The following is a 285,906-nucleotide window of genomic DNA, read 5'->3' on the forward strand; positions in this document are numbered from 1 at the left end:
ACAGAGAGAGGAAATTAAATTCAGCATGTTGACTGAGTTGAGCAAAAAAAAAACAAAAAAAAACATCGCCAGCCGTACAATCACATTCCCAGATTACTTTGTGTAGGCTATGACTATGGTCAGTATCTGCCAAGCGCGAGCGTGAGTGTGTGTGTGCATGTGTGTGTGTGTGTGTGTGTGCATACGTGTGCATGTGTGTGTGTTTGTGTGTCTGCTCTCATAGTAACAGCCTCAGTATAAAAATGAATCAAACACAACCGTGCACAGTGGATTTGTGCAGGGTGACACTGGAGTAAATTATTGCTGAGGACAAAAATAAATGGACGAGAAGAGTAAGGAAGGGATGAATGATTGCGTGGGCTTAAAAAGGAACCGTGGTGTTTAAGACAGAGGAATGTAAATAGTTTCAAGGTAGACTGGAGAAATAGAGAACAAAGCATCCAGTGTATAGAAAATGGACAAAAAATGAGAAGGTATAGGAGAGCTCCTTTCCTGACATGAAAGATCATGCAGAAGCATAACATTTTAATGATGTATAACTGGTTGGAAAATCATCAGAGCACTAATTGATAACTATTTTCCATGCCTGAAAAGTAACTGATGAATAACAAGCCAAGTCAATTAAATTAATGCTCAGCTGGATGGAAGAGGGCGGTATTTACATTGATTTACTTTGGGCATCTAATCACTATCAGCATAACCTCATCAATAATATGTTAACAGACCGTTACACTGTGTATTCATTAATGTGCAAAAGGACCATCAGGGCTAGTTGAAAAGAGATAAATGAATATTCACTCCTCTGATCCAGTCTTCATCTATAAATATGTCCCACAGACATCAGCCACATGGTTTAATTGGTTTAGAATTCATGCAGGAGTGCTCTTGAAGTCAACCTTTGTCATCTTTTTAGACCACTTGACAAGAAATTATCAAGCAGAGTCCTCTCGTAGTCTTTGGTCTTCCCAGGGCTTCTTGTGAAAACGAATGTATAGGTGAGCACTTATGCCACCCACAGCAGCAGTTATCAGACCGCTGCAGAGCGCTCTGCCGACCTGCTGACCGCTAGAACTCTCAGATGCTCTTCACGTGGCTGAGAGACACTCTACTCCACCAGGAGAGCTCTAATACAGTCTCAACTCTTTTCCATCCGCACATTTATACATTTACGAGCTTTGAGTTGATTTATATAAATTGGATGAATATTTTAGGAGACTCCCTGCTGTTTGTGGAATCACCTGGAACTAAGTTCCACAGTTCAGAGGGTCACAGCCCCAAGTGCTCCTTTCAGAACTATCACTATTGCTAAGTTCACTTTTTACATGCAGTTCAGTTCTTCCTTTAGTCCTTTAGGTTTCTTGGGCGTGTCATGCAGTTTCCTCCAGATTTTGTTTTCCCGTGGAACTCCGAACTGGATCACCTCTTATGTTCCTTATGGACCACCAAGATGGACAGCTGGTTAGCACCACAACTTAATCTTATTCTGCCCAGACACAGGACTAAACCTTGTACTTGTACTTGTGTAGTAGTGTTGCATTTCCACTATTGACCATTACATTCTATTACAGAGGTATTTACAATTTATAAGCATAAACAGGCTGCATGCACACAAGTTCCAATCAAGGAATTCATAATGTTGTGTGCTTAAACGGCTATCATTGATCTTAGATACACACACACACACACACACACACACACACACACACACACACACACACACACACACACACACACACACTTACATGAACATAACATCAACGTTCATTGCTATGCTATGCTGATGACACCCAATTATATTTATCCATAAACCCAAATGAATCCAATCAGCTAACTAAACTTCAGGCATGCCTTTCCTGGACCTTAAAGACCAGGATGACCTGCAATTTCCTGGTTTTGAACTCAGGTAACTTGTAGCATTTGACACCAAACACCTCAGTAACTCACTATTTAATGATAGTTGAGTTTGCATTTCTGGATGTAGCCTTCACAACTTAAAACAAATTCAAGGACAGCCTACTTTCATCTGCACATTACACTGCAAAAAATCTGGATTCCCCCTTACCAATATGATATGGGAGAACAAGTCTGAGCATTTGTTTCTGAGGCCTTTGGCTCCAGAGGAAGCTGGTTGAATTTTGAAACTAATTTGTGTTATGTTCAAGATGTCCGTTGAGTCCGTATTTTGGGGGAAGCCAACTGATTTGGAGTTAGAAAGAAGGAGCAGACCAGAACTCTCTGGCCCGCTTCTCATTATTGCTTTCAGCTAGCCACTCAAGGCTCCTTTTACCAGTGCACAACATAATCTAAAGTTAACTCTTCAAACTTGGGCACTTGTGCACACTGGAGGCACCAGGTTTTAACAAAGGAGTCCTACTAAAAATGAATTTCTATATGGTTCTGCAACACAATTTTGACCCATTCTTTTTCAAAGCTGTGTCTGTCACGACTCTCTGAAAACATACCTTTGCTATTTGTGTACAGATGTTTCTCGCCATTTATCAGCCAAAACACAAACAGATTTCATCTCCAACTTTTATCATTTCAACCTTTCATGTTAACAGCTGATGATATCAGCAGAAACTAGGCCAACAAAGTTACAGTGATAATGTTTTTGTGAGGGGAAAAGTACAACATCATAACTACAGACTGACAATGCTGTGAGTGACACCAAACCGTGTGCATTCGTCTGGTTCAACATGTCCAGGTCGGCGTTGAAGAGGAAACACAATCAATTGTGCCTGAAGAATGAATTCTGGACAATGGCGCTGTGATATTGATCCTTGTCAGGGGTACACAGCTCGCTTGCCAGATGGATATTTAACACAGTGGCACTGCCACTGATGAAAGTAAATAACAGACGTCAGCAAACAGGAAAACAATGTTATTTAAATTCGAGGGGTATGGCGAGGAAAAGAAAAAATCTGGTATTGCATTGTTTCGGAGGAAAAGTCACAAAACATGTATTTATTGTATTTTTAATAATGCTCAAATCAGCCTCCACATCAGCTTGATTCACATTGCTCATTGAGTATAACATAAATAATAAACATCTAGAGTGTGAGCGAGGGCAGTCAGCAGGAAGGAAGGAGAGGGTACGTGCAATCTGAGGAGGAGCATTCATCCGCTCCTTCTGCATGGCGAGATAATCTCCTCCCATTTCTGCGGCATAAAGCAGTGCACATTTTCCATTAAGCGTACCAGCCACAGCCTCCCCAGCCTCTCCACCAGCCATTAGCTCTGAGATTAAGTGAACTCCAATTTATATCCCACAGTCCTGGTGCAAGCTGCATTTTCACCATTTGGAATCACGCGGGAAGGGTTTCTTTCTTTCTTTATTCATTTATTTATTTACACATTTTAAGGTAAACCCTTAAATGAACTGCTCATTCTCTCCTGCACTCACCCTTGAAATTATAAACTGGAAGTTTAAATTTGTACCACTCTGCCTTTTTTTCTTTTGCAAACTGCACTGCTGAGGCTCTGCTGACAGCCTAAAGTCGACAAACAACTGTAAAAGAGCGTTCCCTCATTCTCTCTCTTTTATGTTTTCATTTGCGTACTTATTTGAAAGAGTAATGATGGGATGCATGTTTTCTGTCTTTGTTCACAGGTGTCCTCCAGGGGGATGCAGATTGACAGCCCTGGTATTAATGAGATTGGTGACATGTGTGTGTGGGCAGCAGCAAAGCAATGTCTGTAGCTTAGAATAGAGCAACCCAAATATTGGATGAGTTAAACAAACAAACAAAATCACAGTTACAATGAAAATTCAACCTTGTATAAATTGAATGAAATATCATGCAAACCAATGTTTATGCAGGATTGTTAACAACGAAGAGACAAAGGTCACAGCTACAGCTTGAGAAAAGATGCAAATGTGTATCAAGACTGAACTTTTAATAGACAACAGCTACACAACTGTTATTATCTAAATGGCTTCAGTTTCCTGATAGATGTTTTGTGGTGGGTGAAGATAAACTGACAGAGTTCAACTTACAGGACCATTCCACACAGACGCTAAAAGGAGGAGAAAAAAAAAACACTTCAGGAATCCTGAATTTAAAGAAAAGTAAAATTGGTGCAACAAAAAAGGTGCATTTTGTTAAGTCAGGCAGGCCATGAAGTCAAGCTCAGTTTGCAACCCTCCTGTATCACATCATCTGCTGATGATCAGCTTCGAGCCTGACCATCCACTTATCTCCCTTTGTGCATTCAGAGTCCCCAAAAATACTGCAAGAAAATGATTCTTGCTCGCAATTCGTGGGGTGCTTGGATGGAGACGGAAAGCTTGAGCATCCATAGACAAGTATAACCAGCTGCAATGAAACACATTCCAACTTGTTTTTTGGGCAAAGTCTCTGCAGTTTCAATATTTGTTCTCATGATTGACTGGTGATAAATGCACTTTCGTTGCGACGACACCCAGCGGCTACCTGATCAAATGAAGGACATATACAGTACATGTGAACTAACTGTCTGCAAGCTTCAGTGCTGGTCTGTAAGATCAAAAATGTGTTACATTTCTGGTACAATGAACCTATATTTGATATTTCTGTCCCCAAAATGGGTGCCATATCCTTCTCATTTTGGTTTACAATGCCAGCATTCCTGCAGCGTCTGACAAACGATTAGAAAAACATTTGAATGGATGGTTCAAGACGCGGTCGCAGCCACATAAATAACAGGCAATTCATTGAATTTGATAGGCAGTTTGATGCTGGCGAGTGCATTTTTTAACAGGTGGCTAGTTGTTGATGTTTCCCTTGTGGCAGTTGGTGTCACAGGTGCTGCTTGCGCTAGGCGTCACTCTGCTTCAGGGAGAATCATTGGTCCTGTTGGCAGACAGTGCACTTCTGTCAAGGTGCATTATTCTTTTCACCGTGTGCCATGTCCCCAACTTTAGCCCGGCATGGCTCCGGGTCTCACACAAAAAGCATCTCACTTTCCAATTTTCTCGCAGGCTCAGCTCTACCTCCCGCCATGGCTCTGATCTACCTCCAACAACATCACCTTCCACTTTCACCTTTCCCTCATTTCATATCCGTCTTTCTTCATCCTCTCTTCTGAAGGCTGATCTAACACTTGTGGATCGCGTCACCCCCACCTGTGATTTATTCTTACGTCTGACAAGCAGGAGCTCACACGAAATACACATTTTTTTCTTCATATAAATTCAAAAACAAAATGTCACGGAACAAAATTTCATTCTTCTAACCTTTTGTGACAGACTCAGCTGGCAATGCAAAAGAAAGAATGACCCCTGTCAAATAAGATGACAGATTGACTGACTGATATTCTCTGAGGTTAATCATGTTATTTTATTGTTTTGGTTTTTTTTCTTATTTCATATGGCTTCTCTTCTTGTAGGGTTTAGGGTGGGTTTGAGTGGAAAATGCACACAGGTCCTTCTGGCACTGAGGTGTAATGTTGTTTTGGTCTCAATTCTCTATTTTCATAAAGCAAACGGAGGGTAAGAGATGTGATTGGACTGGCCTGGAGGTTTGAGATTGACTTATTTCTTGTTTTAACTCTCATGAGATTGAATTACTCTCCTGCTGACGCTGATCTCCAGCCAGCCTGCTGTTGCAGCTCCCAAGGAAGGCTCCGCGCTAACTCCGCCATATTACTCGCCACTGACCCAATTAGATCCTGCATAGATTCTATGACGCCGGATTTCTCTCTCTCTTTTGTTCACCCTTCTCTTATTTCTTCTCCTCTTGATAAATGGATTTACTTTTTAGGGCAAATTACAAGACTCTCCTTCCAAGAAAAATGACCAAATAGGTCATATACACCAGAGGAAAAAAACAGCCTTTATTTATGTCTTGGTGACAGGTGGTCCCCGGCAGCTGCAGTAATCATGACCAAAGAGGGAAATCACATGACGTCTGTAAATGGGAGAAAGTCAACATGCAATGGAGATGCGGTTTGGGTGATTAATAAATTAAAAAAACAAAAAAACCCAAAACATAACAGCACACTTTGCAACAGGAGATCACTTTTTATGCCTCGGTGCTGCGCAGACAAGGGCTGGAGACACAGATCCTCATTTATCAATCGAGGGTAAAAACCGGTGCAGATCTTAGCATAGAAATCATCTCACGACAGGATTCACGAGTGATTTATGAAACCAGTCGTACCTTTCAAATCACAGTGGACGAATGAACTGGCGTTGATAAATGCCGCGGCTGAAAACAGTGGTCATTTAAATAAATCAGGACCCAATACATCATCATGAATAAATATCATCTGGCAAAAAAACTTCTGACCTGGCGATTGAAACCTCCGTGCCCCAGATCAATTAAACCAACTGGCTGTATAAACTGGTTGTATTTGATTTAAGTAAAACAAAAGGAAGTGGGAACAATGAAATCACTGATATAACGGCGTTGCTGTCGAGGTGGACAGTGGAACTCCAGCTGAGGTTTCAAAATTTGACTGAAAAATGAGACTCATCGTGGATATATAATCAGAGAGTCCGAGGGCGTGACTCATGCTCACTACCGTCCAGCTGTACCGGTGTGTGTATGTCCATTCATTTCATGTTAATGTGATATTAGGGAATATCTTCCAATTTGGCACAAAATTCCACTTGGACTCAAGGATTACCTGGAAAGATGTTGAGCATTGGAGGTCAAAGGCCAAGATCACCTCATCACCTCACATGAACATAATATCTCCCAGAGCCTGCAGTCTCATTACAACCACAGGCATTCCTGTCAAAAGTGCTAACATGATCTTATTGCGGTCCTCCCAACCATGTGCTTTTGTGTCTAAACCTAATAACCAGACTTAATCAAGGCTACACATCATACATCATTAAATGTCAGCAGTAATATGTAACGGGATAATAAGGGCTGGAGCAAACTGCTAATTTAGTCGTTGGGGTTGGAGGACTTAAACACCTCAGTGATTAATTGTGGACGCTGTCACCTTCTTTTCTGTTTATATTCCTTACCGTGGTTTGCCCCATCAGCATATTCCCATAAATAAAAGAGGGAGGGAGAGGTTGAGGTGGAGTGAGGATGTGGTGGGGAAGCATGTGGCCCAGAGGCAGGGCGGTGGGAATGTGTGAAATGGAGGGGTGAGAAGATGGAAAGGGAAAGATGAGACAACTGCTCCAGATCAGGGGTGTGAAGGTGACTGCAGTGAAAATGACAGAGAAAAGCAGAGATTAAGGAAAAGGCAAATGCAAATAAGAGTAGAAAATAGGACAAATGAGAGTGTAAATGCCAGAAAATAATTAAAAAACTGAGCCTGGAACTGAGATAGATAAGGGCGGGGAAATAATAGAGATAAAGAGCAGGAAGAGACATGAATTAACAATGCCACGGAAACATGAAGGGATAAAAACGGTAGATTGTAAGAGGACGTCAGAACAATTTCCACAGCGCAAAATGAAATCCATAGACTTTTGATCCCAAAGTCTTTTCATAATAGGAATAGAAATGACCTCCTGCTATAAAATAATGACTCGAATAACGGTAAGTAGAGTGAGAATGCAGACGAGTAAATACAGTACTTGACAGGAAATAAGCAGCAGAGATTCAGGGAGGTAGCGGTGATTGTAGAGAGGTGTGCAGCCCGTGCCCCGCAGCAGAGCGTCACGCTGTGCCTAATGAGCCAACAATTTACGCAATTAGTTCCTGATATGACATTATTAGTCACCAATAAGTGCACACATCATTACCTTTAAGACCTTTCCAGTGGTCTCTTTTCCTTTCACCTACACATTTTTGCTAAGATAATTTTCTTTGACATTAAGCTAGGGATCATTGTACAAAGTGAAATCCAGCATTTTTTTTTTATTCTTCATCAGGGAAAATGGGTCTGCAGCTGCTGAGTTTTGCCTGGTACGGTTTCTTGGATTTGGCTGCATGCTGCTCGTAAATGCACCACCGCCTTCACCCAATCAGCTTCAGGCCTCATACTGAAGTTGATTTCCACTGAAGTCAACAATTCACAGGTCTGCAGTCCATTGGGAGCTGACTGGTGCATGAAAAGTGTCATTACTGCACTCTTGTTTTGTTTTTTTCTGTCAGGGCAAAGGTGTGAAATAAGCCCCCCCCCCCCCCCCCCCCCACACACACACACACACAAAAAGAGAGAAGTAAAATAAGGGATTCGGTTGGACAGACTAAGCATATTAGAGCGTGGCGGGTGTCTGATCTCACTGGGGAGTGCAGGTTCCTCAAAAGTTCCCCAATGCAGCACTCGCCTGGTTGAGCAAACAGTAAGGAAAGAGAGAAAAGTCAGGAATGAACACAAAAGAGGGAGAAAAGGAGTAACACGGGGATGAAAGCATAAAAAATTAATTAAGCCCTACCTGCTCTTTTCTTTTTCTTTTGCTCTAGTTACTGGACAATCAGTATTAAAAAGAGGGTCAAGGCAGTAAAATTCTTTCCTGAAAATGACAGGGAAGAAGGGACTGAGCGATTTTGCATTTTTCTGTATTATAAAGTGAGATGTGACATTTACCAGAGTGATGGCTCATTCACCAGTAGGTTTGTACAATGAAGTGAGACAAAGTTCAGACACTGACCACTGCAGAGAGATGCAAAATGCCAAGGAGTGAGACAACAGTTTCTCTATGCACCGTTAAAAACCTCTCTGACATTTTATTTAGGTATTAAAAAATAAATAAATCTGATGCAATATACAGTTGACACAAGTGACTGGTCGCACTGTCAGAGGTTTAACATCCTTAAAGCAAGAAGAGCGAGCGTGTTTGGGACAAGGCAGCAGTCAATAAACATTGTAACATTCAATAGGAAATGGCCCCAGGGACACAAAACCCTTCTAAATCCTCCGCCTGACTTGGCTAACAAACAGCAGTCCATCAGTGAACTCTGTCAGTTTGGAGGCTGTGAGATGGGAAGGATGGACAGTACAAAGAGGAGGGGGATTATCACTCAAGCTGTGAGCTACGTAGAGCGCGCACACACACACACACACACACACACACACACACACACACACACACACACACACACACACACACACACACACACGCACGCACTACTCTGCCAAGAGGAGTGTCTTACAAAGCATCTTTAACTCAAACCTCAGAAAGTGACTATACTGTCAAAACACTGGAGGCGTTTCACATCCCAGTGCATCATTATGAACGTGTCACTTCAGGCTTTAATAGGCATCCACATATTTGAGCCCGTTGGTTAATTAACCTCTTCAACCTGGAATTTTTCACCACATTATTTCTCTCTAGTAGCTTAAATTGCCTTTCTTACACTTATGGCCACAAACAAATTATCTTGATCTGTGTCTTGCCAACACTTTAATACAAATAACCTTCTTAAGTTACAGTTTGATATCTGTGACTATATATATATATATATATATATATATATATATATATATATATATATATACATATATATATATACACACACACACACACACACACATATATATACACACATGAGTCCCTGCTGTCTAATTCAGTATGCTGTCTATGGTATGGTATTCAGTATGCGTCATGGTTTTGACAGACACTGGGCATTTATCCATAATATGAACAAGACTAGCAATACTTTGGGTGTTTAAGAGACATATGGGCACTTCCACAGAAGTCCCTCTGTGTCTGACTGGCTGATTCTTGGTGCTTTAAGGAGCGTGGAGTGAGACGGATGAGGGTCAGAGACAGTCTGAGGAAGAGAATGGATGCAGGATTCAGGATCCTGGGTGTGGAGTTTGAGCATTTGTATTCCTAAATACAGGATGAGCTCATCAAGAAAAATATGTGAAACGACCACAATCCTCAACACGTTATTGTGTGGTAGTTCCACTTAATGAATGCATGAAATTCCCTAAATCAAGATTGTCTCACAACAGGCGATGGTTAGCACACTCTAAAAAGCAGGTCAGAGTGGTACAATAAACAACTGGTCAGCACCAGTTTTCACCACAGTATCCTAAACCAGTGGTTTTTAACTGTCTTGATCATTAAACATTATTTTCCAACAGTGAATTTCACTTCAAGAGGCTGTTGTCAGTGAAAAAAGGCATTTTGCTCATCTATAAAGCAACATGAACTGCCTCCCTGCATTATATTGCTGAACCTGAGATTTTTGTCTAAAAACACAGTGATTCTACTGGGGATCATTTTGAGAGATTTGTACTGCCTTCACTATATTACACAGTATTAAAAACCTTTCTTAGCACTGCGCCCCTGCTTGGATATCCAGACCATCCAGGAATGTTTGAGACTCGTGTCCTACATCAGTAGAGAGCTTTGATCACATGAACAAATGTGGGAAACCGTGTCAAAACTACAACAGCAGGTTAAATGAGCACCACTATCAGACTACTGGCGATCACACAATCAGTTACGCTAATTATGTTTCTCACCCTTGAGGCCAAATGAAACGGTCATCAAACTCCCACAAAAGGCTCTTACATTGTCAAATGTCTGGAGAATTTAGTCCAAAATGTTGTTTCTGCCTACACACTGATAATTAGCCACAGCAGAATTCCTTCCTCCCCTGACTCCTGCGGTTATCCTGACTGGAGGTCAATTGCGGGTCAAAATGGCAATCAAACGACAGGCTGTTTGAATGGCACCTCACTGGACCTATCAGAACACTCCTCTGTTTCACAGGCTACACTATCTGATTAGAGTATCATAAAATTCTAAAGCTGTCACAGTGTGAGGAGGAATGTCGGATCCAAATGCAGAAGCATGGAGGCAGAATGAGAAGAGGAACTCTGAGGTTTGTTTTCTACAAAAGAAACAAAATTTAAACTTGATAACTAAACAAACTTCATGAAAAAAAAATCCTCTTGCGGACTACGTGCTGGGTAACGCGACAGAAGGTCTAATGATGATGGACAAATAGAACCAAACTACAAACTCAACAAATTACACAATGAGAAACAGGCGTGAGAACAGGAGGGCAGGGAAGGATCTGATTGGATAAGAGACAGGAAGGAACAGGGCTGTGACACATGAGGACTGATAGACTGACAAGACAATCGATTCACTGAGAAAAAAAAGGCAGGAAACAGACAGACGGGAAGTATGAACGAAACCAACACACAAGAGGGGAGTACTATCAAAGCAAAACAAAAACAGGAAATGACTCGAGTGATCAAAACACACACCATCCATCCATCCATTCATCCATCATAATGGCCCATTCTCCACCCCGTACATTACTTAAAGGGCCCCTCATCCCACCTGCTCCTTCTATATTTATGTGCACAGCATCATTTCTGGGGCATTGTGTTAAATCAGAACTACATCCATCCATCCATCCATCCATTTTCTACCACTTATCCTGTTAAGGGTCGCAGGGAAGCTTCGGGGGGGCCTTCACCCTGGATGGGTCGCCAGTCCATCACAGGGCCAACACATACAGACAGACAACCATTCACACTCACTTTCACACCTACAGTCAATTTAGAGTATCAATCAGCCTCGTCCCCTCTTGATGTCTTTGGACTGTGGGAGGAAGCCGGAGTACCAGAGAGAACCCACACAGGAACAGGGAGAACATGGAGACTCACACAGAAAGATCCTGTGCCCAAGCTGGGACTCAAACCTGGAACCTTCTTGCTGTGAGGCCACAGTGCTGACCACTGCACCAAAATATGAATCATAAAACATGAAGACATTGAGTAAAATCAAGATCAACACAAAAAACAAAACTAGAGGCCATAAAGAATCTGAACTAAAAGTTACAAACTAAAAGTACATGATAAACTCAACGTGGTCCTTGATGAACCAGGACAAAAGCCTTCGATCTTTCTCCGAACCACATCAGTGCTGATTGTAACAAATTCTGTCTAATACAAAAAAAAAAAAATGCTGTTTTGTATGGCAAATGAGCTTCCGGTCATGGAGTTCTGCTTTATTAAGTGAAGAGTATCATGGCAAAAGAAAATAAAAACATAAATGATTTATGTGATATTTGGATGGGATCTCAACTTGAATTAGGTCATTCTTGATGCTGTGGCCTCACTGTGTGTTCCAGATAATATCTGCCAGCTCTACTCAACTGCAGGCATCTGCATTAAAAAGGAATAAAACCCTTTTGTGTGTGTGTGTGTGTGTGTGTGTGTGTGTGTGTGTGTGTGTGTGTGTGTGATCAATCATCTACTACTCAATACCATTAACACCAACACTGATTCAGACTACTGACTTCTACAGAATGTTGGCTTTAAAATGAGGCCGCATACATTTACTCCAAATACTTCAAAAACAGCTTTCAGTTTCCTTTAGGTTTGTTTGTCATGGACGTTTTCAGCAAATTTGACTCCAAGTCATAGGTCATTGTCATTTCAGTTCTTTCTGTGAGACCAGGCCTCTGGAGCAATGTTTATGAACCAAAATAAGCAACTATTGACGTTGACGCCATTGACCTTCCATTTAATATAATTGTTTCGCAAGCCATGCTTAAATGTTCCCTTTTGTTAGTCAGTTTTCTGAGTGTGTGCATGCCTCAGGCTCAATTTCTCACTTGGATCTTGAAGGTTTTGAAGAGCTGAAATAGTTTCTCTTGTTAAACGGTGTTGCTATTCAAGTTTAAAGGGTTTACTTCTCTGGGGAATCATGTCTAGACATTTTGTAGGTTTGCAGCTTAAACTGTGCACACTGATGGCTGCACAGACTGATCGATCACTGTTGATAAAAAAAAAAAAGCTCTGTTATTCTACATCGTGCATCTGAAGTCAAATCAAAGATAGATAGAAATGAAATCTAAATTCATCCCTCAACAATATATCTGCAGTAAGACAGCTGCAGCACTGCCCTTTTTGTTCTCCGGGACAGCAGCGGCCAGTCACAGCTCTAATCCAGACATATTTAGCTGGATAATCACCTTTCATTATATAATCCTCAAGTTGCAAAAAGCCTCATACAGATACACCCCAGTCACATTTATCATCCAAGTTAAATAAGGAACATTGATCTTTTCTTTCTCTTTTTTTGCTCCTACTGAAGGTAAGATTGTGCACTTCATATTTGTTAATGATTTATAGCTACGTGTCCCCTCGTTTTCCTTTGTGTGGCTTCATAATTCAGAGCAACAGGAATCAGCGAGGGTTTGCTTGTAGTGAGGCTTTATCTGAGGATGTTTCCCTCGTCTCCTCTGATGGCACTGACAGGCCACTCTTCTCTGCTTAATATGAATCTGGAGGGTATTTCACCATTCATGCTAACAGATGGCCAGTTCTCTGTTTACATTTGCTTTGCTTCTGTGTTCGTGCCCCTGTTGCTCGCAACAGCAACAGATTCTTTTAAAACCACCTCAGCTCTACAAATACAAATATTACACTTGACGAGTTCGAATGTTAGCGATGGAGAAAAATTCAAAATTCAAATCTCGTCTTCACTGAGAGTCTCATTTCAGAGCCTTGACACAAAATCAGTGCTGGTTGTGGTAGAAGGATGCGGTTGAGAGCTGGAAAGATAGGTAAGGCTAAGATGGAGTGCCAGACCTGATTGCATTACTGTCCGCTGTTTATGGATCAGGCACACACTCGTTTGGTCCTCTGGGGTTGATTGTCTTCTGACTGGACAGTAGGAAGAAGGAAAAAAAAACAGGAGAAAAAATAGGTGAGGAGAGGTTTGTACAACGAGAGCTTCACCTTGCCTGAGGGCAGAATCGGTGCCTCTGCGATTCTGAAGTTCTCCTTCATTTTGATTACAAGTTGTTTCATTTTACAATGCAGTTGTCAAAAACAGCTTTTATTAACACAGTTTCATGAGGATGGGAAGACGGTTGCAAGCCAAAGAACCAATTAATATGATTGTTGGCATATGTGCATGATTGTACACATCTAGTGCTTTACAGGTAAATGGTCACTGACACTCCTTTAACACTCAGCTAAACCCAATGTTTTTTTTCCTCAAATGTAGCTTGTTTGCTATGTTAAATGGTTCTGCCCCAAAATCTAACAGGTTCTCCCTTGGCCTGCGGTTCTCCTTTCCACCGGCCTTATCGTTTTTTAATAATTCAAGTAACACACAGCAATCATGATATCCGTAGCAGAGGTAAAGATGCTGTTGTAGCCATTAAAAAAGTAGGAGGCGGATCATGAGATATAACAGCGAGCTGTTCGGAGAGTCATGAATGTCAGTGAATCTACCGTGTTCAGGGGTCATTCCTTCAAACGTGGAGCCACATTCATCCATTCATCAGCCTCCTGCTCCGGCGATGCTTTATATTGGGTAAATTGCCTCTTTGACAGTGACAATTTGCAAGAAATCAGAGAAGAGGTTTAATCATCATATCTAGACCACATATACACCAATTGTCCTCTAACATAAATCTGCCTGGCAACACTCATTTGATCATTTGCTAATTTTAAAAGTTTGATATGACTTTTTTTATGCAAAGTTATGTTTTGAGTACAAAAACGGTTCAGGAGGAAAACGCAGTGTCACAAGTAAACGGATGAGCTTGTGTCTTCACTTTAGAGCTGCAAGGCTGTGTTTTAATGTCAGAGCCCCACATTTTGGTTTTATCATTCTATTTTATGTTTACTTGCCTTATTCTTACCACAGGAAGTTGCTTGAGTCTTGAAGGCAAATGACTCACCTCTGCTCTACTCCAACTGCATTGTTGCTTGATGTTTTATAAATATGTAAATCCTCCACACACTTTGTAGAGACAGCGTGTGTTTTGCTATTATTGCCTTTTTCCACAGGTCAGTGGTCATGTCTTGAAACTTAATTCAATAACATTTATCTTTAAAGAGCCATCATCACTAATACAATGTGAATCTTAATGTATGAGTAGATGTGATGACTCATTAGTGAGAATACTGCACTCTCAATCCTCAGCTATATGACCAGGACCTTGTAAAGAGCACCGTCTTGTAACGTTTCCAGTAAGTTCCTGAGAGTCACCACGAGGAGTTCTGTAAAGGTTAGGGGGACATTATTTGTCGGACCTTCAGGGAATATTCAGAATGTTAAGGGGACATTTTCTGGTTAAGAATTCACGATACGGCTCGCCCTAATATAGTGTCTTATACTTAAGGCTTGCAGACATATTGCAGAATTTTCACATTTACAAATTTATAGTCAAGTTAACCCGAGGCTGCTTGGCTGAGGGATTTGGAAGTAAAGAGGAAGGACGGGCTGCTGGAGACCAAGATCCAGGGAAGACGAGTTTTAGGAAGAGGAGAAGAGGAGTGGAATGTTGCAGTGGACGAACTATTAACCAGAGGAGCAGTGACAATGTGACAATACGGGTATTACAATCTGGTAAGGAGGATGAGGAAGAGCTGAGTTTTTCCAGCCTGCACTCAGGTAATCACACCAAGGGAAGTGAGGGACTTGACCCTTATGGTCTGTTTCCTTCTTACTTATTATGAGCTACCATAAAGTCATTGATTCAGAGCTACCGGTGAAGTATGTAGCAGTCTGCTCCTCATGTCTCCCACTGTTATTCCTATGCACAGTTTTATGTAGGTCACCTATTTCCACCTGAATACATTTTTCACAGATTAGATTTGTTTTAATTCTGCCTGCATCAACTTTTTGATCCAATTCTCACCAGATCCAGACGATATGCATCGACCTATTTGTAGTTTACATGGTTGATGGTATCAAATTATTTTCACCAATTGACGACAGAAAACATGTTTTGAATTCCAATGACGTGTACAACCTATAGTATGTTGAGGTGGCCCAATGGAACATTTCCTGTGTCTCTGCTGCTCGTGTCAGAAAAGCAAAAACATCTTCCCCCTCCTCTTCCCAAAATAACAATATACTTTCTAGCAATTGTCAGTGTATCTTGCCCTAATATTTGTTGATTTTATTTCTATAAATAACAAATATAGCCAATCAGAAAACGTGTGTGTGATTTGACAAACTGACAATACGCTGGGCAGAAGAGATCTCTCATCAAATTCTGCAAAATCTGATGACATTCTTCTAAAATGTGACCATAGCAATCTCAAATCACCATGCAGTTAATGGTTTGTACAACCCACTCTTGCCCAAATGCCCCTAAAATTAGCGAGAGGGTTTAAATTTGCTCCAAAAATAAGAAGAGCGATCGGCCAATCAGAGTAATTGTACAGTTTTCTGATGCAGAGCCACGTGCAGATGCAAGAAACTAATTCTGCAGGTTGAGAGGATTGTGTCATGTGTGTTCTCGTTTCCTCCTAGTGTGTGTGTGTGTGTGTGTGTGTGTGTGTGTGTACCATGTGTGTAACATATGCAATGAGCCCCAGAACCCTTCACTCCAGTGGCCCTTGTGAACATATATTTAGAATTTACATTGAGAATTTAACCCTCAACACTCTCACTGGGGCCCATTGGAGCTGCAACACAACACCGTGGCTCTCAAGTGCAGCCGCCTCTTCATCATTAGTGATGTTTGTTTTAGTCCAATCCACGTTACCCTTCATTCCATTATTTCAATTTGCCTGATTAAGATCTAAAATTGCTTTTGTCAGCTGGGTGATTGACAGCAATTGACCACTTAGGGAGAAAAGCTGCAGAAACAGAGTGTTATTCAGTGTGTGTGTGTGTGTGTGTGTGTGTGTGTGTGTGTGTGTGTGTGTGTGTTTGCAGTCTGTGCATGCTAGTGTGTTTGTTTACCCTGATGGGAGTTGTGTGCTCAGTGAAGATGAGAGCGATTCTTCAGGCAAACAATGCAAGACCACTGCTATAGAAAATCCAGCTTTACCCACATGGGCAATGCAAATGTTTTTCAAGTGAAAGTGAGCGTGTAACAGGGACTGAAAGTTTGTATGCATGCAGATATGAGGGAAAGATTTTATAAGCTTCATGAATTTATTATCCATTTCATGTGTATCTCTCTCTAAAATCTCTCCATAAATAAACAAGACACTGTACTATAGACTGTAGAGTACAAACCTAGAGACTTTTGTGACCACAATCATGACATGGACATGAGCAATTTCCTCTCTCTCCACCTGTACAGCTTAGCATGCTCCAAGCGTGTCCCAATCAGCATGTATCACATGTACGCTTGATTGTGTGACAGACAGGCAATCACGACTCAGGCCCGGCACAATTTTGTGTATCCCAGTGGGAGCTGGGAATGCAGCTCGTTCGGCGAAGGAGCATTAAACGGTCGGGCGTGATTTAAGGACTAGCTGGTCTTCGTGTCTCTTCTTATTAGGCCCCTCGCGGTCTACATGCCCCTGGTGGAGCAGATCTCGGGATTCTGTCTTTGCCCCATCTTCACGGCATGTTAGACGGTGGAGTGAGGCGTTATGTTTATAGCACATCAATGCCTTGTATGGTCGTTCATCATCAGGCGCTGATAGCCAGAACCGTTGAGGTCCGTGACAGAACATTAATCTACCTCTCAAACAGACGGCCATAATTCTGGTTTCTCCTCCTCCACTAGTGATACACAAGCCATGGTCCTTCACTCCTCCTTTTTCCTCCCTTTGTCCTCTCCATCTCCAAGTATCTCTCCTTCCAGTCGTTTCAATTTTCAAACCATTTTCCCTCTATTGACCTACTACATTTATGTCAGCTGTCTTGAGATTTCTAACTGCTGCTGTCCTTTGTGTGCTGTTCAAAAGCTATTTCATCCGGTTGTTTTGTCGTGTGTCCCACCGTCCAGATTAATCATGCTCCAAATGAATTCAGCCTTTATTTATTCTGCAGGAATCATTGAGGTTCCGCTCAATTTTCAAAGATGAGGAGATTACAGGAGATGAAATATGAAAGCAGAAAGTCTGTAAAAGAGTAATGAACAAAGAAAAATACAGGGAGTCAATAACAACTGTGTCATGGTGCTTTATTCTTCCACTTGAACTTGTTTTAAGTTAGCAATACAGGATCTGTATTGTGTTATTTATTCCCTCAGGCAGTCTATTATGTAGCAAAGCTAGGCTAATATTGGTGTTTCACATAACATCAGACTCACCAAATACTTAAAAACAGTTTGTCCTGAGTCATTTATTAGTTACTGAGTCTTGAAACATGGGAAAACAGTAAAATTCCATCAAAATTACTGTCTCTTATGAATACTTGAACCAAATCACATTCATCAAGGCTGCACTGTATGAAGTTGTTTAATAACTAATATTCTTTCCACTCCATTCACCGAGTGACCCTGCCCAATAAAAATCTGTCTGGATGTTAATTTTCTCCTGATTTGACTGTCTGAAAATGCCATTTTCATCATTTGGCCAGACTCAACTAAATGTTACAGAAAAAACAACTCAAACAGCCTATTATATGGCAATAATGTGATAATTGTCTATTCAGTTTGTTCTGTTTTGACATTATTTATCTGTTTCTTCCAGAAGGATGTCTGTAAAAAGTTCAAAGGGAGGAGCAGACAGTAGACCATCCTCTGCCTCCAGGTCAGAAAGATGGACTACAAAAAAATCCATCAGCTCTCATTCATGAATTTACTAAAAAGCTCACTGAGATGTGTCAAACCTGCATTTTGCAAGATTTCAAATTTGGCATTTGTAACACAAAAAAAGAGTTTAGCAAGTTTCTGTTTATAAGAACTTTTAATATGTATCAGTATCACCTACAGGACACTTGATTATGTTGATGGTTTCTTTCTCTGTTAGCATGGCTTCGCGAGGTGGGAGGAGTGCAGCTGCTGCCAGATCACCCACGAATGGCAGATTCAAAAACAAGGCCCTCCAGCTCAGCCTCTCCAAGAAATTCTGGTTAGTACCTTTCTCTGTTTCTAATCAACGTTGATGAAGACAAAGAGAGAAGGTTGGGTAGATTTCTGCACCCAATTAGTGTCATTGATTCGTGCATCATTTACATTCGTCTTCTTAAGAATTCCTTCCTTCCTTCCTTCCTTCCTTCGGCATCCACGTCAGTGATGTCAGCTGATGTTTTTCAATCATTGTACTCAAACCAGGCATTTCATACAAGGGATGCTAGATGAAATAACACCTACCTAAGGATCGTTTGTTAAAGAATGATATGAAGGGAAATTACAGGCCTGGTTTAGATGATGACAGCTCTCAACACTTGCCACGCAAATACACACTTCACAGCTCAAAGTCGCCTGCGGCCCAGGGTAAGGGCTCTGGCGATGAGGAGGCTCGGCGCCGCGGGAGAAGGAGCCTCAGCAACAGCTCAGCTGTGGCTGCCGCCTACATCTCCTACCTCAATAAACTCTTTGGACAGGTCAGTTCTCTCTCGCTCACACACACACACACACACACACACACACACAGATTATTGATTGAAATGGAAATACTTGAATGCTTTATCACTTACTTGAATTTATTTGCTTTTTTTTTTTTTTAAATCGAATTTGCAAAATGGGAGATGGAAACCTCTTTTCCCTATAAATTTTCCAGCACCAAATCATCCATTCCCATGACTAAACGGCTGCTCCTGCTGCAGGCATCTTTGCAGATATCTTTGTGGACACCATGCAACCAAAGCCATTGCTGGCGAAAAAGAGAAATTTCAACTTGCTCAACTGAAAGTAATTCCTCAGACCTCCCAATTTTTCACTGGTACTTTAATTTATTCACTCAACAACTGTAAAAATGATGTTAATTCCCATTTCTTTTTGCCCCCAAAATTAACACAACTTCATTGTGAATTTGGTTTGACAGTGGCAAAAGGTCAGATCTTAGTTTGTTGATAACACTGTGTAACAGTCCAGTCCTCTGAAGGAGGAATCGGAGATGTGTTGCGCAGCGATACTCTCCTAAATACCGCAACGGCTCAAACAAACCAAAGTGATTAAGGCGGAATGAAGTTGAATTTCAAAAGAAGTGTCTTGAGTCATCCATCGACGTGTCTTTGCTTCCATTTGCTGTCTGGAGTTTACATCGTATCACCACACACCCATCACACGATCAGACATTGACAAATTGACGAGTTTTATCCTACGGTCTTAGACTGCCAGCAGCGTTTCATTAGAGCTGTCTCGCCCAGTGTCAACAAACTTAGTTGAAGGTAGTTGAGTCTGAGAAATATCCCTCTGTCCTCCAATTATTATGTCATAAGCATTGGTCAGAATAATGTTCCTTGAGAGTTTTATTTCACTAGGTTGTGAGATTTCCGCTGACAAAGTCAGGGAAAGTCAGTAGACGGTTGATTGTATCCCTGCCGTCCATACACGGATACGCACGAATCTGAACGATGAGACCTACGACGAGAAAAAGGCAAAAACGAACCAGACATGAATAAAATCTCTGAACTTCTTTTGTATTTCCATGTGAAACATTGAAAAACTTGACATGTTTTAAAGATGTGACAGAACTTCATTCAGTAAACAGTGTCCTTTGTTAATGAAGAACTTGATGTCTCAACTTTGTTTCTTGGCTGGAATGAATCTTTAATGAAGCAACTGAAAAGAAAAGCTATATTGACAGTTAAAAGGAATAGTTTTTAAGAACTATTGTACAATAAAGACCCATTAGAAGAGGGAAAAAGAATAACCATTAATGAAATGCAGGTTTATAGACTGAATCACAGCCTGCAGGTACAAAATCAGATTGACTTTTACTTCTACGTGGTTATGGAAAATGGATCCATTTGTTCAGCTGACGTGGTTGCCATTGATTGAAAATATAATGTTGGTTGTTGTTATTAACAGTGGAGCATAACAAATTCACAAATGAACGCCATGTTTGCAAACCAGTTATTGACTTTTCATGGTCATTTGACCTCTTCCATATCAGCAATATCACACTCAGCTCTATTCATTCGAACATGAACCTGCGGAGTAACCGCAGTCTCAAAAAAAAATAACAACATCAAATACAAAATTAAAAACAAACAAGAGTCCATTTCATAATAGCTAGCTGGCCCGCCTCATCTGATACCCTGATCCTGTTGTTCCAGCTCCACGGCATCTTTACAGTGAGTTAGTTCAGACACTTGGAACAATCCTCTATAGTCAGTGCACTTTTAACAGTCGAACCAGCTGAATAGAACGCTTCCTTTTAGCATAGTCTTTGCTGTATGTGTATGTTGTACTTCTAATCATCCATGGCAGATCAGTGCGTGTGTGTCTGTGGGTGCGTGTGTGTGTTCGTGCACGCATGCGTGTGTGTGTGTGTGTGTGTGTGTGGGAGACAGACTTGGCCAGCTGTTTGAGTGGATGTGGACCGGCTCCAGGATGCTAATGAGACTTAAAAACTTTGTTGAGCTAAGGAGAGAGCTCTGAACGGCAGATACCTTTTTAAAATAATTGATGGTATATCTGAAGTGTTTTTTTTTTTTTATCCTCTCCTAAAACTTAAAAGCTAAAACTTTTATAATTTATTTGCCAAAAAACTCAGTGCATCAAGATTATGTGGGGGAAGTCTGTAAATTTAGATGATTCAATACACAGTATGGTACGGTGAAGCAGACATATGACTCCAGTAATTTGTTTTTACAAAAGGAAAGTGGTTTTTGTATTAAGCACTCAAAGAGGTTTTTTCACTGCTCCATCATTTATGAAGCAGCCACATATATTTAGCTTGACGCTAATGGCACCCCATAGCCACCTTCTAAGCTAGTTTTTTGCTCAAATCAGAAAGTGTTTGTGGATTATATAGCACACATCTGGATGAAGAGGACATGGATTGCACACATTTGAACAGACATTTAAGGAAAGCTTTGCTGTTCTTTTTTGTTGGTGGCCGGGTGTCACCATAAGCTTCAAGCTAAATATACGTGGCTCGCTCTTCCTGCATTCGGGTGTCAGCGAGATGCAGAGTGATGCAGGAGAAAGAAAAAGTCAAGACATCAATCCAACTAAATCTAAGACAGCAATTTGTGTGTACTTTGAAAGCAAAATAAAACTTTTTTGGAGAAGTATCACTTTAAGTTAAGTCCCAAGTCACTGCAGTCATACCTGCAGTGTTCCCTCTCTGTGGCAAAACTAGGTCAACACTAATATATGGCTGGACGGTGTTGGTCAGTGTTAAAAAAAGTGAATTCTTGAATATTAAATGCATGACAAAGCACATTCATCACTGGAATGATCACAGCGCCCCACATACCGCAGAGAACAGAACAGTTTACCCGAATCTGTTTAATATTATTGGCAAACGTATCATTTTTGTAAAAATTTTTTTTTTAAATAGTTGGTTTGTATTATAAATGTTGATATTAAGTGAAATTAATGTAATCAAAGAAATAATTTAATAAAAGCAAACACCAGCAATAGAAGTCTGGAGTGTGAGGGTGAGAGCGAAACGGTCACGAGTGCCTCTCGTTGCGTGACGCCGGTATTCCCGGTGTGCACTCCAGCTAACATTGCGCTGACACGGTATCATGGTGCTGCAGATACTTTTAGTCAGAGAAAAGGGACTTTTTGTTTCAGCCACCTCTGAGATTTTTTTTTTACAGAATGTTATGAAACCCTGGTGAGCCTTCATTACGCAGCGGTGCTGAGAGTTTTTTTTTTTTCTGTGTTTTTTTTATTTCCATAAACGCCTTCATCACAGGACTGGGATTTACTGTAAAAGATAACAGAACAATTGACGCCACGGGGAGCTGCGTGCCCGCGAACGTCCTAATGATGTTTCTTAACTAGAGTTTTAATAATTGATGAGCCTGTTACATTGTTTTGAAGCTAATTTATGGGAAATGAACTGTCTCTGAATGACCTCGGGGCTACTGTGGACCCCATTCCACCGTCAGTTATTAGGGTTTGAATTGTGGCCAGGTGGAGGGGGTCTGCATTGTGTCAACTGGAGAAGATTTCTGAAGCAGGGAGAACATCCATTGTGCTCTGTTCCTAATCCTCGCCTCAACACGTGTATGAATAACTCCCTTAGCAGAGTTCACTGTCAGCCCTCATTAGATCCAGCTGAAGAAGAGGCTGGGAGAGACAAATCGCTGAAGAAAAACAATTGACGCATTTGCATGTCAGATGCAGCCACAATGTAAGATAGATAGATAGCCAGATAGAAGTGTTGTAAAATTGATTTTGTTACACCGTAACTGCAAGGTCGTTGACTCTGTCCTTTTTTCCTTTTGTTTTGTATACACATACCTCTCATACTGTATGTGTCCATGCTCACTAAACAGGAGGCTGCTCAATGGGCCAAGCGAAGGCAGACAGAATGAAATTAACTGTTAATGGGCTCGTTGTGACGGATGAATTGAGAGTCTGCGTGGCATGCTGTCTAATCCTTTCTGGATGGAAGAAAAATCCAATTAATGTGTTGACCTTGCTATCTAAATATGCCCTTGTAGACTGGAGGATCTTTTACAAGGGTGAAGAGTGGTGCCGTACTCCAGGCGTTTCGCAATGTTGCAAAAATAATTAAGATGTCTTAAATGAATCAGTGTTTTAGTATTAGAGGTTCCCCACTTCATATCCACCGGTAACTCTCCGTGTTGCTCTTGGCTTCGCGTTTAGGTTTCAACTCTGCTGGCAATAAAACACAGTGAATAATCATTTGAACGCCTGCCATACGGAGCAGTTTCCAAACTGCGCCATAGGAGTCGTCTCCTTTTCCTGAAGCTATTGTGCACTTGAACAGGATGACCTTGCATGATTTATGTATTAGCCACCCTGAGTGCCAACATGTATTAGGAGGAAACATCGCACTTTTCTTTGCATCTCACTTTCAATGCACACAGCGCTATTTTGCCTTTTTATCTTTTCAGCAGTGAAAAAAAAAAAAGCAGAAGGTCGAATAATACTTTTCTCTTGTAAAAGTAGCAATAATATAATTAAAACCGACATTCACTGAGAGGAAGAGGTTCTTCATAGAACGAGTGGCGATTAAATTGACTCACAAAGTTTCCTTTTAGAATCCTCAAATAAAGATTTCAAATTACACAAATATGAGTGCAGTACATTTAGCATGCAAGGTTGAGCTGAAAAGTGACATCCTGACTGACAAAGAACTCAACAAGATGAAGAACCTCCTCCTGCTATCCCACTTCACATTTTGTTCCCTTGGATGATCTTTACTGTGGTTGATGTCCAAGACATGAAGCCACCGCAGAACATAACTCCACCAGCACCAAGGACCAGTGCAAACAACATCACCAAAGCACTTGCCTGCGCAACGCCAAAACAGGATTCACCTGTGAGGAGAATGCGCTAGAGTCCACCGAACATGTGTCTGTTCCAGAGTATATTTGAGGCCTCTGTGATGATGACAGTCACATAAAGCAGCTTCTCTCAATAGTCTGTGTAGAGATTCTGTGGTGGTGGTGTGGTGAGCTGTGTTGACTGGCTGTGGAGTCAGTCTGCTGGAACTGACTTCTAAAGCAGCTTATTGTTGACAAATGAATATTTACAGCTGCAGCAATTTGCCACAGTGACATTCCAGCTCACAACCTGCCCGCTGCCCTCTTGCTATTGACTCGTGACATCTGTGGCAACCGTATATTGACCCCATCATTAGGAACATGTGTGCAGTGATTGTAGATTATCTTGGCTCGCTGACCTCGATTTGAATAATGTTGTAGGCAGAGTAAGCAATAATTGAATAAAGTCATGCACTTGTCAGTGACACTATTGAGGTGTGTTATACATCCTCACGCTATGAAGTTCGAGGGATCAAGACATAAAGTTAGTCAAAGAGGTCATACAAATGCTATCAGTTTATGACATAGTAGAAATATCAAGGCAAAATGCAAATGCTTCACAATGCCTGATATACTCCTTAAGTTGTGCGTCTTTATCTTACAGTCTTTAGTTTCCACTTGGTCTCAGCATTTTTCTTCCCTGCATGAAAGGGAGGAGAAACAAGCTCACAGCGAATGAGTGTACATTGGTGCAGGCAATAATCTCAGCTTTTATATGCTCCATAAGCTGATGTGCCAGTCTAGTTTCTTTGAACTTATAGATATCCTCGGGCTTGCGGCGTCTTTGTGCTAAGCAGTATCTCTATAAGTCAGGCATAGTTGCCCTATAGTAAGACGTGTGAGTTTGCATGTATCTCGCTACCCCTGTGGACGTGACAACCCCTTGAGTCAACATACTGCAGGTGCAATTAGCATCCAAAGAAGGCTAAAGACTTGCATACAATTGTTAATCTAATGTGAGATTGATCTTTCACTCATCTAAGGCTTGCATATGCAAATTAACCTCTGTAAATGTTTAACAGACATGCTCATTTTTTTCTAAGGACTAGGCTTGTGATATGCTGTCCCTTCTTTTTTTCTTAAATTATGAATACTTTCGCAGTAGCATAGAGACCTCTACTCTTTTAAAACTAACACTTCAAGTATACTTCTCGCCTTAGGGTATGCATGTCATACTCTGCTGCACCCGCTGAACAAATTAGTTTGCAAGCAGTGGAAATATTAACATATTGCTAATTTAAACCTTTGCCACATCTAAATGTCACTACTTTGTGTATATGCTTAATGAATGAGAGAGAGAGAGAGAGAGAGAGAGAGAGAGAGAGAGAGAGAGCGAGAATTTTTTTCTTTTAAATTCCTGGCTTCCAGCTTTGCATCTCTGAAAATACATGAGAAAGTGAGGAGGAGGAGGAGGAGGAGGAGAGACAGCAGGAGGAGAGGGAGAGTCACCCTGAGCAAATGTCAAAACCAGGCAGGGAATACTGAACGTTTTGCACACACAAGGCTAAATGCAAATGGTGTGTCTTTGTGTTTGGCAGGCATATACAATTTTCTTATGTCTTTATATGTGAAAGGTTTGTAAAATTCACTGTCACGTGGCTGTGCGTAGGCGTGTATTTGTGTGCGCACCGACTAAGCTGATGCAGGGTCCCCTGGGACTGTGTGTGCATGTAGGAGTGTATGATATTGTGTCATTTTGCAAATTAGAAAGACATGTCACTGGGTGAAATCCCATTAGACTTGGACTGTCAGCATGTGGCTGTGTTGACATGATACGCATGTTATTCTAATTTGGTAGTCAAAAACAGATAATCACAGAGGTATTTCCCATGAGAATTTATTGTTTTAAAAACCAATCCGATACTGCATCCTGTCCTTCAGTGCTGTCTCTTCTCTCTGCTGCGAAGGAGAGGGAGCTGATGCCAGAGGAGCTGGACGGTAAGATGCCATAGGTGTAATTATGATGCAGACACATGATAGATGAGCAGTCGACGGTGATGCTTTGTCAATGGCATTGATATTTTCTCCTCTGCAGATTGCTCCTGTTCCTGATTCATGTTAAACAGTTCTCAGACTGCCTTGAGATGTTGTTACCAAATGACCAAGAGCAACAAAATCAATTATGGCAACATAACTTAACATTGTCGAGTCCTGGCTGTAGTTCAGCCGGCTCGAATCAACAATTTAACTGTCAGTATCCTTGAACATGGTGATTATCTGTTTGACTGTTGGGGGGGGGGGGTTATTTCACCTCATTTCACGGTTTGTTGCAAATGCTGCAATTTGTTTGTGTCTGTTAGAGCTGCAAGAAGCCTTTAAGGAGTTTGACTACGATGCAGATGGTTTCATCCATTACAAAGACATAGCAGGCTGCATGAGGACCATGGGCTACATGCCTACAGAGATGGAGCTCATCGAGATCATCCAGCAAATCAAGATGAGATGTGCGTATTTATCTGTCTGGGTCTATTTATGTGTGCGTGTGTGTTTCTATAGTTTTATGTCTTCCTCTGCAGGTGCACCATGCATGAATGACTGATTGATGTTTCTCAAGTGACCAAGTGTGACTGTATGAGTAATGTGTGTGTGTGTGTGTGTGTGTGTGTTGCAAGGAATTGATGTTTGTCTTTGGATTTTGGGGACATTCAAGCCATTTTAGCACACTGATTAATGGCCTTTACACTGCATGCGCGGGAGTGTGTCTGTAGTCATGGTTGTTACTTTTCCGTGCTCGTGATGAAGGTGCCAGAAGTTCTCTTTTCTGAATGTTAAAGTATAAATGTGTGCAGTTCACGTTTAAATCAAAAGGTGTATCATCACCGCAATGATATCTTTAATCCTACCATGAATATGAAGAACTCGCCACTGTAATGCCATCATCGTGTCAAAGAAAGGCCAGTAAAGTCTTTCCAAATCTACCGTATAGAAGATTACATTTCCATAGTGCATTAAAGCAATACTTCATCCGTATTTTGCCTTTAAAGGTAATATCAAGTAAATGTCTTTGAGCTCAACTTATCCCCTCCTGCAGCACCTCTTCATGACTCCAACTACGCATACTTAGCGTCAAGCCAATGGTGCCCATTGCCACGCAACTAGAAACAACAAAAAGCCGCTCACAGCTAGATCCTTCCACTAGCTTAGAGCAGTGTCCAGGATCCAGCAACTTCATCCTCCAAAAGTTAACTTGTCTCTTGTAATACGTCGCATCGTCGGTGGAGGTGATAGAGGATGCTTGTGACAACTACACTGCATCCAAATCTTCATTTTTAATTGATAGACCGTTTGAGCAATAAAGAGAAACTTCAGTTAAGCTGGAAATTGATTTCTTTCCCTCCTGTACTTCTCTCACCACCTACATACAGCAGAAGATTGGTAAGAGGTGAAACTCCTTGACTTAACCCACGGATGGAATGACAGCGCTTCCTAGTATTAAGTTGCTTTTTCAAGGCTGCTGTATTGAAAGGACAAACACCATATAGTTACATCAAATCCTGCAGACAGTTTTGATTTCAACTGCTGAGACAGAAATAATTGACATTTTAAAAGGATGGTTCAGTTGTTTTTTGTTTTTTTAAAGCTGAGACCTATTTGCTACTTACTGGTGGAGTTCTTGCTCAGTGTGATCACTGCTCCTCCTCCTGGTAGCTCCTAAAGTTTGGACAAAAAACAGGATCGAGGGTCAATGGAGCTTATCCCGGCTGACTTCAGGCGAGAGGCAGGGTTCACCCTGGATAGGTCGCCGGGGGCCAGGGCTTGATAAGATGTGTGTTTTAATAATTAATTCATCAGAAGTCTGTATGTATAAATGACTGCATTGAAAATGCCATAAGTTTACTCACATCCTGGTTGCAAGTTGATGATGGGGGCGAGTCTCCAGCTCTAAACCACTGATCGGGATCTAAACACGGGACTTTGAGACCTGAGCTGGCGCAGAAGCTAAAGTAAAGTTGAGATTCTCAGCTGCGATCCTCGGGGACCAGAGTGCAGCTGGTTCTCCATCTTAGAAACTAGTTAATTAGATTCACCTGGTGTCCCAGGTGTGAACTATTTCCTGATTAGATTCAAGCGCTTCAAGAGGATCCAGCCGGAACTGAGAGAGAAATATCTCATCGCCTAAATCAGGGGTAGAGAACCATGTGCCATGGAGAGCCGTGTGTATGCAGGTTTTCCTTCCAACCCAACACTTTAACAGGTGATTCCACTGATTGACACTCTTCTGTGGCTAAAGGTGTGTTAATCAGTGGAATCACCTGTTAAAGTGTTGGGTTGGAAGGAAAACCTGCATACACACGGCTCTCCATGGCACATGGTTCCCTACCCCTGGCCTAAATGATCCCAGCAGAGCGCAAATTTACTTATTCTTGACGAGAAGCTGAAATTTTACAAAATATCGATTACGTCATACTGACTTACAGGGGAGAGCAGATAAAATGACTCATGCTTCCCTCTGGTTTTAAATCAAATGATGACAACAGTATCTCTGCTTTGACTTACAATCCTCATGTTGAAAAGAAGCTGGATAAACATGAGCTATCGGTGCTTGTTTTGTTTTTGATCAACTATGTTACATTGGTGTGAATTATTCATCTTCTCTCTGATGCTTTAATTTCAGCCGCAAGCTAGAAGGGGAGAGAATTAGATATTTCTAGTTACCTCTCTGTCCCTAGAGCTAATAACACCATGATATTATATATATAAATATATATTTCCATAACCAGCATAATATAAACAATTAAAGAATGATGGTAAATTCCCAAGACTTTTTCAGAGAGTTTTTTTTTCCTTTTACTGTGTGATTATTGACTGACCCACTTAAAGCACAGTAATTCTGCACCCCAGACTGCTTCTCCTCAAGGGTGAAGCCAGCCACCCAAAACTGTGCCTCCAGGCAACGATAAAAAAATCCTCCACAAAGTGAAAAATTGTATCATTAGTCGTCTTTTATTTTCGAATCCTTGTTAGAAATAGATGACTAGTTAGATGGCAGCCATTAGTCCCATGATTGAAAAGCTCCTTGCAGAGATAGTTTGCCATTTGACTCTCATCCTCCACACTGCTGAGACTCTGATTACATTTCTGAACCACTAAATGACACCGAGGCTTTATTGAAGCGCTCTTTCACATCCACCAAGGCCTGGATAATGAAAACAGACCAAGCTTATTGGTCTACACTCAAATCAAATAAGCCTGTCTTTAGTCAAAGTAATAACATGAGCTTCCTTTTGTATCAGTCTGGTTTGATAATTACCATGGGGATGGAGCAAAACAAAACTGGTTCTAACTGGACTGAAAGAGGCATAATGGTCATAGTTGGATACATTGTCATAGCTCACATGCGGGTTGGTCATGAACCTGCAGGAAAGGTGTGCTGTCAATTACAAAAATCATTTAAAAATCAAACAACAAATACGCGTAAACTCACTGGTCGGCTACAGATTCTCCTCAAACCTGCAGGTCCCCTCAGGTCCTCTTTAACATCTTTGGGCTCAATGTGCATAAGGGATATCTTAAAAATAATGGACAGATTCTGATGACATCTGATGTAAAGGTAAGTAATTTCACACGGAATAAATGATTGGAGGTGATCTGGAAACTGTAGACCCTGAAGACTTCTCAAGCAGGATCCTGCTGTAAGTGGTATTGGAGCGTTCATTCCATCGGTCTGATGTGGTTGAAAGAAGAACGTTCCTTGATCATATTTTCAATCTGTAATCTGTAAGGCTTTTTGATTAGTATGAATCATGTCCTGGATGAGAAGATAACAAAACATAACATTAGACCTACTTTTGGTGATGGGGGTTAACATTTCTGAACATATTTTGATGACACTATGTATCCACGTAGTCTCCTTGGCAGAGGTACGAGCTCTCTGAGTATAAACAATGTTATGTTACAGGAACTAGATGTTGTTTGTGAGCCCCTGCATTCGTGTGCTCTGTCCCTCTGCAGGGGGGGGCCATGTAGACTTTGATGATTTCTGTGAGTTAATGGGTCCCAGGATGCTGGCTGAGACAGCCCACATGGTTGGGCTGAAGGAACTCCGCTGTGCATTCAAACAGGTGAGTAAAGAACCCTGCTGACAACCCTGCAGACATTTGACTTGAGACTTAACCACAACTTTAAAGTGAGCAGAGGGACATTTGAAGAGTTTACAGCTTTTACTTGTCAACCAGTGTAAGAGCAGCGGCCCAGCAGGCTACGAGCGGAGGAGAGGAAAGAGAGAAGGGGAAAATATCCATATTGATGATGTCTGCCTCACCTTCTCATTAGAGCTCATTTGGTGCGTCTCCTCTATTTCAAGACATTCACTGTCTTATTGGCGCGCGGGAAATCTCTATTGAATTTCGATCTTTGACGTCATTACAGAAGAAGGTAAACAAGCGTTGTTTTGGTTGTCCTAGCGTGACGTAGTCTCTTACCAAGCAAAACAAATGAGGTGATGATGTTATTAATAAGCCTAACACCTGGGTACAGCTGGTGTTTACAATGATTACTGCAAAACAGCTGATAAAGTGCTCTTCATATTTATAGATATTAGACCAGATTGTATGCAAGTCTGGCGCTCACACAGTAACCTTGCGGTCATCCATATGAGCCAGATCAAGATTTGTCTGAACCAATCTAAAATTTTGCCTGGGGCTCTCGGACTTCTTGAGTCAGCCTTATTTCTGGAGTTTTCGTCCCTCATACTTAGGTCATTGTCAAGGTCCTAAATAATCCCATCAAAGTCCCATGCTCAATTAAAAGTTTTTTTTTCACTTAAAGCAAATTTAACCCCAAAAAAGTGTTTTTTTCCCTTTCAGGTACTCACATATAGGTCTCCTGAGGTCACAAATACCTTTCAGTTTTTATGACTCCAGAATGCAGAAAGAGCCAGCAGCATATATGGATGGCTAACAGCAGCTACGGCAACAAAACAGCAGCAAACCTGACCAAAAAAACCCATCATTTTATAGTCTCCCAACAATATAATCCAGTATAATCCCCATTTATCTTAATAAAGTGTTATAGTTTCTTTGTTTTTGTTGATGCACTTGAGAGACTTGTTCTTTTGTTGCTGTAGCTGCCATTAGCTGTCAGCTAGCCACCATTAGCTTCAAGTTACCTATGTATTTAACAACTATTTTTCAGTACTGAAAGGCAAAATACTGTTTCTAAATGAAGAATCGCTTTAAGGATGTCATGAGGCAGCATTTCCTCATCCGAAGACTCTGTTTCATGCAGCATGTTGTATTAATTACCAAAGTGAAAAATCAGTGTTTAATTAGCACAGTCTGATCTATTAGATTCTTTGTTTGTTCTCTCTTGATAACTTGCTCTCTCTGTTCCCTTCTTCCTCTCCTCCTCCTCTGTTCACTCCTCATTCTGCATTCAATCTGTTCACCTCATTAGCCCCAGAAACATGTGTTCTTTCATCCTTTTGCTCTTCCTGCCACCTCTAATCATCTTCACCTCTTATGCATTTATTTGTCTCTCCTCACTGACTCCATGTTCACGTCCCCACCTCTACAAACCTACACGTCGCAGTTCGACTGTGATGGCGACGGAAAGATCACGTTAGAGGAGCTGAAGGAGGGCATGAAGAATCTCCTGGGGGAGAAGCTGAAGAAAGGCGAGCTGGAGGAGATCCTCGGCGACATTGACCTCAACAAAGACGGCAACATTGACTTTGATGGTGAGATGTGGGGGGGGGTGGGGGGGTGGAGCAGAAGCATGAATGGGAAGAACATCGAGGGGAGAGAAAAGGAGATCGACAAGAGGCAGAAAAAGGGTGAAAAGAGTGATGGTTAATTCAAGGTGGGTTGGATGGATGGGCCAATCTAATCAGTTGTGCACTAAGTCAATATACACACCTGGTCACCCACCACATGTGACACATGACAAACACACACTCAAGGACTTGGGAGAAGTTACATTTCCCCTTCTTAGCTCGCAAGAACATAAAGAATAGTACACACACACACACACACACACATACACATACATGCACAACAATGTGCAAGCAGCACTAGTGCGATTACCAGCTGCAGCTCACAAGGGGTTAAGAGGTATGATCCAGTTTGTCTGGTCCCAGCAATCTAATCTATTGCAATTATTGGGAACATATGAATAGGCGTGTCAGTCTCAGGCAGGATCAATATGCAGGTGCTCCTCATTATCATCAATTAGCCCCCCGGAGCCGCGTTGTCCAGTTCAGCCACGTGGGCTGAATATCAAACAAGGCAGCTGGTTAACAGTCATCTGCAGCAGCATCTGAATATTCCACACGCCGATGAAGCTTGAATGAGAGGAGGCTGTTTAGATGAGTACCTCAAAAGAAAGAAGTTAGTGGGTTAATCTGGAATTAAGCTTTAGTGCTCAGTCAGTCAATAGGTTCGCACCTGCAGTGAGAGGGTGCAGCCCTCAGGAGAGACAAAGGGAAATAGAAGATGTGATTGATCGGTTGAATTCAGCATATTTTCCCATCTCAATTTGCCGACAGGTTTTATTGACAGGACACATCAATCTTTTCTTGATTTGAAGGTGAATATGGAATAATCGATTCAGTAATCGGTAAGCGTCAAATTACTGATTTCAAGCTGCTAGTATTTCTCAATTAACCTTTAAACCATCTAAAGATTAAGATCCACAAAATGAAAATAGAAACTGCAATATTTACACACCTCAACTGAAATGCCCCTGCATCCATCTGTTTTGGTTTCTGCTTTGACACATCATCCCATCACCACTTGAGTTTTCATTTACCAGGTGATAATGGCACCAGTTCGTCATTACAACGCACTAAGGGCAGTGTTACTTTCTGGCATAATTTCATGTGGGTTGATAATGAGGCAGCTGCCTTCTCTGCTGTCCCTTCATGATTAAAAGCATCATCAGTCCTTATCAGTGGATCTGCTGCTGTCTCCCTCTGCAGAGTTCATGATGATGCTTTCTGCGCGATGACCTCTGATGAGACCATGGGAGTACAGCACTGGATTCAAAAGCTGTGAACATTCAACCAGCAGCCAGCGCCGTCAATTACTGCTTTTACTTTTTCCACTTGTGACCTTCTGTCTAATATGAAATGTCTGGTAGAAGAAAAAAAAAAATCAAGTCAGTGAGTTTTATTTTCATAATAAAGGTTGAGGTAGTGCAAAGGGTGTTATGCAACTATGTGAAGCCATGATGTTACAGTGTCGCCCCCTAGTGGCTGTAAGTAATTCACTCCAAATTAATTGCACAATTTATTTTCGTACTTCTCTTCAGGTTTATAGTAGAATCTCTCACATTCAAGGTGTTTTTGGAAATGAGAATTGAGGTCTTATTTGCTTTTAAGAGAAAATCTCACCAATGTCTTCGAATTATTAAACACCGAGGCTTCATTTGACAAGAATTTCGCATTTATTATTGAAAATTGATAACTTAAAAGAACAAGAACAAGATCTTTCTAAAAAGCCTTTTTTTTTTTTTTTTTTTACAAATGATTTACACGGACTAATTTGTTTTTTTCCCACACATTGTGAACAAATGGTGACTCAAACAAACAAAACAGGTGTCACACTGGCAAAAAAAAAAAAAGAAAAAAAAAGGAATGAAAACCAAGCCAAGGCATTGTGTTGTTTGGATCACAATGCGAGACAATGTAAGGCAAATGCAGCCACCTGACAGACACGCTGCAGGTACCATCCTCTCTCCTCCACAGCAGCGTCGAGGGAAGGTTCGATGGACGTGTACCTGCTGGTCTTGTCGTGATTCAGAATATTGCAATCTTGTATACTTCATACAAACATCTGGTCAGAATGTACAAATGTATTTTCTCATAAATTAGATTGATTCAATAAGAATCTTTTACTGCTGGTGGGGGAAGATAGAACCATCTTTTAACTGATTAAGACAATCCTTATATCCTACCTGCATACTGACAGGCAGACACTTTTGGAAGAGGAGTTGCATAACTCAAGGTGTCAAGGAAGGAAGATTTTAAAAAGTGTGGTATGGGGATGAGACTCCGGGGTCATGAGCGTTCGTCTGCATGACAACATGGAAGAAATTTTGGGAGGAAAGAGAAACAGACGGCCTCATTCTTTCAACGGGAAGTTTCTGATAATGATGGAAGTTGTACACACTGGGAAAAGTGGGTAAGAAGAACTCTTGATGCTCGGAAGAGACTGATTCCTACTTTCATGCATCTGACACACATACCTCAGCCTTTAGTTGCTCTTGGTTTAACAGACCTCTTCTTTTCACTATGGTTTCTCTGAAACACATCATGCCGTCTCCTCTTTTATTTATTTTTTAGGGGGGGGGGGGACTTTTAGCATTCAGGCTTTTGTTCCGCAGTGTCACCACACCCTTTCACTCAATAAATTAATTTTACAGCCAAGAAACAAAACACTTTCATTTGTCTGAGCTGGTGATACAACTCCAACCATTCCGTCTTTGACTTTGCAGCAACAGTATTCTCTTAACAGAAGGTTCACATACACGGGATTGTTACTTATTCAATACACGGCCATCTTCATCTGCCTTGACTACACAATCTATCAAGAGAATCTCTTCTGAAGCATTCTCATTTCAACACTCAGGAAGTACAGAGTTGTATAAATTACATGTATTAAGTGTGAGAGCCAATTTTTTTAAATTATTATTATTGGACACAAAAAAAGTCTCACTGGATAAGATGCTGCTAACAAATGCATCATCATCTGTAGGTACGGAGCAATATTTTTGGACTGGAAGTATTGTACTGTCCATGCTGTTGACCAGTCACATTTGAATGAGCTTTGATACCATGCAGGTAAACAGTTTGGTGCTAATTGGGCCGTAAACAATAAACTGCAAAAAGAAGAGGAAGTCCAGATGTCCGCTGACTATGAAGGGAAGCTCCGAGATTTTGGCCGTTGCCCCCAGAAAAGCTGTTGGGTTCCGAGACTGGTCAGTGGAAGGATCCCTGAGGTGGTTTGGCCATATCTCTGGTGTCGCTGAACAACAATTGGGAGGACGTTTCACCTTTGTTGCAATCTTGTGTGCACTCTCATACAAGCAAGTTCATCATGAGGGGATCAGACAGCGGTATAAACAAAAGTTGGCAAATGTTGAAAGAAAAGTTGCTTGAATGTTGTTTAAAAAGTCTGATGGAGGCTTGATGGTGGTGATGATGAGGAAGCTCTAGTTGCTGGGGATGCTCTGAAGATACGTGAGGATGTGCTGGATCTTCTCCAGACGTTCCCTCAGACTGGTCATGGAGAGGACAGAGAGCTGGTACCGCGGGTCAATAGGCAGAACAGCCAGGAGCCACCAGCAGCACGCCGGACCATTAGGCGTGGCCTAGAACAAATCAGAACTACGATATAAAAAACTTTCACAACACATGATTTTGACTGATATAAGGACACCGTAGGTCAGCCTTTGGAGCTGCCAGTCAGGGTTTTATTGTGTCTCAACATTTCAGGCCAGACAAAGCCTCACTATCCTCCTCTGGGCCCTATTTCCCATGATCTGTCAGGGCTGTAATGAATTCCATTTATCTCTGTCACTGTTTCAAACTAATCTGGAGAGAGGGGGGGAAAAAAAACTTAGATAAAGCTTTAAATCCTCTTTTATCAAGTTAGCTTTGGCTAACTCAACATTTCTAAAGCAATCCCAGATCTGTAGCTGCAAAGACTTCCCTTCAGTGTGTAACATTCGAGCTCCTCTAATGATATGATGTACTTAGATGGTAGTGATTTGACCTGAGAAGTATTTGCATTACTCCCCTGGAGGGACCTGAATAATGGTCACTGGTCAGACCAACGCAGGTGTTCCTTAGTGAAATGGCTGACAAAAAAAGTGTCTTTAGCAGCCTAAGCCAATTACAAAATGTGCTTAAAAGATTTGAAATGAATCTTATGGACAACATCTAACATATTATCACAAAACAAGACAGGAATTTCTGAAAATTGTTTAGTCTGAAGCGACACACCACCAAAAATTACAACTTAAAAACTTTTCTTATCTTTCTTTTTGCAGCGTGAGTGCATGTTGAATAGGGGATTCTCTTCATGACACTTCTGATGCAACAGTACCAGTGGGATTAGGTATGAAGCACCCACAAAGCTCTTTAGCCTATATTGTCAAAGGCTCCGCCCCGTGGTTGTCCTAAGAGTGGAGCTGTAATCCTTTTCAGTGCTGCAGGCTGTGAGCCGCCGCCAAGAGTCCCTGACACACAACAAACGGGTGTTGAGACATCAGAATCGATGATTAAGTGGGTCTTCCCCTCAAAAAAGGCGAGAAACGTGGGAATTTATTTGGTCCTTGTCTGGTTCACATCCTGGATTGTGACTCCCATGTCATCCAAGAGACTGCATGTTCCCTGCATCCATTACATGTATTTATCCATCCATCCATTTTCATTATTATTATTTTCATTATTTCCATCTGTACTCCAAATTGGGCAGGTTGATGTTGCAGGAGGGCGGCACGACGAGGCTGATTGATACTCTAAATTGACCGTAGGTGTGGCTGTGAGTGTGAATGGTCGTCTGTCTCTATGTGTTGGCCCTGTGATGGACTGGTGACCCACAGAAATGCAGTAGAAAAGACAGAAGATATACATACTAAAACTAGCTAGCAAGCTCGCTAGATAGCTGTAGATATGCTGGTGATAAGAATTGTGTGTGTGTGTTTGTGGGGGGGGGGGGTGATTAAGGGAGGGTTATCTGAGGGTAGAAAGTTTTTTCTGCTTCTTGGTATGAGAATAAATAAAGCCTAGAGTTCAACAAGGGTCTGAGCAGTGTCCGTTGTACTTCATCCCTCAGGAAGTTCACCATGAGATGATCCCACTATTAGACCAAGAATGCACTGTGGGATCTGGCAGTGGCCCGGCAAAGTACAACTAACTTTATAAGCCCTGCAGAGAAAAGGACTCTTCCTGGAACTCAGCTGATACTGAAAACACCCCTCAGAAGAAACTCTGAACAGCAGCAACAACAACAATACAAGTTAACAACAAAATAGATCTAATACCAATAATAGCCTCTTTTATGAACTGATTTGCGAAATAATATATTAGATAACAATTTTGAATTTTTTTTTTTCAAAAAATAATAAATAATCTGATAAACTCCTGTTTTCTCAGGACGATGTTGCATGGAGATTATTTTTATTCAATTGCGTTTTAAACTTCAGTTCCCCTCAATCCCTTGTGCATCTTGCTGGCACACAGTTACAATATCACCATTCTTTTAAACCTACGATGTATCAGCAAATCTCACGTTTTCCTAAAAGTGAATGTGCACCATAGGATTGTTAAAAAAAACAAACACCTAGTGTTTGACATGTAGTTCTTAAGTGAGATTATCTGGACAGGAACAGGCAAAGTACAAGTCCACCAAGTGAAGTAAATGTACCTGGATATCAGCTTCTCGTTCTGGCATTGGTCCAAAGTGCTGCAGGATCTGGTTGTGAAAGCGGATCTTGAGGTTCTGGAACCAGACACAAGCCTGCTCATACACTGCGTCATGCAGTTCTTGAAGACTCTCTAGCTCCTTGCTGTCCTCCACCTAAAAGTCAAGAGAAATTTAATTAGTACACCTTCAACTTCTAGACTGTGCACATAGTACTGTAGTAAAAGTAGTTGTCAAAGTTCTTACCCGAGTATCTTCCAAGTGTTCAATGTCAGCAATACTGTAACCATCCTTCATTCCTCTGGACAGAACCCGGAAGCGCTTTCCTCCAATAGTATCCACCACTGATCGCCCGTCAGGTAGGAAATGGACACTCCGGATGATTAGCATGCATCCATAATCAGCAAACCTGCAGGGATGAATTCAATGTTTTAATAAAGCTCTGTAAGAGAGACCTCAGTGGTCTTGTGTAGCTGCATGTATCTAATTAAACAATCCCCTATAAATGTCATTAACACTAATCAACTTATGGCTGTGTCTGCAGTGCTTACCCTTTCTGGGGATCATTGATGCACATCCCGAACTGCTGCGTGCCTGTGTCCATGCAGCGGCGAATCATGAGTCGGTAGCGTGGCTCAAAGACATGCAGGGGGCAAGGCACGGTGGGGTACGCCATAGTACACACGAAGATAGGCACATTCTTTGTCAGGCTGCACAGAGAGACCGGAGGAACCATTTAGACTGTTAGAACCTTCTGCACGCAGCATACATGTGATGGCAGATTTGAGGAGAGGAAGCTTACTCCGAGAGCTCTCTGGTCTCCTCCAGATGGTTTTTTCTCCTCTCTGCATACTCCTCACTCAGATACTGTTGGATCAGCGTGTCCAGGACTGTCGTCACCATGTACTTCCTACATGCTAGATACTGAGGAGGGAAGGACATGAGTGAACAGATGACGCACAGAACACATTCTGTTTAAAAATCAATGTAATAAGGGTTTCTAACCTCTTTCAGACTCTCTTTACACAGAGGACACTGGGGTGTGTGGTCCAGACAGCGTTCCAGACAGTTTCTACAAAAGGTGTGGCCACATGGCGTGGTCACAGGCTCATAGAATAACCTGGTTTGGTTATAGAGACGCAAGAAAACATCTTTTGGTTATTCTGTTCTGTGAACCATGTGAGGTATGTAAACTTCCTGGTAGATGCGACCTCACCTCATGCAGAGAGAGCACTCCAGGTCGTTGGGGTCCAGGGGGTCATCAGGAACAGTTCTGCATGGTTTGGCTTTGGCTGCCTGTTGTTTGGAGCCTTTAGTCACACCTTGAGTCAAGACAGGAAAATGCCGTTCACTTTCTAGCCAGAAGAATTGCCTCCGCTCGATATGATGATAATTAGGAGTACTGAACATTGGGAATGCTGCAGAATGACATCTTACCTTGTTTTTTATGTTTGCTACTTCCACTGTCCACCACACAAGGTTCTATTTCTGAAATTGACAGCTTCCTCTTCAGCAGGCTGGCCTTCTCCTGGTCCCCTAGCTGAGGAGCGGAGAACACTCTCTTCAGCCCTTCCTCACCACAGTTGGACCCGTGCATTCGGAGAGAATGAGCTCGGCTCAGACCGGGGCGTTCCAGACTTTCCCAGCGTTTCTGAGACACAGTGGCGAGAGAGTGAGTGAACAAGTACGACTGGTATCAGAGATGCAACAGTCCATCAGTCTAGCACAGACAACACGATAGTTCAAGCTGTAGAAACAGCAACTCAGGCTGAAGGACCCCACACACACGACATGCTACCAAATTGTCAGAGTCACAGCTCTTCATTTGAAGAGAAGAGGAGATCTATGAGCAGGAACCTTCATTCATCTCCCTACAGAACATGACCAATTGGAGAGGTCATCAAAAGGAAAACCAGACAGCCAAGCAGCCCCTACCACTGCCATCCCCAGTGCCAGAAATGTATGTTTCGACTTAACTGATTGTGTTTATTGTAATTATAATGGAAATTATGATGTAAATAAACAATTTTAGGAATTATATTTATCTGTTGTACCTGTTCCCTTCATGGAACGTCCAATACTTGAGATGAAGTGGGATAAACTGTGGCTGATTTTATTAGCTCCATCCAGTTAGCTTGAACATTCCCCTTTCAGAATTACTTAAGTGAGTTAGAGGACGCTTGTTATGCTGTCAGTTAGGATGTAAGCCTTGTATAAGGAAGTCAGAAGCCTTGTTACTCTCTATGATGATACCTCCAGGTGGCCTGGGTGGTGGGGTGTCGAGGCGGCGCGGGCCTGGTGTTGTCTTTGGGTAGGGCTCCTTGGTGCAACTTGGGCATCAGTCACAATGCTTTTACTACGCAAGTGAGGCGACGTGTTCTGTGTGGTTTCCCTCAGGCCGACCTTGACGTTCTCATCAACCGGGGATAGTAGGGCACACAAGATCTGTAGAACCCACAAGAATTACGCATCAAAGTGAGAAGCTGACAGCATTTCTTTCATTTTATGGGTGTTGGAAAGGAAGCAGGCTGGACTAACTTGATCAGAAATCACACTGATGCCAACTGTCTCAACTCACACGCTTGCACTTTGACGTCTGGCATAAAAAAAAAAAAAAAATTCTAAGATGCAGTTCAGGTACAAATCCAACCTGCAACTCTTTCCAGCAGGTTCAGGCTACAGGGAATGTGAAAACTGGCATCATGCTGCTGTCTTGCTTTGAAGACGTATGAATTAATCCAAACATGAGAGAAGCTGTGTGCTACTTATGTAACTACAACACGCGCACCGTCTGTTAAATCCTACTAATGTTGTTACTTGAAGAGTCACAAGACCTGACCATTAAAACAACACATCCAGGTCCATGACAGATGAGGACTATGTTCAGCACTGTGAAAATTTTCACACACACACAGTTTGCATCCTGTTTTTTTCCCCCCATTTCTCAGCTGTAAAGCACTTTTATTAGGGCCTGAGCCTGAAGGTACTTCAGGCGAAGACCCTCTTATGTTTGCTCGGTAGAGCAACACATTAGCAGCACTAAAAACACACACTAAACAAGTGTCCCAGCCCCCCCCAACACCCATGAGGCAGCTCAGCCAGACGGGCCGGAGCCGGTTTTCACATACACACCCATTCAAAACCTGGTACTAGACTGTTCTTGCAATGCGCATAATTTGATTTCACCCCCTGAACATGCAAGAAATTCGCTGAAATTCGCCATACTTGTCCAGTCTAGCGACACATTCATTAATCTAAAAAAAACAAAAAAAACAACCAAAAAGTCTATAGCGCCACCTACGGAGCCACACAACTAAAAGATAATTTTTGATCATTTGAAGCGCTATAACTCCTCCCACAAATGTCCCACAAACATGGGACCAAAACCGTTGGACTCGTCTCATCAAGACGAACAATTCCTACACTCTGACCCCTCACCTATCTACAACAGAATGTCCACAAATTGGACAAAACTGTCAAAATGAGGACTTTTTTTACTCCCCACACAAAATCTATCTCCTCCTAGGCCATTAATGCTATTGCTTCCAAACTTTCACACATTAGTCTCCCAACTGTGCTGATTAAAAGTTATTAAAAGTTTTTATATGAATTACTGGGTTTGGATTTTATAAGCCGTCAAAGTGGGGGAGACACGTTTTACACTTACAATGGAAGCCTATGGGGACCCCGTGTCCTCTCAGGGTACATACTGTCAAACAAACGCTTCTCACGTCTACACCATACATCCCACAGCTTTTAAAAACACACCACTGCATTCCTGACAAAAATCCCTACAAAAATATGGTATTATGTGTCACTCTTGACCAACGTATGCAGACTTATTCAGCTTTTACGCACTCCAATTCTGTTGATCCTCCTCTCTCTCCACTCTGGCACAGATCAAAGACAGAGCAGTGGGGGAGGGGTTCTTAAAGGGCCAGCTCTCAGCTCTGCTCTCACTCTCTGATCAGACTGAGGCTTCTATCTCCTGAACTACAAGGCCTACAGATTTGGCAAATACACCATTGGATTCGGGCCGGCGTCAACGACGCGGCCAGAGGCCACGCGGGGGCTCAGGCCCCAACAACTCTGCTTGTAGCTTTAATTACTCTTCTACTTGCACACACAGATGGACTTGATTCATTAGACATAACCCTTTAAACCTTTTCCACTTGTCTCTTAGCGCAGGGGAAGTCCTCATCGACAGCCAGGCAGTGTAGGAAGACTTGGAGGGACTCGTCCACTTGGCCCATCTCATGCAGCACCATGGCTTTCCAAAACAAAGCCTGAGTAGGTAGAAAGGAGGGAAAGAAAGAGAAAAATCAAACTTCAGCATTTAGGTAATCCACATTAATTAGGTAAACCACATTAATTACTGAGTACATGCAGTACTAAATTATGTCCACTTTAATGTGTCTAGTGAGTGTTAGTTCTTCACATAAGAAAAACACTGCATTTGAAGTCATGCTCGGTTAATTAAAAACAGAGTTGGATTAAGTTTTTTGGTTGTCACACATCCCCAGGCGAAGAGTTTGATCCGATTTAGTCTGATGACATTTGGGAAGTCTACAAGAGCCACACGATTTAATTATTCACCCACATTCAAGTTAGCCGAGGGCAGTCAGGAAATCACCAGCTCAGCAGGCACAAGTCTCTGAGCGTCCGGAGTGCACATCTTACCGACACCTTTGGAAAAGTCACTGCGTATACAAACCATGGCTGTGTAAGAAGACCTGGATGCAGGAGGAGCGCCAGTTTGACACGCTAGCCAAAACTGTGCAATTACAAGTGTGATGTTGGTTTTGTAGCCGAAAAATGATGTTCTTCATTTGACAGGAAAGATAAGACATGGTAGATATATTTTGGATTTTAGCCACAAACACCTGCTACTTTAACCATCATAATTTGATTTATTTGGTCTGATAACAGTTTAAAAGTCTACAAGAGCCTTAAGAATAAATAATAGTCAATTCAAGGTTTAAACCGTTAGTGAGATGGTGGAAGTCTCTTGTGCGCTTTCCCCATTTTCCTGTGCGCCCAGCAGGGCATGCAGTTTAGGCCCCACCTCCGACACTGTATCCAGTTGACTTTATACATCCATGACATGAAGTGCACACACAGTGACGAGTGGAGATTTACCTGTCAACGATGAGCTTAATGATCATTGTAACAACTCGTTTGGCAAGGGCTTGAATCTGAGGAGCTTTCATTAATAGGAAAATGACGCAGTCGAGCTCCCAACTGCAAAACATTTGCTCTAACAAATACGTTAATGAACAAAAGCTGTTACACAAAAGACCTCAAGCCTTCAACACAAACTTGTGGTCTAATGTTACTGATGAATGGCTTTGATGTTAAACACAGCATATGTAGGTGCAGCCCTAATAATCTTCTTTAGTCCAGATACTCTTTTACAACTTGGCTTACATCCCCTGCATCAACCTCAGGATTAAAGAGGAAGCAGTTGCTACAACCACCAACTAACTTGAGAGGACGACTTTCTTGCCTAACAAAAATGACTGACACAATAAACCCTATGCTGCGGTGTCTATGAAGAAGCCTTGAGGTCAAAGGCCATTGATCAGTGGCTGTAATCCAGTTGTGTGACCAATAGGTGCGCCCTGTCTGTGGCTAGAAATGGAAGCAGTCTAAAAATACCCCTTTTCTTAGTAGTGGCCAGCTGACCAATATACTAGAACAGACTGACTGACCGCATGCCAGACTATAACAAATAAAGGAAGGTGTTTGTGCAAGGAACAATCTAATTCATGCATATCAGTAAATGCGGTCTGTGACTGATTTTCCTGAAGTCCTAAGACAGAAATTGAGAGTTACAAAAGAGACTTGTTGGTTGAGAGTCTTCAATTCTCATCAATCTTTGTCCCTTTTTCAACAATGTAATCACAAATTACTGCAGAAGAAACCAGTGACCTACTTCAGCAGAGGGACTGGAACCAGGACAGGATTCGATGTCCTCCAGAGCCAGACGGTACTCTTTGAGAGCCATATATGCCTCTGCTCGGGAAAGCCGCGCCGCTGCTGATGATTCTGGATCTGCAGGGAATCAGTGACAATAGGGAGAAGTTAAGGAGAGATAAAGAAGAAATCCTTATACGCCCAAAAATTTTAAGAAAGGCCAAGAGCCAATGAATAATGGTGGCATCATTTTGTTGTTTTGCATTTCAAAAGTAACACCAGCTATTTTATGAGACCTCGAGTTGCTGAACAACATTTATATAACACAACTTTCATCTTCTGCACGGTTTAAAAAAAATACAGAGGGAATTAAAAATGTTCTAAACACATTTAACTTCGTCACTTTTGTATTTCGATGTGTAACTAAATAATTAAAAATGAACAATGTCAGCACAGACATTTCTTTGTTAAATGGACCTTTCCCAGCTCAGATAATCTAAAAAGTACACTGATGTAGATCAGAAGACAATTGTGGATCATGGAAAATGGCTGAGAAACCTGAGAAAACTCTTCACATTTTCAGGAATCACTCTGTTGGATCCTAAGTACTGTATGCACTCTGACTAAATCGCCCCTGTAATACTCAGACATCGGCTCTGACGTTCATGTGACCTGACAGGGCCACAGGTTGGTTGTCAAAGCTTCAAAGCACCTTCATAGTTTCTATCCTGCTCGTCAGTCTGTCTGCAGCAGCGGAGCTGACAACAGCAGGTGCTATGGATCCATCACTTCCCCCGTCTGCCTCCTCAGACCAGCGTGTGCTGACAGAAGGTGGTGCACCGGTTCATCCTCACACAACCTTGAAATTAGGGCTGGGACAACACAAACTTACTGCATACACCGTGATAAATTATTTACAGGCTGCCACCGACATACTTGTATTATAAATAGGTTCTCCAATGCCATTTTGACAACTTGTTCACTGCACGTGTGTTGGCATAAAGGCATGAAGCAAAAGCTTGGTTTAGATAGGTGTGTTGGGTCTACTCGCCCACGTCCCACTTCTCTGCTGCTATGTGTTGCTGGGTTTCTTTGTGTACTTTCTGACAACAGCGTGAAACGGAGCAAATAGTTCAAGCATTTGAAAATGAATGTTGAACAGCAATTAGGTTTCCTGAAATAAATTCAATGTCATAAAAGGAAGGCCGGATGAAGAGATAATTCTGAAATGAGCGTGTGGAACTGTGGCGTTATGAGTCTACGTGTCGCAGGGAGGCGTGCACCAATCTAAACACAGCACCGCCGTTACCTGCAGCTCCCATTTCACTATAAATCCAGAAAAACTATATTATTATCCATCATTTTCATCAACATGAAACTGACACGATACTTCTGTGAATGCATAGTTTTGATTAGCAAAGTTTCTCATTCTTAAAACTTCACTGATATTATGATGCATTCTAGATGACTTGAGTGCTTCAGAAATGCTGCATGGTGACATTATCAATATTATTAGCCAAGGGTCATGATTTCAACTCTAAGGTGAAATTATACAATTTGCTGTTTTGGTGAGTCCACATGACATACTGCTGACACTCAGTTTTTCTTCAGTCGAATATTTTCCTAAATAAAAAAGGGAGAGCACATAAATATTTCCATCATTCAAACATTCCAGCTCCTCTATTCTGGACAAGATGACCCAGGGCAAGCCAATGGTTTGAAGGTCCTGAAGCTCACTGTTAGCTATGTGAAATTATAAACAGTTATGACACAGTAATTTTAGGTCACCTGACCCGAATAACTGTCCCGTACAGCAACTGTCATATAAACATAGTCTTTCAGGGTGTGTTTAGGCGTGTGCCCGTTATCAAACTAGCTAGCATGTTGAGATTTTACTACCATAAAATGACAACATCAAACAAAAAACCTGCAATCGGCAAAATTCATAAAATGATCAACAATGAAACAACTGCAGGTATAAAAAGGGAGAAATGTTGAACCTTCACAGCTGTAATGAATGTGAAATAAAGCCTTTTTTCAGCAGTATGGGAGTAAAATAGCAACAATGCATCATTTCAATTTATAATGAAGTGCTTCCATGTGACCCTCCTGACCCTCATCCCAAGTTTAAGGTCATTTCTGCAAGACGATCTAGAGCATCAAAGGCGCTCTGGATCTTTGTAACAGTCATGCTTTCTTTGAAACTACCAGTTACAACATTTTCAAGGTAAGGTCTGCAGTAGTTGAATGAAAGTTACCAGTTTCTCTCATTGTACAACGTGAATGTTACAAAAGCTAAACCGCAGCCTTCCTGAAGAATTGACCTACAATTGGTGAATTATTACCCCACTTTAAAAAAAAAAAAGAAAAAAAAAAGAAATGCACACCCCCGCCAAATAAGTTATAAAACCTGACCCAATAATGTTACGTTATGTGTCACGACCTGCCTTATGCAACTGGAACCAAACGCGCCTGCGCAGTGTGGGGTATTTCGTAAGCGGGCTCTAGCTGGTTATGCGACAGCTAGCTGGAGAGGGCGAGCAGTTCCTGGCTATGCTAACTGTGTTAAATGTCAGTCATTAGCACTCACATAAATAACGTAGACGGCATACAACAACAGGCCTATTTATTTTTGACGTTTAAATACACTTGTGTTGCGTGGTTAAATAACGCTATGATCGTGCTCCACCGTCCTTACTGAGCATGCGCAACAGACACAACCAGGAAACACCTTTTTCGTCAACACATGCTTAAGGTCTTTTACATTAACACTTACCAGACTGGATAACGTCTGTCGCTAATGACACGGCGTCCTGGTAGCGCTTTCTTCTGCACAGCTCGTCCACCTCACATAGTTTTTTCGAGTTTTTCAATTCGTCTGGGAACAATTTCTCTAAAAGTCCGCAAAGAACAACATTAGGCTTCCCCTCGCTCCTAACGGTTTCGCCACACAGCTTACATTTGGAGATTAGGCGCCGTTGTAAACACCTTTTACAATACGAATGTCCACAGAATATGGTGACAGGTTCACCTATTAAGTTATGACAGTTTGGACAGTCAAAAAAATTGTCCCCGGAGCTGTTCTCTGCGTCCTGCTTCTGGCCCGAAAGTGCGTCTGGCCCAGCGGCCTTTCTCTTGAAGTAATGCAGAACGCAGTCCACAAAAGTGCTCAGTTGTTCCGGTCGCACAGGTCCATACCGCATGGCCACGGAGAACCAGTAAATGGCTTCCTTGAGGCAGTTTTCTGATGCTAAAGCGTTGGCCTTCTGTAATATGATTTGATGGTGGTCCTCGTCTTCCGAGGCATTGTCAGCTGCGCCGATGTAGAAGGTGCTCCTCTCCTCCAGTACTTCCTCCTCTTGCGGTTGGAGCGACATGGCAGCGTGGAAAACGTTAAGTGAATATTAAGTAGACTGTTTCTTTTTCACTGAGGTGGCCATGCATTTCTGTAGCGGCCACGGTCCCAGACTATAACAGGACACTCTTTACCACTGCCAACCGATTGTTACATAAAAAAACTCGCGTCACGTGATCGGCAGGCTCCTTCACTGATTGGTCCGGACGTCTCGGTTACAAAACCTGCGCTCAAAAGTTTCATAACTACGGAAAGGACGTAGTGAAGTTGACTGTGCAAGCTCCATTACAACTCCTTCACAATGCATCTGACATTCAAACAGACTGCACCCGGAGAATGACAAGCCTCGTCGAATGCACTTGTGTTTATTTAACACGCTTTAAAAAAAAAAAATCCTTGCCATTACATGATGGTGCAAGCAATTTTTTCTTTTATGTTCTTTTGTATTATTAGTTTAACAGCCTTTTAAACGTATTTGTAAAGTTATTTTCTTTTATTTCCTTTTGTTGCAAAGAACATTTCTCTGCAATTGGTGGTATACAAACAAAGCTCTACCCATCTGATGTTAATTCAGTTTTTTCCTCCTCAATGCAATCAAGTCTCCCAAATCTGTCTGTCTGACCACTGTCTAATAATAATAATAATAATAATAATAATACATACATACATACATACAGTATGTCTCACCCAATGACCTGTTCATTTTTATGACTGTCTTGTAGGCAAAACATTAATTAATTGTCACCTAATTGCGGGCATTTCTCCAATTATTAATATCCATCCATCCATTGTCTTCCACTTATTCCTACATTAAGGGTTGCGGGGGGCTGGAGTCTATCCCAGCGTCAACGGGCGAGAGGTGGGGTTCACCTTGAACAGGTCATCAGTCCATCACAGGGCCAACACATGGAGACAGACAACCATTCACACTCACAGTCACACCTACAGTCAATTTAGAGTATCAATCAGCCTCGTCCCCTCTTGATGTCTTTGGACTGTGGGAGGAAGCTGGAGTACCAGAGAGAACCCACACAGGAACAGGGAGAACATGCAGACTCCACACAGAAAGATCCTGTGATGGAGCCAGGACTCAAACCTGGAACCTTCTTGCTGTGAGGCGACAGTGCTAACCACTGCACCACCGTGCTGCCCAATTATTAATCCATCCATCCATCCATCCATCCATTGTCTTCTGCTTATTCCTACATTAAGGGTCGTGGGGGGGCTGGAGCCTATCCCAGCGTCAACGGGCGAGAGGTGGGGTTCACCCTGGACAGGTCGCCAGTCCATCGCAGGGCCAACATAGAGAGACAGACAACCATTCACACTCACATTCATACCTACGGTCAATTTAGAGTATCAATCAGCCTCGTCCCCTCTTGATGTCTTTGGACTGTGGGAGGAAGCCGGAGTTCCCGGAGAGAACCCACACAGGAACAGGGAGAACATGCAGACTCCACACAGAAAGATCCCGTGCCCCAGCCGGGACTTGAACCCGGAACCTGCACGGTGGTGCAGTGGTTAGCACTGTGGCCTCACAGCAAGGCAGTCCTGGGTTTGAGCCCCGGCTCAGGCACAGGATCTTTCTCAAGCCAGAGACATCAAGAGGGGACGAGGCTGATTGACTGGTGACCCATCCAGGGTGAACCCCACCTGTCACCCGAAGGCTGCTGGGATATGTTCCAGTCTGCATTGACAAGGAGCCATGCAGAGAGGCCAGTACAGGAGAGACATGGTCTCTTCAGCCAGTTCTCGTCAACACCCGGGCAGCAGCGTTTTGGAACAGCTGGATAGTTTTTAGGGACTAACTGGTGCAGCCTGATGGGAGGGAATTGCAGTAATCCTTAACTTATTATCATTTTAGTCACTGGATCACTTGATTAAATGAATAACAAGGGACCATTGTAACTGAAAGACCAGTCATTTCAAGCTTCTTTTACAGTCTAATTACATACTAATGACTCCAAACAAACATATTTTAAGTTTACATCCAGTTGCAGCCTTTGTTGACATATAAAGGAAGACTGTGTCATGTGTATGCGTTTCACATATCATTTCACATTTCAACAATTTCCCACAAGGGATTAATAAAGGATTTCTGATGGTGATTCTGATTAGTATGAGTCAGTAGTTTACCCAGGAGTCAGCAGAGCAACAGTTGGGAAAATGTGACTGTGGTGTAGTAAGGGTCGCGGGGGGGGGGGGGGGGGGGGGGGGGCTGGAGCCTATCGCAGCATCTACGGGCGAGAGGCAGGGTTCACCCTGGACAGGTCACCAGTCCATCGCAGGGCCAACACACAGAGACGAACAACCATTCACACTCACATTCACACCTAGAATTGTGGTGGATTCCTTTTCCTCACATTCATCTTTGGTTTACAAGTATGTTTATCGCCATCATGGGTTTTGATATTTTCAGTCACAATCAGGCTTCAAAGGAAAATAACGATGATGTAATTAAAGGTGATAATAATTTGTAGAGAGCCCTTCAGAACTGTTACATTTCAAACACAACCTTCCAGATGTGGTTTCTGTATATTCTTATTCAATAACAGCCTCAAGAGGCCCCGCAGGCGAGTGACCTTCCTTGTTCATGTTTCTTATCATGAGGGAGGTGGGTAAAAGTCTGCTACACTTGCAGCTGAGATGAACTTTGAAGATAGTAAAAGTGAAATGTGAAAGACTTAGCGTGTGGGTAAGGCTTTTGTTGCCAGGCAACTCTACTTTATGTTCAGGAATTTGTGATGTCTTATGGAATCTCTACGTGAAATGTTCCACGACGACTGTTCAGGTTTGCATACCAGGACCTGGCTTGTCTTGTTTTAAACTTGTAATGAATGTGAATGGTATTATGGTAGTAGAAAATATCTCAGGAAGGGTTTAGTTTGGTCTTAAACATGTAAGACACAAGAATTTGCGTCTCTAACATAATCTATATTTCCATGTGGGGCCCATGTGAGATGGTGACAAACTGTGACTTGGATTACGTTAAACTGAAATCAACTATCAGCATGCAGACATTGTCACTGATGAAAAAAGAACAGCAAGACGATGCACAGCAGAAAAGAAAGAGTGTCTTGAAACAGACGTCATGTTGATGTCACGAATAAATATTTGGACAATTGCGTTACGAGTGAGTGGTTGTAAATCCTGATCCGAGCCAAGTATACAAAGTTTTCATAGTTTCTCTGAGGTTGTATGAGGACATAAGAGGAGGGAACTTAATGTGGTGGACAGAGATCGCCCTCTTGTGGTTTGAGTGCCTTAAGACACTGTACTACAAGAAAATTTGAAAGGACACTACGAGCGCACATTTATGTGTTTTAGACGGACAAACATTCACAAACAAACTCACTGAACGTGTGGTAGCTGCAGTCAACTGATTCCTACAAGCTACTGGGTCCAAACTAGGTCCTGGTTCCATGTTTCGAAGATGAAACCATCTTCTGAGGAGCAGAATAATGTCAGACAATACATTAAACAACGTTTCAGAAAACAAGAGGAAAAGGTAAGAAATCCACAACATTTCTCAAAAAAGAAAAGCCAACAACCACTAAGGGAAATGGACATGGGACTGTGGCAACGTGTGCGGAAAATGGCCCCTGTGCTATTGATTGCTGCCACATGCTTCATGATTTCAGATCAGCTAATTTACTCTTCAGAAAATGCGAAAAGAAATTGCAAACAACTAGTCAAGTCCAAACCCCCAAAGTCCTTTTTGCACTGGGGCCCCCACCTTTATATGAGTTAACTCCCACTCAGGCACAAAGTGTGGGATCCTACTTGCCAGTTGTTTCCACCATCTATTTTTGAGCCAGATTCTCTTTGTAGTTTTCTCGTCTGTCACATGATAATGTTGTATGTTTTTTGTTTGTAAGACATGAGTTCTGATTTAACACGACACACCAGAAATGATGTTGTGCACATAAGTATAGATGGAGCAGGCAGGTGGAGGGGCCCTTTAAGTAATGCACGGGGCGGAGAGGGGGCCATGATCATGGATTCAGACAGCTGGGAATAAGTAAGAGAGACGTTGCTATTGTGGAAGTGAAAAAGTCCCTTAAAGCACCAATGATGTGAGTGATATGCAGATTATTGGAAAAATTGACAGCAGAGGTTGGTGCATGGAGGATACAATTACCACTAGAGGGCAGTGTTGAGCTACAATAGATATGAGATGTTCAGCAACCTTGTTGTTGCTCTTGAGTGACAGACAAGATGTAAAGGCCAATCTGAGAGACAAAGTACATTCGTCTGCAATGGAAGGCACGGAGAGGAATGCCTCAACAATATGTATATAAGCACACACACACATATATACACATATATGTGTGTATATATATATATATATATATAGACATACATGCATAATACAGGCATAAATGTATTAATATTTCCTCAATGTACACACACACACACACACACACACACACACACACACACACATATGTATGTGTGTGTGTGTGTGTGTGTGTGTGTGTGTGTATATATATATATATATATATATATCACTCTGTGAATGATGGCTGTCACTGTGAGATCCAGTGGACATTATAGCAAATCTGGGAAATGAAATTTCTTCACATCCGTTATGTTGTGATCATGTGAGGTGACCTTGACCTCTGACTCTGAAATGTTTTCAATTCACCCTCAGTCCCACTGGGAAGTTGGGCCAAATTTGAGGAAATGTCTCATCAGGACAATGGGACGGCCCAGGCCATTGTGTGTGGAGACATGATAAACCAAGTATGCTTTTAGACCTTTTTAAATCTTGCTGATTTGTTTGCGTTTACTGATTGTGTCTTCATGGATAATGCAGTGAGCATATCTCCTCACCCTTGTATAATTTTTTTTTCCTTCATGCCACTTCACTTTCCCATAACACACACACACACACACACACACACACACACACACACACACACACACACACACACACACACACACACACACACATTCAAACATGTGCATTCAAACACAAGCTACCATGTCTGGAGTGTAACGCCCTCTCTGCGGGATATAATTTGACTCTGGCACATCTGGCACACATCATTCAATCATTAAAACAACTTAGTCGGAGCTAGAAACATCTGTTTATCCCAATAATTCATGCAGCTGCTGAGTTTTGTTGGATAACAGGCGTTTTTTTTTCTTTCTATTATCGGAATGTCTGGAATAAATAGCGGAGATAAGGCGAGGAATGATATGAGACCGTGTGTGACTACATCGGCTGTCGTTCTTTACTATGTTGACTCTTAAAATACGGTGTTATCACGGGGACATACCATTTCTGTTGCCACAACAATACCACAAGTGACCCACCAGAGCATTCCAGTCCACACGGAGCTATGTGAGCCACAGTTCCTGTCAGATATGTGACACGCCTGCAGGATTTATTGTGACCAAACTCAGCTACTCACTGATCATTTGGGTGCAGAAGCCTGCGGGGGTTCAACTCAGGTTTAGCTCCATGAGATCATACTAAACCCTAAGAAGAGCCGTGAGAGGGGAACAGGAATCTTGCAGCTTTATTTCTAAATCATCCAAAATTTGATTTCAGCTAAATATACATATTTTTAAATGAATCCTGTGATTCTCTAATTCAATGGGACACGTTTTTTAAAACCGGAAAATTAGACATCAAAATACTGTGCTCACCCATATTAACAGGAAGAGAAGTAGATTATTGTTATGCCTGCGTGCTCTAGACCGGAGACATTGCGTTATCACCTTGTCCATCCCGTTCCCGTTATATTATCCTCATGATATCTCTGGAACACCTTGGGAAATGTTTCCAGATATGCCATAATTGTCCACTGGGATGTAAGGATGAACTGAGGGCTAAAGGTTAGCCCTCAAATGACACAATATTGCAGAAAGTTTTTGAGGAAACTTGTTTATATATAGCGTAAACATCCACTGGGACTCAAGGATGGCCTAAAAATGTTAGGGGTCAAAGGTCAAGGTCACTGTAACAAAGAGGGATCCCATTGCTGTGAGGTTTTTATAGATTATTTGTCTCTTTTTTCCAGCCTGTAAAGCAAATCAATTACAGACAACTGAAAAAAATTAAGTGTCTCATCTTACTGGCTAATTTAAATACTTTTAACCTCAAATGTATTTCCAATGTGTCTGTGCTTTATAATGTTTGTTCGTCTTCTCTCATTCTGTTGACTCACACAATGGTAAAAGATGAAACATTAGCACCAAAAACAACTCCGTCAAATCTGCTATGAACTAAAACTTACTGTTCTGATGCAAACAGCTACTTCTGATAAACGCTGGAAGAAGAAATGCACTCTGAAGCGTGCACTCACGCGTGTGTGATCATTTATCAATGTGGGAAACCTCCTGTGCTTGGATCTCAGACAACGGTGCAGGAATGCAGCCCTGGTGCTGACTCTCGTTCAACCTTATCTGGCCCTGCATAATCTCCCAAAGATGTTTGGGTTCCAAGCAAAAATACATGCACATGCACATGCCAAAATATACCAGGGAGGTATCAGGGTGTCTGCAGACACGGGGAGAGAAATGACAGAGGACGGTTTGTAGAGCTTGTTGTGAAGAAGTAATGACAAATAAAAAGGAGGTGATAAATTCAAAAGCAAGAACATGCTGTGTGTTGGTCTGGTTTATCTCTAGTTCTTGACTCTGGGAGCGTACAGGTCCACTACAGACATGGAACAAAATATAAATACATTTTCCTGCTGTGGATTCTCTGAATCAAAGTTCCATCTTGTTTCTGTGAAGACCCTGAGCTGGTCATGGATCAGTCAAACATGCAAATGTGAGTACAGCAGTTTCGTACATGATGTCCACAGCAAAGATGTTTTCCTCAGCCTGTTCTTGTTCTGCTGAGTGATAAAGAACAAAAGAGGGGTAAACTGCCCCCCCCCCCGCCCCGTGTGCTGGGTCTAGACCAGGCCAGCTGTGCTACAACAAACCCCTTTCTGCTACATGTTATGTAAGACACAAGAAAAGTGAGGTCACCATTTAGAAAGCCAGTTAATACCCGTTCACGGCCTCTCTGGCTCAATCGAAGATTTATTCGCGTGGAATGAAAGAGGGACGCCAGGACATATGTAACGACGGGAGAAATCCAACTCTTGATCTTGGAAGGTGAAAGTACTCGGAACAAATCGAAGCACAAACACAAATACTGAACAGATTAAGAGGAATTTAGGGAGAACAAATCCTCATATTGGTGAATGTTTTCTGTAACGTGGCCTCCCAGTAGACATGTTCTCGCCTCCACACAGAGCAGCTGAGGGCTGGAGGAGTTCTGCTCCTGATCCGTCCGTCTGTCCCATTCTCATTTATGATATTTCAATGTTTTCCTTTGGGAACATTTTTTCAAATTTGGCAAAAATGTTGACTTCTACTCAAGGATGAACTGAGGTGGTGAAAGCTGCAAGTCACTGTCACGTCACATTACTTGTGAGAATATGTCATCACATGTGGTCCACTGCACACAGTGATTTATTTCATGGCAGGTGCAGATTGTAGTGCAACTTACTGTGTTTGGAAGTGTTGAGCTTGAAATTCAGAATATGGGAATTAATAATAACTAAACAGTAGCCGATTAAACTGACGGCATGACGCACCGCAGAAGCCCCAAAAAAAAAAGGAAAAAAAAGTGTAACGTATTAAAAACACACCAAAAAAGATTATTTTAATACTTTTAATAGTGCACTTTGATTAACCTGTACAGAAATAATATTAATAAAAAAGATAAAACATTTTTTGTTTCATTTCTGTAACACAGAGCTTAACATTTACAATAAAATAAAATAAAATGATACAAAACAAATATAATATCTGAGGTATAAATATATTTGTTTTAAATTAACTGTCATTGTCATGCGTTATTATTTGGCAGAGACACAGTTAAGGTACAAACACGTATGATATGAACAATGGCTTAGTGAATTAATCATACAACTCCACGAGACAATCGCGTGCCCTCAGATTTGAAGCATGAGTGAGCGAAAAGGTGGTCAAACTTTGCTACCAGGACCCAAATCTCTTCCTTCTTAAACACTGAAAGTAACAGCGCACACTCAGAGAGAAGCAAACACAGAGTTGTTTTCCTTCCTTTAAAATCACACAAACATTCAATCTGCCCTCATCTTTACAGTAAAACCTGTAAAATCTCCACCTTTATAAAAGGACCTTTCCCCCCCCCCCTCTTTTTTGTTGTTGTTGTTGTTGTATATTTTCTATTTCTATAATGAGCCAGAGGTTGCAAGCCAGAAAACAGTGCATGGTTAATATAAACCATTGTGAAATCAATCATTCCATTATCTCTCAAAACAAGTGATAGGCCTACAAAATAAAAGAAGCGTGCGCTGACTGTGCTCTTGACAGTTGTGAGGATGAGCTGAATATCAAGGAAGGTTCAGCTTCTTTTTCCAACTTTGGTCCACCTGATCGAATTGGTCTCGTAAATATGCGTGTTTCTCGCCTCCTAACACAAATACGGTTCTCAAAAGTCAACGGATGGTTGGCTTTTTTTTGCAGTTTCTCTCTTCCTAGCACAGCAACTAATATAGCACATGTACTGAAGAGCAAAAGCAACATCCGTGATGCTGAATTTTGTCCTTTTTTGGGAGTGAGAGATTTTTGATGATTCCTCTGTTTTTGGTGAGCCAGCCACCGATTCTCATCTATCTCCGCGTTCATCTCTATAGACACCTTAGAACCCTCTGTGCTATCAGCCACATCTCACTCTTTCCCTTCTATTGTCTCCGCTCGCTCCGTATATTACCAGCACATTCACATCTCTCTTCAGCCATAGATTCATCAGTCATCGGAACACAGTATTGTCAACGATGCTTCCTGTGCTTTGCTGTAACAGAAAAAGGGACAGAGGTAACAAGAGACAGCGACCATACGTGTGAACAGACAAGTGTATGTACACTTCATGCAGCAACTGGAAACCAGTGCAAGGAATATGTAGCTATTAACCATTTGTTGCTCTGAACGCACATGCACACAAGTTCAGTCCATTTGCTTCTCAGAAGCAATAGCACCCTTTGGATAAATGTTTGATCCTGTGTCAGAGACATCATGTCTTTTGGCCCAGATAAGAGTTTGTGTAACATGACAGAACAGGTTTACTGGGAACACCAGTTTGTTGTGATATCATCAGAGCAAAAAGAAGTCCTTCAATCAGCCGTCCAGCGTTAGTCTTTTACATGTTAGCCGCTATGACCCGGTCTGATTTCCCCCTGGAATGGGTGAAATGAGCCATTTCAAATCCACAATAGGATCCAAAAACGAAAAAAAAAATAGTCCAACAGTCTGGATTCATTGCTGTTGCCCCAATTTCACACTGCGTTCTCATTTGTCCATGGGCAGAGTGAATGAGTCACGTATCCGTGCCACCTCAGCAGCACACAAGTGTCCATAAAGTTTATTGTACCACTCTGGGAAACGACCCCTGAAAAAAGAGGAGGAGACAATGTTTGAAAATGTTGTTGAAATTGATAAATCCTAAATCAAAACTGAGGAACTCAGAGGAAACCTCACCTGCAGTCGATCCTGGAAATGTGTGTAAGACGGGATTTGTTGGCTCCGCATGGCTCAATAAAGTAGCGTGAGGTGAGGACATTGGCGCGCACGCCCACCACTGGTGCCCCCTCGTGATCCACAGACGCACACACAAGTGCACATGCCCCCTTTGGTAAGTCTGTTACCCACGTTCTGGGAAAAACAATAATTAAAAAAGGATTTATTCTTTCTGGTTGAAAGAAATGGAGTTTAGATGTAATCTGGTAGAAAAAAAATCAAAAATGTAAACATAATCTGGTAGAAGAAGTAGCATTTAAACATAATCTGATAGAAAAATATGAACTATGGATGAGATGAAAGTGATGAAGACGACAGGAGAATCGAGACAGGAGGCAGGTGTGTCTACCTGAGCACCAGGTGGTCTCTGGTGGGATGCGGGGCCATGGTGTTCCTAACATACTGGTAGACCTCCGTCCTCTCGTCCAGGGTTTCCACCACCCGACTCTCGAACAGGTCCTCATCCCAGTGGCCTTGCTCCCGTAGCACCCGTGTCAGGATCTCCTCAGGACTTGCAGGCACCTCTACGGTCACCTTCCACAGCCTCAGAGGGAAGCCATCATGCACCTGAAGACACAAGAGAGTTTGGTTACACACACTTGTTTTTCCAAATCATTTTGACTTATCGCCAAAAACAGAGAGAGACGATTGAAATGAGCAAAGACTCCTGGGTGGACGAGAAGCAGAGCTATTGTTGATTATGTTGAAATTCTGTGTTTCATAATTTTAAGATAAAGATCAAATTTTTGTAAAAGTGGGCTGTAATGTGTGAACAGGATGTAAATGATCTTCAACCATATTGTATAAACTGATAGTATCTTCCAGATAATCTTATCAGACATATTTACAGGAACTTGCTGTAATGAAGGGATAATTTTAAGCACAACAGTCTGATTATGTTTCAAAACCGCCTGTTGCCCTTTAGCCAAGTCAGCTGCTTCTTTCTGCCATCGGATGATAAAGAACACACATTCTCTCCAGCCTTGTGACTCTCAAACTGGAGAAAAGATAACCTCATACGGAGACCTTACACACTAGACACAGGAAATGTAGGGCCTGGGATAATGGTGACGTTTTGTGTGTGTGCGTGCGTGCGCACGCGCGCGCGCGTGTGTGTGTGTGTGTGTGTGAGTGAGAGTGAGAGAGACAAGCTGATGTCATTCTGGGATAAAGTCCAGTGTTGGGATGGGAATGAGAAGTCAAGGGCCAGGCCAGTTTCACACGGATGTGTTTCTATACAGGAAACCCTAACTGCTAGTTTTCCACAAGATATTTAGAGAAGCCGGAGAGAGGGAGCGGCGGACGGAACGATGAAAGGAAATGCAGACAGTAGAACAGAGAGTGGTGCTTTTATGGGTGACAGTTTGTTTACACCCCATAGACAGATTGATTGACTCTCATTAATTAATCTTTCATGAATGTCACTTTCACTCAAGAGATTTATCGCTGCATTCTACCATCAACAAACAAACTGAAACAACTGGATGCGTGTGAAGAAAAGTGTTAAAAGAGAGGTGATGAATTACCTTCCTGTAGGCCAGCTCAGCTTGTTCGGGGGTGGAGAAGCTGTCATAACCTTTGAATTTGTCCTTGGCCTCTTTCAGGAGAGCATCCAGGCTGTCCCGTAGGAAGGCTCGGTAACCTCCGTGTCCTGCCTCTTCACCTCCCAGCTCCTCCAGACGTCGTGGCAGCAGAGCTTGCTCCACATAGGAGTTCCTGCAGCGGTTCATCTCCTCTGGGATCTGGGTAGAAGGATGAGGATGAGGTTCAGTACATTGATTCTTCCTCGAAGAGAGAAAAGCTTTCCGGAAGTTTCTATTGAGAGTTAAATTACATTTGATTCTACTTCCTTGCTTGTAAAAATGATAGACAATATGCTTCTAAACAACAATGAACATAGAAATAAAACACTTGTACGTAGGGGCAATCAGAATCTAGGCTGAAATGTGGATTAAATTTGATCAAATCTGATTTTAGATGAGTGTGACCGGTGTAAACAGCAGCAAATCCATCTTTTTGATAAGAATTTTCAAGTGCAGCTGGTGCCCCTGTTATGGACAAGTCAGCAGGACTACAACACTTTTCCTGGTACATCAAACACGTACACCCTCAGATTCATGTTTATTTTGGTCAAGCATCTCCGTACGGCTGACATCAATTCTTCTAATAAACAGGAACAAGCAGGAGCGTCATATCTCCTCATTTCCTCCCTCTCTCTGTTCCATCTTTCAGGTTTAATTGAATAACAACAATATTACAGTCTAAGAAAAGCCTTGTCATTAGATAAGACAAGGCAAAGTGAAACAGAAGCAAGTTACAACCAGTTATTTCATAAATCTACATCCATTTATGAACATTCATGAGGAAACTGAAATGGAATTAAAAGCAAATAAATCAATTAGCTTGTTTTTGTGATGCGACCACGACAGGAAGCCAGGAAGCTCGGTCGTAATCTAATACGGCTTCGAAGGCTAATGAGTCGCGGTGTGCCGTCCTTTAGCATGCAGGAGTGAGACGATTACGCCAGGTTGGAGCTTTAGGGATTGAAATTAGATAAATAAAGTTTTCAGATTATTTCCTGTTTGTCCGATTAAGTGCTCACATAAAACCACACTGGCAATGGGTTTTTCAGTTTGGACTGTTTCACTTATACACGGAGGTGACGTGCAGTTATGTACAACTACTGGCATTAAATGTTATGTAATCATGATATGGCTTAAGAAGATGAGAGATTGGATCAAGAGGTTATGTAACTCACGATGTTTGCTTACAAAACAAACACTGAGATACACTTTGTTTGGTAAAGACACGGTACAGTGAGTCACAGGTGACATTCACTGTCAGTAAAGAACAGGAGCTCAGATCTGCATCGGTGAGATACTAAGTACATTTTCATCTGAAGCACTAACCCGGAAGAGTTTCCTGCACTCTTGGATCATGTGTGCCAGACCATGAGTGGCAGCCAGGTTCTCGTTCAGGTCTCTCTGGTCCGGTTTCCCTAGCGTCTGCTTCCTGTTCATCACCCTTGGAGGAGGAGGGGAGGCAGATTAGTGAGAGCATCCATCGTCCAGATAGAGGAGGTAAAAGAATCTGATGAAAGGGCTGTATGTACTTGATAAACACTCTTTAAGCCCTGGAGAATTTGAACTAAAATAAGTATTTGCTAATTAGATAAAGATGTTTATGTAACCTTTTCAATTCCTCTGTCTTCTCAAGCTGTGCTCTCTTCCTTTTTTGTCCATCTACAGTATCCTGCTCTTTTGTTTCTTTAGAAGGACCCTTTCCTGTTTTTTACATTGTACAGCATCAACATGTTATGTAACCTGCCGCTAACATAAACGTGGTAATAAAATAAGCTTATGATATAAGAAAATGACAGATGCAGACACACGCACCTTGGCGAGGAGCTCTCCTTGCGACGTAGGGTGTTGAGGTGGAAGAGGGATGGCGCCAAACAAACAGCGAGGTTAGTGGGAGTCATCTGATTCTCCGCCACACTGGCTGTCACGTCGCTCAGCAGACACAGCAGCGTCCGCAGAGCTTCCCTGTTCTCATCGGGCAGCAGAAGCACGGCAGCGCGCGCCGCCTGCAGGCGGAGCTCTTTAGGCATGTCTGTAGAGCAGAAAAATGAAATAATAACAGCGATATTACATCATAGTTTTGTGTCTGCTGGTTGATTTTGCAGCCTCAGCGCTCAAATGAAAGGGTTATGTAAGGCAATGAGTCGAATTCTTCACGCACATGTTTTCTTTCACCTTAACCAAACAGTCCCTAAAGCTGCGATCATAATCTATGTCAACATTGAGCAATTACTGAAGCAGCGTGGAATTAGGCTATCACATATACCTCATCACTCCAAAGGTATTGTTTCCTGAGCTCATCTTGGTTGTTTTATCTTTTGCCTGCAGCTCTAAGACAACACAATCTTGTGTCCTATTGGACACACACACACACACACACACACACACACACACACACACACACACACACACACACACACACACACACACACACACACTGCCACAATTTTTTTGGGCTTATTGTTCAAATCTTACACTGATAGATCTGAAGGAAGGTCTCGGACAGTTTGCTAGTGAGCAGGGGTTCTGGCAAATCTCTGAAATACTGCTTCAGCATGTCTGCAACGTCATATGCTGATTGGCCCTCGTAGCTGACTCCTCCCCCATCCGCTCCACTGGCCTCATTCATCTGACGCAGAGCCTGGATACGGGATTTAACTCCTGATTTCCTGAAGAGACCCACCTGTAGACAGAAGAGAGAGAGTTACGTCACGCATACATGTGAAACTTAGCAGGTTCACTTTGAACTGTAATTCCATTAGTCACAGTGTTGAGTCTCAAAAATAAATCGTGCGCCAAAGCAAACAAAAATCTTACGACGCATTGGTGTCTTATTTGTTGTGTAATAATATTCCTTACATATCCCCCCAAAGCCAAAGCTTACAGTCAATACGGTTACATCACAACAGATTCTGTTGACTGTATTTATGAAAAGCTCCCATGAAACCCTGTTAGCAGTCTTGTACTTGCGGGGCTGTGGAGGAATTCATCTGTCGCCTTTTAAGGCTGAACAAAATGTCACTGGCTTGTCTTTCACCACTTCCAAACACAGACACCTTGTCCTGCTATAAAGACCCACACAATTTCTTCTGCTTTTGTTGCTCTGTTTTTGCAGCTATTGCTTCTTTAAACCCCTATTTTTTTTAATGTAAACACACACTGGATTGTTCATGCTGAGTCTTAAACACCAGTGACTGAACAGCCGCACACTTTGACTCCTCCCAAACTCCCCTGCTTCAGTGTCCATGTGACAGAGAGCATAAAAAAAAACGGAGAAAGGATGGAAACAAACGTTGGGTATCCTGCTTTTTTTCCGTGGAACTGCTCCATGTTATGCAACGTGGAGTGTGGGACTAAAAATGTGAATGAATGTTTGACCGATTGCAGATTTCGCAAAATTTGGATATTTATGTGACTCAAGCTTTGGCAAGTAGATACTTCCTATGCTATTTGTCATGATTTCACATACAACTGGAAAGTGTGTGTTTGGTGTGTATTATATGTTACCTGGTCAAGGCATTGGTTTCGTAAGTAGCGCATGGCCTGCTGAATGCCCTGAGGGAGGGGCTGGCCGGTCCTCTGGACAATGACTTGTAGCGGCACACCGAACACATTCCTGTCTTTGTAGTCGCGCACCTTGATCCGCTTCATAAACTTCGGAACAGCCCTGTAACATACAAACACAAGTAAGTCATTGATATATGTTTGAAAGTATATCGACAGGCATCATAATAATGACATGATGTGTATTTAGAGAAATAGTTATTTGAACATTCGGAACAATCTGGATGTATATTGATGGGTAGTTCGGGTTTCTCTTGATTCTTTGCTATAGAAGCCTAATAAACACCAAAAAAATCCTAAAATAATCACAAGAAAAAACAGCTCTGGAAAAGAAAACAAACATATTTTGATGTAAACTCAGGAGGAATTCATTTACAGTCTCTGACATGCTTGACTATTTAGTTCAGATTTAATGAAAACCTCTGCAACTCCCAATTACAACACTCATTTACAGTCTGGCTCCCTCTATGTGTGTGTGCATGTGCATGTGCATGTGCATGTGCGTGTGTGTGTGTGTGTGTGTGAGAGAGAGTATTTTATGTGCATGCATGGCGGAAACCAAGCGGGTGCAGAATCCTGTCTCCAGGTTTATGAGAGGGGTGGATAAACAGGGTGAGAAGGGGACGGGTGGGTGGGGGAAATTTGGGGCTGTAGCAGGACACACAATGACAAAAGGAGTGGATCCCGCCGTTTTAAACACCCACACAAAATGTCTGTCCTACTATCTGCTCAATGTGTTTGTGTGTGTGTGTGTGTGTGTGTGTGTGTGTGTGTGTGTGCATGTGCGCACATGTACTAGGGTGAAAGTTAACATCAAGTTCACGAACACCGCAAAGTTGAAATTCCCCCCCAACTGTTTCATAAGAATGCGCCCACAGATTTATGGCCATGCATCCGTCAGCTATGCGAGTGTGTTTAGCAGAGAGATGCTATGTGTGACTCAGGACAAGCTTGTCTTTGTAAGTGCAGGCGTCCATAGGACTCAGAGTACTTCTCAGAACCACAGTTTGGGAATAAATGGAAAAGGAGCATATTATGATCCCAGCATGGAATTCTGAATATGTTTGGGCCTCCAGCTGCCAACAAGTGGCCTCTGTCTTTCAATGAACCCCAGCCTGCCATGAGACGGCGTTCTATTCCTGTTCAAGGAAGAAAATAGAAAAAAAACATTCCTTTTCTTACTTTCTTTCTTTTAGAAAATTTTAAGAGATGTACATTGTAATGATGTGTAATGTTTCAACTGAGCTGCAGTACAGCTGTACATTTACTTTGTGTTGCTTTGTGTATGTAACCTGTCAGATGGTTTGCTTCACAGCACCATCTGAGAAGTTACCCATGAACCCAACATGACATGAAGCTGAGGCCAGACAGCGGAAGCGTTCTTTGCTCTTCGTTCTGATATAGCCAATGCTATACCAGCAGCATCTTTGCTAACTGTGCTAAGTCTTCATGAGCCACAATTGTTATTTCAAACTGTCTCGCAGTTGTTGTGACACCTAAAATGCCGGCATCTCCTGAAATGCAAGACAAAATGGTTCCTTGCATGACGCTGTGACCTTGTGAAACCACCTGATACACACAATAACAAAAAGCAGGTCAATGCAGGATAATGCAATCATAAGTGAATTAAGTGGAAGTCAGGCCAATATGCTAGGGTTGGGATAGAATGTATGGAGGATAATTGTGGAGGGCAGACCCTTTCAGCCTCCAGCTCTTGTAACACCATGCGTGTGAACTGCCATGATTGCCCCTTTGAGAACAAGACAATGTACGCCCCTTCCCAGCAATTACAGGTCTGGGAAAAGAATGTGAAACCCAACCTCTGAGGACAGCCATCACCACACTACACAACAACCTGCAGATGGAGGGAACTGGGATGGAGGGGTAGAAGCAGGACGGATGGGTGGATACATTCAAGGGCGTCACAAGAAACAGTTTGACATCGATGTGAAGGAATTTAAAAAAGATCCAACTCCAAAGTGAATCAGCTGTATACATATTTCTCGTATAAGTTTTTCGATTTCCCTCGGGTCAACTCACCAGCTGAAGCCATGTTTGTTTGTAGGAGTGTGCCTCTCCAGAAGCGCAGTGAGCTGCAGCAGAGAGAGTTTTTGAAGGAGATTCATCTGCAACACAGACTGGCAGCTAATCTGGAGCTGGGCGGAGGCCACGCTAGGACGATGGGAGTTCTGGAAGCTTGGCCAGCGGAGTTTCTGTGGCCTGGGGTACAGGGAGAGAGAAAAGAAGGGTGAAAATTGAGACGTGAGGAGAAGAATGTTGACTGTAAAAACGCAGTTGAGCTGGAATCTGCGTCACACATTATGTACACATAAACGTAAATAACGCCCAGTATTTCCAGTATGATCCACCAAGCGATCACTTAAAGGATTAAAAGGATTTGTGTACACATCAATCAAGAGATTGTCTAAAACCAATACCCCCCAAATGTAATTCTGCCTGTGGATTCCTGAGGGAACAGCAACAGTCCCCTTGGAGACTAAGCAACATTCCAGAGTATTGAGCTCTATTACGTAAGGAGAGAAGTCTAAGCGTGTCCCCCATCTATCCTTTACTGGACTCAGAGTTACATGTTTCAATGCTCCAAGGTAACGTTTACAGAGGCAAACCTGTGAGAAGTTAACATCTCAAGTGATAGCTGTATGAATAACAGTTGACAAAAAACATTGGAAATGTTGTAGAGAAGAAAGGCTGTCAGATATGTTTCCATGGAATGGTTTGGAGTGAAGAAAGTTGGCTACACAATGTGTATTGTCAATGGAAGATGGCGCTAAAGGCAATGCGACACCCGACTTTAACAAACACAAGGTTCTCCTAGCCATGTAGATTTTGCCATTTCCATCAAATCTTTTTGAGGTGATACTTCAAAATCAATATACCTTCATGAAAAACAAATTATTTATGAAAACTGCTTCTGAATCACAGCCTTTCACAAAAAAAATGAGATATTTCACCGAGACAGTTCGATGTTGTGGACTAACCTGCTGGTTCTTGTTAAAGACGCTCCTACACCAGAGTCTCTTCTCTCTCTCATCCCCTCCTCTCCCTCACCCAGAGGGTTTCCTGTGCTGTCTTGGTCACTTCCGTTCTCTGTCTCCTCCAGTCGGTTCTGTAGCGGGGAGGACGGGCACGGTGAAGCTGAGTCCAACGCCGAGTCAGAGTCTCCTTCCTCCTCTTCATCTTCCTCCTCCTCCTCCTCTTCTTCACCAGCTACAGCCTCTGACCATGCATTGACAAACCGCTGCAGGCCGCTGACATGTTGTAGCACTTCCTCCAGTTTTCGTTCATCCTCCTCTTCTCTCTCAGTATGTGGGACGTTGTCATAAAAGCTGAGGCGACTGTCAATAGAGCCTGAAGAGGCACGACGCTGACGTCTACTTTGCCGCCCCCTGAGGATCACTGAGTTGCCATTATCATTCCCATTGTTATTGCGTGAACTCCCGTCCTGCAGGGCTTTAGGGAAAGTTCCTGGCTTGTGACCTTCTGGTAAATAAAAAAAGATCATGCCCTCCTCTTCTTCTTCTTCTTCCTCTTCTTCCTCCTCCTCTACTTGTCTTCCATTGTCTTGAACTCCGCAGTTGTTCCTACGGTTTTGCTCATCCACTGTCATCCCATTGCTGGCTTGACATGGGATGGGTGGGGCTGATTTAGGAGGTGGTGTTGGCTGTCGATCTGAAGCTTGTTGGAGAATGCTGAATGGATCAAAACCTTCCAAATACATTCCTCCTCTTTTACCAGAGCCTGCTGCTGTGCTGTGGCTGCGAGCGCGAGTCACTGGGCTTGGTGTGCTCACAGCACTTCCGCTACTAGCTTCGGACTGGCTGCTCCCAGTACTGCCAGTGCTGCCATTGCTAGTCTGAGTGGAGTAGGATACAGAGCGATTCCGGTTAAGTGTCATCGTCTGAGTTGGATTGCGCTGGTGATTGAGGTTCTGGTTTAGGTTGATACTAGAGATATCCACGCAGTTGAGCCTCCGCAGCTTGTCATCATCCAGACCCTCTTTGATGACCGGGCCACTGATCTCTATCTTCCCTCCGCTGGTGCTCCCCTTCTTCTTTCTCTTGGAGGTGGTGCCGCTGCGGAGCCGTAGACTTTCCATCCTTTTGAGGAAGCTCTTGGCTCGTGAACGTGTGCTTTTGCCACTGCCACCGCCTCGATCCAAACTTCCTCCGAGCCCTCCCATTCCTGCTTTCACATCAAAGGTGAATTGTCTTAGTGTCTCCAGGGGTGATGGAGGCAACCCATCAGACAGGGAGTCTTCATTAGCACATCCTGACCCGCCTGTGCCTGAGGATGAACACATGCTGGCTACAGAGCTTGCACGGGTGGCACCAGCTGGTACAGCTTCATTTGGTAAATGAAGATGAGCATCATGGCTCTTCTCTTCTCCTCTTCCTCCGCTCCCACTGCTATGGATGGAGCCCACCTCCGGCTGTTCACTGAGATCAGTCAGCACACTCTCTGAGCTGTTTCCTTCACAAAGGGCAAGCTTACTTTTTTGGCTTACTTGGTCCTTTGGGAATGGAGGCTGCGCAGCATCTTTGTACAATGTGGAGAAAACCTCCATCTCCTCCATACGAGACCAGCGCTTGCTGTCTCTCTGGAAGGTCCAGCGGCCACTGATGGCACAAGGCTCGTCCTCATCTGAGTCCTCGCTCTGGATAAGAAAGAGGGAGGGGATAAGTAAGGGAAAGAAACGGTAAGAAAGGAAAGGAAAGTAGAGGACAGAGAGGGACAATTAGAGACTGCACTACTTCATTTTCCATTTCTTTCCCCAACATTCCTCACCTTGATCCAGGAAACTTCCTGGATTTCATTTTAGAATTGTTCACATTATATAAAATAAAGATCTATAATGTTTCTCAAATGCATAATGCAAGCCCAGAAACCCAAGAACCTTTACATATGAACATCTACTGATGAATAATATTCTTCAAAGTGTTTCTTGGAAGACATATAACACATGCAATAAGAAAACAGCATTATCTTAAACTCGGGTCTTGTGGTGAAGCATATGACTCGACGAAGCCACGTCTCAAATCCTCTCCTGACTTCATAGAAATACGCACACTAGACAAAGAAATTAAAGTGGCCATTACAGACCCACTTAGAGCACACATGCTCCTTCACGAAATGTACACACCTCCCCCCAGTTTAGTTAATCTATCTCAGGCCCTGGAGGGTGTGCAGGAAATTCCATTATAACCCCTATAGCTCACAATGCAGCCGGACAGACTAGGGTCAATCCCCCCTGCAGTCTTTATCCTCTCTTGTCTGTATGTAAGTGCACACACAAATCGAGAGGCAGACAACCTCACGGGTATACTGCGACTGTCATTCCCAACACACACAGATTATGCTGGGGATGACTTCTTTAACAATCCCAAACTCAGTTTTGGACCAAACTTGTACAACTGAACAATAAACCTAAATTAACTGCTCTTGTCACCTATAAAGTTTGATTTATAACCCCCCCCCCCCCATTTTTTTCTTCTGTCTGTCTGTATTAATTTTTGAGCAAAATCCACATTATTAGATACAGGGCTTTTTTTTTTTTAAGGATTTCATGTTGACAACAGACATTTTGTGACTTATCTGCATTCTATTGTGGCTTGTTTCTGTGGCTTGGAATGTGAGATAACCGTTATTTGTTATGAATAGAGAGCAGCTGATTGGCCAACCATTTTTCAACATTCTAGAGATATCTTATCCTCAAATCATCAAAGCCTTCAGTGCAGCGCCGGATGCTGAACGTCAAAGTCTGCAGAATGAAAACTATCTATTATTACAATAAGAGAGATATAATGTGGAGCAAACTCTGAGATACAGAGGATTAAAGGAGAGAGAATGTTAAGACATGAGGAGGATCAATGCATTCCTAAGCTGTTGAAGGGAGGGGTCGGGGAGGGGGGTTGCCATCCTAAAAGATGGCAAATGACCTCTTTGACTGCTCTACTCTTGTTGACTCCTGAAATGAAAGGTGACACAGAGAGGGTCATCCCAATGAATACCACCACACATGGAACAAGGATGTTACTATGTAGCACTTAAGGTCATTAAGGAATTAAGGTTAATTTGTATGAAAGGCAACTTCTTCTAAGATTGACTGTGTGTGTGTGTGTGTGTGTGTGTGTGGTGTGTGTGTGTGTGTGTGTGTGTGTGTCAGGTCAGGCTTGGAACACACACAGTCTGAGAGTGGGTCATTCAGTTCTCCTGAAGGTAAATTTCACCTAAAAACTACCCAGTAACTAACATTCCAAGCCACTCATGGGCATGGCACGTGTGGTGGTTCATTCTACAAAAGGGGACAAGAACACAGCTTTCTTATTTCTTTAATTGTGAAAAAAGAAGTATTGAGAAAAGAACGGGAGCGCGACTTGAGCAGGGGGAGGCCCTGGTGAATGCAACCCCTTGATTTATACATTGAAGCTATCCTCCTTCCCCTTAGGGTCCTCACAACAAACCCAACAGGTGCCTTCTCATTAAATAAGATAAGAGAAAAACACAGCTTTCCCTTGTAGCCAACACTGAACTGATAGTTGCAGTGAGGAAATGCAATTATGGTTGAGGAGACAAGGAAAAAGGGGGTTTTCAGAGAGGAGTGGAGCTCATGTGTCCACACATGCGTCCACACATGCGCTTATACTCACTCTTTTTCTTTGCGGCGATATCTCAAGTCTCATTAGAGCACACTTGTTGAGGGTGTTCAGCCGTCTGCAAAAAGAAACATATTAAATGGGTTATATTTACATTTTTTTAAGAATATAAAAATTCAAGCACCCTTAACTTTCCCCACAACATCTCACCACTCTGCCATAGCCAGGAGGATGTATGATAGAAAAGAAGCAACATGAAGAGAGGAAGATAGAGGGGGAGTCTGGTGTGCACCCGGGCTAGCTAATGAGCTGCTGAAGGATAATCCCCCATGAGCGGGAGACAGAAAAGGGAGAGAGCAGAGAGAATGTAATCTGTTGGAGTGGCGACGAAAACTTGGGGAGGGGACAGAAAGCTTATCCCCCAGCCACCTGGAGAAGGGGAGCGAGAGTGGTGGGGTCTCTCTGGAGAGCCCTTATAGAACAGATCATGTAACAATGGAGAGATGAAGGGATGGAAACTGAGGGAGAGTTGGGGGGGGGCAGGCTGCCAAGAGAGGAGACATTGATATGATAGCTTCCAGATGTATGGAGGGACACCTGCTGTGCTTTATTACTGAGAGGTTGGAATTTGATGAAGGAACCAACTCCATTAAAGAGCCGTTAACCTCTTCCTTATATGCTAATTCCTATGGCAATGCCACCATGCAAACCTAGTTTCCTCTTTTGTTACTGTCATTCTTTACCGCTTTCATGGGATGCTATTTAGCCTTTTGCGGATGACACATGTCTGAAACTTCGAATAAACAAAGCTTTGAATTAATTTCCTCCCTGGGTTAAGGAAAGCTAAATGTTTTAAGTGGCTTACTACAAGAAAAGCAGGAGCGTGTTAAGAGCATTGCGTGACCGTAGAAAGCTGCAGTGACAAGTAAGAAGGGAGATACGTACTTGCCAGGATAATACAAAAGACTCTAATGAGGTGAAATGCTATCAGTCGTAGAGAGAAAAAAGAAAGTAAAGAGAGGAGAAGGTACTGACATGGAAAAACAAATGCTGAGGGGAAAAGGTAAATGGCTCCAAGGTGCTTATCGTGTCATTCTTTCATCTCATCGGCAACTTTCCAAAGCACGTCTGCTTTTTGAAGTCATACCCTCATGGATTCATTTTGGGGGAAATGAGATAGCACAGGAAAAAAAGCAAAGAAAGAAAAAGAGGAATGGTGTCTAACATCAGAAGAAAAAGAAAGCATCATCCTGACTTGTAATCTCACCTGCACAGAGCCTCAATGGCATCGCGATCAAGGAAGTCATGGTCTCTGGTGACTGAAGAGATGTCAATAGGAAACTGGGCATCTAGAAAAACAGATAGGTAGAGAGAGAGAGAGAGAGAAAGAAAGAGAGAGAAAGAGAGAGAGAGAAGAGAGAGAGAAAGAGAGAGAGAGAGAAAGAGAGAGAGAGTCAGATTACTGACAGGATCAACGTGCTCAGATAGAATTGAAGATTCAACCCTCAGCTCTCCACATCCACCCACTCAAGGCCTTGTGTCCCACCTTCTCCCCCATACAGCCTTGATGAAAAGCTAAAAGAGGAAGTAGCATCTTAGCCAACCAAACAAACTCAGCTGTGGCTTCCAGACCCCGGCAGGGTGGGGGGATGTGGAGCACACAGGGATTGATTGAAGAATGACAATAGACCACTACTCACAGGTCCTACTTCCTTTTTTCCTTATTGTTCCTTCTTTCAGGTCATTAACACTGAGTTTCCACACTGTTAATTAAAAAAGTTCCTTAAAACACAAGTGAACATTGCAACTCTGAAATAAGTTTGGCTGTAAGGACGGATGGATGTGCACACAATTGATTATTTTCAGGAATGTCCTCCTGACCCAACCCAAAATGGGAATCTTGCATCCAAACCCTCAGGGGCAGTGATGATAAGAAAATGCTTTTCAGGGGACGCCAGCACCTTCAGTTCACTGTACTCACATCAGCCTATCAGTGTGCCTATCTTTAGTGGGGCAATAGTCTTGACAGCACAGACAATAGAGATAGCCCCACGGATACCATGGAAGAAAAAAATGTGCCATGCATCGGCACAAATTCTGAATTACATGGTTGGCTTTAAGGCTGCCAAATGCGCACTGTGATTGATTGTAGTTCGCTTCTATGTCGCAGCTCGTGTGTATATGAAAACAGTCTCATCACCTCTTCAGGAACACAATGTGCTTTCCCCTCAGATAGGAAGCCTGTCACGGTTAAGCGGGAACGCACAATGAGCTGTTGACAAAGGTAGCTTGGTGTTGCTGTCATCGTGCTGTTACATAAGGGCAACTGATATGGCCGCGGTATGTCAGGGTATAGTCGGCGTGGCTACATGGAACGAAAAGCGCTGTGCTGTTTTGAACCAGCTAGTAGACCTTTGATTCTTGAAGAGTTACTATAAGTTACCATATAGTCACAGTTTGGTTAATGTTTGGAGTATAGACGTTGCTGAAGTTTGTGTGGTTTTGTGGAAGACGAAGAACACATACACACACGCGCGCATACACGTACATACACACACACATACACACACGCGCGCATACACATACATACACACACACACGCGCGCGCGCGCGCGCACTCCCACACTCCTCAGGAATGTTGGGCTGTGTGAGGTGTGCACCAACATGCATACAAGTGTGTATGTTGTAGGGTTTTTTTTCTAGATAAGCTTAACATCACCAATTCCTGAAGTTCCTCAAATACCTAAAATACCAAAGAGATGTTCACCCACAGATAGGCTGAAGAACCACTTTCTGTCTCACATGTCAAAAAAAGTCATTAAGTGAATGTGTTTCATCTGCGACTAAACATCAAAGGAGCAGTCTCAGTGAATTCAGTATTTATTTTTTCAGCTGTATACTCCTAACTACAACAAATTCTATAGAATCTATTTATCTAAATTGCTGCACTGGTTATTGTTGTAGTTAGCAGGGGTTGGAGAGTGGTACCTTCATAAAGTTGGGCATACTGTGGGAAGCCCGCCGCCCGGAGCCAGGTACAGGCCTCTTTGGCTTCAATCTCTGTAGACGAGAAAACACAGAGGAAAACTTGTATGAGATGCGTGAGACATTTTAATCAACCTGAACAGAAAATGTGATGATTATTTACATCAAAATGGACAGGACAGGACAGGTAGAAGCACAGTAACCCCCCCCCCCAAAAAAAAGACTTGACTTGCTTACAAATTTACACTTCCTTGAGAGAAAAAGGTCCATCGTCACTCAAGCGCAAATTACATTTTGAAATGTAAGAATTGAGACAAAAGTCTGAAACTGAGGACCTCAGCATACTTGCAGCCTATCAGACATGAACCCCTTGACCTTATTAGCTAGCTCACGCTCTGTCCCCCTCCTCTCACATGCTTCTTCAACTATCATGCTTGCAAATGGTGTAACCCCCCTCGCACGGCAGGTCTGTGCCACTTAAGCTCCTCAACAGGTACGCTGGTTTTTTTGTGGTTCACACAGGACTCTTAAGGTAAAACTCTCCCTCTGTATATGAATACAGCTACAACAGGTGACTGCTGAAATCATGTTCTTCCAATTTTCCTTCAAGTTCTTGATGTTTCTGCCATGCTGTTTCTGTTACTGCCATAACTCTCTCTAAAACAAGGTGTGACGTAGGCTTGTTATGCTAAGTACTATACTGAATGTAGAGATCGGCTCTGTGTGTGTGTGTGTGTGTGTGTGTGTGTGTGTGTGTGTGTGTGTGTGTGAGAGAGAGAGAAGGACCCATGGGGACATCTCCCAATTATCTGCGAAAGCCCTTTAGATGACATATGCCAAATGGTTGCCCACACCCCAGTCTCCTCAATTGCTCCATCACCCCCAGAGCCAGCGGCTTGCAGACAGAAGACAGACAGAAACATGTCTCCAGGCCCAAAGGGAGCTGACTTTACAATGTCCCCTTCAGTCAAGTGACAGCAAGTACAAATGTAGCACAACCTTGAGAAAAACTTGTAAACAAAACCAGTGGAACAAAGGCAGGAAAGGAGACTGGTAAAAATCCCAGATGAAAGTGGAACGTATAGACGGCAAAAGAAGGACTTTAAAGGTGCCAGAGCAAAGCAAAGATGGACAAATCTGACAGCTTCATCAAAAGTTTCAATTTGATGTTAATTATAGTAATGCCTTTTACTCTTTCTGGGTGAATGAGCCAACAGTTCAGGCAGTACAAGAGTGAATAGTGGTTAATTTTTCTTTTTTACAATGCATCTCTGCATGCTCAAAAAAAATCCAGGTGAAGGTAGTGGGACCGAACTTTCCTCAAAACTTTTCCATGTTTCGGTCAAGATATATGATAATGGTGACGTCAGAATAAGTGGGACAAAAATTGCTAAGAATTTACTTGAAATATGCAAAAGAAAGCTTAGAACAAAGTTACACAAGACCGTGACAGGCAGCGAGCTACTGCTGCAAAGGGGTTGGGCTTCAACCATATATAAGCATTTACATACCAACAACAAGCCTAGACGGCAGACAAACCCACTAACAACAAGGTGTGACACGATCAACACAGGGTCTCCCCTTTGCCACTGCAGGGGCCATGCAACTCCTAAAGCAATCCCTCTGACACATGCATGCACCTCAGTGCCAAATAACACATTAATGGATACCTTGTACGACTATTTTATGCGACAAATGAGCTCTATTTTCACTGTGTATGTGAAACGCTAGGTTTTACTTGTTGGGTATGTGCTGAGAGAAGTATTTTTGGAGCGTAGTAAATCAAGAGGAACCAAAACCAAGGAGTAATTACACTACAATTCTTGAATGCAAATACCACGTAGGGTAAGAGATTCCAGAGTTTGCTGTGTGTGTGTGTGTGTGTGTGTGTGTGTGTGAGTGTGTGTGTGTGTGCAGACATGCAAGTTTGTGCATTTGCAAAGACCAACCTCATGTTTAAAGACAAACCACTCAAAAGACAGTAAAGCTATTAAAATGCAAATTAGACATACAAACACACGGTTAGCTTTCCACCCCCCCTGAAAAGGACTCTGGGATTCAAAGGGTGCCATTGGAGGGAGGCTATGCAGTGACACACCCCATTCGGCTTGTGTGTGTGTCAAATCTACTTTACAGTGGACCCGGTGTAGCTCAGTGACAACAAAATGACAACAGCATTCACCACGCATGATGGCTCCAACTGAATATTTGTCAGTGCTCCACATTGTGTTGCCATTCATTCACAGACTGAACCAAGAATATATTTTTCTATCTTTTGTTTGGCTGAAGGAAGTGGACAGGGCCAAAGGGGAATCTGGCACAAACAACCTAACTATAGAACTGCATCTGGAGTAGAACGAGTAGGATCAACGCAGTAGTGGTAGATGTACACAATCCAGAGCACAACTTTCATAAAAATGTCATCAAGAAACACCCCTCCCAAAACTTTACATTTCTGTTTGCTACTTGAAATTATTTTATTGTCTTCCCTACTGTCCACCCCAGTTCCTTAGCCCTCGCCAGGGAACTACCTCACTTCCTCTTCCTGCTTCCCTCACAGGAAGAGAACTGAGTGGCGCTGCAGTGGCCACTGACCACCCGGCTGTAAGGCCCTGCCTTCGTTTGTTCCTGGCCAGATAATAGGCGGGGAGGCAGCCAAGACAAACAAAGGCTCCGGTGATTGTGTGTACTTCCAAACGTCCTCATGGTTAAAGACACATACAAAGACACACTGAACAAATGTTTTACAGCACGCTTTTACAGCAGCAAGAAATCTGTATCACCCTCATGTAAAAAAAACTGAAGCTCAGCACCTTGATAATGATGCTGAGCTTTAGTTAAGTGCCAAGTTAGCAGAAGTACAATATGTCACAAGGGAGAGGAGTTAAGAAAGTTTACTGCAGTAATAAAAATACTACATGCTGGCAAATTATTCTACAAATGACCACATAATTCTTTAGGTGCAGGGTAATTTCTGGAACAGCACATTCAGAACACATTCCTTTTCATGTTTAGACTGCGTTTTCATGTAGTGACAACTGTTTAAGTGGAATGAAAGCAAGTGCAGATGGATTTAGCCTGTCTAAAATACACACCAGTTGACACGTACTTTGTCAGCCTTGTGCCAGTTTGACCCCAGTGACTTCAAGCTAGGAGCAACATAAGGTACCAGCAGCATGTCGCTTCCTGTCTGCAAAAGGTAACCTTCTGCTTGTACTTAAACTAAAGTTTTTTCCAGTTTGATTGCCTCATTCCATCCTTGGTGGCCTAGTTTGGAGTCAGATGGGCAACTGGATGAATTCATATCCAAAGCCAAGTTCCTGACTAGACAAGAAGTTTTGGTCCCCCTAATGTGGCTACAATTGAATAAAAATGCTAGCAGTCTACACAGTGAGGAAAATTCCCCAGTGGATAGATAACTTTATTAACAAGAGCCAAACCATTGCTAATAGCGAATGCATATGGATCACGGGTGAAGCCTGGAATTTAGCCAAAGATGAACTAGTGAGTTCCATGTCGCGGTTGAGCTTCATCTGCTGCCCAGAGGGACCGAATTCTAAAATTAACCATCGCGGTTTGTACTGCTTTCCTTTGCTCTCTCTCATCTCCTCTGAGCTGATTTCAACTCTGCTCACCCCTTCTCTTCTCTCCTTTCCTGTGGCAGGAAATTCTCACAATTGCCAGCTGAAGTTTCCCTCCATCGCAGGAGGCAGCGGGGTCTGGCTTGGCCGAGTCTGAATGCTTAGCTCCACTGGGAGTTTGTTCAGCAGCTAGCAAACAAAGGATGCTGCCTCCCACCTCAAAGGCTCTGCTACATACATGGCACGCTGGAGGTCAAGAGTCTGAATACAGTTATCACCGTTGCCGAGGCTTTGATGTAGGCACATTGAAAAGAATGCTTGACAAACAACTGTTGTGAGTTGAGGTGGCTTATCTGGAATTACCCAATCATTGGTAGGGCTCATAGTGGCTACATGTGACCCCCCAAAAAACAGTCAGAGGGTTCTTATCAAGTCCAGGTCTCTCTGAAGTAGCTGTAAAGTGGGTCTAGACAGGTGATATGATAGATCAGGCCAGACTCTGTGGCTCGAGACTTATCTAGAACAATCAAGACAAGGAGCCTAGATGCTGCCAGGGTTTGTCCATCACCTCAACATGGGACAAGGACAAATATTTTACGCTCTTGAACTTGAATAAAAGTGTTGTTTTTTTAACGTGCCTGATGTACAATCCTTGCAGTGCTCTGTTGGAATGCAAGGGTGGTTCGATAAATCTTTTTTTATGCAGATGGGTATCATGTTTTGCGATTCCACGGCTGAGACAGCTGGCGTTCCTTGAGAAGATCTGGCTGTTAGCGATGGTGCCATGAATATCACCATCTGGTTGGCCTCAAGCTATGCCCCATTGACATAAACATACACACATGCAAGAATAATGAGGTTACTACCATGGTACATTCCAGTTATCTACCACCAGCCGACGCAGGCACGCATGCACAGACACATGCAAACACACAGCTGGGCCAGATGGTTCATCATGGAGCTCACCCCAATGGACTCTGTGCTGCTCCCTGATGACAGATTTATGCTCACACAGAGGGCCTTTGCTGTGGATCAGATGACCAGACTCATTCAAAGCCTCCTGATAAAAGCTGTCCACAACTAGATGACAACCATTCCTGCCAGGCCGCTGTTGATAGTGATCCACTCATGAAGCCAGGATAGCCCAACGCTACCTTCAGCACAGGGAAGGTAAAATCAACATATGTGTATCTTCTCACAGGATGTGAAGTGTGTGCCAGCTGGATGTAAGTCCAGCAGATAAGGCCTCAGCTCACTTCCTGCTTCACGAGCGAGATGATGAAATGTATTTCCTTCATTCGCTCTTCTTTCAGATCAGAAACGAAGCCTCTAAACCATCGACTCTTACATCCGACCCAAAAGAACGTGTTATCAAATAGATAGTAGGCTCCAAAAGGTGTTTCTACTGTAAACAATTGCCATACACCCTTGCATCAGGATGTCTGGTGTGCCTAAGCACATCCCTAATAGTTATATGGCTCAACTGAAGGCAGCTGTGTTCATATCTGTTCCAGACCTGAGGTAGCTGATAAGCAGCCATGTGTTGGAGCAAATAGTTGAGACAAAGAGCCACAAATCAAGTTAAGCCAAGCAGCACAACTGAAAACAGGATTTTATAGTCTCAGCGCAGCGCCTCCAAGTCTCCGATAGCAAAAGGTCGGCTCTGAGGCAGGCGGCTCAGTCAAACAAACTGAACAGTGAGATGGCTCAAGAGTCACTGAGTCTCAGGTAGGCTGCGCTTTCCTCCTCACGACTCTGCTTCTGGGTCTAAGTTTCATTTAATTCAGTTCAATTTGGCGGGGGTCTTTTCGACGCTCCCAGGGATCTGTGCGTAAAAGCGCGTCAAGATTTGGACAATGAGTTGGAATTAGCAAAAAAATAAAGGAACCACCATAGGATGCCGCGGAAAGCATGTGGTTACACAAATTCGGGATTTTTTTTTTCTTTAAATCGAGAATCAAAACAGACATGGGGCGCGGAGTTGTGCGCAAGCAGGGGAGATTTCATCTCTTGACAGCCGGCAGCACCGAGCCCCTCAGGGGACTTAACGTGCGCTTTAGTGAAGCTAAAACCAAAGCAAATGAGTAGAATCTGGAACTTTAAAAATGACTTGAAATGATAAAGTTGTAGACTAACCTCAGTGCGCCTTCTTGATATAAAGTAAATCCTCTGCTTTAACTTAACAAAGAAAAACTTTATATTATTGTTTCCCAAATCACATTGGCACTTACGTGTTAAGATCATTTTTCAACGTGTCGTTCGCAGCATAAAACCAAAGTCCCGGCAGCGTTCCGGCAGGCGACGACTCTCCGGAGGGGACCCCCGTCAAAGCGAGCCCGGCATGATAGATCCAGAGAAAACTCAAACTGTCACAATCGGTTGCAAGTGTCCTCTGACCCTTGCGGAAGACGGTAAATCCATGATTTTAACTTTTAATAGGAAAAATGTCCGCGGTTTTAAAACAAACAAACAAACAATTCAATAATAATAATGATAATAATAATAATAATTAAAAAAAATCCTTCCAGCGTCGTCGAGTCCGTGCGTGGAGCGAGCGGTCCCCAGCAGGAATGTGAATGGAGAGTAGAGTGATTCAAGCTTTAGGAATGAACTACTCCGGCGAGGCTCCACCTCCAACCGCGCCGCTACTCCCCACCTGATAAGGAGCTGCCTGGAGGGAGACACAGTCGACTCAGAGCAGCAGCGTGTCCTTCACCATTAGAACATCTGCACTAATGCTCCTGCGATTAGTCACGTGTGAATAGTTTGTGCCTTTATGTACTTGCTACCGCTTTAGTTTGGAAGATTTAAAAAAAAAAAGGTAGATAAATTAAAATCAAACTAGCAAAAGCATATCTCGTGGCCTCAAAATAATGTACATGAGGGGATGATCAATATCTTAAAAAAAGAGCAAATTTCGGCGACATATTACACCCCCCCCCCCCCACTCCATGACCAATTCATGGTTCCTGACAAAAGTGGTTAAATGCTGCTTTATTGCACTCTTATCGCCATCATGGCCGCCTACCGCACGTAGCCACGTTCAGGTGTCTCTGCAAACACAACCCAGTGAAACACAGGGGGGAGTCCCACAAGTCTTGATGTGGCCCTCTGTAGTGTACTACCTAAAACAATAGGAACAAGCTAGGTAAAGGTTGTGATGAATACTTCAATCTTTACAGATAGGATAAGAGTTGGTGCTGTGTGAGTGTGTGTAAAGAGAAGGGGGGGGGGGGGGGGCACATTACTCATCTCATAATTGGTCGTTTTCAAAACAGCCCCTGTCAAGTTTTCCAGTCTTCTTCCTTTCCTCCAGCCAGAGGGAGGGAGGGAGAGAGTTCCAAGAACTCCTCACTTGCATATTGTGCATCAGCCAGCTCTGTGTTGTTGCCATAGTAACACACAGGCACTGATGTGGTGCAAAATAATAGAAAGAAAAAAAAAAAAAGGGGGGGGGGGACAGACGAGTTAACATGTGGCAGGGAAGTACATGTAATCCAGAGCTTGGACTGGGAGAGGCAGAGTGAGGAACGGGTGATTCAGAAAATCCTGGCTAAGTGTGGCGTCTGTTGTTGGCTGCCACGAGGGCCCAGCTGACAAAGTCACAAGTGAGTCCTCTGTTAGAGATCCTGCCTGATATGAAGGAAAGTCATGAGCTTTTAACCTCTAAATATGTGAGGATGTTAATACTGCAAGCAAAAGGAAGAATATGCTCAATAATACATCATTCGTCATACATTAAATGCCACACAACAAATCAGTACTAAACTCCTAGTTTCTCTCTTCACATTTTAACAGCCTTTCCTAATTTTATGAGACTTGGTTGAAAACATAATTGTAGACTGAAAGAAAATGCTGCAAATATATATATATTTTTTTTTTTCTACTGGGATGATTACTGTAACCATAAGTGTATTTGAAGTACTGTAATTAGGGGCTTTCGAAATGTCTGTTACCTGATCAAAGAGTAAGTAAACACACATCAATCCCCATCAATTTTCAATCCTTAATGCTTTCGGATACTTAAATACTCCAAGAGTGTCGCGGTTTTCTGAAGACAAGCCGCGTCATGAAAAAACTACCATGGATCATTCTAGGATGTAAGAATTATGAACACAGATTGTGGACTTTTCTATTCATAAATTAGAGGAGATCTCTAAATCTCTCGAAAATCTGTGATCTGAAGAGAAGTTAATTATGTCTGCGAGTGTGTGAGTCAGAGCGGCTCAGACAGGAGGAGAGAGAGAGAGAGAGAGAGAGAGAGAGAGAGAGAGAGAGAGAGAATAAATCAAGAGAAGAAGGAGAGATTACCAAACAAGGCCAAATCCCACAGCTGCAAAACACAACCGACCACCCAGAGGTGGCATCCAAAACCCCAACTCAAATATCCTCAGTTGAGATGGATCAACAGCCCCGCACAGAGATGGGGGGGGGGGTTGTTAATATGTGATGAATACACAATAATGCCGGGACGTGTCGGTGGATGCCTGCGAGAGATGAAGAAAAGCAGACCTCTGCTTGTTCGGTAGCGAGTGTCTCTGTGGAGTCCCCAGCCATTCGCACTCGTCAAAGTCAGTTTGGCTCATGATCCGGATCCAGTACAAATGAGGGCAAAGAGGGGTGTGAGGGAATCGGAGCACTTTGGCTTATCATGAGGCATTTATAAAAGGGATTAAGTTGTGATTCACTGTAATTTACACTCATGTTGCTAGCCTGTAATTACAACCTCTGTCCTGCCAAAAAAAAACCTCCCAGGTGTGAAAAAAAAAACCCATTACAAGCGGCAGACTTTTTTTTAAAGCGATACTTAAAAAAAAAAAAGTATTTTGCCTTTCAAGTTTTCACAAATAGATGTGACTCCAGAACATGGAAAGAGCCGGCCACATGTATTTACCTGAAAGCAAATGGCGCCATTTAGCCGCAAAGCTGAAGTAAAAGTAAATCTGTCCAAGAACGTCCGTGTTTTGACTCTCAAGTTCATTGTCCGGTACAATCGACATCATCTTTATTCAGCTGTAGGCTTTGTACCCTAAACAAACTAGCTGCACTTCTCGTTCGCAGAGTGTGACCAGCTGGTTCGCACTTGTTCGCACTTAATCATGGAAGCACCAAACTGAACCGTTTGTGGATTACTGGGTGTTAAATTGGATTAAAAAAATAAAAGACATGGATTACACAGGATGATGCTCTTGGTAGGTTGTAAATGGACATTTTTGGACAGGTTTACTGAAGTGCAATGAGGGACAATTAGCTTCAAGCTAAATACATGTGGCTGGTTCTTCCTGCATTCTAGAGTCAAAGTGATGCACTGGTGTCTTCATTTGCTTAAGACACCTAACTGTGAGTACAAGAAAGGCTGAAAACTTTTTGGGTGAAGTTTTGCTTTCATTCTGCTCACGTTCATGCCCCCTCATCTCACAGCTGCGGGGCGAGGCTACTGTTGTAGGTTGTAAAATTTACAGTGTCACCTTTGACCCCCAGGACACAGAGGGAATGCCGGGAAGAAGAAAATTGAGGAAGTGAGCATAAAGATTCCTAAACATTTTCAAATATAACAAATGTTGCATTGGACAGAAATACAGAGGAGATAGTGAAAAGATATGAAAGACAGAAAAGCTGAAGCAAGAGATGCAGAAGAAGGAGGAAAGACTCCCCCCTCCCCATTAGGACCAACTTGCCTTGGGGTGTATGCTCCCCTCTTCTACAACTCCTAACCCCAAACAGCAGGGCAGGAGAGGTCACTGGTCGGACGTGTCAGTCCAACACACACAAAAACACCCAAGGCCGTGTCAACAGAGACTCACAACACAGATAACCAAATTATAACCCTATAAAGGTCACACTGGGTCCTCTAAAGTAGAGATGTGAGCTCCGTGCGTGTAAATAGCTGTAAATTGTTAAAATCTCATAATATTTCATAATATTGTAAAGCAAAAACTTACTTTTATGCAAGAAAGATGTTTTTTTTTTTAACCATGCACATTTTAAAATAATGTCCAACCAACTACTATGAAGGCAATCCGGGGAGACCAGTTCTGTACGTACAAGTGCACTTTTAAAGAATGCAACTTCGAAGTATTTTTTTACCTACAAGGTGAAATATTAGTTTTCAAGATGCCTGAAACGCACCTTTGGTCTAATAGAAGGGTTACGAAGTGAACTGAAGGGTACCACCCCCAGCAAGAAGTATTTGTACCCTTTTAGGCACACAGCAGTACCACTATTCATGGGGGCTGTTGTGTTTTATTTAGAACCAAGGAGGAGCTTTCATTCCTGATCTGACTCTCCTTGAAACTTGAATGCCTCCAATTGCAAGTGTGTGTCCTCTTTGCAGATAAAATGACTTTAACTGCTGTGTTTGTGTGTGTGTGTGTGTGTGTGGGAGAGAGAGATGGAGATGGGGAGAGAGAGAGAGAGAGAGAGAGAGAGAGAGAGAGAGAGAGAGAGAGAGAGGGAGAGAGAGAGAGATGCTTCCATGCACACAATAGTGATGAGGAAGTATAGGGAGAGGCTTGGCTCAGCACTCACACAAACATACACATAAACAAAGGAAGTGTGCTGCAGACAGTGGACCAAATGCCTCGCCGACACCCTCTCCGGGCTTTGATGGACTGACCACGATCACAATAGAAGCAGGAGGCTGACACACACATACTTATAACAACAATGGATCTGTGTTGTACCGCCATGTATTTTTCATCCAGATGGTGGAGTTGAAAGAAAAACAAGTGCTTTATGTCGGATCATCCATTTCTAAAGTTCTTCTTTTTTGCCCAGAGCAGTGAGGGTGTATTTAGATTATGGCACAAGAACAAATAAAGCAGGGTGGGGGGAATTACTGAGGAAGAGTTATTGCACCTCTGCAAATTACATCGATTGATCTCAAACACACAGTGACACACCCACAATGCGACACACGTATGCACGCACAACTTCATAACAGCTAGATGGTCAGGTTGCCTGAAACTTCTGCCAAAGTAAAACAAAGAACACACAACCAGGTTTTACTGATTAATAGCTTAATGTTTATTCGGGACAAATAGCTTGCTGCGGGGCAACCACCTCGGTTTCTGGGTTCACATCAAGCAGATTAAGATTGACACATTAGATGTTGATATGATTTATGTACTATATTTTTCCATCATATCTAAAACTCATCCATAATGTGTTTAGCTCATTTAGAGATGTAAGAAAATATACTCTTTTTGTCCATGATTGCTCATTAAATGGTGGCACATCGCTCAAGTTGAACGAATGTCCATCTTCCTTAATTGGGAGGATTTGGCTGTCCTCGAGTTCCTCTCTGGTTCTAATCTGCTCCAAAACTCACCTCTAATCCAGTTATATCTCAGCTGGTACCTGCTCAGATGTGACAGGCATCTGATGACAAACAGAAGTTTCACGGAGTTGATGTTTTTATAAACTCAAACAGTGGGAATACCTCCAACCGCCACTTGCCGAAAGGGTCACTTTTGTACTCACTTGACTGTAAATCCTGTTCCTTGAGCTTGAGAGTTAAATCGCCGTTTCCCTGTAAAGCACTACCATATGTGGCTTTTGCTCAACCTTGGCTTTTAGACAAAGGCAGAGGGAATTACTGGCCCACACTAATGTGTAAATGCTAAAGCAAACAGTGGGAAAGTTGACCCACACACAGATGCGCACATGCACACGCGCACACACACACACACTGATAAAGAAACACACATTTTCAAGCACAGGCATACAGCATTCAGTTATATACGGTCATATTTTTCTATAATTGTAAGCCTTGAAATAAAAGATGGCATTTCAGTCATTTAGTTTGGAGTGAATAAACAAAACTAAGAAATGTGTATTTTCATCAGGAAATGGTGGTATAGGCAACATTACACGTGGCTGTAACAACGTATAAGACGAAGATGTTGACTTGACCTTCTACATGGTGGAAAATGGAGAGGACTTTTTTTCTTAATTTCAGTAAGTAGTATGTAACTGTTCTTCTGTGCTAGTTAGTTTTAGCCGTGCTGTCTGGAGACAAAGATGGTTTGGGAATATCTGGGAAAATACTCTCAGTCATGAGAGTTAAAGAGTTGCTACGTCAAAGCTTAATTAGTTCGAAAAAGGCAAAAATGACCTTGAGTTAACTGTCCATTCAAGCAAGTAATTTGCCAATTTAATGGTCAAAGCTGTGGTAATGGTGTTAAAGGCGTTACGTCGCCAACTGCTTCAGCTGTGTAAGTGACATTTCTTGTGGGAAAATTAAATGTCACTGAAACATAGCGACTCTTTTTGTAAAAGGAGCTCCCAATATTGAGGGAACTCACGAATCATTAGCTCTCTTAATCAAGACGAAAACATTGAAAAAAAGAAAAGGGATGCAAGAAACACATGTGGAAAAACACCCAGATTATTGCTCATATTTTTCATATTAGTCACGGACGGAGAAACCAGATTAGTGATGGTTTGCTTTAGCTTTGGAGAAGGATAGAAGCAGAAGAGCAGAGCCAAAAAGGGAAACTGATTGGTGTGGAGGGCGACAGGTTAAAGGAAAGAAAAAGATGAGATTAGATGTAGGAAAGTTGTACATGACATGGAAACATATATTCTACTTGTGAACGTAAAACTTGCGACAATCTCAGCTCTAAAATTCAAAAATATTATTTAATGGCAAAATTGCTGTTTTTCTAAGCCTAAAGTGAATAAAACAAGCTGGTATGATTTTTTTTCTACAGGCTCACACCGAAGGAAGAGAATTTAAACACATAAAGAGTTACTGTGTGTGTGCGAGACCACATTTTCAAAGAGTTACGAGAGGTGGAGGTCTCGGGAAACCATCTGAATACTTGGGGAGTGGTTAATGATGCCAACCATATGGCCTTGAAATGAAAACACTGTAACATTTTGAGCTGCACAGCTCTCCCTGGAAATTTCCAGAATTCCTTTTCCAAACCAAGCGAGGAATAGTAATTACAGTTTGGACTCATCTCAGCTCTTCGGAACAAAGCTTTCCAAACTGTGGTTCATCAGGTGCATTGAAAAGTGATCCAAGCAAGATCATGTCTTAGTCATTCTAAATGACTACACTCTTCATAAAACTTGCACTAATAATCACGTTGCTTGTAAAAGGTTATTTAAGTGGTTCCACTCTATTGCACTTTGCCTGCATTTCCCATGTTTCCTCGCTTCCCTCTGAGTTATAATGAAAGCTGTAATTCTCTCTCTGGACAAGTTATAATTATGCAGCCAGTGACCCCCTCAAGGTAGCATAACAGGTTTTTGATGGATTTAGTTATTTTCAAATTTCCATCAATTGTTCCTCATGTAATAGATGCACTTAAAAAAGTGTATCCAATTACACCGATGGAAGCTGGAGGCCTAACTATGTTCTCTGTAGAGGATTTGACCATGAGCCACAAGGTCGTAGCTTTTTACAAGCTCAGAACAAACTACAAGTCCATAATAATAAACATGTGTAAAGAAAAGCATGTTTTTCGCGATCTTAGGGAGAATTACTACACTACCCACAATCCTTAAGTTAACAATGTCTGTTTGATAGAGCATGCCATTACCATAGAAATGTTTGTAATGTACTATTTAGAGTCTCTCTGAAGTCTTTAGAGAGGAATCTGACTGCAGAAAGAAAGTGAGATCGCGACAACAACACTTTAAAAAAAGCTAGGTTGATTTGCATTTGCTTATGGGCTGAGTTATTTCCTTATCTCCTGAGATAGTTACAGCCTTGTATCTTCCAAATATAAAATAGAAATACTTGTGGTCTCGTTTCTTTTGGGAGTTAGCTGGCTTGGTTCTAGGTCAGAATGCTTAATATAAATTAAAATCTGGATTGGTGTTGAAAAAGCTGGTGTTGCTGTTGTAGTGAGTGAGAAGAGTCTGGTGACAAGGGTACCTTCTGACGGTACGTCTGACATCATGATGAACAGTTCTGGATAAGGGCAGAGCTGGCAAATGGCTGGAGTTGGAATGTCAAACATATCAGAAAGATGGAAGATAAACAATGTGACATAAGGATGAAAATATGGGTGAGCGTGTGGGTGGGTACATGCCCGTTGTGTGCTTGTATGTGTGGTATGTGATTATCTTGCTGGTGTGCTGCATGTGCACATCCAAACTGAGGTGTCAATAACACCTCTGACAATAGAAAGTGCACAGCTTTCTTCCTTGTTCTCTGCTCTTTCCTGTTTTTGACTTTTGTCATGGAGTCCTGCACATATGGGTTCAGAATTCCAAAGTGCCATATGTCTATTCTTTCCTCATGCAGAATCAGCCAGTGAGAAACGCAGGAAGTTGATGCTTTAGTCTTCCCTGCCCCGACCTGTGACCTCCTTTGAACCCTGACCTCTTGCGAGCCACGTGACAAAGCGTGCAGACATCTTGACTGTCATGACAAATACAAACCAGGTTGAGCTAGAAGACTGTCACCAATCCACAGGCACCTTTGCAAAAGGGCAATGAGCAACGCAGATAGCAAAGCTTTGACTTCTCAGGGTGATTTCTGTCAACTCCCCAACTCCTTGGAGCTCCTGTTTTGTGTCGTTATCTCAAAAGATAAGATGAGAGAGTGCAGATCAAAGAGAGATGGGATAAAGGAGAGACATACCATGAATAATTCAAAAATTTGAAAAAGTATAATTCGTCAATGTAGAAAACCTTACCACTGATGCATTCTGTTCAGATCTGTTCATTTGAGGGTTGGCAAAGTGTTGCACTTTTGTGACATGACCTGAGGTGAAACGACCGATTCGGACAACAAATTTGGGACCAAAAAGAACAGACAGATCTTCTGACAAGAGATCAACAAACTTTCACTTCTACTGGGTCATCAACCATACTTAATTTTATTGCTGTGGCCATTGAAGTTGCGCGACTACCATCGTGTACATGTTAAAATACAGTTGCAAACCAAACAGGAAAATGCAGAATAAGGTTGCTTTTAAAGGCCTCTCTTGATCAATAAATGATTTTCTGGAACACATTTTTTTAAGCTTACCCTGCACACGTGGGCAGGCATTTATTTTCAATAGAGATGCAGGGCTTCAGACTTGTCAGCAAGCTGAAGTTGAGCAGTTTAACTTCTGAGGCAGCAACCCCGCACTGATCAGGATTAGATTTTCTCCTGCTGCACAACCAGGGTCTGTCTGTACTGTAATGAATGTAGTTCTCTAGTTTCCTGGAGCTGTACAATACGTCATCTTTCATGTACCATGCCATAAACAAGTAAACAAAAGAAAAGGAACAGGAGGAACAGACATTCTTTGCAGTCACAAATGTTCAGCAACAGCAGGTCCAAGGAAAAAAGCAACCAATATGTCCTCTCAACACATTTCAGTCGATGAAGCCGTTTAAAGTTTGAAATTATGCATCGTTAAGGGTGTGTATATTTCATCATCGTCAAAATCATGAGTAATCTGGAGAATAGCTGTACAACAAACTTATTACTGGACACCATCAAACTTGTCAGCAGTGCTTCTTGAGCGACCCGCCCTTTGTCAACAACTGCTGTTCATTAATCTTTTGGTGTTAGCACACAGTTGCAGGAAACATTTGGTTGCTGTGACAGATGTTGACTAGGTTTTCCTGTATTATAATATATATATATATATATATATATATATATATATATATATATATATATATATATATATATATATATATATATATATATAGTACAGTATAGTATTTGTTAATTTCCATGTTGGCAATCATACAGATAGATTATTACAGTAATGGTGAGTAAGGTGAGGTGGCCCAAGACTCCCCGTCCTAATTTGAACGTGTCACAAACCGAATTTAAAACAACTGGAAAAACCTGCTCATGTAATTTATTCTGATCTCCATGTTCAGCGCTTTTCCATTTCTTTCTCATGGAATAATACGTGATTTTATTCAACTACTATAATCACAGCAGGGAGGCCAACATCTTGCAGTCAATGTGAACTCGTTCTCTATCTGGCAATGTTGACCTAATGAGCTGGAGAAGGACACACTCGATAAATCAAAGGTAGGAATTAGGGAGTCACATGTCGATACGATCTTTCAGGTATACATGCTTTTCATATTTTCCAGGTAGTTTTTGCAACCATTGACCAACAATGAAGATTTTGATGTGATTAGAGATTCGTTTCAGTCGGGAAATCTAAATATTTGCCTTTAGGCAGAGCTGACCTGAATCCAGCAGGAATCTAGGGAATCCAGTATATTAAGCCAAACACAAACAAAAGGAATATATGTGTTTAGCTGTTGCAGGAGAAGGCGGTGCATGTACCTCTGTGTGCTTGTATACTGGGTCAAACACTTTACCGGCCAAATGAAGTGATAACCAGTCAAGTTTTAAGTTGAAAGAAAGTTCAAGTTTTTAGTTTAGTCTCTGTGTTTCCATCAGTGACAACAGTGCACATTTGGTCCTTTTCATAATGGCTGCATTCCATTCAGGTGAGCGTCAGTTCCAGCTGACATGGCTTACTGGAATTGTTAATGTTATTATTTTCACCTAAGTGATTCCTGGTTTGATGAGTCCAAATATTTGCTGTGAAGAGGGTCCACAGTAGGTATCGCTGTCTGGGTCATTTAACATTTTTCTATCTCTTCTACACACAGACAGAATGTGGTTTATTTACTTTAAGAGCTAATGGACAGCACTGATGTGGTTAAGGTTTGAGATGAACAGGAGCACCCCCCCCCCCCCCCCCCCCCACACACACACACACACACACACACACACACATTCCCTGGGGGAAGATAGCTCAACTCCTGCGTATGCAGGGGACTAATACCGTCCAGCTGGAGGTTGGCAGCAGGGACAGAACCACCATATGCCCGACAGATTGGGCTCTGGCTCTCATTGCTGACTGTTCTTCGATTCCCAGTCCCCCTGCTTCCCCATCTCTCCATGAATGAAGAAAGAAGAGTAGACAGGAGCAGAAATGGAGGAAAATGATTCAGCAAAGGTTAAATGCTTCAAACTACTTTGGTAGATGCATGAAAATTAAATATTATGTTTATAGGTGTTATGAAAATCAATGAGCCAGATCGCCAGAGTGCACTGGCAGCAGTTGTGATAGTTTGAGGAGCTTCAGGAGTTTCCAAACTTTAATCCGTAGTTAAAAAAAAAAAAAAAATCAATTTTGGCAGTGAAACAAGCGCATCATTTTTTCACAGCAGATAAAAAGGGGGGTCTGAATTATTAAAATGATGGACTGGCAGCCACAGAATCTTCAAGAATATTTTTCACGCACGCCGAGTTCACACTATGGATGGAATCCTGCTTTCTTTAACTGAAAACTAATTGAAAAGATGAATCAATAAGGACTGAAAAAGCTTTCATGTATGTTGCAAGAAAGTCGGCTTCACAGGATTTCATGAAGTTTTTTAAAATTTATTTCTCTATTTTACCAACAATTATCCTTGTTTTGGAGAACAACAGAGCCCTTACAACAATCCAGACAGAGCCCAAACCACATCCTTTTCTTAAAAAAAAAAGTTTCTGATCTCAAAAATCCTAAAAAACAAGACGACCCCCATTTAGCTCCCCCACGCTTTTAGTGCTGATGGCTTAAAGGCACTGAGGAAAGCAAAGAAGAAGCAAATAAAGGGAAAGAGATGCTTGGATTTCGTGAGCTGGCTTTAGTCACCCGCAGGTTTTGAACTCGATCCTCTAAACTGCCGTGCTCGTGAGACCTCAGACAAACAGCCTGTCGTAGCTCAGGTTTCAGTGCGTGCATAGTGGTAAGGGCCACTCAAGTGATTCGCATGACAGCTAGACTGACCCTGCAGAAAGTCAGTCAAAGAGAATAAGAGGCCAACATGTTTACATTCATTACGTTTCACAAGTACAGGCTATTTGAGAATGGGAGCGACGTGTCACTTCAGGCAAAATCCTAAAACTCTCATTGTCATAGTAAAGATGAGAGAACATGATGGGCTTTTCTACTGGTGAATGGAAAATATTTGCGGAAGCAGAGGGTAACTTTGTGACCCATCGGGGCATTTAGCCCAAGAATTGCTAGACACACATTATATTCACTGACCCTGACCTCAACCACACACACACACACACACACACACACACACACACACACACACACACACACACAGTTGTCAAAGTGTCACTTAGCCAACATGGTAAAGCTAAGCGCTCCAGTGCTTGTATTATTACCAGCACTAGGGCGTTAAAGTGGAGGTGGGTCTGGACATGGAGGGTGACAACACTCAGCCAGTGGCCTTGTGTTCACCCATTCAAGCTGGCAAAGGGGTTACGATCCCTCAGTGACCACAGGGTGAAAGGTCATTGGCAGCGCCTCTCGATCAGAAGGGGGAAAGGGACATTAAGTGCCTGCTCAGGCTAAAGAGAGATTATCTCGACGCTCCGTGGCAGTCTGAGTTGGGATGAGCGTGATGGCTCAGTCAGCACAAGACCTTTGATTCAAGTCCCGATTTTTCTCAAGTCTCACGTTGCAACAAATATAGACTGCATACAGTTTATACAATACTTGGGTGAAACTAATGTGTCGGTAACTTGTGATGCATCACATTGCTGCCCAGACACAAACTCTTCCTTTGAGATCCTTTAAAAAAAAAAAAAAAGAGCAGCAGCAGCCTGAGGGCATCCATAATTCCTTCCTCTGAAGCTCACAGAATGTGCTTGTCTTCGTGCAAAGGTCTAGACATCGAAATAAATTCTTACATACTGATGAACATCCCATTCCGGGAATCACAAGTTCCCAAAGTGATTTAAAAAGTGGGGTATTTTTTCGCCATTCAAGTAGTCACCAATAGGAATCTTGAGCTCACAGATGTTTTTCTGTCTCTGTGATTCCAGAACGCACAAAGAGCCAGCTAAGCATAATTAGCAAGAAGCTAATACTGACTGACGGCTTCTAAGAGCTACACCAACAAAGCGTCAGCCAAAATACATAAAAATGTCCATTTACAAACTCTCAAGTGCATTGTCCCGTATAATCCACATTTACAACATTCATTTCCAGGTCTAGTATTGGTTAAAGAGGTCATTCTCTTTTACAGTGTTATGGTCTCAACTGTAAGTAATCTTTATTTTCTTCCTCTACACAATGGCAAATGCAGAGTGGGAGGTATGAGTTGATCGAAAAAGGAAAGTGTCTTTGCCTGAGAATCGTAGACCTTGTCACTTTCCTGCACGGAAGAAATAAGGAGTCGAGGAGCAGGTCACACATGCTATGGTGGTGCTGAGACATGTTTTTACATGATCTTTGAACTTTGATCTGAACTGTCTGAGTGTAGCGTGTTACGCGTGTGACACTATTTTGGTGACAAAATCTCTCCAGACAGATATAAAAACACATCTGCAAAACAACTCTGCTAAAGTTCACTCCACAGTTGGTGCCCCAGGTCCACATTTCATCATAATGGCACACAGACACACAGACTCAGACACACACACACACACACACACACACACACACACACTGATAACAATACCTGCCACGTGTTGTGTGTTGTTGATCCTTGCCTCACAAAATGAAGTATTTCTGTCCCGATCTTTGGAAGATTATCATTTGTGTGTATCTAAATAATGACTCTACTGTGTTGCCATGGTTACAATAGTAGCTTAATTTTCTGTTTACCTTTGATTTCAACAGGTAGCCAACTGGAACCACTTTAACTTTTAGAACTTTCATTCTTTTAATCCATAATAGCCTCCAAATGTTTTTGTTTTCCGTTGTTGGGGACTCGTGGAATCTTGTGACGCACATAGAAAAAAAACAGATCTATTCTGAGTAAGTAGACGATAACAGTCTTCACAAATATTCAACATCAGCTTTGCAGATGGGTGATTATCATCAAATAAATTGTGCACATTTTTTTCCAATTATAACATCTTGGTTAAAAAAAAAAAAAACCTTAACCTTAGAACAGACTGAAATAGATGGTGTTTATTTCCATAGATGCCCTCAGAAAGCTTGAAGAATACATTGCTGCCACAGACACTGCTGTCTAAAAGAGGTGTTGCTTGTACCTGCTCTTATGATTGGATATTGCATTTTTTAAGTTAAGAGAATCCTAATAAAACATCCTCATTCATCTACAGCATAATAGGAGTGTGGACATCTGACTTTACAATGAACGACTTGACAATATTTGATTCAATGTAATGGCTGTGGGAGAAGTTATGAATCATCTGACATTATTTCATGTCATGACTATCCAGGTTAACATCTGCATACCTTGCTATGACCAACACATCTGAATTGGTATTCATTCTTCATGACTGCATTGTGCATTTCCCTTTAACTCTCTGGCTCTTTCCAGCAAACTAACCAAAATACAACAAGAATATTGTGACTCATGGCTATGGCTATAACATTGTGAGATAATGCTCTGGATCAACTGTATTTTATGGGTCAAAAATACCAACAAGATTAGCTAAAAACATCCTGTGGATTGACTGAGTAAATTAGAAGAGAACCATTGTGGCCTGCGAGCCGCTCAACAAGTAACAGAAACAGGAAATGGAAGCTCACTGAAGAGTAAACAAACAACATACCATGAGATCAGGCACCCCGAGAGGCACTGAAGTCACCAGAGATGAGGCCATTTTAATGGGACACTAAAACATGTCCTAAGTACCCATCTGGAATAGATCCTTCAGGAATGTGATGGTTTCACATCTAATGACCAGTGACAGGATCATCATGGATGGGCACTAACTCTCTAAAGAAGCTCAGTGGGTTTACACGCTCATCTGCAATCCAGATACAGTTACAGTTCGACGAAGCTGTTTAAGAAGAACCGGGGAATAACTCATTTATGACAGGAAGAATCTCCACCTCCAGAACAGCAGGTAGCGGTGAGCCCCATCACAACTTGTTGTCTTCTGGGTCACCAAGCAAACAAGTTAGCATGCAGCAAACAGCGTGTCAGTCGGAAAACGGTCTCAAATTCAAGGTGAAGACAAATAGCCAAATTTGCATCACTGTATATTTCTCCTTTGTCTGCGCAGAAATGTGGTGTTTTCTCCACAGCACCCAACATGATGCAGATGGTCAGATGGGTTTGCACATTTGAAAGCTTTGCATAGGCTATGAAGCAGGGTCCCCCGTGTTAAGACACAGTCTGTTTCTCTTTCAATCAACTGTGTTTCATTGAGGTGTCATATCTTTCTATATTTATCCTCCCAAAACACAATTAAAAGCCTCAGTACACTTCAAGATGAAGGCTGAAATTACCACAGAGACATAATGTGTGACCACATCATAATTATCAAGCATGTTTTTTGGGGGGTGGAATTCTCTGCAGAGGCAGTTTCCTCACCCAAAACAGCAGGGTGTCGATCACTTCAAATTAAGGCTTTTATACCAAAGACTCACACTGCCTCACACAGCAGCACAAACCTACCCAGAAAAATCGATGCAAGCTGGGGAGACGCACTTCACCTGCATAGTGACTCAAGCTAATAAAGAGAGTTCTGCCTGTGCCGACAAAGCGCTGTTGTTCACAATAGCACAACGCCACTTTTGCTGACAGGAGAAAAGGTGTAGGAGTGTACGCGCTTGAAAAGTCTGCGGTGAGAAATCAGACAGTCTCAAGCACAGGGGCAGGGGCGAATTCCACAATGTGTGCAAATATTTGTGCACGCCACTTTGAGAATCCCAAGCTGTGCCAAAATCAGGACTTGGGTGAGAGTGAGCTCTGCAAGAACCTGCTCCCCCATCTAAGTGCAACATCAGTGGACACTTGAAATAGCAGGCTTGATGCTCCAGCTCAGTAATATCTGGAGGTTTGAGTCTGAGAAGGGGATGAGTGTTTGCCCAAGTTCTGTGCCGAACAATCACACGGGCAGCGAACGGGAGAATGAGAGGTCAAGAGCATGTATCAAGTGGGCTACTCGTGCTCTAGCTGAAAAGAGCTAGACTTGAGTGATGATTAAGGCTCACAGAATATAAATGAGCAGCCTGATTAAGTTTCTTCTCATGAATCGGCAAATGGAGGCTTCAGAGAGGCATTTTACATCAGATTGTGTCCAGATATGATTTAGCCATTATATCTGATATTAAAGTGTCTTCAGTGGCCACGATGAGATCCGATTGCCCTGATCACGGACATACACAAGTTCATTCGCACAAATACGCTGTCGATTTTCCAAGCAATAAACCGTGACGGGCGTCTCTGATCACACAGAGAATGGTAAATGGGTTCAGAACTGGTTTTGGACCAGCGGCAGTGTTTCCCTCTTGTTACTCATTCAAAATCTGTCTTATTCAATACAATGCAGTATACAGGGCAACATTGCTTGATAAATAAAATGCAATAAAACTCCAGAGGTTCACTATACACCAAATATTCCTTTCTGGGGTATGATTATCGATTGCTTGATCTCTTCTGTTTTTCTAATGAGCGAGCCAAACGATGCACTGAGGGAGTTAAAACGTGCCCCCCCCCCCCAAAAAAAAAAAAACGAAAGTGAGGAAAGACTGCGGGAGAGGGAGAACGGTCGAACAAGCAAAGTAAACAAGTTTGGCGTGAGCTTGGTAGAGTCACTGAGTTTAGCAAAACATTCCAGAGTCTTCGAAACAAGCGGCCTTGTGAGTGCACAGGGGCAGAAACAAGGGGGCTTTAAATCAGTGAACAGAAACAGCGCTGAAGGACTCTAATTCAATCATAAATATCTCAAGAGTGACATGCCAGCTTAAGTGACTACCAAGTCACCTATATCACTGCAGGATAAGCAGGCTAAACAGCACGCTCAATATAAAGTTGTGCCACAAGACTGCCATAAGACTGAATGTGGTGGAAGAAATGGCCATTGTTTTATCAGTGTCAGATGTCAAGAAAGAAATTTTAAACTACCTCCCTGAGGGGGGGGGGGGGGGGGGGGGGGATAAAACAGGATTAAAAATGGCTTCACGAAAATAAAAACGTACAGATAGGAAATGATGTCTGATGAGGACAAGAGAGAAAACGTCCCTACTTGAACTTGACTTTCATGCTGTAGTGAATTCTAACATACTAAAGAGACATGATTTTAGGTGTGCTCTGAATGATTAACACACACACACACACACACACACACACACACACACACAACGGCACAAGCAGCAATGACAAGAAATTGTGTTCCTGGCCTACTTTTTTTTATACCCTCATGACTCGGATGAGGATGCAGGCAGGAAAAGGAGACAGTGAAGCTGTTGATCTGCCTTGATAAAATAATCAGGAGGAGCTATGAATAGACACTCGTCGAACAGCTTGACCTAAATGTGAAGGTTTTACTGAAACATGACATGCCTACATGGGAGCTGGTGCCAAGAAGGGACATCATAGGAATCGTAAGGTGCTCAAATTAGGAGCCTGGAATAGTCACATGATTTAAAAAAAAAATCAAAAGCAAATCTGTTGTGGAAAATGAAAGACGCTAAGAAAAGATCCAACAATTACTGGAGTGTTGATGTTAAGATGCAGTTGGAGAATTTTCAAAGAGTATGAACACGACCTACCCCGGCGTGTTACACATGTAAAACCATAAACACTTAAACAGTTGCAAAGACCGCAACTGTATTCGCCCCAAACAAACAAAACTCTGATATTGATTGAACACTCAAACAAAGGCAGACACGAGCGTTTAAAGTGGAGGGAACGCACAATGAGCGAAATCATGTGTTTGAAATATGTAAATATATAAATATGTGATAACTCCTCAAATGTTTCGTTGTGTTCGTTCTTAAGGTGAAAGTATCTTGTTGAAGCTAATTTGTTACACAGTCACCTGCTGCGGATTTATTCAAGCAGATCTCTGCTGATGTCACACTGGTGCACCCTTTTTGACTTCCTCTTTGGGTATACTTGAGGCGTGAAATGGTCCTGCTGGGTCCCCGTAGAGCTACAATAGGAACAGAACATCTGTGTAGTTTAACAGTAAGCAGGGTCTGAGTAGACCGGAACATGCCTTTGGACCTCCCACTGGTCCACCTTTAAGCCTCATACAAAAGCCTAGTTACTTCTTAACAATAACACATTCATGCACAACTCACACACACAAAAACACTAGCACATACACACAGTGCATGATTTGAAGGCTGTTTTTTTTTTTTTTTAATTATTATTAAACTATTGAAGGAGACCAAAAAATTATATGTACTGGACTGAGGTTTGTTTAAGGAGCCTTTCTTTATCTTCATCGACTCCTTCTTTAGATTGATCTGTTTTCCGTGTATGTAATGATTTACATACTTTAACCAAATAAAGAGAATATGTGAAATCAACAAGCTGCAGTTGGTGCCAAGCTGTTTACTTGAAAATTTACAGCTGGGCTTATTGCCCTCTGGAGGATTTATTGACCCCCATCATGGCTGTATAGTTATAATGGCTTTAATTCAGAATCTTGATAGTCTGAATCAGTGCAAGAGATGGCTTATATTGGCAAACAAGAAATGCTCATGAACAGAATTTTGTGGTCAACGTTTTTAAGGAATAAGATCTATGAGCACACAAAACTGATATTCAAGGTTGCAAATAGCTGCCAAAATAAAATGACTGCATTCATATTTTGTTATATTTTGACAGAGATTTTCTCAGAATCTCTTTCACCACAGCTGAATAACCTTTGCCAAACCAGGGTATGAACACTTGCTCCTTCTATGGATCATTTGGACTGGTTGGTTACACGAGCAAACACTGACGGATTGCCCGTTTAACCTAACACAAGGGAGGTTTTTGTCTCTATGTGCAAGTGTAGCAACTATGCCGTTTGGAAAAGTCCTGCCCGTGCCCACAAAGATTGGTGTGGCTGGGATGTGGTGATGTGGTGGTGCTGATTTGGTAGCGCAGTGCTATTTTGGAATCCATTTTGGCATCAAATTGTGGTAGAAAGACAAAGCACAAATGCTGGCAGTCTGAACTTTTTTAGGCATTAGTTGGTGAAGTCACACACACACACACACGCACACACACACACACACACACACACACACACACGCACACACACACACACACACACACACACACACACACACACAAGCACACAGGCTTCAAACCTTTTACACACACCACTGCGATGAAAATGACCTTAACCTCATTTTGTTCTTTGGTACAAATTGCTCAACCAGTACGCCTATAATTACTGTCTTCTGGTTTAGCCCTTTTCAACACATAGGTGCTTATTTGAACAGAAGATGCACTTAAATAGCATGTGGGTTGTACAACTGCTCCACAAGAATGGCCACAAAAGTCTTTAAGCACATGACATTCAGGTGTACCCCAAATCTGTAGGTTCAACGTCCATATTTATACAGAAACAATAATGTGTGATGGATATTTTGAGGAGGCGTTTGTGAAGCAGACATGACATCATTTAAAGGTTTAAAGCACCAGTATTCACAAGCAGCCTTCAGAACGAAGGACCTGTTGGAGGCTTGTGTTTGCTCTCACAGTTACAGCATAACAATAGGAAATGATAGGATTTGACTCTTTAAGAAACAGGCGACGTTGGTGTGATATTATAAAAATGAAGTAAATGTGCGTTTATTTGCACCCAAGATACTAATGATAGTGGGAAGTACAAGTGAATGTTTCTGTAGCAAAGAACCAGTAAGCATCGCTCAAAAGAGCATCTACCCCAGAGGATTGGGGGGGGGGGGGGGGGGTGCTTTCTGCTTCCATATAAACTGCATAATGTTATAATGTCTGATGTTCCTCAAGCTGAAAACTAAAAAAATAAATAAAAATACTCTGGCTTCAGACTCCTGGGTTTTTCCTCGTTTAACGTCGGGCTGAAGTCAGCTTGTCACGAACAGTCTTTATACGGTCTCCTCCTCACACCCATGACATTCACAGACGCTGCCCCTCTGCAGCCTTCTGTTATTTGGCCAATCAGAAGAAAGTGGGCTTTAAGGGCTGAATACAGGCCAGATAAAGAAGGATTTTCTTTTGAAATGTAAAACTAGTGATTCTCAGAATAAAAAAATGCAGAATTAGAAATGAGTATCATGGACGCTTTTAGCGAAAAGTTGAAAATATTGTTGAAACTTGCATCTAATACATAAAAAGCATACAGACGGAATGAATTTGGGAAATGTATCAGCTATTCCAAAGCTTTAATTGTTATGCAATAGAATTAGCCTGATAGCATTATGAAAGGCTTTATAAACTAATTAGGCTTCACTAGCGAGGAAGTGGAGTCCAAGGAGAGCATGAATAATCACTTACATAAAACCCTACTGCCACAGCAATGGCACTATATTATAAATGAGAACCACAAAATGTGATTTTTTTTTATGTGAGTCACAACATCTACAGACACTATTACACCAGCAGGTCACATAAAACACTCATGTGGGATGGTGAGCACGTACATACGTGTCAGCTGAAGAAGAAAATAGAGCATGTCAGCTTATTTGACAAGGAAAGAAAAATAATTCATGTGCTGGGGGGGGGGGGGGGGGGGGGGGAGGGTGGCATCATTCAGTGAGCAGTTAGCGGCATGTGCTGTGCTTCCTAAACTGTTAATTGTATTAACACAAAACACATCCATCTAATATCAGAGAAACCATGACTTATCACCTGGACAGATCCAGTGAGAGCTGAGAGTGCCTGGTGGAAGTTGCTGTTGTGTCCAAACTTCGCTTAAAAAAATGCACGCTTATCTTAATCTGTAGGACACTAAACTTAATCTAATGTCCTTTAATGAGTAGATTACAGGGAATACTTTTCAGGCAGGTATGATGACAGATTATGTCGTCGTTCTCTTTTTTCTTCCTATCTGCCCTGATTCTGTATGCCCTTTGACCTCTTGGAACTTTACAACAACCATTTCAAACAGAACAGAAGGCTCACCCCAGTCGTTGCCCTGCTCTTATCTGACAAAATGTTGATAAGAAACATATACAAATCAATTAGTCACTTTAACTTGTCTGTTTTGAAGTAAGGAAGCAGTGAAATATGAATTTATTGCACGAATACTCCATTAAAAGTCTTCTTAAGCTTCATTTTATCCTTGACACAATTGATCATGAGAAAGTCCACATGTTGTCAGCCTCAGTGATGGATATCTGTTACTGTGTTGTTGGAATTTCATACCTCTGGCTTAAAGGAAAGGATCAGAAAGAGATGAAACCCTATGGATCATCAGCCCTCTGTAAGTCCTCTACCTAAAAAAGCTCTGTATTGAACAAAAGAGTTACTTTAAGGGGGCATCGGAGGACAATAACCTGTTGTAGCAGTGATCTTTGGGCTGACGTATCCAATGGACCGATCGCACAAAGACTTGAATGACAACCGGGATCAGCTCAGTGTACGCTGGCCTGCATTTCCCCCTTTAGCTGCAAACATGATGTGATCACACAGGCAATAAGGGCGGGACAAAAAAGTCAACACGTCTATTGAATTTCAGGATGTGGAATTCTGGACATACGCAGTCCCTGAGAGTACGCCGTGAGTGTTGTTAGCTAATGCACATGCGTCATCAAGGATCGCACACCATACTGATGTCATCTTCAAGTTATGGTTAAAAAAAAAAAAAACAAAAGGAAAAAAATCAAGTTACAGGTGACTTTTCTTTTTTCTTTCTATCAGTATCTAATTGCTGTACTCTTGGGTGGTAGGTTTGAAAAGGTTAAGGGGTGCAGTTTGATTATGAGGCAATTTCCACTCTGAATTTGTTTTATATTTTATTTCATTGGAGGTTTATATCCTCTCAAGACGGTGAGGTGACACACTGGCTGGCTGAGATCACAAAATGGCTCTCTTGGAACAGAACAATGTGTTCCTGGACTTGATGCCTAGCAACCCACATGAATGAATTCAGTCTTAATGTTTTAATCACACGATATGGCGTGATTGAGCCTCAATATTCTGATTATATTTGAAGGAATGAGAAAAACAAGCCAAGATCAAAGCCATGTGTGGTGAGTTTTAGAAAAAAAAAATGGGGTGGATTTTGTTGGAGGGGCAGTGGGTGTGTCTGTGGGGTGAATTCCTTGATATTAAATGCTCATCTATAATTTTTAGTGAAAGGCAGTTTATAATCACTGGAATCATCACTGCGCGATACACACTGGCCACAAATAGTTTGACTTCTTGATTACATGGCAACTCACAAAACCACAACATCCCCGCAGCTCTTGGAATTAGGCAGAGCACCGGATGGCACCATCCTGCCATAGTGGATTACTGATCTTTACGTGTTTCTTACATGCCTTTGATGAATTTGCTTCGTGTTTTAGTCAACTGTTCACAAAGATTGGGTGCATCATTGGAAAACTCTATGATCTTTAACGCTAACTTCCTGCTGCAAGAGTAATGGATGGCTTATTCAAAAAATCCTTATAATCTATTGCATGATGGATTGTGTTGCTATGACACTGATGAGCAGAGAAAGTGTAGTTCAATTATCCTGTGATGGAACCAACCATTTGGTTCTGGTCTAGTTTGTGTTGTATACATGGAAATTGATAGTCAACCTTGTAACTTTGACCCACTTTTCAACACTCTTCTCTTTCATGCGGGACAGTGAGTTATGTTTCCAGCCTGAAACATCCTGGACAAAGTTTGTGTGTGGATATTTATTACCTGGTGCTCTCTACTTCAATCGAGAGGTTAGGCCACAGGGCACTGACCTCTGGTTTCAATGGGAAGTTTGTGTCCGCTTCCTTTGAAAAGACGCACACCTGCACCTGTACTGATTTTTGAGGCCGTTGAGATTTTTAACATGATGCAGCCAAACCTCACTGCACTCAAAACCCTTAACCTGGCCTTAAATTATCACACTTTTTTCCACAAGTACTTTGAAGCAGTACCATTTCGAGGTACGGTGCTAACCTGGGAGCTGCAAGTCCAATAATGGACTGAGTTCTCCCTGCACACACCAGGCTCATCAGTTACACATAGCTCAATCCCAGTACTCAAGAAACTGTGGTAGCAGGTGAGAGGAATATGACAACCCTGCCAACGCCCCACACACACACACACACATGCACACACAACTGCAGCTAAATATAGTACAGGAAGCATTTAGATATGAAACAAATCCTCTAGCAAACATCAGAAATATCATTGTTCTGCAGTGTATCCTCTCTTGTCACTGTGACAATGACAATGCAGTTTTTCTATGCAGTCTGAATCTGTGGCATGAGATCATGCACAGTGGAAATTGCTATTGTATCTGTAAAAAGACAAATTTGGCATGCAAAACACATGCAAACAAACAAACATGCCAATGTTATGTCATTGCCTCTGTCACTCACCTGTCAGTCGACTCTCTCGACCTGTCTTGTTGAGTATATCGAACGCTTTAGAGGTTGAGGACCTGATGTGGTCACTGAAGGACCTCTGCAGCAGCAGCAGCCTCATAGAGCGAGACATGCCAACACTCATCCAGGAGAGACCTGATCAAAACTAGTCTACCTAGGCTTCACACCTGCTTCTGTTCCTGACCACGTCTATTTTTATGTGTCTGCGTCTTGTCAATCCTGCATCTTCCAGATCTGATGGATGTGCAGGAATCAAATCATAATCTGAATATTTTCTCTAGAAATATATCTCTTTTCTGTCCTCTGCACTGGTTTGGTTTCCACCTCCCTCTCGTTCTCTCCCCGTTATGCTCAAGTCTGGACTGTACACTCCCCATCTGCTGCAGCAAGCATCAGTGCGGTAACTGCTGGGACACATCCAGTGAGTGCTGCAATGCTCTCATATTCTATTCACTCCAGCGTGTGTGTGTGTGTGTGTGTGTGTGTGTGTGTGTGTGTATGAGTGTGAATGTGAGTGCTTTCTGACACAAGCTTCATTGCTCTTTGTGAATATTGGAGTGCTTTGGAGTCACGACAAGCTTCTCCTGTCCACATCTTATTAATCGCGCATCTTTTTTCTCCCTCTCCTCTGTTACACTCCTCCTCTCATCCATCCTGCCCAGTTAAGACAGCATCAATGCCAGTTAAACAGCCCATTGTCCAGCTATCATTGCCAATAAGCAGCTAAGGCAGAGGAAACAACAGAACCAAAACCAAAAAATAGGAAGTGCGATGTCATAAGGTCTCCAGGATGATGCTTGACTCATGGAGATAATAAAATTCCAAATAAAACAGTTCCCGAAATGTCAAGGGGATTTCCTTAGAAGAAAGAGTATAAAAAAATCATGGGGTTGAAAGTGTTCTCTTTGCGTTGCCATGTTCCACAGAAACCACTCAGTTACTCAATATTTAATTTCCCCAAGTATTCAGCCATGGAAAATCATCCAACCCGTGACATGACTTCAGTGTAAATACAGTGAGTTAAGAATAGCACACGCAGTACGCACACACAGAAACATGAACCCAAGAAACTGCCAGTATTAGCTATTGAGAAATATGCATGTTCTCTAAGCCTTATGTAATAAAACTTAAGCGACTGCAAGGAACAAAAACAACACAATGGAATCTATTACTTCGACTTGGTTGATCGGATATTGCTGACTTAGCTTCTATTGAGCAAGCAGAGCACTCTGAAGAAGCTTAGTCGTCAACAGAGCACTTCATAGCATAGCACTACAGCTCATACTAGGCTGTACAATATGAATATTTAGAATATAAATTGAAAAAAATGGAAGCATGTAGGATTACTATTAATATCTCAAACATCAACTGCTTTTGTGCAGGTTTTATAAGATGGTATTAATGCAGCCTAGGCGTTCACTGACAATATCTTCCAAGTCGAAAAAAAAGAGATGTCAGCCACCATCATCAGGCAGTAGGAATGGTGCACAATGGCAACCGACGGGCTTGATCCCAAAAAAAGGGATGGCATTCATTATTTATATCCACTCCAAATATCACGCCACAAACCGAGAGTGGATGTGTGTCACTGTCATAACAGAGGCCCTGCGGCTACAAAATGAGCTTGGAAGCATCACAAACCCTGAAGACACACCGAAAAGGCACAGCACGCAGAAATACTGGAAACATTAAGATGTTCAATACCATTAGATTACTTTAAAACTGACTATCAAAGTGTAGTCTGATGAGTGGCGTTCTCTAAAAGGACTCCTCATATAAGGGTCTAACCTATTATCCATTTTGCAGTTGATACTGACAGCGTCCTGACTCAATATGGGACAGATTCAAAAATGTATTTCATTTTGAACCCAAAGGATGAGATACATAACATGAAACAAGCTACCATATCTGCAAAGCTGCATCATTAATCATAGAGTAGGCTCCAACCCTTCATGCTCTTTCCTTGTTGTGACCAAAAGTTAAAATGATTGGTGAACTAACATTTTGACATCTAAAAAAAAAAAAAAAAAAATTCTTTGTGTGCTTGTTATGAAAAAAATAATGAAGCGTTGACTCATAATGACTGTGTATAACATGGACACAACTGTATCTGAGCAGAGCCCAGAGACAAATTTGTCATAGTGGTGGCACTGGGTACTGCAATTTAAAGGTTGCATTAGAAGCTGTAGAAGACCAGTATGCCCAGTAATTTCTGTTCCTATTGATGTGTGTGTGTGTGTGTGTGTGTGTGTGTGTGTGTGTGTGTGTGTGTGTGTGTGGCCCCAACAGAAAGTGTCAGATGCACAATGGCTTGGCGTCTATTAGATGAGTGCATATAACTATTGATTTTAAAATTTTCACCACTTTTAAATAACACAATTGTAATTTTTAAATGTCTCAAAGCTATGCTAAATGTGAAAATAACATGTATTTTTTTAAAGACAAATCACGTGAATTGAACCATTAGCTGAGTGTGTGGGTTTATTGTGCGTGCAGCTCTGAGCAGTGCGTGCTGTTCAGACTATCCTCCTTTACATTCCACACTAAGCTCACACTTAAGAAACTCCACCAGTCCCGCTGATTGCTCCAGCAAGTGAAGGTAATGTACCTAGAACTGGCTCATTGCAGCCTGCTGATAGCATTATGTTCATTGCGCCAATTGACTTTATGGCCCTCTGAGGTTTGCTGAGACTGATAAGGCTGGATTCCCGCGTTTTTGCTTTTTTCCCCCCCACAATCCTTTGGTCTGGGCTTCTGCAACGATGGAATGACCTCTTTAACAATGTTGTAAATGAAGATTAAGACGAGATCCTGCAAAGCAAATATCCTATCAAAGTGTCACATTCTACTCTCTCGCCTCAAACACCCACTTGACTAACATAACATCAGGATCCAGGGATGATTTTCATGCATGAGTGTGAGCCACATGTCATCTCCAGAACTTTATCAGCGTACTTTCCCTGCCTGTGTCACACATATACCCCTGATAAGAGGGCAATACACAGACTGAGATTGGGATATGAGGGGAAATCTCTTGAACAAGGGGCGGCAGGGGAAAACAATGGTGTTCCATTACCTCAGGAAGTCAAATTTGGCCAAATGCCTCCACTATAATACAGGTGAGGAGCATGCTAGCAGCATGTACTGACAGCTACCTCCAGAGAGGTTTACCTGCCAACATACTGACCTAGAAATGGAGATGAGAAAATGAAAAACAAGGGCAGTGGGCGTTTCTGGACTTCAAACAGTGTTTACAACACTATTTGAGTGTCTATCATCAAAAACAATGCGCTAAACTCTATTCTTTTACGGCGCGGCCAAAAATGTGTCGGTATGTTGAAGCATGTATGCGTGGGTGTGCCCAAGTGTGAATGCAATTGTGTGTGAGTTGCTTTGATGTGACCATCTGCTTGAAGTTTTAGTCTGCAATCAAACATAGCCTCCCTCGCTCTTGCTGTCTGCCCTACTTTCATAAACTCCATTCTCACTGTGTGATATCCTCACATCACGGACTAAAACAATGTTTACAAGACCATATCACACAACAAAAGGCTCTATAGATAGATATCCAAATAGTCAACATCTCTGTCTCTGCTGTGTATGTAATGATAACCAAAAATCCAGAGGTGGTTTGGCACAGGACTCCTTCACTACAGTCAGAAAATACTGGAAATCCCCTTGAATTCTGTAACTAGGATTCATATTTGTGTGAGTAGCATGTTGGGAAAGATATCAAACCCTAAATCCCTCCAACAATCAAAGTGTCTGGATTCTTGACCACGGCGCAAGTATCAGTGAGAAGGTTGTGGAGGTTCCCGTGGTGCAGAGAGGCAAGGTGTGATGGCCTGGTGTGATCGTCCACCTCGCAGTGAAGGGCCAGCAGCTGTGAGCCTGGCAGCTGAACAGGATAGCTATAGACAGAGAGAATTTTTGTACAATCCTATGGTGAAGCGAGCCAGACAACAGAAACCTGTCAGACACTTTGCTCAAGGATTATTCCCCATGAAGGGACTTCTCCCCCCACCTAATTAACCTCTATCTTTTGGGCATTCTGCCTCACAGCAAACACAAGGCAGATGTTCATGCATTACCGAAGACACTCAGGGTGTAGCTGTCAAGACAATGTCTGTCTCACTGGCCATGTCATGCAATCACAAGAGCCCGCAGTGACGCAGGAGGCTTCACAGGGCATCTGAGATTTCTCACATCATCTACAGCCATCTCCAGAGCAGCACCTTGGGCTTTTCTCTCTGCCCTTTCATTAATTTCTATCATGCCATGTGTCATTCCTGGCTCATTTAGGTCTAAATAGGCTAAAGAACAACACTAAATGATGCTTATTCTATTTACTATGGTTTAGTGGACCTGATGAACTTCCACCTGCTCTCTCATCACAACTGGTGATGCATCAGATATATAGTTTTTATGCACATGCCAAACGGTGCACCTCTAATCCCATCGTCATGGAGTAGTGGGCTGCATGTAACATTGTTACGGTGCATAATCACTGTCTCAACACTCTCCGTCACCTTTTTCCACTCCACTCTGACCTGCAGTGCAGATTAGTGAATATTCACTGCTTGTAGGCAGATGAAAATGGCATCAGTGTCACCTTTTAAAGCCAAAAGCAGCAGGGTGACGTAAATATGAGCCTCAGAGCCTCAGAGCCTCAGGACCTCTCACACCTATCGGTGTTCATTCTGGAAGCAGAGCACACAGTCTTTGTATACTGCTGATGTGGCCCTAAGTAAGGACAACTGAATGACTGCACCCACTTGGAGAGTGAGCCCAATAGCAACAGCTCTTAGAGGGTTCTGTCTGAATCTGGGTTCTCGGACACTAATCTCATTATTGTCAAAAGAATTTCGTGAAATATTCTCAGAGTGGAATAAAGATGAATTTCAAAGAGGATCCTTCACTTTTCCATACACATGGAAATATTTTTTTTCATATTTAGGAGTTTATGACCATCCATTTGGTTGTCGTTGGCCTGATTCCTTCTAGAATATATGTATAAAAAAACATTACTTTATAAAAAGTATTAATATTTGTATGCATTTAGAGCATATGATGTTTCACATTCCAGTTTGGTGGAATATGAGCTATACTAAAAATAACAACATGCCTTTAAAGACTGTTGTTGTCTTAGCTCTGGGAGACAAGAAAGCTGACTTCCTGTTGTAAATTTCCCTTCATGCACTGGTTTCCTTTCCAGCGAGCCATAGCTCTGAAGATGGATGCCCAAAGAAACCTCTGGAAACCTCTCACAAAGGACCAAAGAGCTCTTTGAATATGAACCCAAGGAAATCTGAGAAACAAATCAGACGAATACATTTTTCTTTTTCCTAAAATTACACTTTCCAAGCCTTAAATACTTTAAGCTTGCATCTGCAAATGTGTTCACCTGATTGACTGTGAAATATCCGGACATTACCAGTCTGGGCACAGGAAGCTGTGAGAGAGCGTGTCAAATAGGAGGGGAGAGGAGGGGACAGTTGGAGGGGGTGTTGAGCCTGACGAGGGAGGCCAGGAATGTGACCTTGCGCTAACACAGTGACTCTTGTACTGTGTATGGAGGTGTGGCAAAAAAAAAAAAAAAAAAAGTAGGATAAGTCAAAATTCAAAGAGCAGCAGCAAGCAAGACAAAAACAAACATCAGTCATGAGTTATTATTGACTTGCTCCAGGCAAAAAGAGAAGCTTCATTTCATCTTCTAAATCAACTTCTAGAATGGGAGCAATGTCTTCAAAGGGTTCACCGCCGCTGGGCATAAACATGAGGAAAGTCGAACAGGTCAGAAATGGGAAAAGCCATGGTTCAGTGTGAATGGAAACCGATTTCACCGTGACAGCCTCCAAATTAAATGAAAATTGGTGTGAAAATGGGCTCATTTTGAGGACTCAATGCGAAGCAGGAGCCGAAACAGACAGTCACAAGATCAGTGGATAAACAGGCATTCTCAGACACCATCTGAGCTGGAAGACGCCGTTGTTTACCATCACAATCACATATGATAGATATTCCAAGAGAATCTTAATTTTTTTTAATGAAATCAGTTGTTTGTCCTGTTTTGTATTTTGAGTGAGTTCCTCTGCCATTCTAGTTGTCCCTTTACTCCAGACCCTGACTCTGCTGGTAAATACCGTCACTGTTGGACCAGAGGTGGAACAATCTGTTCCCTCAGTCTGTCTCTGTGTACATTTATACAGAGAGTGAGGCAGCAGCATAATATTTCCACCTCCATAGAAAGCTATGTAAACTTGGCTTTAGACAACTGGATCTGGCCAAAACAAAAATATTTTCTTTTTTGTTTTTATTAACTGTTCACACATACAAGCTATACCATGTTAATCTGTAAATTTCAGAGGTTCCAGAAAGATTAGGGGACAGCCTGACATGACATCCCATAACTCTGCTCTTAAATTTAAAACGAGGCAAATTTTTTAACCAGATTTATATCATTACAAGATGTCAAGTAAATGAAATGACCAATGTTTAACTTCTCTCAATGTGGCTTCACCCAGGTCTCCCTGCTCATTTCCTGGTAAAAAAAATTAAAAAAAAGAGAGAGAGAGAGAGAGAGAGAGAGAGAGAGAGACCAGACAACATGATTGTTCAAACGACAGTTTGTGCTTCTGCTTTTTTTGTGTGCCTGCCAACATCTACACATAGTCAGTTTGAGAACTGCCTCACCATTCCAAAATCCAAACAGCCTGTTCACCATGTTGCCAAGCCAAGCTTGGCGGCTGAAACGGATGTCTGAACATAGACTAACTGCATTAGCATCCGTTCATAACTAATAGACTAATAAACCAATACACTTGAGAGTGGACTTGGAAAGCAATGCATTCTGTTTGTTTTCCATTTAAGAAGAAGGGAAGAACAATCAGTTTTCTGCTCTTGTTGCACTTACAGCCCAATTTTATGAAAGAAACATGTTTCAGGTGGTGAAATCCTCCTTAAAGCTATGCTAACTGCTTGCTGTTGCTAGCTCGCATTTAGAAAATAGTTACCTTGCCTCATTCATAAGATGTTTTATTCACAAAGGTGTTGTTGAGCAATATAGGACTTTTTAATTCCTAATTTAGATTTACAGACAGGAAGCAAAGCCTGATGGCTTCATCTATTGTGTACCTCCTGTTACTGGCAATTACCCAGACTAATGTTACATGAGGTAAACAATAGACATCAGGAGCAACAAGTTACAAATAGCCATCAGGCTTTGCTTCCTGTCTGTGAGACTAATTGAGAGTTTAAAAAAAAAATTTCTGGATTAAACACAACACCCTGGACATGACTTGCAAAGTACTTCCCTTGGATACATCAATTGATCTGTGCTTTTTGTTTTGTTTTCTTGTGGTGAAGAGTGGCCAGACAGGCGCTGTAACACAAAGTTATTTTAAAATCGTGAGAAGAGTGTAATAATGTGATGATTAATTAAAATGTCATCAAACTAAGATCAGCGAAAATTTTGTGAATAATACAGGAAAAAAGCTACTGTTGGATCTAAATTTAAGTTTGCCGCTGGATTAAAAAAAAAAAACAGAGTTATATCTGAAGGAGAATTGAAAGATAATAGTGAAAAGGAAGTAAAAAGGTGAAGCTGGCAGAAAGAAATCATGACACAAGTTATTCAGAGAAACCCCAAACCCCCTACTAAAAGCATACCCCTCCCATACAGGAGTCCACTGAGAGTGCTAAAACACTTCCTCCCTCCTCAGTCCTGAGATCCTCCTCCTACAACCAAGCGCTGTGGACTATGAGTCTGCCATTGTAGGTAAAAGGTCAGGTTTTAACTCTGCTGTTGGTTGGATGCCCTTCTTTGTGTTCTGTTTTTAAATTCCCATTAGTTTAAATTTAGATCAGGAATGCAGGGAATGATTTGTAACCTCAGCTTTGATTAAATTTGGCCCATAAAGTCTGATTCGTTTGACTCGTGTGACTATTCCGTACCACGCCCAGGCACTGAATGCCTCCCCGGCATCTGCACGGTACACTCGTATGACCACAGATATGGGCACATAACACGGACAAGGAATATGTGTCGGCTGTACATACAACAGGTGAACAACCCCAGTAGAGGGGATGGTAAATTGTGCAGACGTTAAACAAGAGATGTCACAACTTGTTAGAATATCTTTATTGAGGGAACAAGTTAAATCTTGTTGCCTCTAAGGAACTAAATTGAGGGAACAATTCATAACTTGTGGCCTCAAAAAAGAAAAATCTCTCCATGGCCACTCCAGAGCACCGGAGTTTTAATGCAACTAATTTCCATCCTTGACCACAGTCCACTGATGATGGTGACTCTCATCCTTCCAGTATCCTTATTATGAGAAGGCATCAGTTATGTCATTCTACTGCACAAACACTCTGCAGGCCCCATGAAGCTCAGGCTGTAACCAGCGTCACAGGAGCCCCATAAAAAGACTTCCGAACAACAGCTCGTCAGTTGTAACTCAGCTCCACGTAGACACATCGTCTTTGTCCACAGGAAAGCCGTGACTGCCCTCCAAGGTACAGCCACCTCTGCAGGGAGCTCATCAATTGTGCCACTACGGAGTGCTGAGGCTTCTTGCTGATCACTAGTGTGCTTCCGTTGTCACAAAGATATAAATTAACAATGAATAGCGGACTCTTTCATGGCGGTGCAGCGGCAGCCTTTAGGGCACAGCGTGTGATGTAACACTGTCACAAATGTGTCATTCCCAGGGGCTTAAATGGTGGGGATACAGAGGGGGCTTTGAAGTACCACAATGAACACTGGGCTTTGTGCTCAATCAAGGCCCCTCAAAACTCCGCCGACTCCCATCATCATACCACGCCCCCACGTCCTCCCACCCCCCTCTACAGTCCTGGGTTCCATCACACAGAACTAGAGATGACGGTTACATAACTTGCTTACAGGAAGTCGGAATGATTTAAATTAAGAAAAATGACCAAGAATGTTTGACCCCTTTGAAGTTGGAAATTTTGTCGACTTGTAAAAAAAAAGGTTTGGGCCTTGTGCCATAAAGGTAGTGTTGGCCTATGCACGCACACACACACACACACACACACACACACACACACACACACACACACACACACACACACACTGACAAACATGCAAACAGCCTTTGCACATTTTCCATGAAAGGTTTTCAGCAAGTGGCCGTAATTAGAGGGAATGAGTGAGTGAGTGAGGACTCCCAACAGGCTTCGAGACAGCAGAGAGGGAAGACGGGGGCATTATGAAAGCCTCATCCACGAGTCAAATCGCTTCTGGGCTATTGTTTACCAGAGGACTGACGACACAGGGGGGTGTTTAATGAACATTGGCCCCCAGCTGGCTGTCTGAGAGCAGCTCTGTCCATCCATCGTTTCCCGATAAGCCTGTGTATTACTGGCAAATTGCTCGGAGCCAGAGCGGAGGGTACGGCCAGTCACTCCAGAATGTTCTTAAGATCCATTTCCAAAAGCGAGTTTGTTAAGTGGATGACAAAAAGCCTCCGAAAGTAATGACATAAGAATACACTGAAGGGTTCTCATCTTTAAGAGGATCTGCAATTCAAACCCAACACTAAAATTAATTTTTAGCTTCATTAGTTGTTTTTCTTTGCCCCACCGGAAAACATCTAAGAAAAAATGAGCAGAGTTTGAGATGGATAGATAAATAAGAAGAGGTCAAGGTTTTCGGGAATCAGGCTCGACATCCAGTCTGGCTCTTATCTTAAAAAGGCGACAGGCTTGATGCTTCAGCAGATGAGTCTCATTCTACTTATCAGCACTTGCATCAAGTGTCTCATTCAACAAACTCCTGTCCTCCTACTCGTCCTCCTCCACTCCCTCCACGCTCTTCACATGACAATAGACAGAACAAAACCAGCTGAACTGAAGAAAAATGATTGAATGATTCCATTCCAGTATGTTTTAGATTAAGCAGCAATATTGGTAAGTAAACAGGGACTTACCAGCTCTTTCTTTCTCTGGAAGTGTGAAGGTGCTCTGAAAAAGGAGAGAAATGAGTACTTAGTTGGTGCCATGCGACAAGCAAAACTCAGATTTTGTGTTTTGAAATATACTTTGGAAAATAAGTCATATGTTGCGAATATCTGTTTGTAACATTTGACTTCCTCTTTCATGGAGAAAAAAACCCTTCTGTTTTGTATTTTTAGCTAACTGCTCCATATTTATTTGGCACATGAAAGTCGTATCTATAAGCATGTACACATGAAAATATAAGGTGAGCGATAAATTACATATCTACAAGTAACATCCAGTCAAGAAGATTCAAAATTCTGCTACATGTGAAGCTTAAATGAGTTTTGAAGGAATTGGCAAGGATCATAAGCGGATCAACTCACACTGTCATCACATCGCTATATGCGCTATCAATGCATATTCTGTTCCTTTTAGAGACAGTACTTTCAATTGAGCGAAATAGGAGAGAGCCCCTTTGTGTTGATAGAGACACACCCACACACACACACACACACACACACACACACACACACACACACACACACACACACACACACACACACACACACACACACAGCAGTATGACAATTAGCAAAACACACACGTACACCAGGAACATGGTTGATAAAGCTTTGACTGCATAGTTTTTTCAATGTGCAAAGGTTTTAACAAATGATCACAAAAGATAACAACCACCCTGGAGACTTCTGAGCAAATATCTCATCATGCAGACAGCAGCCTCTGCTGTGATTCAACGCTGACTCAACACTCATCCAGGTCTCACTGACAAAACAGGCTTTGTAACCACAGTCTCATCATCATGCATGCATGCATGTGATATTTCCGTTCTGTGGCATTTTAGATTAAAACAAACATAATAGGATCTTCGCCTGAAGTACCTTCAGGCTCAGGCCCTAATAAGAATATATACACAGAGGGTATGTTTCATGTCATTGCTTAAGGTTGTGTTTGTGTGTGTGTGTGTGTGTGTGTGTGTGGTGGGCAGCAGTCAGTTGGAATGCAGAGGTCTTTCTTGCATCTGACTTTTGACCTCAGGTTCCTCAGCTGACCTCCACACGCTGACCCGTTTTAATTCACACTCCCCTGGAAGAGATCAGACAAAGCCAGGAGGACAAGCAAACATTCTCAGTCGAATTTAGCCACTTGGCCCTCTATACCCCCTTTGTGTCGAAAATACAATATGTGCTTGTCCTCCTGATGTTTCTGCTCAGATAAAAATAATCTTCCTCATGCTTTTCTTCCAGGCCTAATTAATGTGTGTTGATACGGGTTTAAGGTCAGAAATGTGTTTACACAGCAGCACACACATGATTCACAGTGCAAAAACACACAAATGACATCTTAATATTTTACCCTACATGTTTCTGGATGAATTCTTTTCTCAACGTAATCTTAGGGTGACCATGAATTCAAATAGATTTGGGGTCGGCTCACTTATACATTTTTACATTTATGAAATATTAAAATAAACCAAAAATGCAAAAAACAAACAAACAAAACTAAAGATTACACTTATATGCCTCAGCCCTCTCAATTAATAAAGCAGTGAAAGAATTGCTGATGAGTCTGATGGCAAAAGTAAAACGGCATGAAAGTTACAAATATAGCATATGTAGGGGGATAAGACCCTCACTATAGATGACAACCTCATACAACCCCACTTCAATAAACCGGAACTATCCCTTTAGCATCATTGTGCCTATCTGTTATGTGACGTTTAAACGTGCATATTTTTCACTGAGATAATACTATTAGACTCATTGTCGGGGGATTAAAACATTTATCTCCCAAAACGACTTACTTGTGTTCACACACTCAACTTTACTAATCTGATTAACCAGACGTTTTACAGCTTACTGTATGAGGAGTTTCCCTTTTTGATTCGCTCCCCATGAATGATTCGCAAATCGGAATTTACTGTGATATATTATCATGCACGTGAATGCAAGTACTTAGAAAAAGTGATACCATCATCAGTATGTGAGTGTGTGCCAGAGCACTTGAAACCAGACCATAAAAATAGAAAAACGCAACATGAATTGAGTTAATGTACCTCTTATAATGTAATGGAATTAAGCAAAAAATGTGACTCTGAAACCTCCATGTTCACTCTTGATGTCGCACCACACACGCCACGGCCTGGTGAGGGTGAATACAGCAGTGAGGATAATAGCCGCTCTCATACCTGAGCTGTTTTTGTTAACACAGCGGCTGACAGATGGATAAAGACGTTGTCTTGGATCTGTCTAGGTCAGATTTTTCTAGAAGCCAGTGTGTGAACTGTCTGAGCCTCCATACTTTACTATCTACAATCTTCATCAGCGGTGTTTAGGTGTGTTTGTACATGTACGTGCATGTGAACGTGGTTGCGCATAACATGTGGCCAAAAACAGAATTTAATCTCTTCCTTTCAGGTATGGGGGGGGGGGGGGGGGTTCAAAAGTCCCTCTGTGGATAATTAACTTAACATTTAATTACCAAACAATGACCTGAAAAGAGGCCAGGGCCTAAAAACTTCCCTCGCCTCCATTTAATCACCAGCACATACACAACAGTGAAGTGAATTTAGAAAGAGAATTATGTCTGTTGCTATTTCAGCTGTTGGACTCAAGTAATTTTAGCTCTGCTTTTTCAGCCACAACAATGTCCTCGTTGCATTCCTGTGTGTGTGTGTGTGTGTGTGTGTGTGTGTGTGTGTGTGTGTGTGTGTGTGTGTGTGTGTGTGTGTGTGCACGCGCAAAACTGAGCCAAGACAGCATTGACAGTTTTTTTGTTTTGGTCCATCCTATTAAATAGTGTTCAAGCTCGTAATAAGTTTTGATGTGTAAAACATGATACATTTACACAACATTTGATCAATACACATTTTGTATTTGACCTATATCACCACACAGAACATTATATGGATTATGCTGCGTCAGTAAATGTATAGATCTGTTTAAAAGATACCAGTTTCTTTTATTGCTAATTTTGTCTCAGAGACCTTGACCAGTGGAATCCATATGGGAGGTCTGGGTCTGCTCTGCCTTGCACTAACAAGACATTTCAGTTCACCAGTGTGCGCCCTTCCTATTGTGTAAACACCACACCACGGGTTCCTGTCAATGACCCATGAAGTCACTTACAGTCAGTATAAATCTCACCTCCACACCATGTTTTACTTCATCATAGCAATTCCACTTGAATAAATGGGAGTGAAAGAACACAGAGCCTCGCAAGAATGTGAATGAATGGGTACCAGTGGGTACCAGTGTTTTCGTAGCACCGTGGGTGCATATTTCCCCTGTGTTTAGCTGTGTGTCCCCCCCCCCCCCCCCCCCCACATGCCACAGTGCAGGTTGTCCCAGCGGTGGGGTTGAGCAGGCTGTGTCAGGTGTCCACTGGGGAGCTGTGGGCTGCCCAGCACTCAAGTGTCAGCTGCCTCATTTACTGCCGCTAATTTACTAGAAGTGGGTTGTGTGGGGGGTACGGGTTGGTATATGGTATGTGTTTGCTTTACACATGTACGTGTGTGTGTGTGTGTGTGTGTATGTGTGTGTGTGTCAAGTGGACTACAACCATGTGTGCTTGTGCGATTAGCAATTAGTTGTGTTTCCTTTTAATTGTCAAATAAATTTTGAGCAAACTTTGGAAACGTTGCATCAAAGGAAATGCAAGTTAGTATGAGTGGGTACAAATACAATAATTCAATGAAATATAACATGATTTCCTATTCAAGATCAGTTTTAAAAATCCTGATATAGATAGATATAAGATGTAATTGTTTTAGTGGTGCTAAATGATGGAGGCACAGTGGTGCAGTTGTCAGCACTGTTGCCTCACAGCAAGATGGTTCTGGGTTCGAGACCCGGGATCTTTCTGCGTGGAGTCTACATGTTCTCCCTGTGCCTGCGTGGGTTCTCTCTAACTGATAGGCTAACTGATACTCTACATTTATCATAGGCTTGGCTGTGAGTGTGAATGGTTGTCTGTCTATATGTGTTGGCCCTGTGATGGACTGGTGACCAGGTTTATTCTGAAGAATATTGAAATCAAGAATAAGTTTTGGGGTGAATTAAACACAATATTAAGTCATGAATATCAGACAGTACTTTTAGGAAGTCTGGGTATTTCAGCCAGCGATGTCAATGAATATTGTTAACAGACGTAAGCATGTGTGCACCAATCAGAGAAGAGGAGGAGGAGGAGCTTGTTTTGGCCATCTTCAGCTGTCTATCAGTTAAAAATGGAGAAAGGTCTTTGGGAATTACTTTCAGCTGGGTAAGATGTAAAGGTTCTTTCCTGCCAGCTAGTGTTGGCCATGTTGCATGCAGTTTGCAGACAAAGACAAAGTCTGCGACTATCCGGATTGATGCCGGCAGAGAAAACAGCTGAACAGGCACACGAGTCAGAGCTTGTTCAAAAAAGAGCTTCCACCTCCTTTTTTCCAAAAAAGGCCAAAATCATATCACACACGAGCATAAACATTTGGGGTGACCCTGAAAGTTTGACTATTTCCATCAATCTTTTTGAAAGCTATTCTTCAAAATGCAAATCAAAATAAGTCAACGGAAACATGCGCTGTACTATCGTGTCATTGGAGTTAAGGAAAAACCAGATTTTTATTTCAGTTGTAATGATTTTATAATTAACACAAATGTTTCTTATCATGAAAAAAGAACAAAAGAAAAACTTTAGCATGTCTTTGATGCTACGGTTTAGCCCAAGGCACAAGTTATGTTTTGTTTTTCCATCACGGGCCCTTCACCGTGTGTGGTTGTGAGCACATACCTCTCTGTGTGAGCAAGATAATCACAGATGTTAAGCAAGTCATCAGCATGTAGCTCTTGCACAACACAGTGGAGCAGTCCTCCATGACACAACCCCATCACCACCAGCACCTTCTCATCCCCAGCCCCCCTCCTGGACTGCAGCTGCAGTGTGTGTGTGTGTATAAGTGTGACCACCCATGGTCTGTGCTGGCCAAGGATTAGGGGGCTCAGGCTAACCCAAACCTTTTTCTACACCACTTAACGCAAATGGCTAAATTGGTGCAGATGGCTTATGGTCAGGTAAGCTGATGGCTCCGGCGCTAGACATATAAGATAACCGTGTGTGTGTGTGTGTGTGTGTGTGTGTGTGTGTGTGTGTGTGTGTGTGTGTGAGATGGGGGGAGTGGGGTATGTCCAAGGCTCTTGGAGATGTTATCTGGAGCTCATTTCTGTTTGCTGACTGGCATGAACGTGCTCTTTCTGCCCTGCACTTATAAAGGAATTTATTCTCCGTGCTCCATCGACCCCCAAGTACACGTGTGCTGGGAAACGTGGGAAACAATTTCTTTTTAACCTTCCTCCTTGAGGAGCAGTCTCATTCCCAGTCCCCTCACACTTTCTCCCCACATCCCTTTTTCTACATTTTAATAGTTTCCATATGTCATACTTGGAGTGTGTCAATAGGAAGTGATGTGATGACTTGGTATAATGATGTGAAAATGTCCTGCAGAGGAGGTATATGAGTCCAGATGTTGAATTTAAAAGCTGTTCGAAGAAAAGAAAACAATTAAAAAAAAATGTAGCGACATCTGAAAACATCCACATGACATGTAGAATGAACAGACGCGCTTTTACTCTGTTTATGTCAGACAGCCAGCTGAGGTCTCTCACTCAACCTTGAGTCAAGAGAGATGCTTTTTGGAGAGGTGGATATGCAAGCATGCACATACGCGCGAGCACAGACACATTCTCACACAAACACAAAAACACAGACACAGACAGACACAGACACAGACACAGACACAGACACACACACACACACACACACACACACACACACACACACTTCTCTTTGTTTACAATAGTAAGCCAAAGTTGTTGAGACGGTTTCTAGGTGGGATTTAGTGCTGGACCCCTGGAGTGTAAACTGTGAACTGGCCTTGGAATCCATCACTGGACGAGACACTGACCATTAGACTCTTGCATAAGCCAAACTCACTCGTCATCACATAATGCTGCTTCTTAAAGCGTCTGTAATTGTAAGCAAAACTGATGCTTTAATTGAGGATATATAAGGGTTTTTGTACTCCAGAAATGTAAACTTTGGATTTCATGTTTCTATCTTTGATGATAATAATAATTAAATAAACTTTAAGATGGATGTGATAACATTGCCTACATGGCTAACAATTTCCTCCTTTTGTTGGCAGAATATGATGCTACACATTCGGGCAGAACAATATGTTGTTTCAGGCTTGGGAATGTTAGTATTTGAATACACTTGTAGGCTGCATGGTGGTGCAGTGGTCAGCACTGTGGCCTCACAGCCAGAAGGTTCCGGGTTTGAGTCCCGGCTCGGGCGTGGGATCTTTCTGTGTGGAGTCTGCATGTTCTCCCCGTGCCTGCATGGGTTCTCTATGGTACTCCGGCTTCCTCCCACCGTCCAAAGACATCAAGAGGGGACGAGGCTGATTGATACTCTAAATCTCCTGTGAGTGTGAATGGTTGTTCGTCTCTGTATGTTGGCCCTGCGATGGACTGGCGACCTTTCCGGGGTGAACCCCACCTCTCGCCCGTAGATGCTGGGATAGGCTCCAGCCCCCCCGCGACCCTTACTAGTAAGGAATGAGCGGAAGATGACAATAGAATTACACTTGTAATGTATTATGGGACAGTGCAGGTGAGCCACCACTGTACACGACCTACTGCTTGAAGGAAATAAAAAATAGCAGAGCTAATGTTTCAGACAGACTTGAAACACCAGTCTATCTAAGCAAAACATTGTAAGCTGATTTAATTACCTTTCTGTTTCTGGTTTCACATGCATATTGTACCAGCAGTGTGAGTGATACAGTAAACCACAGGAACACTTCATCGACAAGACAAACCTCGTCGCTCTCACCGTGTTGAATTGGCAATAGCGCTGCACAATTAATCCTTTGTGATGTCAGCCTATTGAATTATACAATCGCAACAGAAGGTGCTTTGATTTTGCAAAAAGATCGCTTCTGCTATCCATTTAGTAAAACACTCTTATTCTGAACAGTACAGCAAAAATAATTAGGGCCTGAGCCTGAAGGTATTTCAGGCAAAGACCCTATTATGTTTTTGTTGTTTATTATATTAAAAAGGGCAAATCCTACTAATGTGCACAATAATCACAGGATGACTCTGTCACTAAAACCTTCAGCACTAATTTGTGGCTTATGTACAAGTTGCCAAGCCTCATGATCCACCCATAACCAGTGTTTATTAAGCATTTACGGAAATATTTATGGCAGGAATGCATTTGTGACCCATTCAAAAGATACGAAAAGATCTTTTTTCATTTTTATAAGAATGGGTTAATTTTTACAAGTGCGAATGGCCGCACAAACAACAAAACCACACACCTGTAGCACTGTGGCCTCAATAGGATACCAAGCCTTAGATCAAAATTGCAAACCGGTTGTTTAAAGTGTTCTGTTCTTTCTTTAGACATTAGACCTGAGGGCAAGGACATTCAGATGTATATTGACTGAGGGAATGTGTCTTCAAGGCAAATAGGAATGGAAACACACATTCAAAACAAAAATGTGAGCACGAGCTCAATTAGAATCTTGAACCACAAGGCTGGCCAAGTGTTGCCGTAATTGCACCTGGCTTTTCCAATGCATTCCTGTATGCATGTTACAGCATTTACATTGTACACGCGCATGTGTGTGCGCGCGCGCGCGTGTGTGTGTGTGTGTGTGTGTGTGTGTCTGAGAGAGCATTCAGTTTGTTTGTTCATTCCATGTTTTACTGCGGTTCATTATAAGCGGGCTGCAGGGGTGTTTCCAGATGCCTGCATTTTCCAGTCATCCTTAAGATTTACTGTCATCAAGCACCATCATCCTGCATCTATTCAACGCTCATTTTACTGTCTCCTTTATGTAACGCGTGTCTGTTTCGCTTCATTGATTCAGTACAAGCCACCTTTGGTGAATAGCAACAAGCAGCAGTGATGCCTTTACATTTGTTGGAAAAACAAAACAAAACAACTGTGACTCATTTCAGTACAATCACCAACATATGCAAGTACTAAAAAAATGTGTGGAGCCAATAAATCACTTGGGTGATGTGATGTGTCATACCGCAAGTTAAAATAAAAACAGACACAAACAGAGAGTTGCCATTGAGCGCAGTGTTGTGCCTCGACAGAGATTTATGAGATATTTGTATTCCTTGAAGAAGCTAAAACAGAATGCTCATTATGTAAAACAATTAAGTGTGTCATAACACAGTCTGCAGATTATTACCTGACATGTGGGGAAAATTTCATTACATTTCAAGATGTTTTGGCTCCCTGCTCTCCTCAGCTGAGGAATGTATATGATCTTTATGTTCTACTCCCTCCTGTTCTTGGAGTGCTTTATGCAATGGCTGTAGCTGACAGGAAAAATAAGATTTCCTTGTGGGGAGGTTGAGAAGTTCATTTTCCACATCCTGTTCCACACATGAGCATCATCTTTTTTGTTAAAAAAAAACAAAACAGATATAGCTGTGTTCAGAAGAGGAGTGACCTTGGGGACAATGAAACCAACATAGCTGGACTAGCCTTGACCACAGCCACCCCTCGCACCCAGTACTAGACTCTACTAAATTTTTTATGAACTTCATTCTGCCAGCTGTGTGTATAGTGTTGACTATTGACCAAGGCCAGCCATGAGAGAGAGTGGGATCACATGCAAATAAAATAAAAAGATAAATACCGTTCCTTTTATCTGAGCGGGACCCTGAGAAGGTGTGGTTGGTACAAAGGATGTTTGGGGACTGTGAGGCTGCCAAAGCGGAACACGGAGGAAGGACAGAGCAGAGATCTGCTACTGACCTTAGCACGCACACCACAGCACCTTTATTGTCCGCTGACTATAGACAGATAAAGACCTATGTTCATACACAACCTCATGATAAGAAATGAAGTATTCTGTCATACAAAAATAAAAATATCTTTCAAAAATTCATCTCACCCTTAAAAAAAACAAAACCTTTTGAGACTTCCTGAGATATGAAATATGATACTTGGTGAATTCACTGTCCAACAGCAAAGGATATGACCGAACTTGTGTTTGGAGCGCAGTTGCCTTGGAGATGGAATACAGATCCAAGCAAGGGGTCAAAGGTTAAACATTCCTGTTATGGAATGTTTACCAAAGATGAGGGTTGGTATAGACCAGCAACTTCCCTGCCACCATGTGCATGACACTGCTTGCAAAACACCCCTCTGTTAGATTTGACAGCCAGAGTCTGTGCCTAGTTCAGCAGCAGAGACCTTAAAGGGGGTACAAATTATTTTTCCCTGGTGGGAAAGCTCAATGCTGAAGGTGACTGATATGTTGTTTCCGACTGTAACATTCAGAGGAAGGTGGCCAGGGGTCAGAAGGCTTCCACCCGCCTCTGTGGCTTGGCACATCCTCTGCAGCCACAGACCCCTAAAAATAGAGTCACAAAACAAATGGCTCATGACCGTACATAACTTGAATCTGTCAGCACTGATTAAACATACGAAACACAAATAATGCCTGTTAATAATAACAAAAGAACTACTGCTAACACTACTCAAGATGGAAAATAACATGCATCTTTCAGTAAGAATATAGAAATAAACACCTGTTGCAACACAACAATGCAAGCCAAACACTGCAAAACACCTGCTGCACTAAATAACTTATAGATAACTGCCAACAAAAACACTCTGGGTAAAGAATAGCAGTTCCACCATGAGAAAAAACACCTGCTGTGGCACAACATCCGCTGGAGGCTAGCCTCCTTCTCCAACACAAGAGTAACAGCCACCTGCTGAAAGCTAACAATAGCCACCAGCGATACGAGTGAGGAACCCAATGCCTTATCCACAACTAAGTGAGACTGTACATGCCAAGTTAACATCCACTCATCACTAACCTTCATAGCCACGTACTCACCACTCCACATTTATCATGGTTACATAAAAGACAGAACAGCGCGAGTGTGTTCTTGGTACATTCACACCATGGCGTTACACTGAGTGCCAGGAGGTGTCAGGGCGACAGGAGAAACATAAATACCAGTTATCCCTTGCATAATCCAGCACAAGATGGAAGGAATGCAAAGGCAGATTGATAAACACTTCAGACTTCTCACAAGCTACTGACTACAAATCATAAGCTAAACACTAAACAAGATCTTATGTCTCTAAACTCTTCTGGCAGGAGCATTTCATGTAGAATAATTTGTCTCAGGCATCAAGAGAGCAAACACACATCTACTGAGCTCAGTTTCTGGCAGAATATGCAATTTGATGCCAAAACATCCTCAACGCCATGTATGCAAATATTAAATATAAGTAGCCTCAGTGATGAACTGACAGTGTAACTCTCCAAAAATGTTGGTTTATAAACTCTCAAGGTTATCATCCTGTGTCAACTTTATCTATCAGTGATACAAAGTAATCCACAAACTGCCATTTTTGGGCAGTCTTTTGTAGCCGGCTGCCATTAGCATCAAGCTAAATATATGTGGATGACTCTGTCTGCATGTACACTCACAACAACAGAAGTGATGTAGTGTCTCTGAGAGCTCTCCATTCATTGTCATGATGTCCATCCACCCATCCATTTGCTTCCGTTTATCCTATTAACGGTCGCGGGGGGGCCTATCCCTACAGCTTTCGGGCGAGAGGTGGGGTTCACCCTGGACAGGTCGCCAGTCCATTGCAGGGTCAATACATGGAGACAGACAACCATTCACTATCACAGTCTCAAATACGGTCAGTTTAGAGTATCAATCAGCCTCGTCCCCTCTTGATGTCTTTGGACTGTGGGAGGAAGCTGGAGTACCAGAGAGAACCCACGCAGGTACAGGGAGAACATGCACACACAGAAATATCCTGTGGTGGAGCCGGGACTTGAACCCGAACTTGAACTTCTTGCTGTGAGGCGACAGTGCGAACCACTGCACCACCGTGCCGCCCTGTCATTATGTCATTATTTGATTTAGAAAGGTACTGTGAATACTTGAAAGGCAGGCAGAAAACACTTTTTGAAAGAAGTATTGTTTAATTCTTACAAGGATTACGTTAAGTAAAAGTGCTGTCAAAGCCTCGTGTGTTATCTGGTTGGTTTGTGTTATATTTTGATTGTGATACGAATATAAATTATAGAATAGGTGGAATTAATAGAAAATGCTCTGTGAGACGCTGTAATACCTAAATGAGAAGTATTCGTAATTCTATTGTGTGTGAATTGCTCTTGTATTTTAATATCAGCGTATTATCTTGTAAAATATAGCATCCCAAGATGAATTAAATCTTTACCCCGACCCTGGCTCTTCGTTCTGCTTTGTATTTATATCATTTAAAGGATTTGTATTGTCTGGCTAAAAAGATTAAGTGGGCGTCACAACACTTTCAGTCTGAAAGGACTCCACAGTCGCCTACAACGATTAACTACAGAGAATCCCTTCAACAAGTCATCATCTCTTTGGCCTCAATCAATTACCCCACAGGCCTCCACTGTAAAAAGCCTCCTATTAGGTGCAGTGAAAGCACTGTTTACCCAAGCTTAGTGAGTTACCTTGGGCTACTTTAAGAATGGATGCTATGGCAACAGTTGCCCAAAGACATAATACATCACGGATCATAGAGAAGGCCAACCTACACACCAGAAGGGATATTGCAGGCTTTTGAAAGCTTGTGATGTCATGGACGAAGAAGAGTGGAGATAGACAGGTAATGCAGGAATGTGATAAAAGGCAACGTTTTTCCAACAGAAACAACCGGTTTGTCTATTACTAGATCACAAAATAATGTTTTATATTCCATTCATACAAATTAGAGTTTATTACAGTTTGCTTGAGTCTTGCGACTACTGGCCTGATTCCCTCATTCTGAAGGCAGCGGCAAAGCAAGGCAGACAAAGTCATTAAATGAGCAAGCAAGGGGGATGAAGAGGCACGTCTCATTTGAAGCATATCCCCCCCCCCCCCCCCCATGGATCCCATTGACCTCCAAGACCCCCACTGACCCCTTTGTTGGGGTGAATGGGTCTAGATCGTTGGAACCAGCTAATTATAAAGTTTTAACGTCTGCTTGGCTAAGCCCTAAGTGCTAGGGGACATTCCTACAATGCGGAGATTCACTACAAGTGTGTGTATGTATGTGTGTGTGTGTGTGTGTGTGTGTGTGTGTGTGTGTGTGTGTGTTTGTGTGTGTTGTTTAATAGAAACTTAAAGAACAACAATTTCACAAAAGGAGACCAGTTGTGAGGTGGACAGAGAAGAAACTGTTAAACGGAAGCTCTATCAAATTTTACCAAAATCATTAATACACAGAATTAATTTCAGTATTTCTGCAATTCTTAGGAATTCTGGAAATCATTCTGTTGCCTCAAACCTCCAAGATGATCCTCTGTTGATGTTTTCATGTGGATTCTTGTCATCATTAAATAGTGATTTCATCATCAGATTTGTTTTGATGCAGTTCTGTAGGCTAACTGAACACAGATCCTGTTGTGTCAGGATCTTTTTCAGCTGTTTCTCGATAGACAGATATATTTACTAAAGCAAACAAACACAAATGTGGATTAAGTCTGGTATGGGGCTAAAGGGGGAACATAGTTCTTTTTTTATATTATGCGTCAATGTATTATGGTTCGAAATACAACCCCTGACTTACCCCAGTCTTAGGTTTTGCTCCGAGGGCTGATGCAGGTCCTGAAGTGGAGGCAGCAGAAATGTGTAGGTGTGGAGGATTTTGAGATGCTGCTGGCACAGAACCGACGTCAAACTCCTGCAGAAATCAGATAATGACATCATGACAATGAATGGACTGCACTGTGTATGTAGAGTATTTCTCTTAAATTCCAGTATTCCTTCAATGTTTAAAGAGAATAAAGTTGCAATAAAGGCACACGACACTGTTCAACAGATAATTGATGCCCATTGTCTGTAGACAATGCTGTACACAATATCAGCCACTAGGGGACAGATAAGATGAGCGTAAGAAAGGATGTAAGAAGTATGACTTATGTGGAATACATTCATGTAAGCCATAAGCTAAAGCAGCTACAGCAGGAGAGACTGCAGCTTAATCCAGTGAGGTAGAATTCAAGTGTACCAGGAGCTGTCGTCGATGGAGGGTGGGGGTGCTGTCCATAGAAGAGGTGACACGTAGGGCATTCTCTATTTCCTGGTCCAACTGGTCCAGTTTCATCAGCAGCAACACCATCGAGTCCAAACGAACATGTTCCTGCTAAATAAAGACAGAAATAATTGTGAGGACGACGCAGTAGCTTATTGTTTATGATCATCAGACTAAAAAAGACCCATGACATTCCCTCTTCAGTGATGAGATGATGGGGACAGAACTGTTCTTCTGGAAATGGCTTGAACCACAGCAAGGCAAGGCAAGGCAAGGCAATTTTATTTGTATAGCCCGTTTTCACAAACAGTTTGTCTCAAAGGGCTTCACATGGCATCATGACAACATCCTCTGCCTTTAGACCCTCACATCGACTGAGGAAAAACCCCACAGAAAACCCTTTTTAACAGGGAAAATCTGAGAAACCTCAGGGTGAGCAACAGAGGAGGGATCCCTCACCCAGGACGGACAGACGTGCAGTAGATGTTGTTACAGACAAGAAAACAGTTTACAATGCAGAATGTGAGAAACACGGAAATGTTAATAACAGCTGAAGAAGGAAGCTTCTGGTAGGGGAGGCAGGGAGAGCAAGCCAGCTTGATGGGGGACTGGATGGCAGACTGGTTCATGGAAGGGGAGCGCAGGCCGGTGTAACAGTAGGGAATAAGAGGGGGGGGGGGGGCGATGCAGGCGGCGGTTGGGGCTCTGGTGGATCTGTGGAAACACAGAGAGACTGCGAGACACCAAGGCCAAACTACAAAGTGCAACAAGTAGTGGTAATGACAGATCCAAAAATGTGCAGGGAGGAGAGGAGAGGAGAGGAGAGGAGGGAAGGGCTCCATGTAACCTGATGTGTCCCCCAGCAGTCTAAGCCTATAGCAGCATAGCTATCAATGGTTCAGAGCTACCTGAACCAGTCCTAACTGAAGGCTCTGTCATAAAGGAAGGTCTTAAGCCTGGACTTAAACGTAGTTAAAGTGTCTGCCTCTCTGACCCATGGAGAGAGCTGGTTCCACAGTAGAGGAGCCCAGTAACTGAAGGCTCTACCTCCCAGTCTGTTTTTATTGATACTGGGAATCACTAAAAGACCTGCATTCTGGGGGCGGAGTGCTCTGGTCGGACAGTAGGGACTAATGAGCTCTTTCAAATAGGATGGAGCTTTATCATTGAGAGCCTTATAAGTCAGCAGAAGGACTTTGAAGTCGATTCTAGATCCTACAGGAAGCCAGTGGAGAGAAGCTAAAGTGGGAGAGATGTGTTCTCTCTTCTTAACTCCCGTCAAAACCCTCGCTGCAGCGTTCTGGACCAGCTGGAGACTCTTTAGGGAGTATTTAGGACATCCTGACAGGAGAGAGTTGCAGTAGTCCAGCCGAGAAGTGATAAATGCATGCACCAGTTTTTCAGCATCACTCTGGGAAAGGATATTCCTAATCTCAGACGTGCAAAACCACACAAACTACATTATTATTCAAATCAATCTGATGTACATGCCTGGCAACTGAATAGCTCTGAAATTAAATGCCTGGAGTGCCAAACATCCAACAAACTCCTTTTCCATCTTTATTTTCTGTGATAAATGGCAAAAGCAGCAGAAATTTTTAACTGAGTCTGGACGAGCAAATGTTCGATATTCTGGCACCTATTCAAGCTGGTGAGAGGCAGGGTTGCTTTAAAAAAAAAGACTAAAAGTTTAACGCATCATCAAAATAGTTAATTTTCTTTCAATTGACAAACTGCATAATTGTCACAGCTCTACATGACAGCTGATGTAAATAAAAGGATCCGACCTCTATGATCTTTTCAAAATCTCTTGATCAGTACGATTCTAATCTCTCAGACGGGATCACACATCCCTATTAAACATGATATATTCTTAAAGTTCATTCAACAGTGGCTTTGTTTTCGTGTTGAGTCACATAACACATTTTGCAAGCGCAGTTGTCCCAGTTTATACTGTGTTTGTTGTGACATCAGAGATGCTGTAACTCAGGTGTCACAGATGGCGACAGCTTACGCAACTCCGTCAAAAATGCCGAAGGAAATCAAGTCAGGTCATCAACAGATTTATCGAATTGTTGATCAGTTTGACTGGTTACATTCTTCCTCACTGAACCAGCTGAGCAGAAAAAAAAAACGCCTACTCTTATGTCCTATACCCCAAAGAAAGACAGCAACATTCTGTATTTGAAAACTGTCAATTTTAGCATGTAAAATGACCAAAACAAAGTCTAATTTTATCACAACACCTGTCAATTATCTGGCTGCCCATCAATGAATAAATTAAATCAACACTGCAGCAGCTACATGGAATATAGCCTTATAATTATTTACATTACAGCCATCCAAACTAGCTAATTTAGAAAAACTGTTGTTTATGTCAGATGTATAATCAGCACATATTTATGACATCGCAGTTCTGTCCCACAGAACTTTGGCTCTAGGACCTTCATTCCACCAGACTTGAGGATCTTGGCTCGGTTCTTTTTGTCTGGGCCTTACTTCTCTTTCCTTTTCCGTTTTAAACATTTAGGCACATCCCTTTCAGGTTGATACATATTTTTTTAGCTGTCCTCCAGTCTGCACTGGTCATTATTCAATCAACACTGTGATAACAAGTCTCACACTGACCTCAGGTGGTGCTTTTCCAGTAAGACAAGCCTGATGACAAATCTGTCCCACTGTCATTGTCTCCTACTCTTTCCTCTCTGCAGTCCCTACCTTGTGTTTAGTTTGATATATGCTTCATTTTCTTCTGTCTGACTCTTTCTTTCTCCAGGTCTGGGTGTGGTTTTTATGTCTGAGATTCTACCCTTATGAAGAACCCCAAGAAATGACATCACAACGGCTGGCTCATTAGTCCCAAACAAACCTTGTTACAATCCCGGCTAACAGACCCCGTTAAACAATTTATGAGGGTGAGCTCATGGGACACGAAGCCACAGTGATGGTATGTTTCTGCAAAGGTATGGAGGCATGTAACATGTGAGTGTGGGGCATCTGTTGATAGGTGTGATTCATTATAGGAAAATGTCACGACATTATGTAGGATGGATGAGTCACGAGTTATAAAAACATCCTGTGAAGAGGCTTGTGTGACTTGATCTTGTTTGAGTTGAGTTTATTATGGGAGTGTGGCGATGACAACATTCATACGAGCCGAGCGGCGACGAATGGTAATAAGTTAAGGGGTCGGCAGACTTATGGCTCAAATGCATCACAATAAACATGCTACAGCTCTGCGCCTGACTCCTAATAAGTCCCTAATAACATCTTATGACTTGTGCTTTCATTTATTTTCCAGTTGGTTCCCAATCATGCTGTCAAAAAGCTGTCCCTATTGCTGAGACGACTTGGAGGGCCATGTGTGTCATGGAAATGTCTCACATTGATGCATTCATTAGCATTCCTAGTTCGTGGCAGCACACATTGCTACTTTCTGTCTCTTTGGCAAAGTATTACAATGACACATTGTACTGTGGTATAACAATGACATCTTTACGGGCCTCTCTGAATGAACAAAAGCATCTGGCTTAAGACGGCAAAAACAACCACTTAACAGTAGAATAAAAAACAAGTGTAGAGCAATGTCAAGCGCCCTGGAGAGGCAACATTTTTTAGGGGACATTCTGGTGGTTTGGATGCATCTTTTACTCTCATTCTGTTACATTCCTCACCACTTCCTGTTTTTTTGATGGGAGAGAGTTCCCACACTATTTGAACTCCTAGACTTGCCCCTTCCCCTTTTCTTGTTGTCTCTGTCAAATGTGCACCTGGTAGTCAGCATTTGCGACTCATATCTGTTTGACATGGTGGGCAAACAACTATATATCATACAGCACAAATGCTGCTTTTACCGGTATTATAAACTGACACACAAGGATGAGCGTTTCAGAGAGAGAGAGAGAGACAGAAGGACAGAGACAGACAGAGAGGGAGAGAGAGAGAGAGAGAGAGAGAGAGAGAGAGAGAGAGAGAGAGAGAGAGAGCGAGCGAGCGACAGAGACGATGCTGCCAGGTTGTCCGCTGTCAGTTAAAACACAGTTGAGCTCGTTTGGCCCTGAGGTCAGGATAAGGCCTTGTTGCTAAAACAAATAAACACAGTAACAAAGCCCAATATCAGGTTAATCTCAAGCCATTATGTAAACCAGATGGGGTTCATTTTACAGGCTGAATCTAAAACAACAACATGCTCCACAAGGGATGTACCCCTGCCTCGTTCAATATCCAGTCAGAGATCATTCCAGGTTGCTTTCGTTGTGTCACTGTCCACTAAAAGATAATATCAGTTTTAAACTTTTTCTTGATTCTAAATTTTGCACTATCCTTATCTTGATGACTGTAATGTTTACTGACTTTTGTTGTTGTTGTGGTAATAACGTTCCCTAAAGCACACTTTTGGCTTTAGACAATGTGTAAACCTCATGGTGAAAACCCAGTGGTGCTGTCAAAGAAGTACAAAAAAAACCATTACCATATGGTAGAAGGATTGCCTTTGGCGCCATCCACTTTTATGGCAGAACTCCTCTTTTCAGGTTTCTGGAGCCAGGTTTTTTTGGTATTTATTCCAAAAGGTTTACAGTCATCCAAAGATTGAAACTGGAGCCAGTGGCAATAAATGCGGCATGGGTTTTCCATGTCCCAAAACTGGACTGCAATCTCTCATTTTTGGCGACTGACAAGAGTGACGTCAACCTTGCTCATGTCAACGAAGGCTTCCAAAGTTCTACGAAAACACAGCAACTTTGATAAAATAAGGATAATAAACCAAAATCTCCAGCATTACACAGCTGCAAAATATTTTAAGAACCGAGATAAAGCCGGATTATAAAAAAAACCACCAACAACAACAAAAAAACTATGACTGGGTCAACTGGTCACTCATCCAGCACCAGCATTCTAGGCTTTCCATTCAAGGCTGTCTCATTGTGGTTTACACGACATCGGGCCATAATGTGATCAGATAAAGAAGCTGGAGCTAAAAGTACTGAATATATGTTGTAGAGGTTTAAAAAAAAAAAAAGTTAACAAATCATCTCCTACGCAGCACAATGTCTACAAACAACAAATTAGGGTAGGAGGCTGTTGGTATATCTGACAAACTAAAAGAAAAGCTATCGTTAAATGCAATAGTGAGGTGGTCACAAGCCAGCAGAACAGCTTCGATGAGCATGAATCATTTTACTGAACAGAGCGCCACCAGAGTAGTGAGCGCATACATAAAATAAAAACTGTCAGGATAACACAATTAAATCCTGCGGCTTTTTTCCACTGTGGTCCCTTTAGGGGTTGAGGGTTGTGCAGGGGTGGGGGTCAGTGCAGCAGATGTCATAGCAAGAAGGATAAGCCAACAATTTCATCAGACACTATTAAGTAAAACACATCTGAAAGGAAAACATATGACTTTAAGCTTTTTTTCCAGTCTGCAAAAATTAGCAGTATCCATCACATTCCATCTAATATCAAGCAAACCTGAAAACACTACAATTTCAGTTTTCTTATTGAATCTCTGTTTAGAAGCAGGTGACTGTCTTCAACGAGGACATGTCACAAGAACTTCTCTTTCCACAATATGGTGCTTGTCTAAGCAACATGCCTGCTTAATGCAACCTGCAGTTGTTAATAAGGGCCTGCTTGTTGTCATTCCATAAGGGCCAACTACTAATACGAAATAAATAGTGTGACAGTTCTCTGGCCTTTGCTCTGCAACAAACCCAGATCCAGTACAGTACTGAATATGCATGTTGGCCTAGCAACGTGTAAATATTAAAGCATGTCCTTTTTTTTTCTGGAGAAAGAATGTTTAAGCCTTTCACCCCTGAGATAAATTAATCATAGTCCTATGTACTTATAGGACCTTTTTTTGCAATGAGTGGTTGAAACACACACACTCACTCACACACACACACACACACACACACACACACACACACACACACACACACACACACACACACACACACACATCTGTAAGCATGTGAGAGTGAAGTCATTGTTTTCCGAGATGCTTGCCAGAGTGTGGGACAAAAATTATTCATAGGCCGTATATGCCAGTTCATTTTCAAAAGAGACTTTATTTAAAGTGCTGAGGAGCCAAAACCATGATTGCTAAACAAAAACAAAGACTTATATTCATTATGTCACACCGCATCCCCTCTGCAGCTGTATAATATTAGGCCTTACCTTTCTCATCCTCACTTTCACCATGTTGTCCTCTTTCTGATCTCCAGCCTCACTCCTCCCATCTAAAACTGGACCGGCAAGGTGTGTGTCACTGTAAATAACTGTCTGGTCGGCCTCAACCGTCTGCTCCACCTTGGACACCGTAGCCCCTGGCATGTCCTTTTCACTCCGGCCATCTGTCACCTCAGAGGCAGGTGACTCACTCGAACGGCCTGAGGGTTTGTTGCCATGGAGGCCCTCAGGTGAGTGTTCATCGTTGACCTCGGCAGAGTATGGTAGCACGTTTGGGACCTGTCGATCAGCAGCTGTAGGTTTATCCTCCATCTGGCAATGTGCAACTGGATTCTGGGGGAGCTCAGAGGCAGCTGCTGCATGGCTGTCACCTGTCTCAACATGGCTGACCTCTGGGATAGTGTCCAGTTTTGAACTGCTATTTTCCAACACATCCGTTTGGTCCTTGTAACTAGATAAGTTACTGGATGTTCCGTCAGTGTTCTGACTTGCTGTTATTTTCAAACAGGGATCTGCACAGTCAGTAATGTTTTTCTTTTTGGGATAACCTTCAGAACACCTCGATGACTCCTCACTTTTGACTGTCAAAGACGTACACTCATCTTTGACACAAATATCAGATGACGTGATTGGCTCATACCTGACATCTGCTGATTTCTCGCTACTTTCTGCATGTGTATTTTCTTCTTCCTGGGGCAATGTCGTTGCTGTCAATTCAAAATTATTCCTCTCCAACAATGTCTGGCAGGATACTTCACAACCACCAGTCTGATCCAATACTCCAGCGCTGTTATGACGATCCTGCTTTCCTTCTTGAATGTCTCTGGAGTCCTGCCTGAGTCCTGTATTATCATTTAGAGTTTCTGGGTCATTAAATCCATCCAGTTTGTCAGCAGAATCTGAGCTCCAGGTTTCAGTTCTTCCTTTGTCACATTCTCCTTCTCTTGCTAAAGTCACAACCAGCTCCGCACTTTTGCTAGCCTGTGACATCACATCACTGCTCTCCATCATACGAACAGAGCTGTGCAGCACATCAACAGCTAAGGTTACGTCTATACTAGCATGGCCAGATGTTGAATTCTTCTCCCCCTCAACACTTGTGAGGTCAGTTTGAGGTTCTAATTCAGCAGCAGGGGAGCGTATTAGTGTGGCCTCGGAGAGTTCAGGAGGTCTGCTGTAACTATCTGTATGACTCTCCTTTGTTTCCTGATGGTTTGGGAGTTTGCCAGGCTGGTCAGCAGCACGCTCAGACAGTAGAGGCCCATTGTCGGAAGAGATAGAGATGCATTGTTGCGCCTCATGAGAGATATGTGGATTTTTAACAACATCATCGCCATCGCTGATGTTGAGATTCTGGCTGTTCTCCGGGCCAAGCTCACCTTGTCTATTGCTAGTTTTCTCACTATGACTGCTGCTATCAGTTTCCCAAAAAATATTTGCACTTGACATCTCACTGTTTGAGTTCTTTCTGCTTGCTAGTGGGAGATGGTCTGTGCCTCTTTGGGACAAGTTAGAATCCAGCAACTGATGGGAGCCATGAACAACCTCCTCCTGCCAATCCAGTGGCTCCTTTACATTCCTTTCTATTCGCTTCAAATCCTCTGATTGAACAGCACCCGGCACGACCAGTGTCTGAGCCAGGTCATCTGTGGGCAGTCGGTGGCACCCTTCAGGCATGGAGGCACACCTCGTCCATCGACTTTGCTTTGAAGCTCCTGAACCAGTCCAAAGCCCCTCGCTGTCCACTCCATGGCAGCAGACTAAATCCAGATCATCGTAGCTGTACTGCAGTCCTGAAGGATGGGTCACATGGTCCTCCCAACTTCTTTTGCGTATGGCTACCGGCATGGTGGACAGCTAGCGCTATCCCATAGAACTGCTTTTGACTCGAGGTGGGAACGGAGAAACAGATCTGCAGTTGACAAGAGGAACGGAGGAAGTGTTATCGACTGTTTACATGAATTGAACGTTCAGATATGGAAACTAAATTATATTTTTTAAAGTGAAACTTTTAAAGGCATAGTTGCAAAGGTGTCACACAGTTTTTTTTATTGGTACTCATTATCACGCACTTTTGAAGTATTTATTAGGTATAAAGTCAGGCAGGTGTTTCAAGTGCTTATCTTACACGATGAACTAACATCTGAGTATAAGATTTTCTAAATTTCCCATTACAACATGCTAACTAAACTTGATGGCCTTAGTCTTGGGATCTCTGCCTACTTAAGACTGAGGACTTCTGAATGCTGGATATTTGGTGGAAAAGAAGGTGGGAGAGGCCCCAACCAAAACTCACAACCCTTAAATTTTGTCAAGGAGACGCCTTGCAAGAAATTACCGTCTATTGCCCACTGTAGCGAAACAAACTGTTCGACCAAGAGGTCAGCCTGTAAATGCTTCACTCATCCTACAGCGCATGTGTTTCTGGCAGGACAGTGTTAACATGTAAACGACCTGCGCATGCCATTGCCCCAACTTGAGGGGCAGCCCTGGAGACTTTGACTTGTGTACGCAATTCAGGTTTTTTAATTCGAATTCCAACTGCCTCAACCCGCTTTCAGTTACAAAAAAACAACTAGAGATTGTCTTCAGTCTCTATGAGCAAGGGTGGCCTCTCACTGACCACATTTTTAAAATCAGGGCTGTGCAAGAAAATCAATATAGCTATTACTATATTTCAGATAATGTTGCTGTTCAATGAGTGACAAAAAATGTATATGTATGTATATACACTTCATTTCTCAATATGATGTTATGGCAGCTATATTTAGTGTGTCCAGTAACAGTGTCTGTTTGTCCAACTTTATCCTGCTAAAAAAATCGGGATGGAAATGTGGAATAAATTGGTTTTACCCAATAAAATGTGACACACATATGACCAGATGGTTCAAAAGTTGTATTTTTTCAGCTCTATTTTTAAGTACTCCAACAAATCATATCGCAATATATCATGATAAAATCGACCCGTGTGTCGTATCATCTCTCGAGGTCCTTGCCAATGCAGTCGTATTTAAAATTCATTAGGGCTTACAAAATATTCAAAAAATCAGCAAGATAAATTCCGATGAAACTACTTCTCAAACCTTCCATAAATATAAAACTTCAGCTGTTAAAAAAGTGTGAAAAGGAGTTAGTCATTTTCTAGAAGCTCTTCCCCAAACAAAAATGAACCAGATTATAGGAAACTAAAATAACATTTAACCAGTAATGAGAGTGAGTGCCACTGAACAGCTGGCTCTCTACATTATCATAATATTTACTGACCAAGTTGTAGTGTATTATCCAGCTTTACTGTGCTGTTTTTTTTCTTTTCCTGTTGTTCCAGGTCAGAATGTACGGAAGGTTTCCACACAAAAAACACGTGATTCTCTTGAAAATACTTTATACCCTTAATGAAGAACAAGAATAAAGGGCTGGAAATCCTATGAGTTTTACACAAAAGATAGACTTTGTTTTAACCGAAATGATATCAAAAATAATTTTTATATCATATTTAGCATTTAGTACATGATGTCACAGCTGCTCCAAACATTTCTTAAGACACAGATCTTATCTTACAGTTTTGGTGGTTCTTTCTTTCCAGGTTCACACCTTTTGTTTCCTCAGAAGAAGTCTTGGCTGGTACCAACCGTCATCTTCACCTTTAGCACAAACTTCCACCTGGTTATTAGTTCAACAAGGAAGTTTAGAAAAAGTATGAAGTTGCTCCTTCATCTTGTATTGAACCAGCTGCAGAGTTGTCACCTCAGTGTATTGAATTGACAAGTAATATTTCATGTTGTAGTAACAATGTTTCATTGTTCTCCAGTGATGAGAGTATTTTGCAATATAATAAAGGAGCAATACAGCTTGAAACACCTGGAGATAATCCAACAAACAGGTTGCAGATCCAGTATGTATCCGAAGATTTAGTTTTCATTCATCCACTGAGTAAAATCCGTCCTGGTTTGGGAAATATGAACCTATCTCTATCCAACTGACTTGACACAATTTTGTAAGCATACTTTATTCTAGGTTCCTGTAAGCTATTTTCTGGACTCCAGTCAGTATCCTTGCTGTAAAACAGTCGGAAAAGCAGAGAACGCCCCAGAGGCAGGCAGAAAGCCGGGGAGCAATGAAAAGTCCAAAGACAACTTCCATCTTGATCATATTAGGGGTTTTGCTGACGCTGAGTGCTGAGAGTTGGGTGGTGTTAGAGGGGCAGGGACTTCTCTCCCCAACTCCACCCCTTGTCTCCTTGGTTCGATCCCATCAGGTCCCCTCCCCGCTGGTTTGACAGGGAGTCTGAGTCACATCCTAGGAGCCCCATCCCCCAATGGACAACAGGCACACTGCTCATTTATTCACTCCAGCCGCCTATAATGCACGTTTTCGCCTCACTATTTTTAAAAACTGTTTTTCTTTTCCCTCAGTATTGCCGTCTTCTCTTCCCAGTGGACCTTTCCTTCATTCTCCCTTAGCTTGCTCTTTGGCTAAGCTCGGAAACGCTCCCACCAGTTGGTTTAGATTAGTAATAGACAGCCTGCCTCGTAACAACTCGGGCTGTGGGCCAAAAGAGATTGCTCTAATGTTTTGGCAGTTATATCTGAGGCATGCTTTTATTCAAAATTTGTCATCTTGTAACTCTACAAGCATTCTTGAAAAAACACATGAGCACAAGTGAAAATAAATGCAGAGCAGGAAATCCAGCAGACGCTGTTTCAGAGGGCATTTTTCAAATGTTTCATATTAAATGCCAAATATGTATGTGATCACCATAAAAAAGGTGTATGATAATGGGAACAAAACCTTTCTTAAACATTCAGTTTCATATCGTTGTGGTCAAAGAGTTCACCAACAAAACTTCAATTTATTTGTATTTTTACATAAAGATCCAAATTCCTTTATTTTTTTCTTCCTGCATATAAAGGGTTAATCAATAAGTCAATCTTAGGAGTGTATAAACTGTACGAGCTACGTGATACCTCAAAATACAATAATCACACTGTCCAGTTTAAGCCGGATTTGAAAGCAAAACTCAGAGAACAAACATTCAGGAAACCGAATTCGATGCAGTTAATGTTTTAGTCTTATCCTTGTTCCGAAGTTATAAGTGCAAAGACAGATATATTTACACCTGATATCTACTTCACGTAAATTTAATTTAAAACCCCACTGAGACTGAAATTGAACAACAAGCTGAATATTTCACACAGACTTCCATTCACAGTTGGCTGGTCAAAATCTTCCCTGGCTGCATAACCTTCTGATTTACACAGAACAAAAACATCCTCGCTTTTGTGTCACCCACCGACTAAAGTCATGTTGCCTAATTTCACACCATCACACGTTGTGAACACATTTATAGTTACGTCAAAGCAACAGGAACAATCTATAAACAAGAGAGGCTTGGAATGAAGCCCCCTTCAAGTACTCATGCAACCCTGGCCTCTAACCTCTGGGTCATCCAGATGTGAGGCGAAGCTCTGGATGAGCCTCATCCTGGGAAACTGTGCACCACCATCAATGTCGACTTTTTAGAGACACAGATGGTTGTACTCAAGGGGAAAGATCCATGTTCAACAAGAATTCGCTGTAGCATGTCACATGACGCACTCTGTGGTCACACCAAGTGCAGTGTAACGAAACACAGATCTGGTTGGTCACAGTAGCTCCCATGTGGATACGGCTGGCGATTGAAGTGCATAGGCCGACACAGTGCATGACTCAGGCTATCCACTCATTACCTCCATCCAACACAAGCCTATAATTTGAAAAGCTAAGGCCTCCCCCGGCCAATCAGACTGTCTTTCACGGCCGCAGGCTAACAGGTCGACGTCATACTCTGAACCATCGGTGGCATTATGCAAACACATGTTCAATCAGCAACATGTGTGAGACTACATGCCCATCAGCCATGCATTTGTGTGGTTGTGCCTGAACTGCAGGAGTAGTGAAGCATTAAAGGGGACTTATTATTCTCGTTCCAGCTCCATATTTTTGTTCTGGGAGTCCGCTTGAGTCCCAGAATAAAAATAGTAATTTGCAGCATTCAGAGTTAAAAAAACAACAACACAACAATGAGCTGGAAGCTAGAAAATAACTTCACTATAGATAGGCTATATTGTTAGTGGCGCATAAGATGGCTGATGCAGGGTGTTTCTTCTAGGAGTCACACAATGGGGAGCCGTTCCAGGTAAAAAAAAATAAATGCATTTACAAAAGTTTATAATTTAAGTCTATTTTACCACCCGATATGAAGAAAGTATTTGGGGACCTGACAATCCCCCCCAAAAAAAACAAAAAAACAGATGTTTGAATACATTTGAAAATATATTATGAATATCATGTCCTAAAAAAATATCTATATGGTTACACATAACATAAACTAGTCATGTCATATACTGTAATATTTCATATTTCTCTCACTCAGCATTGTGGTTGGTTCAAGAGTGAGAACTGAGACAGGCTCCTTATTAGGACAGGAGCAAATTAATGATGTGTAATAGATATGTTTTACACAAATTATGTAACACTCATTCTATTATACCAATCAACACTTGCACTATTGCAGTGGAAACCACCGTCTGCAGCTGATCATTTCCACATGGTTGTTGTTCTTCAGTTTGACCTACATTTCAGAATTAATCAATGAGAGTAACGTTGTGTGACTCCTGTCAGTGACGTTGCGTGACTCCTGTCAGTGACATTGCGTGACTCCTGTCAGTGACGTTGCGTGACCCCTGTCAGTGACGTTGCGTGACCCGTCAGTGACGTTGCGTGACTCCTGTCAGTGACGTTGCGTGACCCCTGTCAGTGACGTTGCGTGACTCCTGTCAGTGACGTTGCGTGACCCCTGTCAGTGACGTTGCGTGACTCCTGTCAGTGACGTTGCGTGACCCCTGTCAGTGACGTTGCGTGACCCCTGTCAGTGACGTTGCGTGACTCCTGTCAGTGACGTTGCGTGACCCCTGTCAGTGACGTTGCGTGACCCCTGTCAGTGACGTTGTGTGACTCTTGTCATGCTAAAACAGTGCAGCAGCAGCAGCAGCAGCAGCAGCAGCAGCAGCAGCAGCAGCAGCAGCAGCAGCAGCAGCAGCAGCAGCAGCAGCTAGAGGGGCATAACCATACCTGCCCTCAATGCTGAGAAATGACGCATACACAGCAGAGAATATGTAGAAAGCACAAGAAAAATGACATAAGGAAGGAGGATGCAGAGGTAAAAGAGGGGAACAGAATATAAAATTGAAACACTCATGACTTGTAGTTTTAGCACTGGCCAAGTACTGAATGTATAGAATGAAAGTGATTGTCAGTGTTGACCATTGTTCTGGTAATCCACTGCAGACAGTAAAGGGAGACAGACAGAGAGAAGCCAAACAGGAATATTCCCCGGAGATAAAGACGATCACCTGAGAAGTTAAAATGTTTTTGTCTATAAGGTGATGTTGTTGTTTTTTTTATGTTTTTTTACTGCAGATCTTTTCCTAATTGGATGCTGCAATAAAAAAATAAAATCCAATTTTGTCCATCCATCCATTGTCTTCCGCTTATTCCTATGAAGGGTCGCGGGGGGGCTGGAGCCTATCCCAGTGTCAACGGGTGAGAGGCGGGGTTCACCCTGGACAGGTCGCCAGTCCATCACAGTATCCCACTATGTATGTACCAAAAATATAATTCTGTGAGAAACACTGCCATTGAACATGTTATCAAAATTTTCTTACTGCTTCAGAACATATCCTCCAGTCCAAGTGTGAATGGAATTGCATGTTCAATACAGTCTACGCTGGAATCTTTGCACCTGACCACCTCGTATATTCATCAGTATTTATTTGCATTTTAAAAGTCAACACGGGCCAGACTCTAAGTCACAGATCACCGAGCGGGAAGATGTTCATTCTGAAAAGCAAGCAGCATCATTACTCGCACGTCACCAACATGGTTAAAAGACTTATTCATGATTCACTCTGTAATCCCCCACTGATCAGCCCCCTGGTTTCTTAAGTGGAGTCGTGAGGGCCCAAAGGAAACAGCCTCACATTCCTGTCTGATATAGTTTATTATTGGAAAAAATAAGCCTGTCTAAATCATGGGCATTAAAGAACAGAGAGTTTGCCCAAGAAGGAAAAGTAGGTGATGCTCATAGAAAAAAAACAAAAAACCCCCTCAACCTATTCCCTCCCATAACTGAGTCATTTTGAGTGTGATAAAATGCCAGAATCTCATTTGAGGACATCCCTGATCCCAACATCCCCGTCGTAATCCTTTCTCGTCACTTGTCGTGTTCTGTGGTTAGCATCTCAGTTTCAGAAGCTGAGAGTCGTGCTGGTTCAAATAAGACTATTAGAGCCACGCAGGGTGGGAACATAAGCAATCACAATCCTCTTACATGAAACGTCCCCGAGGAAAAAGATGCAGCTCAAGAACATTTAGCAGGCCACTTAGGAGCTGCACTGTCTTATTGGAAAAATTGTCTTTAATCATCCGTCGATTTTGACTCGCTTTGCTTGAGTGGGTCTTAAGTCAAGAAATCATCGTGGGAGGAACCGAGGGGGCCTTGGCCCGTGATTATGGGTTTCAGTGTGACTGTTACCGTGGGAACAGGAAGTCAAAGTTATTGAGGACCATAACAACCTCCAGGCTAAAATAATCTGTGTAATCTTCTTGTGAGACAATCTGTGTGTGTGTGTGTGTGTGTGTGTGTGTGTGTGTGTGTGTGTGTGTGTGTGTGTGAGATCTCAGTAAGCAGACAGCACTACATGACATTCTGTACATCTATGTGCATGTATGTGCATGTATGTGAATACTGTAAAAAAAACTAAACTTCAGTGACTTGTTGAATTTGTCATATCAGATGAAACAGTCTTGTGTCATCTGGGTTTTACATTTTTACATTTTAGGACGGCAGAGGAAAAAAACTGTCCCACGTGCAGGGAAAATACGATCAGTGTTCCCTTTCAGCACCAGCATCTGCTCCGGTCTCATGCTCTCGGTTGAAAGGCCTGGATGAAAAACAGCGTATTTTTATCTAAATCAAAAACATGAATTGAAAACTGGAAAAATGATTCCAGGAATTACAACCAGAATACCTCCAACATGTCAAACTCAATCAAACACAATGTAAAAAAAAAAAAAAAAAAGTTCTGTGACGTTAAACAGATCTTGCCTCCAAGAGCACATTTTTCCTTGATGACACAAAGACACCTACACAAATTTACTTATGTCAATTTTGGAGATGAGGACTACTACATACATCAATTTCTGGGAATCATAAAGTTACCACGACTTGCCTAATCCTAACCTTAACCACTAACCCAAAACATGACATTTTACCACTTGTAGACACAGCTTTTGTACACAATTTCACATCAAGCCCCAAATTTATTGTGCACACGAATGTGCCTAAAGCCATATCACTCTAGATACTCCTAAGACCTCCCAATCTAACCTAATCAATGCAGGGTTAACCTCAGGGGTCATTAATTAATTAGAAAGAGAAAAAAAATGAGTTCAACCTTAATTGGAAGACTCTGAATAGCCTGAAGCACTATGAAATAATTTGCCTGGTTATCCTTGGAGATTTTTTTTCCTCATTTAGATTCAGAAGTACTCGACTACTCTCTACTGATCCCCGGAGGGTGAAATCCTTAAAAGCAATCGTTGTCGGCCTGATTTGAACGTACGCAGGGAGACCCCAATGGATTTCGAGTCCATCGCCTTAACCACTCGGCCACAACAACCCAGTTTATATTTAACATTAAAAGACAAATCTCTACAACTTCCACAACAGTGACATCATTCTGCATTGGCTATAAAAATCCTAACTTTACTCCCAATGTCAGCCTTTTTCACCCAAATTGATATCATACCAATTTGCAGCATAGATTGCAACATCTAAATATCCGAGAAACCACGGAAGACCAGTCTAGCAAGTAAACTTGTCCTTCTGTGTTTTCTGCTTTCTTTACCATCACCCCGGACAGACAGTTCCATATACCGCAGATCAGTGCATGTCTAGGTGGCAAGAACAGCTGTATTCCATTTGTGTACTCTGGCTCAAACAAATGCCCCATAACCCTTTAACCACCTGCACGTGAGCACATTCTCAAGCATCTTTAACCTTTATATGCATGGAAAAATCCACAGCCATTTTTCCTAAAGATACACTCGCATTGCATTTGCATTGTTGCTGTTACTGAACCTTACAAACACACAGCAATCTGCAAATGAATTTGTTGGACTCTACTTTTATTTGGGACTTTTGTTTTAATCTCAAAAATCTCAAGTCGAATCAAATACGTATTTCTTCCTGTTTAGTCAAATTGAAACTGCACTGTTGCTCTTGCCACATGGATGAGAAAGCATATGATTTCATGGAGCATCTGCAGTCCTGGAAGATGCACTGTTTGCTTTGACAAAGGTCAAGTGATTTACAAAGAGTCTATTGAGAAACTCAGTGTGTAATTTATCAACACCCTACATCTAGCCTCCCTCGCAGCAAAAAAGCTGGAGCATCGTCGAAGCTCCAAAAGATTTCATCACATCCTCCTGAGCTTGACATTTTCTAACGGCAAAATCCTCAAAGTCTCTGTGGGCTGAGTCACACAATATTTATCCTCTTGTCCTGTTGTTTACGAGGAATGATTCCTGAGCTTAGATCAGAGCTTGTGTGGGCCAGAATAGTGACATACTAAACACCCCCCCACCCACCAAGGATTCTGCAGAACATATGCTGTGCTGGCACCAGCTCCTCTAATAGAAATCCAGGAAAACGTGTTGTCTTGGACACTGTTGCCACAGCACCATCAGGAGGAAATTCTTGAGACCAAGAGTCAGGAGATGAGGGGTCAGAGGCTACCTCATCATATGAGGACAGACTTCAGAACAGTAATGTTTCCTCTCCATGTTCCTTTGCGTTCTGTTTCCAAATGTACCCTCCCAACATCTGCACTCTCACATGCATTCACATCGTGCTCATCATATGATCTGCTCCTCCAAGATCATTAGCTCTTTTTTCCTTTTTAATCCAAACTGATAGAATAAGATGACTATCATCTGGGTTCTTTAAAAAACACAATTGCTCAACTCTATACCTTCCAAGGGTCAAAAAGTGGATAAGATAGCCAAAGTTAAATATTCACCTTTGCTTCTGGTCTCTTATGCAGTGCAGAAGAAACAGTATAGCGTATTAGGAGCAGGAGGAAAACAAAAATGCAAGCCACCTCTTCTTCAGGAAACTGTTTGACATTCCAACCCACTCAAGGAGCATACAGGTCAGGAAACCTTCACGAAGAGGAGAAAAAAAACAACTCATAGTTTGGGGGGCTGTCTTGACAAAATTCAAACATCTAAATGTGGTTACGGGCCAACACCAGAAGTGACATTTTTAAAATAGCATATCCAACCAACTGCAAGCAAACCACAAACAGCAAGAGTATCAAGAGTATCTGAGCAAAAACCTTAGACTCTAATGAAGAATAAAGATGTGAAAAGGGGGTCCTGGTTGGCTGCCTCCGATATTTAAGACTGCATTACAGAAACTGGATTTACCTGGGCATCCACGACTGACTTTTGAATTTGAACAGATTAAAACCTCCTCTCAGGGACGCTCCAATTAGGGTCGTACAGTAAAAGCAAGGCTCCAGATGTCATCCTTTCACAGTGTAACCAACCAAGACGAAGTCATATAAACTCCCCCAACATGAGCACTATCTGGCAGTGTCTGTAATCAAACTAACAACTGGCATTTAATGCATGAAGGGTTGTAATGACATGAAAGGGACAACTGGGGGCGACAAACTCACATATTTGTCATTGCGGGGAGAAGCTTGCTTGAAATACTCATAATTTTAGACAGTAAACAAATATGTCAACTACACTTACTGTCACACCCTCCGACATTTCCAGTTGAAAGCGGACTACAGAAGAAATTATCCAAAAACAACAACCAAAACAGGCTCATAAACTTTATAGATGAAATGAAGCTAACTTTACTCACCAGGTGGGACGGGAAGAAACACGGCATTTCCGCTGAATGAGTGGTTTACCTTTATGGATTTTTACTTCCAGCTCGACAAGAGAAAAGCCTGGTCCCAACCCTGAGTTAAATCACCATAAAAAAACAAAAAACAAAAACCCTTATTAACAATTCCTACATCACTCCAGCAAACGGCGCTAAATTCAGCACCCAAATGCCAGCCTGCGCCTTTGCTGCTTCATGATACTTTACAGCTGTCGAAGTTAACAGATACTTCACTGTAATTTTGTTAATTGGAGACTTCTGTTTTTTTAATTATTTACTGGTTGATACAAGTGTGTAAAGTGTTAAAAAGCAACACTGAAACAGTGATAAAACAAACAACAACAACAAAATAGAGGCTACTATCTCTGCCTTGTTCCTTCGCAAGCAACTCGGAGTAGCGATATTTGTGACGGCTCCTGAAGGCAGCATAAGAAATTTGTTTTCTTCCGCGTTTACCTGCGGTTTGAGGGGCAGGGACTTCCACCATAGCACAGTCAACTTAAGACTTATCAAAGCAGCGAGTTTTTTTTTTTTACTTCATCTGTGGATATCAACAGCCGAAATTGGGCAGCAAGAGGAATGAGTTCAAATAAATGATAAAAGTTTAACCGAAGACTCTTAAAGTTTTGTTTTGCTGAAGTTTCCCCCCTCCGTTGTCGACAATGGGTTGTTGTGGCAGTAGCGAGGTAAGCTAGCTAAATCGTGGTGAAAGTTGAGGCTGCTTAAAATGCTAACTCGCAGATTGGTTGTCCGTACGCAACGTGACTTCTTCAACAGTGTCGGCTTGTTTTGGAGCAACAACACTGGTGCAGCTGGGCGGCTAACTGCACCGCACTCTCACAGTTAAACAGCATTACGGATAATAACCTCCTGTTTAATATATGTGATTGATGCCTTGGCAGGGTAAACGTGACTGGAAGCCCCTGGAGGAGCGCAGCTGCACGGACATCCCATGGCTCATCATATTCACACTGTTTTGTATTGGGATGGTAAGTGTTTTTAGTTGAATCAGAACAGTACTTGCAACTCATTTGCCCGAGTAATCCATGAAAGTTGTGCTTTTTAAAAGCTATTTTATAAATGATTCCACTTGCTGGTCAACAGGAGGCTCCTGCATAATTGTTCTATCATATAAAGGCTGATATTAAGAGATGTGTCTAATATTTTGTTTACCTGTTATGGGGGGTAGAATTACATATTAAGTCTACACCACACTTGTGTATTTTGCTTTTGTGTTTGAGAGTTTTAAACTACCGTGGCTGTACTTAATTAACTTGGAACTGAACTAGTTGGTGAATTGTTTAGTCTAACATCTAAAGAAAAGTTGACAATATTAATTGAAGTCTCCCAGAGTCCAAAGGGACATGTTCAGATTGCTTATTTTGTCCATCCAACAGTCAAAAACCCACAGACACTTAATTTTCTGACATGCTGAATAGTAAATTCTTATATTCGAAGACTCTTGAATTAGCAAACAGTTTACATTTTGCCAGAGAAACAATTTATTGATGATCAGAATAGTTGCAGATTAATTTTGTCTGGATTGAAAAATCACTTATTTGATGTAGCTGAACTATTCATTCACAGTTGTTCTCTTCTGTACAGAAATTGGTAAACCTGTTCCTTGATAAAAATCAATTACCTTTGCATAACAGCCTTGCAATAATGCTGTTTTTCCCCCTGTTTTAAAGAGGTGATTCCATGTCATAGATTAGACCATAGTTTATGGTGCTTTTTACAAATATTTTGCAATGCTGAGATACTAATGTTTTTTGTTCATCGATGTACATGAAGTGAGAGTTGTATTCATTCAACGCCACTAAAGATAGCATCTGATATGATTATAAAATTATGAACCAAAACAGGTGATGTGTGTATGTTCATGGAGCTATTTAGAGGGAGGGAAAACCCTGAATAATCAGGGAGGAACATTGGTGCACATCTTAGAAGTTTAAAGAATTATCATCCAACTATGCAGTGTCACTGGTGTGAAAATGCTGCTCAGGCCCATTTGATCTTGTCTGTCTATCGTGATGAAAAGAGCAGAAATGGCTTTGAAAGAGGGTTCAGAGTTTGGGAAGCAACGGCAGGAGTTTATGTGATAAAGTTCACTCACCTGGCGACTGTTTCATTTGTGACATCTGCCTTTAGATCGATGGGAAATGCATCATTAAATAGAGCTGAAAACGAAGAGATGATCTTTTGAATGTGACAGCCGTGCTCTTGTGTCATGTCAATACAGGACACGATCAGATCGTGTAGGAAAGATAAAGAAATGTATTGAGTGGTATTGATGAGGTGTCGTGCATTTATCTGTTAGAAATGGACTATTGAGAGTCAGTGGTGTTAAGGAACTAGTTTAGAAGAAAAACTACCTCAAATATTAGTGAGATGAGTCGTTGTTCACTATTCTCATCAAGTGGCTCTGTGTATGAGACACGTGTTCGTTTTCTGTCATTTTGTCTCCTACAGATCGACCGACGATAGACCGTATCAATGTGTCCAGCTGACAGGTGATATTATCTGCTCTAATCTGTGTCTTCCGCAGGCGTGTATATGTGGCTACACCATCGCCACCGGAGCTGCCTCCAGACTCATCTCAGGATACGACAGTTATGGTAACACCTGTGGCCACAACAACACCAAGATCGAGGGAGTAGAACTCAGCGGCCGAAACATGATTGAAAACAAGTCAGTCCAACATGTTTCTAACAACACTTGATTCATCTTTTTTCCGTCTCTGTGGAGCGAGGGACGCTTGTTGAATGATGAATAATCTTGTAATCATAAATCTTGCTGTGTGTTCATGTTAGCCTGTTTATAGTTACGTAGATAACAATGTAGTGGACACGGCACATTTAAGCAGGTGTGTTTCAACACTACATTGCCCTCCATGGTTGGGTCCGGGTGGTACAGATGAAGCCTTTTAGCATTACATGTGTGCTTGCAAGGATTGCGTCATGTAATATTAGTTGTGACGAAAAGCACTGCATTTGTTGCTGCATTTGTAAACACCATATAGCTCCAGTATTTGCCTTCTTTCACAGTTTCTAAGATATCTGTATTTAATTCCAACACTGCATGGGGTAGTACATGGGGGTGGGATCTTCTCACACACAAAAGTTGGAATAAGACTATGCATTGATGCATGCTGTCTTTCCTGTGTCCAGTGCAGCCGGATGTTTGCTCTGTGGAAACAAGATAGACTCAGAGTTCTCGATAAGAGGTCAGATGATTAATAATAGTTTCACCAGCAGAGTTCTGCAGCAGGGTCGCAGTGAATTCCACACACCTGAGTGAAGACAATAACAATCACTCCATTTATGTCATCTCTCGCAGTCAAGGTGATATTTTTGTTGTCGCATGTTTTTGGCTTGTCACAATGCCCGTGGGTAGTAGCTTTCCATCAGTGTGCAGTGGGCCCAGTGAAACAATGGCTCATGCTTCATTGATGGGCTGATTTCCCATCAAGGCTTTGAATCAAAGACGTTTCTGTTACAAAGGGGCATCTGTGCCGCAGTGTTGCAAATATCTTTCATTTTCTGCCCTGACTGAACAGTCCACTAATGACCAAATCTACTCATGATTTAACCAAATGAAATTGTGGAATGCATGCTCTTATTTCTGCAGGAAAACATAATTTTTAGGGCCTGAGCCAGAAGGCACTTCTGGCGAAGACCCTATTATTGAACTTCTAATTTTCTCTTTGTCAGGTATGTTTTCTTCCTGAACCCGTGTAACATCGACTTCATTAATAGGAAGATCAAGTCCATTGCCTTGTGTGTTTCTAAATGTCCTGCGACTGAACTGAAGACATACAGCGATTTAAAGCAGTTTGCTCTCAATAATGGTGAGATGACAAACGGTCTCGTACAAATACTGTGCTGCGGTGTTCTGATATTATATAAGTTAGACATGAATACCCACTGAATATTTATAGTTGTTGTTTTTAATCTATTTTAATGTCTTCATGAATGTGTTGAACTGTATGTTTTTCCTTTTGTTAATAGGATCTGCACTCTGCACCTACGACGTTACACCTACCAGATACCCGAGCCATTCAGACAGACTCAATAAATGTCCCAAACTCCCTGTTCCAGCAAGGTAACCAAGCTTGTCAGCGTGAAACCCAGATAGTTTATCATGTGATCTATGACACAAACAAATTTCTCATGAAATAAATAAAAATTAACCATTCCATGACCAAAGAGGACTAAATTAATCAAATGGATAGTGCAACAGCTCAGATGACGCGCCATCTTTTAAGGTCATCCAGGAAGTTAAGTGGTTTTCCATCAACAAACAGCTAGTGGGAATTTTACAGAATATTTTTTGTGGTAGAACACAACATTAAATTAGCTTCAGCTAGTGTTAACCACAGATCTTACTTCAGGCATTTAACCAGAAACTCTTCTGCCAACTTATTCCCGAGCTTTAGGACTCCTTCCTAGATGTGGGCGACAGAGCTTTTAAACTGTTATCACTTTAATGGTGTTTTTTGAGGTAATTTTATGAAAATGTTATAGTACAGTCTTGAGAAGCGTGGAAACAAACATTGATCCACAAAAAACAGTTACGTTGACCAAGGAAAAAAAATTCGAAGTGAGGAAATGATAAACCTATAGGGGCAGGGTATGTACTTTATGAAAAGTCTTACCAACGATACATAGTTATCGTGAATGATACATTATGACACATCACTAACCCAGATTCCTCTCCCCCTGGTAGTAAGTCTGTCCCTCTCTTCCACCGCTGTATTCCTGTGGACATCGGCTGCTTCGTCGAATTCGCCCAGGCCTTGGTCACTTTCGTAAGTGACAACAGTGTTTTGCGTCGGGTCATCGCAGGGGTGATGGCCAGTAAAGACATCATCATGGGCCTTTGCGTGCTGGCTTTAGGTAAAACATTCCCAACTTATAATATGCATGTGGATGTTTTAGTTGAATAATTAATTGATTTTCATCCAAAGCCATATTTGTGGTCTTGTTTTCTGCTGCTCTAATTGCTCTGGAGGATTCAGTCGGAAGGCATCATTCGGAAGGGAAGCTATTTTTGTCATAGAAATAACAGGAAACGTCTGAGTGGATATAGCCATTCTATCAGCTGATGTTTGGTCCTCAGGCATTAATTTGAGGTCTGTTAACTCCTCCTACAACCGATCCCATGTCAGTTTCAGATGTCTTTCATCTCAACTCATCTCATTATTTAATCTCTGGTCTGAGTTTTTATGTCGTTAAAGCTAAACGACTCATAGCGCCTAGAATGTCTGGACTTTGTCGCTAGCAGAGTCGTGCTTTATTGCTAAAGTCAAACCCATGACTCCATTTGGTGGGAAGCAGTTGATGATTATGATGACGTGTCACACTTCGCAGTGGACAGATGAATCATTTTCTGCAGCTTGAGGAAATTTTCCGTCATGACGAAGTGTTCATACCCTGTGTTTCTGTTTTTGATGCAGCTCTGTCCCTGATCATGATGGTCGTCATTCGTTACATCTCCAAAGTGCTGGTGTGGATTCTAACAGTTCTGGTCGTCATTGGTACTATAGGTAACTGTCAAAAGCGGCATACATTTTAATTAAGATAGCAATAATTGAATCAGTTTATATTCAGACATTTTTCTGCCGATGCTACACATAGGGATGTGATCTTTTGCAGGTGGGACAGGCGTCCTCTGGTGGCTGTATGTGGACCACAGGAACGCCCTAAACAACCAAACCACCTCTGTCTTTGGTAAAGAAGTGGCAGCAGATAATGTTAAGGCCTTGCTTGTGTATGCAATAGGGGCCACAATTTTTACGGTATGTCTTATGTTTGCACAAAATAAGTGTGTATTCATAATTTTGCAAGATACACAAAAGAAAACTACTCCAGGATTGTTAGATTAAGACGAAAATCCTACAGACAGGCGAGTACCATGATGAGGCAATACTCGGGCACCGTGGAGCTTTAAAATGATACTTTGACACTCCAGACAGTTAATATAAACAACAGGCGACATAATTATGCCATAGGCTCTGCTGTAGCCTTCTCCATCTTTGGTGTTGCGACTGTAATACTTTGGGTGAATTTTACCAAGCATCACACAACCCCTACAAAATGGCTTGCTTCACTATCGGTATTTGAGCCAGTTGTTCTGATAATGTGGATTGCGTCCAAGTGCTGCTCGATGAATGCACATTCAAGTTAGCCAAGGTCTAATATGAAGTAGCCTTCTTGGCTGGCTCACACTCTCAACTCCCTCACCAAGGAGCACAGGAATGTCGCCGCAGACAGAAATTCCATCTATTGTTTAATTTGGAAATATTGAACCGGCGACGATGAGCTTAAAGGACTCGAATGCTAGCTTGAAAAAAAGTTTGACATAGAGAATGTTGATGCAGTTCTTTTGTAGTTTTATGTCACTGATAGATACATTTGAGTTGATGATGGCCCTTGATGGAAAATTTCATATTATTAAAATCTTTGGATTTATCTGTTTGTGATCATGAATATCTTGACAAAATGTCATTGCAATACAGTCAGCAGCTGTTGAGATATTTCACTCTAGACCAAAGTGTTGGCAGATAAACAATGGCATCCCCTCTTGAACAGAGCTTAAAGCAACGATTGTCAGACAAAAAGGACATTTAGATGTTTGCATTTGTAGTTGAGGTTTCCCGATTCCCCTCCATAGCGCTATAACTACTGTGTAACTCTCCAGGTGATTCTCCTGCTGGTGATGTTCTTCCTGAGGAAGCGTGTGGCTCTCACCATCGCCCTGTTCCACGTGGCTGGTAAAGTGTTCATCCATGTTCCCCTGCTGGCCCTGCAGCCCTTCTGGACCTTTCTGTGCCTCATGCTCTTCTGGGCCTACTGGATCGCTGTGCTTCTCTTCCTGGGGATATCAGGTCAGTTGGAAGCAGCAGCACCAGTGGTAGTTCACTTCCATTAGGTTCCTAGTAAAAGATACATCTAGATTTGAGCAAAAATGTTGACGCTGTTCTGTAGTTTTGAATGTCAGTGCAGCAGAAATGTCTCTTTCGTAAAATAATTTGTTAGTGAACACAAGTTAGAATATTAAAATTACTTGTGACATTTTGTCCTGGCATGACTTAACGCCTACATTTGGAATCTTGTGCCCGTCTCGTGATGTGGGAGGAATGAGTCAAAGAACTGTTTCTCCTCTCATCTCCCACTTCCCCTTTCTGTTTTTTGATTTTTTTTTTTTTTATTCCAGCAAAGTCCCATTTGAATAATCTGGCCGCTAAAGTGAATTGAAAACATCACATGTCCTGTCTTCATAATTAGTGGTTTGGAAATTTTTGGACAATAAATTCTGGAAGTACCACCGGAGTGAAAGTAGGTGCTCACTCTGAAACTTCACCACTCTGTCTCATTGTATTGGCGTCCATCTTTCCTTTTTTCTTGTTTCATCTTGTCCTCATTAATGTGGAAAATGAAGCAGATGGAAGTGTTTAGAGTGTTAGTAGGGAACTAGTCAAAGATGAAGTATTTTAATGTTAGTCTTCAGTTTGATTGTTGCATAAAGTTTACGCCATTCACCAATAATGTGAAGCATAAAAGGGGTTCAACTAAACTAACCAAACGAAGTTGGCTGCTTGATATAAGTGTGTATTAGTAGCAAGTAAATGCCAGACAGGAACAGCTCATCATACCATTCTCGCCGATGCACATTGAAATACAGAACCTAAACTCTTAAACTGGATCATCACAGGAACACCAGTGAAGAACAACTCTACAAATCTGGTTGACTATCAGATGCAAGGACCTCTTCAGTACCTGGTGTGGTATCACGCTGTGGGTCTCATCTGGATCAGTGAATTCATTTTGGCCTTCCAGCAGATGACCATCGCAGGTGCTGTGGTCACCTACTACTTCACCAGGTAAGAATTAAGTCACGGAATTTGTATATTTATCACTCAGAATGTTTAATGTTGCGTTTTTCTGTTGTATTCATTTGCTAAGGATTTTTTACATATAGTACGATACTCTGTCTTGTGTAGCAGTTTGCTCTGGCATGTATACACTTCAAACTGGCATGGCGCCGCTCGTATTCCAGGTAGGTTGGGCTATGGTATTCAACCTGGAGTTTGAGCAACGCACAGTCAAGGGGGTTCAGAGCAAAAACAACACGGGGTGGAGGAGGAGACAAACTTAACTCTCTCTCAGCTGAAGGAGTGCTGTTTTTCTTCAACAGTCTCGTCTAGAATTTATTATTATTGTTATTATTATTATTATTATTTCACTGATCGCTCTTCTCTTGCAGGAATAAATCCCAGATGCCAGCGACTCCCATTCTCTCTGCGATGGCGCGTACCTTCCGTTACCACCTGGGCACTCTGGCCAAAGGCTCCTTTATCATCACTTTGGTGAAGATCCCTCGTCTCATCTTAACTTACATTCACAGTCAACTCAAAGGAAAGGTAAGCTGGAGGGAGATGCGCATGTAAACTCTTATTTTGGCTTCACATTAAACCTTGTTCAGTTTTTTTAATACCTTTTATTTTCCACAGGAAAACGCTTGTGCTCGCTGCATGCTGAAAGCGTGTGTCTGCTGCTTGTGGTGTCTGGAGAAGTGTCTCGCGTACTTGAATCAAGTAAGAACAACAGCTTGGTGAAAGAAGGAAACCTATGGAGAAGGTCATTTTCATCAGTCATATCCGGTGTGTTGTGATTTCAGAATGCTTACACTGCAACGGCCATCAACAGCACCAGTTTCTGCACCTCAGCCCGAGATGCCTTCATCATCCTGGTGGAGAACGCCCTCCGCGTAGCTGCCATTAACACCGTGGGCGACTTTGTCCTCTTCCTGGGAAAGGTATATCCATTTGGTCATCTTGGGTCCTGATGTGTGTCCACTGGAGCTGCACCGGCCTGACGTTAAGCAACCAGTATTGTATCTGTGTTGTCAGGTGCTTGTAGTGGCCTGCACGGCGTTTGCAGGCGTCCTGGCCCTCAACTACCAGAGGGAGTACACCGTCTGGGTCCTGCCTCTGTTCATAGTCTGCCTGTTTGCCTTCCTGGTGGCCCACTGCTTCCTTTCTGTTTTTGAGAATGTGGTCGACGTTCTCTTCCTCTGCTTCGCTGTGGACTCAAAGTATAACGATGGCAGCCCTGGACGGGAGTACTACATGGATAAAGCCTTAATGGTGAGGGTTGTAAATGGAAGATAATATATTGTTGAAAGAAATTCTTTCAACGTTGTGAAAATCAATGTGTCTGGAGGGTTTATTTTGCACGACTGAGACCTATTTCATGATCTGGGGCCAATACGATGATGTCAGATTCTGTTTTTGTCATTTGTTCAGCGCCACACTGCTTTGTTTGAACTCAATATTTTCTTTCTTGTCATCTCCCTGGCAACTAGTTTTCTTCTCTTGTGTCAAACAATGTGTAACTTTCATTCAAATCCCTGTGGATAAACGTGTGATGACGCTTGTGTTACAATACACTATCATTTTTTTCCCCTGACAACTTTTTCGTTCCTTCCCAGGAATTTGTTGAGAATAGTAAGAAAATGGGTCGGTACACAGCAGACGATGGAAGCGGACGTGAAATGAAGTCCATGGTGAGTTATAAAGTCTGACAAGTTTAGCGTAAACTGTGGAACTGTTTCAAATCTGTTTAATTAGAGGGAGTAAATGAGCTGGCCGGCTCACTCTGATAAAGCAGGCTGTGTATGACTTTGGTACCGTGTGTGTTTAGTAGAATAACAAAGTGATGATGACATAGTGAGTAAATGCAACCTCCTTTTTTTTTTTTGTCTTGCAGGCAGGTCGAGGGACACTAGCTTGAGTCAAAATCATGACAAGCACTCCGAAGCTTAACTCCAGAGTAACGCAGCAGGGACATCGATAAGACGATGGTGCACTAACTCGGACGCAACACATCACTGGCAAAATATGCTGTCACCCTTTATTCTTTTTTTTTTTTTTTCTTCTTCTTCTTGACACTAATAACTGTAACGTGGGAAAAGACCTGTTTGGGTTTGCATTTTGTTGTGATGACAATGTTTCCACTTGTTACGTCAGTTTTTTTACTTGCTTGAGTTTTATTACATTTTAAATAGTATGAGTGTGTTAACATGTTTTAACAGGTTTGGTTTTCTTATGTTTCACTAGTGTCCACTAAATGTTCTGGAAATAGTCGATGTACATATCTGAAGCCTTTAGCTTAACATGTTTTGTCAAACGCTGTCCACATTTTTTTGTACTTTAAATTAAAACACTCTTTTATTGTTTCATTATGTGTCCACAGTGGTTAAACCCTCCAAGGTACAAATTAAACTTAGACACACAGGGGAATGACTCTTGATTGAAGCCGTAGGTCTGCTGACAACCGTTTCTCCCAGTTTTATAACTCAAATCACATTATTGCAGGTCAGAGTTGAATCCTGGGCTTCACATTGTTCTCCAACTGGTTGAGCAGCAGGGGGCAGCAAATTTAAATCAAATATCTGGAGCGTGAAGAACAAATGCAATGTACAGTATTTACAACTTCATCGAAAAATGGTCATTTATTGAATATTTCGTTGGTTTTAAAACATTCAGGGGTTTGCCTTTTCTTCAAATGAACAGTTTTTTTTCTCCGCTCACTCAAGCCTTGAGGAACACGTGGCGAAAGCTCTAAGCTGGTCGACAAGTGTTTTTGCAGAGGCCTCTTGTTTCAACCACCTGAGGGCAGCAACCCCTTTAAAACTGCACATCATCGAAACACTGAAAGGCCGACTGCTTAAACACAACAAAAATGACAACAGACCGTGGCTAAAATATTTTTACATTGATTAAATGTAGCCAAATATTTTATGTCTGGGTTTTTTTTTGTTTTTTTTGTTTTGCAGCTCAAACATAACATCAGCATGTTGGCCTACACTGTGTCTTCCTCGAGAGTTTAGAATAATATACGCTACTGTACTTATTTAGAAATTCATCTTCTCTCCATAAAGTCTTGCTGACCTGCCATAACATCGATTTCCCACATCTATATCCACAATCTACTGATGCACAGTTTACTTCCTCCTCCCTTCCATTTTCTTTCCAATCCGCCATTGACCAGCCAGGAATCAAGCCACTAAGCAGTGAGGATATCGATGGGAAAGCTCTCTTTGCAAGCTGCTGTCTGCATCCATAAAACACAGGAATACAGAGGAAAACTGCTTGATGGCTGGTTGTGAATCACAGTTAAGTGATCTCTTGAGTACTTACAGCGCACTAACCTTTCACGGGAACCCTTTTGTTATTGAACTCAAAGACAGGAAAACACATTCTGCTCAGGGCCTCGGCAGGAAGAGGCACTATTTGAATGGGGCAGTTTTCTTGTATTTTATAATTCTTTCATTTGGATTTGTATAATTTTCACTGAACAAACGTTATCTATGGTAGCTCGTACAACATACATTTAAAAGTGTTTTTTAAATAACTACCTAGAGTGGTTTGAAGTATATATAACAAAAATGTTATATATAAAATGGTACTTTTTATCAGTTTTTGTTAACAACATGGTGTTTTCAGCACAATCATTGTATAAATCAGGGAGACAAAAGCTCTACAACTCAGATTCAACCAGTAAATAGTTTACAGCCATCAAGTCTGTCCTGTCCTGGATGTATATGTGTGTGTGTGTGTGTGTGTGTGTTGCCTATGCTGATTCAGCCCAGTAACATGAGCTTCCTAAGAGTGTGTATTGACCAATAGTGTCTAGACCATTAAGGTGAGCCGTACTGCCTCCTCAGCAGCTTGTCCTCCAAACCCAGAGCAGGCCTTTTCAATAGTGCGTTTATTTTGTACACAAACAAGAACTGTACAATAAAAGCAGCCCATAATACTGTTATAGACATAAAGTGCCAAGTACACCTGCTTAATGAATAAATGTGTGCGCAGATACTCAATACACAACAGGAGATTTGATTTTCTGTTCATTTATGCAAACACGTTTTGTATTGTGTGTTTTGTTGAAATGCTCATTCTAGCCATCGGAAATGATGGTTTGAAAAGAAAATACATTTGCAACTTAAATCAGTTTTTGAGAAAAATGATCATAATCATGACATGATTCCATGATTACATGACAAAAGCATTCAGACCCAGAAGAGCAAGATTTCCAGTTCTCAGGTTTGGGACTAAATGATATTTTGGTTTCCAGGCAGTCTTTTTGAAATATTGTGTGTTTATTTCATTATGTTTTGTTCTGTTTTTTTTAGTTTGGTTTCTTTTTGTGTGTGTTTTGTGGGGGTAGACATGATTATATTTTTATTTCTATTTCCTCAGAATTACACCACTTTCTGTCTGCAGAGGAAGAAAAAAAACCTTCTTAACTTCCTGTGTAGACAGGAAGTGGGAAGTTAACCGAGCACATGATTGAGGTCTTTTTTGTTTGTTTGTGTGGCGTTTTTAAATTTTATTTTACAGGCCAGAAACAAACCTCAAACATCAGCACCGGTCAGGTACATCTCATGCAGCCTGGTTGTTCCCGGCAGAATCATTGCTTGTGCATATTTGTGAGTCCTTTTTTTGTGTTTTTGTTCTTGTTTTTTTTTTTTTCTTTTTTCTTTTTGTGGCTTTGCCAACTTTGTGGCCTGAATTGAATTTGTGTGAATTGTTTACAACAGCATGTGGTTGCTGCGCTTCTTGTTCCTCGCTGTAAGGCTTGAGGTGCAAAGTTTGTTTATGAGGTGCGTGCTGCCTAGCAATATCCTGTGTCTTTATGTGTGAGTGCCTGTGTGCTGACTTTGAGTGCAGCTGATGGTGATGATGCTTTGCAGCAGTAGTTAGCATTCTTGTTGCCATGTTTAGCTTGTTAGGTAAAAACAATGTATACTTGCATATCTGACACCTCGTGAATTGTGTTAGGGTTGATTTTGAGAAGACAGTGCAGCAGGTGGACAACAGAAAATCTGCAGCCACGTTCCGCAATTTGGGGACTCTGTTGGGTGGTAAAAGAGCAACTGGCACCTACACCTTTGCTGTTGCAACCATTCCAGTCTGCAGTGTGAAGGTGTTTTTCTCCACCCACTCAGGGTTCCAGTCACAATCAGGGAAGACCTTTATGTGAGGGATCTCACTGTGGGCACAAGTGATTGGGTTACACCGCTGTCTCACCTCAAAAGGCAAGGCACAACGAATTTACAGAAAGAGACCACTGGCGCTGTGGCATAGCTAAGGGCCGAGGACTAGGATGGACAGATGAGTGCTGCCTTTGTTATGGAAAAGGAAAAAAAAAAAGCTTGTTCCTATTTCTCCCACCCCCAGGCTTGAGCTATGTGCTGTCTCAAGACCTTTGTGATGGCAAAACTCATTCAGGTGGAGCTGGATCTCAAATTGAATGCAACCAAGTTCTGCTGTGACAGTAAAGACTTCCACGTCACCAGATTCCCGTAAACACTCCCAACATAGCCAGTGGATGGGCGGCATCCCTAGAACCAACCTTGTACGAAAGATAAATTGTCTTAGAACCCAGCGGGATGAAACAATCTTCCGCAAAACCATTTAATATCCACTTGTATCAAATAATTTGGACACGCTGGCACCTCTTTAGGCTCCACGTTGGCCAGACGCTGACTGACACTGTGTCCAGTTTGTGGATACTTAAACAAGGAGAACATATGAGACTTTTCCTCTAGCTGCTGGAATAATGCTTCCAGATTAAACTTCAATGATTATTGATACGTGTATTACATGTACTGCTATGTATAATTGTATTTAAATATGAATTAATTACATAAGTGCACAACTTGTGGTCAAGCTTTATGCAGCATAAAAACATGATTAAATAACTTCCATAATACTTATCCAAGAACAAGCCTGAACATTAAAAGTGCTTCCTGCAATTTGAGGCATTTCCCATCAGCACCCAGTCATTCTGTCTCCTCCTCATACATTGGCGGAGTTTTTTTTTTTTTTTTTTTTTTGGACCTTCTCCAACGACAGGATGGAAATAAGCCACAGAGATTATATCAGGCCACATTTCTATAGTCAACACATACAGGGAGAAGGAAAAGCGTGTGAGAATGAACATTTGATATTTACCCAGCGACTTCCCTATCTGGAGCTGTCGCCAACACGCACAAACACACACTCGTATAGTTAAAAGTGTGATGAACAAAAACAAACAAAACAACAATAACAAAAAAAGACTTGTCCAGGTCAAGAAATGTTTATATATCCTCCGCTTCATATGTTTACGTATGTTGCCGTGTGTGTGCTTATGCATGAACGCTGAGCCATAAAATATTAACCTGCTCCTCTCCTACATAATGCAGCAATGTTCTTGCACACACAACTCACTGCCTATAAACAAGCAAGTTTGTCACTTAAATTGGTTTGAAGTCATGCATACACACTCCCACTTATTGCAGATTTGGAGTCGTTTTATTCACAGGAATCACCAACTGCTCCATGTTTTGGACTCCTAAGTACTTTTTAAAAAAATTTCACAGTCCCTAACTTCCCCTATATCATGAAACGCCCACAACTTCTGCATCGTTCCCTGAGAAAACCAGCATGGACGAAGAACTGAAACACGAGACATGGAACAGAAACTTGTCTGTCCACTCAGTAAAACTCGTGACAATGTGGTCAAGCAAACATTGGTCAATATAGCTTTTTATTTCAGCAAATCATACATACACTGTAAAAAAAAAATGCATCAGAACCTTTTTTTTTTTTTAACACTATCGGAGCTGTGATGACAGTGTGTGTGATTGGTTGAGAGTGGCTACAGTGTCTGAGGTCATCAAAAATGATTTGCACGTCATCACACTCATGAAACAAAAACGCTTTAAGACTGAAATATCTCCAGTTCGTAAAGTGGAGTGAAATTCCATGTTAAAAGGGGTGAAGTAGAGAGAGACAAAAAGAAAAGAAAAAAAAAGGGGGGGGGCAGTTAGATGGCACTTTTCAGGTCTTAACATGGAATCTCAAGAGATGTTTGAAGCCAAACGGCATGTTTAATAATTGAAAGTTACCAGGAGTACAGCTGATCCCAGATTTGCATAAACGCTATCAAGAACACACAAATGTGGGATCAGTTTCCGATTTCAACCCCGACAGATATCCTACGATAGGTAGTTAGCGCAGATCAAGTACAAATCAAGCTCTTGGAACAAAGTAAACACCAAAAGATTCTAATCTTTTTCTCGTTTTTTTTTCATATAAAGCTGTCTAAACCAAAGCTGTCTCTAGTCAGTGTACTAATATATAAAACGTTGTCAAATCCAGCAGAATCTAAGTGTTTGTATACCTTAACTGCTAAATATCTCTGTGCTTTTCTACATTCTAGCAATCCTAACAAATCAAAAGATCTGGCCTATAGGTAACACCATCAATACGCAAGCCATAAAACCAAGTAGTATCGGAGCTTGACAGTAAAGCCACTCTTATGCAGTTTAATGATGAGCTTAAGTCAGGTTTAGTTCAGTAAGCCTGCTCCTCTCATTCTTACCATTTCCTGTCCTTAATATTAAAAGGCACGCCTTAACCTTTATCCCCTGCCAGACATTTTCAACACATCTGCATGGCTCTGCGGTCTCACTACGACGCAGATTTGTTCTCTTACGCTCTGTGTGCTCAAATCATCTTAAACCCGAGACTCATATCGTATAATTTCCAATGTCTACACCACATTTTCCTCTGATCATGAGGTGTTCTTTGAGCTCGCTGACACATTAAAGGTCAGTCAACACACAGATTTTTTTTTCTTCTTTTTTCTAGCTGTGTTGTTTCCTCTGTTCATGCTTGAGGGAATTTTTCCAACCTCAAGCTCCATTATAGTTTCACAAAGGCTTCAGCTTCTGGTTCGGAGTAAAAACAACATCACGCAGTGTTAGACGTGCTACAACAAATCTGTTTCATCTTATGCATTCATCCGACAATGGATTAGAAAAATAGATAATAATTTTTTCCCCCTTCCAGCAGTAATCTGTCTCTCCTTGCAGCAGAGCCTTTGAGATGATTTGACTTGATTGTTGTCTCAGTGGAAACAGCAAGCATGTTGGGCTTTTATCCAACTTGTACTGTGTTTTTGCCTTAATTCTCCAAATGAAGCATGTCAAACTCTTATCTTGTTTTTTTTTCCACACAGTTACAGTCACAGTTACAAATCAAGATCAAAAGAAATCTAAAGAGTGCAATATTCTCTTATCTACATCATCAACATCCCACCTATACACAGGAACATTGGATTAGGACTAAAAGGGGGTGGGGATGGAAGAATGAAGGGGGGCGGGGGATCTCTTAAAACACTGCGCCTCAGGCATCAACACACTCAGGCGTCAGAGTACTGCACAAGGACAGGACACACTAGAAGACATGGACTGTCCAATGTAAGGGAGAGGTCTTTGCACATGTGACCAAATCCAAAGCACTGGATTTGGTTATCGACTAGTCCTTGTCATATTCTCTGGTTGGCAAGTGAACAAGTGCCATCATATTTTATACTTTGACAGGAAACCAAAAACCAGGAATATATTTTTTTTTTAACTTATGAACAAACAATACACAGAGAGTAGTCCATGGGCTGTTAGTACGATTACGTATCTGCCTGGGTAGTCACCTATAAACGTGCAGTTTGACCAAACAGTTTTCTCTTTTTTTTCTTTTCTTTTTTTTGAAAAATTACGACAGATATTCATCATTGTCGTCATCGTCGTCCTCGTCGTCCTCATCGTCCATTCCAGCCTGGTCATTGAGGACGAAGGAATCTTCGTCATCATCCGTGAACATGGAGTCTCCGCTGCCGAGGTCCCCAGAAGACTCTAAAATCACACCTGGAAACAGAGTAACCCCCCCAGAAAAAGGATTAAAGAAGGTAGGCATTTTTGGGGATGATTCTCATTCTTAACTCTAAAGCTGTCCTCAGCATCTGGTTTGACTGGTTTACCACCAGTGATCCACAGCATATCGTGGATGTATGGAAACTGGGTGGATAAAAAGAGGAAGGACGGAGCGGAGACAAGAGGAAGAGAGAGCAGACAGGCTGTGGCAGGAGATTCATGTAGGACCAACCACCAAAATAAACACGCTAATAAAGCTAACAGTTACAAATGCATCAATACTGTCCCTGTTAAAAGTTAACTCAGCAATTCGCATCAAGTCACAACACTTTAGCTCAAGTGAACTGAAGCAATCGACACAGTGAGACGCACTGCCGAATGGAACAGATCGACCCGACCTCTTCAAATCATGCTAGCTGGAAAAGTCTGTGTGTTACAGAAGATCTGTAGAGGTTCAGGGGTTATTTTCACTTTTGATGGCTTGTGGAGGAAGATATGCTATCGCTCTGCCCTTTGAACTGATGGACAGAATGGTTGACTGAATTAGAATAGAAAAATTGTACTGATTAATTGTAGTCTCATTCGTTTAGGATTCGCCTGCACAAAAATTCACCGGGTCAAGTCTTCATATCTCAAAAGATGACCTGACTAGTGCTGAATGATTTTCTCAGCGCTGTTGAAAGCTGCTTCCACAAACTGAAGGGACAGAGGAATTCAATCGCAAGAAAGTTCAGTTTTATTGCACTTATATGATGTGGAGACTGATTTCATAGAATAACAGAAGTATTAATGCGAACATGAAGCCTGATTTCTTTCCTGATGCCTTAACTAAAGAAGCCAACCTCCTTTCTTTGTCCTCTTTCACAAGCACAGAACCATGACAGCCTATTGTCCGCTGAGTTTTTTTTTTTTGCCTACCGCAGTCTGCTGGGCCATGAGTGCGTGAGCCAGCCACCTCGTTACCATAGCGATCCACACACCAGCACTGACCGCTGCTGCTGTGACACTGGTGGGACCTGTAGTAACCCTCCTCATCACAGGAAGGCAGATACTGACCTATACACACAAGCCAAAACACACAGATGAACATAATAAGTCAGAGTGAAACACAGCTTGTGAGTAGGCGTGTGTGTGCGCACGCTTGCGTGTGTGAGTGTGTGTGCACGCATGTGTGCGTGTGTGTGTGTGTGTGTGTGTCTCACCGAGCAGCTTCTTTCCTGCTTGCTTTTTGTTGATACTGGACAGCTCTGTTTTACAAGGGGAATCTGAAAAGAAAAGACGAGGGACTCTGGTAACAAACGGCAAACGTCTATTTGTGTTAACTTTGCCAACATTCTGTACTTTTTTGCTGTTGTTAAGCTTTTTGTTGTCCTGCTGCCTTTTAAAAAAGGAGCTCCAGACACTCATAAATATCTTTACTACCAACATTATTTATATAGTAGGTGAATGCAATGCAGTGTAATCTAATTTTATTACTATTGTGGAGTTTATCTAAAAGAAAGACTCCACTATTCTGTTCTTTCATAGCTGGAAGCCTCACATTAGAGTCTGAGTGGGTGGGTGCAGTCACCGCTGCAGTAAAATCACTGATTTACTAAAGAGAACCTGGACTTAGAGGCTTAGAGATGATTTAAGTTGTGTTACAGTGAAGGAGGAGATAGGAGAACATGATCAGCCTGATCATCTAAAACAATGTACTTTACGAGTAAATGCAGAATGCTGCTAATAATCCTGTATTTCTCAAAAATCTGCATGTGCAAGACTATAATAAACTGGTTCAAGTTGAACCAGCTCGTATTTTAATTCTGGCAGATGTGTACACGTATAACTGACTGTTTATGGAATATATTCCTTACCATTTACCTTTTCTAAGAAAGGGACTACACATCTTCAGGATGTTAAAAACCTTTCTGATTGTCTGATTTATTGTATTTTTTGTACCATATGAGATCAGAAATAAACTTACTGAGTACAGAGCTACTGTGACGGCAAAAATGACACAAATTTTGTCCAATTTGACCACTGAAATAAATGTGTTGTTTTCTCTACATTAAGATTGAGTTCATGTCAGTAGTTGGCACATACTGTGTATTTCAGAGGAGAATGCGTGTGGCCATTACCTGTGTACCTCTGGAAGCACGTGCACCACTCAGAACTGGTTATAACTTTGTCAGCATGTGTATCGCAGGATTTAAAGAATGCATCGGAACATGGCTCATTCTTGTCCAAGTAGAGGCTCCTAATCTCTGATTGGTCAAGCTGGAGGTCAAAGTTTATGTCCAGGCGAGAGAACATCCATCCAAGAGGATCTTTACAAATCGGTGATGCCCCGACCTCAAACTCTGAGGGTAGAAGACGGGGTGGATGTTAGTTATCGCGACCTTAGCCGGGTCATAACAATGTTTTTAAAAATGCCGTGACTCACTGCTCTTCTGGATCTTGACTCTCTTGTGGTTGCCGTTCTCATGCAGGACTCTGAACCAATCTCTCAGACGGCTCACTACCTCCTTCAGGTCCGACTCACTGCACACTGAGAAACAACAACACACACTAATGATGATAAAGTGTTGCGTTATTGTCCCAATAATGAGGAGCTTGAACATGAGCTAGGATATCACGGTCTTGTTCATTAGGGTGATTCATGGGTATGTGCTGATTCTTCGCATCTTAGTTTGCAGTGTGCAGCCATGCGTGTCTTCCCTCTACCTTTCTTTTCTGCAGAACTCTCTTCAGGCTGAGAGGGACAAGGACACATGCCAGGACACTTGACGGAAATCTTTTTTCCTGTGATGCATGCCTGGTAGTCTAACTTGCACTGAGAAAGACAGACAGAAGAGGAAGTTAGATCAGGATGTGTGTCGCATCGAGAGGAAATGGAAAAATGTGACTGTCTGTATTGTGGGTGTGAGATGAAGAGATGATGCAAATGTGTGGGTACCTTTGTGGAGTAGGTGTGCCCGTCAGTTCCACAGACAGGGGAAGGGTGAACCACCGGGCAGGGTTTGCACTTGGAACCAGGACTCTGGTACAAATTGGCGTCTTTAAAACTAGAGTCATTTGGAACATAGGACAGAAAATGAGAAATTCACCAGCATACTCACTATTTCATCACCGTCTGATATCCTCTAAGCATTTTGAATCTATGTTGTATTGTCTTGTTCAGAAATGAGACAAGGATTTAGGATTTATGTGCGATTATATTCTGATTTTGATAGCGCTGCGCGGTGGTAATTGTGTGGTTGCTAAGAATGGGAAAATGAGGTCAGTATGGCGTTACTGTCCTCTGTCCAGTCTGCAATGTCCCAGACAGAAACACACACTCATACAAAGCCCATTCACATCACTTGGCAGGACTCTAGGTCCGTTGTAAAGCAGTACCAGTGCTGGGGTAATTGGACTAAACAGTAATGTCACACAACAGTCCCCAGAGAGCAGAGCAACCAAGTTGGACCAGCTGGAAAAAGTGATAAACAGTCACTCCAGAGGAGTTTATCGACTGTTTATCGCACAGCATCAGAAAGGAAAAGAAGCATGAAGAGATGAGAATTAACAGAGGTTTACTCTTAATTTAGTGACATTCCTTGATTTTGTGGCTTTGTCATGGAAACCCCTGACGGGCAGCGAGAAAACAGCACTGCTTAAAAGAGCAAGTGTGCGTGTTCATTACCTAACTCTCCTCTGGCTGACACAAGTGGCTGTTTTATAATCCTCAGCCACACACACCTTGTGGCGACTGCATTTAATCTTCTGACAGGGGTCTTTGGCAGGATCAAGGCCTGAAAACACACGCACACACACACAAAAAAAGAAGAGAATGAGAACTCTTTTAACTGTGTGGACACTATATGTGTTTGTTAGCAAAATACATCCGCTTTCTTTAAAGCCCTTCATAGAAAGATTAAGCCCCGGACCATAAACAAAGAACAAAATCTAAGATTAAATGTCCCTTTTGTTCTTTCAAATCCTGTATCAGCGATTCTTAAGTAAACCATGTACTTCCTTTCATTTTCCTCCATCCGAGCGATGTGTTCGACAGCTGTCTCTGAGTGTTAATTCTTGCCACGACTGGCAATGTTTCTCTCACGTTGGAAGTCCAAGCTGTAATACCATTAAGTATCCTTACAGCTAAAAACAGATGGAACCAGTTATAGAAGTTAATTCTGACCTCACATCAGCTTGAACTGACTGCCAGTCTCATGTGCGCTCTTGCCAGAGATCCTCAAACTGATCTGGTATCAGATCTCACAGGTGAAGGCCATATCGAGCTTTTAAAACTAGAGCTGATTTTAGATCTGATTCTTCGGTCCAGGGTGTGATCTTTGTCGGTTGCAGCTCGCTAACTAGATCTGATCTCAAGTCAGCCTGCAGCGCTGCACCTATGTGCAGGATCTACAGCCCTCATTGGATCTGAGAGCAGTTGGTGAATGACCTCTCCAGTAAAGAACCTTACTGTAATCCCTGAGCAGCTTTGGCAGATTATCCTGCCTCCATCCTCCAATGTACTATCTAATGCTATTGTTTCCCCATGTGTGTGGATGTACGTGTGTGTTTGAGGATACAGCGGTAAGTGAGAGTCGGTGTTCCTAGATGTGACTTGATCTGTAATAGAATGGTAAGTGAGGGTGATTAAAGAACACAAAGTCACTCTGGTATTTGATGTTCTACATCAATCAGCCGGTCAGTATCCCAAGGAGAAGTGGGTTCTCCAAGTATATCAGATTAAAAAAGCTAAAAATGCTGTACTGTATGTAAATGAGAGTACATGTACTGCATGTTTGGTTGAATCCTGAAATAACTGATGAGTTCATTTCCATCTTTTTTTTTCCTGTGGTTAACTCTTATCTTATTATTGTCAGCAGAACGATAACAAGGTTAATGCTGATTTGTCTCCACGTTTCAAGCAACGTCTCCAAGAGCTTTTAAATTCCTGCGAGGCAAAATGGAACTGACATGATAACTTGAGGTAAATCGATTGGTACACCTGCAGTGATGCATGGTGCTGAAGTCCTCCCTTCAATGAACTTAACCCGTTAATGACCAGCAACTGCGTTTAGTCTGTCAAGGAAAAATACCCCAACATGCATTTTGATTGGTTTTGACATTTGACAAGTCGGTGGGGATTGGACTTCAGATCACATGGAAAAACACACTTCGACAGTCAAAATCAGGATTTTTGTAAATGAGGAAAGAAGAAAAATCGAGTTGATTCAGGATTTTATTTCTCACGTAATTTTGATCAAATGAGTTAACTGATGCCAAATATGAGACTGTGCTTTTACATTCAGAGATAAAAAATTTTTTTTGGTTAATTTTTTTTTTTTTTATTCTTTGGATGCTATTCCATCCCCCTAAAGTGGATGAAAGCGTCTCAATTAGCGATGGTAATTTTCACATTTTTTTAATACACGCAGTTTTGGTGCGGCTACCGTTGCACGTTGAGATGTGAAATTCCAATTATTTTCTAAAACTGCAATGTGTCCTTATCACCAATTCTCACTCATACAGTATACCCACCTTGATCAAAGGGCTTGGATGGAGTCCATGTTCCAGGTTCCTGAAAGAAAATTTACGATTTAAGAAAGAAAAGAAGTCATAAAGTATTGTTGAACTAACGTCTCCAGACAGATCTGGAGACGCTACACGACATGGAACAGTCATACGAACCTCCACTTCCTTTAGGGGAAGGCATTACAGGGAAAAAGAAAAACAATTGATTTTTTGTTAGTTTTTTTTTTTTTTTAATATAACTATTAAATAACACACAGAGCGTGCAATATGGTGTGATGATAGAAAAAGCAGAGTGCATGCATGGACTCGCCCTGCTCATCAGTGGGAGGATATCTGATCAACCAATAAATCAATCTAATGATTAGAAAGGAAAAATTGACATCCAAGAGTGCTTTTCAACTGTAAGATTAAAGTTGGGAGACATCAGCCAAGGGGCTTTTTAAGGGGCTTTTAAAACCTCTTGAGATTTTAATTGCGACTGGTAAAAATTTGCACTGCAGAAAGACATAAATATGCCTGTAGCAACATGAGTTATTTCGAAGAATTCCCCCAAACTTGATTGATGATAATAAAAAGTTTCCTTTATCCTGAACACAACCACACCCCGCCTCCTCCATGACCCTATCGGCTTGTCCCAAGCTGGGAGGCCAGTGCCCGCACCCACCCCACTGCGTGATTAAGTAGCTGACGTCACTTTCTAAAATGATTTCAATTCATCTGGAGACCAAAATAGTCATGAGTAGAACTACAATGACTCAATATATATGTACCAGTAACAAAGACAAATATTATTCGAATCTACAGATTGAACCTGCAGCTCCGGCGCTTGATTTATTATGACTCAGACAACAAAATATACTCTTTCTTTCTTTTTCTTGTTGACTTGTGCAAAGCTACATGCCAGAACAAATAGGGAGGGAGGGGCAACGGGAAAAGAATAAATCCCACACTGTGCCTGAAAAGAGAGACGAGTGTCTTATCCAGCCTTTTTGAAGCCCTGCAGATATGTATGGTCTGATGTTGTGGAAATCTCCAATGACTGAATTTATCAAACTTAATTTAAGACTGAAATAAGGAAGGGCTCCTAAAAAAAAATATATATATATATATATATATATATATATATATATATATATAATGTGTATTAAAAAAAAGAAGCAGAAAGTGAATGTCTGTCCAAGATGACTTGGAAGTTCTTTTGGTCTTTTTGCACAGTGGAATAATTTCTCAACACAATTACCTCTCACTTCAGACATGTACAGACAGCTTTAAAAATAACATTGTAACTCTTCTGACACTACGACAATAACAATTACTTCTGTATTTAACAAATGATTGTAAAAAAAAAAAAAGGATAATATGTGGTATAACGTGCAAGTGATTAGCAATTATAGTATACATCACGCTCAGAATGAGCAAAACTGTCCTTCAAAACTATGTTGTATCTTTGTCAAAACTAAAATCCTTTAAACTACATATCACCATTAAAACTCCCCATTTCATTATTATATTGTGAAATAAAAGTTGTTTTTTTTATGTAGTAAATAGGCTAATGATGTAGGACAGGTTCAAACTTCTTGTTCCATTTTGTTGACACAAGTTTGTGTTGAGGCCCTTGAAGGGGATTTGGATATCATTCCACAAAGCAGAATTCAATGCCAACAGCTATTAAAATTTTGATTTTGGAGCCAAATGACTGTAAAGTTTGATAGCTGTAAACATTATTGCAGTGGAGACTTCTGGATCAGAGTATTCTTTTTGAGCAAATATCTTTGGATTTTGTGTTACAATGCGATTAAACACAACTTCAATTTGATCCCAAAAACTAAATAAATTCTGCATGTAGAAACAAGAGCAAAGTATTTTGAACTTAATAATTGAAGTGTGTACGCGCTGGGATCTGAGAGTGGAGCAACACAGTCACTGTATGTTGCATCGCATAGCTTTTTTGCAGTGACGTAATCAACAGAATGCCACAAGCTGCAAACGCATTTGATTTGAGATCAATTTAAACAGGATTTTTTTAAATCGGCCTGTGAAAAATGAAGGTTTTTTTTGTTGTTGTTGTTGTTGTTTGTTTTGTTAAATTTCTTTGTGGAAGTCAAACTGTGTTTACAATGAAAGAATCGGCAAAATCTTGTGATTGTTGTCCGTCAGAAGCGATGTGACGGTCACATTTCCTGTTGTCACCTCTGGAGGAAATGCACACCATCAAAGTTCCTGAGCTGCAGCTCATGATCTCGTTGTTTTTTTTTTTTTTTTTTACTTATTGTAAACTATTCCAACATCATTCGTTCCTTAATTATTTGGTCATCAGTTATTTTGATTGCATTGCAATTCATGTTGTTCACCATGAGTCTTTCAACGCAAGAGATTTATTTTTACTCCATCAAATAATTCTTCATTCTGCGTTTGCAAATTGTGCTTGAGCACAACTATTCTGAACCAGTTTGTCGGTCTCACTGAGAGGTAATTAAGTGTGTGTTTACGTGTGTGAATGCATCAGCATGTGCAGTATTTTTCATTTATGCCGAACACCCCTCGACTGGATGCTTATTTGCCCCTGGATCGGTGTTATATCTAAAAAAAACCATGACATTTTAATTCCAAAGTCCCCTTCTCGCCTCCCCACCTCACTCTCTCTTATGTCAACCAGGTCAGCTCTTGCCCCCCCCCCTTTATGAATGTCTCCTTCTTATCCTTCGTTGCTGACCCTTCTGAAACTCCGTTTTATTTTCTCGCTTCCTCCTACATTACCAGGAAATTCAATGACGATAAACCTCTTTTTTTCTGCTGTTTTTGTCAAAGAGATCTCGAATTAAAATCCAGCTGAAGTGGCATGTGGCAGTGTCTGTCATATTGTGACGTGTTTTCGAGTGAAACAGGATGGAAAGGTGGAAAAAAAAATACAGGGAGGGGTTTGATTGGAACGCTGGAGTTGGAGACTCGCTCCAAAATACACATTGACATACTACCCATATCACAAGTGTCTAAACTCATCATTTCCATGAAATTATTAGTTGAAGTACATGTTTTGTTTTCCTGGAAGTACGAAAAAAAAAGCATTGGAAGTTGATATAAAGATACACGAAATTAGTTTAATTTGAATCTTTTGACATACACAGTTGGATGATGTTGATGTGGCAAAGGATCTAAAGTCCAGAGTTAAATGGGCATTTTTATACTGCTTGACTACAAAGTACATTGCATCATTGGGGGCAGGGGATCCAGACCCTCGAGACCAAGACAAGACAACTAAAGTGCTTGCAGTGCTTAATAGAATCAACAGACACACGCACATGCACAAATGTACACTAAAACCCACACATATGCACATCCACACACAAACAATCTCATCACCACAGCAACTGACTGTATCCAGAATCTGTCAGAACTACAAAACATTAAATAACAAGAAGAGGAATGCACTTTACTGCACATGCAACCAGCCACCCACTTTCCAAATCCAGAGAAAACCCAAAATTCAACAATAGGTCTAATAGCCTCCTGAGTGTACTCTAAAAATAGCAAGTATTCAATTTATCTCTCCATCTCGTTCCACCTCTGTTCCCCTCTATCGCACACGTGAACAAATACCTAAAATACGTGGCTCTCATCTTAATTACGCTAACATGCATATTTGTTATTTCTTTTGCATAATTACTCACTAACATGCGCCTTTATGTCATATTTTCACAGATCATGCCCCCCCCCCCCCGCTAATTGTACTCTAATGGCTTCCTCCTCTCTCCCCTCTGCCTTCCTGCTAATGTCCAACAGAGGAAATATATGCATGTTTTCACTGTACTGACTCTGGCTGTCTTGCTCAAGCTTGTCGCACGCAGTAGCATGCACACGCACACACACACGCACGCACACACACAAATCCACATTGAGGTGCTTTGAAGTGGAAAAGGCCTCAAGGTCTGTACCTTCTCTACATCATTCACCCTCCGCAAGTCAAACAACACAGGACAGACACGCACAATGAAAGCACACAAAGAGGAGGAGAGAAGAGGAGAGGAGAGGAAAGGAGTGGATAGGAGAGGAGGGGAGAAGAGAGGAAAAGAGGATGGGAGAGGAGGGGAGGGGAGAGGACAGGTCATCTGTTCCAGTGAGGCTTGTAAACACAAGATGTGTCATGCTCTTCATCACACCTCCTCTACTGGGTTTTTCCCTTTCATTGTTAAAACCTACCTTCCTCCACAGCTTTTCTTTTTACCCGATGCCAGTGCTGTACGCTAGCCAAGGTCCAGTAAGCGAAGCAGAATGTCTAAAAATTGAGATGGCACCAGTGCAGCACAGAGAGCCCCGGGGCCTCTCCAGCCATCCTAACAGGACTTGCATTAAATCAGTAGCCAAGATCCTATCTAGCGCACTTAGCAGGAGACCCACTTATGGCTCTCGCTGAAAGATGAAAGTGGCAGTACATGCCTGAAATATACAATTTAAATCACATTAAAACAAGGGTTTGGCAAAGACTACCAGATAGTGTTCTTAATTAATCGCAAGAGTAAAATAGTGCTGAAACAAAGTAATTTAAGATGCAGACTCCTGCCTAGCGACAGGATAAATAATCACATTATGAGTTGGTCTGGAAGTCAGGAAATAAACAAGAAGATTGGGTTGCATTCGTAAATATATTGGCTAGTCTTTTTTTTTTCCCAAAAGTATTTCCTTTGTGGCTACTAGGTTCAAATTGATCATTTAACAAATTATGTTGCTCTTTTAACATGTAAAGAATGTGTAGTTGAGACTACAGTAATGAGAACTGCACAAATAAGCAGCGCAATGTGGAGAATCAACTTCTGGTCCTTTGTAAATGTACATTTACATGAATTGTCAGTACAGCACATGCATGACAATGCATGGGAATCAGATCACATCACCACTAAAAATTAATCAATTCTAGTTGGGGAAAAAAGAAAAACATAAAAGCTGATATACTGACTAACTAATATATACATTTTAAAATGTGATAAATACAGTCACTTTGTCCCAGTGTCATCGCTAGTTAAGTTTGCAAATACTTTAATCTCAAGCGTAACTTCTTATCGATACTGATACTTCACAAAGCTCCAAATAGCAGCAACGGGTAGGCTGTTGTCTTGATATATAAATAAAGAAATTACATACAACGTCTTTTGTATATCACACCACAATCCCTCTATTTGTAAAAGGTTATTATCCTCGGTTCAACTGGAAGCATCAGGGTGATACGAGAGTGATTGTCGACAAACATGAATGGACTTTTCTTAAGCGTTATGTTCTCTAATATAATAAAGTGCTGATGCATTCCCATGTGGATGTATTGGTGTCACGATATGGCAAACAACCAAAGTGTGATTTAAAAAAAGGAAAATACAGAGAAGTACGCAAATGTAGGTATATCTCGCTATCTTTGCCGCTCTGGTCTCATAAGGTTAATTGTTTCTAATGTTCACTAAGTGCTATTGTGGGTATTTATAGACTCAGAGTGGATCTCTCTCTCTCTCTCTCTCTCTCTCTCTCTCACACACACAAAATTACACACACACTATCAAAAAGAGTTCATCTTAACTCGCACAGCACATTGCCAATCACATTTGGTCTCCAGCTTTGGTCATCATTTGCATAATCCTGATCCATAGTGGGACTGAAGGTGTTTTACGCGGGCTCACAGTTTTGGAACGACAAAAACAATGCACATCTTCAAAAGACAACACTCGCCTTTTATTGTGGGTGGGGTGGGGGGGGGGGCGGCGTAAATTACCAAGAATGCTTTTGTGTTTTCTCTTTGTAATTCAAAGAAAAAAATGAATTCGTAAGTGTAGCTGGATGTAAAGTACTCATTAAAGCAGGTGTGAGTGAAAGGTGCATTATCTCTAGTGCATTTAACCGTGTGTGTGTGTGTGTGTGTGTGTGTGTGTGTGTGTGTGTGTGTGTGTGCAAGTACAAGCAAGTGCAAAACATTTCTGCTTTTGTGGTTTGAGGCAAGATATTCATCAAAGAAATACACTTCAGGCCTGTCAAATCCATACCACACTATAATGGAGACACGAACTATCTCCTTTCATTGCTTTCTGCAATTTGTGACATTCACTCCCAAACAATGGTGGTGATTACCACCGTCCTCTACCTGTAATCTACAGCTGTTACATAACTTTCTACCAAAAACATTGTCCAAACCCCAAATTAATGGTCCAAGCTCCTGTATATCAAGCATTCCCTCTCATGTACCGATTAAAATGTTTAATGAAGTTTAACCCATGAATATATCTTTTTTGAGCTATGTGCCATGGCAATTAGCTGCAGAGCTAAGGGGCCTTAAACATGTCAGAGTAATGGCTGATGACAGCACCTTGTTGAAGCCTGTTATTTGAAGACAGTCACCATTAGCATAACCAGCCACATCAATTCCAACCCAAACACAGCTCCACTGTTGGACCTCACAAGGCTGTGGAATCTCGTAAGATACCTCTAATATCCCCACAGGTAAGTGGCAGTGTGTTTAATTGTCAATTACTGTATTTAGTGATGTAAAATTACATAATAACAAATATCTGTCCGTCTGTTTGCTTGCTTCAGTCTTGTTGTTGGATGATTCTATAACCAAACATCACATCCAGGCCTCCCTCACACCTGCCCAAGGTGCCTCTCTAACAAGACGATGTGCATTTGTGTTTTGAGGCCTTTACGTATCCTTAACCGGGGATTGCTGTCGCGCGCGCGCGCGCACACACATACATACACACACTCGAACGCGCGCGCGCACACACGCACAGGTCAGTGTATTTATTTACCGTCTCAGAGGAATGATTAAAGTGTGATAAACACCTCAGGAGCGGGCCCCGTGACGCGTCGCTTGGACACAACGAGCAAACGAGAAGCGCATGATCACAAACCAATGAGGGCGGCTATGAACATGCAGGGGGTGGGGTGAGGGTGTAAATGTTACAATAACACACACTCACAAGAGCAAATGAAATATGACTTACATCTCTGAATTTATCCCATCTCCCAGTCAGCCATTTATCATCCAAAAAATTGCCGCTGTCCGAACGAGCGGAGACGTGTCCAAAGGCGACGGCGCACACACACAGCAAGGCGACGCTCAGCATCTGCGGACACACAACAACAGCACGGAGAGAGGACATCAGATCAGGCTATACAGGACTCCGCCAGCGCGTTAAAAACGCACAAGCAGTCCGTTAAGCGTCACGTCAGCGGGGAAGCGCGACCGTTGAGGCTAAAATTTATGAATGCAGAGGTGTGTTTCTCCCCCTCACAGCCTACCTTGTCGCATCAGCTCCTCCAGACTGTATGTGCTCGCTGCCGTTTTCTGTCACTGGTAATAATAGCAGCGCGCTCTCTCTCTCTCCTCTCTCTCTCTCTTTCCCTCTCTCGCTCTCGCTCTCTCGCTTTCTCTCTCCCCGCACCGGCTGTCTGTGCGCAGAATGTCGGGAGCGCGCATCACACCGTGCGCGCCCCCCGCGCTCTGTCCCTATTTCCCTTTTTTTACAATCTCTCTCTCTCTCTCTCTCTCTCTCTCTCCCTCCCTCCCCTGCGGAGGACATAGTCATGATGGCTCACTGTGGGCAGCTAATAGCCTTTTCCAAAAGTGTGTTCCCCCTGAAAACCTCTTACCGGCAATTCAGTGATAAAGTCTGGAGAGAATTGTTCAAAATCAGAACAATTTATAGAAGCTTGTAGGATTTTTTTTTTTATCTGCTGGCAACGTTAACTACATTAATGCCAATATTGTTCACTATTGGGGACTTATTGAACATAAAATATAGCAGTGATTCATAAAACCTGCGTCGAAATAACATTGTTGTACAGGACAAAAAAAAATTAAAGAGAAATTTCTGAATTAAGGTCTGTGGTTCCCTTTAGCTTAATGTATTCATATTATTTTTAGAACATAAAATATGCTGCTCTTAAGATTTTTTTTTATACATTTATGTGTCTTAAAAATGGAAGTCGCTAACAAGCTTCATACAGACTACAGTGACTGAACAAGGCTACGGTGTATGCCTCGGAGATCAAATGTCATCATGCTGGAAACAGAAGAAATGCAAAGCTGGCGGTGGTGAGGTTGAGGTCATCTGTCTGCGGTGTAGCTCACTGCTACCTAGCTTTAGCTTTTCATGTGGAGCTGTTGCTTTTGCACCTCAAAAATGACAAAAGTTGTGTTCGTTTGTGAAAACCAATGTAAGTCTCATCAGCTTTTCTTCGTCAAAGAGCTTATTTTCTTTAATGATCCCAAACTCATTGTAAACACTGTGCTAACCTCCAGCTGCGGGTCAGTGAGTGATGAGCCAGAGTTTTGGAGTGTCTCTCCGCTGAATCGTTTTAAACAGCTACACTTTGAAGCAGTAGATGTAGAAACACTGCTGAATCAGCTTCTGTGTGAAACGGACAGTTGGATGGGTGGCACATTTTACTGTAAAACACTGACCCCATCCATCCATTCAACCCTTTTCTATACTGCTAACCTGTTGAGGGTTGCAGGGGGTGGGGGCTGGAGCCTATCCCAGCTGATGTTGGATGAGAGGTGGGGTTCACCCCATCGCAAGGTCATCAGGAGCAATTAGGGGTTCAGTATCTTGCTCAAGGACACTTCGAACTGGTCATGGGGGGAAGTGAGGATCAAACCAGCAACCCCTCAGTTTTTAGGCGGCCATGCTACCTCTGAGCTGCACCGCCCCCCCCAAAACACTGACTCTGTTGAGTTTATCTGCTCCTTGTATGTTACTGAATGCCGGCAAGTTTGAATCAGACGCTCTCGGCAGTTAACATTGTTGGATTCTGCGTAACAAGCAAAGTGTCATAATGGCGTAGTCATTTTTACGCTCATATTGTGTAACTGCTGTGCAACAGTTCCTCTGGTCTCACTCAGTATAAACTGAGCCGTTAGCATCACCGTGGCAACTTTTAACAGCAGTAAAAACTTCCTGGCTGATTCAGCTGAGCTGAGGTGTCAGCCTCTATGATGTCCGTGGTGTTTACCCAACTCTTGAACCGCATGTTGGATTATAAAATTTTGACCTGAACTCGTATTATTGTTCACATTGTGTTTGATTGTGTATGTGAGCAACGAGCCGGAGTCTTTTGCTTGTCTCTATGCTGGGACCAGTCTGCCCCGTGTATGTCTCATTTATGGATATACCAGTCAAGCAGCTTGTCATGTTTATTCCCATAAAATATGGAAATGCGCCTCTCGTCTCTGCATGTTTTTGTTAATTTTTCTGGACATCTTAAATGGGCCTGGGTGGGTTAGGGATAACTGTGCTCTGTGAGTGCTCCTCTAGTTTCTCCCATGTTTCTGCTCAGTTGTCTCAAGGGAGCCGCTCAGGCTTGCTTGTACAGTAGTGACTCATGGGAGCGTTTCAGTCACATTCCTGGCAGAGGTTAGCTCAGGACTACAAACTGATGCTTTAAGATAACATGGTCTCCATGGGAGATGCACCTAAAGGACCCACTCGGAATGATATATGGGGGCGGGTGGAACCACTCCATGATCAGGAAGTCCTTTCCGGGACTTACAAAGCCTCAGATTGTGTTTTGGAAGGGGTGTGTGTGTGTGTGTGTGTGTGTGTGTGTGTGGTGGTGGTTCTTTTTTCTCACCTACTGGAGGCCTTCACTAGTGTAAACACTAGTTCTCATGGGGAAAAACAGGGGCAAAATGAAATGTCTGAGCTCCTGGTTAAGATGAAGGATGAGTCTTGGTCAGGTCAAGGACAGGATCAGGGTTTGGCTTGGGTTCAAGTATCCACATGAGTGGAAGATGTATGTAACATCCCGACAAGATTCACACAAACTGCTGTGATTGGATGGAAAGGAGTGTATGAAAGGCCGTTGAGATTTTAGAGGGGATCTACGTTTGTTTCATTTCTCATTTCTAAGTAGTTCCCTTTTCCCATGCAGTTGTTGGGTTGATACAATGATGTTCTATTTCCCATTTTATACAGATGAACTGACTCTCGGGGGGACGGGACGGTGAAAATGAGACTGAGAAACCTGTGAATCAACTTCAAACTTGTGTTCATATGACATGAATTCTATGTAGCTGGCTGTCAGGGGATATTTAACCTCATTTTTAGGTTTTTAGTGCATCTTATTAACAAATCAGACTCACATGAGGGGAAAAATTATCATCTGGCATGGTTTCTTGGACATTCCTGGACCTATAAAATACAGTAAAGGGTCAAGTTGTTCTGACTAAAGAGTTAATGATGTAATTTGTCATATGTTCAGAATTAGAGTGAGTATCAGCCTTTTGCAGGAAGGATGTGCTGCTTAGTGTAAGATGCTGTGCTGCTGGCCAATAAATTCAAGCTCTGAGAGCATTTCAGGTACAACAATGCACCATATTTTGTCTTAAAAGGAGTAATAACAATCGTTTGTGGCATTTTTTTTCGAGCATTTATTTTTGAATAGGCGAACGTTGGGACCCAGCAGCTGAACCTATCATTTCAGTTTGACTGTTAAACTGCAACAGAATCTTTGTGGTTGGGACAGCTGCCTTATTATCTCCCATATTTGGTGTTTTGATGATAACTGGGGGCAGCATCATCTAACATGTTTCCCCACTATATCCTGTTGTGAGGGTTGAGATTACGGTTAATTATGGATGCTTAGCAAAACATTGTGCTCCTTCTCTAGCTTCAATTTCTTCTCTTGTTTATTGAGGTTTTTGCTGTAATTCATCGCACGTCAACAATTGAACGAGATGAGAAGAAAAGAGGAAGAGAACCAAAAGGGTGAGCAAACATGGTGAGCCACTTCAAGGGCGCATTTCCGCTGGCTCACTTCAGCTCGGGTTAGGTGGGGTTGGGTCGGTCAAGTGTATTAATATCATTAACAAGCACTAGAAAGACAAGCCTGGTGGTCAGAAGGGTCAGGACGTTATTATGCACAGTTGCTGTAGAAACCAACTGTGGTCTCAGCTTAACATCGTATTTTTAAGTGGCTGTGGAAAAGCGGTGTGTGTGTGTAGGGGGTGGGGGGGCATGTGGAAATGATATATTTCAGATATTTGAAAGTCAAATAAGGATGAGGTATGACCGCAGCAAAGTGTGTGTATCATCGAGCGTGCCTGGCTGAGATGCTAAACGGTCTGCAGCAAATATACACACACAGGTACACACGAGTACAGAATGTGAGCTTGGTGTTCTCTGACAGGAAGTGTGAAGTATGTAAACAGGAAGCTGTTTGTAGAGCAGCTATCGTGCTAGTAGAGTCTGAACAAAGCTTTCACATGAACGCCATGAGGATGACAGTGGGATGGCAGTAGTTGTGGGGTTGACGTGTCTACTATGGGTTACAGTAACCATGTATTTTCTTAAAATTTGTAGTTAATTGAAGTGGTAAAGAGGTGTGTGCATGTGTGTGTGTGTGTGAGAGAGAGAGAGATATAGAGAGAGAGAGTGTGTGCGTGCGCGTGTGCATGGTGTGCGTGTGCGCATGCACCAGCCCAGGGGGGTTCATACATTATTCAGTCGCAGACATTAAAGATGTAGATGTGGTCAGAGACATATGCAGGAGAGCCACACGGACCGCTCATACTGGCAAACAGACATGCACACACACACACACTCACTGACCATGCACAGTTTCAATCTCTTTATTTTTCACCGTAGAAGAAATCCATGATCATACATAATAGCCTCCATCTTGACACAGGCAGAGATGAGGGAAGAGACGAGGTCATGAAAAATAGGACAAAAGCAACATAATGTGAGTGAGCGTGTTTTGATGGGAGAGGCATGAAACGTGTCTCAAGAAGCGAGGATTTCACAGCTCAGTGACTGTCACAGTGCACCTGCTCACTGAGGTGGTGGGAGGGAGGAAATGAGAGGAGAGAGGGAAGGTAAAGAGATTTGGGGTAAAGTGGGTAGAACAATCCATCAAGAGAGAATTAGAGAGTTTACCAGAGGAATAGAGGAATTACACATGATTCTGCAAGCTAAAATCAAAATGTCTCCACAAATTTGGCTTTTTGAGTGTAGGCATGATCATTTTGAAACAAAAAAGGCCCTTTTCAATCCGTTTCCACCATCAGCTGCATATAGAATCTGTTTAGTGAAGTCAATGCAATTGTCCTCAACATGCATTTTTTCTAATAGCCAACAGGGGGTGACTTCTATTTGTGACTGAAGTGTGATCGCATAGAAGTCCATGAGAAAATGACCCATCTTCTCAGTTGATTTGTAGCCTCAGTATGTCCCAACCTGACCTGGTACCTCTCTTGATTTCTGTGTGTGTGTGTGTGTGTGTGTGTGTGTGTGTGTGTGTGTGTGTGTGTGTGTGTGTGTGTGTGTGTGTGTGTGTGTGTCTTCCTAGAAGCTCCTCTCACCCAGATTGATCACCAGCAAACTGTCAGGTGCTCTCAAGCCAGTCAAAGCTCTATTTAAGCCTCAGTCACTCTCAAGCCTTCACCAGATTGTCTTGTGTTTTTGCCAAGTTCTCAACACTTACAAAGCCTCTAACCATCTACTTACATTCATAGACTACCAAGATTGCTGCCAAGCACTTGCATGTATTTCTGTTATGCCGATTGTTGTTTTTTTTTATATTCTATTTTTGCGGCTGCCAGAATTTGTTTCGATCTTTTATTCATTTTCATTTCATGTGCTCCTGCTGCCCAAGGTGTCTGACACGATAAATACGTTCATTTAATGGTCTCAACCGTGCAAGTGTTTCAAGTCGAATGCAGCATGGCGTTCATTTTGTAAATCGTGGTTCCCTTTAGAGTAAAAATGAGAATGACACCTCGCTATCGTGGTGTCACATTCAGCCCCTCTCACCTCTCCAGCTCCGCTGTCTCATCCAAATATGGTGACAAACAAATGCGTGACACTTGCTCTATCTACCGCTTGAAATAAATATTCCTACTACTACTACCACTAAAATATTATAATACCTTCAGTTCTCTTCCAGCGATGATGGTGAAACAGTAAACTGAGATGCGGGAACTGGAGCCACAAATATAAATGTTATATTTAGGCGATGCACCAACTGATAAGATATTTTATATATCATGTTCTTATTTACCTTGTAGTGTCTCAGAAATAACTCTTTCAAAGCCCTCCAGTCCTCCATCACGCTGTCTGTGAATAAACTCTGTCATAAAGATCAATCTCATTTCAGACGAGCCCTGCCGTTGATTGTTCATTGATATCATAATACCACCATAAATTGGTGCACACTTGGTGATATTAAAATAATTAAAATATTTACATCTATGAATTATTTTCCCTCCATTTTTAAAGAGACTCTAATTTTCTGTGCCAATTTTCTTTCTTGCATGCCCCTTCCCTCCATCATGGTAGGAAGGTCATTTAAAAAAGCTGAAATCGAGAGACGCTGAACTGCATCTAAATGTTTAATTGGATTTCATGAAATATTTGTTCTTTACAGAAATTAAACCTTTGAGTTTCACTGCACCTACAGTAACTGTTTTGTGTAGTTTGTGCTGGGAGTGATGTCAGCAGATGAAGACTTTTTAAAGGTAAAGACCTTGCAGTTACAAATGAAAATGTTGTTTGTGTGTGGAGAGAACTAGGGAGAGAGAGAGAAAAAAAGAAAGAGAGTGAGTGAGAGAGAGAGAAAGAGCCAGAGAGGTGGTAGGTTGAATGTGTTATCTTGCCAAGGCAGACGTTTGCAGCGTAGCTGTGACTGCAAAAGGTCAGTACAAGTCCTGTGTTTTAGCCTCAGGATGAAGCCTTAATAGCAGAGTAATGACAGAGAAGGAAACTGCAAAGAGGAGATAAGGAATACAGAAACAAAATGGCTATCGCTGAGAAGGCTGATTACAGAGCCGGTGGGTGAGCATAGGTGAGGAAAAGATGAGAAAGGGAGAGAGAGAGAGAGAGAGAGAGAGCGAGAGACGTGAAAAGGAGTGATACAGGAAACACAAGGATTAATTTAAATGAATCTCTTTGGAGTGACTTATGTGACCCAAAAACACTGCACACCCGTCAGTCACTTCTTGTTATCGTGTTGTGTGCGAGGGAGAAACATAGCAACTTTTCTCAACCACTATAACTGCATTGTTGTTGTGACTTCAAGGTAGTATTTCCAATTTGTTGCGTGCAAAATATATCAGCAGTCCCAAGGTTTCAGGTCAGACGACAGAACAGGCGTTTGTTGTAACCCTGTGAAATTTGCTACATTTACATCAAGCCAGGAGGGGGGGCATTTACCGCATGGTGGAGGGGGTGGGGGAGAGGATCCCTGCAGCCTGATTTTGTCTCTTATCATGTTACTGTATATCTTTAGTGTATTTACACTGCGTATCTGCATTGTTCTTATCTTTTTATGATGTTTTTATTTGTTCTTATTTGTTTTGTTTTTTTCATCATTGGAGGAAAAGTGACCTGGATGGATTTCCTTCAGGGTCAATAAAACGTCATCTCATGGAAAGAGTGAGGTTGAGCTATATATGGTATCAGTTGGTGAAAAAACAAAACAAAACAAAACACAAACAACAAAAATTCGATAACGTGGTATCATGAAAAACACATTTTACTTGTAATAAGCCAATCTGCTGATAAAGTTTATGTACTTGTTACTATTCAAAATGAGAATCTAAGTGTTAAAAGAAAAAACGTTCAGACTTCAACTACAAATACGCTTGACAACACTTTAGTGGTTGCAGTGACAAAGTTTGTAGTTTTGCTGGTGGTATTTGTTCTCCCCCTAGTGGTGACTTCTAAACATTACAAAGACAACTGCATTTTATTATGACTTTTACAGTGTGAAAGAAGTACAGGTTCTTCTCGCTCTACCTCTTGAGTTTAAGTTGAGAAAGCAGGCGAACGGGGGTTAAAAACACGATCCTGCTGTTTGAAGAGTGTTTTTTTTTTCTTATTTTTCTTGTTTTCACTTTAAAAACACATCAGATGTAATATTTCTATTATTTTTGAAAGGAAGGAGGAAGGCAGTTTCAAAACTGCACAAAAAAGTTTCAGATTGTGTGATCATTAAATTGCGGGTTTCAAGATAGCTCTCGATGGTGATGCTTTAAAAAAAAGGATTTTACAGAAATATCCAACAAATGTGTACTGTGCCATTAACTGAATCGTGTATGTAGTTGCTAAAAAAAAGTTATTCATCTTACAGAAATGGTTCCATTTTTCATGTATGATCTGTTTTGTTATTGCTTGGTGCAATTCTAAATGTTGGTAAATGTGTTAATTAAAACTTGTACATTGCAGTTGAGAAATATTCACAATATTCTGTGCTATAATCACATTATGATTTTTTTTAACCAAATTTTACCACATGAATGTGTATAAATCGTTTTCTTATGTCACCAAAACCAGCTGGAAGTGACCTGGCTTAAGTAAGCATGTTTAAGACCAAGGGAAGACCTCTGATTAGAGGGCTTTACAGAACTGTTCTCAAGAACCGATCCTATTGCCAGAGTGAATAAATTCTAAAATAAACAACAAATCTCAAGGTGAATCAAAACAGTTGACAGATAAGACGCGGCTAGCGGCTCCACCCTGTTCATGCATGTTCCTGAATCGCTCCCGAGGGAGGGAGCTCATCTTCCCGTAGGATTTCATCAGGTTTTGTTTCTACCTGCTTCTCCGCTGCGCCAGCCTGAATGTTGAGCTGTCTGTTTGCCTGTTGTCAGGATCAAGTCCAAAAACTACCAGAAATATGGGGGAGGGGTAGAGCTAAGCAAGAACCCATTCACATCACACCCATGTTTTCAAAGAAGTATTACACTTCCCTTCATGAAAGAGTTCAAACATATCTTCAGATATTTTTTAGTATTTTTACTATAAGAGATGGTTTCAGCTTTGAATATGCGAATGAACGAGAGGGGCTCCAGGCTACTCCAGGAGCAACACAAGTAAACATGTACAAATATTTGCAGCATCCAGATGGCTCAACTTCCCCCGAGCTGAGCAGGTCATAACACAAACAACCTTCCAACCAAGGGCAGAAAAAGCCCCTCCCTCATCCTTATTTGTTTTGCCCATTGTTTATTGCGTCACATTTTCAATTTCCAAATCGTCACCTTCTTAAAATAATTACCTAAATCTTTTTTTGACTTTTTTTTTTACCCAAAACAACTCCTTGTGATATTTTGCCTCCAGTTTTTTGCGTTTTCTGAAAAACTTGAAAAACGACTTTGGTGATTGTTTGAAGAAGGCAAAGAAATGAAACCTACTAATATTTAGCTTCACTTTTTAGCAAAACAACTCGTCGCCATTAAAACTTGCGTTAGTTGATGGAGCGTTTTTTTTTTTTATCAAGCGTATAAATGACATCACTACCAGTGAAATGAATCTGCACCTTGGTTGAAAATGTCAAATCCAGCTCCTTCGATCCAGCTAGAGGCCATGTTTACCCTGACAACCGCTGAGTCACAGCCACAAAACTGCTCCAGTCAAATTTTTTAGATGCTTCAGTCAACCATGAGTGACACACACACACACACACACACACACACACACACACACACACACACACACACACACACACACACCTCTCCTGGTGCATATTTTAGTTAATCCAGGATTATTTAATTTATCAGACTCTGCTCTGGCAAAAAGGTTTGTGAAATACCCAATTAAACCAGGGAAGGACGGAGATTAAATCTAGCAATTTGAATGTTTCTCTATATTTTATCATATCTGTCATTGATATAATCTTCAAATATTCATCATGTGACAGCGCATTTCGTTACTTCCCTGCTGCATTCTGATCAGGATAACTGTCATTGAAGTAGACAACATAGCTCTTGACATGTATGCAGACACTGAACATCATATGTGACACCATTGTTACAATGAATTAAAATCTGATATGAACACATACAGTATTTCAAAGTTTGCTTTATGTGGAACTACAGATGACATATTAATAAATTATACTTGACTAACAACTTTGCAATTGCTAATAAATTATGAATTTCTAATAATAAGGAGGTTGTGTAAACACTCTAATCCGTACGTCTTCTTTCACAGCAACAGAACTGCAGTGTATATTTTGTTCCACTCTCTTGATTAATCATATGAATTCAAATGATATTCTAATTTTATATCTCAGCAGTATTTGGATCGTGACTTCAATGTAATTCCACTGTTTGTCCACTAGGGAGCAGAACAAAACATTTATTCTCAAATTTAGTGAAGATTGAGGCATAATTACAAGAACTGAGTGTTAAGTCCATCTCTGCAGCATCCTGAATTAATGGTGCCACATTCGCTGTTAACATCTGTTTGATTTCCACACCAACACGAGTGTGTTTATTTTATTGAGGTGCCTGATACATGTGCACTCCATCATTGCCTTGTGTGTGTGTGTGTGTTTTATTGGATTTTCCTCCATATGTCTTTGCCTCTCATCCTTTGGGCATGTTTCTGCGCTACCTTGGTTTCCAGAGTCATTCTCTGCTCTCTCAGCAACCTTTTTTCTCTATAAAATGCAAGGCTTTTTATTTTTTCTAACTAACACACACCTACACACATACACACAATGACCAACACCATCACAACTCTTCACGGGAGAGTTCTGTCATGCTCTTTGCAGATTGGGTGTCCCAGGGTGATTAACTATTGATACGGGGCTCAGGTAACACACCTGATATCTGAGGGGGGCAGGGAGAAAGAGAATAGCAGAGGAAGAGTGAGTGGGGGGAGGAAAGAGAGAGTGAAAATGTGTCAAGGGGTAAATTGGGAGAGACTTAGGATGGGAAAGAGGGAAGTGCTCGCCAACTACCTGAATCTATGTTGTTGTTGTTGTTGTTGTTTTTTAAATGTTTTTTGTGGATTGGAGGTCTGAGTGGATGCTTGGAACAGCCAATCCCTGCGCCACATTTTGTGATGGCTCGGGGCATAGCTGAGGAAATGGGACGGCGAGGGCTCGGTGAATGTGTTGAGCAAGCGTGTCAGAGAGAGAGAGAGAGACAGACAGACAGACAGAGAGAGAGAGAGAGAGAGAGAGAGAGAGCAACAAATAGAGCACTGTTAGAAAAGAAACATCTACTTGTCTTTAACTACACACATCAGGGTTCTGCTCTCTGACACCCATCCCCCAATTACTTGGCATTCCCCTCAATATAAGTGTGCAAATGCATGTTTATCATGTAAACATACTTCTTTGTGTGTGTGTGTGTGTGTGTGTGTGTGTGTGTGTGTGTGTGTGCCTGTTAAGTCCATGTGTGTTAGCACATTTGCCTGACTCCCATAATTATTTACACTCTATCCATTCTGTCTGATAAGCATCTGTCTGTTTGAAGGTGAGGAGTTAACCCATGCCCTATTTTATTAGCCCCCCCCCCCCCCACACACACACACACTTTCTAATAAGGTACCTTTACAAAGTGTTTATGACATTAACTAGTTCAAAAATGTAGCTGTGAATCATAACACAGTTTTAGATTGCCATGCTGCGGGCCGCCCCTTTGGTTGTTTCATCAAACAAATAATCCTCAACACCGCTAAGTACACACACTTTCAGTGACATTCATTTCAATTTTGATTGGTTGTTTGGATTGGATTTTTTTAAAATCTTCCCTCCGTTTTATTATATTTTCTATATCTCCTCATATCAGAACATTTTCTTTACTTGGTGAAACAGTAAATGGTGTAATTTTTTTTTGTCACTCTGGGCCCATTGGAATATTTGGGTTTCTTTCCTCAGCTGCATAATCTTGTTTAGGACTGCATGTCGTATTATTTTGACAGCAGCGTTTAGTCAGAAGAAAAACGCTTCTGTTTAATCTCTAAACACTGAATGACATTTTGATTAACAGTTCACAAATTGTTGCAGCTCACAACTAAACCAATTTATGAATCGATTACCTGACAGCCAGAAGATTATTGTACCAAGTATTGATCACAATATCATTAAAATAATGTGTTTTTTTTTTTTTACTTCAAGCTTTTCAGCCTCCAAGATTGAGTGAAATCTTTTGGATGCGTCTTCATCAAAGTCTTGTTTTGCTTTCTAGGATGTTGCCTTGGTGCATTTTTAAAATCCAAATAATCAAATTCTGCTTTTACAAATCAGTAGGTAATTAGATCACATCCTCAATTCATAAGGCAAGAAATACCAAAATAGCACAACCTACACAGCATATAAATGAACAAGTGCAGTGAACACCTTTTTTTTTCTCAATACACTTCCATGACTTTCTCCAGACTTTTGGAATAAACTATGGACAACACATTCTCTGAAAACACGTGAAATTTGAAAATTTACCAGGAACGAAAGTTAATCACAAGAAACACGATTTGACACTAAATATTCGTCTATCAAAGTAAATATTAACCAAAATTTTCTTCCACAACGTTTCAAACCATTTTTTTTTTTTTTTCATGGCAGTGGGAACGTTGGTCAAAGAAAAACACAGACGGGAGACATGACCTACTTTATCAGCCCAAACTTTATGCCCCATCTACACACACACACACACACACACTATAAATGCTGACAAAACAACAAGGAGGGCGTCACCTGTAACTGACGCAAAAAACAACCTCAATGTAGGCCGATACTCGCCGCCTTTATTGTGCTTTTACACCACCCATCCACTCGGTGGTTTTTTTCCCCCCCTGCCTGTTGCCACTCCCTGCCTTTCCATCTGGCAGCTCGGCTGTAGTCCCGCCTTCCACCGTCCCTGTCACACGCACTGGCTGGGAGTTCAATATTCCCTCTGACCGTCTTCGATACCCGGGGACCCTTTTGACTTTTAATGTATTTTCCCCCCATTATCCTGACCACATTTTCGTCCCACCTTCACTCGTCTTCCCGACATTTAGGACTACTGTGCTCTCTGTCCTCCTCTGCAGCGTGAAGTCTCAAGGTAAGTCAGGTAAACACCAGGCGCGTCGCAACAGGTGGAGCAGCAACTCTTCTCTTCCTTTTCGCCCTCCCCCTCAACTTCGAAGCGTCAAACTGCAAATATTCAACTGTTAAAGTTAAAAACTTTGAAATCTGAGCCGATTTTTTTTTTTTTTTTTTACACAAACCTGACAACTGAGAGGCTCAGGTGTTGCCAGGTTGCTGTGTTGCGTTCAAGTCCTTTAACCACTACTAGCAAGAGAGAACTTAGCCCCCCCACCCCCACCTTGGTTTATGTAACTTTTTTTCGAGAAATTAAGGAAAATATCCATGTTTGAAGCGATTTCTCATTTTGACCTTTGCTCATCCTTTCACCGGGTCCGTGAAAAGTGGCCTGGTAGTTTTTGCACAACAAAAATGATAAAAATGAAACTACCGAAAACGTCTTAGGCGAAGGCAACAAGTGTTACTGCAGGCCGCTTCAATGACAGTTTCTGTGTAAAACCATAAATCATTTCAAATGATGTTTGTTTTTTACGTTTTTAAATGTTGCCAAATGGCTCTTTAAGCAGATTGATTCTATCTTTTTTTCTCTGTTGACGTCCTCAGGGAGCTTAGACTACTGTCGGAGCATCTCTTACTCTATAAACGCGCTAAATAACTTTGCATCGGGATGAAGACGAGCAAACACTACGAATTCCGGCCATGTTGAAACATAATGATCCTCGACTTTAAATTCACTACCCTAGCTCGACATTTATCTACTCTTTAAACCCATGATAGCAGTGTTTTCATGTTGCACGAATCCAAAAACATCACCTGACAGGTGACAAGGCACCTTCAGCTCCTCTATCAGAAATATAAGACCAGCAAACATCCCAGCATCCCTCCCTCCGCTTTAAGGTTGTTGAATGATTGTGGTGAATTCCATCCATCTTGAAGTCTTCAACTGAAATTGTGTGAAATGAGTTATTAACCGCTGCTAATTTTTGAGTGATGAATGAATAAGCACATATTACGACATTGTGCTAAAACCTGACACCTGCTTGAAACAGAAATTCATGTTTGTTTCCTCTTCGGTGGACTGCTGTCTGTTGTTGACAGCTGTAAGTCAGGGTGTTTTTGTTTCCCTGCTTATTCAAATATTGTTAGTGTTTGATACTGAATCTGGTAAACACAGAGCCCGTCAGACCTGTTCTTGCATGTTGGTGGTTTGTTGAGTTTAGAATATTCAAGTTAAAGGAAATGCTTCATCCTGTTAGCGCTAATAGTCGAAAGGGAGAACGGGTTGAGTAGAGTTGTGAATTAAAAAAAAAAAAAAAAAAGGTTAAGCGTTTAAGAAGAAAAGGGTCCTTCCTTGTGTACAGTAGAAGTGCAGGTGAAGCTTGAAGTGATAAAAGAAACTGTGTTGCCACTACAAACACACTCTCATGTGTCTTGGCAGTGAAAGCAAACAGTTTTTTTGTTGGTTTTTTTTTTTTTATCATGTTCAGTTAGTTTTCAACAAAATTCCAGCACGGGCGGTTGTAGCATAATTTTTCTCTGCGGTGCGGGAGGCGACGCCTGTAGATTTAAGTTATATAAGAGCTGACATTCTTAACCCTTTGGATTAGATTTACCTTTTCACTAAGTCACACACTCAGATATTTTTGCGGCAGTCGTTGAAATGCAGTGACAGAACTGAGCTATCTACACACACATTTGGTTTTCTAATCAGTATTTGACTTCTGATAGGATGAAAGTTTCATGCAACGAACAATGACGGTGTTACACATAATAGCTTATGCTTGTTAAAAATTAGTCCCTTTGTCCCTTACGCGCTGTGACCCCAAAGCTAAACATTTGGCGACAAGTCGAGCGAACGTTCAAACTTGTCCTTTTAAAGAATGTATAATTTCTTCCAGCCGGTGAGCCCTGCACCAGTTAGTCATGCCCCATTTGAAAGATGTGAGGCAACATTAACACCTATGGCTGATTCGTCTTTGGCTCGATATGAGTTCATAGAAGTAGCAGCTCCCCCCTCTCGACAGGGGGCATGGAGCTAATGACCCCCCACTGAGGCAGTAGTAAAGCCTCTGCTCCTGCTGTGCTAAATCAGAAAAGAAAAACATGTTAGGCTAGATTGTAGAATTAGAGAGTGATTATCACCGTCTAGTCGCAGTCCTAATTACAGCGTTCTGCAGCCGAAGGGGAAGTTGGACAAACATCACCAATTGTGTTCTAGGATTGATCCGCTCTTGCATGATCTCAGTTTAAATACGTGGCTTTGCTATTTATAAAGGAGTATTTCATATGTATTAGTGCACACACCAAAGTACACAGGGCAGGAACCATAGCAAGGACCTTGTTAATTTAGTTATTCATTTTGCTAATAATTTACCACAGTGCAGCCAGGACCATATCATCTTACTTCAATGAAACAAATACTGCATGTTCTTAGCCTCTGTTGCCACAGTTACAGGGTGTTGGTGTATGATATTCTCTTGGTATCTGAGCTGGACAAAGCAAAAGGAACCATATTTTCAGATGAGATCAAGTATATAAGTTATAGTGTTTGGACAAGTGCGTATTGACGGCGTCGTGACAGCTCATGATGGTTTAACACCTTTTTCCTTCTTTAACTTGTCACCCGTCTGACGTTATTGCGCTGATATATCTCTGCTTTCGCTCGCTGATCATCGGGATGCACCATCCTCTTATGATGAATGCAAAAAATATCTTGCTTTTACTCAGTTAGCCAAACATTCGCTTGTTCGATGGAGGTCAAACTCGGCCTGCAGAGTTTGGGTTCTGAGGAAGACAGCCATTGAGATGACAAACTGAGATAACAGACAAGATTCTTTGATGGCTTTGATGTTGTCTTCATGTGTATGCGGTTGTCAAAGCATTCGTGGAGGTTTATGATGTCAGAGACCCTGTGACCTGCCCCTCAAACAGTGAGCAATTCAAGGGACGTTGGCATGCGGTAATTAGAAAGTCAGAGCCATGAGATCAAAGTGAGAAGAAGGAGGGAGGGTCAGGGAGGATTTTGTGACGTCACACACCCCTCAACTAACAGGAACAAAGAGATCTTTTACAACTTCTTCATATTTAAGTCCATTTCCTCCTCTTATCTCCATCAATGAGATCACTTTTCTGTTGTTCTACATTTCCTATCCTTGAATTCTCTTCATCCAGATTGTTTCCTCAGCTCACCTGCGCGCAGGGTAACCAGACTCCATTCTTAGTAATTCAAGTCATGACGCATCACAATCCTCGGTAGACGGTTGCTGGTTACTATAGTTACTATAGTTACTGTCAACAGTCTGAGCTGAGAAGTGTTTGTAACGATATCCCCGGGACAATGCGTGGTAAAATGGTGGCTACCTTGATATTTCCTCCCACCAGCTGTGTGTGGACAAGCAGGTGGTGGGTGTAAGCCTGTTTAGATGCCATTGGGAGAAACAATGTAGGCCGTGCTATTTGATATAGATTCATACGCAAGCATGACAACAAAAGATATTGCTCATGAGAGGAAAATGTAAAGAGAGGTGTCGTGTTTGAAGGACAGGTTGAAAGTTAAGAATCCCATTTTCATATTTTTTCTAATTTCAGGTTTTTGCAATGTGGTATGAAATGTAATGTCCTCGCATAGAAAAGGCAGTTTTGGGTGTTAAACTTGTGACTTGTCCTGTTTTTATTGCAAAACGTGACCACCGAAGGTCATGTGTGATTATGTGAGGCAGCACAAAGGGAAGCAACAGGGCACCACTGCATCATACGCGGATTTTCTGTCCCTGGAGAGTTTATGGTGTAGCCAGAGATATAGACAGGTAGAGAGAGACGTGATGGCGCGCTTGTGTCTGTGTCCCATGGGCGTTGTTGCTGCACCAGTCCCGTTTCAGCAGCAGGTCCTGAGATTGAGACGATGGGTGACGTGAGCACGAGCATAGATTATGTTTTTGTGGTGAAGTAAATCTTGGATTCATCATTCAAACAGCTTCACAACATTTTGAAATTTTAAAGACATTTTCAGATGGACAAATCAGGAATCTATCTCTTATCCGTCCGTCTGGTCTCACCGCTGTGGTTTTCGAACCTTTCGACAGAAATTTAAAGACAAGTGATAGCATGAATTATAAATTAAAATTCTGGGTGCACGATGATATCGCTGTGTCATCTGTATCAGCAGATATTGGTGATTTTTAAATTCTATTGCTATCAGTCAGATCGTCGATATTAATACAGCAAATGGAGATTAGTTTCTTCATCTTTGCTTACTGTTTATAATGGAGCAACATCAATGAGCAATGGGCTTTTACAGATGTTACCCTCTGCTGTGTTGACTGTATTTAAAAGTTGTATCTACTGGGGCTGCACCCTAAATGTTGATGATCTCAATCGCTGGACAACAACATGGCAAGCTGCAATGTTCGCCGTCTTCAATTAACTGAATTCATGATGGGAGTGGAAGACAGCATGACACAGAGCAGTCAGATCCTCTCTGTTCACTGCTACCAAGCTCCCTGCTCTGGCTCTGAGCGCAGCAAAGTTGTCAAAACTACTTTAAAGCGGACTTTTGCGGAAGCTCCTGTACTTGTCTGGAGTGATTGATTCTTACGGCCTGTCAGCAGCCCTGCAGATAAAATGCTCTGTGAGTTGCAAAGCCACCAGTGTCATTCATACATTTTTTCCCTCTAAAGATCAGTGCATTTCTCAAGGCGTCCCTTCCTGTGGAGGAGGATCACATGGTAGCCACTGTACATGTCAAAGAGCATGAAAGTATATGGGACTTCATCATGAGGTCTCAGCTGTTGATGATTAATCCAAGTGAGAAGTAGTGAGAGTTGGTACATAAGACCCAGGCTATAGTATGGTGGTATGATAATGCCTCTTTGTGCCTGTGTTTGTGAATAGAGAGGAGGGAGGTTTAGAATGACGCTGGTGCTACCCACGCCGAGGCAGTGACGGCTGCACAGAGGGACGAAGAGGTGAAGGAAGGCCTGCAATCAAAATGCAGTGGAAGAAAGGAAAACTTATATTTGATAGACAAGCAAGATGATTACATCAAAATGTTAGCACTCAGATAGACTCTGTACTATAAATATGAAGCAGTAATAAAGTAATAAAGATAACAAAGATAAAATGTTACACACAGGGCTTACGGGTGATATTAACCAGCGCCAATATCCGCTGAGTAACAGACTGGCTTCTGGTCAGAATTTTTCAGAAAAAGACTTCCAACACAGCTCAAAAGCACAATAGTAATAATAAATTATTGCTGATTTTATTTTGAAGGCAAGATCACTGTCCTGGAAGTGATTTTGTGGGCCAGGTTAACGGCGGACAAGACAGACAAAAAAAGAGAGAAAATATTTCTTATTATTGCTATTGTCAGAAGAACCTTTTTCAAATTTGTTTAGTCAAGAAACTGTCCCACCCCTGGAAGTGCAGTACAGGCTAAAAACATTTTCTTTTTTTTCCTTTTCTTTTCTGCTATGTTTAGCTCATCCTTGAAAATGTCCTAGTCGTATATCTCAGGGTTAAATGTATAATGTATGCATGTTGTAACTGTCTGCAGCATTAACCGTGCTCCTGTCTTCATCATTTCAGCCATGCTCCTCCCCTCCTCACTACTACTCCTCCTCGGCCTCCTGACCTGGAGTCCCGGTTCATCATGGGCTGCTAAAGTCATCGTGGTCCCACCTATCATGTTTGAATCCCACCTCTATATCTTCAAGACGTTGGCCATAGCTCTACATCAGGAGGGCCATGAGACCCATTTTCTAGTTTCAGAAGGTCGTGAGGTGCCCCCCTCCCCTCACTACCACTTACAGCGGTACCCAGGGATCTTTAACAGCAGCACGGCTGACAACTTCCTCCAGTCCAAAGTCAGCAACATCTTCTCAGGCCGCCTGACGTTTCTGGAACTGTTTGATATTCTCGACCACTATTCTCAGAACTGTGATGCTGTAGTTGGCAGTGTGGAGGTAATGACCCGCCTCAAGCAGGCCAAGTTTGACCTGTTACTGGTCGACCCCAATGAAATGTGCGGTTTTGTGATCGCTCATATCCTGGGTGTGAAATACGCAGTGTTCAGCACAGGTCTGTGGTACCCTGCTGAAGTGGGTGCCCCTGCCCCACTTTCATATGTGCCCGAATTCAACTCATTGCTGACAGATCGCATGTCTTTGGTCCAGAGGATCACCAACACTGCAGTTTACCTGGTGCAGCGATTTGGAGTTCATTATATTGCATTACCCAAGTATGACCGGATAATGAAGAAATATGGAGTGAAGCCTCAAGTGGCCATGGCAGACTTGGTGCAGGGCAGCCGGCTGTGGATGCTTTGCACTGACATGGCTCTGGAGTTCCCCAGGCCCACCCTCCCACATGTGGTGTATATAGGAGGCATCCTCACCAAGCCCCCAAACCCACTGCCCCAGGTCAGTACTGACACCTGCTGACACACATGAGCACACGAAGCGGTCGCGTATACTGGAAGACATCATGTACCTCTGACTAAAGCCTCAATAATGCTCCCACGTTCTACAGTAAATACGTCCGTTCCCGACTATATAACCAAGATTGCCGTCATGGCTCTGTATAACTGTTACATTGGCGTGGATGTTACCACTAGGGAGCAGTTGAGAAGTCACACCCATCTCCTCCTAACAGTTTAGTTTCAGCTGTATGCTGGCAAGGTAAGAAATATGTCCTATACTGTACCAACTCATGCTACCTCTCCTTTATTTTATGATTTTTTTTAATTTCCCTTAAGAACGTATCCATAAGCTTTTAGGAAATTTGCGCAAATATTGTTGAAGGGGAGCCAGAAGGCTTTGTCTGTGTGGATGTGTAAATCTAATGCTGAGCATAAATGAGCCCTAAAAATGTGAAAATCACAACTGTATTCACATGTAGACCACAGATGTCACTGGTTTAGAAGGCAGGGTGGCAGGTCAGTATTTCCTACTGACCTTTAGTATGGCATACAGTACAAACCTGGGGAGAATTATCCCATTTGTAATTATATTTTATCCTAATTCGCGAGTAGAAAAGTGCACTCACACATCGACGTCTTTTTTTGTGCTTTGCCCCTTATCAGTGGTTGTCTGTTGACTCCCAAAGAGGTTGAACATTTACATAAACTGATTTTGTTTAATCTAGTCAGCTGTTTCTCTGTGACAGGCTTCAGTTATTCAGCCGAAGAATTTGTTTTGGAATAAAAAGATGTGTTAGCGCTTATCTCTCATTTCATTTGAAGCTGATGGTTAAAACCAAGCCACAGCTTGTTTCACTTAATAAAACAGAGTGAACTCTGACAGTTTGATCTAAGTGGTTCCTCCAACAGGGTGTGTTTTGTTTGTTCAAACCCAGCAGATCAAACTATGATCTAACTAGAAACTATGTGTGTAGTAGAAAAAATTAGCGCAAATAATCCTGGGCCCTTCCTCCTGTATTTATTATATTGGTATTTACCGTCTTGTGCTCGTGCTTGACATGTCCGACCGATATACAGAGAAAACATTCTCAAAGCTTTTGTAGTAACGCATTTTGGTTGTCTTGGATTTTTCTCAGTGTGAAAATGAGTCAAGGGGAAAAAGTGAGGTGTGAAAATGTCTTAACTCTCTCCACAGTCTGACTGTTTCTGTATTTTGTGTGTCGTTGCTTGCCCCCATTGTCCCTCCCATCAATTGGTATCTCTAATTATCACATCCTGCTACAAAGCAAGCTTTTATAGGCAATGCTTGGGTGAGGATGTGAGGATGCTTTGGGCAGAATGGACATGGTAGATTTTGCGCTGAGAGGGAGGGGAGTCATGGAGAGCAGAGGCGGATTGTGATGGGGGTTAGTCCAGAGTTCGGACAACGAGAGCGCAGGCTGTTGGTATCTACTGCGGGGGGTTTTGGAATGCTACTTCAGCCAATAGGGAGCATTGTGCCGTGATGTGTGGAGGGAGATAGAATGGAAGTGCAGGGAGAACGAGGTTATTGTTCTAGGCAGAGCTCTGAGGACACTGCAACTCTTTTTATGGGGTCACTGAGGCGGCCTTGTAGGGACAGTAAGGGCTGCACTGCTGGGACACAGAGCCTAGTGTGCCCCTGTGTTTGCGCCGTGCCAGGGCTGGTCTTAGCTGCCGCAGCTGGACCATTTACCTCCTTCCACATCGTTGTCCTCTGTCTCACTTCAACATGGCCTCTCCCTGATCACTCTTCACCTGCAGTCCCTCGACGCAGCCTTGTTTAACCTTCTCAAATAATAGCATACAATGCTAGTGCCTCCCAGAGCTGCTGCATGTCTCAGTTGTGCAAGGGGACAAGATTGCTTCCAGTGCATTTTTGACCAAGTTTTCTAGAAGATTATTTAAAGGTTAGAGGGGGATTTTTGGGAGGTCCCCACCAGACCAGGGCCCAGAACTACTGACTCTGTCCAGCCCCTGTGTGGCGGCTTTACCATCATCAGTCAAACACATGTAAAATTATGTTTAATGAGCTGTGTCACTGTAACTCACTCGAAGAAGCTACTTTACCCATCAGCGTGGATAACTCTTGTTCTAAAACCTCAGGGTTTTTGTCCCAGGAACAGACTCTTGGGAGGAGAAAGAGGATAGCCACTTAACCTATTTTCACATTTTTCAAATGTTACCACTACTCTTTATTACCTCAGGTCAGTTGGAAGTGATTTATGAGTAACACAGGCCTCCCAGACCAGTCCTTTTAAGACAAGTCTCAACACTCTGCAGCCATCTTGGCAACACCTCCAGGTAGATATTTCAGGCCAACAAGACCAGGCTCCTGTCTGTGTGCGTTTCATAAGAACTGTATTACACATTAAAAAAAATAAAAAAATAAATTGGTGACTTTGCCCAAAAAATAAGGCGTAAAATGACCTTTTCCCACCATTATACTTCACCTGTACCTGTACTACATATGGTTTAATCTTCACAATACAAACCTATTTTACCACTCCATCAGTGTTGTGCTGTGATTCATCATGTCTGACATTTGCTAAATCAGCACGACCACTAGTGTGAGACTTCTGATTATGTGTTTTTGGTATTTGTTGTGGTCGGACAAGTCAAGTAGCCTGTTGTTTCTGTCTGAATTTGCCTCTTCACGGTTTCTAAATAGTTGTGAGTCCATTTCATTGTGCACTTATACGTCATTGGCCAGATATGTTTTCATGGTTTCACAGGCAATTGTTTGTTTTTGTGGAGGAGGGGAGGGGTGGGATATCTGTTACACATCATCTTTTGTGTTAGGCTCCGTAATCCTCGATTCAGAATTTCCTACTATAACTTTCTAGGAGCTCTATAATTCGCTTTTTGCTATTGGGGATGTTCACATCAACATCTAAATCATTATTATCACAGGGAGAACTATATATATATATTGTAAATTGTTGTCTCATTAAGAGTGAAATTCTGCTTTGAAAGCTGCTAACAAACAAAAACAAAACTGACAACAAAACACAAAATGACAAAAGTTCAAATTTGAGGATTTAAAATCAGTCTCAAGAGTTCATGTAGTCAGCGGATATAACCACAGTAAGGTGCTGCCCTTCTCAAGTGACTCATAATCCTGGAACTCTTATCAACCTTTTAATCAATTGTTTACACAATTGGATATTTATTCAACAAATACATTTAAATCAGTGTGTCTGTAAGTCAGTCGGTAAACAGTAAATATGACATCACCATACATGTATCAGTGAACCAGTAAATCATTCTGCTTGTGTGAAAGGATCTCCCTTCTGTCTGTACCGTAAACTTCGGTCGCGATCATAATGCATGAAAGACGTGCAAAAACGGTGTGCAAAGCTGAAATGAAAACATTTTTGTGTTTATTTATGTCAGGCATTGTCATTTTTGTGTTTTAAAATCAAATGTAAAGGGAGCTCAGTGATTAAATTGCATTCACGAGATCAACGTTGCAACACACGAGTGAAGCTGCTATGAAAGAAACACGACGGATGACACAATTATGAGTACATTTAACAGATCAAACTTTATGTTTGCTTCTCTCTTTTCCCACAGGATTTTGAGGCTTGGGTTAATGATACGGCAGAGCACGGTTTCATTGTCGTGTCGTTTGGCGCTGGGGTCAAGTACCTTTCCCATGACATTGCCTACAAACTGGCAGGAGCCCTTGCCAGGCTGCCTCAGCGTGTCGTCTGGAGGTAAACTGTCTCCTCTCTTGTGAAACAGCCGTTAACTGTGGCAGATGTGAACAGAAGTTCAATATTTACAGCCCTATCTGGATTCCCTACATGTGATAATGTATGTAAGTCAAGTGTTGTGTTTTATAATTTCAACACCCATAAAAGATTTCAACTGACGCATCATAAAATATTCTTTTATCATCTGCTTTTTTTAGGCCAACTTCCTTTCTTTCACCTCCCACTCAGATCAGGGGGGTTAACTGAGGTCATGCAGGTGATGATTCAGCATTAAATTGCAAGTCCTGAGCTTTAAGAAACATGCTAACAATGTCTTTATGGAAACTAATCAAAATGGCCTCGAATTTGATAGAAAGATTTTATTTATTGATTATATTTATTTATTTATTGCTAAAGGCTGTTTTTCAAACGTGACACCAACTGAACGATGTTGGAGCTCACGGGCTGGACTAAGTTAGCTGCGGAAGAAGCAAGCTTTCATTGCCTGCATGTAGAGAGTGGAGCTTGGAACGCTTATCAACTGTAGGTCTGAGATTCAAAGCGCCGAAAGCGGGCTGCAAATTATCGCGTACACCCAGATTTTATTTTCCTCTCAATGCTGCACAGACCGGAACTGATAAACACCCGTGTCTACTGAAGGGTCATTTACTCCCTAGATATCTGACAGTATGACACTTGATGACAGTAAAACAACACTGGTGACAGTTGCAGGGCTGGTGCAGTATCTGTGTGTGTCTGCCAGTGTGAGTAAATGTTTGAATACCGATACGTCTGTGTGGTAATGAATCAGTAACAGGGAGACCTCTCCAGGTTTATCTATGATTTTTATGCTCCTAATGAGCAGAGAGATTGGTGGGACTGAAATCCATTCTGATGGAATCATTTACCCTCACTCATCCACTGACTATGACCTGAGCAGGAACACTGAGGAAAAGGGAAGCAGTAAAAAGAACTGATAAAGAGGCAGAACAGTAATACTTTAACATCGTACTTATGAACCTGCTAAACCTTCACCCTTATCGCAGTATAAGTAGATAATTTGTTGACAAAATCAATTATTTTGTGTAATCGCTATCCTGTCGTGACTAAAAGTTCACCCACAAATTCACTTTTTCCGCTCGGTTGTGGGGGGAGGTAACTAGTGAGGGTAGGATGGCTGACTCTAAATTTTTCAATTCACAAAGAAAAAGTCTTTGCTGTGCTTTTAAATAGATGTTGTATTAGCGTCCATTCAAGGTTTAGTGCTAGTGGGGGAGAAGACGTGTCAGTGATGGGTTTGCTGGAGCCTGCAAATTCTTATTCTTTCTTCCTTCAGCTAAAATGTGAAACAAGAAGTAGCCTAGTCCCTCTAATGTTGTGAATATTGATAAATGCAATAAGATTGAATTGAACGGTTCAAACCGTTTCTGTAAAAAGTAACGTGAAATGTTTCGATCACCCAAGATGAGATTGGATGTTGTTGGTCTTTATCTAAGAGGGACAGAATGATGTTCACACGCTGGATCAACAACATTCCAACCAGCGCTAGGGCTTCTTCAGGGAAGTAACATGTGACTGACAGAAGGGCGCTTATATCGATCAAAGGTCAGTGGCATCACTGTCCACGCCTAGGTTGCATACAGTGACATCACGAGGAGGCGGTTGGCTGTTGACCTTTGATCTGTATATGAATCTTTTTATCTGTGGTGTATTATTTGCCTGAAGAGGACCTGCTGTGGCTGGAATCATCTTGGACTCTTGAAATTCATGTTGTTATTATTTAGCCCAGTGTTTTCTCCTGGGGGTCATTGAGTCCGTCCTTACTTTAACTCAACTGCAGTGCGGCCACACAGCGGCCTCCAGAGCAGCCCAAACTCAACACTTCAGCCATGTTGGGTTATGCAAAAGAGGGAGAGAAAAAAAAAAGCAAAGATCCCTGTCAGAAAACATTCTTTAACATAGACCACATTTTAGCACAGATGAGGCCCCTATTTTGAAGTAAATATGATGAAATGTTTTAGGGCCAACTCATAACCACAACATCCATGTGACTCTTCTCTTTTCCAAGTGCATAATTTTGCTGGGTTAATATTTGAGCGTGTGCCTGTGTGCAGAGGTTAGTGGCCTGTGCATAAGATCCTCAATTGTACAAACACTTGCACAGTGATGTCATCGCTGAAAGTGAGTCACCTCACACTGATTGTTCCTGTGCCTGCACAGTCCCAGTTTTTTAAAATTATATGGTGTTTTTACTTTTGTTGATTTTCAGATCATAAATGCTGCTTTGGTCAAGAATTTTGATGAGTGCCATGGTGTTTGTCCTTGTACTTTGTCAGATGTGTTACAAGTTTTTGATCCGATGAGGAATATTTGATAAAAATCTTTGTTACTCTCCAAGTAATCTACATAGAATAATAATAATAATAATTACACTTAGATTTTTTCCACATCAACATGACTCATCTCATACAAGTCTTGATTTTAGAGTGCGTCTGATATTTTGCATTTGTTTCTTACCAAGATTAAAACTGGAGTTGGAGAATAATATGATTTTCAGCTAAAACAAAGAAAAAACTGTCAAAAAATTATGTAAATTGACTTTTGTTTGTTCGTAACTGAAAGTTGACATATAGGTCAAAACAATCGGAGCCTGAATTAGCTAACATGCACCTAACAGCTGTAATAATGACTTTCAAACAGTGTTCTGATTTTAACGTAAGAGCTGACTGATCCTCTCACCATGCTTGTATAATTAAGGATTCCAATCATAAAGTATAAAGATAATTACAGCGAGACAGATAGAGCAATTCTGCTGTGTAACGCTGTAGAAATTAAAAAATGCAATTGTTTTCATTGCCAAAAACCCATGGTGTGATTTTTGTGGGAATCTCAACCAAACAAAGGTGTTTTCACAAGACTTCACAATACATTTGCAGGCCCTGATATTAGATGGAATGTTTAGCTTGAACTCTAAACAAAGAATCATACACGAGTGTATCCATCCAGTTTCCCTTCTTGCTGTGAGGCGACAGTGCTAACCACTGCACCACCGTGCCTCCTACACGAGAGCATTATTTACTTTCATTTTTGCTCATTTGCTTTTGATACAGAATTCGGAAAATCAAAAAAGACTTCCTCGTTTTTTTCAAACCAGAAATAATAAAATGCTCTAACTTTCCAGAGACTCATTGCCTTCATCGGTTTTCTGTTTGAGTGTGTTTGCTGTTTGATGTTGTTGTTGATGCTGTATGTATGTAGTGAAGTCGGGACAAAAGACACGAGCTGAAATTGGAGTCGCATATCAGAGAGACTTGACGCAGACCTTTAAAACTTCTTCATTAAGTATCTTGACGCCATGGTAATTTTTAGTGTTATTTAATATAATTTGGCTTCCCAAATGAGAAAATGGAAAAGGATGAGACGGGGAGTTATCAAGCCGAAAGAATCGCGTCATTGATAATTGGCTGCATGAATGTCGGCTTTGATTGGTGGGACAGTGAATTAGAGCTTTGTTGAGGAGAGAAAGAGAGATGAAAGAGTCTGAGTTAGGGAGGGAAAGAGAGATGAAGGGATGTAACAAAGCACACATATGGGGTGTGTGCATGCACACATATGACCGCGGATATCAACCAACGCACACGACCACAATATTGAGGACACAGAAATCAGGCGGGAACACCCTGTTGACTTTTAGTTTTTGTAATGGCAGATGAGATCGGATGTTTGAGTTCCCCTTTGTTGTTTCACTTTAATCGAGTCGTATCAGTTCACAAATTGTCCCTGACAGTACGTATTCAATACATAGTCAAGTCAAGGCAGAGTGAAGCTTTTGTGGTTTATACTTGTATTGAAGTATAAAGTAGACTCATGATGTTGTAGAAACCTGCTGCGGTAAAAAAAAAAATCAAGTCAATTTTTTTTGTATGTCGCCAAATCACAACAAAAGTTATCACATGACACCTTCCAAGTAGAGCGGGTCTGGTGCCTCACTTCTTTAATGAATTTACACACAGCAATTCTCCATGAGTGAGCGCATCCTGCAACAGCGGCACAAGGAAACTTGGTGGGGAAAAAAAGAAGGGACTGCTGCTGTCACTTTACTGTAAATTGTCCCTCACACCAGGAAGAAATTTTGACAAATATATGAAAATACAACAATATGTTCATGCACAACCAGGAGGAAAAAAAAAGTCAAGGATGAAAACATGTTGGTATGGAAGCTCTGCAGTCACTAGCATTAGCAGTTCGTTCTCTGTCACAGACGGTGTGATGTCATGAAGCATCAAGGCATCCTGACTTTAATCTCAGCTGACCCTATCACAAAGCTCCGCCTCCTGGGCTGCCTGCAGAGACGGGCATAGTTCAGAAGCAAAAATGAGAATTGTTTATCCAAATGACTTCGAACTCAACACTGAGACACTCGAGCCAAAATCGTACACACACAGATTCCCATAGCTTTATGTAGTAGCAGCACATTAGCGGCAGAGAGCTTATATATTGTTAGCTTGGCCATTTAAATAACAACTGTTAGATATTTATTAAGTAATATTCAGGACTGGCCTCTAACATACTGCATGTGTGCAATGCCTGTTTAGCTGTGCTGGATTTAGAACCGTGTCAGTAGTGGTTGCTACTAGCAACACCAGGAAGTGCAACCAGTTGCCAGAGGCACAATTGAACAACAAGTTAATTCAAATCAACTCATAGTTTAAATTGCACACATTTTTTTCCATCAGTCATGAGACATTAGAATAATTTTGCTGTGCAAATAGCAAACTTTGTTTATATGCAAATGAGCTAACTTGAAATGTGACTGTATTGCTTTTCAAAACAATAATGATAAAGTGCTTCAGTACTGAATATAGTTTTCTTTTTGAATCTCTTTTTTTTTTTTTAGATTCTCTGGTGTCCCTCCCAGTAACCTTGGCAACAACACCAAGCTTGTTGATTGGATGCCTCAGAATGACTTATTAGGTGAGTACAAAGAGAACACACACATGATATCTAGAGCTCTTTTGTTTTCGTATTATTAAGAGAATGTTTGGCTATGTTGTTGCGCAGCATGTGAGGTGATATAGATTTTAGGACACCATTATTCCATGTTAAATTTTCGTTTCCTTTATTGAAACTCAAGAATGATTGAGCCATCACTTGCTTGCCCCGACTGACGGGGATTTTGGTCATAGAAAATCACTTGAAATGAGGAAATAAGATTAGAATAACAGTGCAAACAAGTATATAGATTAAAACTGTTTCGACTAGAAGTTGAGAGGTTTCGGTTTATACATTTGGATTGTTACTAAAGTATCCGTTTTAGGATATTTTACACTTAGTTCCAAATAGTCCATCGACAATCATAAATCTCACACCAGAGTGATAAAAGGTATCAAAGAACTTAAGAGAATCACCTCATCATCACCCAGGACAGAGAAACCGCTTCAACTGTCTAGTTTGTTACTGAGCGTCCGTCCTGGGTTTTGTCGTGCCTGATGGCTGCTGCTGCTGCTTGACCTTATTTTTGTTACCATAGCGATCAAGCACTGTTAGCAATAATCAGTTTAGATGTCAACGGTCCTCAACATTTCAAAACACTCACAACTTGACAATCCCAAGTTTCATTCATAACTTTTCATAACGGGTAGTAAACATGACGAGGTAACACTCGCCTCGTGACAAGTCCCTTCATCCATGTACACTGACATTTTGGATTTGATAGAAATAATGCGTTTTCTTGGGAATGCTGGTATGGAACCACATGGCCTAAGTACTTCACCCACCCACCCTCTTCAGTTTTTCTCATGATACAAAGTGCGCCCACTTAAGCCCCAACCCCCCATTGCAGCCTGTCAAATGACTGAATCCCCAGGATACAGAATCCATTTTAGGACTCCCTAAAAGCTGTGCTGAGCTGAGAGGACAGCCGCTGGCCAAACTGTCTTCACCAGAGTGTCTGACAGCACAAATTTGCTAAACAAAAAAGCTTTCATGTAGGCACTGGAATAAATTGGTAATGTTTTATTTATTCATTAAATTTTTTTTTTTGAGCCCAGTGGATTGTGGAGAATCTGCCTTCAGTGAAATGCAAGCTCACATGAACCTTTATCAGTCGTTACTGATAGAAGATGTGTGTCATTTCTAACATCTGTCTGTGGAGATTATGCCTCCCTAAGTGCAGGAGAAAAAATAACTTGGAGCGTGAAACAGCGCAGGGAGTCGTTGACACATTTATATACAGTAGATATGATAGAAATGCATTTGATCAGTGAAAGCGCTTCATTGGTGAGTGACCAAAACGGAAAAGGATTTGAAAAACGGGCTCAGGACAGCATCCTACAATTATCTGTACTGAATGACACAGGTTTCACATTTCAGGTGGCAATAAATGAGAGTTTTGTTGCAAAGTTAATGTAATATTTAAGGTTTGATCTGCTGCAGAGTTAACCAAGCAAACAAACGAACACGACACCAACGGCCACACGCAAAATGACCCTCTCTAATCGCTTAGGTCATGCCAACACCAGGGCTTTCCTAAGCCATGGCGGTCTCAACAGCATCTACGAGGCCATGTATCACGGTGTGCCGGTGGTAGGTGTGCCCCTGTTTGGAGACCACTATGACACCATGACCCGCGTGGCAGCCAAAGGTATGGGCATCATGCTGCACTGGAAGACCATGTCCGAGGAGGACCTCTACACTGCCCTGGCCACAGTTATCAAAGACGCAAGGTTAGAGTTCTACTCTTAAACCTCTACATTGATATTCATGGTACATTTAAATTTATGGAACTTCAAAAGTCCTTTCTACACTTTTTTTTTAAATAAATTATCTCTCCGGTTTCCCGAACAATGATAAAATACTAATTTTAATACTTTTTAGTAATACTGGCAAAGACACAAAAGTAAAGCACAAATTTGCTCTACTTTTTTCGTTGAAGAGTAAATGTGCCCAACATAAGATGGAAGCATTGATTTCAAATGAACCCAATCTTCAACTCGCATGACAGACCAGCTGTTTCTACAGATGTCATCTTTCTGGATATTCCTAAAATTTGCCTTTCTCTCCTGAGACGCAGCATCACCAAAACCATGGGCATAGTTGTTGCCATGTTGCCAGCTCTTCTTCTTCTATGTTTTCCTATTCCCCCACCATTGTTCCTCGCTCATTAACAGCTTGTCCCACTTGCCATGCATGCAGCGCCTTCACCTAGCATGCTGTAGTTGGCTTGTAACAGAGTACTAAGTAACCAGTGGTGGGTGGATGTGTGCGGTGTCGGGTGGATGAGTCTTGTTTGTGTCTGTAGTGGACAAAATGATTCATTCAAATTGATGTGTTTGGTCTATTTTGCCCACATTAATATTATTGATCAATGCTGTCTTATGATGGTAAATGGAGTCGCCACACTGTGACTTGTAGTATTTAAAGTGTAAATCCTTCAATATACTGCGCTTTATGTCTGTACCTTTAGCATGTTCAAATGTTTATCTTGTCTCGTTCTGCCTTGTGTCCAACCTCTCTCTCTTCTTGTTCACCTCAGGTACCGCCAGCAAGCAACCCTCCTCTCCACCATTCACAAAGACCAGCCGGGCCATCCTGTGACCAGAGCCGTCTACTGGATCAGCTACCTCCTCCGTCACAATGGTGCCAACCACCTACGCTCTGCTGTATATGAGGTGTCTCCCTACCAGTACTTTTTGCTGGATGTGATAGTCACTGTAGCGGTTGTCTTAGCTTTCACCGTCTTTGCGCTACAGCGGTTGGGACGATTGCTAAGGGCAAAGTTTGGGGACCAGAGCAGAGGGAGTGGTGTCACCATTGATGATGTTAAAATGGTGAACGGACATTGTCATAGCGAAAGCATGGCCAACGGTAAGCACAAACGCAATGGTTCCTTGAAAAATGAGAAGAAGATGAATTAATATTTGAATGGCCAAGAGAGATGATGAGGAAGTTGCCCCAAGGACTCAGCTCGGTTCCATTTATCTAAACGCTTGACGGAAACGCTGTTCTTAGAGGCAACTGCTACTCGGAGTGAGCAAGAGGCTGTCGGAGGATTCACGATGGGGACAGAGCAAGACATCGGGTGCTTTAAATCTGTGTGTGTGAGTGTGTGTGGGTATATGTAAGTGCACTGAGGCAAATTTAACGGAAACTCTAATAGTAACAGCAGCTGCAGCAGTACAACACCGAAATTGGAAAGTCAGTGAGGATGAAATACTGAGAAGACACACCGGAGGACATTTCTTTTACATGCACAACTTCTCTCCTGCATGATCTGTGTTGTCTTCCTGTCTTCCCAACAGTGGAAGGATGATGAAGAGGGGGAATCACGAATGCCAACCCCTAATTCTTGGAACAAAGCAAAAAAAAAAGAAGATTAACTGATAATTTATTAGTTTTTTGGGATTTAACCCTTTTAACAGCTAAACTGCTTCCCAACCATCTCGTTTAACTGTAAATAGAGTACAAATCTATTTATTACTGTACAAATGCATTTTAATAATGGACCTTTTTATCTTTAATTTATTTCGTGTATCAGTGGTTTGCTAGCGTGGTTGTGTATGTACTGTACGATGATGCGCACAAACATTGTGGCCTTCATATCGGTGAACTAGGGTGAACATTATCATAACGTGTTTAATGTAAAATGCAGGTGGATGGAGGCTTTCACCTGCGTGTGTATGGCTCTTGACACTTAATTCCTTTAGAAAACATGGCTTCAAGTTTCAGTTATGATATCGTTCCTTCAACAACAATAAACCTGCTTTTTTATCCCTTAAAATTATCCTCTTAACTGATGATAATAACTGTTATGTCTTCTGAGACCTGAACCATGGAAATCTCTATCACGGTGAAGCGAACCCAACAAAAACTGACAGCAGCAGCAGTCGGTGTAAGCACGCGCAGCTTCGTGCTCTCTCTGCCGTTGCATTACCCTCAGTATCCACTCATCGTCCTGTTGGGAATTTTCACCATTTTTTTTTTCCATTTTTCACTTGGTAGTGCCAACCTGTGACTGTTCTTAGCTGTACAACAGTCCTGTTGTCTCCTGACTGACACCGTTTTCCGGTAGAGGATGATGACTCAACTGAGCAGTGTTTGGCTTATCAATGTGAAAAAAAGGTGATCATGTTATCATTAAACCAGAAGTGCAACCAGACGCCTCATACCTCCGTCAGTGAGGTGACAAGTATGCGGAACGTTGATGTACTATCCATCGCAATCTTCTCATAAATGTTCTTCCCAACAGGCTAAAACAGGTAGGATTGCCGCTCCCCATGTTTCACCACTGTTACGTCTTATGAATATCATTATCTGCACAGAAACAAGTTCATGTGATATTAAAATTTTGTATAAACTGAAAAACCCATCTAAATATTGTGAAATGTAAAAAATGGAAGTTTTTGTTTCTTTCAAAAACATTACAAAATCCCATATGGAATTTATTTACCGCAAAACTGGACTGATGAAAATGTCGGGTGCCTGATTAAAAAGTAACTCATATCTGCCAATACCAATGAGGCGCTGATACGACCACGCCTCCTTAATCACAGTCTTTCCTTGGAATTACAGATCCAGAATAAATGCTCTTCTTTCAGCCCCTCCACATGGACTCAATACTGTTAATAGCTACGTCAGTGACCCAGAAAAATCTTCACCATAAAGGATCAACAATTTTGACCCAAATCATTCACCATCTTTCTGCTAAATTGAATCTAAATCCGTCCGTTAAATTATGAGACATCCTGCCAACATTTTAGCATTACCTCCTTGGTGGAAGCAAAGATATACTCATGATAACAACTGCAGAAACCGTGAAGAAGCAGCACCAAATGAGAAAAGTGCTTGACATCATCCAGTCAGGTGATCAGGGATGAGTCAGAGCATCATTGATTCATGACCGCTTGCTTCGTCAGTCCCATATCTCGATTCTGCACCCCTCGTCTGCCTATTAATAAATAAAGATTCATTGGTTGATTGCCATTTTTAGTGCTACACTTGACATTGTACATCATTCCTTTTATTTGGTGGATAATTTCTTAACGTGTTGCAAATACTAGTTTTTAATGAGATCCGGTCGGAGTTGATGCTTCTCTGTCAAATTAAGCTGTTGAGGATTATGTACAAACTATGCAGACTTTCTGTGACCGTGTTAACTTTAGATTGTGATTGATTCACATTCTGTCCGTGGCCTTTTATAATGCCGATATTTGTGTATGCTGTATGCGTGAATATGGATGTGTGTGTTTTACACGACTACAGCTTTAGACTGACTGTATGGATGAAACAAGGCAGATGAAGTATGTTTAGCCCTCTGAAAGTCATGTTAAAACAACTATTGGCTCGTTGCTACTTACTGAAGTCATGTCATCATACTGAATGTATGCAAAGAAGTGTGTTCTTTCAACATAAAAACGGGGGCCGTTGCCTTCTGTAACTTCTGCACCATCTTATGTGTTCATGCCACATTTATTTACTTTTTATACATAGTCAGCAAGCTGCCTTCAATTCCGCATGCAGGACACGGTAGGAGGAGAGGGAAAGAAGTGACGTAGCTCCGACAACAAAGATGAAGCCCTTTAATTCTACAAGAAATGATACTGTCAACTGATCCCAGGAGCGAAATTCTCTTTTTTTTTTTTTTTGGAACGCCCCGTCGGGGAGATCGAAGTACAGGGCAAGTGAGCATCTTAGGAGTTTGTGGGGATTCGGTATCGTGCTAATGGACATTTCAGAAGGGCAGGTGCCCGTTGACATTGGACATAAAAAACTCATGAGCTCAACAGTCGGAGTGTTTACCAAAGCACCGCATGTTGCGTATCCCCTTTGCTCTAGCAATGCAGCCAGATATCCACTTTTAATTTCACATCTACATCACAGCAAAGAGACGACTCACTAAAAGCTTCGCGCACGGACAGAACATGTGAAATAAATGAACACAAACGATATAACTGAAGACTTAACATCCGAGCAACATGTTCACAAATCCTGTAGGAGAATTAAGAAAAGATTCCTTTCTCTGTGAGCTAAAGTTAGACTTGCACAGCCCAGCGCAGGCCAGCTGAAAACTGACTGTTATACTTGAATACTCATCATCATCATCATCATCATCACCTTTATCATCATCATCTGTTCAGCTGTGGGTCTGCAGGTGCTACATAAGCTATGAACAGAGTCTGGAAAAACTTGTGAGGAGATATTGTTTTATTATTTCAGTATTAATGTTTTAGCCCGTAGATGAGCCCCCATTTAATTCTTCCATGTGTTTCGTGTCTGTTCTTGTGGCGTTTGTATTTCATCAGCTCAGAGACTTTCTTTGTACTTTCTTCAAAAGTGCACTTACTTATTCCATGTGTCCACTTTTAACTCTCTCGGTGTGTGTGTGTGTGTGTGTAGTGTTCTACTGTCTGTGTCTCTTTGTTTTTCCCTTCCCTCCTGAATATTAGATGTCTCAACTTGTGCTTTTTTTGATTTAAACAAATTTTTTTGATTAAAAAAAATGGCATTCATCTTCCTGTTATGTGTGCCCATATTGTAAATACAATAATGTAAAGAAAATACTAATGCTGAATAAAAATGACATCTTTCTTTGCAGAAACGCTTGACATTTTATTTTTCGCATTGTATTTCCTATCATAATTTAAATGGTAGGAAGAAGAAATGTTGATGAAATAATAATGCAGCAATTCCTTGAAATATTTAATCTCATCACGTAAAAATATGTTGGCTTTTGCAGTTTATTACCAGTAGAACTGAGCAACAAGAAAAGCACACGGGCCATGACCATGATTACATGAGTTGATGCAGCTTGTCTCTGTTTGGTAGGGGATGTATAGGCTTTCTGTCCCAGCAAGAGGTTTTGTAGGTATCAGATGGTATAATCATCTAAAGTAGCCTGCAACACACACACACACACACACACACCACACACACACACACACACACACACACACACACGCACCACACACAAGCTATGTGGAAAGACTGGGTTATCTAATGCTGTATGCCCATGCTGAGTGAAGCTGGTGGTAACAAAACACCCAGCCTAGGTACTCTGCCTCGCTCACTGGCCCTGTTAATTATTCACATTGCCTGGAGGGGCCTCTCTCTCTCTCTCTCTCTCTCTCTCTCTCTCTCTCTCTCTCTCTCTCTCTCTCTCTCTCTCTCTCTCTCTCTCTCTCTCTCTCTCTCTCTCTCTCTCTCTCTCTCTCTCTCTCTCTCTCTCTCTCTCTCTCTCTCTCTCTCTCTCTCTCTCTCTCTCTTCTCTCTCTCTCTCTCATACACACACACACAGGAATACACATCTGCAGGTATGTTTAATTCACGTTCTTGACATTGTTTTCCTTTGTGCTCCCTGAATCTGGCATTCTTCTGGAACAGGGAAAAAAAGTTAAAGAAATGGAAGGCTGGCCTTCTGCTGATAAGCAATCTGATATCCCAGAATGCACTCATGATATCTTCCATTCATTCTCAGCCATCCCTCGCTCCTCAGACCTTGTAAGTGCCTATTATCCAGCTAACCCCGCTCCACCTCACGGAGCAATCATCAGGAGCAATTAACCGCTTTGTGTTGGACTAAGTGGGCTCGCTGTACGGAGCAAGAGTCCTCACTCTTTGCTCAAGATCTAAGTGATGGATTTGCCAACAGTTTGACAACTGGGTGTGCTAATCTTCTGCACACAGTCTTTATGTAGCCAAGAGGATATAGCTGGGGGTGCATGTATGAACATCACAGGATCTAACTTGGGTGTGTGTGTGTGTGAGAGAGAGAGTGACACCCAAGGGTGTCTGAGAGGTTGAAATGCTTGACTTCAGCTTAAATGAATGATTACCTTCCTTGAGTATGTATTAAGACCTGTCTGCTTCTCTCACTCCAACGGGCGTGTATGTTTGAGAAGGTTTTATAGCTACGGCTACATTGACTGTGACAGTGTTTGTATATACTGTATAGCAGGAGGTAACTGCTCAGTGGCACGTGGCTCAGTGGTTAGCAAAGAAGGTTTCAAGTTGGAGTCCAGGTCACTCGGTTTGAGTTTGCATGTCCTAAAGTCTGAAAAAATTGCATACACATGTGATTACAAGTATAACATACTCTCCTTGTGCGGGGGGCCTGTGTGAGCACAGTCAGAGACATGGATGAAGGGTTAACACTCTAATCTGTGACCACTGCTGCTGCCCTCTTACTGCTCCGTAGAGGACTTGATGAACGCAGAGGACACGTCAACAGTCCTCATCGTTTCTCTCTTGTCACGGCCGGTATTAAAGCTGACGGAGGAGTGAGTTCAGTATTTGCTCATAAACTTTAAACATTTGCTTCTCTGAAAATACGAAGTTGGATGTTTCTTTGTTGCTCTCAAGATGAAGACACTGGGAAGAAGTATAGAGCTCTTTCTGCACGTCATTCTAAGTCTAAAGGCCTCGTTAACGCTGGTCAGCTTTTACTCATCGATTTCCGTTTGAGTCCACTGAGATGTATGAAATATCAGTCTTATGTTTCATGCTCTTATAGGATCGATGCAGCTGTCAGTGTAACTGCCATAGGATGTGCATTTGTCCGTGGAAAGAGTTCCTCATATGTCCAGTAGAGGGTAGTAGCACTCCATTGTGAAAGCCTCCTGGCTGCCTCACGCCTCTTTCTCTTTTATACGTCTCTGTCTTTTCTTTCTCTCTCTACCTCTGTGCTTCACCCAACAGCTGATGGACCTGTTGACAAAAGTCCCTCTTTGTGGAGCTCTGAGATCTGATGCAAAGATCTTGCAATAGCCACAGTGTTTGTGCGCAGCTTCATGTGTAGACGGCGGAGGGGGGTAGCTGATGTAATTCTGGCCTACATCTCCAGCTGTAACTTCAATTAAACCCCCCCCCCCCCCTTCAAAAAAAAAACTCTGCAAGCAAACTCTGTTTGACAGAGATGTTGCTCAGCCATCTGCAGGCGAGAAGAAATTTCACTAAAATTTAGTTCATTACAGACCTTCAAATGTGTGTTAAACTTCAAATGAAAGTTAAATGATCCCTTCAGCAGCTGAAAAAAAGACGAAGCTAAGCACATACAAATGGGGCTGAAGATCATGGCAGAAACAAATGTAATTGGCATGTGCTATATTTGTGCCTGTGTGCGCACATGCGTTTACATGCGTATCTATTTGTACATGCGAGGATTTGGGATAGATGGAGCCCTGTCAGTGTCACCATGGAGATAAGAGAAACCTGACAGCAAGGGAGAGAGTATGACAGCTTTTATATCAATCATACTGACTTATAACTGTGCACCGGTTTGTGTGTGTGTGCACTAGTGTGTCTTTACATTGAAGGGGTTAGGAAAGGGTATTAAGCTGGAATCAAAAATAAATCAATGTCAAGCAGTTTATATGTCAACAGTTGTTGTCAGTTTGGCTTCGCCTCTCACTGTAATCTCAAAAGTGACCACACATACACACACGTGCATGTGCATTGACACAGAAACAGACAGATTCCAGTGAGTGTGTGTGTGTGTGTGTGTGTGTGTGTGTGTGTGTGTGTGTGTGTGTGTGTGTGTGTGTGTGTGTGTGTGTGTGTGTCACCCGACTCTAAGTGCCTGAACAACACCCAGAAGGAGAGAGTTGGCCAAATGTCCTGGCACACAAATCTACATCTGATCCAATTTTCGGACTAATTTACTTTCTGCTCCTCTACTACTATGAATTCCAATTCCCACTCTCGTCTTTTCTTCTTTTATCCCTCCTCTTCTAATTTCTTCCCACTTCCCTTTTCCATCCTCTCTCCCTACATTCACTTTTGTTCCAAATGTCATCCAACCCAGAGCCTCCAAGAGTCTCTAAGCTGATGCAGCGTATCTGTGAGGAATTGGGAATTTAATTGGAGAAAATCAGGCTTCTGAGTTTTCAGCCAGATATTTAATTATGTGAGTGAATTAAAGCGGTGTCGCTGCAGGGACACAGCAGAGAGGTAATGTCAACAATAAACAAGCTCTAAATAAACATAAAGTCAATGCAATGCTTGATTAGGACCATAACACCCACTGCTAAACCTCCCAAGTACTTTAGACACCCCCTCCCCCCTCCCCCCCCCCCCCCCCCAAAAAAATCTGAACTCTTTTCAGTGTGTTTGTATTTTTTTCTGTGTTAATATCTGGAAACATTTCACTGATATAATTTGGATTCTGTGCCATGGCTGCAGCAGCTGAGAGCAAGGCCAGTAGTGAGCGATAGAAGATAGAAATCTAACCTCTACTGTGATTAGTTGCTGACCTCATAGGACTGAAAAGAAACAGAAAGACACACACACATATACACCTTCTCTTGTATCCCTCTTTCGGAACCCCGTAAATCATTTGATTATTATCAGATGTTCATTTTATTTCTTTTGTGTCCTCCATTTTTAAAAAAAAATATTATTCCTTCAGTTCTCCTAAAAGCGAAGGGAAAAGATAATCTTGCTATGATCTACTCTGAGAATCTGTTGTTGTTGCAGCCCCTCCTTCTCTCCTCACTTAAAAAAGAAAGAAAGAAAATGTTTTCTTTGAGTTTAAAGTTCAAATCAGGTAAACTTCACTGGAATCATTTATGAAAGAGTCTTGTTCCTTTTGCTGATACACACGATGAAAAAAAAAAAGATCAGTGAGGGCATCCAAAGGTACATCTGAGCAGAGACAACTTTTCTGTTTAAAGTGATGACGGATAGCTTTTCAGTAATAAAACTCTGATCCTGGCATTATATTTAATGAACCGTGCTCTGCTGCTGCTCCTCAAGACATCAACTGACGTTACGGGACTTGCCAGATATCAGATAGCCTCAGTGTCAAACGTTTAAAGCGGAGGGTAACATGTTTATCCTCTACTCTCTGTTTCACCAACTGTATATGCAGACATATGCTGACGGACCCTCACACATACTCGGTGGAGTCAGTCAGCGAGCTCTCCATCATTGCCAGCGGTAGCCTGCTGCTCTTTGCTTGGTTGCAGGTTGATGGATGAGTCTCCCTTGAGCAGCTCCGTTAAAGCGCCTCTCTATCAGGCTACAGCCGCATGGGCCCTCACATTTGATTAGATCCCAATGGAAGCCAGTTGCTCCCTGTCATCACTCATACAGCATAGGACCGAGATGCAACGGAGGCAACCATTGGAGCATAGAGCTTGACACGCTGAGGAAGCCATTTTGGTGCAAAGAGAGGATATTATGTGACTCGTGTACAACTCCGTCTCACATGGGTGGCGTTACACTCGGCTGAGGAGGGAGAGACAACGTGAGGGGAGAGGGATACTTATAAAGAGGAGAGTGTGTTATTTCTCAAGGGTTTGATTCAGAACTGAATGCCTCATCCAAGAGTCTATCAATCAAATTGCCCACCTATTCGTTTAAATTACAGCTGAATAAGAATGAGGACTATTGTAGCACTTCACATCTCAAAAGCCTTCTGTCTTTTTGACTTTCTCTCTGTTATCTCTCTCTCGCTCTCTCTCTTTCTCTTTCTCTCTCTCTCTCTCTCTCTCATTACCCACCATTGGTATTTACATGTCAATGACGTCTGTGTAAGTGCCTCATCTCTTTTTTGTCACCTATTTACATGTCAGTGGCTTTCAGTGCTTGATGGTACTGCGTTGAAATGAAAGTAATTTGCTCTGTGACAGTCGGGCCATTTTCCCAGCTATTACTCTCATCCATTCTGGTCGGTGAATATTGATGACAATAAATTTAGGGTGCTGTGAAAAAAAGTTGCAAGCTCCTCTGTTTGTGACGCCGGGATGGCTTTCTTCACCTCTAAAACATTTTTTTTCCTTAAAGGTGATGCAGCTTTGTCACCTTTTACATTTGTCTGTGAAACTATGTCATTACTAACTTTGGAAAGTATCAATAAAAGCAAAAAACATTTTTTTTTCTTTTTCTTGTGCAATGCTCTGGGCTAGCAGTTCGCTGTATATCAGCCTATGATAGTCTTTATAAGCTCCCCAGCATGTGAAAAGCCTTTTTCTTTTTACACTCTTACTAAATCACTCTAAAAACTTGATAAGTGCATAAAAAATTCAGCATGAAATCATGGTAATTCCCAATGAGGGCCTGGAGATAAGTCTCAACTGATGACGCAGTTTAAAAATAAAGACTAATTTTCCTTTTAATCAGCAGCGCAGACTCTGCTGACTTAATGCAGAAGTGATTTGAGGACTGCTGTGCCCAAAATCTTGGAGAATAGGTTCTGAGATATAGTGATGAGAAGAAAGTGATCTACCCAGGGTACGTAGCTCACATGTCTGGACGGACGGACGGACGGACGGGGACAAACACACACACACACACACACACACACACACACACACACACACACACACACACACACACACACAAACTCTCTGCTGTGTTGTTTTTAAGAGTTCCGTTGGCCATTAATGATTTAGTCTTACAGGCAGGACAGAAATATGGCTGCTTATGATTGAAATATTGATGGAGTTGAATGAATTATTAATAAGGCTGATTTCTGGAATAAAGATGCTGTTGACCTACTGAAGTGAGAGGTGAGGTAGTACAGTGTTCTGACTGTGTAGCTCGATGGATAAAGCAAGAGCTCACCTCCAGCGGACCCTGTTTAAGTGTGTGTGAGTCAAGGAAACGAGTGTGTTTTCAGTGTGTGGAAATGTGTCCTACCCGGTGGCTGTGTGAGTCTGTGACAAATACTCATCTGTTCCTCGAGATATGCATGTATGAATGAGAGAGAGAGAAAGAGGTTCTGAGGTCATCCCAGCAGTGGTGTGTTTATTCTTTAAACATTGCCCACAGATTGTTGGATCGTGAATACACACAACCTTTACCAAAACAACCTGCAACACTTGTGCGTGACTCTAATTCTTGCACTGCAGAGCGGTTAGAACCACTTGGATTGAGCATATCAACACTCAAAGCATTTAATGGGCTGATTTATTTGGTTAACATTTGAGAAATTCTTTTTTTTTTTTGCATGTCGTAGTTCAGTTCCGTGTATAATCTGCTGCTCTGTGTTCTCTTAAAAATTCAGAAGCCTTCAGGTCGTTTTTCATCAGTTTGAATATTTACAGCCTCCTCCCGGCTCCTCGTTTCCTTGCAGTTAGTAAACCATCACATTTGGTTTCACTGGTGGCTGAGCGCTCCTGTTCGCGACGCTCCTCTCTCAACTCCTCACCTCCTTCTGCTCCCTCTCTCACAAATTAGTGGAGCATTGGATTGATTTTCACTCTCTCGTTTTATCTTCTTCGTCTGCGGAGTGTCTGACGATGTTGGGGTTTTTATGGAGCTGTGATAGATAGATATGGAGTTGTGGAGATGGGTTTGAGTTGAAAGCTTGAGGCAAAGGAGGCAGTAATACATGCTAATGACTTGCAACAATGAGGCCCTGGAGGTGCATAGAGAATTTGGGTGACAGGAAAAATGTCCGGCGCTGGCATGTTTCAAGGAAGGGCTGAGAACAAAAGGGGATTATTCTTAAGCATTTAGGCATTAGCTAAATTTGCTGGCTTTGGCTACTTCGTCCTTCACAAGGGTCAAGAGGACAGGGGATGGGGGGTTGAACAGGAGGGGTGAACAGATAACATCTCTCTCCTCGAGGGATGGAGGGAGGCTGAGGGGATAGAGAGGTAAGCGCTCTGAGGAAATGGAAGATGGAGGGATGGAGATAGGAGTAAAGAAGAGAGGCTATTGAATTGGAGGATGCTGGCGAGAAGGAAAGATAGAAAGATTTGGAGTGGAGAATGATGGTGAGATGTTTATTCCTCTGCTGGGGGCAGAGAAAATATCTGACAAAAATATGATTGAGTTTATCCAGCTGCTCTTATTGCATTTGGCTGGATTGAGAAACATCAGATGATCACCATAATACCTGCAGTAATGTCTTTTTTGTGTGTTTTTGTTTTGTTTCGGTTGGATTTTGTGTGTGTGTGTGTGTGTGTGTGTGTGTGTGTGTGTGTGTGTGTGTGTGTGAGAGAGGAGAGAGAGAGAGACAGAGAGAGAGAGAGTGAGTGAGTGAGTGTGTGTGGTGCATACCTTGTCAAGTGAGTACCTGATGGTAGGCACAGATGATAAAGTGTTAAGGCTAAAGAGATTAGCCAACATCCATCACTGGAAGCACGAGGCTTTGAGTAACATAAAGCACATTGAAGTCTGCAGAATTCTGGATGTTGTGCAGAGTTGGAATATGTATGTGTTTGTGTGTGTGTGTGTGTGTGTGTGTGTGTGTGTGTGTGTGTGTGTGTGTGTGTGTGTGGCTAAATGATGATGAGGTTGAGTCCCAAGCCACTAGCTAATGCCTTCTATAGATTTATTGGCAGCACCAGGGGTACTTTGTTTTAGACAAGTTGCAATATGTCACCTTCTCAACTGGCCTACAGACATCAGACTTAACACCAGATCTGCGTGAATGGTTCTCAGGATTCACATGAATATATTTGTGTATGTATGTGTGTGTGTGTGTGTGTGTGTGTGTGTGCTTGTGTGTGTAAGAAGGGAAAAAAAACAACCATGATAATTGACAACAAAATGTTAATGTGAGTAACGCGGGGACAATACCGAGTCAGTAAAACCACATCTGCTGTTCAGTGGCTGATTTCCACCCGTGGATATTGGACATGGCTCACTATGACCACCTGTGAAATCACAGCACAGAACATTTGAAGCCTTTAGGCAAAGTACTTGTCTCTGCAACAATAGCGTTTTCATAAGCAGCCAACTGGGAGGAGATCTAAAGAGAGAGGTAGGAGCACTAATCAATAGGAGAGGGTGGGCCGGTGTCAAACGGCAAATAAACAAACAAGCCATTATCCTGACATACCTACTCTACAATACCTACAAATGCAAAGCCAGACACACACACAAGCCCTTTCCTGCTAAACCCCTAACAGAGCAGAGCTTCTCTGTGTGCATGTGTGTGTTTCACATGCAAACAGGCTAATCGTGTGCGTGCCGGCTTTGCACATTATGATACATTCGAGTTCATTTTCCCGAGGAGCGGGAGAGAGAGAGAGAGAGAGTGAGATAGAGGGGGGGGGGGGGCTGGTGTAAACACTAATATTACTGTATTGATCAACCCCTCATATCTGGTGGCAGTTAGATGGCCCACGGATGACTCTGTGTGTGAGCGCATTAAAGTGATCTGTTGTGTATGCATGTGTGTTTTGTCTATGCGCTTTATCTGTCTCTGTCAACAATGTGTGTGTGTGCATATGTGTGTTAAAGTTTGTTCAGGGCAGAGCTGGTGACAGAGCGCAAGAGGAGAAGTGATATTGATTTCTTTCATACGGCAATGCTAGAGAAAGATCTGTTTGGGTGGAACTATGATTACCTCCCTCTCTCCCCTTCTCTTCCCCCTCTCTCCCTGTCTTTCCACACCCTTTCACTTAGCATACGTGCATCTATCCCTCCAACATCTCACCCCGTCACAATCGTTAGGCCTAAATAAAGCGTATGATTTGCTCTGCTGTCATCTATTTCTGGATGCCAGAAGACAATATGTTTCAAAGTTCCGCAGCTTAGAAATGGTGTGTGTTTATAGTTTAAGTATACCAGACTTGCCACATGGAGATTTTGTGTTTTTGTGTGCCTCCACATGTGTGTGTGTGTGTGTGTGTGTGTGTGTGTGTGTGTGTGTGTACTTTCAAAAACAAAGACAATAGTATCTGTGGTTCGAAAAGATTTAGGAGTGAATCAGTTGCCTGGTGACCAGAGTGTGTTAAATTGCAGTTTGCATGCATTTAATTACACACATATCACAAGCAAAGACTTTATACGTGTGCGTATGCATGTATGTACATACAGATACAAACATTTTTCATCTCCAGAAAGCATGAACATGACGCAAAACATGCTCTATTTTCTTTGTCAAACTTAATCCTGACTGTCAGCACTGACTGGCAGTGCATTCAGCTCAGTGTACATCTGTCTATCTGCACATCTGTTTGTCCGTCCTCTTATAGCTTGTTAGAACGGAACAGACGGTTACACAAAGGCAATCAGTGTTTTCAGTGTGCGCAGTGAGATAAACAGATACATGATTAGTTGCAATAGAGGAGAGGGAGTCTTAGTGTCATCATTATGAGGGAGAGGGAATCTGGATTAAAAGAGTGAGCATTGTGTCTAACAGATTATTGAGACTTGTGTGTGTGTGTGTGTGTGTGTGTGTGTGTGTGTGTGTGTGCGCGCGCGTGCGCGCACGAGCGCATATGCGTGCATGCCAGCCTGCATGTGTGGTTGGCTGGTTTTCTCATTACAGGATTAAAGAGCATCTGGTTCAATGTTCCTACTCAACCCTGCCAGTCAAACTCACAGGGGAAATAATACACTGTTGTCTAATGTAAGTGTACTGCATGCTCTTGTCCGTGTGTGGCCATCTGTGTCTATGTATGCAAGTACACACATGCCACATACATGATGGTGCATGCATGTCAACTGGGAGAACGGTTATAGATCGAATGGAGCCGGACATGGGGAGAAATGAAATTGCAGTGTCACAGAGAGTGGAGAAACTTGTCTTGTGATAAAAAATAAAAAAAACCCTCAAATCTATTTCTGGTTATATCATGAAAGGTGGACGGTGAAGGATTTATCTTGAGCTGAAGGTGAGTACACAGCCAAGAAAGGGATGGTTGAGGTGGCGAGAGAGGTGGAAGGAGATAGAAAGCAAGGATGAAGATTAGTTGTTCGATTAGATAGACAGGTTAAAGGTATAGCTGGAGATCTGATTATCAGGCTGTTTTTGAATATTAAAAAGTGGAGTGGTCTTGCATGGCAACATTGCAATCTACAAGGTCACATGAAGGACGGTAGGGGCTGTTGTGGAGAGATGAGAGGGTCTGCAGGGCGGGTTTGCTTGATGGCTGATACTGACAAACACCCATTCAAGTTCTGTTTAAAACAACCTTACAAACCTTTATACAATTTTTTGGTTACCACACCTATAGCCAGAACTTTACCGTCCAACAGCGACAGAGATTCCAACAATCTGTCAGTGAATTTAAATTTAATAAAAGAGTTTGAACTACAAAATATTGTAAGCGCTGCTCAAAGTGCCACATTGTTGAACCAGGGATTCTACACCTCATTGTCCTCCTATTGCCGTGTTTCTTTAGTGACGGCACATCAGTCTAGCAGGTGTCATACCACCGCTGGAGTTATACGTCTTTGTCATTTCAGGTATTTCTGTGAGACCGACCTGTTAGCAGACAGAAGGAAAGCAGACAGACGCAGAAACTACTGAATATGAACTTCATGCATAAACATGACTGGCAGCACGAAGACAGCCGAGATGAAGACGTGTCTGCAAAATTCAAAAAAAATGTTTCAATTTCAGCGATAAATAAAGAAAAGTCCTACTTATCCAAAGGCTACCTGACACAATTAAATACATGCAGAGAACACTGAAGAGAAACAATACTAGTAATTGAAGCTCTGTTAAGTTTGAAGATCAGTCAAAAAAACCAAAAACAAAAGCTCATAGCGAATGTTTAGATCTTTGTGCAGTGAGCAGATTGTGGAGAGTAAAAACTCCAGCTGTGTAATGTATGAACTCACTGCTGTTTCATCACAATATCTTATACATCTTTCTGAAAATGTTAAATAATTTCCCCTGTAGACTGAAATATTACAGTAGTGCAGATGCATATAGATAATAGTACTGGGAAACAAAGAACACGCTCTCGAAAATGTGTTAATTGGTGTCATGTGACACGACACCTGTCAGCTGACACATAATGGCGATGATTTAAACAGTTGATGTGGGAGATCTCATCTTAATGCTCAAGAGTGAATGAGTAAATATGCATGCATGCTCTGGCGATCTCCTTTAGTGGAATTGATCAGGATTTAGGATCTGATCCAACTGCAAAAATCACGTCAAACAGATAAAAACTGTGAAAAGGCCAATTTACCCCCGCTTTTCATGTTATGAATGAACACTATGAAACACTGAAAAATACAATTTTAAGGAAAGAAAAGTGCATTTTAAGTGTTATCTAATGACTTTGATTTTTTTTTTTAAAGAACCTTTATATCATTTTAATGTAACAATGTTTTCATTATCTATTGAATAACAAAGTGGACTAATTACATAAAATTACACGTTTTGAATACATAAACCTGAATCAAATTCATTTCCTATGTCTTTACATTTCCGTATCGTAAATATTTAAACACTTGTGTGTGTGTTTGGTGTTATACAGTTTTATAATGCAGTCAAGAGGTCTTATCATTGAGAAATACAGTCAGCTTAACATACCACATCATTACAATTTGTTGTTGATGGTTGGCACTGTTCTAGTCACAGTGTATGCCACTATTTTTGTGTGTTTGCATATATGTGTGCTTATCATTAAAAAGTGCCCCCCCCCCCACACACACACACACACACGCACACTATTAATCAGAACCTATCACTTGTGCCTAATGGAGATAGATTATCAAGCAGAAAGACGTGACTGTCCCGAGAGAACGTGCGCCTTCTGTGTGTGTGTGTGTGTGTGTGTGTGTGTGTGTGTGTGTGTGTGTGTGTGTGTGAGAGAGACAGAGATTTAGTAAATACCCCGACAACAGTGTGATTTTCTGCTTGACTACTAGAGCCACCATGGTTTGTGTCACCTGCCGCCAATAAGGCGGGTAAGGGTGTGTTTCTGGGGGACACCGAGGTTAAGCACACTCATTTATTACTTTCTATGTGCGTGTGTGTGTTTGTCTGTGTATACATTGTGTTGGTATAATTAGCCGACTCTGTGATTGCTGGTGTTCTCCACATTTATTCCCCAAACACTTGTGAGTTTAACAGCACCTGTACAGGCTTCTCCTGCAAGCCTGGAGGTAGAAAAGAGTTTGCCACCAGCTGCAGCAGAAAAGCTTTAATCCCACCGAGATACCTATATTATCCTCGCTGTGTTGCCGGGTGAAATATCAGCTCCATACTAATATTTCTCTCCCGCTTTCTTGAAATGTGCCCTTGCACAGCTCCCTAGGATACCTCTTGGCCTCTTTGTATTTGGGAAACGTTATCGGTGTATTCAGCCGAGCAACATTAACACATCAAAAAGCTACAAACTGTAGGTCACATTAATTCGACAGGAACAATGTGACGCATACGGTTTAGTGACAATAGACCTAAACAAACTGATGCATGCATAATCCTTTACTGACATGCTCAGAGAAGGAAACAGGCTCAATTTTAAATCCATTTTACCTTCAATAAGTGTCACTCAAAATGGATAAGAGCTCTAAGACGTGACATGAACATCTCTTTAAAATGGAGGCAGACACTTTCTTCTTCTTTGGTGTTTGTAGTGACAGCTTGTGGATTTACATGCACGCACAGTTTGAGCTGAGCTAATAGTTGTAGCTCGATGAAGTCATTTTATTGTCATATAAATTTGTTATGTTTTTTATCTCTCTGGAACTGTAGGCGATATTAAGACCCCTTCCAACTGGTGGTCATCAAACTTTCTTATGCTACACTTCTGCGTACAGTCACTTCTGTGCTCCTCAGAAGACCAAGGAGCAGAACAAACCGGAACAAAAATCTTGCATTACGCCAATCTTCAGCAATATCTGGAGCAAGTGAAAAAAAATATACAAATATATTTCATAACTAAAGGAAAAACCAAAGTAACAACTGATCTATTTTGCAAACTCCATATATTCTTAATTCCATTTTGAGTTTGCAGCAATGAAAAGAAAATGTTCCAGTGTTATTTGGAGTTCTGATGACATTTGAAGGTCAGCTGCAACAATGGCCAGGTTTTATTTTATCTAAGGGAAGAAAATACTTAACATACCCAAATAGCTGCCTTTTTGTTTATTGTTCCATCTTCTTCATCCTTCTATTGATTGCCAGCCATCTTCTCGGGAGTTGGACTTGCAGATGACCTTTAAATTCCGCGTGTGTGAGTGTTGGCCTAGGTGTGTGTGTGTGTGTGTGTGTGTGTGTGTGTATGTGTGTGTGTGTGTGTGTGTGTGTCATTGTCCAGACGGCGCTAGTGTTCTCTTTGTGTTCTGTCATGTAATCATATTTTCTCCTGTTCTCCTCATTGATTACCTGTCATCACACTGAAAAGTGGACTTTTGTTTCACCAAGTTAGCAAATGGAGATTGCCCTTTTCTTTTCCCTTCCTTTCATTTTCTCTCTCTATTCTACTTGTCTCCTTTATTTCTACACTACAAAATACCTCGGTCATACCAGTTTTTACCTGCTTATTTCTGTAACACTTTGGTTTGTGAAATATTCAGGAGCCGTGTGGTCTTTTCCCTTCCTCTCCCGAGCGGCGAGGTTGTAGACGAGCTCACGTACTAAATCAAATGCACTCGTATATCTGTTTCTTTCTTCACTGCCACAGCACCTCGTGTCCTAGAAAGTGAAATCAAATCAGACCCGTCATAACACATCTGTTATGCATGGCTTCATTTGTTTGTGTCTTCGCTTGACTTTTTTGTGCATGCAGGTGTGTACGTATGTGTGCATCTTGCATATTTGCAGTGTTTGGTGGTACGCATGGCTGAGTGCGGGCCTATTCTCTTGCCTCGATGCGAAACAACAGAAGAAGAGAAGGTTAAGTAGGAAGGTCGAGAGAGTAGAGCCGAGGAGATATCCATCACAGAAACCAATACATTTTTGCCAACACTATGGCTATTTATTTTTATTTCTATGGAAAAGGAGACAGCTTCAGCAGGTAAGCTGGCAGCCTGCCTGGGGCCAGCTTGACACATCCTCTGCAGACATTTGGAGGAGAACATAGAGCGCAGAAGTAAACAAACTGACTGTGCAAATCAGCTTGAAAAGTTGCTTGCTTGGTTGCAGAAGTTTATTTATTCTTTTTTAGGGGTCATCTTGTCACGGTTTTTTATGAGTAAAAATGAATTTATTGCATTAAAACCACTGGGAATTTTTTTTTTTTTTTTTTGTCGGTGAGGCAGCATCAATATTAGAAATGAATGTTTTGTTTGTCCTGACATCTGTGGTTGATTCAAGATATTTTAAAATGTGTAATTGACATTCTTTCATACATTGTTCTCATTTTTTTTAATTGTCTTGCTCCTACTGACGTGAAACCTGCTGTCGCCCCACTTCGTGACTCCGTCTCCCTCCCATCCTCCTTCACTACCTTCTTCTATTTAAAAAAGTACTCTTCTCTGCTTCTGTTCTCCTCTCTTCCTCACCTCCTATCTCCTCTGCCTCTAACACCTCTTGTCACTATGACAAGCCACAGTTTGATCTATTTCTGTCTCCTCTCATGAAAATGTATATACACCAAGTGTGTGTGTGTGTGTGTGTGTGTGTACGTGCGCTCTCATGTGGGACATTTGCTGCATGTGCACTGAACAAATATGTCCATCAGCATTAATAATCACGTGACATTACTAACATGACTGTATGTTTTATACCGCAAGACACTGCCATAACAGTATTTTTTCAAATGTATCAGATTAATCTCGTCATTATCAGTTATGATTGTTAAGGAATTAACACAGATGATTATGATTTTTGCTATTCTTGCTGTTTTTTCGAGACTCGCTAGACATTTCACACCCTCATAATCTTAACCTTTGGTCTGTGGTTTCCATCATACATGCAAATTATGATGTTCTTACATGTAAATTTACAATCTGTTACTTCATTTTAATCTTATCTGTAAAATTTGTCCCATAATTGACTTTGTCTTGGCCTCTGTCACTGTATTCTTCATCTTTTTACTTCACAAATCAAATCAAATCAGTAGTATATCACCAAGCATGACAAGTATTCTTTGATGTTTCCAATCATTTTGAGTCTAAAACAGAAGGTAGAATAACAATGGCTAAAATGGTCAAAATGTCAAATTCAGTGCTTCAAAACAAGAGTCCACAAGTGACACCCACTCACTTTAGTGTGAGTAAACCTCACTGCTGAAGATCTGAAGTTTTACCCTCCTTGCGTGTGTAGACGGACATAAACATTGAAAGTGGCTCGATATTTTGGGAATTTCCCAGATCTCACAAACGTTACTTTGTCAGCTCCTTGAGGTCAATGAGTGGAGTACATGTTTGTGTCTGTGCCTCATAATCTTATGTCTTTGCACTACTCTCGATGATGCAGTCAAACACTTCACTTTAATCTCCCTGGAGACCTCGATATATTTGGTGCGTGTGCGTGTGTTGCTTAATTCGGCAAGCCGCCTGTCTGCACTATCCAAAGGATAGTGTGGTCCTCTTTTTTGACCTCCCTTGTACCCTTCCCTCAGGGGCAAACGATCCAATCAGAGGATAAGCTTATTTCCAGAACCTCCCCCTGGGAGCAAGAAAGATCCAATCAGATAAGAGTTCAACTCAGATCAAAATCAACAGGGGAGGTGGATAAGGGACCACACAGACACACACCAATCCAAAGAAAGAAAGAAAACAAAACAGACACACAAAAATGTCTATGCAAGAGTACAGTATCTATCATAAACAGATGTTACTCGTCATGTTATGAGATAATCCGCTGTGTTGTTGTTGTTGTTTTTTTTGGAAACACACTGAAAAATGTACTTTAAACTAAGAAGAGAGTGGACATCCGAATGACTGCGACCAACTCCACTATCCAGCTGCAGCATGTGAAAGCCCGTGACAGCAAGGGAAGCTCCTCCTGATTAAAACAAACAAACAAAAAGGAGAATTTCCTCAATCTTAAAACAAGGAGAGGATGGTAAATATTTTGGTATTGATGCTTGAATACTACAAGACTTTAAGCCCTTCTCATAGTATGTTTGTATGTGTGTGTGTGTGTGTGCGCGCGCGCGAGCGCGCGTATGTGGGCGTGTGTGTGCGTGCCCTTGAACAGCATTTATTTGCTTACGTAGGTATTCTCCCTCACATTTTCTTTGCCTTTTTGATTACATTTTCCTCCTTCCCAATATGCAGCTCTCATTATGTTCCCATTGCACGCACAAGGTCGCGCATATAGCATTTGTATGTGCTGTGGGCAAGTGTGTTTGTGTGCCTTGTGGTGCAATTGTCACCAGTGCTACTCTTCACTCAGTCTAAAGCTTTGAAGATACAGAGCGGCTTTAATTCCCTCTTTTGCTCACAGCGACACCCAAATATATACACAAACTCACATACACCCAAACAGTGAAAAGCTTCATTTGTATCCTCTTTAAGCCTTAAAGGAACAAGTGTGATCTGTGAAGCATTTCCTTCTGTTTCATTATTGCTTTGTTGCCTAGAGGATGTAATGATTATTCATGCTAAAACATGCCTAAGTAGTTGTCTTTGTTTACATCAATATGTGTGTGGGTGAAAATAAATACGTGTGTGTGTGTGTGTGTGTTGTGGTATTCAAAGAAAATTATGCTGTTGGTGGGGGGCTTTTGTCCATAGTTCCTTCCTGTCGAATACTTGTAGGCTACATCTCTCTGAATTATCTTAATAGGATAGGGTAGAAGAAGAGTATTTTTATACATTTTTCCATAAAGGTGTTGGTTTTATAAAGGCTACTATTTATTTATTAAGCTGACTGTAGTACATTGGCAGTATCCGCATGCCTGTGTGTGTTTTCCTGCATCGCTCAGGGCAACAAATGTCCTTTATCACTGTCAAAATGCCAAATAAGTTATCAACACCTCTCCGCCTGCTGCTGTGACATCCATGCCCTCCTGCGCACGCGCGCGCGCACACACACACACACACACACACACACACACACACACACACACACACACACACTAGATGTTACTATCATTGTGGGGACTTGGTATCGACATAATGCCTTTACTGGCCCTTTATCCAGACATGAATCATCACTACTAAACCAGTAAGCAGCTGTCTTACGTATACAAAGACCTGCCTCCTATATAAAGATTTAAATCTCTTTTTAGTCAGAATTTACTCTCTGCTTTTTTTTGAGCATTTTTTTTCAATATCCAAAAGTGGTAACAGCAGAGTTCAGAAGAAACAAATGACAAATACTGTACTTAAAATAGATGATTCAGCTACCTGTACTTTACTTGACTGTCTATTTTTCTGAAAAGTTTTACTCCATAATGCAAATATCTACTCTTTATGTTTTAATAACAGTCTGGATGTGCAACGGACAAAAATGATGTAAAAGACCTAATAAGACACAAAAGACTGATAAATAGCACTTGCCTACTCTCCAACATAGGTAAGTAACACAAGTAAATGTGGGTTACCACTGCCGAAATAAAGAAAGGAGGAGAGAACGTCTGTCATATGTCAAGAAGCTTGAAGAGGATGCTAATCACATTCATTCATTAAAAATAGGATTAGAGACAAGGTAGAGACACTAACTGGACATTACAGGAGTATCAGTACTTCTACTTGGGTTATGAATCTGTGTATTTTTGCCACCTTTTGGGCGATGATCGGCCGCTTGATATTAATTTTTACAAAACCAATTTTAAGTTTCCAAGTCCAGACTTCACACAAAGGCTAGTTAAGCTGGTTTGCTTTTCAGTTTTGGAAGCTAATGAATACCACCGAGAGAGATCAAGACAAGCTACAGTTTACAATTAATTTAGGAAATTCTGTTTTCATTTCTGGCCCAATTCCCACTGTTACCCTGAGAGCAAAGCACTTCAGTAGAATCCTTGGGCTCCCCACCTGGCTCTGTCCACCTACAGAGTTCAGGTTTTATGGATAATTACAATTTCTTCTGGAACCGCTTCTTCCTATTCAGGACTGAAGGAGTCCACCCAAACAGGCTGGGTAGCAGCATGCTGCTAACTTCCCACTGCTTCTACCATTAGCTCCCCCTTAGCCCTGTTGCCGAACTACTTTTTCTGATACAATCATCAAAGGCAGGACATCCCATACTCCTTCCACTGGGCACAGAATCCCCTCACCTGGCTCTAGGCTGCTGTTATCAATGAGTTTGTGTCCCTCAGGATGCTGGTGCTGAATACATAATAAGCCTGAATGTTTTTTTAACCGCAAAATATAATACTAATACATTTTATTTACATAACCCAAGGTCAATTTACAATTGATATAAAAGAAACCATCCTACCTGTACTGATTGGCCATGTAGTTCTCAGGGACCGGATCCAGATCCTCCTCCTAGCGTCCTGGTCCATTAACTAGTGAACTATGCTGCCTGATTGTATTTTCATCAGCATCCTGAGGGTCTTGGGCCGAGGTGGAGGATGGGAAGGGATCTTAAGGACGTGCTCTCATTTAGGTGAGCTCTGGAATTTTCTCCTCCCACAGAAAAAGTAACACTTGTTTTGTAATTGAATTAATGAATTTGTTTTAATTCTTCAAATGAACAATTATGAGCTGCAAAATACAGGACAATCACCTCAGATCAGTAAATTAGAAAAATAACGCTAACCCACTGTTTGCTATAGTGATAAACTTGTCAGTTTACAAGCATCGATGCCTGAGAAATGTAATTTTACAGAGTTGTGTAACGACTTTGCTTCCTTAATAATAGTGTTTCTTAACTGCAGTGAATTAATATGCCTGACCATCAAACTTGAACAAATCTGGGGAAGGTGACTCGTTTCAGTGTCTTAAACCTTGAATTTTTTTTATCAGGAATTATTTTTCTCACTTTAAATCCTTCTGGTGTTGCCTTGACTTGCTGCCAACAGATTCCTCTATGAATTATTTGGCAATAGACATTTTGTAAATTGTCAAAATTTCCCTACCCTCAGGAGTTTTGCCCTTATGCCTAACAGTAATGGTATGGCTCTAAGGGGTAGAGTAGCCATTTAGCAATCAGAGGGTCGCTGGTTCAATCCTCACTTCCCCCAGTGACCATGTTGAAGTATCCTAGAGCAAGATACTGAACCCCTAATTGCTCCTCAGCTGGGATAGGCTGCGCCCCCCCCCCCCCCCCCTGCAACCCTTAACAGAAAAACTGTATAGAAAATGGATGAATGTATCAATCAGTGCTGAGTGCCTACAGGCCTTATTGATTTTACCATGTCCAAGCAAAATTATTTAGAAATATTTTTTTAATCAGTGCAGCAATTGCTTGGCAAAAAATAAATATCCTGATAATAAAATAAATATCCTGTTAATAAAATAAATATCCTGTTAATTCAAGTCAAGCTTTGGGACACATCGTGAGTTTGAGACCGCTGTTCTTACACTCCTACACGGTCTGAGTACTGTTGCTGGTCTCTCTGACACTGAGATTATTTTATATCTGTCAGGTTTTCATCAGTTTATCTCCCAATGATGAGGAGTTCTACAAGGATTTATACTTGGACCCTGGTTATTAAACATTTTTATGCTGCCTAATCACATGTCTGCAGATGACACAAAATTATATGTGTGTTGCAAACAATTATAGTACATTTGAGTAAATAGAATAAAACCTAAGCTTTTGTGAAAGTGTGTGTTCATCTTAACTATTGTCAAGCTTGACTATACTATAGGTCATTCCACTACTTTTGGTCCCAATGTTTCCAGTCTCTCCATTCCGTCTTTTTAAATAAATCTATAATAAGCCTGGAGGAAAAAAAAGATTTAAGATAATCACCTCTTGAGATAACAATTATGCTCAGAAGAGAACTTGATCGCCTTCTTAATGAGCCTGCTAAAACAGAAATTTGAGAAGTGATTTATCCTTTCACTCATTATTTTTCCTTGATAGAGAGACGGAGAGAGAGAGAGAGAGAGGGGGAGAGAGCGAGAATAAGACTTGTGAGCAGCAATACCCCCACTGCAAATTGGTCCTTGAAAAGAGAGCCGTTAGCACGCACTCACACGCAAACACACAGACTTTGGCATTTTAATAAAATGCATCATTTATTGTAAAACGTTTTATGTGTGTTAATCTGTATACACTTGGTTGTATGCAGATTATAAAGCTTTTGGCATTTCTTTACCATAGTGCTGTTTCCAGTATAAATGTAGATTTTTTTGACCTCTGTAACACACAAACACTCTCTCAGATATATTGATTGGTGTCTTACTTAGAAAGCCTGAGGCAGTTGAGTGGGCTGAATTTCAAACATTCTCTTTGGCAATTTATAATACGTTGAATTAATCAACAGCGCCAAATGAAAAGGAATTTTCTGCAATTAGATTTTTGAAAATGCATTTTCATTGCTCTTTTAAATCTCCAAAGTTGCTGTACAGTTCAGTAGTTACCATATGCATGTGTTGTCGTATTAAAACCAATGAAAGTTTTCAATCCACAAACCACAGCAGAGCAACAGAGCCACCGCTTCTAACGCACAAGACAGTAAACTTGAGACTTAGTAAGAAGTGCAAGCTTACTTATGCAACTTCTTAACTCACACAAAAATATGTTTGCACACACAAGCTTCGGAGTAAATGTGATTCTTTAACCAACTGTCCATTTGTGTTGGAGTGAGCTTTTGAGGAATAGGCGCCACAGTTAGGGAGAAAAGCTTTCTGTGATGGTGCAGTTTTTTTAATTGGTTTCATACTGGTGAGGATGGAGCTTGTAGGAGGCGAGGAGGAGAGGAGGTCAGAATTTTCTCTGGACAAACTGCCAAAGATGACATTCTATAGAACAAACATTTCACAGCATGTAGTTTTCTTATAAATGCTAAAAAGCTCCATAATGGAGGGGCTCCACTGCAGGGCATAACATCAATGAACTATTTAACCCTTCTCATCTCACATATTGCGCTCCTCTTTCTTGGCTAACATCCACAAGTGCACTCACACACACGCAGAGAGTCATTATCCTTGTTAGGGCAGTTTGGATTGACTTGCATTCTATGGACAGATCAACATTAAGCTAAACCTAAGCTCAGTTCACACTTAAACTCTGACCTTAACCAGGTACTCAGACAATACATTTTGCTGCCATAGAACTGGTCTGTGGTCCCTATGAGGGCCATAACACACACACACGCACACGTGTGTGCGGGCACGTGCATTCACCCAGGAGACATGTTTTGCAATTGCATTTCTGAGCACTCTTTCATCACCTCTGTTTCCTTCATTTATATTCAGCTGCTGTTACTTGTCATAATTGTTTACAAAGACTCTGGATACTCATCTGCAATAAACAGTGTTTGAGGACATATTTTATAAAACCAGACAGTGACTCTTTTAGCTGTTGAGTAATAAATGACCACAGAGAATTTGGGGGATTTGAGGCTATTTATTAGTGTTATTGCAACGTACATTTATTCATGTTTTCTTTCTAAATAATGAACACCTGACACGTTTACCAATGTGCTGCCAGAAATAGTGGCCCTACAAGAAGAACCCTGTTGTCATCCATCCGTCCATTTTCTTCCGCTTATTCCTGTTAATGGTCGCAGGGGGTGGAGCCTATCCCAGCAGCCTTCAAGCGAGAGGTGGGGTTCACCCTGGACAGGTCACCAGTCCATCACAGGACCAACACATAGAGACAGACAACCATTCACATTCACAGCCACACGTACGGTCAATTTAGAGTATCAATCAGCCTCGTCCGGGACTCAAACCCAGAACCTTCTTGCTGTGAGGCGACAGTACTAACCACTGCACCACCGTGCCACCTCCTGTTGTCATTTTTTGTCAAAATGGGTGTTACTTCATTAGGAGTTTATCAGAGAAAAGGACAACAAAAAACTGAACAAAAAAGTCAAGTTCATTCTGTGTATGGATAAGATGAGTTACTCACAGAGACAGAGTTGTAAGCAAACAGAGGAGAAGCTGAGGTTCAGGGTGCGAGCAAGCAGCAGCAGCAGAAGTTGGATTTCTCAGGATCTGTAGATGCTTGTAGTTTCAGAAGCGAGGAGGCAAAGATCCGCTCCTTCTGTCAAGATAAGCTATAGGAAGCTAGTGAATAGGCTTTATTTAAATACAGCCTCTCCAAAAGATTCAGGGCTAGACAACTTTGAAACCTGAAACTACTTGCAATGCAGAAGTCTGCAACTTTCTGAAACTGTTGCCACTAGATGAGACAGTGTATTGTTTCTCACTGACAAGCTGAGTCGCAGTTGAGCCAGTTTACACCGCAGCAACTTTCCCTGCAACTGTCTCAACATCAATCTTTGGTCTAAACTGCTCCTTAACGGTGGAGTCAAGGCACCCGTGCAAAGTGCCAACATGCTCCAAAGCAGTCAGGGGTTGAACCTCTGATTATTAGATGGACAGTCTGCTTCCTTTACATCAATTACCTGTCCAAAGTGGGGTAAGCTGTTGCCATGGAGACTCGGGTATGCTGTAGCCTGCTGGAGTCCATTCATCGGCAGGACAAAAATGGCTGGTTGGTGTACAGATGAATATCACGCTGATTGTCTATAAGAGCAGACACTATGTGTGCACAAGGTATTTTATTTCAACTGCACATATATAGCTTCATTTCTAGAAAAATAAAATGAGCTAGTACAAGGTTTCAAAAGTTACATGTTTGTGGTTACTTTGAAAAGTAATGCAAAACTGGTGGAATCAGTAAAGATTTACAGTGAAATAACTTGTTGCTTTCAAAAGCAAGCAACTATATTCAGTGTGATACATTTGAAATATACTTGATCAGCAGCGCAAGTAAACTGAAATTAGACCAAAGGTAATGAGGTAATGCAAGATAGTAACGTAAAATAATGCTAAATGAATTGATTTGAATTCCTCTTCCTTCACTTCCCGTCTGTCAAGGATTCACCATCTCTCTCCATCTTTCTCTATCCAGGTTCTTCTGAAAAAAATAAAAAAGGATCGCAAACAAAACCCCCCCAAGAAAGGAAAAGAAAGTCTCTGATGGAATGTTTTGTTCACCGATGCAAAGCAGCGTCTGACCTGGCCTGGTCAGACATCATGCGTTGACCCTGTCACATCAAGTTCAAATACAGCTTTAACCCCTGTCAGCTTGTGGTCTGAAAGAGATAAAAAGATCTCCTTCCCACTTGAGACCTTTGTGCTACACAGAAAAGAGCGATTCTTATCTACAGCTTCGCTTAGATGACATTACATTCTCACTGAATGTCAGATTACATTAAAACGTCCACAGGGAAGACCTGATGTTACAAAATGTGACTTGCACAACGGCTGAAATCCAATAAGATGCCGTTTAATCTCATTCATGTCATGTGATTACATTTATACGGTTCTCTATGGCTGAATAGTCATACAGTGCAGCGCCAAAAACAATGCAGATTAATAGATTTTGTTTTTGAGCGACTGAAATGAACTTCCCCTAATTATTGATTCATAAGTTCTTAAGATATTTCATAGATGGCTCTGAGAATGATTGCTTCATCACACCATTGTATTATAGAAAGCTCTCCATCAACATTTTAATATCTTCTTTCATCATAAATGTATGTGCTTGATGAGAGTATCTTAATGAACTGGAATTTACCTAAATATTTAGTGGGCAAGCGAGCTGTGAAGACAGAAATAACACACTCGAACACAGCTTTCCTTTTTTTTTTAAACTCTCATTTTCATACGTGAGCGGAGGATCTTCATCCAGTTATCATAGCACATTGGGACCCCTTCTCCGTGATCACGGCTGTGATTAAATTATACACCTCACCGTGTGTGTGTGCTGGTGCTAAAAGTACATTTGTGCAGTTTTTTTTTAATGAAACGCTCAGATTAAAAATCTGTCAAGTGGTCTCACTTAGTTGTAAAGCAAATGCAAAAACACATTAGTCTCATGAAGTGGTGTGTAAATAGCAAACGAGGCAGATGGATGATAATGGGCGAAATAGCTGATTGCAGAGGTACATCTATGATTTAAATATATAGGTCAGATCGGGGCTCATTAGCGGTTCACACCAAATGCCTGAAGTCTATGGGGAATAGTAATAATAGAGTACATGTTTATGGATGAGAATCGCCGCGTGTGTGTCCTGTAGCTGCGTAGAACGAGCTGGAGTCTAACTGCTAACACAAATGAGACGTTGGTAAATTCATGAAAAATGATACAGCTGGGGTGGTGGCTGTAAATAAATTAGGCCTTACGAGAGAGCTTCCTTTGAGATTTCAGACTTCAGAAGGAAGGAAAAAAGAAAAGGATGGAGGGAGAGAAGAGTGATTGAGGAGTGGAACTCACAAAGAAAGAGGAGCAGAGGAGATTTTCCTCTAATGTCGTCCCTTCTGTCTTCTCATTCCTCTTTTTCATTTCGATCTCACTGTTCGTCGTTCGCTCTCCCTGTCACCCCACTCTTACTAAATGCTCTTCTGTCTGCCCCAACTCCAAGTCTGTCAGCTCTCCTTTGAGAAACTAGGAGATGAAAAGAGCGAAGGAGACAAAAACAAGAGCGGACGATACAAGATGATGGTTCTCAGAATGATGTAGATTCAACTTGAATATTTAAATGGCATAAAATTTCAATCGCACAACTCGACCTCACACGTCTTCCTCTCTGCTTTTCTCTCAGGGAACCTCAGCTTGTGTTTGGAAGGGTTAAAATGGGGGTTAATCTGTCCTGCTCGACTGAAGAAACACACAAACGTCATATGACTTCATGTAGCCTTTTCAACACTTGAAATTTCAGATGAAGATGTTGAAAGTCAGCTCTCTCCTGCGAGAGTTGGTCCCACTGCAAACGGAATGAAAATCAGGGCTGGCTTATACGCACACTGTCAAGGTGACTTGCCCCTTCCGAAACACCTCAATGCACAAATACGCAGTCAAACCAAATACACACTGCACTATCTTCTCAGCATACTCCCAGGATGGCTAGTGCATTTGAAAATAGTCTTGACTCATGTGGTGAAATGGCTTTACATTTACTTTTCCTTTTTTTTTTCTTTTTAAAACAGCTTTTCATGTCTCTGTGTGACATATTCCATTTTGCTTTTCAGTTTTTCCTTTTGACATTCTCATTCATAGGTTGAGCTAGCTGTGTATGAACCTCATCTGCCAGTAAAATCAGTAAAACCTGCAATATAGGAACTGATGTACTCGTGTTTGTATTAGATACAGTTCAGACCAACCCAATAAACAGCAGTTCTACAAGAATTTACAGTAGGTGGTGATACTGTCAGGGCTCTATCTTGTGCATGGCTCAAGGTGCATTGCAGCTGTCGTTGCAAGTGCTCCCACTGCTCCCACATTGTTTGAATAGCAGACATACTTGCACCGGCTTGTCAATGGGTGTGTTGATCTAGAGGTGTGGTCAGGTGATTTGTTTGTGCGTTCCTCTCTTGAGGCAGCACATTTGTGCAACACAACAACAACAACAACAACAACAACAGCAAGAGAAACAGCAGGTCTGGTGTAGCCTTGTTTCCTGCCATCTAAAGGGTGTAAAGTTCAGAGAATGAGCTGCACAAACATGAGCACATGCACAACAGCACAAGCTTGCAAAAGATCACAATAAAAAATATTACAGGGAAGTTTGGTGGATAGATAGTCTGTTGACACTTGCAGGTCACTGTAGCTTCCGCCTAAAGCTGTGTTAGACTTATTTTGATAACAATATAAACAAATATACAATGCATATTTATTAGATACCTGCAGCAGAAAAACAAAACAAAATTAACTTGACAGAGGAAACTCTCAGAGGTGAAAAAGACTGTGTTCTCCACGCTTCTCCAACTTGCCAAAGCCATAATTTAAATAACAATACAGTGAGGTGCAGGTGTAGAAGACACTCTGATTGGTTAATCTTACCGTACCCACACCTACGATTCATTCATTCCATGTACCAGACACCCAGATTATTAATCATTTAACTAATATGGATTGATCAGACGAGCCCCAAAGGAAACTCGGACTTTCAACCGTGCGCTTTCAACCATGCCTTATGGATCGTGTCAGTAGGGCCCTCAGTGTTATTATTAGGACACACCTGCATAGGACACATCAGAGCATCCCACCACTAAATCACTGTTCATGTTGTCCTCTTTCGTCCTTTCATCCCACTTGTCAATTGACCCCAAAACGGGAGCAGTGAATTCCCCTCTAACTGGAGCAGAAAATTTCCTAGTCTGAGTTTTAGCTCTTATGTCCTCTACCGCATAGTCCAACCTGCACACACTCCTTTTTTGTGCCCTTTAAGATGGAAATAGTGTGTCTGTGTACATTAGTGTGCTACAGTTAGTGTGTGTATGGGAAAGTACAGTATTTAAGTGAGAGAAAGAGTGTGTGTGCGTGTGTGCGTGTGTGCGTGTGCCTGTGTGCCAGTGTGTGAGACAGAAGGAGGAAAATGAGGACATATGGCTGTAAATTCCCTGAGATCCCACCTAAAACATTGCAGTATTCAAGGCATAAATCACCCAGATTGCTGAAGCACACAGGACAACTCTGTGCTTATGTCTAAGTGTGTGTGTGCGTGTGTGTGTGTGTGTGTGTGTGTGTGTGTCTCCCGCAAGCACCTTGGTCAGAGCGATGATCACAAACATTCATTTGCATTCATGAGCTTGCAGACTTGTAGGGACATTATGTAGCATATGTGTGTGTTCTCACATACAACTGTTTGCATGGGTGTGTGTGATTTGCATACCAGTTTAGCAAAATAAAGCTGGGCTAAAAATCCTGGACTCTACCTCTGGTCCACCCCACCCCCTCTATCTCCCTCGGTCTCTTTTCCAGGTTCAGCGCAGGTTTTTTAATGCTATCACTCCAACCATATGGTGGGAGCATCAGTTAAATTGCTGCTGTTACAGTGCTGCCTGGCCTGCGTGCAGTTTGGACACACACAGACACACACACATACACACACAGACATACACACACACACACACACACACACACACACAGCTGTATCCTCACAAACACACTCATTGGCACGTGCATCTACTCTGGCTGGCCTGTGCACAGACCCAAACAAAGCCATATGGCCATTCTCTTTCTTCATTTACTGTATGTATCGCTGGTTCAGCTGAAGGACAAGAGCAACTAGCAGCACTGCACTACAAAGGAACAGGGATGAAATAAAGCATTGCACATGGGACTCTCTGTTTGGTCTAGAAAGACAACTGAGATCCCTGTGCATTATCAAGATCCTTCCTGCTGCTCAGAACCACTTAGACTCCACGGGATCTATGAGAAGAGAGAAGAATGTATAAAATTCAATTAAAAAAATCAACTTTGTATCAGCAGATACAAGAAGATTTATCCAGCCTGTGCAAAAGAGAAAAGGTCAGAGTTTGACTCTCACAGGCCAGAGTTTATCCAAGAAGAGATAGAAGAACAGGATGTCCAACGGCCCTATCTAATGCCCTTGTATGTGTATGTATGTGTGTGTGTGTGTGTGTGTGTGTGTGTGTGTGTGTGCGTGCACGCATGTGCGTCTATTTTGTGGGAACATGACTATAGATGTTTCCTCTCCTCCTAGCCATTAGAAGGGGCTCATATAACCAGCCTCTGGCCCTCAGAGAGACACACTCTCTATAAATACACACCACTTAAGGGCCTGTGGGGGACTTGGCACACACACACGCACCATACAAGCAATAGTTTCAAGACTCCCTATTAAGCCTTCAAATGGATGTTTATGCTTTTACTTAATAGGAACATGACTCAAAATTACGCTTCAAAAGTCAACTTTACGCCGAGCTGCAAACATATTCCGCCTCCCTAATGACCCTCTTATTGCTTACCTTAACAGGTTCATACAGTACTCATGTGCAGCTTTGATTAACTAAATGAATTAAATTGGTCATTCACAGTCAGCTGATGGGAATCCAAGGTGGCATTTTTAGAATTCAACGTTTTTTTTTTAAGTAGCTATACTTTCTTCTCTTCTCATACATCACTGTGTTCCAGTATGACAGTCGGCTAAGAAAGAGATAAAACTGTGGAACTGATGCCCCCTTTGTTCTTCTTTGGGTGTGTGTCTGTGTGTGTATGTGTGCAACTATACAAATCCTTTGCCATTTCTATTTTTTATTCTTTTAGCACCTTGTTTTGGGGACATGTTCACTACTTTCATCTAGCACCTTGCTAATGGCCAGAGCAGCGCTGTACACACATACACTCAGATACAGACTACACTTTTGTGCAAATGCAAGCGGCTGCTACCCACATTAACACACATGCACATACACACAGGTCTGCCTACACACTTTAAAGTTGAGCTTTTCCTCATGTCAGTGGTCCTCAGAGACCAAACGGCCCCTCCTCACCATCCCAGACCCATTTCTACATCCGAATATCAAGCCTGTTCATTTTTTTCTGTTTGGCCATTTAGTGCATCCCAGTAGAGTTTCTGTCTGTGTGTCTGTCCAGCGCTCTGATAGTCTGTTTGTCTCATCAAAGCCTGCTTTTCCTATTAGAAGGGCCATCTGTCTATCTGCCTGTCTGTTCAAACTGTCTGTCCATCTGTTTGTCTGCACATATGCATGCCAGCCTTGCCATCTCTTTATTTCTGTCTCTTCAGTTATCAGTCCTCTCGTTAATTTATCAGCCTGTCGCTCTCTTTCCCTGTCCGCATGTGTGAAAGACAACAAAATGTGTTTGTGCCTCTTGATAATAGAAAACATCATAACTTTCACATACCAGTAAAACTAGTCAACCATGTTTTGTGGAAAATCAGGGTGTAATTCTGAGTCGTGTGGGCTCCATATTTTTATGTTACACAAAATGATTTGGCATCTCATATACCTCTGGGAATGTTGGGCTGTTACCACTTTGACAAAAAAGGATGTATAAAATTATAAAATAAGTAGCAGACACATATGTTCCTTATCCAAACAATCACTGAAGATTGTTCTGTTTGGAGATTCATTCATTCATTCATTGTTCAAGTCAATGTAAGCTGCAACACTGTAAAGCGAATGAAAGTCAACAATATTTTACAAAAAATATTCTACAATAAGTCTCCTATTATAAAGGATTCATAAATGGTTGTGAGAGCATTATAAACCATTCAAAGTTGTAAGTGACTTATAAACTAGTGCTCTACTCTGCATGACTACGCATTGATGTATGGAAAACTAGCTTATAAGTCATTGACAACTGTAATGGCCATATAGCATTTGTTTATAAGAGGAGACTTAATGTAAAGGGGATACAGAAAACTATTCCTAGTCTAACAAGTACACCAAACTTTTCATATAACATTGGGATACCAAGCAGCCTTTTTCAGTCTGGTTGTGTGAAAGCAGATGTCCACCCACAATAAACAGGGAGGACTGCAGATTTATTGAGCCGCATTGGCGACACTCCCTTAGGGAAAGTATCTGGTATCTACCCTGACAGTTAAAAACTTTATCACTCTGCTCTTATGCAAAATGAAGTTGTCAAAGTCATCAAGTCAATTGACACAGTCACTAAGTTGGGAAAATGTGTGTGTGTGTGTGTGTGTGTGTGTGTGTGTTCAAGGATGCTCCATTCAACTGCCTAGAAAATGATTTCAGATGTGTCACTTTCAGTTATGTAGGGCAGCTGTGCTGTGATGGTAAATTTAAAAACCTCAATACCATAATACTGTCAATGTGACTGTAAAACATGGATGTTTTTTTAAAAAAACAAGGATTGGTTTGTCCTGAAACACTCTTCTTGTCACATTTAATCGAATTCATCACAGAAAAAAGAAATCATGACATGTTAAGTATTTGTCCTTTGATGCTCAAAAAAGCCTCACTGATTGAATGCATTTCACTTTTAAAGTTTTTTTTTAAAAGAGACTGCCTCTGCCAAATACATGACAAATATAATTTGTGTATTTGTAGGTAAGTTTCAGTGATACAAAAGCAACAGTAGTGAAGTGTAGCAACTCTGTGCATAGCAGACATAGGTAATGCAGTTTCAATAATAAAGTAATCTTTAACTTGTGCAGGGAAAAGATGATTGAATCTATACTTTCAAATAAGTGAGAAATAAATAAAAAAGACAGCTGATGAGTAAGGAAAAACTAAAAACTGCGATACAATCAAGGCTGTGTGTCATTTGTTTAAGGTCTGTGTAGCATGGGGAAAAGCTAATTCTCTGCCTTTCATTCATGATAGAGCAAAAAACTGAAACAGTTTATGGTAGGACTGGTGAATGTCCTTAATGATGTGATTTGCCCTGAACCTGCATCACCTGGTTTTGATATCCAGGAGGCAGCGCTGCCCTGCCCTGTTCAGAGCGTCCAATCACTGGAAGAGATTTCTTGTCCTGAGGACTGTAATTGCCGTACCAGGCAGTAATGCTCCCAGTGAGCACAGACTATACTGTAGAAGGTGAGAAGGATTTCTGGAGCAGCTTACTCAGATATGCCTGAGGTGATGTAAGTGCTGCCATGCCTTCTTCACTAGGGTGGAGATGTGTGTGGGCCTCATTAAAGTCCAAGATACTAGCTGCTCATTTACTCTGCCTGAGTCCCATCGATCCTTGGTGGAACACTGTGTCTCTGCTGCATCTCCTCCTCATCTGCTCGGTCATTCAGATCCTTGTTATCCTCCCATCATGGCAGAACCAATAAAATGACACTCGTGTGGCTGTGGACTCAGGACAAAGCCCTGCGGAACACCAATGTTGAGGGATGTAAATAATATCTTAAGGAGAGAAACCATTCAGCCATTCATTTTGGGTTTTACACATTTTTGTCCTTCCTTTACAGACAATTTATAGATTTGTACTTAGCATGTTTGCATCCTCTGATTTATGGACTACACCATGCTGTGTACTTCTCTTTCCTATACAATCTGGCCGTGTTGACATTGTTTGGGTACTCTGACCAAAACCATGTTTGTATAAAAACAGGTTTAAAAGTGAGTTATCTTATTGCCAACAGATAAATAAAGAAAGTACACGCTATGGGAATCTGTAAACAATCACTTCTTGAATGATTCCAGATATGATAGTCTTATTATAACAAAGCACAGTTTGAGGTCGATATCGCTTGTTGTTTAAAGTTATGATATCACAAAAAATCAAACTGATCCAAAATCGTGACTTTCATCTAAGTTATCTTGACATTTATGTCATAATTTTGACCCTCCCACAAAGCCATCCAATCACAAAATAACCTGCAACAAAAAACATAAACAAACATACAGTATAAACAAACTTTTGGCCAAAAAATGAGAAGTGCTTGTTCAAACAACTCCATACTGTGCTCCCTTGAGGGACCAGCAATGCACATGCCAAGTTTGGTGGACGTAAATATAGATACCTGCTAATACATACAGATATTCCTTGCTACATATATGAGGATGGAATAAATGCAACTATACTATCCCATTATTGGATGAATTGAGAACTTACTGGAACATACAAACAGACTATACCCATAAGGACATTGCGTATAATTAAGTTGTCTGTATGTATGTACTGTATACATATTTGTGGGTCAGAAATCTTTGAGCAGACCACAATTACTGAGTAAAGAGAAACAAGAATAGCCCAAAGCATTTGACTGGGTCAGTGGAGTAAAAGCAGGCAGCATCAATTTATTTTCCACGTTTTCTTTCTCATTGGCAGGGTTGCAGAGGTGCTTGGGCTGATTCCTGCAAAGGCAGGAAAACACCTTGGACAGGTTGCTTGTACACTGAAGGCAAATGCATAAACAGGGAAACAAATTCAAACCTGAGGGCATTTCTTCAATCCAACTGACACAGCTGTGAAGAAGATGTTGATGCCACATAAAAGCTTTTAAATTGTTCCAAGAGTGTATTTAACTTAAGGTAATTTTGTGGCTGTATCTTGTTGGATAATATCTTTTAAAACTACGCCTGTGGCAGGAATTACTTTACACAGGAACTGAAGTCTGCGCTGACTTGTACACCTCAGGGTGCACCACAGGGGTGTGACACAAGAGTCTGAGGTGCTCTGAAACTCCATCGGCATAGTTTAAAGATGCTGACAGGATAAATTCCTCCAGGGACACAGCAAGTACTGCAGGGTTTCACTGTTACTCCAAAAAAAAAAAAGTTTCTGATGAGGTGATAAAATAAAATTTCATTTAATCTTGTGGTTTATCCTTTTAGTTTGACAGATGTTTGCAACCCAGCCTGGAATCATTTGCAGTAATATACCTCATCAGTATAACCTGATTACTCTCAAAGACTCCTGAGTACAACATCTAATCCAAACAGTTCAAGAAGTGCGGCGGCTGCTGCTGCTTCTGCTGCTGCTGCAAGGGCTCAAGGGAGTGAGATTGAATGTGTTAGTTTTTTATATCACTCTTGCTTTCTCAAGTAGCTTTTTCTCTTCTGTGTGCACATGTGTGAGTGTGCACAAGCATTTTTTTCTGCAAGTGGTGATCCATTACCCTGTCAGCTCTTTCCCGTGATGCTCACCAGCAACAGGGACCTTCATTGAGTTTGGAGAAAATGGCTTTATCCTTAAGAAAACAATACTCGCTGATTCCTTTACCGTATTTGCTGGAGACTGTCTCCTCTACCTCAGCCCCTCACTTTACTGAATAGCTTTCTCACTTTTTATCTATCAGCGTCCTTCCTGGATCACTTCTCCCTTCCTATTTTCTGTTTATGACTCATTTTTTCTCCTGTTGTTTCTCTCTCTGCCCCTCAGTCATTCACTCACTTTGATTTACAGATACTTTGTATCTTTTGTCTCAGATGCTGTGGTGATTTGTGTCTTGAATTAGGGATGGTTGAGCAAATAGTCTCCTCATTTTGAATAATTGTAATATGACACATCATCTTTTCACGCAACATACTTCTTATGTCCAGAGCAACACAGTCATTTCTTGATGGCTGTACATCAACCATTACATGGAAGCATGACTACTTGTTTGTCCTGGTTTTTGTTTCTTCTTTCTCTCTCTAACACATGCTCCCACACTCAGAACATTTAGTATCATACGGTAGGGTGATCAGATGTAACCATCTCACTTAACAAGCCCCAAGCTAAATGACACTGGTTTCCTGTTATCATGCAAATCAAAGTCTTATAGACAATGCTTTACGAGTGAAGTATTTCAGCTCTCTGTGGTTTCTCTAAAAAAAAAAAAACTGTCCTGAATGTTTATTTTCTGATGATCAAAATTAGGACTCCTGTCAGGTTGAAAAAAGAAAGCTTGAAAATGCCTTTTTTTGTTAGCAGAAGTCGGGGCATCTAATCACCCTGATGTACTGAACAAAAGAGGCTAAATCCCACAGGTCTAGTTTAAAGTCCTGCTGCAGCCTTTTGAATCAGCTGCATGTGGAGGAGAATTACAACTGAAGAAAGAAAAGAAGGAATCTCAGTTATCATCTGGGGCGATCAAAGCATTGTTAAATTCCTCTAAATCTGACACGGATGAGGATGAATGTATCTTTAATATGGTCCTCAGATGATAAAAACAGGGTGGAACCATCTTTAGTGCTTTACCTTTGAGCTGAAATCACTCGAAAAGACTTTTTTTTTTTTGTTTGGACAAATGTTCACACCAGTACTTGAGATTATTGAGATTATTCTACAAAGAGACTGGATCATTATTATCTCTAAAATAACCGCGATTACAAACGATATACGTCGGGAGAAAGGGAAGTTAGAAAAGTGCTCCAAACGCTTTTGACAGTGAATGTCCTGTTCCCTGTGCGCCACTGCTCTCTATGTGTCTTTTGAAGAATCACATGAATAATTTGAAAATGAATGTGTTTGTGTTTTTCTGTTGTTTAATAGATTGCGACTTCCGTATTCTGTCTTCCTGATTACATTTTCACTAAATATGAATGACACTATGATTAGGCCTGCACTACTTTATACACAAATTAAAGTCTGGTGATATTCTTTTCTTTCGTCACCCAATAAAACTGTCCGTTTTTCCAGAATACTAATTAACACACTAATTGTTAATGATGTACAGTTGTGATATAGAAAAGACCAAGAAAATTCGGGTCACACTAGAAACACTTTATGCAATATATCAGAATATGGAATTCCAACCTGTGTGTCTCTGAAAAATAAACTAAATCATACAGAGTACATGAAATATAACAGTTTTCCCCATCGACTTATGTATGTGCCCAAAAACTGTTGATGCGTCCAGCAAACATTCATTTGTATCTCCATGTGTCATAAGCATAACTCAAGCCTCAAACTTTACCAATTTTGTCAGAGGCTTTACTATATCAAGCAATCAAAGCCAACTGAATTTTTTAATGTAAAAACTAAAATAGTTCTTTTTTTATATACATGTTTTCTCTTTTCAAAGTTCATTACAATTGGAATTAAGCAGATTGTGGATGGTTTCTCCACGAGGTGTTTAATCTTTAAGTGCATAAAACAATAGAAAATAAACCTCCACTGTTTTGCTGTGAATGAGCCTTTTTCTGTATGTATCTTTTGAAATTATATTCTTTGTTCCTCTTCCAGGAATTCTAGCAATTGTCAAGTATGTGTGTGTGCATGCAACAGCCTCCTCCTCCTCCTCCTCCTCCTCCTCCTCCTCCTCTCTCTACAGTATTTTGGGACACAATGACAGCCCATTCAAATCCAATTAAAGCAACACTGAGGGCTCCACAGCATCACTCATTCATCTGTCACTCATCCTCTCCCTCTATCTCTCAAATAGTTGCTGCTGCATCTGGATGACTGGGTGGTAACTGGATGGATGAGCTCCAACACTCATTTCCTCATTGTATACATCCCTCTGTCTGTTCCTTACATTTGTTGTGCACGGACACCTCTGGGTAATATGTTTAGCTTGGCATGCTATTAAGAGGTTGTTTTTGTGTGTGTGTGTTTCTTTGTGTGGCTTGATTTAAAGCTCTTTGGTAATTTTGTACAGTAATTTCTCTGCAAAAACACTTGATTTTGATCTAAATCAGCTGTTCAGCGTCGTGTATGTAGATAATAAATGTTGTTATCACGTGTAATACAGTCGTGGTGTACAGAAATATAAGAATGTTTTAACAATGCGTCTTTTAATGGCTCATTTGAGCTTCACTGCACAGCATCGTATAATTGTAATTTTATGTAATATGTACATCATATTAAGTAATATTTAATAGTGGTATTTTTTAGTCTGGCATTGAACTCATTAATACAAACATTTGAAACAGAAACCTTAACCTTTGCTCTACATACAGAGCTTTCAAAACCATTACTACATATTTTTTCTTCCCAAGTTCACAATAGAAAATTCCCAGTATTGCAAATCGTCTTAAACATTGAATGATTCCACTTGCACAAAAACAGTTAATGCAAGCAGAATGACACCCTGTAGAAAGAAAATTAAACTACTAATATAGAACACTGATTAAATGTTAATCTGTTAAAGTTAAACACCTCAAAAAAACAAAAACAACCTCAAATTTACATTTAAACATTTGCATTTGTGCAATACAAATTTAGGACAAAACACAAAAAGCCCATCATGGTTTCATATACTGTGCCAGTCAGTTTTGAGTTTTTGGGCAATTTGCTTCCATGATTCAGTTTTTCTTCGATGAGAGAGATGGACATGGAATGTTTATGATAAATAGAAAATTAAAAGGAGAATCAAAATTGCCTTTTTAAAGAAAATGTTTTGAATGCGTCAGCAAAGTGAAGGATTTGAAATTGTTTTCACTATACAGATTTCAGTTATGGATATTTCTAAACAGCATATTTAAACATCACATTTCTGAAAATGTGTAAAAATAAATATTTCCAATGTAAGTACAAATCAACTGGGGACATTTTATAATGATATAACTTTATTCATAATTAAGGATTTTGTGCATCATTCATATTTGCTGTGGATGTTCTAGCCCGCAAAGACAGCTGCGAGTTCAGAAGCATCTCCTGTTCACTAAGTAACAATGCTAACGTGGCAGTGGCAGAGTGTTGCTCTCGGCAGCCCTTACAGCGATGCTACACTATCACCACCAGACCGGCTCTTGCTGCCAAAAGTCTGCCCACATCACTCAGGACAACAGAACTCTCAAAGTGATGTAACCACAGAATTCAGTACAGCTTTAGACGCATCACTGTTTATTCACCATATGGAGAAATTAAAGCAAATATGCTTCTGAACACTATTTTTTTCTTTTTTTTTCCATTTACAGGCTGCCAGGGAACTGTCAGAACACATGGGAGTGATGGCTCAGTAACTCATACTGCATAAGTTGCACAAGTGAGACGAACAAATCTGCATTTTTAGGTGCTTTTAACGTATCGTTGTTCGTCGATCATTTTGTCTGACCTGGTACGAGTTAAGAATCTAAGTACCCTTGTAGTGGTGGTGGGTATTTTCATTTAGGCGAGTACTTCATAGTTTTGTTGTGTGCCGTAGTTCAAAATTTATCAGAGTTCTGGCAAGCACAGGTTGCAAGCGCATTAATGGTTGATGGAGAGAAACAAACAAACAAACAAAAAAAATCAAATTTTTATGCTCACTTAAGGCGATGAATGTGCAAAATGGATGATGCATCTGCTTTGAAAAAAAATCGGAGACATAGTGGTTCATTAACTGACATGACTGATCAGCTGTCTCCACTGCCGCCATCTTCCTGTGTCTTGCATGCAACACGGCCATTACAAGCAGGCAAGAGAGAACAATTACAACTTGTCCTAATGAAAATAACTCCTCTTTCAACTGAATAATGGCTGTAGACGTCAAAGACCACCTTCTCTTCTTCTACTCACTAAATCACAGCCTTGCGAACCACTGCCTGTACTGCCATTTTTTAACTCATTAATCGTTTGCACATTTTTTGCGACATTTCCACATTACGCTTGAAACGCGACATGTAATTCATTCATCATTCATACAATTCCATCTGTTGTTCTTATTTCCCTTCACTGCAGGTCTAGTTACAATTAACCTGGAGGTTTACCTTTTTTGACAATAGCTTTGAAACCACGGTAATCCTTTAGTTGTGCTAGTTAAAAGCAGCAGCTACATCAAAATCACTGTTTCAAACATTTTTCGAATCTGCGTCAGCTGTGATTTCAGTACACTCTCATCTCACTGCTTGGAAAGCTTTTAATACATGGGGTGCATGTTGAAAGTGTGTGTGTGTGTGTGTGTGTGTGTGTGTGTGCGTGTGTTGGGGCACTGATGGGAGCGCTGTTTCCATTAATGTCTGTACTAAAATGCAACTCAGCTATCTGAAATATGGTAATTAGGTGCTGTAAATTCATGACAGAATCAATGGCTTTCATTTTTATCAAATCAATCAGGCCTCCATCAGTCCATAAACTCTATATTACTGCAGTACGCGCACGCACACGCACGCGCGCACACACACACACACACACACACACACACACACACACACACACACACACACACTACCTTATATTAATCCTGCCAAGACAAGCCTTAGAATAAGTTTTGGAATGATGTGTATACAGTCATAAATATAGTTTTAGCTTTTAGCAATCAGCTGATTCATGATAATCTCTCTCTCCCTCTCTCTATGTGTGTGAAGCAAGAATGACTTTAGCCACTTTAGAGGACACAAACTACCTTTCAATAACTCAACAGGGACAAAACCAAGCCTCAAATTGGTAGAATGCAGATTTTTCTGTCAGTCATTTAAGTCGTTACACAAACCCCAGGCGATGTAAGTCTCCAGGAAATTAAGTTTAGTTTAAATACCCCTAAAGTGTCTTTAGCAAGTGTGTGTGTGTGTGTGTGTGTGTGTGTGTGTGTGTGTGTGTGTGAGAGAGAGAGAGAGAGAGAGAGAGAGAGGGAGAGAGAGAGCAGTCCTTTGTGATGAGTCAACTATTGGGACGTTACCAAATGGATCTCAGCCTGTTACACTATAAGTCATTAATGATGAAGAGTCTGGGCATTTCAGCACTGCACATAAATCCACACTCACACACACACACATACATAAATTGCTCAGGTTATCACTGCAATGGAGCTGTTGTAGAAAATCTCAAAAAAGCTCCATCCAATATATGGCTATCATATAGATTGCAAGCTGTATGAGTCATTGCACTGCTTTAATGTTAATTACTCTAAACTGTGAGTTTTTAAAGCATGTAGAGGAGACACAACGAAAGATGGAGGAGCGATGACTCCTCCCGCCACTACACTTCCTCTCTATAAGCATCTATCCTGTTTACTTTTCCAGTCTTATGTCTCATTTTTCTCCCAATTTCACTTAAACATTACTCTTTTTCTCCCTGTATCAAATCACATCCAGTAAGGGTTTTTCACCACAACCTTGATCTGCCATTGAAAGCTCATCACGCTATGCAAGCATTGTATTTCACGATACATTTACCTCATGTCCTTCTCAATTTTATGTTGGTCTTGATATCAAATGAATTTATTTCTCCCTAAGATTCTGCAACTCAGTTCTGCCCCTGTGATACTTGTAGCATTCAAACCTATTTAACTGTCACAATCACAATTGCTCAGCATATCATAGCGAAATGGCTGAATGTTCATCAGTGAGGCTCAATGGAGGGGTATGATTCAGGGTGCAAGAGGTCCAATGTACAAATCCTAAGCAGGTATAAAGCAGCATAGCCTAAAGTGTTATGTGCAGTGGCGCCTTAAGATCTGGGCGCCTGAGGCCCCCGAATGTTTTATGAATAGCCCCAAGAGGGCCACTACAAGCTGAGATTGCCAAAGAAGAGAGCTCTTTAGCTGGGAAGCAAGCTAGTCTAGCTCAAATATTTGTCACCTTATAAAGAGGGAGAGGAAAGAGGAGCAACACGGCAGAGGACATGATGAAGCTGAGACGATAGATGTTATCAGATGGAGAGAGCACAGACTCCACAGATTACGCTGCAGGAAGTAATGAAGGAGCTGTAGAATGCTGAGTGAAGTACATCTGTTGCATTGAATATAAGCCTGTGGCGGCGTACAATGGTGTCACTGCGTTGTGTGACTGCCAGCCCATTATGAACAGTGATGATTTGCTTTTGTATCATCTGATATTTATTGCCATATTCAAATAAGCCGCATGTGTCTATGATCCATATCGTCACATTACAAAGAGAGATTTTGCATGTGATCGCATTCTTTTCAGGAGCAGAGGAGGAAAGAGGTAAAGAGGAGGAAGAACAGAGAGAAGAATAAAACACAGAGGTAACAGAGTTTGTCACAGTTCAAAGTGAGTCACGCAGTAACAACAGAAGCTATGAGACCACAGCGGGTCAATATTCACAACTGAACAATGAACTGGCAACATACAATCTAGCATATGACTACCTCATTAACCTCAACGCTGTGATTTTATGTAAGGGTATGATTCCTGCTGCTGAAAATAATAGAAAGTTAAATTAGAATGAAAAATCCCTTATTGTGTTTATTTTGATTACATGGCAACAATGCATGATGCCTCACAATGGTTCATTTTATTCTGAACCAAGGAAAATATGCAGAATGAGTGGAATATGCCAAAAGTGCTGCAAACTATCTGAGTTGATTATATGGGGTTTCAGCAGTAAGAGCCAAGCGTCCATTTGTAGTATGATCAGACGACTCATCCAGTTCCACTTGTCCATGTGTCAAATTGTCCTCCAAATTGCATCTGATGTTTCACTAGCACTTTGCATTGCAGGCTGATGTTATCTGTGTGTGTGTGTTTGACAAACACCGCACCCGGTGTTTTAGCTGTGGGGACACGAGTTCTTGATGTCTCATAAAATCAAGGCCATCTGATCATTGGGTGATGTCATTACTACACAATCTGCCCCTTTACCTAGTGTCGTGTCTGTGGTTTGAGAGGCAGAGTCATGGGGTGTATGACATCACACACACACACACACACACACACAAACAAAACAAAACAGATGATGCCACGAATGTCAGTCATTTTGCCAAAGACTGTGGTGGCAAACATTCACCTGAGGTGAGCATATACACAGAATTCCTATCGCCGAACCTAAAGTTCATTTGAGATGAAGAAAATGTCTTTTTTTCTTCAGGTAAGTGAAAGTGCTGGATGTAACTGCAAACATTCTGGGGACCCTCATTTTTGCCCCCTACCAATACCAATACCAAAAACATGTGTTTTCTCTTCATAGATGAAGACTGGATAGCACCTGATATCCAGGCAGGACAAACACTGTCCAGCAGCTTTTCCTCTTACAATTCCTGTGAAGCCCTGGGTGAAGGTACCTATGGAAGTGTATTCAAGTACTAGAATCTGAGGACAATGAAAACTGAGGTAGCCAAGATCCCCAAGAAGTACAAATATTTACTCAAAGATAATTATGAGCAGAAGATGCACATCTTAAATATGACCAGCAGCTTAGATTCCAACCACTGCAATGCTGTCCAGCTCATTGAGAGCTTTGATTATATGGGATACGCTTGTCTGGTGTTTGAGCTGCTGGACATGAGTCTCTTTCACTTTGTTTGAAAGACAGTGGAAGTGTCTGTCTCTCAACCAACAAATTCTGGCCCATCGCAATGCATCTGTCGGTGGCCTTGGATGCCCTCGAGGGTATCAGTGTTAATACATGCAGATATCAAACCTTTCAATGTTATGTTCATCAATCACCAGGACCAGCCCGTCAAGGTGAAGTTGATTGACTTTGGTGTGTCTCTTCCAACTGCTATGCATAAACCCATCCATACATTTTCTTCCGCTTATCCTGTTAAGGGTCGTGGGGGGGCAGCGGCTCTCGGGCTTGAGGCGGGGTTCACCTTGTACAGGTCACATGTCCATCACAGGGCCAACACATATAGACAGACAACCATTCACACTCACAGCCACACCTAAGGTCAGTTTAGAGTATCAATCAGCCTAGTCCCCTATTGATGTCCTTGGACTGACTGCTCGAGCCGGGGATCAAACCCAGAACCTTCTTGCTGTGAGGCGACAGTGCTAACCACTGCACCGTACCACTGCACCACCCTATGGATAAACCAGCAATGCAAATTCAGCCACCTTGCCACAAGGTTCCAGAGATATTCTGGGTCTTCCCCTCCCATAGGCTATAGATGTCTCGGGACTGGGGTGTGTCTTGGTATTTCTCTATGAGCCACCAAACCTTTTTGGTTCAGGTGATTATCAGACCATGATTTGCATGGTTGACAGGTGACCACCTGCTCAGAGAATGGGCGTACAGCCGCCACTACTTCATCGGTGACAACACATCTGATGGACCAAAACAGAGACTGAAGTCACTTGAGCAATATTACACATTCAGGGTCATCAAAGTTGAGATGTATAGGTTGGTCAATCTAACCAGATATCTTGATGTCCTGGTATATCTCCAACCTTAGGGGGAGGTTACAGAGTTTGTGGACAGGCCTTTGCTGACCTGATGAAAGGGCTGCTGCATTATGTTGAGGAGGAAAGAATTTCTCATGGTAAAGCCTTACGGGTACCCCTTTATCTTCATAGAAAACCTGACTGGTTGCTCACAGGGCAGCAGCTCCTACGTGACAAAATCCAAAATGTTGATGAATATCTGTGCATTAGAGGACAAAGTCGATGTGGAGATAAATACTCTCTTCAACACTGGTGTCCACGCAGGCAATGCCACAGACGTACTCGTCGATGGGGCTGAATGTCTCGTCGACGGATCGACCGTCTCATGTCTGTCAACAATGGCTTGTTTATCAATATTTCAGAAGCTCAAGCAACAAAATAAATTGAAGTTTCTACCTCTGGCAACATCAGAAAAATTTTAGGGATTCACAGATTCATTCAAAAGATCAAGTCTGCCTTCAGCTGTTGCCTTAAGCTAATGAGGGAGAACTTCTTCAAAACTCTAAAAAATACTGGTCACATGATTTTCCCAGTCTTTGGCTAGATTGGATTTCCAGTTTTATTGTGATGATTCACATGACCATGTTTCTTATAATGTGAGGGGTGGTCGGGAGCAAGTATGAGGTATGGCGTATGCTCAAGATTAATGAGTGGAGCAGGGGAGGGGCTGAAGCATGACATTGGGGGGAAAAAAAACTTGTTATAACGGTCTTTCTGTACTAAACAGAGTAAGACAATAAGGCAGAAGGTCTGATATGGTCAAAGCGCTTTATAGAGTTGTCTCTCTCACTCTCTCACACACACACACACGCACACAGTATCTCGCTCAGTGACACTATGACTTGGTCATTTACTTGGCGGCAACTCTACCTTGCAATGGACAATATTTAAACCTCCTAGTCAGCAGCTGTGTCTCACACCCTTGCTGCACTAATCCGTTATACTGGTTGTCAGGTTGACACAACTAACCACATATGGTCAGAGTTGGAATAGTGGCATAAGACAGACCGTCTTGTCACGATACATCTCATGATGTTGTCTCACTTTAACAATAATAACATGAAACTGTCAGATGCTAAAGTTGCTAATAATATTGTCCGTTAGCAAGCGTTAGCTTATCTGTCAAGCTGAAAGGGGGTGGCCTTGGCATAACTTTTCAGCCCCTTTTAGTATTTCAGTTAAGACCACCTTAGTAATACTGAACCTTTATTGACCTTAGTCTTGCTCCTTTGCTAGTTCAACAGTATTTGAGACTGACAATGGTTTGAAGGTCGATGTTTCTCAGTCATTTCTCAGGTCAATCCAACAACTAGCAACACCTGAACTCCTGCAGTCAGTGGTGACACATACTGTAGATAACAAGTGATTTTAATTTGTTTAAGCTATTAGCTCAGAGATCCGGAAACATTTGTCAGCCAACTCACTGGAATGTAAATATTTAAAAATTTTTAGATAACTATTTAGACACTATCATATTTATTTTTTTCGAGGACCAGGAGTGGGGACTATTACTTCTCCACACTTGCCTGGGAATGCCTCAAGATCCCCCAGTCAACATGGCCAGGGAAAGGGACGTTTGGGATTTGGGATTGCAACCTGATTTCAGATAAGCACTTGAAAATGTATGGGTAAATTTGATGTAAATTATTTTTTCTTGTTGCAAAGAACTTTGGAATCCAGCTGTTTTAGGATAATTTGACATTTAAGACTAGCAGCATGGTGGTGCAGTGGTTAGCACTGTCACCTCACAGCAAGAAGGTTCTGGGTTCGAGCCCCAGCTTGAGCATGGGATCTTTCTGTGTGGAGTGTGCATGTTCTCCCTGTTCCTGTGTGGGTTCTCTCTGGTACTCCAGCTTCTTCCCACCGTCCAAAGACATCAAGAGGGGAAGAGGCTGATTGATACTCTAAATTGACTGCAGGCATGGCTGTGAGTGTGAATGGTTGTCTGTCTCTATGTGTTGGCCCTGTGATGGACTGGTGACCCATCCAGGGTGAACCCGCCTGTCACCTGAAGGCTGCTGGGATAGGCAGCAGACCCCCCTTAACAGGATAAACGTCAGAAAATGGATGGGTGGATGGACATTTAAGACTATTAGATAAAAAGTAGATAACTTAATACAAAGACAATAAATAGATACAATAACAGGTGGGTCTTACATGAATAACAGGCAGGAAAACCGCTTTGATTAACAGCACCACATAAATGCAACACATTCACCCTTTATCCACAATTTTTTCACAAGCCATTATTCCAGCAATTGTTAGCTCTCCATTATTACCTTCAGCCACCTGTGTCTGGATATTTCAAAGACAAATTTCCATCAAAGTCCTTAAGTCTATATGAAATGTTTGGAAGAAGAATGAAATAATCTTGATTGCATTGTGGATCTATGATCTAGAAAACCTTTTTGTGGCAGTTGGGAAGTGAATTAATGAAAGGATTTTTTCAAGAACCAGTGTTCATATTCTGTATCCATGTAGCATCCCTGGCAGACGTATGCACATTCTGAGTACTCCCTAGTTATTATTATGTATTATTCAGCCTTCTTGGCTGCATATAATAACTTCATTGCCAACATTGCTTCTTCTCCAACAATAATAACAGCCACTCATAAGAAAAACACCGGAGCAACTGGCTCTTGAAACTAACAAAAAAAAATTGGATATTGATGGGAATAGAGAAATTTTCTGCATCATTAAAGGTCACATGGCAACCAAAAGAGAGAAAATCAAAAAAGAATAAGGAAGCAGGTCCATTAATTCATGATTAAATGTAATTCACCTTTTGCAATTAAATGCAAATTATCTTTTTCAAGCGTTTATAAGGGTTGGATTTGGGTTTGGGGAAAAGAATAAATCTTACATCTCTTCTCAACATTTCCGGGTAACGTGTGTCACTATTCCATGTATCTCAGGCACAACGTTTGACCATATCGGTCAAAATAGGTGCCCCCCGCCGGTATTTGCTTTAGTAGCAACAGAGTTCTGTTTCGTGTTGAGTTTAGATTCTCTGATGTCAGAAGAAGTAACTTTGTTATGTGTAACCAAGCAGGGGGCGGGGCTTACGCAGGGAGTGAATTGTATTATCTTTGTTACGATGAGAATGTGCTCACCTTGTCTTTTGAAAAGCAAACCAACAAAACTCCTGTTATTTTGTGTTATGTTTCATTTCAATACACAAGGTGATGTCGGGGTGTAATCATTTCCTGTCTCCTAGTCAGAAAAGATGTTGGCATGACAACATGACACTGAGGAAGTGGTGGAGGGAAAATAGTGTAACGCCTATAAATAGACAACTGGAGCTTTCATGGCAGCTTTGAGAGGTAACTTAAGGCTTGGATTTGTTTAACACTTTTCATAAGATGTCAGCTTGGAAACACTAAACTATAAACGCTCCCGACGTGGGGGTGTAACCGTGTCCGTTGCCGCAACTGTGGGGACAGAAAAGTTAATTCTGAATTAAGTAATGTAAATGTAAATGATCTGATATTTGTCCAAAAAAAAAAACACAAAAAGAAAGGAGAATCATCTTGTTCCTTGAGGCCTATTCACGCACCGTTAAAAACTATAATGACGTCTCTTTTGCAATACCAGTGTTTTCACAGACACACACTGGATTTGTCTGTGTGTGTGGGAGCAGTATGTCTTCTTACAGATGTGTGTAGAGATTTTTATATATTAGTTTTATGTACTGTTTGTGTCCTGGTTTACGAGAAGCTACAGCAAGCCGAGACCATTCTGAAACATTAAAGTTATTCAGTAAGGCTGGCATATTGATCCAGGGCATCTGTAATTCCCTAATATAATATTAATGACAAGGCAGCATACTTCATACCCACATAAACAGCAAAGAAACACTTAAACACTCTGGCGTGACTTTACAGCCATGTTGAGGGGAGAATTTGTAAGATTCCCTAGAATACTTTTGTATCTTCTGCATTACAGCTGTGTAAATGTTTCACAATGTAAAATACATAAACATGACGTTCCACTGTCTTTTATGCTTTACATTCACTCAGGAGTTGTAGTGTAATGCCGATATCATTGTTACTCTGTGTGTGTGCGTGTGTGCGCGCGCATGTGTGTGTGTTTCTATTTTATGGAGGCGTATAAAAAAATCATCTAAAATGGGGTTGACAGAGAAAACAATAAATGAAAAGGAATATACAACGCAAAAGAGAGGAGGAGAAAAGCTGGGGATGTTTTCACCTGAATTATTAATCAAGAAAATTCCACTCCCAGCGACAAGAATATCTCTGCTGCACTGTGCTACACACACACACACACACACACACACGCACACACACACACACTTTTTATCTTCATGGGGACCCATCTTTAACGTTCATTCATTTACATCACTCAAATGTTAACATTAAAATCAAATCTTTTCCCTCAACTAGCTGTTTAAAGTTTGGGAGTGCAGCATTTCATATAGAAGACCCAACAAGTATAGTTTTTGAACCCATATTCGTACAAACCCACACACACACACACACCCCCACATTTGCAAAATTATCTTAGTGAGGATCTCATTTGCATAATTCATTCCATAGCCCTTAATTCTGACCCTAGCAAACAACCAAATGCCTAACTTCAAACATTTATACAGATAAACCCCTATTCTGATCCTAAACCCAATTCTAGCCATACTTCAAACACAAAGACGCAACACACACACACACACACAAACACATTCATTTTTCTTGAGACTAACCTGAACCATATCTGTGTTGTACCAACTGGGGACATGGCTTTTGTCCCTAATCAACTTTGTCTGAAGTATGGTTTGTGTCCCCCGAAGTGGCTTAAGTTATAGACACACACACACACACACACACGCACGGGGTGCGACTTTTATCTCGTGTCTACTCAACAGTTATCTCTTTAAAATGGGTCAGGACAAAATGAAAATCAAGAAACGTTTCATTGTGTGACAGAGATAGACAAGGACAGAGACGAATACACGTGGGGGGGGGGGGCAAAGTAGTGGTGGTGGTGGTGGGTGATAAGAAAAGTTCTCTTCAGAAGTCTTGAGATTGTAAAGGGGAAGTCACCTCCTGCTTCTAGGTACAATATCAAGGTAGTTTTGATTCACGCTGTGAGTGTGGGGGCGGCGTCTTGTTTGCGGTTACAAACTTGTCTTTGTTTTGCACAGAAACAACGAAGCTATCCCAAAAATACACAAGTGAGTGAAAGTTCTCTCCTTTTTTTTTTTTTTTTTTGTCTTTCTCGCTGTTACCAAGACAACTGTCTGATAAAACTAATGTTTTGTTCAGCAGCCAATTTGCCCCTGGTTTCTTTATCTGCCAGGTCAAAAGGTCTGAGAGCACCCAGTGCAATATTGTTGTATGGATAATTATTACAGTGATGTTTTCCGTCCAAACAGCCTCACAGAGGAGGACGTGGCAGCAAGACTGAAATAGCTATAATTAAGCCCGGCAGAGGAGGAGTCGTGTCAGACTGTGAGGAAACAGATGTACGATCATGATGGTAACTGTGGCCAGACAAACGTGTTTGTAATTTTTAATATAACCGCCATCGTTGTTTTATCTATTCTTTTGCTTGAAGCTAGTCGCGACCGATGGCTAACTACAGCAAAACATTCCAAAAATGTGCAGATACAAACTCTCAGGTGCATCTGCCGCTATGATCCGTATCTTCTTTATCCAGTCATACGCTCTTTCATGTTCAAAAAATACTTTTGTCTTTGAATTAGGGCAATACTGACCAGATATGGTCCATTACCTCCATCTGCTAGTCGTACCCTACTCAAGTGTTAAACAATGCTCGCCATCGAAACTATAAAATGTTATAAACAGCACATAAGATTGATCAGATATTTTAAAAATGTCAAAATCAATACTTCAGTAAAGCTGGCTAAGGGTATTAGCAACAGTGACTACAAAATTATTGAGCTTTGACCATATTGAAAATGTGCAAAGGTTGATAGAGGTTAAAATGAGTGAGCGCTTACAGGAGCGAAGGATAGAAGCGGCTATATTTATGCTATTGGAGGGATATTTCAGATTTCTAGACCTGAGTTTCTAGGAGATTGTCGGTCTTGCTTTTGTAGATGTGCATCGGTGTGTTTTCTGTGAGAGTCAGAAGCTTTGGTAGCTCTAGCTCAGTGGACTAGCAACAAGGGAGACCCCCTGCTTTGTAGGTAACACATAGACTGCTCCACTACCTGGGAGTCCCACAAATGTCCAGTTAAAAAAAAAATCAATATCCAATTATATGTACTGTATGTTATTGGTAACAGTCCAGGGGTGCAACGGCTCAGTGGTTAACATGGTTGCCATAAAGCAACAAGGTCCTCTATTGGAGTCCCAGCCGTGTCCCCTCCGTGTGGAGTCAGTACGATCCTCCCATGTCTGTGTGTACACAGTTTCTTGTTGGTGCTCAATCAAAAGACCCGACTGTCAGCTCAGCACTGCTGTTGGTATTCCTGACCAGGACACTTGCAGAAAGATGTGGAGTTGGTCCCTGAGCGCCTGACGAGGCCGCTCACTGCTCCAGAGGGTGACTTTTGTCCTGTACAATAACCACAAAAAGACTTCTTCTTTTTCTATTGCCCTTCTTTACTTCCAGGATCAGATATCTTTTTCTTTAGCTCGTGCATGCACGATATCGCTCCACAGCACTGCAGATCAGCTGTTTGAATCAGAATCCATCTTTCTTGCTGTCTGTCTTCCAATGTCTTTCCGGTGTCTGTTTTCCCATTCAAAGCTGTTTTTACCAGTGACTTGAACACGTGTCTGGTGTGTTATATGGTAGCGTTTAAGTCGTGTAAGTCATACAGTACGCTGTACTTGTTTCATGTACCTGTCCCGTCAGGTCTGACAGTGTATAGACGAGATAAACAGTGATGGAAAAGAAATTGAGCACGGATTGATACAACAGGATATCTATATGCAGTAAACACTGGAAACACAGGAAATGAAGAATTGACTAATTTAAAAGCTGGAGATATTATTTTGTGCCTTGTTTTACCACGGCAGAAATAAATAAAAGCTCGTTAACATGCACAAGAGACTTTTAATCGAAGCATTCAGCTGGATAGCCTACTATTGCACACACTCTCCATTCTCTAGTCCTCTTATTTGAGCTTGTGTTATTTTATTTTAAAACCCAGATTTTCTGCATTTTTACGATCATTTGATTGGTCGAATGTAGCTTTAAAACTGAATTCGTTATAATCCTAAAACCTGATTTTCTCTGCAAGATCTCAAACGCAGGTGATCTGTGTGAATGAAGCTAAATCTACAAAATATTGTCAGCTGATGTGCTCATCCAGCCTGGGACAGAGGAAAGGCTGCAGTGAGGAGCAGAGAAATGAGAAGTTCCTTGAAGCAAACTCTCCTTTCCTTGATTGTATGTGACTTGAGATGAAGACAAAAATTAAAGTATAAAAGTAACACATTACTTTAACACGATAAGGGAAATAATTTTAGTTTATGTTTTTTTTCTTCAAGAACTTTTCATCTATTTATTATTTTTTCTTGCTGGCAGTGTGATCATGCATAGGACATTTCATTTGTCAGCAGAGTGGATCAACAAGTTGCAACAAAGCCAGTTTGTAAGAAAAAGCTTATTAGCACAAAACTTTTTCTTTTTTTTTTTTGATGTTGGTACTAACGGTGATCGTGCAGCAACAATTTAAAACAGTTGGTGAGTCAGCAGCTACACAAATAAAGGTGATTGTTTCTGCTACCTTTGCAGCAAAGTAATCGAGCAACAAATGTCATGAATGATTTTTTAATGTAAAACTGTGAGCAGTGTTGAACATTTGAGGGTATGTCAACATTTGTAACATTAAAATAATTCTCATGTTTCCCTTCGGTCTTTGTCTTTTGGTTTTTGGGCTTAATGGGTTTAAATAGTTTCAAATTCATTATTTTTAGCCCTTCACCCATAGTAATCCTGCAGCATGGATTTGCAGGATAAACTGGAATGGACCATGCGGAAATGTTTAATAAGAAATCCAGTGGGATTTCTTGCACAGTATGCAAATGAATGGAAATCATCTGTCATGCATCATAAGCTGTGATGTTGAATTCTTGGAAGGTATTTCAAGTAATTATGCTGAGATCAAGAATAACATAGAATCTTTAAGCAAGAAAAATGTGAGACAGTTGTATTCACACCTAAAAAAAACAAAAAACCACTTTGTAACACAAAGTTCATCTGAAATACATCTTCAACATTTACATGCATAATTCAACTTGAATTATTATGCAATGTCTCGCATTTAATGAACTCAGGATATTTTTCAAGTTCATACAACGATGCATTTGCTATTTTGTACTAATAATCATAATAAAAGCTTTGCTGAGATCTTCTGCGTCTCAATTCTGCTTTTTGCAAATGTGGATCTGCTGAATCCCATAACTGTGATATGTCTATACGCAGACCACATTAAAATGAAATACTACTTCTGGCAAATATATGATTAATTGAGCAATATCTTCCTTCTCTTGTGTAATTATTTAAGTTTACAGCTCAGAACAGTAGAGATGACTGTTAAAAATGACAAGACTTACCTGCTCGTGGCAAAATATTTGCATAACTCTACACCGACACTGTGTGAAAAAAACATGAAGAAAAGTAAGTAAATGAAGTCTAATTGTTTCTGATATTTCAATTCAGTTTTCTTTTTGTGGGAACTATTTTGATCTGAATTCACTCTCAGGTCAAATAACCCTGCAGTAGCCGTGGGTATTTATGGGGTATATTTGATTAAAAAAAACAAAAAAACAGTGCTAGCTCTCAATGCGCACAAACACACACACACACACACACACACACACACACACACACACACACACACACACACACACACAATGAAACACAGTGAACAAGCAATCAACTGGACTAATAGAAAGACCAACAAAAAAGCAGGTGTAAAGATAAGACAACATGAAGCACACCAATGTGTGTGATAAGGGTACATGAAACACACACACGTTGGTGCCACACAACAAATTAGTTTGGAGTTCATAGGGTGACTGATTGAGACACGTGGAGAGAAAACTGTTTACGTCCAACTGATTATAAGAAATCACATATCGTCCCCCTTTCTTAAAATAATTGCCTAAGTCATTTTTTACCTTTTTTTTTTTGCCGAAATCGACTCCTTATGATGTTTTGTCTCCAGTTTTTGTGTTTTCTGAAAAACTTGAAAAAAAATAACGAGGCATTGATATCTAAAATTGCTTTTTCTCCTGAAATATAGATGTTTTTCAATTAATAAATACACAGTTTGATCATATTTGACTGGCTAAATATTCCAACAAAATACAAAACTTGTCTTATAGGCGACTGATAGAATATTTCTGCGTACAATGACTCATTGTCGGAGCTTGAGTCAGCTGACTCCTTTGTGAGTCTTTATTTAGTTTTCACACACATTTGAGATGTATTTTATAGTTACGTGATTTGCTTGACACAGAAAATGAAACTACATCCCTTGAAAAGCACCTCAAATGCAGTCAAGATGCCCACAAAGACGACCTGCAATTACTTGTCAATCAAGTGTGACTCAAATACGTTGTGTGATCTGCCTCAAGCGTTAAGGAGGATTTACTCTGTAACACGACTAAATCTCGAAAGTCAATCATGGATTATTATACGAGCAGATATTTTTTATAGCGAGTAATAGAATGTGGAATCGGATTAAACCCATGGTTATATTATTTATACTAGTAAAAATTGTGAAATCTTGGTCTGGACTAATACATCCTTTATAATAATGTTTTCTGACAAAATGGTACATGACACCTTTGATCTGAGCCTCTGCAGAACAAATACTGGACAATAATAGACTTCAGATGAGCTGAGCTGATGTGACGCTTCTGCTCTGATGACGTTCGATATAATTGGCTTTACTTAGAAACATTATTAAGGTGATGATCATGTGTGTGTGTGTGCGTGCGCGTGTATGTGTGTGCTGACATCGATGAGTGCTGGCTGCAAACAAATGCAATACTGCTACAGACTTTCTCTTCACTCTTATCAGCTATTTCATGACTTTTCAACCCAAGGACGAAGTGTGTGGGTATCTGACACATTTAAAAACAGAGGTATAAGACGATGATAGTCCTGTACTTACTGGTACAAATTTGCAAGAATGTTTTCTCGAAGGGACATCAGTACAAACGTAAAAGTAAGTACAACCTGTGACTCAAAGAAAGGGTAAACAGTGAATTGAAGGGTACACATTTGGCTTATAAAAGGGTACAAATTGAACGACAATTATATGTACCCTTCAATACATAGTGGTACATCTATTTGTGAGTGTGCGTCTAAAGAGTAAACACACATTAACCATGCTCAATTCTGCACCATTAATTACATTCACCATAGATGTAGCGTTAACAGTCTGTCAACAGTAAAACTTGAAAAGCTGTGGACATATGTTTATGTTATTTGCTTGAAAGATAAATAATAATACAAGGAACAAGTGATTCACTTCTGGAGGTGATCTGGATCCAAGTGTAGATTTGGGATCCTGAAGACGGTTCTAGACCATTAGCCGGACGTAGCTAGCTGCATTTTAACTAGGTGTCATAGACTAATTTGTGAAATAGTGGAAGGAAGTTGGTTTCATTTCATATTTTTTGAAACAATGGTCAATATCTTTGAAAAAACTGGAGCACGCTATGGTGAAATTCATTGTGGCCATAATTAGAGATCTGAGCTTTAAGGTCCCAGTGAATTGTGTTGTGGATTGGACAAACCTCAAATTGGCATGTGTGAAGAAAACGTTTGAATGGATTTGGATGCTACTATCTCTTGCTGTTTTGTTGCTAAATAGGTGCACATAACATGTGCTGCATATTCTCATGTGTGGAGGCTTCTTGTACTTCTGTAAGACCCTGTGTTATGAGGTGAGGATCTGGTAAAGTTAATCATGTCTAAAAAAAAAAAAGTGCAAGTCAATGTACTAAAGAGATGGAAATGTGACTCTGTGTGTGTGTGTGTGTGTGTGTGTGTGTGTGTGTGTATGTGTGTGTGTGTATGAGTCACTAATCATGTGATTAACAGGACGACATCAAATATCACAGGCTTTCTGAGTTTCTTTTCCAGATTGTCACAATTCCTGACTGCCTCGATGAAAAGTGGCTTTAACGCCTAAATACTTCCAAATACACACATGTGTGCGTGCACACAAAGGTACACTCGGGCATGCCAGTACACGCACACATGCACACACGCTTAAGCTTATAACACACACTTCATTTACGCCGTGACAGCTCAGAACATGTTCTTGATGAAAGAATTGACAGTTCAAGGTGACGGCTACTTCCAATCAATCCGGAGATGCAGTGTGTGATGTGAGCCCAGACTGCAGGATTTGTGTTTGTGTGAGAGCACATGGGTGTATGCCTCTTGTGCCTTTTTTTTTAGTGTTGTCCAGGTAGGGGGTGGCTGACAGGTGTCCCTTCTTCTTAGGCTTGCAATTTATCACCCCACTGGTGGTAGGGACCTTTGCCCGAGTCCAAATGCCCATAGGATAAAAAAAAAGTCCCTTAATCTATATCTCTTTTGCTCCTTCTACTCCTGTTTGCTAAACATCTAAACAATAACCAGTCATGTAATGATCAATTTTAAAACAAAGCTTTCAACATATAAAATTGCCACAGTACAATATCTCGTTTTCTCATTATCTATATTCTGACAACAGCAGCAAATATATTCAACCCCAAAAATGTCAAGGCATGCTGAGCTGCCGTGGAGATTTTAAATCTTTTGCTTCTCTCTGGCTTGATAATAAAAATAGTGTTTGAGGGCTCGCTATGAGCCAGCTGTCAGAAATAAACCACGGCTATCAATACCGCTCCCCAGATATCATTATTTTAGTTCTTTTCAATTAATTATGAGAGCATGGTGAGATGGTACTTTAGATCTCATTTCAGGGCCTAAATTGGTTTGTGAGCATAAAAACCTTTATTGTGTATGCCCTGCAGCGCACGCACACACACACACACACACACACACACACACACACACACACACAAAATAGTGTGGAAAGTGGGATTGGATATGGAAGTTAAATGTGTAATTTTGTAGTTGGAGATCAGAACATTTTCTTGGATATTGACTGGCTTATCATCAAGCTTTTATTGAGTAAAATCTCTCTCTTGGTAGTTTGTTACACTGGATGATTTTCTTTTTTATTTGAAATGCACATTCCTTCACTCTCTCCTTGGTAACAGTAGCTTTCTCCATGGGGAGCCCCTTATCCACACCCCACCCACACCACCCCAACACCCCTCCTATTCTATTCATCCACGGCTGCTGTACCAAATCAGCTGGGAGGGGGTGAAGGCTTAAGGGAGAGAGGGGGGCTGACGAGGGAAGCGCCGTGAGCAACACAAGCTTAAAGACAGGCCCTAGAGTTGAGATACAGATCCAATTCGTTGTTTTTAACCTCTCTCCTTGCCTGCTGTCTTCATCTGGCCCATCTCTCTCTCTTCTCTCTCCTTGGCAGTGGACGGAAGGAGTCAGGGTGATAAATAGGTGGTGTCCGATGTGCTTCCCCTCTCCTGTCGGTCTTCCTCTCCTTCTCTTACACTCTCCTCCTCCCTTGTCTCGGCTCACCGCACTCCCAGACCAACAGTGTGTTCATTCCTGTCAGCAGAATCGCTGGAACAACCAGATCTACACACTCACACACACACACACACACACACACATACACACACACACACACACACGTGTATATACTCTCACACACTAATGAAGACTCAAGGAGACTCCCACGTACGTACATCACTTGAGAAAATAAAGTAGGGTTCATAAAATAGAGCTATGGTGGGGTGTTAATGTGTACAAGGCATTCGGAGATTCACTGAGACAGTCCCTGACACACACACACACACACACACACACACACACAGCCAGAATCTATTAGTGTTCACAACACACACAGTCTGGATGAATTAACATCAGTGGTCACCAGCATCGACACTACACATGCACTTATTTATCACAGGCATTTCTCACTTCCATTTGTGTGTGTTTGTGTGTGTGAGATTATTGTATTATTTGGCTTAATGGAAACCAGGGTGATCTTACAGAACATGGACAGTGACCATGACCCCTTAAACTATGCGTGTGACATAGTGTGTTAAAATTACATGGCAGTACCAGAGAAACCATGCCAATGTTAATCATTTAGATTTTTTTTTTTTTAAAGCAGACACACAAGCTCCCTTGTTCAAAAATATAGTGTCTACATCAGGGCAGGTTGGAAGGATGTTTGTCACTGTCACAGCTGGATTTTGTCACAGTAGACCAGTGTTCAAGTCCTGTTAATAACGCTGCATTTCACAACATCAACCCGTACCACAGAACCTTAACCAAGAAAGTGTTTGAGTCTTGTTTACAGCACTGCATTCACCACCTTAATTTGACTGACTCTTGCCACTGATAATGCTATTATTGTGCCATGCTGCTGTGTATCACTGTTACAAAAATGAAACGCTGGATCATTTTTTTTCCCCCTCAGAGTCAACAAGTGTGGTAATAACAGCACTAAATCGATGTCTGTGTGTAAAAGGAGCAGCCTGAATGGCGGAGCAGCTCATTCAAAACACAGACGCTGTTCAGTATTTACTGTATGTCATTGTGGAATCTCGGAACGGTGAATAAATTTGCAGGCTGAGGCGGCATTACACCCGAGTAGTTTGGCTCTGTGTAAAAAGTCAAAGCATCATCACAGTGGACTAAAAATCTCTACATAAAAGTTGTTAATACTGCACAAATCTTGACAGAGGGTTTTTAGGCCTGGTTTATTCTTCAGCGTTAAATCAAGAAAACTGTGGAGATACTTGGCGTTGAATACTCTACGAGTTGTAGTCTGACGTGCACCTTCATGGTTATGTATATCACATCAGTGCAGACTGCATGAGCTCTGGGTGGTCTGATGCATTTCCCCCCTCCTCTTCTCTCTCTATCTATCTTTTTCTCTCTGTCTCTTTCGGTGGTGCAATTGCAGCGCAACAACTGCAGAAGTATAAATGCCCACCTACGACATCGTCACTACATCATTGGGTCTGCTGATTTGACATAGAAAACATAACCCGACCTTAACTGTATTAGAACATCATAAAACCTAATTTCCAACAGTTATTCAACTTCAAGGAGCTGTTCAGTGAATAACCATAAAGTACAGTTTTCTAAATAAAACTGTAAAACAGTATGAACTGCCACCCATTACGTTATGTTATTGAGTCACAGTGGATGTGGTCATTTTGTGCGTTTGACATAAGAAAAAGAGATGGAGGCCTGCAGTCTTAGAAGAAGGTGGTCAATAGCTACCTCAGTCGTGATGGATAGTGACCCTGGAGTTAAAGCAAAATGTAGCCTAGCTTTATTCTCTCTACCCTCTAATGACATGTGTCCTCCAAGAAAACCATTATCAAAGTAAATGCCTGATGCCTGATCTCCAGCAGCACCTTATATGTAAGCCTGTGAGGGCTGTGGAGAGGACAGAACTCTCTCATCCGTTTTCTAAAATCTCTTTAAAATGGCAACATGTCCAGATCATATCATTCTATCGAAAATGGGCGCGACACATCATGCGCCACATTCAGCCTTATAATAACATAGCCTGAAGTGTCAGTTCCCCCTCGAAAAACATTTTTCAGTGTAGTGCACTTCCCTTGACCCATTGCAGGGTAAGTGAGTGTGTCACTGGAGCTTTATTGAGGAACAATTGGTGTAAGCATCCCCTCAATGCTGCCATGCATCACCTGTTGTATAATTGAAGAGGCTGAGAGCCTGTTAATGATCCTCTGCTTGACCCTGGGCCTGCATTTGCATTGTTTTTAGCTTAGCATATGGCTAATAGCTAGCCTGAAGGCACAACGGCCCCGCTAAGGATCGAACACCAATTTCCTCCATGCCAACGGCAAGCTTACCACATCATTTGGAACATAAGAGAGAAGATGCATGGCTGCACAAAAATAGTGGCCACACACACACACACACACACACACACTGTATAACTGAACCTATGTGGCCTGAGGGTGCAATGAATAGGAACAGTGAAAGGTGCTATTTATTTAGCTGATGAGAATGAAACAGTTAGTTGAGAGGCTGTAGTGGGAGGCCCAAACATCCCAGGAGAATGAGCTCTTTCCTTAACCCAGTACGACTCTTTTAAAGAGGTCGGAAAGGGTGAAGAGCAAAGACCACGTGCAACAAAAGTACATTGAGCCTATCTGGTACAAGCAAACACACAGTCCCACCCCACAACCCCTCCATTTTTCTGAACATGTCTTTAAATTGGGCTGTAAAAATGTGTATCTCTGGGGTTTATATGAGATTCCAATCTGCAGCAAGGAGGGGGTGAGCAGCCGAGCAAGTGATAAACACAAGTAAATCAATTTAGTTGCTGGATTTATTTTCATATCACAGAGAGCAGTGAGTAATAAAAACTGTATTACACCAATGTTAAGCTTCGCTTGCATTTTTCATTTATGTGCATAGCATTTGTGTCTGTGTGCGTGTGAATTTATTTTTGCAAGACAGTTGCCTTTGTCAGCATGAACAGCATGTTTTGTGTGTGTGTGTGCTTGTGGTAGTTGTGAGTTTCTATTCACCTAGCAGATGCGCAATGTCATAACCCATACGCAGTAAAAGCCCACTGGGCCCCATTTAACAACACAGAAATATCTACAGTTTTTGCCCCAACTCTGGACCCCTGCTGTCTGAGTCTATACTTCACCCTCTTTATAGCACTTTATACTGGAAAGTAAACAGACATAAAATAATCCCCGTGAATAAACTCGGCCTATGTTCTGGAGTATCATGTGGCAGGTGCATTTCGGAGGGTACTGGGACAGCAAAGGACAGCAAAACAGCCTCAAAATTAAAGACGATGAAATGAATTATTTACACGGACTGTACATCTCCAGACACTCAACATTTAGCATGGCCTCTGCTATATCAATTGAGAGAAAGAGAGAGAAAAGCTGTTACAAACGGGAGCATGATTTATGAAATCCATTGCTCTGTTAGTCAGAGTGAGCTCATTATGTATGCATAACAGTGAGCATGTGAGAAGACGGATGAGTCGTCCTGGTGGTGGAGGAAGAGGAATGGCAATGCTAAACTCTGCCGGTAATCAACTGGTGAAATTAAACATAAAAAAAAAACCAGGAATGATTGTGTGCGGCAAAGCAATTTGTCTGCAATTAGCGACTGGTCGCATAACTCACACACAGGCACACGTACACACATTCACGCTTAATGGAACAAGATGTGTTGCTTTGTGTGTGTGTGTATATGCAGAAATATGGTGCTGGATAACCATAAAACCAGTAAGTTAATAAACCTAAGAGACTCTAACAGGACTGGAGGCTGTTGGTGAAGGCCACTTCATTTGTCAACAGCTCTTATTGAACTCTGTCTGAAAGGTGGCTCTTTATATTTATGACCTTGTCTTAAATATTTGCCTCGCCTTGTCATTTGAGTAAAATGCATAAGGAGGAGAAAAGAGACACACAAAATATATTTTTGGTTGTGATTAAAAAAAAGAAAATGGATGGATGGATGGACTTTGTGTAGTTGCAGTTCTTGTTGCAATTTGTCCAAAAAATGACCCTGACATTCTCTTTTATCCACCATCAACCTTCAAGCACAAATTACCATTCACACTCCCATGTTTTGGAGTTTTGGCCAGCAGGACTTTTATCAGACCACGTGACTGGGATTCTTCCACTGCTCCCAGTTAGACTTGGGTTATACGATTTCAGATATTTTTATTAACCAAAAAACAAGAGAGTAGAAAATGCTTTCTGAAAATCTGTATTTGCAAAACTCTATTGCACACGCTGACAAAAGAGAGCCCACAAACAGAATAAAAAGGAATTCTGCAACAAGCAGCAATAATAACCCAACAACTAACATTTAAGTGTGACAGAAGAAAGATTTAAATGCTGGTAAAACTGGCTGAATCTTGGCCAGTGCAATCCTGCCTTGCATCAACCCAGGCAGTATAAAAGCTCATCCCCTATTATTTGTTAATACACGCAGCCAGTTTGCTGCAATGACCCACAAGGCCCCTCACGTATTACCCTGTCAGAGAGAACCATGTTGTTTGTGTCAATCATGTGATAAGCAAGTGGACATCAAGCTTAAAGCATCATCACTTAGCAGTAAAGTCAGACTGTTTTCTGGTCTGCTGTTCTATGCAAACCCCAATCACGACATGCGATTGCTGATGTAGCTGCAGTTTGACCTCAGTAGTGGTGTCACACAGCTCAATCTCAAGTGCAAAGGGCTTCACCGGTCCTTGAGCTAACAAGCTGCTATCATATTTCTTTCCTTCTGTCTAATTGAATTCTCTGAGTATCACAGGATTACTAGTTCCCTGAGCTTAAGCCTGTACTTCTGCTAATCCTTAACATGATTTCCTGTGGTTGTCTGAACTATTAGAGCAGTCTGTGCCATCCCAGCCCAGTCAGTTGAAGCCTTCCTGTACCTGCACAGTCGGCATCCTTGATCATTTTATACAGTCTTGCCAATGAGTGATGAGCAGATGCCTTGATTAAAATTTGTGTGTGTGTGTGTGTGTGTGTGTGTGTGTGTGTGTGTGTGTGTGTGTGGGTGTGTGTCACATTTGCAAGATTATGTTTTGAACCTTTGCAATGAAAGTTAAATGACTATGCCAGTAAGTGATCGCTTTGAGGGCTTTGACTTCTTTGTCTATATGTGCTCAGCATTGTCCACCCTTCTTCTTCTTCTGGCTAACTTTACGTCCCCACTGTCACTTGACTAAATCCTCTGTTTGTCTTCCTAATATCTGCGCCATTCTCCTCACCATCATTTATAGAATAATGGGAGTATAGGGCCGCAATTTAGTCTAAAACAATGCACTTCTGGACCACTTCTGACCAAATGATTGTCACAAATCCCAGTTGTCAACTAGAGATCCTGCTTCATTTACAGTGAGATTTAAGCTCACTTCCCCTGACCTAATATGAGTCAGATCCAGACTGCTTGTCAAATGAGTGAAGAATCATAGCTAGTCCCTTTATTGAGATCTGAAATGTTTTCTTTGCCTTCTTCTCTCAGGAAATTGCTTCGGCACAGCTCACTGGGGGCCGGGGCCGGGTGGCATTAAGGGGAAGCTTTGGCTTCAAATTATTTGTGTGAATTGCTCACACACCTTCTGCTCTGCTTTGACCTCATGCCGTGAAGTAGGTTAAATGGGGTTGGCCCAAACTTTCACACCATGCAGAGTTATTTGTTATGATTCACATGAGTTCATCAGGAAAAACTTGAGGACAGAATCCATAGCTACCAGTGTCACATTTTAGACAACACCCATCCTTCTCCATCTCAATTTTCCCTTTTTCACTTCAATCCATCTTTTCCTCTTTACCTCTGACCTTTTCATTTTTGAGTTCCTCTATACGAATCTGCCCTTCCATCATGTCGTCCACACTGTTTCTCAATCCTGCCATACAACTGACCTTTCGGTTTCATTCTTCCTCCATTTCTCCACCTCTCTTCTCCTTCTGGTTTGGGCTGTAATTCAGCTTGTTTCAGGGCCAGTTAGGCAGCCAGTGGAGTTAATCTGTCTTTTCAGGTCATAAATCACTGCTTGGCAGCTCTCTCTCTCTCTCTCTCTCTCTCTCTCTCTCTCTCTCTCTCCCTCTTCTCTTTGTTCTTACCTGCTGCATGGATGTATAGAGCATACTTTGAGATGATTATGTCTGACAGTTGGTGTCGGTTTTTTTGCATGCATGCGTGTGTGAGTTTGTATCTCTGCTTGTCACTGCTTTAACACCCAACAGATAGTGGATGAAACTACATACTCTGGAAGTGCCACAACCAATAAGAAAAGATTGTTGAAATGTCAAGAACAATAACAAATGATGCTCCTCACTGTGGTGCAGTTTGGATTTGTGTGTGAAGTGTGAGTTTGTGTGTGTGTGCGTGTGTGTGTGTGTGTGTGTGTGTGAACAGACACAGACACAGACACAGACTGGTAACAGATGGAATCTCTTACTTCTAAAACTAAATTCAGCCAATGAGCAAATTCTTTCTTTTAGATCTTGCTTCAGATAAACAAGGAAGGGTGCATGCACATTTACCATCAGGCAGGTGCATGGGAAACTGTTGCCCCCTGCACAAGACAAAACCACCATCATCAAGGAGAATTGTGGAATTCATGGGGGGAGAAAATGTAAGAGAAAAAGAAGGGGAAGAAGAGAAAACAGCTTAGCGTAGCAGGAGGGAGGAGAGAGAAAGAAGGAGAATGCAGGAGGGGGAGAAGTTGAATAGCAGGAGGATGGGAGTGAGAGAGCCGCTGAATGAATGAGTTGTGGATCTTTTGTGCCAAGATTCTGAATGGAGTGTTAGTAAGCTAAGTAGTAACTGGTGATTTACAGCTCCGGGGCCATATCAGGTGAAGTGGGCAAACAATACCCTTTCATAAGCAACATTCAGCAACTAGAAAAAAACACATAGAACTGTGCCTTTGTCGATACAAAGGAGGTGAAGTGCTTTTGAAGTCTGCACAAGAAGACACTTGAGCATATGAGAGACAGACAAGATGAGAGAGTGAAAACTGAACAAGTGGGAGATCATTTCATTGCATTTTTAACCAATGTGTTAATTACATTCTCCATTGTATATGCTAGAAAGTGTACCACATAATCCTTTCTGTGAAAGATAGAGACTGCTGCGTTCAAATTTATCAGAAAGCAGTGTTAAATGTGTGTGTGTGTGTGTGTGTGTGTGTGTGTGTGTGTGTGTGTGTGTGTGTGTGTGTGTGTCTGTGAGGAATGTAAATAATCTCCAGGCTCTCTCTCGCTCTCGCTCTCTCCACTAGATGTAGGTTTCCAAAGATTAGTTCTCCTCTTCTTTCTCTGAGCTAATATATTAAGATTCACAATCATTCAGCTAATTTTATATCAACAGCCTGTGTGGATTAGAAATGAAGAGGTTTGTTTTTGATGAAGATATTTTCTTTTCCCTCCTCTCTACCTGTCCCCTTGGTTTAGTGAGAAATGTTGAGATGCCAGTCATGAGTAGAGCCTCCCAGCATGGGACTCCTGAGCGCAGACCTATCTGTGGCATTAGAACAACAAGCCCTGTGACGAATGGGAGAAAATAGGGGAGTCGCACTATGTGTGTGTGTGCGTGTGTGTGCAGGAGCATGCATGTGTGTGTTTGCAGCTACACGTTTGCCATTCTGATTTGTTGAGAAGGAGGAAGATTCAGTCAACCAATCCTGACTCCACTGCATTTCAGAATTGCGATAAGCCCCCCAGAAAATACACAAGCGCGTGCACACACACACACAAACACACACGCCACAATCATTCACCTAATCTGCAACTGCATTCCATACTGCGGAGGCCACTCCGCTCTGCATATAGATTGCAAGATAATCTTCGAGGAGTTTCCTGAGGACGTATTGTAGGAGAGAGAGACACTTCAAAACATGACACTTTTGCACGTGCTTGCTGTAAAGCATAAAACACACACACACACACACACACACACACACACACACACACACACACACAAGCACATTAACAACTGCACAGGCAACAGTTGGCACTAACTTGCGTCCCAAAAACCTTGGAGAGCTTCTTTCAAAGACCCCAGAGACCTCAGCCTCCCTCCTAATAGTCCTCCACCCCTTTGCAATGCATCCCCTCCTCTGCGCCACCCCCCACCTGCCCTTCCCGCCCCAGAGACTTCTCAGTTCTGACAGAACAGTTAATCAAACACTCTCTGCAGGTCTAGTCCTCTGTATGTGTGTGTCCAGATGTACACATTCATTTTCGCCAAGACAAAGGATCTGTCTTTTTCACCTCCATTTTTCATTTTTCACATATCATTTAAAACTTTTTAAGCTTCTCCCCACCTGCTATTCATCTGTAATATTGTCCCAATAAGAGCATTAAAAGTACTGTAAAAGTTTCAGCTTTAAGAAAATAAACATGGCGTGCATTTTCTGTTTTAGCAATGTTTCCCGCATTGGTTATTAAATGCTAATAATGGAATTAACCCTCTATAGAGGTTGGCACAGAGGACTGTGGTTCTCGAACTGCTAAGTCTAATATTGTGAGTCCAAATAGCCCAGTTACAAGCTGAAACAGTTTTTATTAGAATCAGTCACATTACAAAAACCTTGTTGAATAGTCTCCTCTTGTAAAGTGTGAACTCACTGGGCTCATGCTTGATTTTGATGTGTGAAACTACAAATGTGGTGAGAAATGTGTCAAATCCAGTACCCCGACTCCAGTTTAAGTGGACTTTATCGCCACTGTCAGCTGAGAGAGGAGCAACCTGACAAGTCACGACTGTTTGATTAACTTATGAGAGGAGTGCAGAGAAGTCTCCAACCCTGTTTGGGTATTTCAAAAGCCATCATCCAATAATTTGTAAAATATGATCACATTTATCAAATATTATGAGGCTAAACACTAAATAGACCCAAAAAATTCATTTTGTTTGAATGTTTTGTTGAAAAAAACTGTCGACTATTTGAAATTTATTCACAACTGCGATGAAAACTTCCAGAATGTGGATAAAACTGAAAAGACGAATTTACCCCCCCCCCCGGCAATCTCACTGGGTAACTTAAGGTAAAGTTAGTCTGACACCCCCCCCCCCCCATGTCAGAGGCGAAAGTCCATTCATTCCACGTAAATCTTTAAAAGCAAATATGAACTTTCAATTTTTAAAAAAGGCAACACAGTGCCAACAGCTGGGCGCTTCAGTTTTGTAAACAAATGTTGCTCAGACGGGTGTAAATAATATATTTTTTTGGACTATTTTCAACTGTGGATTTAGTTTGCAGCAGCAGGACAGGACCAGCTGAAAATACTCTAATGTCCATTTTCAAGGCAATGAAAGAACAGCGAGTGTCTATGGTTGTTGCCGAAGGAATAACACTGCTTCTATTTTACAATAAATCAAATAAAATCATTCATTCAGCCACTGAAAGAATGAGATCGTTGCTGCATGTAGCCAGCTTTTCTGGACCGATGCTCCCTCATGCTGACATTACACTGAGAGTGTAGTTGTAGGACTCTGGTACAGCCATAGAGAAGACAGGCGATGGGAGTGGTCGGAATCAAGCCCCGCCTCCTCCTTCGTGACTTACTGCCAATAGCAATAATAATAGTGGTATTTCCAGCAACTTATTGATAACATTAGATGAGATTGAGAGAACCACTGGAAGCAAACTAATACAAAAGAAAACAAATCTTTTTACACTTGCTGAAGGTGGTTTTGGCCTTAGATGGAATTAGACGGACATCTTCTTTGTTACCGCCGCGTGTCGAGTCATTTATACCGCCATCTGCTGATAAAAGTACACATTGCTTTGCCTTTAGCTGCATTACTTTTCCTTTTTTGCGAGATATCCAAAGGTTGCTCAAAATTTGTTTGACAATAACATACAAATGTGACTACTCCAATCAAAACCTGTATGGATTTATGTTCTCGTGTGACATCAGAGGCATTTATGCGCCGCAATCTCATTCTGAACAGAGATTACTTTTTGAATTAGGAGGTTGTGGAAGTTTAATTTTTGCATAAACAGAAAAACTTTGCAACATCCGTCCTGTGGGTCAAATAAGAAAAATGCTCTCATCCCTGAGTGCATCTGCACCAACAAAATAGGATTTTTGTTAAACCAGTTGTTGCATATCACTATTAATGGCTCATTTGTATTTTGTTTTGTTTTTACCACAAAATTTAGAGTAGAATTTTGTCATACGGAACACTGTGGACTCATTTGAGGGGATTTATATTCAGTCACAACACTGACATTTCCCCAAAATCCTTCCTGTCACATTCTCAAGTTCACACTCACCACACTGATAAGATATGCTGATGCACACATGCACACACTCTTACACACCCATCAAGTGTGCATGGAAGTGTGGCTGTGAGTGACTATTACAAGTCAGCAGTTTTGCTCTTGCTCAAAATTGCTCTTGCACTCCAGGATATTTCTAATTTCCTATTAAACATCATTAGCCTTGCATGATTATGCATGGAGACCTTGGACATGCACATACACACATCCGCTCACATAATACACACATGTATGCACCATTTCTCTCCGTCAAAGACAAGCACACCAAGTTCGCACTGCGTGACTGCCCATGTGATGCTCATCCTTGGCCTCCATTTCATTAGACAGGGGCTGAGTGAGCTATTCTGGGAGAGAACCGTAACTCTTTGTTGGTTGCTCAGCTGAAGAGACGTCTCCAATAGCAACTGAGACCTATGGCCTCCCCCCGTGGCGTCCAGCTCTCCTACTTGTTTTTATGATGCGTCCATGTCTGTCCACTGTGTGTTTGTACAGGTTTCTTCCTCTGTGTGTGTGTGTGTGTGTGTGTGTGTGTGTGTGTGTGTGTGTATGTATGTATACTTGTATATTTGATATGTGCTTGCATGTTTACAGATGAAACAGGACGCAATCTATCACTCACAGGTCAATAACAGTGGCACGCAGCGAAGGATGAACACGTTAGTGTCAGTTGCAGACGAGGGAGATGAGCAGAGGAGTGGAGTGATGTGACTGCTATTGATTCTGCCTGGTAATTACAGCGCGATTTATTACCCCAGAAGATGGTGGGAGGGAGAGAGAGACACAGAGAGAAGCTATCATATTTAGTTTGGGGTTGTAAGTCAGGTTTTTGGCGAGAGTGAACAAGGTCAGAGAGAGAAAGAAATAGATCATTTTACTCCTCATTCACTTGAGTGTTGCATGAGCTGATCGCTGCTGTGCTTCCTGATACCCCTGGCCCCCCCGCCTCATCCTTTCTCTCTGTCTTAGGTTCTTTTTTGAAATCCTCATATGCCTATATCACACTCAACAGAGGCATGTCTGTTTACTTAAACACTCCTTCATTTAGCCAGTCTGTGCATGATAGCGCCTTTTTGTCTGTCAGAAGCATCGCTTGCAATCACTGCTGAGATTAAAGGTTGATATGATATGAAATGAAAGTGCTCTCTGTCAGTCTTGTGAGTCTTTGTGGCTTGTAATAGAGTGGCAGTGTTGGGTTGTTTACAGAGATGTGTGGGCGTTAAGCATGATCTTGTGGGCATGTGTGCGAATTTATGTGTGTTTCCGTTTGTGTGGAGGCAATATTGTTCCTGAATATGTTCAAATAAAAAAAAAAACAACACCTCTGTTTTGTTTGGCTAACCACATCCTGTCTTTCAATGAGTCACACAGAAAAACACACTTACCAAAATACTATAGTATGAACCTTCTTATGTCAGGCTGTTGTTGTCATTCAGTCTTTTATACCAGTGAATACCAGTGAAAAGTAATGCGCTATATATATATTTACATATATATATATATATATATATATATATATATATGTGTGTGTGTGTGTGTGTGTGTGTGTGTGTGTTGGGACATGTGTTGGTACTATTTATCTATTCAAAGTATGACAAAAAAAATCCCTTGTTTTGATGTATAATCCCTGGAAACATGGGAATTTTCTTGAAAATTCTTTAAATTACTTCCCAATCATTTTTGAAGTCACTTTTTTTTTACCACATTAACACAATTAAGGGATATCTTTCCTTTCTTTCTTTCTTTCTTTGCCACACAGAGGACACACATTGTTTGGAAATTAAGAGAAGTTTATTTTATTCTTAGAATATCACAGAAATACACATTTGCAAGATACAAACATAATCAGAGAGCAACATAAATGGATGTGCCTATTTTTCAATAAAATCATGGAAAATGAGTAAAAACTGCAAAAAAAAAATTGTGTACTCTAGTGTTTATTGTGATTATTTTTCATGTTTTTTTCTTGTTCTCACTATTTTGAATTGAATGAATAAATCCATAAAATAAATACTGAATTAACCAGACTTTGGTCTTTGTTAAAGCATCAGACAGAGCAGGCCTGCTGGAAGAGTTTCACGTTATAGTTGTGGATCGATTTCATGAGAATGAGAAGTTTATCTGGGACTGTTAAATAAAGCCTACATTTGATATTATTCATGGAAGAGAGCAATTTGCTGGTATACGTTGCTATGGTAATGCTGCTACTGGCAGGATTCCAGTAATAGATTGATTTGGCTCTGGTTATTCTATACACTGCTGAACCAAAGATAGAGGGAGCGAAACACTGTCTCTCACCGTGCATGTGCACATACATGTTTGTGCTGTGTAAGAGTATCTTTGCCTTATCAATCTGTGAGCGCTGTATTGACTGGCCAAAAGATATTTCCTCTAATGTGCTTGGCGGGGGGGGGGGGGGGGGGGTGGACTAAAGCTTTCACTTAGCCTCCAAGCTCTTAAGAGAACATCTATCTATCAACATTTCCAGGCATGGGGAGGGGTGGTCAGGATCAGGTAGGTGGTTCGATCTCACACACAGTCATACGAAGGAACCGGAATCATTAAAATAGCAACAGCAGCGAGAAGCAAAAGCTCAGGCATGTTGTTGTTGTTGACACTGTGGGAGGCAAAAAGCTGATGCATCTCAGAGAGAGCTGCGAGTTTAGATCCTGAGCTTCCGGGAAACAGACAGCAGTATCATTATCAGAGAGCCAGGGGTTCGGGTCCAGAGTGTGTTGTCAGTATATGCAACAATGTGTCCACTGTTTGGTTCTTAATTGGGTGGCTATGGCATCAACATTAGACTGAGTGCCTCCTGCCCTGACTCCCGGGATGATGTGATGCATCACCATGATAATGTCTTTGGCTGTTTTTACACTCTAGCTCCATTTGCTCTCTTCAGACCTGGCACGGGACTACAGACTCACAGAGCCACAATTAGCTCTCAGCAGGGAGAGAGGAGAGGGGGGATCAGTCACTCCTCCTCTCTTATCTCTCACTTAACAAAAGCCTCTGATGAAGACAACAAGCATGCTCCCTCCCTCCCTCTCTCTCTCTCTCTCTCTCTCTCTCTCTCCCTCTCTATTTTGCTCCCTCATTTGTCTCAGGCTCTCCTCTGTTGAGAGTCAGAGTGCTTGTTGAACATGGCAACTCTGACACTTTTCATATGTCTAGTCTTTTGTTTTGTGTGCTTTTACATGTGTCTATGTGTTTGTGTGTGCGTGTGTGTGAGGTAGAGAGAGAGATTGAGAGAGAGAGAGAGAGGGAGAGAGATAGAGAGAGAGAGAGAGAGAGAGAGGACATCCATAAGTGTATTGTCGTGTTTTGTGCTGTTGTATCCTGGCTTGTGCATGAGTGTGTGTGTGTGTGTGTGTGTGTGTGTGGCAATGACCACCTCTGTAATTATGTTAGGTTTTTCAGGCACCTCACATGGTTACACCCCCCCCCCCCCCACACACACACACACACACTGTTGTCTGTTCAGTTTTGAGTTTTCATTCCTGGCTTATTGTCTACACCCCAGCAGAAGTGGCTCTCAGCTTGTAATGTGGAGGAAATGGGTGAACAGCATCTCTAATTACACTTCACCCACTGACACTAATTTACATACAAACACAATCACGTTCCAATTCAAACCTTCATTATCTGTGGTTTTCATTCTGTAGGGCATGATATTCTGGCTGGTGTATTTCTTTCAGGCTCTGTTTCTCAGCTCAGCTTCTCAGTCATTACGTTAACGGAGGGACGCAAATGGGGACATTTCCGCTGGAATGTCTCCAGTTTTCAAATGAAATAAAAGGGCAAGCAAAAGTAACATGTTCCATGGTGCCGTGTGAATACATGTCTGGTTTTGTGTGTGCTAGGGGCCCTCGTGCATGAAGTTAACCCACGATCAGGATCACAAACTGTGCTGAGCTCTCTAACTTCTTTTCCTTATTTTCTGAACTGGTTGGATTCCCTTAAAAGAGAAACCTAATGCGCCCACTCTAAATAAGCTCTATTGTATGGCCATTACAATGTGAATGGGGGGCCCACCAGCTCTATTGAGAGGTGCATGAGAGAGTGTGTGTCAGAGCAAATAGGTTAGAGAGATTGATGAACTGGTGCGAAGGGAAAAGAGAACACCTAATCGAGTTAAAACACTATATGAAAGACAAGCGATGTCTGGCTGATGGACAGTAGTGGTGGGCACAGTGGGGCTGATTCAAATGTGTGTGTGCGCGTGTGCAATGACCATGCATGCCTGAGTGTATTTTGAACAGTTGAATGTCTGAAATGTCTTGCATCCATTCCCATGTCGAAATTTCCCTTCTCCTCCTTGCTTCCCTTCATCCTTGAGTAAACTTGTGCAAGAAGCGAGAGAGAATCAGCAAGGCGCGCCATTAACTGGCACCGGTGCGTATCCGCCTGTGACACATCCTCATCCGACTAACACCAACTAACGGGCCGTGAGCTCTTAACGGGACCGTGATCGCTGGTGCCCGGGAAAAAGGCTGTTTGTGTCAGTCAAGCCTGAGCCCCCTCCCATTCTTTTCCTTCTATCTCTCCCTCTCTCTCCCGCTCCCTCGCTCGCCTCCACTCGTGTAGGCGCTTTTATACCAGGGCATTTACGCACGGCAGTCAGTCGTTAACGGGCAGCCTGACATCGGTGCTCTTCCTGCCTAATCTCCACCTTCAACGCAGAGATAAAGGGACAAGTGCGCATCGCGGGGAGAGAGAGGGAAGACAGCGGGGGAGAGGAGGGAAAAAGAGGAATGACGAAAGGGGGAGGAGAGCGGATCATTCCGGCTGGCTGCCCCTGCTGCTCTAGTGGAGGGTAGAGAGAGGAGATGGCACAAGGCTTCAGCATCCATAACACACGGGAGAGGTGCGCCACCGAGACCGGAGCCCCAGACCCACCCGAAGCTGCATCCCACTCACCGCTCTCCCGTCCAACCTCCTCCCCTAGCAGCAGCGCCTCAGCTCCGATACGAGGTAAGTGAGCGAGCCGGTGCTTCACACCAGGAGATGTAAAACTCCCCGGAATTTACCTGCCGGTAGTTTCGGATAATCGGGATGTTAATTCTCCTCTTTTGCTTTTGTTCTCTTACTTTTGATGGAGATGTTACAAAAAACGCAGATTTTTAAACTGTTTTCTCCCCCGACACCCCCCCCCCCAGTTTTTAAGTTTTATTAATTGCTCTACACCACAGTATCCCACCGTCAGTCGTTTGTATTTATTTTCATTTTAAACCTTTTTAGTAACTTAAATGATGATTATTTAAATCAATATGAACTCTTAAATGACATACAGCTCCCTCTATTTTGAGAATCTTTGTTTTTTATTTTAAAAACACAAAATTAAAATGGTTCAAACCTATGGACGCAGCTCGTAGATGCATCGAAGATCCTTCTGTTGGCCTGGAATTTGAAGTTTCTAATACATAATGTATAGTCATTTAATCAGCTTAACTGCTGAACTTCCAGGCACTCAGTCTCTTGTGCTCATCCAATCTCAGCGCCCCCGTGTGGCCCCTAATAGTGAGATACACGAATAGTAACAGGTTAACCCAGTACTTAAAATAAGTGTGTCACTTTAAGAGCTTTTAAACACTGATTTTAATGAATTTCATACGACTGTGCATTAATGCTCCTCATCTCTTTAAAATGAGGGAATAATTCTGTCAACATCATAACCAATCCCGACTGCGAAGGAAGAATTTAAGAGTATTATTTTACTTATTAAAGAAACCAATACTTTTCACTGTGTTAGTATAGATAGAACCCCCCCCCCCCACACACACACACACACACAAACACACACACACACATGCACCACCACCCTTTTCATTTTCTGGTGTAAGGAATATAAGTGAAGTCCCTCCCCTATGACCTTCTCTTGCGTGTGTTCTCTGAAGGCGAGAAGGATGGGGAACGTGAGGAAAGACTGTTGATATTCAAACAGACAGAGTGAGAGAAAGATAGCAAGAGAGTGGTAGAGTGAGGAATGGAGAGAAACGAAAGAGAGAGAGAGAGAGAGGCAATGGGATCTTTTCTTCTCCCTGGCTCCCGGCACATACATTAAGATGCTAATCCTGGTCTTTTTTGTCTCTTTCTATAATTCATTGCATTTTGTTCCTCTCTCTGCTCGTTCTCTTTGTCTCTCTTTTTTCTTGCACTTTCTCTGGCTCTCCATTTCCTCTTCTGTACTGTCATGGGTTCCCTCCAGATTAGCGCTCTTGGCAAAAGGATTCCAACTCTAATTTTGTGGTATTTCAGATGATTAGGTTCAGAAATAGGACAGAAGTGCACAGAGTTTGGTGCAATTAGAGGAATTCTCTGTAGAGCTTCATGGGACTGATTAGTTGAGCGCCCATCCTCCTCCCAACACACTATCATATTAACACACTAACAGCTGGTGTTTATTTGTGAGGACTGACTTGTGTTGTGCTTTTAACTGTGATGTCACTTTGTGTGTGTGTGTGTGCGCAAGGGGTTGGATAAGCCCTAAGGATGCAAGTTGTTTTCAATCAGATCTGTAGTTACCAGCTGTGCCCTCACTTTCCCCAGGGTGGCACAACCTACACACCCATGAGCACACACATGCAGCCAGCTAATGCACACTGTTCAACCTTCTCCAGCAAATTCACTCTTTCTTCTTGTCTGCTTGTCCCCCTCTTTTCTTTCTTTCTTCAGACAATCATTACTCTCTCCATCTCAGCATGTGATTCCACGGTGACAATCAGAAGGAGAGACCTTGGCTGCTTTTTCTCAATGAAGATCTTTGTTCGCCGACATCCAGCACAGCTCTCCACTCTCCCTGCCATGGTGACATGACACACCCCTGAGTGGCTTTGCTCCTTTTTTCCACACATCTCTTGGGCACACAAAGCGGTGTACACTCTCCAGGCTTCAGCAAACTCAAAAAGGCATCTCCTACACACACTTCCCCAGTTCGTGATGACGGTGGCCGTGCGATTCCGACGCCACTTACGTCGGCTCCTGCTCCTGCTGGCCTCTTGCTGTCTCCTCTCTCTTCTCCTGTCTGCCTACTTCCTGTTTACAAACTCCTCCCCTTCCATGCAACTTGGACAGTCTCCTGAACCGGCCTGCTCCCAGCCACTCTCCATGTCCCCGTACCGCCAACTCCCATACCCGTATCCCCCGAATCCTCCACACACACATGTCCACACTGACCAGGTAGTGCTGGTGCTGGTGGAGTCCCAGTACTCTCAGTTGGGTCAGGACATCGTGGCTATTTTGGAGTCAGCACACTTCCAGTTCCGCATGGAAATTGCCTCAGGAAAGGGCGACCTCCCGCCGCTGACAGAAAAGGGCCGCGGACGCTACTCCCTCATCATTTATGAGAACCTGCTAAAGTATGCCCATGCAGACACATGGAACAGACAGCTGTTGCATCAGTACTGCACTGAGTACAGAGTGGGGATCATAGGTTTCTACCGCTCTACTGAGAACTCGCCACCTATCCTCAAACTCAGAGGCTTCCCGCTGGTGCTCAGGACCAACCAGGCGCTGTGGGACTGCTGTGTGGTGTCTAGCTCTCCTATCCTCCACCTAACCAAGCCTGGCACAGACCTCGGGGCCTTACCTGGAGAGGACTGGACCTCTTTTTCCTCCAATCACTCCACTTACCAGGCTGTACTGCATGCACGTTCCAAGGAGGGAACAGGAGCAGGTAGTGGTGATAATCCAGGACCTGGCTTCAGTCTGGGCCTACAGGCCACTGTTGTACAGGACATGGGACTGTATGATGGTGTGAGGAGGGTGTTTTTTGGCCAGGGACTCAGCTACTGGCTCCACAGACTCATCCTGGTGGACGCCATCTCCTACCTCACCGACAGGAAGCTTATTTTGGGTCTGGACCGGCACATACTGGTGGATATAGATGACATTTTTGTGGGGAAGGAGGGGACACGCATGAACGCCAAGGATGTGAAGGTATTTGGGGAGATGGGAGTGTGATAATATGGCTTAGAGTGTGATAGAGGGGATGAATTCCTTCCTGTTTGGGGTGTTCGATTAGATTCGTTGTTCTGCTCTCAACTTCAAAAACTGTTAAATGATGGCTATGAAGTGTAAGCGAAGATAAGACATGTACTTATTTAGCACTTTAGCAGGAGTGAGTTCCAGATTATTTTAACTTGAGCTCAGGTGGATTGAGGGGCTATTTGGGAAAGATCCTTCATGTGTGTGTGCGTGTTTGTGTGTGTTTGTGTGTACTTGGTTTTTGTTATCTGTTGGAGACCTTTTCTAGTATAAACACTAACCTTATCAGGACCCCTAGCCCTCATGGGGACCAAAGACTGGTCCTAATGCAGCAGAACTTAATTCATGAACACCTGATCAAAGTTAGAGTGAAGGTGTAAATTGCAGTTAGCTTGAGGTTGAGGTTAGGCATCAGTTGGTTAGGGTTAGGATTAAGATTAGGGCTTGGGTTAGGATATTCACATGAATGGAAGTCAATGGAATGTCCTAATAAGGATAGTTACGCAAACCTGTGTGTGTGTCTCTATGTCTGTCTGTCTGTCTGTCTGTCTGTCTGTCTGTGTGTAAAGCATATGTCCTAGGGTACAGCGAGAGAGTGTTTATCTTAAATGGAAGTTTAGCCAAAAGTAAAGAGGCCATTTAAGGGAACAAAGACCTGATGTGAAAGAAGGAGAGAGGAGGGGTGAGAGCCAGAGAGAGTGAATGAGCCAGTGAAAAGATGAATGGCACTTATTCCTCTTTTCCCACGTTCCTCCTCTTAGGCAAACTAAAGGAGTCAGCCGTGCAGCCCGCCTCTCAAGACTGCTATTGTTTCAACACACACGCTTGCATGAGCACATATATGTACACACAGAAGTGAACTTCCACGCACATACACACGCACATAGAAACACTGTATTTGCACAAACTTGGGTACAAATTTAATTGCATTTTTAAGGGATTAAAAAAAAGGGTTTTAGGGGTAGGAATTTAGTCAGAAATGTGTGTAGGCTTAGTCAGGGTTTTAGATGTGAGAGTGTGTTTTATGTGTGTTCTCCTCCCTGAGACAGATGAGATTTATGCAGCCTTGTGGTGATGTACATGAGCTAAGACCAGAAGTGCCTGTCTATGTCAGCGCAGCCACAGATATAGGCAAGTGTTTGTATATGTGTGTGTGTGTGTCTGTGTAGGTGTTTTCTGAATCACTACTTTCGATTAGAATGTCATTTTCTGTCAATAACTGACACCTGTCCTGCCAGGCACTAAAAAAATGAACAGCCACCTGTCCACAGCTGAAGCTTTTGGGGGAGGGAAGAGGAAACTGAGAAACAGGAGGTGGTGAAGTGGAGAGGAATTCCACCGTTGAATATAAAAAAGATTCTTGTATCCAAAAAAAAGGGATAAAAGAGTGTATATTCACACATAAACAGTCTCTCTTTCTCTCTCTCACAGACACACACACACACACACGCGCACGCAAAGTCATGTACGCTCACAAAATGAGCACACAAGCTCTCTCTAGTTAGAGTTTTCATTTTAAGTCTGCCTGACTCTTCAGCTTTGTTGCATAAATATACATGAGGATGAAGCAGTGCTGTAACAGAAGGACAGGGAGATGGGGATGGAGGAAGAGGTCGAGAGAGGGAGATGGAGACGGAGAGAGAGATAGAGTGAGGGGCAGAAAAAGAGAGATTGATGCCATTTGAAACACTCCTACCACGTCTTTTCTTTCTCCTTCAGGATAGTTGGCAATTAAAGACTAGAGGAGGGGAAAAAAGACAAGGACCAAGGGAGGGGAAGGTGGTGTATGGTGCCTACGGGAAGAGCTTGCAACTAACTTTGTGCTTTCAGTGAGACAAAATGCTGAAGGGAAAAGGGGAGGCAGAGGGGAGATGGAGGGGGAGTAGAAATATGGTTAGTAGCATCTCCCTCCGACACCCCCAGAAATAAGCGAGCCTTCGGAAGAGGAGTTTTTAATTTCAACAAGGTCACTGGTGTGTATACATTAGTATTCATGTTCAAAAAACACATTCTCATGAGCCTGTTATGTCAAACATTCCCTATTGATGATCCTTCAAAGCTTTGCCATGAAGCTGTTTGATTAGCGAAACATGTCGGTTAGTTTCAGATAGGCGGATTGTCCCTCTGGAACAATGTCACTGAGAAGCCAAAGGATGACTCATATCAGATGACCGCCAGAACACATGCCAGACTTTTGTTAAAGTTGATATCTGGCAAGTTGGCCTTTGAAATTCAACAAATTTAAGCCCCAGAATCAAGAGCGATGAGCAGTCACTTTATGTTTAATACTCTAGGTAAACAATTTTGTTGGGCGGGTTAGAAAAACAAGGGGGAAAAATGAAAAAGCAGAATTCTACAAGGTATTGTTTGAGCCAGTAGGTCCTCGAGGCTTGAGGAAGGACAACGCAGGTGTGGCTGCTCCTAAATGAATAATCACATGACTCAGATAATGACATGACAGGTAAACACAGTGGTTGTATGAGATAATAAGAAATGTTGCCCTGAGAAGAATGTATCCAAAAACATGATGACCAAAACTTATTAAGATGATTAGAATAAAGATTTAAATTTACCAGTTATAATGACAAAAAAAAAAAAAAGTGAAATTGATCGGTGGAGCCACAAGTTTTAAAGCAGGGATGTCCAATTTTTTTTTTTCCTTTTGAGAGCCAAAAGTCAAACTAAATGGTGGACTGGGGGCCAAAAGTGAATATATTTTGTGTTGTTCAAATGCACGTTCTCTGTTTTAAAATGCTTTTAGATTTCATTATTATTTTTTGTATTGTTAATTTGGGCATTGATTTATTTTTCAACATCATCAGCCTGATGAAGAACCAAATTTTGATCCCAGGCCCCACTTTTGGCAGTCCAGTCCCCTCCTCGACCAAAGGTTGGACGGGAAATCATAAACTAAAGCTCACTATTCATGCAATTTAAGATTTATATTGTTTAAAATAGCCTGGGTGTGATGACGGCTGTGTTAGGTTAAATTTAGGTCAGTACAAAATAGCTCTTGGTCAATGGGCTTCATTTATATGGCACCCTCTCCACCCTAATGGTACTCAAAGCGCTTTATGGGGTTGCCTCGTTCATCTGCACACGCACACGCACGCATACACACACACACACACACACACACACACACACACACACACACACACACACACACACACACACACCAAGCACATGGACTATGAGGTGTTGGGGACTGAACCAGTAACCCTCTGATTACTACAGCTCCAGTACCTCCTGAGCCATGCTGTTTGTCCCATCGTGACGTTAGATTTTAATGTTTGGGGGGAAGTTTATCCTCACTTCCTCAACACATCTTTAAATATTTTATGTTTAATGGTCTAAAAATTATTCCAAATCTTTGAGCACTGCAGAAATGAGTTTGCAATAAACAAACATCAGTTTCTAGTTACACCACAGTTCAAATAAATTGCTGCAAAGGATTATGAATGACATACGCTCTCATGTTTAGTCCGTCAAAAAACAGATTGCGTGCTTTTAAGTTTCAGTTAGATTGTCAGAAATTCCTTCTTACCTCCATGAAAACCAACATTCATCTCTTGTTTTTCTAGAGAAGATGAGAGAGGTGAGACAGAGGGAGAGAAAGGCCAATTAAAATGCCACCCTCCTTCTCTCGGCACTCTTCATTAGTCTCACCCCACGAGTTCAACTGGTGACAAAAAATACAGACACCCCCTCTTGTCTGTGCACAAACGCGCACACTCACACACACACAGCGATATTTCCTCTATTAAAAATGATTCACATTGAGGCACCCCACCGATGACATTTCTCAAATGAGGGATGATGCCAGTCAAAAACTCCCATCAATGACTTGCGCATGCCAGTCCTTGTGTTTTTTAATTCATGCTGCTTTTTCCTCTCTTGGTTGTCATCAGGGAAGAAGCTGATTCCCAACACAGGTTCCCTCTCTATCACCTCCTTCAATATTCACCTTCTTCCTATTTGTATTCCTCCCCAAACCTCTTTCTTTAAACTCACTCTTACTTTTGTGCGTTATATTTAGTTAAAGTACACATTCCTACAGAGAAAGACATATTAACATGAACTAAGACATATGCTCACTTTCCTCATAGAATAGATTTTTGTTTAAAACAAGAGGAAGGTCTCTGCTTGGGGAAAAACAGTAAGATGGGAAATGAGAATCCTCCTGTTCTCTGAGTGGTTTGTGCTTTGATCTTATAGGAAATCTCCCCATATTTATATAGGAACAGTCCATCCATGCAGTCCTGAAAGGGTATAGGAGGCTAAGTCAGATTTTGATATTGAAAATCAAAAAGAAGAAGAAACAGCCAACCCCCCCCCCACACACACACACACAGACATAGCCCACTAGCCGCTGAATACCTTAGCTATAGTGAGCAACACTCTTAGCCATGCTTTGTCACTCGTGTAAACATACAAACTATGCATGTAAAGTGCTGCTGCAGAGCCGTTGCCGCTAGTTTTTGCTGAAAAAAGAAAAAAAAGGGGAAGTGCAGCTTTGAATTAGGCAAGAAAAAGACCAAGGGGTGTCGACAACCCTACCTGCTAACAATACTACAAAATGGTAGTTACAAGGTGGTGGCTATCAGGTGGAATAATTAATATTAATTAATTACTTACAATGAAGACAATCCCCCAGTTTTCATGAGGAATTTCAGGAGGTTAGAAGTGCACCCACTTCCACATCGTTGAAGTCATAACCATTTATCATAAACATTAACCTGACTGGTGGCACACATCAACCATTTTAATGTTAGCCATTAGCCGAGCTTGTTAAGCTATCATACTGCTAGAGGCTAATGGCTAATAATAACATAACTTCATGTGCAAGCTAGGCTACCAACTCTGCCCTCTGGAACCTTAATGAACAGTGGTTATTTAAAAATTTAACACAATTATTTGTCTGAGATTGATTTGTTTCCCTTAATGTCCTGGATTTAAGTTGAGAAACTATTTGATCAGCCTCGAAATACAGCAATGTGCCAAGTCATCAAACGCACCACCATAAAGGGTTCTAGCAAAGTACATACGGATGGATCAGACCGTTATGTGGCATTTGAAATGGTACAGAGTATTTTCCTGGATGTCAAGTCAGAAATTCTACAGTCGTATTGTTACCACCTAGGTTGTAGTGTTGATCTTTTGTAGCATTCATTAGCTTTGTAGTTCCAACATTTGTATTTATGCTTGAAACATCATAAAAGTTGTTTTCAAGGGCTGTGAAAGTTGTTTTTTTTAGCTTCTGAGTTTATTTACTGCATTTATCTGTCATGTAAAATCCGATTGGCCTTTGGCTGATGGAAGCCACTAACTGGCACTCTATCACAGAGCCGTCCGACTGATGAGGAGAGATCGTATGTGTGATAGAAGACACACAAGGCTTGTTCTCTTGTCCTCATGAGAACTTTGGTTCTCCCAATGACCTGAAACTGAAACCAGAAAGTGACTGCAGAAAATGGTAAAGGCTTCAATAAAGGTCTTTGGCTTAGCAGTCTGCAATTTATAGCGCAGCCCTACTTAGAGTAAATCTTTAGACCTAATTAAGTATGATGCATATTTCCCACTTAAGTCAATGGAACTGAGCTCACTTTACATCCATTTATCACTGTGCCAAAGACATAAACAGTGGAGAAAAGATCTGAAAAGCACTGGAGAGAGACAGGGAAATGTGAGAAAAGGAGCTTGCTTTTGGTCTACTCTTTCAGGAGGTTCAAACAAGTTCAGGCATCATTCATTCGTTACACCGTAGAGGCTGGCGTCCTTGATCAGGGGTATCAGGTGTCATGTCTTAATGTTATTTTTGACAAAGTTACAGGTGGGGATGGGGAGAATGGGATGACATATAAAACAACAAAGGAGAACAGCATGTAGCTCCCAGCGTGATGCTTCATTCCTGCCCTGGTCTGGACACTAAAGTGATCGCTGTCAGCCCCGCAGGCAGGAAGTTCCACAGTTACGCTGATTGATGAGTGAAAGGTTTCTTACCTTTCAGGGATTTTGCTTTGGGATGTCATTATCATGAATACTTCAAAGAAAGACTTCCTTCTTATCTTTTTTTGTAATTAATGATTCTCATCCTTCTCATTTTTATTCCAAATGAACTCTGAGAATATGTATTTTATTATTAATTAATTACAAAATCATTTGTGTGTGTGTGTGTGTGTGTGTGTGTGTGTGTGTGTGTGTGTGTGTGTGTGTGTGTGTGTGTGAGTGTGTTTAAACTCAAAATCCTTTAAGGACTTGCCAAATGGAATGTAGTGATGCCAAAGCAATCACAAGTACCTTGGATGGATAAATGCAAGTGAATAGATGATTTTGTGAAATGCTCCTATTTGACAAGACAGACTGGAAGTGAGACAGAGAAGAGAAGAGTAAGCAAAAGAAAGAGTGGCGCTAACTGGCAAAGTGTTCTTCCAGCTCATCAAATAAAGATACCTGACCCAGTTAAATGTGCTGGTCTAGTCTAGTTCATGGTACATGTGTACACACACATACACAAGCTGGTGTTGGACAATTCTGCGTGAGAGTTCAACCTCGTAACATGTGTCTAATTTTCTTGTTACGGTCGACACGCCTTTGAATCTGTTCACATAGAATTCAATGCAATTTCATTATTTTCTCATTACTTTTGTTATTTTGGACCTCCCAGCTAGACCTAAGGCTGTGAAAAAGAATAAAGGAAAGAAAAGAAACAGTTCAAAGGCGAGAATGACAGAATGGGGATATGGTAGAGAGGAGGTTGGTGTAAAGTGTTTGTGAAAGGCAATGAATGCCAGCTGTCCAGATGCCTGTCTCCCATCTGTTTGAACCCCAACATCTAGCTGGCACCTCTTCCAGTGCTTACCACGCACACACACACACACACTCACACACACACACACACACACACACACACACACACACACACACACACACACACACACACACACACTCACTCCCTCTCTCTCACGTACACACAAACAAAAACAAACTGGCATTGCTTCTGACATTCACAGTGTTAGGCAGCTGTGGGATTGGGCACAGAAATGAGGGCTATCGCTAACTGCTAATCCCAGTGTGTGTTTACCTTCATCACTAGGATTGTCAAGATCTCTCACACGCCACACAGTCCCTCCTCCCGCTAAACCCAATCCACCCTTTTTTCTTATACGGCCCATTTTAAAACCCGTCCCCGCTTTGACGGCAGATTGGCTCCGTGTTGCTCATAGGCCTCTTTACTCTCAGAGCCGCTGATGTTACCCTCAGAACAAACAGCAGGAGAGGAGTGCAATGTTGCTCCCAGTCAGTTGGAGTTTTGTCATTTTTGCTTGAGAGTGTCCCTTGATTTATCGCCGGGTGTAGCTCTGCCTCCTCCGTAATGATCCTTGGTCTTCCTCCTCAAAGGAACATTTCCAAGAAGAGTACTTTGTTTGATAGCAATGAATTGCCGGCTTTTCCTGTGACGGAAAACCCTCTGTGATAAGGGTTTTACAGATACTTTTACGTTTTTATTTCAGTGATTGCCTTTGTCAACCTATAAACAAACCTCTCTTTTCTTGAAGTTTTTCAAAAATCTCTGTAGTTTTAGATTATTTATTAGCTGCCATATCATTTTTTTAGATATAGAAGAATAATCAATTATATATATATATATATATACATATATATATATATATATCTTGAAGAAAATGTGGAAAAATGATGATCATTTAGAAAAATCTGGAAAAAGGCAACCTCTCAATGTTACACCCAGAAATACACCTAAAGCTGAACCAGTCAATTAAATGTTTTCTGTCTTATATATTCTGAATGGTTTGAAAGCCACTTTTCCAAGAGCGAAAGTGTTTAAAGCTCTCCTCGTTTGTTTGTTCCCCAGACATGTAGCATTTGAGAGTTGGCTGCAAAGCAAAAACCACATTAATGACATAATTGTCAAGTTAATAATATTATGTTTGCTTGGCTTGAATTTCCACAAAACATCCTGTGGCTTTTTTTTTTTAATTTAATTTTATTTCCAGAGCTTTTTCTGTCAGTTCTTTGACAACGTTTTAAAAATCTGCTCACTGGCGCAGTGAAGACACAATTTCCTTCCCCACAAAGAGACATAAAGGTAGCAAGACGTTCACGGTACCTCTGTGGCTCTTCTGTTTTTCTGCTATGCACGTTAGCTAGCAGAATACAAATGAGGCGATTAAACTAATTCGGTGCACACTTGGACAAAACACCTACGCCAACTCTCACAGATACCAACACACACGTTAATAATGCATTTTGACCAAATGCATCGATGAGCGTGTATTGAGTTAGAATGCAAAGTACTCGGCTACAAACTTAATTTAATTCTTTAGACTTTGTGTACACGCTTGCCTTTCAATGTGTGTGTGTGTGTGTGTGTGTGTGTGTGTGTGTGTGTGTGTGTGTGTGTGTGTGTGTGTGTGTGATGTAGGGGATGTCATAACAGAGCAGACAAGGGATCAGATTAGGGAGCTGTGCACATCTGTCAGCATGCAGCCTTCTTCAACACCATTAGATTAGTGCTAATGAAGACACTCTGTGCCTGTGTCTCTGTATTTGTTTGTTCCAGTGACATGCACACAAATAGACATACACACATATTCACACAGGAAAAGCTGAAAAGAGGGAGAGAAAGATAGGCTGCTTGGAAATGATCCTTTGCACTGACATCAACGGTTCATCTCATAAATCAGAGAGGGTTCCTGGGGATCGATTAAAAGCAGCCTGACAAACATTGGTAATAGAGATGTGGCGCTGAGCCCACCAGAAAGACCCGGCAGACTGAAATATATAGAGAATTATAAGACTTTGAGAAAGAAAAGAAAAAAAAACAAAAAACAAATTATAGGCGCAAACAGCAAGAAGTGCAATGATGGCAAGAAGATGAGTTGGGAGAGTTATAGAAAGAAAGAGAGCG

At 41.7% G+C, this 285,906-nt stretch overlaps 7 protein-coding genes, 1 long non-coding RNA gene and 1 other non-coding gene across 17 annotated transcripts in view; 4 read left to right on the forward strand and 5 right to left on the reverse strand.

Annotated features, from left to right (window-relative positions):
• The first annotated feature begins 12,859 nt into the window (after nucleotides 1-12,859).
• cabp4 (calcium binding protein 4) lies at nucleotides 12,860-36,613 on the forward strand. Its single transcript, XM_086211539.1, has 9 exons — nucleotides 12,860-12,961; nucleotides 18,268-18,327; nucleotides 18,547-18,648; nucleotides 18,991-19,123; nucleotides 25,906-25,936; nucleotides 26,299-26,442; nucleotides 29,951-30,060; nucleotides 31,529-31,676; nucleotides 32,916-36,613. The coding sequence occupies exons 2-9, from the start codon at nucleotides 18,272-18,274 to the stop codon at nucleotides 32,942-32,944; spliced, it is 753 nt and encodes a 250-aa protein (XP_086067665.1). The 5' UTR covers nucleotides 12,860-12,961; nucleotides 18,268-18,271; the 3' UTR covers nucleotides 32,945-36,613.
• On the reverse strand, nucleotides 19,432-28,058 carry LOC147257534 (uncharacterized). Its single transcript, XR_015117616.1, has 3 exons — nucleotides 27,841-28,058; nucleotides 27,601-27,649; nucleotides 19,432-20,102 (listed from the first exon to the last, which is right to left on the reverse strand). It is a non-coding gene; the product is annotated as an uncharacterized LOC147257534 (long non-coding RNA).
• Nucleotides 33,125-46,799, reverse strand: lonrf1 (LON peptidase N-terminal domain and ring finger 1). 2 transcript variants are annotated; one of them, XM_086211537.1, is made up of 12 exons: nucleotides 46,058-46,799; nucleotides 43,301-43,419; nucleotides 41,529-41,651; nucleotides 39,619-39,810; nucleotides 38,803-39,016; nucleotides 38,582-38,687; nucleotides 38,371-38,485; nucleotides 38,168-38,289; nucleotides 37,917-38,075; nucleotides 37,612-37,774; nucleotides 37,369-37,521; nucleotides 33,128-35,308 (listed from the first exon to the last, which is right to left on the reverse strand). In XM_086211537.1, the coding sequence occupies exons 1-12, from the start codon at nucleotides 46,656-46,658 to the stop codon at nucleotides 35,150-35,152; spliced, it is 2,226 nt and encodes a 741-aa protein (XP_086067663.1). In that variant the 5' UTR covers nucleotides 46,659-46,799; the 3' UTR covers nucleotides 33,128-35,149. The 2 variants fall into 2 exon arrangements, with proteins under 2 accessions (XP_086067664.1, XP_086067663.1); XM_086211538.1 differs by lacking the exon at nucleotides 39,619-39,810 and having other exon boundaries at nucleotides 33,125-35,308.
• An 8,430-nt stretch (nucleotides 46,800-55,229) lies between these two features.
• On the reverse strand, nucleotides 55,230-141,170 carry dlc1 (DLC1 Rho GTPase activating protein). 4 transcript variants are annotated; one of them, XM_086211542.1, is made up of 18 exons: nucleotides 141,014-141,170; nucleotides 129,025-130,948; nucleotides 122,821-122,955; nucleotides 122,380-122,493; nucleotides 109,704-109,737; nucleotides 70,953-71,024; nucleotides 69,232-69,313; nucleotides 68,019-68,082; nucleotides 64,350-66,025; nucleotides 63,391-63,570; nucleotides 61,294-61,453; nucleotides 60,262-60,469; nucleotides 59,602-59,818; nucleotides 59,116-59,230; nucleotides 57,733-57,948; nucleotides 56,556-56,773; nucleotides 56,168-56,341; nucleotides 55,230-56,078 (listed from the first exon to the last, which is right to left on the reverse strand). In XM_086211542.1, the coding sequence occupies exons 2-18, from the start codon at nucleotides 130,882-130,884 to the stop codon at nucleotides 55,979-55,981; spliced, it is 5,625 nt and encodes a 1,874-aa protein (XP_086067668.1). In that variant the 5' UTR covers nucleotides 130,885-130,948; nucleotides 141,014-141,170; the 3' UTR covers nucleotides 55,230-55,978. The 4 variants fall into 4 exon arrangements, with proteins under 4 accessions (XP_086067668.1, XP_086067669.1, XP_086067666.1 ...); XM_086211543.1 differs by lacking the exon at nucleotides 141,014-141,170 and adding an exon at nucleotides 132,628-132,793 and having other exon boundaries at nucleotides 59,116-59,218; XM_086211540.1 differs by lacking the exon at nucleotides 141,014-141,170 and adding an exon at nucleotides 132,628-132,790.
• trnas-cga (transfer RNA serine (anticodon CGA)) lies at nucleotides 138,674-138,755 on the reverse strand. Its single transcript has one exon. It is a non-coding gene; the product is annotated as a tRNA-Ser (tRNA).
• Nucleotides 141,171-141,468: 298 nt separating the features above from the next.
• slc44a1a (solute carrier family 44 member 1a) lies at nucleotides 141,469-152,007 on the forward strand. The gene is made up of 16 exons (XM_086211544.1): nucleotides 141,469-141,723; nucleotides 141,940-142,026; nucleotides 143,586-143,728; nucleotides 144,751-144,887; nucleotides 145,048-145,141; nucleotides 145,766-145,935; nucleotides 146,496-146,585; nucleotides 146,695-146,837; nucleotides 147,740-147,926; nucleotides 148,754-148,922; nucleotides 149,306-149,462; nucleotides 149,553-149,636; nucleotides 149,720-149,857; nucleotides 149,952-150,188; nucleotides 150,533-150,607; nucleotides 150,811-152,007. Exons 1-16 carry the CDS (start codon nucleotides 141,700-141,702, stop codon nucleotides 150,832-150,834), a joined length of 1,959 nt encoding a protein of 652 aa, XP_086067670.1. The 5' UTR covers nucleotides 141,469-141,699; the 3' UTR covers nucleotides 150,835-152,007.
• A 3,605-nt stretch (nucleotides 152,008-155,612) lies between these two features.
• Nucleotides 155,613-170,747, reverse strand: spock3 (SPARC (osteonectin), cwcv and kazal like domains proteoglycan 3). The gene is made up of 11 exons (XM_086211548.1): nucleotides 170,591-170,747; nucleotides 170,293-170,415; nucleotides 163,322-163,361; nucleotides 161,475-161,583; nucleotides 160,746-160,854; nucleotides 160,514-160,622; nucleotides 160,233-160,337; nucleotides 159,928-160,149; nucleotides 159,010-159,072; nucleotides 158,726-158,863; nucleotides 155,613-157,801 (listed from the first exon to the last, which is right to left on the reverse strand). The coding sequence occupies exons 2-11, from the start codon at nucleotides 170,413-170,415 to the stop codon at nucleotides 157,650-157,652; spliced, it is 1,170 nt and encodes a 389-aa protein (XP_086067674.1). The 5' UTR covers nucleotides 170,591-170,747; the 3' UTR covers nucleotides 155,613-157,649.
• Nucleotides 157,430-204,832, forward strand: ugt8 (UDP glycosyltransferase 8). 3 transcript variants are annotated; one of them, XM_086211546.1, is made up of 6 exons: nucleotides 157,430-157,842; nucleotides 188,699-189,531; nucleotides 193,125-193,267; nucleotides 198,144-198,220; nucleotides 199,752-199,971; nucleotides 200,781-204,832. In XM_086211546.1, exons 2-6 carry the CDS (start codon nucleotides 188,701-188,703, stop codon nucleotides 201,160-201,162), a joined length of 1,653 nt encoding a protein of 550 aa, XP_086067672.1. In that variant the 5' UTR covers nucleotides 157,430-157,842; nucleotides 188,699-188,700; the 3' UTR covers nucleotides 201,163-204,832. The 3 variants fall into 3 exon arrangements, with proteins under 3 accessions (XP_086067672.1, XP_086067671.1, XP_086067673.1); XM_086211545.1 differs by lacking the exon at nucleotides 157,430-157,842 and adding an exon at nucleotides 182,881-183,128; XM_086211547.1 differs by lacking the exon at nucleotides 157,430-157,842 and adding an exon at nucleotides 188,002-188,076.
• Nucleotides 204,833-273,709: 68,877 nt separating this feature from the next.
• The window catches only part of ndst3 (N-deacetylase/N-sulfotransferase (heparan glucosaminyl) 3), a 45,140-nt gene continuing 32,943 nt past the window's right edge, over nucleotides 273,710-285,906 (forward strand). For 2 of the 3 annotated variants that reach the window (XM_086211550.1, XM_086211549.1), the window contains exons 1-2: nucleotides 273,711-273,965; nucleotides 275,667-276,929. In XM_086211550.1, the coding sequence (XP_086067676.1) occupies nucleotides 275,931-276,929 (999 nt within the window). In that variant the 5' untranslated portion in view covers nucleotides 273,711-273,965; nucleotides 275,667-275,930. Of the gene's footprint in view, nucleotides 273,966-275,666; nucleotides 276,930-285,906 lie in introns of all 3 variants that reach the window. The other variant, XM_086211551.1, reaches the window with a different exon arrangement.

This window comes from Aulostomus chinensis, chromosome 8 (assembly GCF_037954235.1).
Source record: "Aulostomus chinensis isolate RoL2024-O1b breed Wild chromosome 8, RoL_Achi_v1.0, whole genome shotgun sequence".
Classification (NCBI taxonomy): Eukaryota; Metazoa; Chordata; class Actinopteri; order Syngnathiformes; family Aulostomidae; genus Aulostomus; species Aulostomus chinensis.

Coding starts and splice junctions, on each gene's coding strand:
- cabp4 (XM_086211539.1), top strand. CDS start 18,272: ATGTCTGTAAAAAGTTCAAAGGGAGGAGCAGACAGTAGACCATCCTCT. Junction 30,061..31,528: donor TCCGCTGTGCATTCAAACAG/GTGAGTAAAGAA, acceptor TACACGTCGCAG/TTCGACTGTGATGGCGACGG. Junction 31,677..32,915: donor CGGCAACATTGACTTTGATG/GTGAGATGTGGG, acceptor CTCCCTCTGCAG/AGTTCATGATGATGCTTTCT.
- lonrf1 (XM_086211537.1), bottom strand. CDS start 46,658: ATGTCGCTCCAACCGCAAGAGGAGGAAGTACTGGAGGAGAGGAGCACC. Junction 43,420..46,057: donor GACAGACGTTATCCAGTCTG/GTAAGTGTTAAT, acceptor GATTCCCTGCAG/ATCCAGAATCATCAGCAGCG. Junction 37,522..37,611: donor AACACTTGGAAGATACTCGG/GTAAGAACTTTG, acceptor CTTGACTTTTAG/GTGGAGGACAGCAAGGAGCT.
- dlc1 (XM_086211542.1), bottom strand. CDS start 130,884: ATGCCGGTAGCCATACGCAAAAGAAGTTGGGAGGACCATGTGACCCAT. Junction 61,454..63,390: donor AACAAACATGGCTTCAGCTG/GTGAGTTGACCC, acceptor TGTATGTTACAG/GGCTGTTCCGAAGTTTATGA. Junction 56,774..57,732: donor CTGAGCTGGCCTACAGGAAG/GTAATTCATCAC, acceptor TTGTGTCTTCAG/GTGCATGATGGCTTCCCTCT.
- slc44a1a (XM_086211544.1), top strand. CDS start 141,700: ATGGGTTGTTGTGGCAGTAGCGAG. Junction 145,936..146,495: donor CCTTTGCGTGCTGGCTTTAG/GTAAAACATTCC, acceptor TTTTTGATGCAG/CTCTGTCCCTGATCATGATG. Junction 149,463..149,552: donor ACAGTCAACTCAAAGGAAAG/GTAAGCTGGAGG, acceptor TATTTTCCACAG/GAAAACGCTTGTGCTCGCTG.
- spock3 (XM_086211548.1), bottom strand. CDS start 170,415: ATGCTGAGCGTCGCCTTGCTGTGTGTGTGCGCCGTCGCCTTTGGACAC. Junction 161,584..163,321: donor ATCCAAGCCCTTTGATCAAG/GTGGGTATACTG, acceptor GTGTGTTTTCAG/GCCTTGATCCTGCCAAAGAC. Junction 159,073..159,927: donor GTGCTTCCAGAGGTACACAG/GTAATGGCCACA, acceptor TTTTCTTTTCAG/ATTCCCCTTGTAAAACAGAG.
- ugt8 (XM_086211546.1), top strand. CDS start 188,701: ATGCTCCTCCCCTCCTCACTACTACTCCTCCTCGGCCTCCTGACCTGG. Junction 189,532..193,124: donor CCCCAAACCCACTGCCCCAG/GTCAGTACTGAC, acceptor CTTTTCCCACAG/GATTTTGAGGCTTGGGTTAA. Junction 198,221..199,751: donor GCCTCAGAATGACTTATTAG/GTGAGTACAAAG, acceptor CTAATCGCTTAG/GTCATGCCAACACCAGGGCT.